Raw genomic sequence first — 236798 nt, forward strand, 5'->3', positions numbered from 1 at the left:
GGGGGGGTGGTGAGGAGCCGGTAAGAGAGCGTTTGGGGGGTGGTGGGGAGAGGAGCCGGTAAGAGGGGGTTCGGGGGGTGGGGGGGGGAGGAGCCGTTAAGAGGGGGTTCCGGGGGGGGGGGAGGGGGAGAGCCGGTAAGAGGGGGTTCCGGGGGGGAGGGCGGGGAGAGAGCTGGTAAGAGGGGTTCCGGGGGGGGGGGGGGGAGAGAGCTGTTAAGAGGGGGTTCCGGGGGGGGGGGGGAAGAGCTGGTAAGAGATGGTTGGGGGGGTGGCGGGGCGGGGAGGAGCCGGTAAGAGAGGGTTCGGGGTGTGGGAGGTGGAGGAGCCTGTAAGAGAGGGTTCGGAGGGGGGTGGTGGAGGAGCTGGAAAGAGAGGGTGGGGGTTGGGGGGGGGGGGAGGAACCGGTAAGAGGGGGTTCGGGGGGTAGGGGGGGAAAGGAGCCGGTACGAGAGGGTTCAGGGGGTGGGGGGGGGGAGAAGAGCCGGTAAGAGAGGGTTTGGGGGGTGGTGGCGGGGGGAGTAGCCGGTGAGAGGGTTCGGGGGGGGGGGGGGGAGGAGAAGAGAGCCGGTAAGAGGGTGTTCGGGGGTGGGGGAGGAGCCAGTAAAAGAGGGTTCGTTGGGGGGGGGGGGCGGGGGAGGAGTCTGCAAGAGAGGGTTCGGTGGGGGGGGGGGGGGTCTGTAAGAGAGGATTCGGGGGGGGGGTGTGGGTGGAGAGTAGCCGGTAAAAGAGGGGTGGGGGGGGGGGCGGAGGAGCCGGTAAGAGAGGGTTCGGGGGGTGGGGGGCAGGAGCCGGTAAGAGAGGGTTCGGGGGGTGGGGGGCAGGAGCCGGTAAGAGAGGGTTCGGGGGGTGGGGGGCAGGAGCCGGTAAGAGAGGGTTCGGGCGCTGGGGGGCAGGAGCCGCTAGATGATCTGAGGCCACAATCAGATCCAGCCGGATCTTATTGAATAGTTGAGCAGGCACAAAGGGCTGAATGGTCCACTGCTCCACAGTCCAAAATACTTCTTTAGGACAAAATTAACAGTCACTTGTACAAATGTTGAAATTGGGTAGCACAAGTGAATAGCACTGTGGCTTCACCGCACCAGGGTCCCAGGTTTGCTTCCCCGCTGTGTCACTGTCTGTGCGGAATCTGCACGTTCTCCCCGTGTCGGCGTGGGATTCCTCCGGGTGCTCCGGTTTCCTCCCACAGTCCAAAGACTTGAATGTTAGGTGGATTGGTGATGATAAATTGTCCTTGGTGACCAAAAAGGTTAGGAGGGGTTATTGGGTTATGGGGATAGGGTGGAAGTGAGGGCTTAAGTGGGTTGGTGCAGACTCGAGGGGCCGAATGGCCTCCTTCTGCACTGAATGTTCTATGTTAAGCATGACTTTATAGATGGTAGTGCCACCTAATAGGTTAAAGACCTGGCTCCATGAGTTTGGCACCTGCTGTCCATGCTCAGGCTGTCACTCCCCAGTATTATATGAAGGCAATATTTTGAAGTTGGACAATGTAAGAACATTAAGATGGTGGCTGTAAGGACTGTGATGTTGATGGTACTGTTGGTGGAGTTTGCTATTCCTGTCGTTCCTGCCCAGGTTGAGTGTACTAACCTTTAGAGACAGGTTATGTATGTATTTCAGATGTGCAGGAAGGTCCGGGCAGGAGAATTGTTGTTTAAATGGGCTGAAGATTTATTCGGAGGTCAAAATCGCGGAATTCCCTCCCTTACAGCACTGTGGGTGTACTTAAACCACATGGACTGTAGCAGTTCAAGAAGGAAGATCATCACCACTTTCTCAAAGACAATTAGTGATGGGCCATGAATGCTGGCCTCACCAGCAATGTACGCAACCCAAAAGGGTTTCTTGCAGTAACAGCGCGATTGCAAGTCAGCTCTGCATCAGTGGTTTGTCTTTTAACACCAAGACCAGTAATGAGGGGTATAAACCAATTGTTACCAAGTAGCTTTGATGGTCTGTGCAGAAATATACCTGGCTTCTCATAAGGAGCACATAGTAATAGGTAATCAGTTGATCCGCCCTTGCACCCTGCAATCTACATCAAACAAGTTACTTCACCCAGCCACGAGGGAATAAAAACTCCCTTGTGCTGAAGTGGTTACAGAACTGGGAGATTTTACCAATGTCACCTGCCGCAGCCTGGAAGAAGTTTGTGGTTGACAGGTTCGACAACCTCTGGGACCGTGGCAACCAAGGGCAGTGGCATCGGTGACATGTTTTGAGGCCTGGGTTGGGCCTTCAAAAGGTGAGTGCTTAGTTACAGCTCCCGTCACAAAACTCGGGGACTGCATACATTGGGAGTCCATGGGAATCCCACACAAATTGTCCAGAAAAAACAGCAGACCGGAGGACTGGGCGCAGTTTAGGATTCAGCAAAGGAGGACAAATGGATTAAGAAGGGGAAGATAGAGTACCAGGAATGTAAACTCTGACTGTAAAACCTTCTATAGGATGTGAAGAAAAAAAGATTGGGGAGGACAAATGTAGTTCACTTGCCATCAGAAACTGGGGAATTTATAATGGGGAACAAAAAAATGGCTGACCAACTAAACACATTTTGGTTTGGTCTTCACAAAGGAGGAAGCAAATAACATACCAGAAAGGTTGGGGAACACAGGATTTAATGAGAGGGAGGAACTGAAGGAGATCAATATTAGTAGAGAAACGGAGCTGGGGAAATTGATGTGATTGAGGGCCGATAAATCCCCAGGGCCTGATAATCTACATCCCACTGTGCTTGAGTTTTTGACCCCAGAAATAGTGGATGCGTTGCTGGGCATCTACCAAGATTCTATAGACTCTGGAACACTTCACAGTTCCGACAGATTGGAGGGTAGCTAATGTAACCCCACTATTTAAAAAAAAAGAGGGAGGTAGAGAGAAAACAGGGAATTATAGACCAGTTGACCTGAAGTTGGTAGTGAGGAAAATTCTAGAGTCCATAAAAAAAGATTTAATAGCAAAGCACTTCGAATAAAACTGGCAGGATAAAAGAATAAAAGTGGGAGAATTAAAGAGTCAGCATAGATTTAAAAAAGGGAAATCATGCCTGACAAATCTACTGGAATTCTTAGAGGATGATTCTTGACATCCAGCCGTGAATGGTGATGGACAACTAAACAACTCACTGGAGGAGGAGGTGCCACAATTACCCCCATCCTCACTCAATGACAGAGGAGCCCAGCAGCACATCTGTGCAAAAGATCAGGCTGAAGCATTCACAACAATCTTCAACCGGAAGGGCAGAGTGGATGATCCATCTCGGTCTCCTCCGGAGGTCCCCAGTATCACAGATGTGAGTCTTCAGCCAATACAATTCACTCCACATTATATCAAGAAATTGCTGGATACTGCAAAGGTTATGTGCCCTGATAATATTCCAGCAGTAGTACTGAAGACTTGTGCTCCGAAACTTGCCGCACCTCTAGCCAAGCAGCTCCAGTACACTTCCACATTGCTGGGCAGATGCCAGTGTTGTAAAGTGCACAGGTTTGTCCTGTACACCAGAAACAGGACAAATCCAACCCAGCCAATTACCGCCCCATCAGTCTACTCTCCACCATCAGCAAAGTGATGGAAGGAGTCACCAACAATGCTATCAAGCAGCACTTGCTCAGCAAAAGCCAGCTCACAGGTGCTCAATTTGGGTTCTGCCAGGGTCACTCATCTCCTGACCTCATACAGCCTTGGTTCAAACATGAACAAAAGCACAATGCCAGAGGTGAGGTGAGGGGAGGGTGACTGCCTTTGACATGAAGGCAGCATTTGACCAAGTATGGCATCAAGGAGCCCTAGCTAGATTGGAGTCGATGGAAATCAGGGGGAAACTCTCTGCTGGTTGGAGTAATACCTGTTACAAAGGAAAATGGTTGTGGTGGTTGGAGGTCAAATCATCTCAACTGGAGGACATCACTGCAGGAGTTCTGCAGAGTAACATAGAAATATAGAAAATAGAAGCAGGAGGAGGCCATTTGGCTCTTCGAGCCTGCTCTGCCATTCATTACGATCATGGCTGATCATCAGGTTCAATACCCTGATCACGCCTTCCCCCCCCCCATATCCCATTAACCTCAAGAGATATATCTACATCCTTCTTAAAATTACACAACTGTATGTGCTGAGTGGTGATCCAACTCGGTCTCCTCCGGAGGTCCCCGGCATCACAGATGTCAGTGGGTAGTGTCCTCGGGGCAACTAGCAAGAGCTGCTTCATCGATGAACTCCCTTCCATCATAAGGCCAGAAGTGGGGATGTTTGCAGATGACTGCACAATGTTCAGCACCATTCGCGACTCCTCAGATAATGAAGCAGTCCATGACAAATGCAGCAAGACATGGACAGTCAAGTGTCAAGTTACACAAGTGCCAGGCAATGGCTATCTCCTGCAAGCAAGGATCTAACCATCGCCCCATGGCATTCAATAGTATTACCATCGCTGAATCCCCCACAATCAACATCTTGGGGGTTACCATTGATCAGAAACTGAACTGGACTAGCCTATTAATACATGGCTACCAGAGAAGGTCAAAGGCTAGGAATCCAATGGGGAGTAATTCACCTCCTGAGAGGGAGCCAGTTGGGTGTAGAATCAGAGTAAGAATAAACAGGTATTTTTCCAAGTGCCAGGCAGTCACTAGTGGGGTACTGCTGGGATCAGTACTAGAACTCCAGCTATTCACAATGTATATCAATGATTTAGATGAGGGAATTAAATATCTCAACATTTTCAGATGACATAAAGCTGGGTAGGAGAGCAAGCTATGAGAGGATGCAGAGATGCTTCAGTGTGGTTTGGACAAGTTGAGTGAGTGGGCAAATGCATGGTGGATGCAACGTGGATAAATATGAGTTTATCCACTTTGGTAGCAAAAACAGGAAGGAAGATTACCGGAATGGCTACAGGTTGAGAGAGCAGAATGTGCAATAAGACCTGGGTGTCCTGGTACACCAGTTGCTAAAGTAAGAAGGCAGGTGCAGCAGGCAGTGAAGAAGCCAAATGGTATGCTGGCCATTGCGAGAGGATTTGAGTCTGTCTTGCTGCAGTTATACAAGGCCTTGGTGAGACGGCACCTCAAAAATTCTGTGCAGTTTAGGTCTCCTTATCTAAAGAAGGATGTTCTTGCGATGGATGGAATGCACTGAAGGTTTACCATAATGATCCTGGGAAGATGGGACTGATGCTTGAGGAGAGTTTGAGTCAGTTAGGATTAGATTTGCTGGAGTTTAATAATGAGAGAGGTCCCATAGAAACGTAAAAGGTTCCAACAGGACGAGATAGGGTAGATGCAGGAAGGATGGTCCCGGTGTTGGGGGAGTCCAGAACCAGGGGTCACAATCTAAAGATATGGGGTAGACCATTTCGGATTGAGATGAGGGGAAATTTCTTCACCCAGAGAGTGGTGAGCCTATGGAATTCACTGCCACAGAAAGCAGTTGAGGCCACAACATTGTATGTTTTCAAGAAGGAGTTAAATATACCACATGGGGCTAAAAGGAATCAAACGAGATGGGGAGAAAGCAGGCACAGGTTACCAAGTTGGATGATCAACCATGGTCGTAATGAATGGTGGAGCATGCTTGAAGAGCCGAATGGACTCTTCCTGCTTCTATTTTCTATGTTTCTTTGTTTCCATCATTATTTTAAACATTTTTCCAATTAAGGAGCAATTTTGTGTGGCCAATCCACCTACCCTGCACATTTTTGGGTTGGGTGGGGTGAGACCCACGCAGACACAGGGAGAATGTGCAAACTCCACACGGACAGTGACCCTGGTTCCGCAGCGCCGTAAGGCAGGAGTACTAACCACTGTGCCGCCTCCTGATATGCATTCCAACAATATCCAAGAAGCTTGACATCATCCAGGACAAGGCAATCTACTCGATCCCCATTTACCATCTTCAACATTCACCGTCTCCACCACCAGCACAGTGGCAGCAGCAGTGCATGCTATTCACAAAATGTACTGCAGCAACGCGCTATGCCACCTGTGCCAGCACCTTACAAACCTGTGACCTCTACCGCCTAGAAGGACAAGGACAGCCAGGAGCATGGGACCATCATGACCTACAATTCCCTTCCATACCACACAGCATCCTGACTTGGAACTATATTGATGTTCCTTCATTGTCACTTAGTCAAAACCATGGAATTCCCTTGCTAACAGCACTTTAGGTGTACCCACACCACATGGACTACAACAATTCAAGATGTCAGCTCACCACCACCATCTTGAGATCAATTAGGGACAGGTGATAAACATCTCAAAATGTTTATTTCCTCAGTCACTAGATGTCACTGTAGCACCTATTAGAAAGGTGGCCAGCTTGGATACAGCACATTTCTTGTTTGAATTTAGAATGTTTTTCTCTCAATTCTAGTTACCACAATATTAAAAGATTGAACTTCATGTGCATTCTCCAGTTGTCCACTGTAACTTCGAGAGTAGACCCACAGAATCATCAGAAAAACGGCATAGACCTAATAAAAGCTTGCATTTATATAGATTTCTGCTCATTAGAACATTCCACGACACTGCGTATGAGCATAAAATTAGACACCGAGCTACGCAATGCTAAAATTAGGCCAAAGAAATAGGTATTAAGGTGCATCTTAAAGGATGATAGGGATGGGGAGAGGTTTAAGGAGGGTGTTCAGGGCCCAGCCGTCAATAGGGGAGCAATGAAAATCAGTGATGCTCAAGAGGTCAGCACTGGAGGTGCTTGGAGATCTCGGGAGGATTGTACAACTGGAGGAGGCACCAGTGCTAAGGTTAGAAGAAGCCGTGGAGATTTGAAAACAAGGATGAGATCTTTAAAATTGAAGGGTTTCCAGGCTGGTTAGCGAGTACAGGGGTGAATGTGGGATGAAAATTGGTGCAGATTACAGTTTAGGATGATTTCAAAGTTTTTTTTAGTGTTGTAGATGGGAGGCTGTCTGAGGGAATATTGCTATCTCTAGCATGGACTAATGTGAAAGTATGAATGAAGTTTCAGGAGCAGATAAGCTGCAGCCGGGCAGAGTAATGAGATGTACTTTAATTGGAAGTAAGTGGTGTGTGTGGTGGAGTGGATATGTTGTCATCTTATGGTCAGATATGACACCAAGCTTGCGAACAGTCTGGTCTGACGTCTGACAGTTTCCAGACGGAGCCTGTGGCTAGAGACGGGATCTGGCAGCAGGGACCAAAGACAATAGCTTCAGTCTTCTCAATAATGAGTTGCAGAAAATTTCTGTGCATCCAGGACCAGATGTCATACAAAGAATATGACAAATCAAAACGACAAATGAGACCATGGAAATGTCAAACAGAATGGTAATGAGGTAGAGTTGAGTGCATGCGTGGAATCAGATATCTGGATAGACAAGAACGGAATCTGACAATAGCAGTCCTACCCAGTTTGATGCTAGACGAGGAACAAGGTAAGGTTTGGAAACATTCTTACTTGAATATAGAGTTGAGAGGCTGTGGATAGGAAGAGCTTTGTTTGAGTGTGACTGGGAATTTTGGGAAGACATATTACAGTGAACACTTTGGTTCTAAGTGTGGTAGCGAGCGGTGTCATAATATCCACTAATGTATATAATGAGGTGCAGACAGGCAGTGATTGACACATAGGATGACCAGTAAGCAGACAACACAGCACAGCCGATCACCAGACAAGACACTACCACTATAAAGCCAGAGGGCACTAGGTTTCCCGCTCTCTCGGGACCCAGCTACTGAGACAGTCAGAGTCCATGAGCTAGCAAGCACAAACACCATGCGGTAGCTAGTAAGTCTGGTCAGGCTACTACAAGGTCACTAGTCAGATCAGTACGGTGTCAACCCACAGCTGAATATGTACAGCAGTTCATCTAGTTGAATAAAACAGTGTTGAATCTTCTCCTGTGTTAGACGTCTGTTTCTAACTTCCCTGCATCAAACCAACCTGCCTAACACATCATGGTACCAGAGTGATATTTATCTTGACGGACTTACCTCGAGTGAATCAGCATCGACCAGCAAGCAGCCATCCAGCGAAATGGAAAACATCCACCCTCCTCTGCAACTCCGCATCTCCGGCAACCTCGGCGCCAATTGGAACATCTTTAAGCAAACGTTCCTCTTGTACATTGAGGCCTCCGACCTCGAGGCAGCATCGGATGCCAGGAAGATCGCGCTATTTCTCTCCACTGCGGGGGACCACGCCATCCAAATCTACAATTCGCTTACGTTCGCTGACGGTGAAGACAAAACGAAATTCAAAACAGTCCTGCTGAAGTTCGACAGCCACTGTGATATTGAGGTGTATGAGAGCTTTGAACGGTACATCTTCCAGCAGAGGCTTCAGGGTAAGGATGAACCTTTTCAGTCCTTCTTGACCCATCTCCGCATCCGAGTGCAGTCATGTAACTATGACTCGACGGCTGATTCCATGATCCGGGATCAGATCGTTTTCGGGGTCCACTCCGACTCCCTGTGGTAGCAGCTCCTTAAAATCAAACAGTTTACCCTCTCCGTCGCTATCGAGACGTGCGTTGTCCATGAGCATGCCAAGAATCGTTACTCCCACATCAGGGCGGCAGAAACTGCAAAGCTGGCCTCCCACGAGGCAGAAAGGGTGCAGGTCATTGCACAGATGCAGGGCCTGAGCATCGAGGAGAGTGGCTGTTTTGCGTGCTTTTCTTGGATCCCTGCGCATGCGCGTCACGACCGAGTGGACGACGAGACCGAAAATCTGACTGCACAGGTGCGTACGTCAGCCGAACGCACTGCGCATGCGCGATATCGCACGAATCGCGCTGACGTCAGCGTCATGACGTGTCCGAATTGTGGCTCCACCCACTTAAAGCAGCAATGTCCGGCAAGAGGACGCAGATGTCTCCAGTGTGGCAAGCTTGGCCACTACGCAGCCCTCTGCAGATCCGCTCCACCGATCTGCCAGCGATCCTGCCGGCCCACGCGACCACCACAATGGCAGCGATCCCACTCTCCACGTGCAGGCAGCTCCTGATCCACCTCTGCGGCAATCAACAAGAATTTGTCGCCCGCCGCAAAGACGGAATCTGTAGACTTAACATTTGTCAATTTTTGTGACTGAATCCATCGACTTAACTCTTGTAAATATTGCTTAGTTTGCCATGTATTATTGCCTTACAGACTGACCCAGCCCTCCCACTGACCACATGTCCATTCTCCCGCAGGTCCTCCAGCTGATGGCGGTGGCCCTCTTTCCAGCCTTCCATGAGACCACCTCAGAAGAGAGCTCCAAGGAAGCCACGATCGAGGCGGCACAGCTGTCATATGCACCCTCCACCAGTGCAGAGACACGCACCTCGGTGGGAAATGTTCTGTTTTTCCAAATGAGGACACAAATCAGATCCCAGAAATGTTGGAGAATGAAAGGTTTAGCGAGAGGGAAGAACAGTGGAAGATCAACATTAGTAGAGAAATGGTGCTGGGAAAACTGATGGGATTGAAGGCGGATAAATCCCCAGGGCCTGAGAATCTGCATCCCAGAGTGCTTAAGGTGGCGGCTCTGGAAATAGTAGACGCATTGGTGGTTATCTTCTGGGATTCTATAGACTCTGGAACTGCCTCTGCAAATTAGAGAGTAGCTCACGTCACTCCGATATTCAAAAAGGGTGGTAGAGAGAAAGCAGGGAATTATAGACCAGTAAGCCTAACATCGGTAGTGGGGAAAACGCTTGAATCCAGTATCAAGGAATTTATAGCGGAACATTTAGAAAGCAGTGGCATGATCATTCAGAGTCAGCATGGATTTATGAAGGGAAAATCATGCTAGACAAATCTGTTGGAATTCTGTGAAGAGGTAACCAGTACAGTCGACAAGGGGGAGCCGGTCGATCTGCTATATTTGGACTTTCAGAAGGCGGTTGCCAAAGTCCCGCATAAGAGATTATTGTGCAAAATTAAAGCGCATGGGATTGGGGGAAATGTATTGAGCTGGATAGAAAACTGGTTGGCAGCGAGGAAACAAAGAGTCGGGATTAATGGGTCCTTTAATATTGGCAGGCAGTAACCAGTAGGGTACCATAGGGATCGGTGCTGGGGACCCCAGCTATTCACAATATATATTAATGATTTGGATGAGGGAACTAATTGTAACATCTCAAAGTTTGCAGATGATACCAAATTAGGTGGGAGGGTGAATTGTGACGAGGATGCAGGGGTCCTACAGCAAGATCTGGACAGGTTGGGCGAGTGGGCAAACCAGTGGCAGATGCAATATAATTTGGGTAAGTGTGAGGTTATTCATTTTGGAAGCAAAAACAGGAAGGCAGATTACTACCTGAATGGTTGTAAATTGGGAGACGGGAGTGTGCAGCGGGACCTGGGTGTCCTTGTGCACCATTCGCTGAAGGTAAGCATGTAGGTGCAGCAGGCGGTAAAGAAGGTTAAAGCTATGTTGGCCTTCATTGCAAGCGGTTTTGAGTATAGAAGCAAGGGTGTGTTGCTGCAATTGTACAGGGCTTGGTGAGGCCACACTTGGAGTATTGTGTGCAGTTTTGGTCTTCTTCTCAGAGGAAGAACGTTCTTGTTCGAGTGAGTGCAGCGAAGGTTTACCAGACTGATTCCAGGGATGACGGGACTGTCATATGAGGAGCGATTGACTAGGTTGGGATTGTTCTCGCTGGAGTTCAGAAGAATGAGAGGGGATTTCATAGAGAATAATAAAATTCTAACAGGACTAGACAGGGTAGATGCAGGAAAAATGTTACCAATGATAGGTGTGTCCAGAACCAGGGGTCACAGCCTGAAGATTCAGGGTAAACCATTTCGGACAGAGATAAGGAGACATTTCTTCACACAAAGAGGGGTGAGCCTGTGGAATTCATTATCACAGAAAGTTGTTGATGCTAAAACTTTGAATATATTCAAGAGGCGGCTGGATATAGCACTTGGGGAGAATGGGATCAAAGGTTATGGGGAGAAAGCAGGAATAAGCTATTGAGTTGGATGATCAGCCATGATCGTGATAAATGGCGTAGCAGGCTCGAAGGGCCAAAAGGCCTCCTCCTGTTCCTATGTATCTATCTATGTTTGCCAGGCTTCTGGGTCACAATCTGGTGAGCACCACACAGCTGCTAATGCACATCAGGTGGTGGCATGAACCCCTGGCGATACAGCAGTCGGAGGGCTGTACAGGGTTACCTAGAGCTGATGGACACATTAGATGCGGTCAGGACATTCAGAGGGAGGTGTCAGCAACACTCCAGCGGGTCCATATCCAATTGGAGTCCGAGGGGCTACGGACACTGGAGATGGTCGCCGGCAATGCGTGGCAACGAGGCCAACATTGCTAAGGTAGCGGCTAAAGTGGACAGTCTGATGCACGATGTCTGCACTATTAGTGGAGGTGTCCAAGACCATAAGACCATAAGACACAGAAGCAGAACTGGGCCACTCGGCCCATCGAGTTTGCTCCGCCATTCAATCATGGTTGATACTTTTCTAATCTCCATTCTCCTGCCTTCTCCCCATAACCCCTGATCCCTGTATCATGGAGTCGGTGGCTGCCATGGCTGAAGGTCTCGACAGAACATGTGACTCATTGGGTAATGTTACTCAGTACCAGGTTGATCTTTATGAGGTTCTTTGGGTCATGTCCCATTCTCAGCTTATCTCAGTCGCAGGTGGGCATTGTGAGGCGTTGCAGGGCATCGCCAAGATTGTGCAGGCATCGGGGAGCCATCAAGGCAGGCAGAGCGAAATGGTGCAGGGCAGCCAACACTCGAACTAGCTGCCCCCCTCCCCCATCCCAACGTGAACCCCAGGGCAGCATGGTAGTACAGTGGCTAGTACTGTGGTGTCACAGGTTCGATTCCCCGCTGGGTTACTGTCTGTGCAGAGTCTGCATGTTCTCCCCGTGTCTGCGTGGGTTTCCTGAGTGTTCCGGTTTCCTCCCACAGTCCAAAGACGTGCCGGTTAGGTGGATTGGCTATGCTAAATTGCCCTTAGTATCCAAAATAGTTAGGTTATTGGGTTATGGGTATAGGGTGGAAGTGAGGGCTTAAGTGGCTCGGTGCAGACTCAATGGGCCGAATGGCCTCCTTCTGCACTATGTTCTATGCTCTATAGGGCACCGACGGGAAGAAGGGATGCTGGGTGGCAACCCAGACCCGTCCAATGGAGTGATGACGGTGGCTACCAGCTCCCATATGTTCCAACCCCTCTGATGAAGCAGTGTCTCACAGTCAACAACCAGAACAGGGCAGCACGGCTGTGCATGTGCCAACGAGAACACCCGCCAGGGGCATTGAAGTCCATAGGATGTAGTGAGCAGCTGGCTGCTTCCACCACAGATGTGCATCCTGGGGATACACCCAGATGTAGCGGTAGAGGTAAGAAGGCCAAACACATTGAGGATCACCGACAGCACCGGGGGAGGGAGACGGAGGGTGGCACCATCGGGAGAGTGGGGAATTGTATCACACATTAAACACCCACCCTTGTGCACAACCAGCATGCTGCCTCTTGTCACTTTCCTGTTAATTGTATGGAAATAAGGCTTAAGTGGTGATGATTTCACCGATGGAGCGGGCCGGTTGCATCGCAAACTGTTTGGCACCTGGCATGGTTCCCGTGTTCGGCCTCTCCCACTATGTACAGACCTCACCGACCTCATTTCGCCCGAGCGAGAATGTAACGAGGTCGGAGAATCGCACCCTTCATCTTGATCCAACGGCAGATTTTAAAGTGGTAATGATACCACCTGTTTATCAAATTACCAATCATTAAAACTATCCATTACAACTTAAAAATCCCAACAATCCCCCCCTTTAGTTTTCTCTACGTCAAAAAGAAAAAGTTCCACCTTTTCAGGACTTCCATAATTATAACTTTCATTCTTGTAGTTTGTGAATCTTCCGCATAATTATTTTCAATATTCTGATCCTCCAGTAGAATGCCGAGAACTTAACTCCATGTGATCAATCAAACCAATGTCATTATAAGGGAATATTCCTGGTCACTCAGTCCAATCTCCCTAAAGGAGCGTTTGCAATGCAGGAACAATGTCTAATTTCCCATCTGTTCGTTTTAACAATTTGTCCCAGCTGCTGAATGGCAACTTTAGCTGGGTCTTAACTTTAACGGAGATAATTTGAAGGGCCCTATGGTCTTAAGTCATTGAATTTTTAAATGTACTTTGAATTATGCTCTGTTTACTTGAGATTGGGCAAAGTTTGAAATTCTTGAAACTCAAAAGTAATGAATAGTGAGAAAGACAGTAACTGACATTGGGAGGATATAGACAGACTAGTGAAATGGTTATACACATAGCAGATGAAATATAACACCGAAGTAAGAAGTGATATGTTTAGGTAGGAAGAATAAGAGGCAATGCAAATCAATTGTACAATTTAAAAGGGGTTGCAGGAACAGAAAGACCTGTGGGCATGTTAACACAGATATTTAATGGCAACATGACAAGTTGAGGAGGATGTTAACCTTGGATTTATTTAAAAAAGAGCACAATAACAAGGAAGTTATGCGATAGCTTTCTAAAAACACTCATTAGGCCTCTGCTTGAAGCACGGTGTTAAATTCTAGATACCATACGTTAGAATGGATGGAAGAGTTCATGCACAACTAGAATAATACCAGCTTGAAAGACTTCAGTTTTATGGAGATGCTGGAGTTGTGTTCCTTAAGAGCAGAGAAGATGGAGAAGAGAAGATCTGTTAGATGTGTTTAAAATTTAGTTCAAAAAGTTTAATGGGAGCTTGAAAGGAAAAAGGTTCCCAGTGGCAGAAGGGAGAGGAACCAAAGATACCAATGGTGATAAGGAAAAATAAATATGTAAGGAGTTGATTTGCCTAAAAGGGTGTTGGAAGCAAATTCAATACTTACTTTCAGAAGGGATCTGATAAATACTTGAAGGAATAAAACAAATTAAAGGTTACGGGGAAACAGCAGGAATGTGGGACTAATAGTTCCAAAGAACTACCACAGAAAATGGGCTGAACGATCTTCTTTTTTATTGTTTCATTCTATGATTCTAGCAATTGCATGATAAGCCCATGTTTTTAATATTTGCACAAGATTACTGAAAAGGGGAACTAACTTCTTTCACTAACTAAAATAAGGATCAATAATATATAATTAATGCAGGATATCATTTATGTATTTCAAATTTTATTTCCATTACTATTGTTCCTGGTTAATACAAAAATTGTAAATAAATTATTACAGTTGCAAAAGTGAACAACACGGAGAAGAAAATACATAAAACTAAATTTTACTGATAAGCAAATTCATTCACATGAGAAGTTATGGCAATGCATGACTAATAAAGCCATGACCACCGACTTGATCCACATTTGTGGAATACATTGGCAAATCCAATTATTACCCTTCCCTCGAATCCTCCATCTTAGTATTTTAAAAGAAAAGCAATTTGTTTAATATACACATTGAAGGTAAAAAAACAAAATCACATTACTTACACAAGATACATGTAATTTATATAGGAGTTAATAAAATGGCACACAATGTGGATGGCATCTCTCTTTATACATACTTTCCAAGAGGTAGAAATTTAGAGTGTTAAGGTGAATCAACACTTAACTTTAGAAGGGCACAATATCTTGTTCCCTCTATTGCCATTATCCCTAATGTTTTGCATACTTACATGTAGTCAACATGCCAAATTTTCAGGTCAGTTACGATTGTGTCATATTCAGACATTTCTAAATGGAATTTCTAATTTTAAAAAAATCAATGCATTCTTCAAAAAATTGCCTGCCCTGAATGTTTGAACAGGATTATTTGTTTCACCCTATGTTATTTTAGAGTAGAGAAACATCCGAGTATTGGAAGTCACACAATTCTGGAAATTAAAACAACCTGAAAAAATGTCAAAGAATGTGAAAGAAGAAAAAAAAATTGGAAATTTTGTCTGCAGTTGAGAAAATTCATGGCACTGAATTGGAGCTAACTTAGTTACCATTCTGAAACAATATAGATCTGGTAAAACAAAAATAAGTGAATATCTTTTGATTACTATGTTAGCAATACATTGATAAGGCATTATACATTTGACTTGGATATGGCATTATATATTTGATTTGGATATGCATTATACATTTGACTTAATAACATAAACAAAGTCTGTAGTACTGCGTGCGAATCACAATACATTCAGGTTTAATTACTGCTGGTAAAATGTTCCATTAGGTTTTAATATTTCAACATCATTATTATGATGAATTAACTCTTTTCAGATATGCTAATCAGCAATTTTGCAAACAATATAATAATAATCTTTATTGTCACAAGTAGGCTTACATTAACACGGCAATGAAGTTACTGTGAAAAGCCCCTAGTCGCCACATTCCGGCACCTGTTCAGGTACACAATGGGAGAATTCAGAATGTCCAAATTACCTAACAGCACGTCTTTCGGGACTTCTGGGAGGAAACCGGAGCACCTAGAGGAAACCCACACAGACACGGGGAGAATGTGCAGACTCCGCACAGACAGTGACCCAAGCCGGAAATCGAACCTGGGACCCTGGCGTTGTGAAGCGACATTGCTAACCACTGTGCTACCATGCTGCAATTATGCACCAAGGCATATTTGGGACTACGGCACCATGCTATTGATTTAAAGAAATATTTCCAATACAAAATAAATTCATACTGCCTTTTTTTAAAAAATACAAGCATATTACATCCAAAGCAACACTGTAGTCAGGCCTAATGATGCATAACTCAGTCATAACTGCTTAGAATTATCAGTGTAATTAAAATATTAAGGAGTCTTAAAAATTGGGAAACCTGTCCCATATTTCTTTCCGATGGAATGGTTATAAGTATTTCAAAGTGACTATCTACTGCATAGTGGTATCATGATCAACACGCCATAAAATCATTCCACTTGCATAATGTTGTGAAAAAGTTAAACTTTAGGATAATAAGTCAACAAGTATTTTCACAGAAGTTGATATTAAAATTGCATCCCTCCCCATGACAAATTAGGTGATAACCAATTACAGTTAGAAACATTCTAAGCTCTGGAAACTCGACAATTCTCTGAATCTGATGAAACAGGAGCAGAAAATGAAAAGTGATCCATCATCCCCATTTTCGAGAATATTACACAAAATATATATCATTACCATCACGTACATTAGCCAATTAGGGGAAAAAACACAAATGCATAAAGAAATTATCTGACGTTAAAATGAAACTAAATACAAAGTAACATTATCAGCAATGTTTATAAAGGGCTATATTGTAACCCCAATTGTAGTAATAAAAGTTACATAACTTTATGAAAAACTGACAAAATAATCAAACCATCCAAGGCCCATTACGTCGTTGCATTGCGAAACTAGGCTAATTTGTGAGGAAAGCAGGATAACTTGTGAAGAAAGATGACATACTAAATTATTTGGCTTTGGCTAGAGCTCATAGAATTTCCAACTCAGAATCCTATGAGAATGACAGAAGTCATACAATTGTCTCTTTTGAGTTCCTTTTCATTGGATGCAGACCAAGAAGTGATTGTTGAGAAGATGATGCACCCGGTGGCTTTGGGATAAGCACTATTACTCTTTGATTGGTTCGACGCCACTCATTGTATAATCGACAGTGATAACGGAATGAAACCTGGTGGGTTTAAAATAAATTCAGCATGAATAAATTTCCCTCGTATCCCCATGACACAAATAGCAAAAAAGCTAAACCGCAATCTCCTAGCCCAGAAAGTGTTAGACAAAATTAAAATATTCATTCCTAGTCTTGTTAAGGAAATGGTTACTATGAACCAACTTATTGCCACTAAATGCCATCAGCTTACTTAACATACAATACAGCATTTTCAAGAAATAGCAAAAAATGTTCATCAGTTTATGACTAGACTGAAACTGAGGAGATACTTCAACTAAATTATGATTGAAAACTAAAACAGGAGGAAGGATATTGAATTAAAATGATCACATTTTGAGAGTGCTTCCCTCATTTAAAAAAAAAAAAAAATCACTGCTTGCATTTTCTTCCCACTTTAGGGTGCATTTTATCTTGGGGTGACATGGTAGCACAGTGGTTAGCACAGTTGTTTCACAGCCCCAGGGTCCCAGGTTCGATTCCTGGCTTGGGTCATTGTCTGTGCAGAGTCTGCATGTTCTCCCCTTGTGTGCGTGGGTTTCCTCCCAGTGCTCCAGTTTCCTCCCACAGTCCAAAGATGTGCAGGTTATGCTAAATTGCCCTTACTGTCCAAAAAGCTTAGGTGGGATTACTGGGTTACAGGGATATGGTGGAGGTATGGGTTTAGGTAGGGTGCTCTTTCCAAGGGCCGGTGCAGACTCAGACCTGATGGGCCGAATGGCCTCCTTCTGCACTGTAAATTCTATGATTCTATCTCTGGTCATGGCTATGGGGTATTTTTAATGCCCCAAAAACTCTGGCACCTCGAGGCAAGTTTCTGAGACAAGCCCAAGTAAACTCTGACAACACTGCCAGCGTGTTCAGAATTTGGGGACAAGAACAAAGAACAATACAGCACAGGAACAGGCCTTTCAGCCCTCCAAGTCTGAGCAGATCACGTGTCCAATCTAGACCAACAGTCTGTATCCTTCTATACCCTGTCTGTTCATGTGCCTATCCAGATAAGTCTTAAAGGTCACTAACGTATCTGCCTCAACTACCACACTTGGCAATGCATTCCAGGCCACCACCACCCTCTGTGTAAGAAAACTTGTCCCACACATCAGCACTGAACCTATCCCCCCTCACCTTGAACTTGTGCCCCCTTGTAATTATCATTTCCACCCTGGGAAAAAGCCTCCAAACGGTTCATCCTATCTGTACCCCTAATAATTTTATAAACTTCTATCAGGTTGTCCCTCAGCGTCTGTATCTCTCGGGAGAACAATTCCAGTTTATTCAAATCTCCCCTGATAGCTAATACCCTCCATACCAGGCAACATCCTGGTAAACCTTTTCTGTACTCTGTCCAAAGCCTCCACGTCCTTCTGATAGTGCGGTGACCAGATTTGGACACAATATTCCAAATGTGGCCTAACCAATGTTCTATATAACTGTAACATAAGTTTGAGCTTTTATACTCGATACCCCATCCTATGAAGGCAAGAATGCCATATGCTTTCTTTGCCACCATTTCCACCTAACCTGCCACTCTTAAGGATCGGTGGACCTCCACGCGCAGATCTCTGTGTCTCTGCTCCTGATGGTTCTACCATCTATTTTATAGATCCCACCTGATCTACCAAAATGTATCACTTTGCATTTGTCCGGGTTAAATTCCATCTGCCATAATCGCTGCCCAATTTTGCAGCATATCTATATCCTGTTGTATTCTCTGACAATCTTCATCACTATCCACAACTCCTGCAATCTTAGTGTCATTTGCAAACTTGCTGATTAGACACCCTACGTTTTCTTCCAAGTCATTTATATATATATATATATATATATATATTGGAAAGAGCTGAGGTCCCAATACTGATCCCTGCGGAACACCACGAGTTACAGGCCTCCATTCGGAAAAACACCCTTCCACTGCTACTGTCTTCTATGGCCAAGCCAGTTCTGGACCCATCCAGCTAGTTCACCCCTGACCCTATGTGATTTAATCTTTTGCACCAGCCTGCCATGAGGGACCTTATCACTGCAATGTCTGACTTTTCACCTCGCCAGGTGAAACAGCTATATTTTTTTAATGGTAATTGTTATGGGTCCGGGTTTACAGAACCCCAAAGTGTTTCATGGAGTTCAACCCACAACTTTTAATAGATTATGGTGTGGGAAGCACATGGCGTACTCTTCAGGTGTGATACAGCAGCAATGGACAAGTGGTTTTTAAAACAAAACAATGTTTATTCTATGAACTCAAGTTAACCCTTTTAAAACAAACATTGAATATCTTAACACTCATTACTTCAAAGATAACCCCAAAAGACTACAACATTAAATAATCCTTCAAACTGTTCCTTTAAACATCCAAAAGACTTCAAACCTTCAAAAAATAGGAGCACATTAGGTTACATTCAATATATTAATAGTCTTTGGATTGCAGAAATCAACAGACCAACTCGGTTTCATCCTGCAGCTCACAGCAAAACAAACAGACACTCCCAGCTGTGTTCTCAAACTGAAACTCAAAAAGCAGAAGTGAGCTCAGCTCCCCCCCACCCTCTGACATCACTTCAGTAATATGATCAGCACCATTTCTTAAAGGTACATTGCTTAAACATCCATTTTTTAAAGGTACTCTCACATGACAGCAATCAATCCCGATTAGCCCTGACAATAGGTCATAAATTTGAAACATGAACTCTATCATTCTCTATTCTCAGATGCTGCCTGAGCTACTGTGTGTTTCCAACATTTTCGGTCTTGAAATTTTGTTTCTGTCAGCATATTGCTTTTTTGCACCAATATCTGGTGCTTGAAAACAGAAATCTGTCCCCCTTCACATCTCCATAGACTTGCATTTTGCTAATTCATTGCATTTCACACATCGAATACCACATGCGAGTGCACTGGAGAAATTATCAAATGCATCGCTTAATCCAGTAAAGATGAGAATATTACATCACTGTCACAATTTACACCTAGAATGCTGCTATTGGTATTTCAAATCAAATGATAGCTTCAATATAGCTGCTATTAGGGGCGTGTGGAGTGGTTCAGGAGAGAGAAAAATGGCAGGAAAAATGGCTGGAATTGCTATACCCGAATACTCTGGGGAAAGTCTCAGTGGTTTTCAATTTTATCAGTGTTCATATCACAAGTGAGAGGACAAAAACTCTACACATCCCAACAGTTTCCAGTTAAGTGGGTTGGAAACAGAATTTCCTATGCAGGGGTAGTGAATTATAAAAGAGGAAGTGAAGGTTGCAGAAGGCTTGAAGGACCTAGAAATACAGATACAGCAAAAGACTTACATCTATTCAGTGCCTTTTAAGTAGGGAAACATTCCAAGGTGCTTCAATGACCCATAATCTGACAAAAATTGGAAACAACTTTGGATGGAATATTGTGATAGTTTCCTAAAAGCTTGTTTAAAGAGGTAGATTTTAAAAGTTACATTTTAAGGAGGAAACTGACAAGTTCAGGGTAGAAATTCTTCCCAAAAGGAGGTAAACACAGTTTTCAGTGGTAGGGTAAAGGGGATGTATAAAAGGTCAGAGTCGAAGAAATTGAACGTTCTTGGCGGGTTGCAGGGCTGGAGGAGGTTACAGAGCAAAAGGGTGAGCAGTTGGGTGTGCTCAAGCCATGAAAGGGTTTGAACATGAGAATTTTAAAACCAAATAGTGACAAATCAGAAATGGTGGACAATGCACTTCAAAGTATCTCCTGCCATCAATTTCTTCCATCTTTTGAATCAAGGTTTTGTTTGCTGATTGAGCTTGATTTTGAACAGATATTGAAGGGCTCGATCCACTGGCCGCGTTGCGCTCTGACTCGAGCGCGGTGCAGCCGGTGAATCCCAGGAGAGCCCCCTCATGGACTTCCTGGACGTTTACGCGCCTCATGGGATCCACTCAAGTCAGAATCCTGCTCACAAGTGGCGGGACCAAATGTTGCATGCCAAAGTCGGCTTGAAAACCAGCTTCGGTGAACTTACCCGTTATCCACCGGCATCGCGGAATCCACTGGCCTCACCAGCGAGGCCTCAGCTGGGCGCGGTTCAGTACTGGTGCACACATACGTGGATCAGGTGGATGGCACCCAGAGGGTCTACCCAGCCATCGGAGACCTCTCGGTAGTCAGGGTCAGTGCAGGATTGCCCTCTAGCGCTCCCCCTGGAATGTGGGTACCTTAGTACTGCCACCCTGGCACTGCCAAGGTGCCCAAATGGCATTGTCAAATCAGCAGGAGAACTCTTTGGGTGCCAGTGCAAGGGTGTCCATGTGCCAGGGTGGCATAGCCGAGGGTCAGGGCCCGATGGGGGCGATGTCCATGAAAGGAAGGTGGAGGGGAGGTTTGAAGAGTAGAATGTGCAGGACAGGTTAGGGGCCTCTATGAGGTTGAGGTGGTGACGGGTGGGGGTCCTGGAAGGGAGCGGGTGCTGTAAGGGTCTTTGCGGGACCCATAGTGGGGATGTCCTCACTTGGAGGGTGTGGGTAGTGCCCATGTTTGTGGGGGGTGACATTGCCCATGGGTGGGGGACCCACAAGCTCACTTAGAGATCGGGGCAGCCTTTCAAAATGGCAGCCCAATCAGCTCCCCAGAGCTAAAAGAAAATTCGATGTGTGGGTTAAGCCAGTGAGAATCTCCCCAGGGCCCAAAAAAATGACTAAGTGTCATTGAATAGCAGTGGGGAACTCGCTGGCGAAACTCCCTGACAAACCCGTCACAAATGAACTTAGAAATTTTTCCAGAGAGTCGTGCCCCAATTGTCTCAAAATTCTCCTTTTCAGTGAATAGAACGTAGCACAGAAAGGGGTGCAATGCTTCTCATTTTATGAGTAGTCTTCATAGAGACACATGAGGATTATAGTTGTTAAGTAGAGGACAGCTTTGTTAGAGCAATGATTTTTACAAGTTGTTACTGCCCATAAAAGGGTTCATTGGAAACTCTTGTCACTGCAACAATTAAGTGCTGAAGGAGATGGGCACATATACTGACTCATGGAAAATCTTTCAACAAAGCAGAACACAGTTGCTTCATTGCTGTTTATTTCAGCATACTTACTGATGAATATAAAATAGTTAGATCTATCATTATGTTCCAACTATAATACAAAGATTTGTGGCAAATGGCTTTTACAAGAAAATTATAATGCACACTTACTAGAGTCCAAAATAGATAAATAGTGAAGAGTGCAACAGTTAATGCAATGAGTCCAACTGCTTCAAGTCGGCTGCTGAAATGTAGATGGTCCACTGCACCTCGCAAACACAACCAGCCAGAGACTGTGGCCAGAGGGGTTATAAACAGGAAGCACACAATATCTCCAAACAAAGTCCGTTTCTCGTGTCGTGGGCCTGGATTTCTTAACCACTGGGTGGGGTGAGAAAGGGAAACAAAGGTTCAAAACATTTTTGATTTATTCCAGTTAAACAGTTGTTTGCGTTCTCTTAAAAAAGATATGTTCAAAGTCATTCAAAGTCAAGTTTCCTTTTCAGAATCCCTCAATTTTTATTTGTGGGTTCCTAATCTCAATCCCATTCTACATAAAGACATCCAAGTTTTGAACTCAATTTCACACTTGCTTTTAACCGTTTGAATATGATGCATTGAATTTGCATAGGATTTTACAGTAGTTATTTCAGGATACAAATATAGTCTAAGCAGCAAGAATGCGAGGTAAACGAGAATGTTTTCCTGAGTAGGCACTAAAAAATCCTCCAGAATACTGCAATGTCATACCGATGGTCACAGCTACCAAGTTTCTAAGCAAAACAACTCTGGCACAATTTTTTAATCATTGGGAATGCCATAAAGAGGAATAACATGCATCTATTTATTTAATCTTTCTCAAAGTGCTTCATAACTAAAGAAAGATCAGGCAGACTCCTTAGCTCTTCTTCAAAAAGTGCCAAAGGATCTTTTCCATTCACCTGAAGGGCCAAACATAATCTCATTTTATCACATCCAACAACCATTACTTCAAGGTGCAGCACTCCCTCAGAACCTCACTGAAATGTCAGCCTAGGTTATGTACTCAAGTCTAAAACAAGGAGTCAGAAGGTCACATGTTTAGAAGCGAGAATGCTACTTCTGAACTTAAACTGAAGAAGTTTATGTACCTAGGCATTGTGGTTTCAGAAACACCACTGACCCCTCTTCCACATTTGGCTAAAACCGAACTGGTCATATCTGTTATATGACATGGGCAATTATTATTTGTGGGCTTTTGACTTCCGGTTGCGGCGATGACCAGCTAAGCCGCACGTTTCGGCGGCTCCAGCTCGAACGGACCTTCGGGCTCTTTTAAGAGCCCCAACGGGGAATTTTATCGGGACAAAACCCAGTGTGGGGTGAGACAACAAGGAGTCCCCCCCAGCGAAAAAGAAAAATATCGGCGGCGGCAGCCAGTTCTCGAAGAATCCTCGAGGGCAGTGGCAGAAGGAAGAAAGGAGCAAGATGGCGGCGGAGGGAGCCCAGGCAACATGGGGACCGGACCAGGATGAATTTTTAAGACGGTGTGTGGAGCTGCTAAAAAAAAAAAAGGAGGTGCTGGCCCCGATGCTACAAGCAATTGAGGGGCTTAAGGAGACACAAAAGACCCAGGAGATAGAGCTCCGTGTGGTGGAGCAGAAGGTGACTGACAACGAGGACGAGATCCTGGGCCTGGCGGTCAAAATGCAGACGCACGAGGCGCTCCATAAGAAGTGCATCGAAAGGATTGAAGTCCTAGAAAACAGATCACGGAGAAAGAACCTCCAGATCCTGGGTCTCCCCGAGGGAGTGGAAGGAGCTGACGGCGGGGCTTACGCGAGTACGATGCTACGCTCGTTAATGGGAGCCGAGGCCCCCTCGGGCCCCTTGGAAGTGGAAGGGGCCCATCGGGTCCCTGCGAGGAAACCAAAGGCAGGAGAACCACCTAGGGCGATGATCGTGCGATTTCACCGCTTCAATGATAGAGAGGCGGTTCTGAGATGGGCCAAGAAGGTATGGAGTAGTAGATGGGAGAATGCGGTGGTACGAGTGTATCAGGATTGGAGTGCGGAGGTGGCGAGAAGGAGGGCGAGCTTCAATCGAGCCAAGGAGGTGCTGCATAAGAAGAAAGTGAAGTTCGGGATGTTGCAGCCGGCGCGACTGTGGGTCACGCACCAGGAGAGGCATTACTACTTCGAAACGGCGGAAGAAGCATGGACCTTCATTAAAAACGAGAAACTGGACTTCCGGGTGCGGCGATGACCAGCTGAGTCGCACGTTTCGGCAGCTCCCGGTGAAACGGACTGTTGGGCTCTTGATAGGAGCAATTTTGACGGCTAAAAACACTGTGCGGTAAACCAGAAGGGAATCCCCCCTGGATACGGATGAAAAAAGGAGGAGAAAGTGCCCGGATTGCAGTGGATCCTTTAGAACAGCGGCAAGGAAGGCAAGCAAAAACCAAGGTGGCGTCGGAAGGTGGCAGTTTAACATGGGGCCCTGAACAACAAGAGTTCTTGAAATGCTGTGTGGAAGAGCTCAAAAAGGAAATGAAGAAAGAGCTGTTGGCCCCGATACTACAGGCGATCGAAGGGCTAAAGGAGGAACAAAAGACCCAGGAGCGGGAGCTTCGGGTCGTGAAGGCAAAGGCAGCCGAGAATGAGGACGACATACAGGGCCTGGTGGTGAAGACGGAGATGCATGAGGCACATCAGAAACGATGTGTGGAAAGGTTGGAGGCACTGGAGAACAATGCAAGGAGGAACAACCTGAGGATTCTTGGTCTTCCTGAAGGTGTGGAGGGAGCGGACGTCGGGGCATATGTGAGCACGATGCTGCACTCGTTAATGGGAGCGGAGGCCCCGGCGGGTCCGTTGGAGGTGGAGGGAGCATACCGAGTGATGGCGCGAGGACCGAGAGCAGGAGAAATTCCCAGAGCCATAGTGGTGAGATTCCTCCGTTTTAAGGATAGAGAAATGGTCCTTAGATGGGCAAAGAAAACTCGGAGCAGTAAATGGGAGAACACGGTGATCCGCGTTTATCAAGACTGGAGTGCGGAGGTGGCGAGAAGGAGGGCGAGCTTTAATCGGGCCAAGGCGGTGCTTCATAAAAAGATGATAAAATTTGGAATGCTGCATCCGGCAAGACTGTGGCTCACATATCGAGGAAGGCACCACTACTGTGAGACGGCGGATGAAGCGTGGACTTTTATTGTGGAAGAAAAACTGGAATGAGCGGGTTATTAAAAAGAACGTTTGAACAAAGTGGTGGGGCGAATGTGGGGGGCGAAGAGGGGGGTTAAAAAGGGGGGAAAAAGAGGAGTTTTATGTACTAATCCTGTGATGTGGTAACTTTTCTCTCTTCCACAGGTGGTGATGGGGGGAGGAGGGGAGGTGGAGGAGATGGGGCGTTGGCCATTGGGGGCGGGGCCAAGGGAGAAGCGCGGGCTTGGTTCCCGCGCTATGATAATCATGGCGGGAATAGAGAAGCAGGAAGGAGGGGGCGTCGCATGGTGCGAGCCGAGGTCACGGGGGGAAGCCGAGGTCGGCCAGAGTTTGCTGACTTCTGGGAGCAACATGGGGGGAGTAATTACGCTAGCGGGGGATCTAGCAGGGGGGGGTGGGAGGGGGGAATTACTGGGTTGCTGCTGCTGAGGAGAGGGGGGAGCTGGTATGGGAGGGGATGGGCGGGGGGGGCATCGCCTGGGGGAGATACAGCTGCGTGGGAACCGGGTGAGGAGCTGGAAAAAGGGGATGGCTAATCGACAAGGGGGGGGTAGGAAGCCCCCCAACCCGGCTGATCACGTGGAACGTGAGAGGGCTGAATGGGCCGATAAAGAGGGCACGGGTACTCGCACACCTTAAGAAACTTAAGGCAGATGTGGTTATGTTACAGGAAACGCACCTGAAACTGATAGACCAGGTTAGGCTACGCAAAGGATGGGTGGGGCAGGTGTTCCATTCGGGGCTAGATGCGAAAAACAGGGGGGTGGCTATATTAGTGGGGAAGCGGGTAATGTTCGAGGCAAAGACTACAGTGGCGGATAACGAGGGCAGATACGTGATGGTGAGTGGCAAACTACAGGGGGAGACGGTGGTTTTGGTAAACGTATATGCCCCGAACTGGGATGATGCCAATTTTGTGAGGCGGATGCTAGGACGCATTCCGGACCTAGAGATGGGAAAGCTGATAATGGGGGGAGATTTTAATACGGTGTTGGAACCAGGGCTGGATAGGTCGAAGTCCAGGACTGGAAGGAGGCCGGCAGCAGCCAAGGTACTTAAAGATTTTATGGAGCAGATGGGAGGTGTAGACCCGGAGATTTAGCAGACCTAGGAGTAAGGAGTTCTCGTTTTTCTCCTATGTCCATAAAGTCTACTCGCGAAGAGACTTTTTTGTGCTGGGAAGGGCATTGATCCCGAAGGTGAGGGGAACGGAGTATACGGCTATAGCCATTTCGGATCACGCTCCACACTGGGTAGACTTGGAGATAGGGGAGGAAACAGGAGGGCGCCCACCCTGGAGAATGGACATGGGACTAATGGCAAATGAGGGGGTGTGTCTAAGGGTGAGGGGGTGCATTGAAAAGTACTTGGAACTCAATGATAATGGGGAGGTCCAGGTGGGAGTGGTCTGGGAGGCGCTGAAGGCGGTGGTTAGAGGGGAGCTGATATCAATAAGGGTACATAAAGGGAAGCAGGAGAGTAAGGAACAGGAGCGGTTGCTGCAAGAACTTTTGAGGGTGGACAGACAATATACGGAAGCACCGGAGGAGGGACTGTACAGGGAAAGGCAAAGGCTACATGTAGAATTTGACTTGCTGACTACGGGCACTGCAGAGGCACAATGGAGGAAGGCACAGGGTGTACAATACGAATATGGGGAGAAGGCGAGCAGGTTGCTGGCACACCAATTGAGGGAAAGGGGAGCAGCGAGGGAAATAGGGGGAGTGAGGGATGAGGAAGGAGAGATGGAGCGGGGAGCGGAGAGAGTGAATCGAGTGTTCAAGACATTTTATAAAAAATTATATGAAGCTCAACCCCCGGATGGGAGGGAGAGAATGATGGGCTTTTTGGATCGGCTGGAATTTCCCAAGGTGGAAGAGCAGGAAAGGGTGGGACTGGGAGCACAGATCGAGGTAGAAGAAGTGGTGAAAGGAATTAGGAGCATGCAGGCGGGAAAGGCCCCGGGACCGGATGGATTCCCAGTCGAATTCTACAGAAAATATGTGGACTTGCTCGGCCCGGTATTGACGAGGACCTTTAATGAGGCAAAGGAAAGGGGACAACAGCCCCCGACTATGTCTGAAGCAACGATATCGCTTCTCTTAAAGAAGGAAAAGGACCCGCTACAATGCGGGTCCTATAGACCTATTTCCCTCCTAAATGTAGATGCCAAGATCCTGGCCAAGGTAATGGCAATGAGAATAGAGGAATGTGTCCCGGGGGTGGTCCACGAGGACCAAACTGGGTTTGTGAAGGGGAGACAGCTGAACACGAATATACGGAGGCTGTTAGGGGTAATGATGATGCCCCCACCAGAGGGGGAAATGGAGATAGTAGTGGCGATGGATGCCGAGAAAGCATTTGATAGAGTGGAGTGGGATTATTTGTGGGAGGTGTTGAGGAGATTTGGTTTTGGAGAGGGGCATGTTAGATGGGTGCAGCTGTTGTATAGGGCCCCGGTGGCGAGCGTGGTCACGAATGGACGGGGATCTGCATATTTTCGGCTCCATAGAGGGACAAGGCAGGGATGCCCTCTGTCCCCATTATTGTTTGCACAGGCGATTGAGCCCCTGGCGATAGCGTTGAGGGGTTCCAAGAAGTGGAGGGGAGTACTTAGAGGAGGAGAAGAACACCGGGTATCTTTGTATGCAGACGATTTGTTACTATATGTGGCAGACCCAGCGGAGGGGATGCCAGAAATAATGCGGATACTTGGGGAGTTTGGGGATTTTTCAGGGTATAAATTGAACATGGGGTAAAGTGAGTTGTTTGTGGTGCATCCAGGGGAGCAGAGTAGAGAAATAGAGGACCTACCGTTGAGGAAGGTAACAAGCGACTTTCGTTACCTGGGGATCCAGATAGCCAAGAATTGGGGCACATTGCATAGGTTAAATTTAACGCGGTTGGTGGAACAAATGGAGGAGGATTTCAAGAGATGGGATATGGTATCCCTGTCACTGGCAGGGAGGGTGCAGGCGGTTAAGATGGTGGTCCTCCCGAGATTCCTCTTTGTGTTTCAGTGCCTCCCGGTGGTGATCACGAAGGCTTTTTAAAAAAGGATCGAAAAGAGCATCATGGGTTTTGTGTGGGCGGGAAGACCCCGAGAGTGAGGAAGGGATTCTTACAGCGTAGCAGGGATAGGGGGGGGCTGGCACTACCGAGCCTAAGTGAGTATTATTGGGTCGCTAATATTTCAATGGTGAGTAAGTGGATGGGAGAGGAGGAGGGAGCGGCGTGGAAGAGATTAGAGAGGGCGTCCTGTAGGGGGACTAGCCTACAGGCTATGGTGACAGCCCCATTGCCGTTCTCACCGAGGAACTACACCACAAGCCCGGTGGTGGTGGCTACACTGAAGATTTGGGGACAGTGGAGACGGCATAGGGGAAAGACTGGAGCCTTGGGGGGGTCCCCGATAAGAAACAACCATAGGTTTGCCCCGGGGGGAATGGATGGGGGATATGGAATGTGGCAAAGAGCAGGAATAACACAATTGAAAGATCTGTTTGTAGATGGGAAGTTCGCGAGTCTGGGAGCGCTGACCGAGAAATATGGGTTGCCCCAAGGGAATGCATTCAGGTATATGCAACTGAGGGCTTTTGCGAGGCAACAGGTGAGGGAATTCCCGCAGCGCCCGACACAAGAGGTGCAGGACAGAGTGATCTCAAAGACATGGGTGGGGGATGGTAAGGTGTCAGATATTTATAGGGAAATGAGGGACGAAAGGGAGACTATGGTAGATGAACTAAAAGGGAAATGGGAAGAAGAGCTGGGGGAGGAGATCGAGGGGGGGCTGTGGGCAGATGCCCTAAGCAGGGTAAACTCGTCGTCCTCGTGTGCCAGGCTAAGCCTGATTCAGTTTAAGGTATTACACAGGGCGCATATGACTGGAGCACGGCTCAGTAAATTTTTTTGGGTGGAGGATAGGTGTCGAAGGTGCTCGAGAAGCCCAGCGAATCATACCCATATGTTTTGGTCATGCCCGGCACTACAGGGGTTTTGGATGGGGGTGACAAAGGTGCTTTCAAAAGTAGTAGGGGTCCGGGTCGAACCAAGCTGGGGGTTGGCTATATTCGGGGTTGCACAAGAGCTGGGAGTGCAGGAGGCGAGAGAGGCCGATGTTTTGGCCTTTGCGTCCCTAGTAGCCCGGCGTAGGATATTGCTAATGTGGAAAGAAGCCAAGCCCCCGGCGGTGGAGACCTGGATAAATGACATGGCAGGGTTTATAAAGCTAGAGCGGATTAAGTTCATCCTAAGGGGGTCGGCTCAAGGGTTCACCAGGCGGTGGCAACCGTTCGTCGAATACCTCGCAAAAAGATAGATGGAATGGAAAAAAGAAGGCAGCAGCAGCAGCCAGGATCAGGGGGGGGGGGGGGGGGGGGGGGAGAAGGAGGAACCAGAAGGACTCAGGGTTGTTAATATATACTGTATAATATGTATAGGTCGTTGCTACAGATAATTATATATTGGACTGTTAAATTATATTTTTGGAGAGTGTTACTTGTGATAAGGCAGTTGCCAATTAGGGTTAGTTTTCATTTTTGTTATTTATTATTTATTCATTTTCTGTTTATAAAATAGGTCATTGTTATTTGTGTTGTTATAATATTGTGTAAAGGATGCACAATGTACTGTGTTGGTTGACCAAAAATTTTCAATAAAATATTTTTAAAAAAACGAGAAACTGGATCAGAACTGAGGGACTGATGTTGGAGGGGAAACAACAATGCTGATGTATATAGAAATGTAAATTGGGGGGGGGGGGAACATTGAGAAATGTGGGCGCCGGTGGGGGGGGTGGGGAGGGAGAAGAGACTCAGGCGGGGGATGGGGAATGGGAGTGGGGCGGCAGAGGGAGCTGCGCCACGAGGGGCGGGACGGCTCTAGAGAACACAAGGTTTCTTTTTCTTGTTCCCGCGTCAGAAAGATGATGGCGGGAAGATAGGCGCAAGGTGGATGGGAGTTCCTCACACGGGGGGGGGGGGGGTCAAGGAGAGAGCGGGAGAAGCCGGGGTCAGTTGAAGTCACTTGACTTTCGGAAGCAATATGGGAGGAGTAACCAAGCTAGCTGGGGGCCTAGCGGGCGGGGGAGAGGAGGGGCGGGGGGGGGGGGGGTATAACTGGGTTGCTGCTGCGGAGATCGAGAAGGAACTGGTAAAAGAAAAGGTGGTCTGGGCGGGAATGCGCCGCCTGGGGGACGGGTGGGTGCGCGGAACCGGGACGTGGGACTGGCCCAGAGAGGGTGATGACTAGTCGACAGGGGAGGGGGGCGGGCAGCCCCCCAGTCTGGCTGATCACGTGGAACGCGAGACGCCTAAATCGGCCAATTAAGAGGGCCAGAGTGTTCGCGCACTTAAAAGGACTGAAGGCAGACGTGGCCATGCTTCAGGTGACGCACCTGAAGGTGGCAGACCAGGTTAGGTTAAGGAAAGGATGGGTGGGACAGGTGTTCCACTCGGGGCTGGACTCAAAGAATAGGGGGGTGGCCATATTGGTGGGGAAACGGGTGTCATTCGAGGCTAGGAACATTGTAGCGGACAGCGGTGGCAGATATGTGATGGTGAGCGGCAGACTGCAGGGAATGGAGGTCGTGTTGGTTAATGTATATGCCCTGAATTGGGATGATGCGGGATTTATGAAGCGGATGCTGGGACGTATCCCGGACCTGGAGGGCTGTTTCAGATCATGCCCCACACTGGGTGGACCTGAAACTAGGAGAGGAGAGGGAGCAGCGTCCACTCTGGCGACTGGATGTGGGATTATTGGCGGATGAAGGAGTCTGCGGAAGGGTGCGGGGATGTATCGAAAGATACCTGGAGGCCAACGACGACGGGGAGGTCAGAGTAGGAGTAGTATGGGAAGCACTAAAAGCGGTGGTCAGGGGAGAGTTGATCTCCATCAGGGCTCACAAGGGGAAAACGGAGGCCAAAGAAAGGGAAAGACTACTGGGGGAGATTTTGAGAGTAGATAAAAAAGATGCGGAAGTCCCCGAATGAAGGACTATACAGGGGGAGGCGACGACACCAGACGGAGTTCGATCTGCTCACCACAGGGAGGGCAGAGGCACAGTGGAGGAAGGCACAGGGGATGAGATATGAATATGGGGAAAAGGCGAGTCGCCTGTTGGCCCACCAGCTGCGAAAGAGGACAGCGGCGAAGGAGATAGGGGGAGTTAGGGATGAAATGGGAGCCACGGTGCGGAGAGCAGGGAAGATAAACGAGGTGTTTAAGACCTTTTACGAGAGGCTATATAGGTCCCAACCCCCGGAGGGAAAAGAGGGGATGCAGCAGTTTCTGGACGAACTAAGGTTCCCGAAGGTGGAGGAGCAGGAGGTGGCAGGCCTGGGGGCGCCAATTGGGGTGGACGAGGTGACCAAAGGGCTGGGGAACATGCAGGCAGGGAAGGCCCCAGGACCAGATGGGTTCCCAGTGGAATTCTATAGAAAATATGTGGACTTGTTGGCCCCGCTGCTGGTAAGAACGTTTAACGAGGCCAGAGAAGGAGGGACCCTACCCCCGACAATGTCGGAGGCGACGATATCGCTAATCTTGAAGCGAGATAAAGATCCGCTGCAGTGCGGGTCCTATAGGCCTATCTCATTGCTAAATGTGGACGCCAAGTTGCTGGCAAAGGTGCTGGCAACGAGGATGGAGGATTGTGTCCCGGGGGTGGTGCACGAAGACCAGACAGGGTTCGTAAAGGGGAGACAATTGAATGTCAACGTGCGACGGCTATTAGGGGTGATAATGATGCCCCCAGCAGAGGGGGAGGCAGAGATAGTGGTGACAATGAAGGCATTTGATAGGGTGGAGTGGGAGTATCTATGGGAGGTGCTGAGGAGGTTCAGGTTCGGGGAGGGGTTTGTCAGCTGGGTTAAACTCCTCTATGGGGGCCCCAACGGCAAGTGTGGTCACAAATCGGCAAAGGTCGGAGTATTTTCGACTACACAGGGGAACAAGACAGGGATGCCCGCTGTCCCCATTACTGTTCGTGCTGGCAATTGAACCACTGGCCATAGTGCTGAGAGACTCCAGAAAGTGGAGAGGGGTGGTTAGAGGGGGAGAGGAACACCGAGTGTCACTCTATGCGGATGACCTACTGCTGTATGTGACGGATCCAGTGGGGGGGGATGACAGAGGTCATGCAGATATTGAGGGAGTTTGGAGATTTCTCGGGATATAGGCTTAACATGGGAAAGAGTGAGCTTTTTGTGATACACCCTGGGGACCAGAGTAGAGGGATCGATGGCCTGCCGCTAAGGAGAGTGGAAAGAAACTTCCGATACCTGGGGATTCAGATAGCCAGGAGCTGGGGAACCTTACACAGACTCAATCTGACACGGCTGGTGGAACAAATGGAAGAGGATTTCAAAAGGTGGGACATGCAGCCGCTGTCACTGGCGGGCAGAGTGCAGGCAATTAAGATGATGGTCCTCCCGAGGTTCCTATTTGTGTTCCAATGTCTCCCTACACTGATCACTAAGGCCTTCTTTAAAAAAATAGATAGGAGCATCACGAGCTTCGTGTGGGCAGGGAAGGCCCCGAGGGTAAGGAGGGGGTTCCTACAACATAGCAGAGACAGAGTGGGACTGGCGTTGCCGAATTTGGGCGACTACTATTGGGCCGCCAACGTGGCGATGATTCGTAAATGGATGATAGAGGGAGAGGGAGTGGCGTGGAAAAGGTTGGAGATGAAGTCCTGCAAAGGGACGAGCTTGAAGGCGCTGGTGACGGCGCCATTACCGCTCTCCCCAAAAAGTTTACCACGAACCCAGTGGTGGCAGCAACATTAAGTATCTGGTGGCAATGGAGGCGACAGAGGGGTGTGCTGGGAGCCTCGGTGTGGTCCCCGATCAGGAACAACCGTAGGTTTGCCCCAGGGAGGCTGGACAGAGGATTACAGAGCTGGCACCGGGCAGGAATCAGGAGAGTGGGAGACTTATTTATAGATGGGGCGTTTGCGAGTTTGGGAGCGCTTGAGGAAAAGTATGAGCTGCCCCTGGGAAATACCTTTAGGTATATGCAGGTGAGAGCGTTCACGAGACAAGTGGTGAGGGAATTTCCGCTGCTCCCGACACAAGGGATCCAGGACAGGGTGCTTTCGGGGGTGTGGGTCGGGGAGGGCAAAGTGTCCGAGATATACCGGGAGATGAGAGAAGAGGGGGAGGAGCTGGTGGACGAACTGAAGGGAAATTGGGAATAGGAGCTCGGGGAGAAGATTGAGGAGGGTTTGTGGGCTGATGCCCTAAGCAGGGTAAATTCCTCTTCCTCGTGTGCCAGGCTTAGCCTGATCCAATTTAAGGCGCTGCATAGAGCACACATAACGGGAGCAAGGTTGAGCAGGTTCTTCGGAGTGGAGGACAAGTGTGGGAGGTGCGGGGGAAGCCCGGCGAACCACACACATGTTTTGGTCGTGTCCGGCACTGGAGGGGTATTGGAGGGAAGTGACGGGAGTGATCTCAAAGGTGGTGAAGGTCCGGGTCAAGCCAGGCTGGGGGTTAGCTATATTTGGAGTAGTGGATGAGCCGGGAGTGCAGGAGGCGAAAGAGGCCGATGTTGTGGCCTTTGCGTCCCTAGTAGCCCGGCGTAGGATTTTACTCACGTGGAAGGAAGCGAAACCCCCCGGCCTGGAGACCTGGATAAACAATATGGCGGGGTTCATAAAATTGGAGTGGATGAAGTTTGCGCTGAGAGGATCGGCTCAAGGGTTCACCAGGCGGTGGCAACCGTTCCTCGACTATCTAGCGGTACGTTAGGGGGAAGATAGATAGCCAGCAGCAGCAGCCCAGGGGGGGTGGTAAATTGTTTGTGTTCTAGATGGGGAGAGGGGGTGGGGGGAGCATTACTTAGTGTTATTTGGTTAGTTTACTATATTATTTAAACAATGTTATATAGCAGGTATCATGCTACCATTTTTGATGATTTGTAAGGGAAAAAATGGTGTTTGAAAACTTTAATAAAATATATTTTTAAAAAAAATTATTTGTGGGCTTTTGATTGGGCCTGTTTAGATCTTTAACACCAGGTTGTCTGAAAGTAATTTCCAAAATGACAGGAAGTGTAAGAAACATTTTTTGAAAGGGTCATAAAAGATGTACAATAGTGACAGAAATGTTAAATTATTGTAAAATTGAAGTTAAATAGCAGAGGCAGAAAACCAAAGGAAGTGAAAATTGGAGTGCAGAGATGACAGGGCAAGTAAAATTTCCCCATAGACTTGAAAAACTTCCCTTTTTGAATTTATATCCAATTTCCTTTTGAAAGTTGTATTGAATCGGTTTCTAACATCCTTTCAGGCGGTGCATTCCAGATGATAACAATTTACTGCATAAAATAATTTACTCACATTGCCTTCGGGTTCTTTTGCCAATCGTCTTAAATCTGTCCTCCGATTACTAATTGTCCTGCCAGTGGAAACAATTTTTCCTATTTACCCTCGTCAATTCCCTTAATTTTGCACACCTCTATTAAATCTCTCCTCAACCTCCTCTGTAGGGAGAAGTGTCTCAGTGCGTGTTATTTCTGCAGATAACAGATGTCCCTCATCCTTCATTACTCTCCCTCTCTCTCAGCCTTTTAATATCAACTCTCCCAGGGCAAATTCAATTCTACAAGATAACATTTTAGCAACAGAATCCTGCTTGGTTTGTCATAACATCAGTAATGCAATAAATTTGGTAACAGGCATCTAGTCTCCTGCCTGTAGAAACTATTTCTCTGAATCTACTCTGTCAAAATCCCATATAAATTTTAATTCATCTATTAAGCCTCCTTCTTTACTCCAAGATGTTGAATCCCTACATTCTCAATCTTTCCATATAACTAACATTCCCTATCTACCTCCTCCAAGCCTGGAAATCCTTCCTAAAGGGCAATGGCTGGAATCAGCACAATACTTCACCAGAGACCGTTCTTGATTTTGATATTCCCAGTTTAAGCCAGAAGTCCCAAATATCTTTTTCAGAACTGTTATAAAGGAATTCATTGAATCAAAAATAAACTTACATGCTGAAAGCCACCAAATTAGTTTTAAATGACTGAAACAGCATTCCAGTGACTTAAAACAGTAGTTTCTAAGATGGCTTAACATTTACATCACTGTACCTTGCAAATTTCAAAGCCTTTGAAAGGTCTGCAAGAACTCTCACCCTAGAGGAATGTGATTGAGTCACATTGGATCGATTCACAGAACTTCAGACAACTGGATGAGGAACAAGCCATTAGACTCTGGCTGCAAGGAAGCCTTGCTGCCATAATTTATTTAAGATGAAACTATAGACTTGGAATTCACTAATCATGACCATGTTTCCGCAATTGGTCAGTTTTAAGAGAGCGAGGGAGAGGGTGCAAGAGGATGAGCAAGCAACATGTAACAAGCCAACTAACCATCTTTTGCATTTAAGAAATGGCTTTTCTCCAGGCCACAGAACAGATGCCAAAGAGACACAAACTCTATCCAGTCTACGAGCTGGAGTCCTGTCTGCTGTTTGACCATTCCCATGCCGTCAACATTCTAACAATGAACCACCAGCTGGTGACTCCATAATAACGTGCAGGAATCGTCCTTAAATTGTATCGATACAGAATCCAGAAGGGCTACTGGGCTTCACCTGAAACCATCCAAGTCGCCACTCTATTAGACACTTACTCTTTTACTGGACTCTTTTTAAAAAAAAAAAAACTACTTAATTTACTTTTCCACTCTAACGTACATGTGTATGTGCAAGAATATTTGAGTGTGCGCGCGCCTGGAAGTTAGAGCATTATTAATTTTCTATAGACTGGCTAAGTACAATCAATTTGTTTTTATTGGTACCGTGGTTAGCACTGCTGCCTCAAACTCCAGGGATCCAGGTTCAATTCTGGCCTCGGGTGACTGTGTGGAGTTTGTATTTTCCCACCGTGTCGGCGTGGGTTTCCTCCGGGTGCTCCAGTTTCTTCCCCCAGTTCAAAGATGTGCAGGTTAGGTGGATTAGCTATGCTACATTTCCCCTTAGTATTCAAAAGGTTAAGTGGAGTTACAGGGATAGGATGGAGGCGTGGGCTTAAGTAGGGTGCTCATTCCAAGAGCCGGTGCAGACTCGATGGGCCAAATGGCCTCCATCTGCACTGCAGGCATTCTATGATTCTATTCTATTTTTGAAAAACGTACAAGCAAATCTGTCCGTGTGCATCTTTTATAGTCACAGCACATAAACAGTTAAGTATTTATTGAATTGGCAAGCACATCTTTATTCAAAAATCTGTTGCAGGGAAATGAGGAGTGGGAAAAGAGGGGAAGCATTCTACCCCTCCTTAACATTACTCCCGTCAATTTGCCCTCACACCTTCAAAGATTCCAGCATGCAAAATCCCCTATCTCTTTTCTTGTAAACCCTTTAAAATTGTGCCATTCGGTTTAAAATAACTTTCCCCATTCTGTCTCCAAATCACTTATTTTTCTTTTTATCGAAATGAAGAGTTCGCAGAATTTTAGAAAATTCTTTCTGGACCAGTTTTCTAAATTGTCTAATGAAAGTTACAGTTGAACCTGCCTCCAACATCCTTTCAGGCCGTATTTGTGATCATAACTTGCTGAATAAATTTCTTCTCAAAAGTGATGCTGGTCTCAGAACAAGTCCAATGCCGCCTTGGCCACAGAAATATGTTTGCATGCTTTCATGTTGTGCCACAGAAAGTTCCATGCAGCAACATACATCCTGGTTTCTTACACATACTCATGACTATCACAAACCACACTCGGGGATAGAAATTTGCCCAATAATTTTTGCTGTGTAATCTTCTACTCAATGCTCTCTTGATGCTGACAAAGATTAGAAACATACTTGAACCGTGGTCAGGAATCCATATTTTAGCACTTGGTTCCAAAAGGTTTTGGCATCAGTTTTGCTCCCACGCAACTGTGTGACAATTGATCTAGAATGGAAGTCAGCATTCGTAATAATAGATAAAGCCCAGGGCTTCAGTAATATTGATATAGGCAGTAGCCACCAAGTGGGATTTGAATTTAGGCAACACTCTTATTTAGCTAACCAACTGGTTACAAATAATAAATTGAACAGCAGTGTTCTCATCAAGGGATTGCAATCATTCCCCCCAAAAATCTCCAGAATAAGATAGGGCCAGTCAATAGTGGAAAATCAAATGTCCAAAACAAAAGTAAAAAAAAAAAATCATCAATCTCCCCACCCCAATTCACTCCTGCATATTCCTTTGAGCCAACATCAATAATATTTGGGGGTGGGGGGGGGGATTATTCCATAGTTCTGACATGCCATTTTGCAACCTTTACAGCGGTGTAAATCCAGCTTAATTTGACATTGTGGGCTTTATGCAATAGATTTGCAATATCCTAGCGGGTACAGAATTGCATGCTGCACATGTTACACAATTCAGCACAAAAATATAAGTTCAACTGAATGATCTGGCAATACTTGGATTACAAGAGGCTGTACTTTGAAGATAAAGGCTATTGTGATGTAACTATTTCTTCTTAACCCAAATAGGAGCTTTAAAATTAATAATCTTCAAAACAAATATTAATTAACCACTATTTTTTAAGAATTCAAAACTATCTTACTTTGAAGGTGCTGCAATGCTTGAAAACAAAAATATCGCAACTATTGTTTTACAACTTGGAAATATAATGTGACTTTATCCCTCCATTAAAAAAAATACCATTAGTAACTTTTCCTTGATGCATCACAAATTAGAAATTTTGAAAGTCTGAATTATCGTTAATTGATGAAACTGGATTTACTTGGCCAAAGTACCGGCTAGGTCAAACATGCTTATTTCATGAAGACATGGAGATTAGGCAATTAAAATTTAACTTTTTGCTTGACAGAGAAGCAGCCAAGCTAGACCAACTCGAGTTAAACTTAATAGTTTTAAGAATAGGGCGATCAGACTATAAAATATGACAATAGGCTTAAAATCAGTTGAGTTTGAGGCTACTCATACCCATTTTACACTGTTCTTACATGGATGGTGCTGTTCTGGATTTAGCCATTAAACAATCCCGTTTAGTTGCTTCACTTCCCCATAATCAAAAATGCTGAAGTATACAACATACTGCTTCAGCACAAAACAGCAGAATTAACCCAAAATAAATCATGGTAAGAGTGCCTTGAACTCGATGTTGCCGTGTAATTTTGTGAAGTCCAGTTTGTACAGACTTATAATCAAGTAGTCTGCAGTCATTTAGTGGTTAGTTATACTGTATTTCTTGATGTTCTTACTTTAAATTTCAATCTTGAAAGCATTTTCTCGGGAGTAGAATTGCTCAATTAGTTACTCTGCAGAAAATAGTGTGCATAGTGGACCCACATCTCTATTAAAATATACTGACAATTAATTCTATGGGAAACCCCCAAATTGTCCATTTCCAAGTATCGACTCATATTTCACATTAATTTGATAAGATTCTAGCCATCATGCTTTTAAAACTGAGGTACAAAAAGCTGATTACCATCAACTCCTCTTGCTCCCATCTCTACTGTATTGGTTGATGTGAGGCACTGTTTAACCTGGCAACATGAGCAACACCACCTGGAACATGCAGCCTACAAATTTATGGGATCGGAATACAGTATTGGCATATCCATAGCCAATAGCCCAGTTCACATTAACAATAAGTAATTGCAATGAAGGGCAGCACAGCGCAGTGGTTAGCACTGCTGCCTCACGGTACCGAGGTCCCAGGTTCGATCACGGTTCTGGGTCACTGTCGGTGTGAGTTTGCACATTGTCCTCGTGTTTGCATGGGTTTTGCCCCCACAACACAAAGATGAGCAGAGTAGGTGGATCGGCTAAATTGCTCCTTAATTGGAGAAAATGAATTGGGTACTCTTAAATTATTTTTAAAAAAGTAGTTGCAATGAAAATATTGAGACAGTTTTTTTTTTAAATATATGGCCAAAGCCAGTAGCTCCCTCATTTAGAAAAAAAGACCAGGAAAAATGATAAGCAATTTTTGGTACTTTGCTCGGCATTACATTTGTAAAAAATATTATTGGTTTATTTTTTTAAAGTAGTCCAGTGCTTTTTCCTCTTCATTTAAGATGGAATTTATGTTTTTCAATATTCTCTCTCCCAGGCCAGGCATTATTTTGGCATGGAATCATCACGGCATTTTGAAAATAATTTTTTGACAAGTATTCAAAAGATTGGTCTCCCCTCTCCCGATGCCAAATTTGTCACGATGTCCCTCAGTTAAACAGCATGTCTACATTTATTGCCTAGGCTCACATATGAAGAATGATCATTTAGTCCATGATATTAAAGGCCTGCTTATACCGAGCCAAATTTTCCCCATAATCTATTGATGCATTTCATTTATTCCTGATGCAGAAGAGATGTTCCAGTCTTGGAAGTTTTCATTCAAACTTACAAAAGAAAATTCTGAAACTAGAACTCTTAGCTAATGACAGAAATATTCCTGCCATCAAAAGTTCACAACTGCAATACATCACTCTATTACATCCTTGTTTCTCATGAAATTCTACACTGTTTTTAAGATAAAAGCCTTAACTTAAGATTTAAAAAGCAACTGATAGAAATTCCTATATTGTGATTCTCATACTCCCGATATTCCATCTATCCACCAGAAATGTTGCGCGTTTAGAATGCATTTCTAAAAGGGTAGAATAATGAACATCATCAAATAGCGAAGTGATCATATTCTAGGTGCTTGGTAAAAAAGTTTATATTATAAATTATTAAAATATTGACACTTTGATTTACACTTAAATCCAAGTTGTTTAAATTAACATGGGTTTCTCAGGTTATGAAATATATTTTGCTCAGATCATTAAAAAACTTTAAAAGTATTTTGCCCTTTTTTTCAAAACCAAGATAATTTAGTAAAATGGATAAATACTGTGGGTGTCAAATATTTTACCAGTACAAAATAGGGAAAGTTTAAAACTACTTTTAAATATATTTCAGATCCTGACTACCAAATTGACTTTTTATTTTTGTTGACTGTCTTTTGTGCCATTGGTCATCATCCTTTTCACTTCAAAACAATTTTTATTATGATCTACCCCATCTTTATTCCTTTGTATTTCCCCCTTTCTATTGTTCACTCGACTCATTACACAGTCTTACTTTAGATTGAATATTTTGTTTCCTTTCATTGTTTGTGCACTTCAATTTCTTTTCTGTTGGCTTTTTTTACATCCACACTGCCGATGGGAAATTCAAAGAACAGAGTTTATGGCAAGAGACCACATAACCAGGAGATAGGGACAAAATAAAAGATACAGCACTATACATGTCAACTTCGAACCATAGAAAAGAGATGGTGCAGAAAGAGACCATTCAGCCCATTGTGGCTGCGCTGGCCAGAGAAAAAATAAACTTGTTGCTTTGATTCCACTTTCCAATGCCTGGAATATAGCTTTGCAGGTTACAGCACGTTAGATGCAGATCCAGGTACCTTTTAAATAAGTTGAGCATTTTAGCTCCTCTAATCCTTCCACAAATCACCTTAAAACTACACCCCTGGTAGCTGACCCCCTCAGCTAGGGGAAAAAAGCCTTTCCTGTCTACCCCATCTAGGCCCAATTTTGTACACCTCAATTAGGAAACTTGCATAAATACAACACAATGCTAGTCTGGCTTTTCAGCGATTTGACAACTTATTTTCAACAAGCGATGAGCACAGAACTGAACCCAAAGTCAGAACATCCAATGGACAAGGGCAAGAAAACCATTCTCAAAATGATTCAGATCATATTTTGGGTGACAGTGGTAGCATTGCTGGGTTTCCTTCGGGTGCTCCGGTTTCCTCCCACAGTCCAAAGATGTGCGGGTTAGGTGGATTGGCCACTCTAAATTGCCGTTAGTATTCAGGATGTTCGGGTGAGGTGGGATTGCGGGGTTACAGGGAGAATGGGTCTGGGAAAGGGTGCTCTTTCAGAGGGTTGGTGCAGACTCGATGGGCTGAATGGCCTCCTTCTGCACTGTAGGGATTCTATGGTTCTATATTGACTGAATTTCAGTTCTGGTCTAATAAAACATAAAAGGAGTAAACTGAAGATGTGTTCCCATTTAGGTATTTAGTTGGATCACTGAACTAGTGTCCAGTCAGTATTTTGCTTTTGTACTTGTCCAGTTAGCTCTGAAACAGCAGTTTAGCAAATTTCCAGCAACAACCGGAGTGGTTCAGGGAAAGACCTGGCTAAAAATGGTATATATTTTGATTATTGCTTTTCAAATTTATTTACAAGTGATTTATGGGTTTGAAGTAGTTTGTGAAGATCTCACATTGATTGACCTTTCATCTCACATTGATTGACCTTTCAAACTACGTCAACACCCAAGAAACACATATACCTCAGACCACTGCACTGATGTACATGTCTTTCAAATTTCCAAGTGGAAAAGGAAAGCGGAAATGCAATTTTGGCCTACTTTAGCATTAACAAGTTTACTCAAGGCTTTTCCCACAACTACAAAATTGAACTAAAATTTTTTTTTTTTTTTTTTTTTAAATAGGTCTGTTACTTTAAAAAATTTTTTTTAGAGCACCCAATTATTTATTTATTCAAATTCAGGGGCAATTTAGTGTGGCCAATCCACCTAATCTGCACATCTTTGGGTTGTGGGGGTGAAACCTAAGCAGACACCAGGAGAATGTGCAACCTCTATACGGATAGAGACCTAGGGCCGGGATTCTAACTTGGGTCCTCGGCGCCGTAGGCAGCAGTGCTAATCACTGTGCCGTGTGCCGACCCCCGTGTGTTACCTGTTCAAAACACCTTCAACATAGAACATTGTCCTATGTTTCGACATGAGAATGCAGTGCAAATAACAAGAATCCACCAATGAGCCAAAAGAAGCAGCTATCATAGAATTTACAGTGCAGGAGGTAATTCGGCCCATCAAGTCTGCACTGGCTCTTGGAAAGAGCACCCTACCCAAGGTTAACAGCTCCACCCTATCCCCATAACCCAGTAACCCCACCCAACACTAAGGGTAATTTTGGATACTAAGGGCAATTTATCATGGCCAATCCACCTAACCAGCACATCTTTGGACTGTGGGAGGAAACCGGAGCACCCGGAGGAAACCCACGGACACACGGAGAGGATGTGCAGACTCCGCACAGACTGTCACCCAAGCCGGAATCGAACCTGGGACCCTGGAGCTGTGAAGCACTTGTGCTATCCACAATGCTACCGTGCTGCCCAATTCTATTAGCAGGGGATGACCAAATATTTGGCAAATAGTTGTACATTAAGGATGGTCTTAAAGAAAAAGAGGGAGGTGGAGAGGCAGAAAGGTTCAGAGGATGAGGCCTGTTAGAGCAATGCAAAGCTCTCGATGGTTGTTGGGTTGGTGACGAGGGAGGCTTGAGACAAGGAGAGCTTATTCAAGAGGATATTTCAGGTGTTGGAGGACCAGGAATCAATGTAAGTCAGTGATCATCAGGTGATGAGTGAATTGAATTGGTGAAGGACAGAACATGGACAACAGAGTTTTGGGGGAGATGATATTTATGGAGGGTGGAGAAGAAAAGCCTGCCAAAGATGACATTGGAACAGCAGTTTGGAGATGACTTTAGGTATGGATGAAGACTTTGACAAAAAGTACACAACCTGGAAACATCCACAATATAAGCACTGGCATCTCCTTGACTGTATGCTTGTCAGACAGAAAAAACTGTTATCAAGATAATGGCACAGTAGCACAGTGGTTAGCACTGTTGCTTCACAGCGCCAGAGACCTGGGTTTGATTCCCGGCTTGGGTCACTGTCTGCGGAGTCTGCAGAGTTTACACGTTCTCCCCGTGTCTGCCTGGGTTTCTTGCGGGCGCTCCGGTTTCCTCCCACAAGTCCCAAAAGACGTGCTTGTTAGGTGAATTGGACAATCTGAATTCTGTGTACCCGAACAGGCACCAGAATGTGGCGACTAGGGGACTTTCACAATAACTTCATTGCAGTTTAAAAAAAATAAACATAGAGGTATTTTTGGTATAGTAACAATAACAAAATAAACAATATACATGAAACCATAAACATAGTGCAAAAGCCATTTACCTCTCGTACAGGTCCCATCCTTATTGACCCCCTACTCCAAACTAAACTACTACACCCCCCCTCCGCTGAAGATTAATTTCCTGCAAAGAAGTCGACAAAAGGTTGCCACCTCTGGGTGAACCCCAACAGTGACCCTCTCAAGGTGAACTTTATTTTCTCCAAACAGAGAAAGCTAGCCATATCCAATAGCCAGGTCTCTGACTTCAGGGGCTTTGAGTCCCTCCATGCTAATAGTATCCGTCTCCGGGCTACCAGGGAAGCAAAGGCCAGAACGTCTGCCTCTTTCTCCTCCTGGATTCCCGGGTCTTCTAACACCCCGAAAATCACCACCTCTGTACTCAGTGCCACCCTTGTTTTTAACACCGTGGAGATGACATCCGCAAACTCCTGCCAAAATACCCTAAGCTTTGGACATGTCCAAAACATGTGGACATGGTTCGCCGGTCCTCCAGCACATTTTGCGCACCTGTCCTCCACCCCAAAGAATCTGCTCATCTGGGCCACTGTCATGTGAGCCCGGTGAACACCTTAAATTGTATCAGGCTGAGCCTGGCCATGTTGCGGACGCGTTGACTCTACTCAACTTGTCTGCCCATAGACCATCCTCTATCTCACCTCCCAGCTCCTCCTCCCACTTGCTCTTCAGCTCCTCGGTCTACGTCTCCTCCGACCCGATAAGCTCCTTATAAATGTCCGAGACGCTCCCTTCTCCTACCCACCCTCTGGAAACTACCCTGTCCTGAATCCCCCTTAGCGATAGGAGCGGGAAGGTTGACACCTGTTTACGAAGGAAGTCCCGCACCTGCAGATACCCAAATTAGTTTCCCCTTGCCAACCCAAACTTTTCCTCCATGCCCTCATAGTCGGAAGGCTCCCCTCTATGAACATATCCCCCATCCTCTCAATCCCCGCTCTCCGCCATAACCGGAAACCTCTGTCCATACACCCCGGGGCAAACCGATGATTATCACAGATTGGGGCCCAGACCGATGCTCCCACTGCTCCCACATGCCGCCTCCACTGGCCCCAGACTCTCAGGGCCACCACCACCACTGGACTGGTGGAGTACTGTGCCGGTGGGAACAGCAGAAGCAGTTACCAACGCCCCCAAACTGGTACCCTTACATGAAGCCACCTCCATATGCACCCATGCCGACCCCTTCCTCACCACCCACTTCCTGATCATGGCTATATTAGCCCAGTAATAGTTGCTAAAATTTGGCAGCGCCAGCCCACCCTCTCCCCGACTCCGCTCAAGCATTACCTTCCTTAATCGCGGGGTTTTGCCCGCCCAGGCGAAACCCGTGATCACTCGGTTGCCCCGCTTAAAAAAGGACTGTGGAATAAAGATGGGTAGACACTGAAATACAAATAGGAATCTCGGGAGGACCGTCATCTTCACCGTTTGCACCCTCTCAGCCAGAGACAACGGAAGCGTGTCCCATCTCCGAAAATCGTCCTTCATTTGGTCCACCACACGGGCCAGATTCAATTTATGCAGCCGGTCCCATTCCCGCGCCATCTGGATGCCTAGGTACCTAAAGCTTCCCTCTACTAACCTAAACGGCAGTTTTCCCTGTCGCCTCTCCTGTCCCCTCGCCTGGACCACAAACATCTCACTCTTTCCCATATTAAGCTTGTACCCTGAAAAACGGCCAAATTCCCCTAGAGTCTCCATGATTTCTCCCATCACCTCTATTGGGTCCAAAACGTACAGAAGCAGGTCATCCCCGTAGAGCAAAGCCCTGTGCTTCACCCCCCCCCCCCCCCCCCCCCCCACCCCCCCCACCGGACCAGTCCTCTCCAGCCCCTCGAGGCTCTCAGAGCAATTGCCAATGGCTCTATAGCCAGCGCAAACAACAGTGGGGAGAGGGGGCATCCCTGTCTCGTCCCCGGTGCAGTCTAAAATAGTCCGATGTTGTCCTATTCGTCCGTACACTTGCCACAGGAGCCTGATATAGTAACCTGACCCAGTCAATAAAGCCCCGCCCAAATCGTCCCAGTATCTCCCACAGATAGTCCCATTCTACCCGATCAAAAGCCTTTTCTGCATCCATTGCGATCACTACCTCCACCTCCCTACCTTCCGGGGGCATCATGATCACATTTAATAGCCTTCTTACATTGGCCACCAACTGCCTGCCCTTAACAAACCCCGTCTGGGCCTCCCCAATAACATCCGGAACACAATCCTTGATTCTGTAGTGATCTGTACATCTTTACATACATCTGCACATACATCTGTCTGTAGTCCCTGGTGTAACAGCCACAGCATCACGAGAGGGCAGCATCAGAGACAGGTATAAAGGGTCCAGCCCAAGGGAGGATCCGCCTCTTTCGGAAGCACAGGGCTAGTGAGCAACAGCAGACAGAGACAGCTCAGCATAGGCAGTTTACCTTAGCTTCACTGGTCATACCTCTGGACTGTATTATATCTAGTTAAGCTCTGGAAACAGAACAAACTGAATAAAGTATGTGTATTAACTGGAAGTCTACAATCTTTATTCAGACTTGGAGAATAACACATGATACCAGGAGTGATTTCAGAAAGCTAGCTAGACACCAGCAAGAGAAGAAAAACTTAAACTGGATATTCGAATGTGGAAGACTTTGCAGCAAATGGATCCTCGACGACTAACTGATTCGATGGACTTGTTGGAACTCCATGGCAGCTGGAAACAACCAGTAATTTAAGTTCTAACTGGAAAATGTTTGAACAGCTGTTCCAAATATTTATCACAGCTAATGATTTAAGCACTGCCTCTAACGCAACAAAAATAGCTCTGCTATTCTCAACAGGAGGGCATGAAGCTAGAGAAATCTAATTGCTTTAATTACTTTGAAGGTGAGGACAACACCAAAGTAGACGTTATACTCAAAAAGATTTGCCAAACGCTGTAAGTCAGTCAGTCTGGTGAGATGCTGGAAAGATTTAACTCCCGTCAGAGAAACGGAGGGCCCATCTCGGATTTTATTACAAATCTCAAGTTAATACCACAAGGCTGTGATTATGCTGATTTCAGAGACACTGTGATAATGAATCAATTAATTTCTGGACTATCTGATAAAGATTTGAGGGAAGAACTTTCACAAAATTTTGGGCCGCATGGTAGCATTGTGGATAGCACAATTGCTTCACAGCTCCAGTGTCCAAAGTTCGATTCCGGCTTGGGTCACTGTGCGGAGTCTGCACATCCTCCCCGTGTGTGTGGGTTTCCTCTGGGTGCTCCGGTTTCCTCCCACAGTCCAAAGATGTGCATGTTAGGTGGATTGGCCATGATAAATTGCCCTTCGTGTCCAAAATTACCCTTCGTGTTGGGTGGGGTTACTGGGTTATGGGGATAGGGTGGAGGTGTTGTCCTTGGGTAGGGTGCTCTTTCCAAGAACTGGTGCAGACTTGATGGGCTGAATGGCCTCCTTCTGCACTGTAAATTCTATGATTTTATGAAAATAAGTATCTAACTCTAGAAATCGCTATACAAAAATGCCTTGCTTATGAACAAAAACAAAATCAGTACTTTGAGTCTCTACAAACACAGAATCATCATTTAGAAAACAAAATCGGTAAAAATGGTGCGAAAACTCACCACGAGGCGGAGGCAGGGTTGAATCGGAGGAAGATGGAGGTTCTGAGCGGCAGCCATCTTGGGAAAGGAGCCGCACATGCTCAGTTGCGAAGAGTGCACAGTACAGGAAACCTGGTGTGCGCATGGGCAAGCGAGTCCTACGCATGACGTCAGAGGACCCGGACCACGCCCACTTAAAAGGGAAATGCACGGAAATGAACAAAAGGAAATGTAATGCTGCAAAACCCAATTTTCTTGCCTCAAAAGACAGAACAATGCTCGAATTACACCAGCAGTTGAAAATAACTTTCACAACACCCTGGAACAAGCAGTTAGCACCGCCCTAGAAGATGATACGGTCCTTGTAGACTACATCTCAGACAAAGATTTCATCTTGGGAGATGGCTACCCCAGTACCAAATCCGAACCGCAACTAGGTGTTGTACCATGAAGATCCCGAAGCTGAATTCTTCGGAATGGGGAATCTTCAGCCCAGCATATATGACATCCCGATTCAGGAGTGCAGGATTATGCTGCAGCCTGACGCCAAGAAACAGAGAGTGGTCCACGCACCACGAAGGGTCCCAGCCTCCACACAAGATGATTTGTTCATTGAACATAAAGAGAACGATCACAACTCCGGAACAGAAAGCGATGATTTGTCTATCGAACAATACACACAATACTGCTCAGACATGGCTGAGTTATTCGGAGATCCTGATCACAGCATCAGCAACACGGTTGAAAAACTCAATACGCCTCTTCTCATGGTAGATGAATCCAATACCATGGTGCCATGGCAGATCGTCGAAACATGGGATGAGAGCAATGCCCAAGACGAAGACGACGCCACAGAGAACACAGAACAACTCAGTTGAGAGCACAGATCGACTCTACAGCGAGAACACTGCACGACTCCACAGAGAGAGTGATGACAATTTCAACAGAGAGAGCGATGAAGGACTCCACAGAGCGCCACAAGCCTCCACAGAGAGCGCGACGCAAGCCTCCACAGAGAAAGCGATGCAAGCCTCCACAGAGAGAGTGCCGCAAGCCTCCACAGACAGCTAAGTGACAGACTCAAAAATGGAAGCAAGCAAACACTCCATAGCGAACGCCATGCATGTACAAGACCATGATGATCTATCAAGCTTATTTGAGCCACCAGAAGAAGACACGGAATGTCTACCCACTGTATGCGAAACAAGTGACGAAGAAATCACAATTCCCATACAGGATGTGCAGGATCACAGCGAGACTGACATATCTCAGCTTGTCTGCACAGAAGCACTCAATAATCAGAGGACGGCCACCCATGAGTCCAGAGAGACCACGTCAATAGAAATCCTGAAGATTTTGACTCCAGAAAAGGAGCACAAAGAGATCACAGATGATTCAAATGAACCTGAAATGACTCCAACAGAGGAGCACCAAGAACTCAATGATAATTCAAGTGAACCCGAAATGACTCCAAAAGAGCAGCACCTAGAAATCAATGATGATTCAGGTGAAACAGAAATGACTCTAGAAGAGGAGTACCAAGTAAGCAAAGAAGAGGAATCGAATCCACCACAAATGACTGATGTCACCAACATCAATGCAACATCAGATCATTCTCACAATTCTCAAGAAGAAACGCTCAATGTAGCAGGTACCACAAAAGGACACGGAGACCAATAACTGTGACAATGACTCAAATCATCCACATGGCACACTCAAGAGTACAACAAGAACAAAAACCGCAAGAAGCACAGCAGAAACAAGAACAACAGCAACAATAAAAACAACATGCAGCGCAACAAGAACAACAAAAGCACCAAGAAGCATCCCAGAAACAACAAGCACAACAAGAAAAAGAAGAAAAGCGAAAACGAAAACAGAATCAACAAGCGCGACGAAAACAACAACAAGTACGACAACAACAAGAATGCCAACAAAAACAACCAAGACAGAAACGACAACGAAAACAACAAAGACAGAAACGACAGAAACAACAACAATGAAACAACAACCTGTACAACATGGTACAACTCTGCACGTGAAGGACAATGCCACAGCACACTGCGAAACAATGACAAGACAACAAACATGCCATGGCATGATAAAGAATCACACAAATTCACATCTGCTCCAGAACAAACAAGCAAAACAGCTTTCACGAACGATGACATACAAAATCAATACCACAAACACAGGGAAAAGTCGAGGTCAGACAACGGTGCGACACAATCGCTACCCGCAATCAAATGGAACAGGGGAAAAAGGGGCAAAGCAGCCGAGTCACGTTCCGACATCAACCTAACTCTGTTATCGTACCGAGCAACCCCATTGAGCTCAGGACTGTAGCCAGTGCAAATGCTCTTTGGCAGAGACATCCGGACAACCCTACCGGCAAAGCAATTCAGAGACCCCGGCAACGCACTGGTTCTCGACAACATGCGTGCACTCTGCTCCAAACAAAAACTATACTACGATCAACATGCGATCCCACTCAAACCACTGACAATAGTGACACCATCAAAATTAGGGACCCAGAAGGCGGATGGTCTGAGTCAGCCACGGTGATCAGGCAGGAGGCACCGCGGTCCTACATTGCCAAATCACCTCCGGGAGTACTTTTTCGCCGTAACCGCTGGAATCTATTGGAGATTCGACCTACAACGCCAGTATTTCCCACACTGGATTTGACCGAGTCCATTTGTCCACAGGACGTTCCTCGCCACACAACGCCAGACAGTACTCTTGATGACATCAAACCATCATCCCTACTACCACCGGTAAGACGCTCCAGCAGCAGCCGTAAGGCACCCGACCGGCTAGATTTGTTTAGACACTTCAACACACGCACAAGATGAATATGGACATTTCTCACGATGGACTCACAACACAGTTAATTGTTTCTGTATTACTTTTATCATTTTCACAGTGTGCAGGTTTGCATATTCTCACCACTTGTTATGTACAGTTTTCTTGAGGCCAGTCTAGAAAACATGTCAAATAAAAAAGGGGGGGGGGGGATGTAGTGATCTGTACATACATCTGCACATACACCAGGGACTACAGACAGATGTAACAGCCACAGCATCACTAGAGGGCAGCATCAGAGACGGGTATAAAGGGTCCAGCCCAAGGGAGGATCTGCCTCTTTCAGAAGCTCAGGGCTAGTGAGCAGCAGCACACAGACAGCTCAGCATAGGCAGTTTACCTTAGCTTCACTGGTCATACCTCTTGACTGTATTATATCTAGTTAAGCTCTGGAAACAGAACAAACCTACTGAATAAAGTATGTGTGTTAACTGGAAGTCTACAATCTTTATTCAGACTTAGAGAATAACATAGATCCTGGAGGACAAGATTTTGGCCAGCAACTTGGCATCTACATTCAACAGGGAGATCGACCTGTAGGACCCACACAGCTCAGAGTTCTTGTCCTGCTCAAGAATCAGCAAAATCGTTGCCTGTGACATCTTCGGGGACAACACCCCTATTTCCCTTGCCTCATTGAACATCCTCAACAACACCGGCCCCAATATCCCAGAGAACGTTTTTAAAAAACTCCACTGGGTACCCATCCGGACCCGCCTACATAGCCTTCAAGCCCTCCACTATCTCTTCCATTCATTGCAGTGTTAAAGTAAGCCTACTTGTGACATTAATGGAGATTATGGAAAGATTATATAGCAAACTACAGTCTGATAACTGCCAAGCTGAGCCTAAATATCCAGCCAAAATATCGTAAAGCCACTTGTCAGATACAGCTAACTGTAGATGTTAAACAAAAAACCCACCATTGCCTTGCATCTTGCTGCACAACTTGACACCATTCTACAATTTGATCTTTCTTCCCCAAGTGGTGTAGAAGATGAAGGCAAACAGCTCCGTGACCAGATTTTCCAAGACGACAGTTCACATCCTGGGATTTACAAGCCCAAGCACTAAGACTGCTTTGACAAGAATGATGAAAACCCCTCCCATCTTTTCAAACAAACCAGCTCGTAGATGGAACTCTTCTAGGGGTTGGATCAACACTAAGCATCACGTTTATAAAAATGGTAAACACAAGCTTGAGTATGCTTCAAGAGAAATGCAGGATAACTGTTGGAATGCAAAAACTGCTGAGCTATATCATCCAGCTTAGAGGTATGATGCATGTTTTTACGATGTGTTGAAGACTTTATTTGACCCACTACGACTTTTGCTCCTATCCGAACAGGTAATGGAAAGGAACTAAACACTGACAAGGCAGCTGGAAAGGTGGGGTAAATATTTTGCTGAGATCATCAACTCTCACATCTCAGCTGTTTTGCTGCATCAAATTAAACAGTTGCTGGAGAAAGAAAACCAGTCTCTTCCTCCTTCCATTGAAGAGGTGATAAAGACCATCAAAACCAACCAACAAAGCAAAATTACTGGTCCAGATGAAGTTCCAGCAGAGATTTTGAAGGGCAATAGAACAGAGATTAACAAATTTACAATGCCTTTAATAGCATTAGGGATAAGAACATTTTTCCACAGAACCTCAAAAAATGTCAACAGCATCAGCATCTGGGAATGGAAAGGATCTAAAGATCTATGCAGCAACTATCAAGGAATAGGTCTTCTCTCAATCACAAGGCTCCTATAAAACCATCTATTAGACAGTCTCATAGATGATGATCTCCCAGAATCACGATGGCTTTAGAGCTAACCGTGGGGCAACCAATCTGGTGTTGACAGCAAAATAACTACAACAAAAGTACAGGGAGCAACATCAGGATCTATATATTATTCATAAACCTAACTAAAGTTTTTGAAAGGGTTGACCGATGGGGCGAGATTCTCCACTCCTGCGCCGGTTGGGAGAATCGCCTGGGCCGCCAAAATTTCCCGGGACGCCGGTCCGACGGCCTCCCGCGATTCTCCCAAGCGGCAGGAATGGCCCCATCGAATTCCGCGGGCCGCAAGCTGGAGAATTGCCGGAGACACCCAAAATGGCGATTCTCCAGCACCCCCACTATTCTCAGGCCCGGATGGGCCGAGCGGCCAGGCCAAAACAACGGGTTCCCCCCGGCGCCGTCGACACCTGGTCGCTGCCGTCGGGAACAGTGTGCGAACACTGGGGGGGGCGGCCTGCGGGGGGTACCTCAAATGTGGCATGGCCCGCGATCGATGCCCACCGATCGTTGGGCCTTCCTCTCTGAAGGAGGACCTCCTTCCTTCCGCGGCCCCGCAAGATCCGTCCGCAATCTTCTTGCGAGGCGGACTCAGAGGATGGCACCACACATGCGCGTGTGACACCAGTTATGCGGCGCCGGCCGCGTCATCTATGCAGCGGCGCCGCCTTTACGCGGCGACAAGGCCTGGCGCCTGTAGGTGACGCGGACCCAATCCTAGCCCATTGTCGGGGCCTGAATCGGTCGGGGTAGGGGCCGTTTCGCGCCATCGTGAACCTCGACGGCGTTCACGTGGGCACTTCGGCGCACGAGTGGAGAATCCCGCCCATGGTATTTGCTCTTCAAGCTAGAATATCTAAACAATGTCAAAATCCTGTGTATGGTGAAATGTTTCTGCCTGTAAAGATAACCTCCGTGTTAACCATCAGCTTAAAGCAAGGGTGTGTTGTCTCCCCAACTCTTCAATCTCTTCTTTGTTGCAGTACTTAAGGAAACCACCTGAGACATGCCTCCAGGTATCAACATTAGGTTCTATTCAAGGAACATCTTGCTTCTCTCTAGACGGTGTACCTTCAAAGTCATAGAATCCGTAATCAGAAAGCTTCTCTATGCAGATAACTTGGTCTATGCTGCCTACAAGATGAAAGGGGTTATGGAGAACAAACGTTCAAGTGCTACCAAAATGGAGGCTATGTTTCAGCCAGCACCTGGCACACACTAGGAGCAGCAGAGATACTAGGAAGGTCAGAGATGACAGTTGCAGAAGTTTCCTCAACATGAATTACCAGTTCTGTGCATGACCATGCTGACCTCACATTGAACATGAGCAGTCTCAAAGAAGACAACAAAGTCACTTACATCTTGGACTTCACTGAATAGTGAACAGTCTACTATGAATGTGGGCTGAAATAGGCAATGTTACAAGGTTGAAGATTATGGTATTTATGGTAGCAAAGTTTATAGATTCAGACTTCAAATAGGCTATCCGAATCAGAGACTGGGATGAGGAACGGAATTAGTGGCAAGGGTTTGCTTGTGTTGAACTGGAGGAACTTGCAGTTCATTCAGGTATGGGTATTGGACAAGCAGCCTGACAACATAAAGGCAGTGAAGAAGTCAAGAGGTGTGTTATATTACCACGACTGGTGGTAATATGTGGTATTCTTTGTCTTTTCTTCCAGAATGACCCGATGTCATGTTGACAAAGAATATACCAATCAACAGATTGAAACAAAACTAATTTATTATTACACTACTAATTAAATGAAGTTCAACACTCTACTGAGCTATGGATGATAATACATGATATTGAATCTGTATTACAGTATTCAATATTCTATCTAACTACTAACTACACTACGACTTGGCCAAGTGTTGTCTATCTCTAAATAACATCGTCTGCTCTCTCCATGTTCTTCTCAGCTTCTCCCAGAATTCCCTGAGAGGCTGTCTTAAATACAGAGAATTAGTAACATCCTCTGGTGTTTCATTTACACATAGATGTAATTATTAACCCTTCACTAACCTGACTATATACATATCATTACAAGGTTGTGGACAGGTACAACTAAAAAAAACTAAAATTGTTTATTGTCACAAGTAGGCTTCAAATGAAGTTACTGTGAAAAGCCCCTAGTCGCCACATTCCGGCGTCTGTTCGGGGAGGCTGGTACGGGAAGCTGCATGCTGTCAGCATGGAACCTCATCCCACGGTTTTGATTGATATGGACAAAGGGAATCACGTAGATAAAGAAAAGGACAGGGTCACAAATGATCATTTGTAACTCCTGAAGTAACGAGGAAGTTAATTATGGGATTCTCTTGCTATGACTGGGTAAGTAAAAGTAGAGTCAAGTGAGGGAGATAGGCAACAGAGGATGGTGCTTTTGACTGTCATTCTGCAGAGAGGTTGGTATGAAGGAAGTGGAATCATCACAGAATACATTTCACCAAAGTTTGATCAGGATCTTTTTAATGCTGTGGCAGGTAGGATTGTGCAAGTAAATTGGAGGTGGCAACACTTTCAAGAATTTGAAAAGAAATAAAGGTTGAAGATGAGTTTAGAAGATGAGGAGAAGGGTATAGAATGTTTTTTTTTTGAGCAGGGAGCGGTGATGAGGGTGTGGGTGAAAATATCTGACAACAGAATTTGGATGGTAGGAGGTAGGAGGGAAGATGTTAAAAATAATAGGCGATTGGCTGGAAGGGCAGGTACATAGCAGAGGTAGCTGAACAGATGACCTAAATCCTAGTGATAAGGAAAGAAATGAACTCTTCATAACTGTTGGAGGAGAGAGAGGGTTTAAGGAGATAATTTGTAGTACAGTAAAGAAACCAAGCAGTTTTTTTTGCTGATCCTGGGGCAGTGAGCAGTATTGGCAGAGGAAAGCAAGGCTGGATGGTGCATGATGTGCTCCATGTGTAGTCTGTATTAGTAAACATTTTCAAGTCTCTTTTCTGATTGGCAATCTCAGCTCAGAAATCCCCTGGTAATAGATGATTGGGACTTTATTTAATACTTGCATTGAAAGAACAATGTCAGACCAGCTTTCTTTATTTAATCAACAGATCTTTGTTTCAGAGAGACAGTGGGACATTCCCAATGTGATAAAAGAGCACAATTTTGAGGATGGCAGATAATTGAGGATGACAGAGAATTTTGAGAACTAAAATGTATATGTTGGTTTAAAGGTTAGAACTAGACAATAATATAAATACTTATTGCTACATAGGAAGCAAAGTAAATGAAACTTCATATAGGAAAGTGTGAAATTTGCAACTTCAAGCTCACATCTCACGGATATTGACACCTGTTGAACCTTTAATGTGGTATTATTTCTTTGTGATTATTGGAACAGAAATTAAGAAGGTCACCCAAAAGGCAGAGTACTCGAAGAAATTTGGAATAGAGAGCAATTAGAGGGATTTCTCCTTATTAAGTAACCACATTAATCAGAAAACAAATTTTTTAAAGTTCCGAAATGTGTGCTCATTAATGAATGGTTTTTAAAAATAAAATTAGGGTATCCAATTTTTTCTCCCCCAATTAAGGGGCAATTTGGCATGGTCAATCCACCTTCCCCTGCACGTCTTTTTGGGTTATGGCCCACGCAGACACTGGGAGAATGTGCAAACGCCACACGGACAGTGATCCGGGGCCAGGATCGAACCACTGCTCTACCGTGCCGCCCATCATTACTAAATGTTGATACGGAGCAGGAAATATTGTCCATTTCAGGTCCCCAAATTCATTATCAGATATAGCACCAGTTTAGTAAGGAATTCAGCTTCCCCAGTTGCACGCTAAAAAATGCCTTGGACCAAACAGATCAGCTCCTCCTTGAAAGCAACTCTATGGCTGGTTGATTTTGAACAAACACTTCTTTGCAGCCTCAAATTTGCACAACTATACCTACACTGTTTAAAAAAAAAGTAAATTGATTGATGCACATCCTGAACTATTTTTGGAACACATTATTTGTGAACATGCATGACTTACTGACCTCTATTAATGGTCTAGGTTTACGCTCCACTGAAAACTTGAAATGGCAGAGTTCACAGTAACTGGTGTTTGAAGAAGAAAGCCAGTGCTCTAGGCAACTTCTATGAATAGTTCCTAGGGTTCCTGTACATTCACAGGGGGATAGCAGGTCTTCTTGGTTGCTGCATTCATGGCAGATCCTGCACATAGGTCGGTCAAGGAGAGTGCTGCAAAAGTAAGAGATTCATCAATTCCAAATTCAACCCCATGTGAGACAGCAAAAACTAATCATATTAATATCACAATCACGTGACTGTTGCAGTACAGGAAGAGGCTATTAAATCCATATGTATACATCGCCTCTGAATGAGTTTGGCGGCATTCTCCTACCCTCGCCCAATCACTTTGCACATTTAGTTTTCAAATAACATTCTAATTCCCTTTTGAATGCCTGGATTAAATCTGCCTCCACCACACTCTCAGGCAGTGCATTCCAGACCTTAACTACTCGCTGTGTGAAAGTTCTCACATCAGTTTTGCTTATCTTGCAAATTACTTTCAATCTCTGCCCTCTCGTTCTTGAATCTTTCACAAGTGGGAACAGTTTCTCCCTATCTACTCTGTCCAGAACTCATGATTTTCAATATCTCTATCAGATCACCTTTTAGCCTTCTTTTCTACAAGGAAAACAGTCCTGACTTCTCCAATCTGAACTGAAGTTCTTCATCCCTGGAATCATTCTTGTGAATCCTTTCTGCATTCTCACCAATGCCTTCACACCCGTCCGAAAGTACAGTGCCCAGAACTGGACATAATACGCCAGCTGAGGTTAAACTAGTAGCTTAAAGAAACATAACCTCTTTGCTCTAACACTATGCTCCTATTAACAAAGACTAACTGCATTTTCAACCTGCCCTGCCATTTTAAAATGAAGTAAGATGATATTCACCCAGGTCCCTCTGCACCTTCATTCCTTGAGAGTTGCATCTCTCTTGTTTTTCCGACCAAACTTAATCACCTCACATTTCTCTCTGCTTTAAACTTCATCGGCCACCTGCTCACCCATTCCACCAACTTGTCTTCGTCCCCATTTCACAGTTTACAATGTTAAGTTTTGCACCAGGATAGAATCACCTACTCCTTCTCTCGCCCGCCGCACAGATGCTGGCTCCCTAAAGGTGCACAGGGGTCAAAATGGCAGTGCCATGAGGAACAGCAGTCACAGCACCAGCGCCCTGCCCAGCCCCCTGCCTGAGGCAGCTGGAGTTTCAGACAGTGTTTGAGGAAGCGCATCTTGGCTCTTCTACAGCCACCCTGAATTCCTTCTTAGCAGTAAAATCTGCAAACCTCCCATGTGGCAGTGTGTGAGCGAGCATGACAGCTAATGAGAGAGTGTCAAGACATGCAGACTGGGAAGCAGGCCGGACACAAACCCTACCCCTCCTCCCTCTCCAAAAAGCTATCCACAAAGCAGACTAGGAGAGAAGGAAAACCCAGGATGAAAAGCAACTCACTTCTGACCCCCACTTTCCTATGATTTACATCAAGGCCAGCACGAGGTGTGTGTCAGAGGGGATGCAAGAATAGTGTTCGTTAAACCTAAATCCTTAGCTCAGCAGTGTTCCCCACCCCTTCCCTGGTGACCAGGACTTGGGGCTTAGTCTGTCTTTCTAGCTTTGCTTATTAAGCAAAAACGGTTTTACTGATTAGCTCTGCTGCTTGGCACTTTTAAAATAGTAATATTTATTACTTTTTTAAAAATGATCAATTTCTGATATTGATTGTTTTTTTCAAAAATTCATGTTTAATGCTGTGCCAAACCTATTTTTCTGAAATTTGCTCTTAAATTAATGTTTAATGCTGTACCAAACCTATTTTTCTGAAATTTGCTCATCGGCCCCTTAAGTGGGAAAAGCGTTGAAATGTGGAGTATCACACGAATAGGTCCCACCCTGGTCTAAGGTAAACAGTCTTATTACACAGGAGGGACAATGTCGGTTGGCTGTCTGGAAAAATTCAATGTTTGTTTCCAAAGTACAAGGTCATTAAGTAACCTGACCAAATAACACAATTCATGCTAGAAAATTTACATCAGGGTTCAAAATATATTTTTCCTTTGCATTGCTGACAATTATCAGATAGAAAATTTATCATACCTGTGTGTGTTCAGTGTCCTAACCACTGCTGTTGATAGCAGGTGCCCGTCTTTAGCTGAAACTTGCATGACATATTGTGGCTGCCCATTCACGACATCAGCAGAATCCTCCACTGTTTTTACTAATGGTATCAAGCTAGTACAGTCTGGAAGGACCTCCGGAAGGTGATTGCAATGGCTAGTTGTCATGGCAACAGGGAATTCTCAGTCAATAAATGCGATCACATTCATATTTCCATCTAAAAAGGCGGGGAAAATAGATTTGGATGATTAAAATCTGGGAGACACTTGCAAAGAGGGGAAAAGCACTTTCCTGTTATCATGTGTAAGTATTAACTAAACAGTTAATAAGCCTAATTTTTTTTTTGGGGGGGTCAGGAGGAGAAGGGGAGGAATTCATAGCTGGAAGGCGAATTGGGGCTGATCAGAATATGAATTTTCTCATTCATGTTCAGTGTCAGCAAGCCGCGTATAGAATAAATTAGATGCAGACTAAAACTTCAGTAAAGTGTGCTAGTACTAGGCTCAGCGGAACACCATCCACTAACTCCTCAAATTGTATTTAAGTAACAATGGCCATCTCCCATAACAGCCATTTGTGTTATCAGCACTTAGTGCAGGAGGGTATTTGGATTTGCAAATATTTATAGATGGCATAACATGTATCAAAAACAAAGAGATAATGCTAACCTGTTACAAATCGATAATTAGACTGAAATATCATGTTGAATATTGTAGCCCTTTAGGAAGGAGGTCAAAGCACAGAGTGGATACAGAAGATGCCAAGAAACAGGGGTATAATGAGAGGCCAGAGAAACTTGAGCTTTTTAAAAAAATGACCTACAGAAATTTAAGATTCAATCTGATTGCAGTGTTCACAATTACAAATCAAGGGCAAAGATATAGAGAGGAAAGCCATTTCCATTGTGGTCAGAATGGGGAATGGGCCCTGATCTTAACATGGAATCAGAAATGGTGTGCGAGAGCCTCAAAAGTGCACAGCAGACCCAGAAACTACCGACATGTCAAAGTTGTGGATTTTAATGGTTGATTTGTATAAATTTCCTTGTGCTCCCACTAACTGACCATAGGCACAGGCACACCATTTTCTATGAAATGGACAACATCAAAATTAAAATCACCGAGTAGGCACAACCAGGGAAGACTATGGCATAGTGGTAATGTTACTGGACTAGTAATCTGGGATAGGAGTTCAAATCCTACCACGGTAGCTGTTGGGATTCAAATTCAATTAATAAAAAAATTTGGAATTGAAAGCTAGTCTCAGTAATAGTGACCATGAAACTATTGATAGTCACAAGAACCTACCCGTTTCACTAATGTCCTCCATCCTTACCTGGCCTACATGTGACTCCAGATTCACAGTATGTGGTTGACTCTTAACTGCCCTCTGAAATGGCCATCAAGTCATTCAGTTCGAGGACAATTACGGATAGGCAACAAATGCCAGCCTCATCAGTGACAACCACATCCCACAAAAGAATAAAAACCTTGCTGTCTTTTGAGTGAAAAGATAAATAGAACCTTTCCTTTACATTCTCAAGTGTAGGTATAAGATCCCTTTGCACTACTCAACGAGAATGAGAGAAGGCGTTCTGACCAATCTTCATCCTTCAAGTAACATCACTGAAAAAAGATGCTGTGATCTCTTAACACTGTTTATGCAACCTTGCTGTGCAAAATTTAGTTGCATTTGTTATGGGCCAGGGTTTAGAAAATGCCAAAGTATATCATGGAGTTCACCTGACCTACAACAGTTTAATCGATTTTGGTTACGAGGAGTACAAGGACCTGCCTTTCAGGTGTTATTCAACAGAGGCCTTAAGCACTTTTAATCAAAACCAAGCTTTATTCTACAAATTTATTTAACATTTTTATAGACACACACAGTAAGCATTTTTATCAACTACCAAAATAAATACCCCACACAGCTACAGTAATCTATGTATAACCCTTCATAACTGTTCCAATTTAATAACAAGATCCCATAAACCAGAACCCCCTTTTTAAAGGTGTCGCCCAACACACAGCACTCAAAACCTGGTATGGATACTCTTGTTTCCTTTCCAAAACAGCAGGTTTGAATTCTGTCCAGAAAACAGTTATCACTTCTAAGTTATCAAATAATCTGGAAACAGCTTTTAAAATGAAGATGGAAGACAGGCCAAGATACTTCTCTTTCTGAGTACAGCAGCCAAGTGTGAAAAGTGAAAGCAAAACAATGTGGAGCCATCAAAACAGCCCCAAACCAAAGCTAAAGTAAAACCAACTCCCAGAGCCACAGCCCAGCTCCACCCACACAATGACATCACTGAAGCAACGTAATGAGACAAAAACATTTCTTAAAGGGACACTCCCATGACACACTTACTTATACTACAACAATGGTGACACTTCAAAAGCTGGCATGTTTTGGGACATCCTGAAGCCATGAACGATACCATATAAAACATAAAATTCTTCTTTCCTTGCCATTGCCATGTGATTGCTTAATATCTCATCAAGGACAAAAGCTATAATTGTAAAGGACTCCCCGAGTACGTCATCTTTCACAATTGTATTTATTAAAACAGTCCAATAGAATAAATAGACTCAAATCATTCAAACATTGAGAGTTCTGTGAATGCTTTGAGCGATGCAGGTTTAGTCAAAAATTACAAATGGTGTAACCTTTGGGTTGACATCAATACCACCAAAGATCTGGCGAGTCTTCCAACAAGAGGAGCCTCCAGGGTTCGACCGCTCTTGAAAACAATGGCCTACACTTGATTTGCACTCTCCATGCATGAACATCACACCTTTGCCACAAATGGAATTTCAAGGACAGCCCAGCATGCGAATGTGATCACCTGGATCAGACTATAAATGAATGTGGCCATGACTGATCTAACAACACAAGTGCTGTGACTTGATCATTCAACTTGGACATAGACGTCAGAAGCTGCACAATTTCATCGGCAAGGAGAATAGAATGAAACACTGCCCGTTATGGTAGAAATGCCAAATTGAGCTCTGAAGTCAAACCAACCTCATCAGCAAATTCTCCAAATAATTGAATCAAGTTCAATTCAATTAGCTTAAAACAATCCACCACCTGCATGGCAAAAAAACTAAGTTACTCTGCCTATCATATTTAGTATTATGTTGCTGAGAACTATAGCAATGAGTATTAAAATTCTACCTTTATCTGTACTAGGTCATAGAAACTGTATGCATGTTTATGTGTTGAGGAAGGGGAAGGGGGTAAAAAGAAATAAATCAGATCATTCTAATCTGTCATAGGGAAAATGCTAGTATCTATTATTAAGGAGGTTCTAACAGGGCACTTAGAAAATCATAATGCAAGGAGGCAGAGCCAACATAGTTTTCTAAAAATGGAAATAGTGTTTAACTAGAGTTCTTTGAGGAAGTAAAAAGCAAGATGGATAAAGAAGAACTTGTAGATATGGTGTATTTGGATTTCTAAAAGGCACTTAATAAGGTACCAGAAAATACAGCAGGATATAGATTGGTTGGAGACTTGAGCGGAGAGATGGCAGATGGAGTTTAATCTGACAAATGTGAGGTAATGCATTTTTGAATGTCTAATACAGATGGGAAATGTATAGGAAATGCAGAACCCTTAAGAGTATTAACAGGCAGAGGGTTCTGGGTGTACAGGCCCATAGGTCATGGAAGTGGCAATGCAGCTGGAGAAGGTAGTCAAGGTGGCATACGGCATGCTTTCCTTCATCAGCTGGTGCATAGAGTATAAAAATTGGCAAATCATACTGCAACTGCATAGAACCTTAGTTAGGCCACACTTGGAATATAAGTCATTAATATAGAGAAGATCCATTTACCCCGACTCTGTCTTCTGTCCGTCAGCCAGACTTCTATCCAAGCTAATTACTTCTAACCCAGTGTGATCTAACCTCGTGTATTAACGTTCTGTGTGGCACCTTTTCAAACACCTTCCAGAAGACCACATATATACTGCATCTACAGGATCCACTACATCTACAGGATTTACCCTTAATTTATCAATGATTTACAACCTGTATGTACAGACAACTCAAGTCTTTGAGTGGAATATGGCTTTAATTCATGGTTTTCTCCAAAGTCTTTCCTCATCTCCATGACCTCTGACAATATTGGATAATTTTTAGTAAGCTTCTTAACTTGAACTTCGGTTACAAGAGTGTTACCTATTTGCTTGAAGTAGGAAATAGTTCCACATGAACTGCTTATCGACAAACTATTTGGCAAGGCTAGTCAGTAAAGCTAGTGTTTCCATGAATGCTTGATTGGCGATACTTGATCATGTACGAATGTACTGACCCGACAAGAGCAATGCCCACCCCTGCACCCTGCTCACTGCCTTTAATTGAATCCTGGTATGAGATTCACGAATAGTTACGGGCAGCACGGTAGCCAAGTGGCTAGCAGTATGGCTTCACAGCGCCAGGTCCCAGGTTCGATTCCCTGCTGGGTCACTGTCTGTGTGGAGTCTGCACGTTCTCCCCGTGTCGGCGTGGGTTTCCTCCGGGTGCTCCGGTTTCCACCCACAGTCCAAAGACGTGCAGGTTAGGTGGATTGGCCATGATAAATTGCCCTTAGTGACCAAAAAAGGTAAGAAGGGGTTATTGGGTTACGGGGATAGGGTGAAAGTGAGGGCTTAAGTGGGTTGGTGCAGACTCGATGGGCCGAATGGCTTCCTTCTGCACTGTATGTTCCATGTTCTAGTTGTTAATGGACAGTGGCCTGTCAATAAAGTGAATTTCCTTCTATACAGGAATTGGAATCTGTGCAATAGAGTAGCAGAGGCTACTCAATAATTTAAAGGCGGAGTTAGATAGCTTCTTCATTGACAAAAGAATAAAAAGGAGTAGGGGTAGACAGAAAAGCAGAGTTGAGGCCACAATCAGATCAGCTACGATCTTATCAAATGATGGAGCATGCTCGAAGAGCTGAATGGCCTACTCCTGCTCCTAATCCTAATCCTAGTGTTCTTCTGGACTTTGAGGCCATTCAATACCCAGTTATATATATCCTAACTTCTATCAAATCTTATGCATTCAGCACCCCTCTACTTGCTGACCTACACTGGTTCCTGGTTAAAAGCCTTTTAAAAAAAATTATTTAAAAAATTCTCTACCTTGATTTCAAATCCTTCCATTGCCTTGTCCCACCCAATCTCTTAATCTCTCCCAACCCCCCCCCAAGACATCAGTGCCTCTCTGACCTCGAGCATTTTCAATATTCAGTTGCCCTCAGTCTCCATGTCTCAGTTGCCTAGGCCCTAAACTCAGATTTGTTCCTTAAATCTCCCTCTCTCATTTTCCAAACCGTAAAACTTACATAGAAGCATAGAAAATATTAGCAGGAGTCGTCCATTTGACTACTTGAGCCAGCTCCACCATTCATTATGTTAATAGATGATCATCCATGTTCTCCCCCCCACCCCCCCTCTCCTTTAGCCCCAAGAGCTATATCTAACTCCTTCTTGAAAACAGAATGTTCTGGCCTCAACTGCTTTCTGTGTTAGAGAATTCCACAGGCTCACCATGGGTGAAGACATTTCTCCTAATCTCAGTCCTAATGGTTTACCCCAAATCCTTAGTCTGTAACCCTTGGTCTGGACTCGCCTCTGTGGCGAACATCCTTCCTGCACCTACCCTCTCCGAGTCCTATTAGAACTTCATAAGTTTCTAGAAGATCCTCCCCCATTCTTCTGAACTCCAGTGAATATAATCCTAACTAATCAATCTCTCGTCATAAGTCAGTCTATCAACCCAGGAACCAGTCTGGTAAACCTTCGGTGCATGCCCTTTACAGAAAAACATGCATTCTCCAATAAGGAGAACAAAATTGCACAAAATATTTCAGGTGTGGTTTCACCAAGGCCCTGTATAATTCATCCCTGCTCCTGTACTCCAATCCTCTTGCTATGAAGGCCAACATATCATTCATCTTCTTCACTGCCTACTGTGACATCATAAATGTAAGAACTGAAAGGGTTAATGAAATGTCTAAATCAACCACGAGGGGAAGCTAGATGCACAAGTATATAAGACATTGATGCTAAGCTTTAGGGGAGAAAGGTGAAAGAGATAGCTAGAGTACAGACTGAAGGAAAGATAGTGAGAGTGAGAGCAGATCATAGTTAATGTCATAGTGTAGAGATTAGCTGTAGATTATATGTTAATTATCAACTGTGTATTATATAGGAGCAAGTGTTGAATCCAAATTAATAGTGTTAATAAATTTATAGCTTTGTTCAAGTTAAAGCTATTTTGTGGTCTTTGTGAACATTACGCCAACCATCCTGAATTTAGCAACACAAAGAACACCACAGCTACTGCACCTGCCTGCTTACTTCCAGTGACTGGTGTACAAGGATACCCACATCTTGTTCCACATTCCCTTCTCAATCTATAGCCATTCTGATAATAATCTGCCTTTCTGTTTTTGCGACCAAAGTGGATAATCCTCTGGATAATTATACTGGATTTTCCATGCATTTACCCACACACTCGTCCAAATCCCACTCGAGCATCTCCTCACAGCACACCCTCCCACCCAGCTTTGTGTCATCTGCAAATTTGGAGATAGAACATTCAGTTCCCTCATCTAAATCATTAATATCTCTTCAACTAAGCTTTTGGTCATCTTCCTGAGTCTCTCCTTATATGGTCAATGTCATATTTTGTTTTATAACATACCTCTGAATTACCCTAGAAAATGTTATGTTGCAGTTATTTTATCAGTGCAAATGGTTGCTGCATCTGTCATGGTTCAGTTGACGGTTCACACCAGATTCACTGATGTCCATCAAAGTTTCTTAGCGCAGATGAGAGGTTTCATATTCCACAGTTCTAATTATAACGCAAGCCCCATAGATATTGACATACAAGTCGACAGTTAAAGCCTCAAAACTTCCCTCCAGAAATTGGGGTTGATTTACACAGTACAAAAGAGAACTGCTGGCGTGGGTGGTTGCAATTTTGAACCCAGAGTGGGTTGTCTTAAACTCCCACACGTCTTCAGAGCCAGTATTGCCTGTTTGATCCTTCACGCCCAGTGATAATGTACCAGCATTTATGGGTGAAGAGGTGTGGCTGTAAAAGAGGAGAGTTGATGTATATGCAGAGAATATGCCAAACATGATCTTGGGGAACAGAAAAATGGGGCTGTCCATACTGCAAATTACAGTATGCATTCTAGCCAGGTTATAACCAGTTGACAAACTCTATTGCATTATATAGGAGAGAAGTCTGCACATGAACGTGATTGCATCTGTGCTGAGCTCCGAACAATGGAGTGCAGTGGTGTTTTCCTACACTCCGTTTCATCGATGTTATGGAGATTTAGAAAAGTGGTTACTGGATCAGTTGCCACGGTACAAGTCTGTTTGACTTCCCTAGAAAGTGGCACGTTTGGCACTGATACTGAATTTAAACTAAAGGTTAGTGTTGAAGTAAAAGTGAAACCAGTTTGCAGTGATGCTAAATGTAAATACTAGTTATATGGGTCAGAATGGGAGTACCATTTCACAAGATCATCTCTTACTCTTGTTTAAATTATAATCTCAAAGCTATTTTGAAAAAAAACTTGATTTGTGCCTGTAGCATCTGGGATGGCCACTTCCCGATTACAAAATGGACACTTGCAAAGAATGCAGGGAAAATTGGACAATACTAAGAAACAAGCAGGTGCAAGCTCTGTCTGTTGATTAGAACCTTAAATTCTGAGACAGGACAGAAACTGCCAAACAAGCTACATACTAATGAGCCATTCCGGGGACAAAAGGGAAACATTTATATACACAATGTTAAGGCAGACTCCCCGGCGCCAGAAGAGACTAAGACAAAGCAGACCAACAGTCACCTAGGACACGCCCAGCGATCAGGGAACCACCCCTCTATTGGAGGAAGATCGATACGACGGATTGGGAAAGACCCAATTAGTTGAGGCCAAGTTCAAGGCCCGCCCAAAAGCGCGCGAAGCCCTTTTTAGTATAAAAGATATTCCCCAAGGGAGAATCTTCCTTCTTTGGCTTTGGCTCTCATCGAAGAGAGAGACCAGCCTAGCAGCTACAACAGACCAAGTAAGTTCGAAGTCAACGCACGCTACGAGATAGACGCTCCTAGTTGCTACCCTGTAAACAGCTCAACCCAACAGCCTCAGAACTGAGCAATGGCCATTGTTCCTCGGACTGAGTGGGCACCCAAAGCTAAATATAGGCTTTAGTAACAGTGGTAGTTTAGTTTTTAGAGTTTATACACGAGTAGATTTGACTGTGTGTAAATAAATGAGCATTGCTTTTGAACTTACTAACTGGTGTATCGGGTCATTGATCAGTATTTGGTTCTGCACCTTGTGGCAGTGTTGAAAGATACCTGGTGACTCTTGAGCAAGCATAATTAAACAGAGCCAAATTAAGAGCCAACCAAAGAGAGCAACATTTACTGGCGACTCTGGTGGGACTCGACTTAGAAGTGGCCTAACCACTCCGAAAGAACCCAAAATTTGAATTGAGAATCCAATTGGAAACATTAAAACCACAAGCGTCAAAACAGTACTGATCAATCCTCTGAGATTCGGAAGTGTGTTACTGCATGCGTACTAACAGGGATAGAAGGTAAACCCGAGAGATTTTGTTGCGTAAAACTATCGGGAGTTTTGTAGGCTCGAAAATAGCGTAAGCCGTACCAGTGTTTACATCACCACTTTATCATCCCCTGTTCTGTAGAGAACCTAGATAGAGAAAATGGCAATGAAGGCAATGGGACGCCTTATGAACCCCCAGGAATTCGAGGTCGCAGCGACCAGTAGAGTAGGACAGTGTCCCGTTTGGGAAAATGAGATCAGAAAATATCTCAAAGGGAAAGGATGGCCCCTTTGGAGTGAATTCAGCAATAATGAGGAAACAGGACCCAGGAGTATAGGATATACTTGGTGGGAGAACCTGTCAGAGATCCACAAGAGCAGCTTCGGGAAATCTCGCAAGCCGATGGCAATCGTGTTGTTTGGCACAATTGTGAGGCACAGAGGAGGTCGTTAGGACGCTCCATTGAGAGATAGAGGAGAGAGACAGAACCAGTGAGGTAGACGTGAGTGAGGTAGATAAGGAGAATCGAGATTTAAAAGAGCAGTTAGCAGCAAGGGACAGAGAGGTGGATGATGCCAAGAGGGCACATCAGTCTTGTCTCACGCGTTTGAACAGTTTTCAGACGCAATATGATAAGGCCTACCAGGACACGCAACGTGCGATCTTGGTAAGACAAGAAACAGAACAGCAAGTTGAGAAATTGCAGAAACAATGCAATGATTTAAAAGCAGCCCTACGAGCACTCCATACTTCCACAACCGAACAAAGGCAAAGCTCCGTAGACCACCAAAGTGCCGGAAGCAAATTGCAGAATTGCAATCTCTGCTGTCCGTGCAAAATGGATTTCAGAGTACATTCGGACCCCAATTAGATCAAGAAAACGGCCCCGACTGGCAGGAATTGATCGAGACTGCCCATAGATACGGACATGGGACATGTATGCAGGAAAAACCCCAGAAAAGGAAAGCGCCCCAAGCCCCAACCGAACAGGCAGAAACACACTCCCATGAATCCTGTAACCACACAACGCAGGGCCACCGGAGAAGGAGAAGCAGACTTCCTTTATACAACCCCATTAACCATGATCCAATTGCGTGACGTGTGTGAAAGAATTACACCGTTCCTTCCCACATCAGATCCCCACCACTTTTTCGCGAAAATCAAACAACAGGCTACCATGTACGGCCTGGACGAAAAGGAGCAAGTGAAGCTCACAGTTTTAAGCCTTGACCATCAGTTGTAGCAGCCCTTCCCGACCCACAGAATGTTGGAGGAGGCACACTCCAAGAGATGCACACAGCGATCCGAGATGTGACCGGCTATAACAAAGGAGACCCCGTAGAAGGCCTAAACAAGTGTAGGCAAAAGAAGACAGAGCACCCCACAGCGTTTGCTGGACGTTTGTGGATTCACTTCACTGCAGTTTTGGAAGAGTTAGCCCGTGCCCATTTGTCCCCAGATAATATGGCCAAATGAACCAGAATTCTAGTCTCCCACGCCACAGAAGCAGGACGAAAAGCTTGCGCAAATTATGACCCCTCAGATGAGGCCCACAATAAAAAATGGGTTTTGAAGAGATTGTCCCACACTTGGGAACAATCAATTGCAGGCAAAACTGCATTTATAACGCCCGAAGAGCAGGCAGAGATGAACCCAGTTAAAGCACACCAGAACCCCGCATGGGTAAATGAGGGCAGGAACCACCCACCACAGCCCAAAGCTCAGGAATGTTACAACTGTGGACAGCGAGGACCTGTTTAGAGATTATAAAGAGCTAGGATTCAAATTAAAAAACAGGTCCTCAAGGGTCATAATCTCCGGATTACTGCCCGAGCCACGTGCAAATTGGCATAGGGAGGCAAGAATAAGGGAAGTTAACACGTGGCTGAAAGAATGGTGTGGGAATGAGGGGTTCCTTTTCATGGGACACTGGCATCAGTTTTGGGACAGGGGGGACCTATACCGTTGGGATGGTCTCCACCTGAACCGAGCTGGGACCAGTGTTCTGGCGAAAAGAGTAAATAGGGTGGTCAATAGGACTTTAAACTAGAGATTGTGGGGGAAGGGAAAGTCAGGGAACCAAGAGGTGAAGTAATCAGTGGGAAGCGTAGCTGCTTAGGAATACAAAAAAGCACGAAAAGACAGAACTCAGGAGAGGTTACAATAGTCCCCATCCCACAAAATATGACACAGTGTATGGAAAGGCTCAGTAAACCAAGGTCCACCACACTAAGAAAACAAAAAGGGACGGTCAATAGAGAATTAAAGGTGCTATATTTAAATGCGCGCAGTGTACGGAACAAGGTAGATGAGCTTGTGGCCCAGATTGTGACTGGCAGGTATGATGTGGTAGGCATCACAGAGACATGGTTGCAGGGGGTTCATGACTGGCATTTAAACATCCAGGGATTCACAACCTATCGAAAAGACAGAGGTGGGCAGAGGGGGCGGGGTTGCCTTGTTAATTAGGAATGAAATTAAATCAATAGCACTAAACGACATGGGGTCAGATGATGTGGAGTCTGTGTCGGTAGAGTTGAGGAACCACAAATTCAAAAAAACCATAATGGGAGTTATGTACAGGCCTCCTAACAGTGGCCAGGACCGGGGGCACAAAACGCACCACAAAATAGAAAGTGCATGTCAGAAAGGCAAGGTCACAGTGATCATGGGGGACTTTAATATGCAGGTGGACTGGGTAAATAATACTGCCAGTGGACCCAAGGAAAGGGAATTCAGTGAATGTTTACAGGAGGGCTTTTTGGAACAGCTTGTGATGGAGCCCACGAGGGAACAGGCCACTCTGGACTTAGTGTTATGTAATGAGCCAGACTTGATTAACGATCTTAAAGTAAGGGAGCGCTTAGGAGGCAGTGATCATAATATGGTAGAATTCAATCTCCAATTTGAAAGAAAGAAGGTAGAATCAGATGTAAAGGTGTTACAGTTAAATAAAGGTAACTACAGGGGCATGAGGGAGGAACTGACGAAAATCGACTGGGAGCAGACCCTAGTGGGAAAGACAGTAGAACAGCAATGGCAGGAGTTTCTGGGTGTAATTGAGGACACAGTACAGAGGTTCATCCCAAAGAAAAGAAAGGTTATCAGAGGGGGGATTAGGCAGCCATGGCTGACAAAGGAAGTTGGGGAATGCATCAAAGCAAAAGAGAAAGCCTATAATGTGGCAAAGAGTAGTGGGAAGTCAGAAGATTGGGAAGGCTACAAAAACAAACAGAGGATAACAAAGAGAGAGATAAGGAAAGAGAGGATCAAATTTGAAGGTAGGCTACCCAGTAACATTAGGAATGATAGTAAAAGTTTCTTTAAATACATTAAAAACAAACGGGAGGCAAAAGTTGACATTGGGCCGCTCCAAAATGGCGCTGGTAATTTTGTGATGGGAGACATGGAAATAGCCGAGGAACTGAATAAGTACTTTGCGTCAGTCTTCACAGTAGAAGACATGAGTAATATCCCAACAATTCCGGAGAGTCAGGGGACAGAGTTGAATATGGTAGCCATCACAAAGGAGAAAGTGCTAGAGAAACTAAGAGGTCTAAAAATTGACAAATCTCCGGGCCCAGATGAGCTACATCCTAGAGTTCTAAAGGAGATAGCTGAAGAAATAGTGGAGGTGTTGGTGATGATGTTTCAACAGTCACTGGAGTCAGGGAAAGTACCAGAGGATTGGAAAATCGCTGTTGTAACCCCACTGTTCAAGAAGGGAACAAGGAAAAAGATGGAAAATTATAGGCCAATTAGCCTGACCTCGGTTGTTGGCAAGATTCTAGAATCCAGTTAAGGATGAGATTTCTAAATTCTTGGACGTGCAGGGTCGGATTAAGACAAGTCAGCATGGATTTAGTAAGGGGAGGTCGTGCCTGACAAACCTGTTAGAGTTCTTTGAAGAGATAACAAATAGGTTAGACCAAGGAGAGCCAATGGATGTTATCTATCTTGACTTCCAAAAGGCCTTTGATAAGGTGCCTCACGGGAGACTGCTGAGTAAAGTAAGGGCCCATGGTATTCGAGGCAAGGTACTAACATGGATTGACGATTGGCTGTCAGGCAGAAGGCAGAGAGTTGGGATAAAAGGTTCTTTTTCGGAATGGCAACCGGTGACGAGTGGTGTCCCGCAGGGTTCAGTGTTGAGACCACAGCTGTTCTCTTTATATATTAACGATCTAGATAACGGGACTGAGGGCATTCTGGCTAAGTTTGCCGATGATACGAAGATAGGTGGAGGGGCAGGTAGTATGGAGGAGGTGGGGAGGCTTCAGAAAGATTTAGACAGTTTAGGAGAGTGGTCCAAGAAACGGCTGATGAAATTCAACGTGGGCAAGTGCGAGGTCTTGCACTTTGGAAAAAAGAATAGAGGCGTGGACTATTTTCTAAACAGTGACAAAATTCATAATGCTGAAGTACAAAGGGACTTGGGAGTCCTAGTCCAGGATTCTCTAAAGGTAAACTTGCAGGTTGAGTCCGTAATTAAGAAAGCAAATGCAATGTTGTCATTCATCTCAAGAGGCTTGGAATATAAAAGCAGGGATGTACTTCTGAAGCTTTATAAAGCATTAGTTAGGCCCCATTTAGAATACTGTGAGCAATTTTGGGCCCCACACCTCAGGAAGGACATACTGGCACTGGAGCGTGTCCAGCAGAGATTCACACGGATGATCCCAGGAATGGTAGGCCTAACATACGATGAACGTCTGAGGATCCTGGGATTATATTCATTGGAGTTTAGGAGGTTGAGGGGAGATCTAATAGAAACTTACAAGATAATGAATGGCTTAGATAGGGTGGATGTAGGGAAGTTGTTTCCATTAGCAGGGGAGACTAGGACCCGGGGGCACAGCCTTAGAATAAAAGGGAGTCACTTTAGAACAGAGATGAGGAGAAATTTCTTCAGCCAGAGAGTGGTGGGTCTGTGGAATTCATTGCCACAGAGGGCGGTGGAGGCCGGGACATTGAGTGTCTTTAAGACAGAAGTTGATAAATTCTTGATTTCGAGGAATTAAGGGCTATGGAGAGAGAGCGGGTAAATGGAGTTGAAATCAGCCATGATTGAATGGTGGAGTGGACTCGATGGGCCGAATGTCCTTACTTCCACTCCTATGTCTTATGGTCTTATGGACACTTTGCACGAGAGTGGAACGTGCCCCAGAAGCAGCAGAGAAACCAACAGACAGGCACCCTAAACAGGAATAGGGCAAAGCCGATCCATAGCGTTAGCGCCCATTCAGAGAATGCAGACATGAACGGCACCGACTGACGGTGTTCGGGCTCCCCAACTTGGGTCTGCGACACCCTTTGGGACAAGCCCGGTAGACAGGTAGTAGCAGGCAACGTCTGGGGACAACCCACAGAATTTCTTTGGGACACAGGAGGGTCCTGCACCACACTCAATTCCTCCACAATTTTTCAGCGAGATACGTGGCATACAACGGACACCATCGCACTCAGCGGCTTTACAGGCCATTTACAACAGGGACACATCACAGCCCCTGTAGCAATACAGATAGGGAACATCGCAACCAAGCACCCCGTAGTTTTAGCTGATCTGCCCCAGACAGCAGAACATATCCTTGAGATCGATTTCATGAGCTCCCATAACCTTTCTTTTGATCGTTAACAAGTGTGTTTGGAAAATGTCAAAGGCAGCACGAGCCCCACCACGCTCACAGTAGGAGAGTACGTAAATAGGATTAGCTCAGTAGGAGATTTCTGGTTCGCCCCTCGAGCCATTATGCAGACAAACAGGTTAGGGCAGTCCTGCAGGAACATAAAGCAGCATTTGCACAGCACAAGCACGACTGTGGCAATTTGGCTGGCTTTGTGAACATTACAGGTCCTGACCCTAAACCCCAGCAGCAGTACGGATTTCCCCAGGAAGCAGAGGGAGAAATCTCCAAAGTAATAGAGAGTTTGTTGGATTAAGGCGTACTCAGATCAGTAGCCTCCACAAACAACGCACCAATTTTGCCTGTCAGAAAACCGGATGGATCATGGCGACTGACCATTGATTACTGGGAACTGAACAAAGTAATCCCAGTAGCAGCCCCCACCGTAGCCACGAGTCCCGAGACCATGCACAAACAGGGACTCCAGTTAAATTTTTTTTCAGTTTTGGACATTAGTAATGGCTTCTGGTCCATTCCATTGGCTAAAGCGTGCCAGTACAAATTCACCTTTACATTCCAAGGGCAACAATACACGTGGACGTGCCTTCCACACGGCTTCCACAACTCCCCCTCCATTTTCCACCGACAGCTGGCAAATGGATTCGCAAAATTTTCCTGCCCCGATTGTCTGGTCCAGTACGTAGACGACTTGTTACTACAGACAGACACAAAGGGAGAGCACATTTTGCTTCTCAACGAACTCCTAGCACTCCTTAAAGAAATTGGTTGTAAAGTCAACCCCAAGAAGGCCCAGATTCTGAAAGAAAAAGTGATTCACTTGGGAACTGTGATCACTCATGGTAAACGCGAGATCGAGCACAAGAAAATTGACTCGATCATCAAATTGCCCCTTCCCCACAATGTCTTAGCCCTCCGGTCATTTTTAGGACTGGTTGGCTACTTCTGAAACCATATTGACGGTTTTGCCACTAAAGCAGCGCCCCTATCCGACCTTCTCAAGAAGCAGGCACCTTGGGAATGGCTTCCACAGCATACAGATGCCGTGGACGCTTTAAAAAGAGCACTCAGCACAGCCTCTGCACTACAGGTCCCAGATCCACATTCCCCGCACGCTATCGAAGTAGCCAGCACCGACCGAACCCTTTCGGCCGTGCTCCTCCAGGAACGCCACGCCAATTACGCCCCGTAGCATACGCCTCACGCATGTTTGACCCTGTGGAGCAAGGATTTTCTGCCTGTGAGAGGCACCTGCTTGCAGTTTTTTGGGCAGTGCAATACTTCGCATACATTACAGGACTCAACCCCATCACCATCCTCACAGAACACACCCCGACACAGCTATTGTTAGACGGCTGACTTAAAGATGGCACAGTCAGCCAAATCCGCACAACCCGTTGGACCCTTCTTTTGCAGGGACAGGACATCACGGTAAAGAGAACCAAAACCCACACATTCCTTGCCGATAATTTGCAGTATGCAGGCAACTCTCATGAATGTGAGATCATCACCATGAAACAGAACACAGGCCCATTTATTCCCAAGAGACCTCCCAGGAAAACAGGTAGTACACCCCAGAGACCCCAGCCCACAGACACGTGCGCAGCCCTGAAGATCTATGTGGATGGCTCATCCACAGTGTTAAATGGAGAGAGAATTACCGGTTGCGGTATATATGTAGAGGACACGCAGGGACACGCCCTAAATGAAATTTCCTTAAAGTTGCCAGGACACTTCGGCTCGCAGGCAGCAGAGCTGGCAGCGATTGCATATATTGTAGACCACCCAGACTCGTTCCCGACCCCAGCAGACATCTATTCGGACAGCTGGTATGTCTGTAATAGTTTCACAGAGTTCCGACCACTCTGGGAAACAAGAAGATTTGTTTCCGCGGATGGTAAACCCCTACCCTCAGCCCCATTACTCCGCCAAATCTTAGAGACAGCGAAGGACAGGAAATAAGGAATGATTAAGGTTCGCAGTCATCACCGTTCTTCACCCCCGGTAACGTTAAAGCAGACGCCCTAGTGAAGGCAGGCTCCAGGCATGGTTATTTTTGGAACCCCCCCGAAAGCACCCCAGTACACGCAGTTCAGTTCTCACAGACCAATATTCAGGATTTAGCGAAGGCCCAGAAAGAGGACGAGAAACTCAGAGAAGTTTTAAAGGGAACCTTCCCAGCCCCGTACGACAAGTTTAAAAACGCAATCACCACACACGACAGTGTAATTTTAAAGGATGAAATTTATATAGTTCCCAGCCAGGACAGGAACCAGATAATTTGTCAGTTCCATGACAATAATGGACACCAAGGTATTGAACCCACCCTAGCCCACCTCAGACCGCTCTGCTGGTGGCTTGATTTAAAAATCGATGTCACACACTACTTAGAGAATTGCTTAATCTGTGCCCAGAACAATCTGGACAGATATGCTAAAAAGGCTCAGCTTAGTCATATCTGCCCCATTAATGGACCCTGGACAAATCTCCAGATAGATTATATAGGACCCCTACCCCCGTGCAGAAATAGTTACAAGTATGTGTTGGTGGTCATAGACACCTTCACAAAATGGGTGGAAGCATTTCCATCATGAAGTAATACGGCCAAGGCAACGGCCAAAATATTAACACACCACATCTTTACAAGATGGGGCCTCCCAGGCAGAATAGAGTCCGATCAAGGCTCCCATTCCACCGGACGTGTAATGAAAAACATCCTCACTATTTTCGGCATTAGACAAAAGTTCCATATCGCATACCACCCCCAGTCAAGTGGTATTGTAGAATGAATGAATAGGACATTGAAAGCCACCCTCATGAAAATGGTACAGCAGAATAATAGCACCTGGGATTCAGTACTCCCATTTGCTTTAATGTTTTTAAGAAACACGGTACCTACATCCACAGGATACACCCCCCACACCCTCATGACCGGACGCCCCATGAAAGGCACTGAGTATTTATTCGGACTGGATTTGGCCAGCCCCGCAGTTACAGCCCTCATGCATGAAAATGCGGTTACATAACTGGTACAGAACATAAAGGCAGCCCAACTCGCAGCAGCAGAGAGACTTGGAACCAGGTAGAAACAGAGCAAGGCTTGTTTCTACAAAACAGTACATGCCACTGAGTTTACAGTAGGGCAACAAGTTATGCTTTCCCTTTACAACCCCAGTTCATTCCTTTCCCCCAAATTTTCCTGACCGTACTCCATTTCGGACAAAGTCAGCCCCTCAGTACACAAAATAACCTATGCAAATGGTAAGTCTGCATGGTTTCATATAAACCAGCTCTAGGCTTACGGCTCGCATAATAACCACACACACCACATCCTGTTCGCAGCAGCAGACAAGCACGCCCCGCCCACAGATGACGAATTTCTACCCTCCCCCAACCACTCCAGCCCACCCTCAGACACAACTTCAACTCCGCCCCCAGAGGCACGACTCCACCTCTCCCTTCCTTCAAGCGACAGTGATAGCAATCACAATGACGATAGCCACAGCGCACCATGTAACGACTATACCCCTGTACCAGGCCCCACTCCCAGCAAATCCGAGCATGATTCTACTGACCCATTTGAGATCACTTATATCAGAGCCCCTGACCCAGACCCACCGCCCGACGATTACGGATTGAAGCATAGCAGCTCCAACCTCTACACACGATTCTGGCACCGAGACAATTCGGTCAGGCTCATCCGGAATGATGAGATGGACCCCAATTCGCCCCAAGCAGCTTAAGCACGATTACTACAGTCAAGAGTTTGGCAGCCGGGAGAAGATGACTTAGAGTCTGACTCCCACCAAACGAATCCCTTTGCGACCCCGTTCGCTACTGAGCAATGAGGTGTCCAGATGATGGAGAAAAAAGGAACCGATGGAGAGATACGGTGTCCTTTCTGATGGAATCTGCACCATGTTTGTTGAATGTTTGATCGTTAGTATTAACGTTAAAGTGTTGTTCGTAAACTCAAACGTTTTCACAGCCCCACGTCACCACTCCTTTGATGCCCCCTGGCTGTTAGAGGAACTAGTTTGTTCCAGAAACTTGTTAAAGGTACAAGTTTGTCCCCAGACAATAGTTCAGAGGAACTAGTTTGTCAACAGAACACGACTCATAGTTGCTCTCCTAATTCAAGAGGCAGCCCCCCCACGACGACCACATTCTTACCCGTTCTTGCTGGTTGTTCAGGCAGTGGAGAAACGGCATTGGCCCCGCCCTGCCTGAGGACCCCCTCTCTGGTCAGCTACGCTCGGGTAGAGCACATACGGCATTGATCACCGTCCTACCCGGGGATTCCACCCATTTCTTAGCCGCAGCGGCCCATACACACCCCATTTTAGCTTGTTACGCTAGAAATTCTTTTGTTTGGTTTTGGCAACGCTTAGGTTGCTTCCCTATGCTATTTACATCCTCAAACACTGGGATGGTAAATCACACAGGCTGTGAGACGGCTCGCAGTATGGCAGTATTTTTCTTAGATGTCTAGTCCAAATATTCGGTTTAAAAAAAAATGAGGGAGTCACAGATGGTGACCAATTATAAAGGGAAATTAGGGCAGCACAGTAGCATTGTGGATAGCACAATTGCTTCACAGCTCCAGGGTCCCAAGTTCGATTCCGGCTTGGGTCACTGTCTGTGTGGAGTCTGCACATCCTCCCCGTGTGTGCGTGGGTTTCCTCCGGGTGCTCCGGTTTCCTCCCACAGTCCAAAGATGTACAGGTTAGGTGGATTGGCCATGATAAATTGCCCTTAGTGTCCAAAATTGCCCTTAGTGTTGGGTGGGGTTATTAGGTTATGGGGATCGGGTGGAGGTGTCGACCTTGGGTAGGGTGCTCTTTCCAAGAGCCGGTGCAGTCTCGATGGGCCGAATGGCCTCCTTCCGCACTGTAAATTCTATGTTAATCTATGAAATTGGCAGTAAAGGACAGACAGACATGCGAGATCTTAAGCAAGATAATAACAGAAATTATGTTTGTGTTCACAGAACTCCGGAAACCCAGGAACCCCACAGGAAGACAAAGAAGAATACCGACAAAAATGAAGACAGCCTTCGTGTTCACATGCATCTTAGCGGATCCTTTCAGTTGCGCGCAGACACTACCCCTTTGACCCCTACCACACAAACCGTAAAGGATTCCCACCCCTGCAATACACGGAACCCAGAGATAACTAGCCCAGCGATAGCTAGCAAAACCCCAACCTGGTGTGATAGGTTTATCACCTGGTACTCACTCTCACATGTAGTCGAAGCACTCTTAGTGCTGGCGATACTTTGCAGTGTCTTGCAAACATTTAGAGTTAGGAAATGGCGAAAGAGAGCATATCACTCTCGCACCCCGGTATACAGGTTTAGGTCCCCCATTTTCGGATTTCACCAGACTCCCGGACCCATTGGGATGGATTAAAGAGCATCCATTTTCTTCATGTATTCTGTGGAATAAAGAGATGTAAAGCTCTGTGGCTGAATTCCAGGCCAGAGAAATTTGTGCGCTGCTATTTTGTACAGTTTAAGATGTATACATTATTTTTGGATTGTTTGTATTTTTGGATTGTTTGAATGAGGACAGTTTAGTGAGAATAGTTAGAGGTTCCAGTTTTTTATTTTTCTGTAATGCATGTATTAATGTCATAGCCCCCTGTAGAGTTTTATGATAATGAATGTACGCAAAATGATTTAGGTAAAATTGTGTTGCATAGGATAGGACAGTGTAGAGCCTAAGTATGGGTCCCCTGTTGGTCAGAGGATGAAGACGACACAGTAGTGTGATCCTTCACGCTTCGCATTGAGGATCACAAGGAGGAAGTGTAGCCATCTGGGATGGCCACGTCCCGATTACAAAATGGACACTTGTAAAGAATGCAGGGAAAATTGAACAATACTAAGAAACAAGCAGGTGCAAGCTCTGTCTGTTGATTAGAACCTTAAATTCTCAGACAGGACAGAAACTGCCAAGCAATCTACATACTAATGAGCCATCTCCGGGGACAAAAGGTAAACATTTATATACACAATGTTAAGGCAGACTCCCCGGCGCCAGAAAAGACTAAGACAAAGCAGACCAACAGTCACCTAGGACACGCCCAGCAATCAGGGAACCACCCCTCTATTGGAGGAAGATCGATACGACTGATTAGGAAAGACCCAATTAGTTGAGGTCAAGTTCATGGCCCGTCCAAAAGCACACAAAGCCCTTTTTAGTATAAAAGATATTCCCCAAGGGAGAATCTTCCTTCTTTGGCTTTGGCTCTCATCGAAGAGAGAGACCAGCCTAGCAGCTACAACAGACCAAGTAAGTTCCAAGTCAACGCACGCTACGAGATAGACGCTCCTAGTTGCTACCATTTAAACAGCTCAACCCAGCAGCCTCAGAACAGAGCAACGGCCATTGTTCCTCGGACTGAGTGGGCACCTGAAGCTAAGTATAGGCTTTAGTAATAGTGGTAGTTTAGTTTGTAAAGTTTATGCATGAGTAGATTTGACTGTGTGTAATTAAATGAGCATTGCTTTTGAACTTACTAACTGGCGTATCGAGTCATTGATCAGTATTCGGTTCTGAACCTTGTGGCGGTGTTGAAAGATACCTGGTGACTCTTGAGCAAACGTAATTAAACAGAGCCAAATTAAGAGCCAACCAAAGAGAGCAACAGTGCCCACATTTGTAAAATTCATATTCTAGATTTATTGGGTTTGAATCCCTTAATCTAAACCTATCTTGAAAGATAATCTCGTCATAAATTGTAATAAAATGTTGCCACGCCACATATGCAGCTGAAATGGATCAAAAATCTAATGACACCAAACTTTAAATTAAGAATCAAAATAATGCTTGTATTAAATGTTGCATTAGTCGATCCCATTTATTCAAGACCAAAGATTAATCATTTCGTACAAAAAAGAAAAGTACCAGTGATCCTGGGAATAAAAATAGAAAATGCTGGAAATAATCTGGTCAGCCAGCAACTGTGGAGAGAGAAATGCCTGACTGCTGAGTATTTCCAGAATTTTCTGTTTTTAAAATAATTGAGTATCTTGGTTTAGTTGCAATAAAGATTTCAGGGAAGTGCTGATTTTAACTGCTCAGATAATTGAAGATAAATCACACTAAAATGATATTTTCTTCTGAGTGTAAAATTTGATTAAACAAATTTATACAGTATTGGAAGTTGGTGGCGACGTCAAATGATTTAAAAATGTAAATTAGTTAGAGGATAAAATAAATCCTACACATTTTGAAACAAGGCAAACAAACTTTGTCTGCAACATTTACCGTCAGCGAAATGAGGTCAATCTGCAGGAGGGTGGAGTGGGAAATGCATAGCTTCAGTTCCTTGATCTGGCACAACTCGTTTCAGCAGAGGATATACTTTCTGCTTCTTCTTACTCCATGTCAAAATCTATAGTTTCACTGAAAATAAAACTGTGGTGCAAGGAGGTTACATCAGCTGGAGTATTGCATCCAGTTCTGGGCACTGTGTTTCAGGAAGGGTGTGAGTACATTGGAAAGAGTGCAGAAAAGATTCAGGAGGGTGGTTCTGGGGACGAGGAACTTCAGTTATAAAGACAGATTGGATAAATTGTATTTATGTTCCTTGGAGAAGAGAAAACAAATTTAGTGGAGGTATTCAAAATCATGAGGAATCTGGACATAGTAGATTGTGAGAAACCGTTCCCACTTGTGAAAGGCTCAAGAACAAGGGGTCACAGATTGAAAGTAATTGGAAGAAGCAGATGCGATACGAGAAAAAGAACTTTCAAGCAGCAGCTGGTTAAGTTCTGGAATGCACCGCCGGAGAGTTTGGTGGAGGCAGGTTTAATCCAGGCATTCAAAAAGGGAATTAGACAGTTGTTTGTAAAGAACAATGCAAGTGGGGAGATTTCCCCAAGTGGAATGCTCGTTTGGAGTGCTGGTGCAGACATGATGGGCTGAAGGGCCTTGTTCTGCATGGTAACAATTCGGTGATTCTGAAATACTCAAACTAGTGATTTCTACTGCAAACCCACCATCATGGTATAGCATCTTTCAACTGACTGAATATTCATGTGCGATTTAGTGCTATATTTTCCACATCGGAGATTAAAAATGGGACTTTTTACAGCATTTTTCTTTAAATGCACTTAAAATACACAAGAAACTTTAATTAATTGATATATATCAACAGAACTATGTATTAGATTTTACAGTACAGCAAGTTCGCCTTTAGGTTGCCCCACTTAATGTTTCAGTTTAACATTGTTTACTCTTTAGGAAATGTTTGTCTGATTTGCATTGCCATTTTTGCATTTAGCTTGTTTGCACTCTGGCCTTTCCACTCTGAGGACAGTCAGCACCATGTTCTGATGCCAGGGCCGTTGGCACCAGAAACCAAGGCTACAGGTGGAGAGCAAGGCCCAAGGTTCAGGAGCAGGGAGTCTGACCCAGAGAGACGGCTGGGACAATCACCGCCACTTGGGAGAGGTGCCATGGTGGCTGGATTTGAATTTACCTTGTTTGCATTCTGGCCTTTTCCCCCCCTGCATTGCAGCCTGGGACAGCCACCACCATGTTCTGATGCCAGGGCTGCTGACACCAAAAGTCAAGGCTACGGAGAGAGAGCAAGGCACGAGATCCAGGAGCAGGAAGCCTGACCAGAGAGTTGGCTGGGACAGTCACTGCCATTTGTGAAGGTGCATGGTGGCTCGAGACAGGAACAATGGTCAGGTAGCGTGAGTAAACAGGGGGGGGGTGGGGGGATATTGAGCAGGGGCACTTGCTCAATCCCTTCCCTCCATCCTTTGCTAACCAAGAATCCTTTAATAATGATTTTTTTTAAAAACAGGTATTTATATACACAAGATGGGTCATGGAAGCATAGAAACTAGAAGCAGGAGTAGGCCATTCAGCCCTTCGAGCCTGCCCGCCATTCAATATGGTCATGGCTGATCCTCGATCTCAATGCCTTATTCCTGCTTTCTCCCCATAGCCCTTTTTGCATTAAAATCTAAAAAAAAATCTTTCTTGAATACATTGTGACTTCCATCCACAGCCTTCTGAGGTAGAGAATTCCATAGGGTTTGCCTGTTTCTCACAGCGGAGTTTACTTTTTAAAAATAAAATTAGAGTACCCAATTTTTCGTTTTTCCCCAGTTAAAGGGCAATTTAGCATGGCCAATCCACCTACCTTGCATATCTTTTGGTTCTGAGAGTGAAACCCACGCAGACACAAGGAGAATGTGCAAACTCCACACGGACAGCGACCCAGAGCTGGGATTGAACCTGGGACCTAAGCACCGTGAGGTAGCAGTGCTAACCACTGCCCCACTGTGCCGCCCACAGAGTGGAGTTTAACTTGTGTCCAAGTGACCATTTGTATATAAAACCATAAAAGCTAATGTTTCTAGTTTTTTCAGGGAAAAATGGATTGAATTAAAGAATATAATCCCAAAGTTTTCTGTAAGGGCCCTTCCTGTTGATTCCCTTATTTCCCATTTCTTTTATTTTGTTGTTAGCGTGTTTGGTCCATGGATCTTTAATAGAGACATATGTTTGCCATGACAATCCTTAAAAATCCCATATATTTAAAAGACAGAATTGGATTTACTCTGTCTTGTAAAGCAATGGCCCTGCATAGCACTGGGAGGCCAACCAAGGATGGTCTGAGACTAGTTTGGCATCATTGCAACAACCCACAATACAAAAGACTGCAGATTCGTTTTTTTAGAAAATATTTTATTGAGGCATTTATAATTTTAACATTCTAATGAACAGAGCGGTCCAACACACACAAAAACCCCACAATAACATACCCAACTTCCCCCCGCTCCAACTACGAGCTACCCTTATATTAGATTCCCTGCCTCCCTTCTTCACTTCCATGCCTCCCCTCCCTCCCACCCCCCCACCCCCGCATTCCCCTCCCCACTCCTGCTGACGGTCAGTTTTCCTTAAAGAAGTCGATGAATGGCTGCCACCTCCGAGTGAACCACTGTAATGAGCCCCTTAAGGCAAACTTAAATCTTCTCTAGCCGAAGAAATCCTGCCATGTCACTGACACACATCGCTGACTTTGGAGGCTCCGAGTCCCTCCAACTCAGCAAAATCCGTCTCCGAGCCACCAGAGAGGCAAAGGCAAAAACGCCGGCCTCTCTTCCCCCCTGGGCTTCTGGATCTCCCGACACTCCAAATATTGCCACCTCTGGACTCAGAGTCACCCTCCCTTCCAGGACCTCTCATATCACTTCTGAGAATCCCTGCCAAAATTACCTCAGCTTCGGACACACCCAAAACATATGCACATGATTCGTCGGACTTCCCCGCAACGCCCACATCTGTCCTCCACCTCCTCAAAAAACCTATTCATCCAGACCACTGTCATATGGGCTCTGTGGACCACCTTGAACTAGATAGAGCCTGGCACATGACGAGGATGCATTGACTCTCCCCGGGGCCTTCTCCCATAGCCCGACTTTCAACTCCCCTCCCAACTCTTTCTCCCTCTGCCTCTTCACCTCCCCAATTGGGACTCTTTCCCACTCCATCAGTTCCTTATATATTTCCGAAACCCTCCCCTCCCCACCCTTGTTTTTGATATCACCTTATCCTGTAATTCCCTTAGAGGGAGGTGAGGGTAGCTTGGAACTTGCCGCCGGACTTCCCATACCTGCAGGTACTGGAATCCATTTCCACCAGATTACTCAAACTCCTCCTCTAGCTCCTCCGGGCTCGGGAAACCCTCCTCAATGAAGAGATCCCCAAATCTCTCAATTCCTGCCCGCTGCCACCTCCTAAAGCCCCAGCCAGCACCCCCTGGAGCAAACCTGTGATTATCACAGATTGGTGACCATACCTACGCCCCTTCCAGTCTCATGTGTTGCCTCCACTGGCCCCACACTCTAAGGACTGCCACTACCACTGGACTTGTGGAGTAATGAGCTGGTGAGAACGGCAGAGGTGCCGTTCATAGAGTCTTCAGACTCGTGCCCTTGCAAGATGCTGCCTCCACTTGCTCCCTCACCGATCCCTCCCCCACTATCCATTTCCTAATCATCGAAATATTGGCCGCCCAGTAATAGTTAATAAAGTTCGGAAGGGCCAAGCCCTCCTCACCGCGCCCCCGCTCAAGAAGGGCCTTCTTCACCTTCGGGCTTTCCCAGCCCATATAAAACTCTAGATCGCCGCGTTCATCTTCCTAAAAAATGCCTTGGGGTTGAAGTTTGGGAGACACTGAAACACAAACCGTAATCTCGGGAGGACCGTCATCATCATAGTCTGTACCCTCCCCACCAATGACAACGGGAGCATGACCCACCTACGGAAGTCCCCTTTCATTTGCTCAATCACCCGGCCCAAATTTAGTTAATCATCATCGAATTTACAGTGTAGAGGGAGGCCATTCGGCCCATCGAGTCTGCACCAGCTCTTGGAATGAGCACCCCACCCAAGGTCCACACCTCCACCCTATCCCCATAACCCAGTAACCCCACCCAACACTAAGGGCAATTTTGGACACTAAGGGCAATTTAGCATGGCCAATCCACCTAACTTGCACATCTTTGGACTGACTCCAATCCCTTGCCACCCGAATCCCCAGGTACCTAAAACTCCTCTCCACCACTTTGAACGGCATCTCCCTCAGTCTCCTCTCCTGCAACCTTGCCTGGATTGCAAAAACCGCATTCTTGCCCATATTCAGTTTGTAACCTGAGAACCAGCCAAATTCCTCCAGTATTCCCACAATTCCCCCCAACAGGTCTGTTATATAAAGGAGTAAATCATCTGCGTAGAGTGAGATCCTATGTTCCACCCCCCACTCACTATCCCCCGCCAAATGTTCGATGCTGCCAAAGGCTTTATGGCCAGGGCAAACATTAGTGGGGAGAGTGGACACCCCAGCCTTGTCCTCCTACACAGACTAAAATTCTCTGATCGAACCCGGTTGGTCCTTACATTCGCCACCGGTGCCTGATACCAACTGAACCCAAACCTTCCCAAGACATCCCACAGGTACATCCACTCCATCCGATCAAAGGCCTTTTCTGGGTCCATGGCCACCATCACCTCAACCTCATGCCCCTCCGCAGGCATCATTATTACATTTAGGAGCCACCTAATGTTGGACGTCAGGTATCGTCCCTTAACAAATCCCGTCCGGTCCTCCCCTATTACCCCCTCTATGCGCCTGGCCAAGATCTTTGCCAGCAATTTTGCATCCACATTCAGCAGGGTTAGGGCCTAACCCTATACGACCCACAGCTGGCCGAGATGACTCGTAGCTCTCCGGATCCTTATCCCGCTTCAAAATAAGTGAAATCGATGCCTGTGATAACGTTGGGGGGAGCACCCTCAGCTCCTTGGACTCATTAAAAGCCTTCACCTGGAGCGGCCCCAACAGCCCGGAAAACTTTTTATAAAACTCAACCGGGTATCCGTCAGGTCCTGGGGCCTTACCCGATTGCATCGCCTCAAACCATCTATAATCTCCCCCAGCCCAATTGGGGCTCCGAAACCCTCCACCGCTTCCTCATCCAGCCTCGGAAACTCCAGCCCTCCCAGAAATCGCTTCATACCTTCCTCTCCGGCTGGGGGTGTTCCGATTTATACAATCCACTATAAAATTCCCGAAACACAATATTCACCCCGCCGGATCCAAAACCACCTCTAGTCTCTTACTTTCCCAATCTCTCTCGTCACCTCCTGTTTCCTCAGCTGACGCGCAAGCATCCTCCGCCCACTTTACCCTCCTAAGTTGTGCCTCTGCCTTACCTGTGGACAGGAGCCCAAATTCTAGCTGCATTCTCGGACGCTCCTTCAGAAGCCTGTCATCCGGAGACTCCTGTCCTTCTGTAAAAGGACCAGCCTGTCTAACTGCACCCGCTCAGCCTTCTCCTTATGGGCCCGAATCGAGATAAGTTGCCCCTTAAAAGCCGCCTTCAGTGCCTCCCACACCACCCCAGCCAAAACCTCACCCACACACACCACCTCCTCCGCTAACAGCCCCACATCTAACCTCCACTGTGGGCGTTGGGCCTTTTCTTTGTTAATTTGCAGGTCCACCAAGTGCGGAGTGTGGTCTGACAGCAAAATTGCTGAACATTCAGCATCTACCACCTCAGCCAGCAGCATTTTGTCCATCACAAAGACGTCTATCCGGAATACACCTTATGCACATGGGAGTAGAATGAAAACTCCTTACTCCTTGGTCTCCCAAATCTCCACGGATCAAGCCCCCCCCCCCATGCGCTTCATAAACCCCCGCAGCTCCTTTGCCATAGCTGATACCGTCCCAGACCTGACACGCAACCGATCCAGCCTTAAATCCGGGACCATGTTAAAATCTCTCCCCATAAACAATTGATGGTCAGGGATCTTCCCCAGCACCCATCTAACAAACTCAACGTCATCTCAATTTGGGGCTTATATATTTATCAATACCGAACGGTCGATCAAACGCACTTTCTTCAAGCAGCTGCCCCAACATCTTCCCCATATACACACAAGCATCCAGTCCTTCGATTCCCTACGGCAAAATGTCCTGCCTCCGAGAACGATTTTCCAGATCCTCCTGTTATGGGCCAGGGTTTAGAGAACCCCAAAGTGTATCATGGAGTTCACCTGACCCACAACGTCTAATAGATTGTGGTATGGGGGGGCACACAGCCCACTCTATAGGTGTGGTACAGCAGAAATGGAAAAGTATTCTTTAAAGCAAAACAATGTTTATTCGATGAACTCAAGTAAACCTTTTTAAAACAGTGAACATCTTAGCAACCATCAATTCAAATACAACCCCCAAAGAATACAACACCAAGTAATCCTTTAAGCTTTCCTTTTAACATCCATACGACTTAAAACACCTTTTACAAGAAGCACATCAGGTTAAAGTCACTACTGTTATTAATTTTAAATCACCAGGATCGATTTACAGTCTTTAGATTACAGAGAGAGATTCATACACCTTCTGGCTGTGACTGCAGCTATCCAGCTCTGCAAACGAAACTAAAACACACCCTGCTGCCTGCTCAAAAACAAAAGTAAAAAGCTGACTGACAGCCCAGCTCCACCCACTCTGACATCACTGCAGTAATAAACACCCATTTCTTAAAGGTACTCTCACTAAGATATTTACATACACACCGATTTATAAACACCCATTTCTAAGGTATTCTCACATGACACTCCACTTTCTCCAGCAGTCTCTTCTGCTGGTCACGCAGTATCCCTATCTTTGCTGCCATTGAGGTGGACTGTTCCTCCTGTTCCCCCGCCAGCTTCTCTAACCTCTGGATCGCCTGTCCCTGGTCTTGTCTCCACGCGGTCAACCACCGCCTTGATCGAGTCCACCGCCCGGGCCAGGTCCTCCGCACTCTCCTTCCATTGTTGGGTGTACTTCTCATTTAAGAAGCTCACCAACTGGTCCATTGATCACTGAGCTGACAGGGTCCGACCCAGTTTGTTGCCATCTCCACACCCGTTGTCCGCTCCTCACTCACCGCCACCACTGCCTAGTTCGTTCTTTTCCGATTACTTCTGGACCATAGCGCCATAAACTAGAGGTTACTTTCTTCTGTTCTTACTTCTGCACCTTTCCTCTGCAGAATTCCTGCAACAAACTGGCGTAAAGGCCAGAAAAAGACCACCATCAGCGGGAGCTGCCAAATGTGCGATCGCTCACTCCATGGTCGCCACCGGACGTCAAGGCTGCAGATTCTTAACATTTACCACAATCACTCCGTGCGGGAATTTAACCAAAGGTTCAGTTTAAGCAGAGCCAGCCAATCCCCGAGTGGCTACATGATGGCAAGATGAAATCCAAGCTCCCCCCCACCCCCCAGCCATGGCATGCGGGAGAGTTACCCATACTGCCTTTTCAGTATGGGAAAATGGGAACTGCTAACTCTACAGTACAATGTAGCGTAACCAGAGACAATTGAGGTACAGCATTTTCCAGCTAACCGAAGTCCATTAACAAAAAAAATGTGGAAACAGTACTTTGAGAAATGAGATGAATCATGGTCAGCTGATGCTGTGGTTTTTAAGTTTCCAGTTAAGAGGAACTAACCTCCCTTTATCCTTTTTAATTGGAAATCCAACCACAACATCAGCTGACAAATGGTTTCATTATTTTTCCCACATAAAGCTTTAAAGGATTTGTTGCTTTCGGCAGTTTCCAAATGTGGGAGGCCACAATTGGAAACTGCAGGATGGCTTAAGTTACCAGTTACAAGACCAGTACCCCAGACTAATGGCCAGAACTTTAATCTTGAAAAACTACTGATGTGGAAATTCACGTGTAACCATTTACGTTTTTCAAAACAGTTACAAATAATTTCAACCTCAGCACAGAGTCACCCTAATACAAAAGCGAAATACTGCAGATACTGGAAAACTGAAATAAGAACAATAAAACACTGGAAATATTCAGGTCAGGTAGTGTTGATGGAGTGAAAGAGAAGTCAGGATTTTCCCATCTGGGACCAGGTCCTGTGGCAGGAGCAGGAAGTGTTTCCTGCTGTGGAGGCCACGCCATACCTTCCAGCCACACACTCATTAATTATGCACCTGAGAATTTAGTGCCATATTCTCTTGCGGGGTGGACACATTGGCACACAACCCACCATCATATCTGGGTGCGATATTGAACAGGTGTCCAATATCACTAACTGACCGCTGAAGAAACAAGATGGACCTCCTGAGAAGTAAGTTGGTTCTCCAGGAACATTCTAGGCTGGAAGATGGACCTCTATGATGACACTCACTATACAAGATCCACCTGAAGGTGCTCCCCCCACCTATTTCTGTGGTGTTCCTGGGTCCAGTGTTGCTGGTAGCCTTCTGCATGTCATTGTGTTCCAAATGTGTTGTGGACTGCCGTTTTTTTCTGTTAGTGTTGCAGAGAATCGGACGTGGTGAAAGATTCCGGTCTGTCCTTTATCTGCATCCTATTGGCAAGGCACAAATCAGTTTCATGCCAGCTTTCAGTGGCAGGCACCAGTGGAAGGTCCTGTGGGAAATTCACAATATTGTAAAACTGACTAATGAACTCCTGCCAAATTCTCCCCCTCCCTTCCTCCTGTGGTACAAATTGAGATTGTTTGCAGTTTTGAATTCTTGTGCTTGTCTTCATGAGTGCAAGGTGCAGCTCTGGGTCACTGTCCGTGTGGAGTTTGTACATTCTCCCCGTGTCTGTGTTGGTTTTACCCCCACAACCCAAAGATGTGCCTGTTAAGTGGATTGGCGATGCTAAATTGCCCCTTAATTGGAAAATAAATAAGTGGGTACTCTAATTTATATATATTTTTTTAATGAGTGCAAGGTGAAAAACTTCAGCAACATCGCTCTCTCTTCAACAATATAATCATTTACTTTACAATTATATTTGAGTAGCTAGTTCGTTCTGCAATTGTCATTCTACAAATTCTGCTAGCACTAATATTTGGAATGCTGTAGTGATGGCAGAAGAAAATACAGAAAATGGAGCATCAGCCAAGTGATGAAATAGGATCGACTCTAAATCTCAACATACAATTTCCGCAGCAGAAAATCCAATTGAACTCGCTCTTGATAATTCAGAGCTGGCTCTTGCAGTCCAACATCACCTTCGTTTAGTTACAGATTTAGAAACTGATACCCCAGCAATGGGAGTTCTACACATACATTATATAGACACAGATATAGAGATATTATAGGAAGCAGAATACACAAACACCTCTCTTTGGAATATTTCGGGATTATGGTTCATTTCAGTAACATATAGAATCATAGAATTTACAGCGCAGAAGGAGGCCATTTGGCCCATCGAGTCTGCTCCAGCCCTTGTAAAGAGCACCCCACTCAAGCCCACACCGCCACCCTATCCTCACAACCCAGTAACCCCACCTAATGCTCCCCCTTTAATCAATATAGATATATAAGCTAGCTGCCATCATTTTCCCCCAGCCATTTTGAAAGATTTGCAATTATCTGAACACTCTTTCTAGTGTCCTGTAATTGTTGCAATTTGGTATTTTGTTTATGTTTTACATGCAGAAACTTTTACTAATAGTGACCGTTATTGTATATTTGTGCTTATTAATTCAGAGTATTACACATTTCAGAATACACTGGTAATGGCCATGCGAAGGGTATCAATAGCTTGCCAAAGGGAATGGAATATCACAAATAAAAGAAAATAAAGATGTCTAAAGGTTTTGAATGGCTACTATCTGAAAGCAAAATAAAGGGAAAAAAAGAGAGGAACGAGAGAAAAAAAATCATACCAGCAATGTTAAACAAAACATAATGGGGTCAGAAGTATGATCTCCAGTGATGTGTTAAGTAAGTTGGTTCAACGTTGACTGCAACTGGATGCAGTGAAACTAGAAACAGGCTTCTGACACAGGAGATGGTCCAACACTGTTTTATTGAACTTCCTGATTGCTGTACATAGTCTGCTGTGAGTTGACTCTCTATCAATCTAACTGATAACCTCCGACTGGCTTGACCAGACTAACTCTCTACCTCATGGTGATAGTGCTCACTGGCTTGTGCACTCTATCTATCTCAGTAGCTGTGTCCTGTAGAGAGAGGGAGAGTCTTAATGCCCCGTGTGCTTTATAGTGGTGGTGTCCAGTCTGGTGATTGGTTGTTATGTGTCGTGTGTGTTCATTGGTTATCCTGTGTGCCAATCACTGCCTGTCTGCATCTCATTATATACATGAGTGAATATTATGACATCTTCCCTTTTTGAAGTAAATTTTGGAACGTGGCGATATATATACATGCATGATTATATACAAGCGTTGAGTGAATGTACATATGTACATGGGAAAGTGTCTATCGTGCAGATACAGAGCAAACTGAACAAAAGTTACAAGATTTAAGTCTATAGATTCAGTCTTTGTGGCAGGCGACAAATTCTTGTCGATCGCCTCAGAGGTGGAGGGGGGGACGCCGGTACTTGGACAGGCGGGATTGCTGCCATGTCGGTGGCCTCGTGGTGCGAGATGTCCAGAGGAGGCATGATGACATGCGGAGAAGTGCGGCCAGGCGGTGGGCAGGGAACTTTTCGTAGCACCCTCCTGCTGCGCCGTAGAATGGAGCCATCAGCCATTTGGACAAAGAAGGACTTGAGGGAGGTTGGTCAGCCCCAGCTATTGTAGTCAGGCAGACTGCCCCCAAGCAACTGGACGCGAACAACATTGTCTGGAGCCAGCGCAGGTAGATCCTTGGCATGAGCATCATACGTGATCTTCTGCTGGTCCCTGGATCGCTGCACTCTCTGCAGCACCGTGAGGCGGTCAAGGTCTGGAACATGGATGGCTGGAACGGTCATCCTCAGGTTGCGGTTCATGAGCAGCTGCGCCGGAGGCAAACCAGTCGACAGAGGGGTTGCCCTGTATGCCAACATCGCCAGGTTGAAGTCCGAGGCGGAGTCTGCAGCCTTGCACAGCAAACGCTTGACAATATGGACCCCTTTTCGGCCTTCCCGTTTGATTGCGGATAATGGGGACTGGATGCGATGTCACTGAGGTGGTAGGATCGTGCAAAGTCGGACCACTCTTGGCTGTAGAAACATGGGCCACCGTCACTCATTACAGAGTGGTATGCCGTGCCTGGCAAACGTCGCTTTACAGGCTTTAAGCACCGACTTGGACGCGAGGTCTTACAGTTTCACCACTTCCGGGTGGCTGGAGAAGTAGTCGACCAAGAGCACGTAATCATGCCCATTTGCGTGAAAGAGGTCTATCCCCACCTTGGACCACGGCGAAGTCACGATCTTGTGCTGTTGGTGTTTCCTTGGGCTGAGCTGGTTGAAACTTCTGGCATGTTTTGCAGTTGAGGACCGTGTTGGCAATGTCCTGGCTGATGCCAGGCCAGTAGACTACCTGCCGAGCTCAGAGTCGACACTTTTCACCCCGAGGTGACCCTCATGGATCGGTCTGAGCACCATGGCTTGCATGCTTTGGGGAATGACGATTCTATCTAGTTTAATAAGGATCCCCTCGACAACCATTAACTCGTCCTTAACGCTGAAGAACTGGGGGCACTGCCCCTTTTGCCAGCCATGGGCAAGGTGTTGCATCAGCGCTGCAGTAGAGGATCTTTGGCAGTTTCTTCGCGTATCTGGACAACTCATTCATCAGTGGCTGGGAGGTTGCTGGCACACAACTGCACCTGTGCCTCGATGTGGCGAATGAAGTCGCCCTGTTCACACGGCGTGGTGATGGAGCGGGATAGGGCATCCGCGACGATCAGCTCCTTGCCCGGTGTGTAGACGAGTTCAAAGTCATATCGGCGGAGACTAAGAAGAATTTGCTGCAGCCGAGGTGTCATGTCATTTAAATCCTTCTGGATTATGTGGACTAAAAGCCTGTGGTCTGTTTCCACCGTGAACATCGGCAGACCGTATATGTAGTCATGAAACTTGACTATTCCTGTAAGGAGACCCAGAGACTCCTTTTCGATCTGGGCATACCGTTGTTTGGTCGGTGTCATGGCCCTGGATGCATATGCCACTGGAGCCCAGGACGAGGAATCGTCTTGCTAGAGGACCACCACCCCAATGCCATCCTGGCTTGCATCGGTGGATATCTTGGTATCCTTGGTTGGGTCAAAGCACGGCAGCGCTGGGGCTGTGGTGAGCTTCGCCTTCAGCTCAAGCCACTCCGCTTGATGTGCGGGAAGCCACTGGAACACTGTCGACTTTTTAACACTATCCCGGAGGGCCGTGGTGTGGGATGCCATGTTGGGAATGAATTTTCCGAGAAGATTTACCATCCCGAGAAAGCGAAGGACCGCCTTTGTCCTCTGGTGTCTTCGTGGCATTGATTGCCAGCACCTTGTCGGCGTCAGGTTGCACACCTTGCTGTGAAATGTGGTTACCTAAAAACTTGATAGCAGACCGCCCAAACGAGCATTTGGCCCTGTTGAGCTGGAGGCCATTTTCTTTAATCCTCTGGAAAACCTGTTTGAGGCGAGCAATGTGATCCTCGGGCGTCGTGGACCAGATGATCACGTCGTCCACATAGACTCGCACCCCCTCGATGCCCTCCATCATTTGCTCCATTGTGCGATGAAATACTTCGGAAGCTGATATGATACCAAAAGGCATGCGGTTGTAGCAATACCTGCCGAATGGAGTGTTAAAAGTGCACAGCTTCCGACTGGACTCATCCAGCTGAATTTACCAGAAGCCACGGGAGGCGTCCAGCTTGGTAAAGAATTTGGCGTGGGCCATCTCAGGTCAATTCTTCACGTTTCGGGATCGGGTAATGCTCTCGCATGATGTTGCGATTCAGGTCTTTGGGATCAATGCAAATGCGGAGTTCGCCAGAGGGTTTCTTGACGCAGACCACAGAGCTGACCCAGTCTGTGGGTTCCGTGACCTTTGAGATGATGCCCTGGTCTTGGATCTCTCATAGCTGTGTTTTCAGACGATCCTTGAGGGGAGCCGGCACCCGGCGTGGTGCATGGATGACTGGGGTGGCATTTGGCTTCAGCACTATCTTGTAGCGATATGGGAGTGTGCCCATCCCATCAAACACACCGTGGTATTGTGTGAGAATGTTGTCTATCTCAGCCTGGAGATTCGCATTGGGCGAGGCCGTCGCCGGTGTCGAGGACATGGCATCAACTCGCTGTACCAGATTTAGGAGTTTGCATGCGCGAGCACCGAGCAGGGATGCCTGGTCAGGCTGGACGATCTTGAATCTCAACGTGGCCTTGATTTCCTTGTGAGAGACACATAGCTGACACGACCCACAGGCAGCTATGGCATCACCATTGTAGTCAAGGAGCTGGCAGGCTGGTGGAAGAATGCTAGGTTGGTGTCGGATGCTGTTGAGGTCCGACTGTGATACGAGGTTCGCAGACATGCCAGTGTCCAATTTACGGATGCTAGACTGGTTGACAGTGGTGGCGGCACACCACTCGTCATCAGGATCCACAGAGGATCGAAAGGCGGCTGGCAGGCACGGTAGAGACCAACTCGCATGTGGTGATGATGCCCACCCGATGTGGAGACTCGAGGCAGTCAGCATCGGGGTCCGTTGGGCTGTCTGGATCAGAATCCTGCATGCCTTGTTGTACGCAGCGGACACGTCTGCGCTGCAGCTGAGATCGCTGGCTGTTGTTCGGTGGAGCGGACCTGCAGAAGGCCGCATTGTGGCCAGGCCTTCCACACTGTAGACATTGCCTGCCTTTGGCTGGACATTGCCGCTTTAAATGGGCAGAGCCACAATTCTGACACGTCATGACGCTGATGTCAGCACGTTCTGTGCGCCATTGCGCATGCGCAGTGCGGTCGGCCGACGATCGTGCTTGCGCCTCAGGGTCTTCGGCCTCATTGTCCACCCGGTCGTGACGTGCATGCATGGGGGCCCAGAGAAAAGCGCGCGAAGCGGCCACTCACCTCGATGCTCAGGCCTTGCATTTTCACTATGGCCTGCACCCTTTCTGCCTCGTGGTAGGCCAGTTTTGCAGTTTCTGCCACCGGGATGCTGGAATAGAGATTTCTGGCATGCTCATGGACAACGCATGTTTCGATGGCGACGGAATTACCCAGAGTAGATCTTTAAAAAGTACCCTGGAGGTTTAAAAGGCAGTCATCTAATTTCAGGCTTATTTTACTCTTACAATTTATGGCATCATGTGATTAGATGACTTCCTGCTGATCATTTGCAGACAGTGTTTATCCTGTCTCATTGAGGAAACTATTTAATGATCAAAATATATTTCAATGACTATGGATCATAAATTATAGATTTGGATTTATTCAGAACTTTACCTACAATTCTAAAGACTGGTCATTAAATTGAATTGCAAAAAATAAAACTTATACTGGAGACACAAATAATTTTGACATTATAATTTGGCACAGTTAGTGGCATAATTTTAAGGGAACACAGAACACTAAATTTAATGGTAGATATCACCATTCCGTTTTCTTAAAAAAAGTGGTGTAGTCTAAATTCCTCTAGTACGTTGTGATATTTCCATGTACCACTGGTCAGGAAAAGGAATCAGTGCCTCAGCAGGTAGTTCAATGACTGACATCAGCTTTACATTCCTGCTTACCCCAGAAAACCTTTCACCCACAGGCTGAATAAGATAACACGCTTATTGCAGATCTCTAGAATCTGTAATATTTTGCTTTCATTAAAATAGACACACTTATGGCTTCCTGGTCATGGTTTAATACAAAACAACCCAATCCCATTTCAAAGCAATGGAAAACAATCTTTAAAACATAGTCTAACAAAATGAGAAAAAACACCCCAGGACTTGTTATCTTGTGCCTCTCTGGTTCAGTTGAAAATTGGGATAATTAAAAAAAAATAGTAGTTTACACTATAAAAAGTGCTACTCTAATGAAACATCTAATTCACAGTTATCTTGGCCTATCGTGGTTCTATTGCACAGTACATTTTGTATTACCAATTTGAATGCCAAAAATCAGTTTTCTAACATAGTATTACAATATAATTTATAAAAATAACAGAACCTTTCAAATGCTGGACGATAATATCACTGCTTAACTAATTATGTTATTTAAATAACACAAAGTTTGGCCATTCAAATATGAAATTTTTCCAATATTAAATTAATTCTTCATCAAGAGGTCACACTGCAAATTATGAATCTGCATTGTATAGTTTTTTGGATTCACCATCGCTAATCCCTTCCTTCTATTGGTAGAATGTTCCATACAATTAGAAATGTTGCATTTGCTGCCTTAATTCAATTTATAGACCAGCAAAGAAACAGAACTGTAATGAATGTAGGAAATTAGAGTCAAAGAGGTCTACAGCACAGAAAAGGCCCTTTAGCCCATCGCGTCTGCACTGGTCAAAATCACAGTTACACCCCTCCCCCAACCAAACTCCACCCTCCGTTGTTTGTCCCCACCCCACCCGACTCACCTACCCCCACATCCCATTCACTTGCCTTCTCCTTAGTCTGTTATTTTCAGTGACATATTTAAACTCACCTGCTTTTCAGCAGCTAGCGCTGTTGAAAAGGTGGTGTGTCCCCCCTTCGCACCACTTCTATTACACTTCACCATTGGAGCTGGGGACCAGCTGTGTTGTTCAAATCTCACCCAACCTGAGCCAGAAGGTTGGGCGACACAGGTGCTTAATAATTTAGTGTAGGTAGGTGGGTATGGAGTGGCAATTGGAGCCACCTATATCATTGCAAAACTGGTGTTGAAGTCACAACTTCAGCCATAGCATCACAAAGTAATGGATTTGTAGATAGTTAAATTACAAAAGCAAAGTATATACTTTTATAGCCAACACTTCTCTTCCTAGATCAACTTTTTTTCTTTCTGAAGGTAACTCACAGGGAGACAATGCGAACTATTGGACTATTTCACCATGCACACTGGGTGCTGATGAGGAGCATTAACCCTGGCCCAGATCGTGAAGGTCAATAGGAGTATCCTTACATCTGCTCGGTCTTAGCTCAGCTACATCAACCATCAAAAACTAGCGAAAGCGAGCGCCCGGGCGAGAAAGAGTGCATGAGAACAAAATACATTTATATATTTTAAAACCTCAGAACATCCAGTGCTTTACAACCAATAATATAAACTTTTGGATAGGTAATCATTGTTGTATGCTACATGGCATCCAATTTTCACACAGCAAGATCCCACAAGCAGTAATTTAGTAATGACCAAATAATCTTTACGGTGATGTTGGTTCAGGGATTAAATACACTAGCACTAGTCTTAATCCCACATGTTCAATTTGCTTCAGGGGCCGGTGCAGACTGGATGGGCTGAACATCCTCCTTATGCACTGTAAATTCTATGATTCTATGACATCATTGTAAAAACTCCTCTTTCATATCTTCTTATTGTGTGCTTGCATGCATGTCTATGAAGGTGTAACCATTCCCCTGGTTTGGATGTGTGAACAAACAATATTTCTCATCAACTCTAAAAGAATTTGCTGCTGGTCATTTTAAAAATTGACCTCAAGAGAGTTTGAGGAAACATGCCTCAGCCCGTTTCAAAGATTCAAACACCTCCGCTTCCAGACAGTCAGCGAGAAAATAAAGGGAATTCTGTCTGATTCTAAGAGAAGACTATGAGGCTTTCAACTCTCAGACACAAAAACTCTTACTCGCTATTGCTTGATATAATGTTCAGTATATTTGTAAAAAAATGTTTGTGTGGTCTGTTCGCAGAAATTTTCACAAGTTTTTTTTTTAAAAAAGCTCTTCTGACCAGCTTCTCAGCCTCTGTAACCTTATGATAATACAAAATCGTATGGCTTGTATTGATAAGTATTTCACAAGTTTCACAACAACCCTAAGTTGTTGCCTGTTTGCTAATTTTAATGCTCCATTCTTATTGAATCAAATAGTTAAAGTTGAACAAGAAGAATGCAGATGCAGAGTAGAATCTCAACACTTTTCCAGAGAATTTTAAGTCATTCTCATGCACCAACCACTTTCGGAGGAACCATGTGGTCAGTGAAATAATTGAGATCAAGAAAGGGGAAACAAAATATAAAAACCTGAAGGTTTAAAAAATATATATAATATTAAACGTTAAAACAGCATTCATAAGAATTTCTAAATTCCATTTTGAGACTACCAAGCTCACAAAATATTTCTGTAGACATGTATCGTTACTGACTTTATGTTTGGTCTCACTGCAGAATCCCTTAACTACAAGTTGTAATTTGTAATCCTGTTGAACAGTGTAGAGTTGTACAGGAAGAATGTCAAATCACCAGGCATAAACCAACAGTGAAATCCCAAACCATTCCCTCTGCCAGGCACCGGTTTACCCGATTGTGATCAGAGATTTAGGAATGCTCACTTCTGTGAGCCACCTGCTTCTGTTAATTGTTTAGGTCTTAGGATAAGCTCTAACATGCATGAATTATTTCTGTGAACACTGGAAGCGGCATTAAACAAATCACAGTCAACTGCTGTATAATGTTTAGTGGGTTGGATGGGGAAGGGTTGTGAAGACTAATTTGGGTATATTTATTATGAAGATTAAAATTAATTTAAAATGAACAAAACAGATGAACGGGGCAGGATTCTCTCAGCCCTGGGCCGGGCCGGAGAATCCCCGTGACCGGACCACGCCGCCCCGATGCCAGGCGCCGGCGTGATTCTCGGGCCGAGCGGCCATCGTGGAAACGCTGAGTCCCGCCAGTGCCGTCCGCACCTGCCCTCAGCCGCCGAGAACTCAACGTGGAAGGTTCGAGTGGCGGCCTGTGGGTTGGGGGGCTCCGACCCCGGGAGGGGGCCTCCGATGCGTTGAAGGAAGCCACTGCGCATGCGCACATTGGAGCCGGCGCCACTGCCCATGCGCACGCGGCACAGATCCTGCGGTGCCCCGCGCCGTGCTGGCCCCCCTGTAGGGGCCAGAATTAGTCCTGCGAGGGGCCCGTTCTAGCCGTGGACACTGACGCGGGATGAGAGAAGCCCGCCTAGGGTGTTTGTCTCAAAGTAAAGAATTAGATGATTTTACTTTTGTTATGGGCCAGGGTTTAGAGAACCCCAAAGTGTATCATGGAGTTCACCTGACCCACAACTTTAAATAGATTGTGGTATGAGGAGCACACGGGCCCACTCTGCAGGTGTGATGCAACATAAATCTACAGTACTTATAAATTAAAACACTGTTTACTTATGAAACCAGTTAACACTTTATAAACCCACAGTAAACATCTTAACAACTGTCAACACCAATAAATCTCCCAAAGAATACAGTACTCTCTAAGTAACTCTTAATCTTTCCTTGCAACATCCACAAGACAAAAAGAACACTTTTTGCAGAAAGACATCAGGTTTAACTTCACTACTGAAACAGTTACCACTTTGAAATCACCAAATGGGCAGCACGGTAGCACAAGTGTATAGTACTGTGGCTTCACAGTGCCAAGGTCCCAGGTTCGATTCCCTGCTGGGTTACGGTCTGTGCGGCGTCTGCATGTTCTCCCCGTGTCTGCGTGGGTTTCCTCTGGGTGCTCCGGTTTCCACCCATAGTCCAAAGACGTGCAGGTTAGGTGGATTGGCCAGGATAAATTGTCCTTAGTGGCCAAAAAGGTTGGGAGGGGATATTGGGTTACAGGGATAGGCTGGAAGTGAGGGCTTAAGTGGGTTGGTGCAGACTTGATGGGTTGAATGGCCTCCTTCTGCACTATGTTCTAAATGAACATTCATCTTGTACGCAGCTCTAAATGAACATTCATAAGCTTGCACAGATTCATACACATCTTGCTGTGACTGTAGCTTCTCCAAATCTAAAACAAAACTAAACACACCCTGCAGCTGCCAGCCCAAAGCCAAAAGTAAAAGCAGACAGCCCAGCTCCACCCACACACTGACATCACTGATAAACACCCATTTCTTAAATGTACATCCACTACAGCTATTTTATAAACCCCCCATTTCTTAAAGGTACTCTATATAAATGCACAATTCATAAATTGCAAATCATCGATTGCTAGATTAGATGCTCGGCAGATAGGGTGACACAGTGGTTAGCACTGCTGCCTCAGTGCTAGGGACCCAGTTTGATTTGGAGTTTGGGTGACTGTGTGGAGTTTACACATCCTCCCCTCCCAGTGTCAGTGTGTATTTCCTCCGATGGCTTCAGTTCCTCCCCCTCCCCAGTCTAAAAAATGTGCAGGTTAGGTGGATTGGCCATGCCAAATTTCCCCTTCATGTCCAAAGATGTGTAGGTTAGGTTACTGGGATGGGGTGGGGAATGGGCCTAGGTCGAGTGCTCTTTCAGAGAGTCGGTGAAGACTCGGGCCGAATGGCCTCCTTCCGCACTGTAGGAACTCTATGACAATTCCTATCTATTTCTTTGGTCATGTTTTTAATGTAGTGCTACTTCAGTCACTGTTGGATATTACCTTTAGCCGATAATAATAGTTTCTACATGATTACACTCATCGGGTCTCTTAACACTAGGTAGAAATGCTGTTTTGCCAAGTACCTTCTCCCATGTTTATTCCTCTTGCTAATACAGTCAGTAAGTATTATTTCTTGGACCAAGTGTTCCAGGTAAAATTACCAGATTTCATTTTATTTAAACTCAAACTGCACACTCCACTCTTCTTCACCCAGAGGCGGATTTACAACAAAACTGGCTAAACAGAGGGTCCCGACCAATGGGGCGGGATTGTAACTGGCCAGTGCACTGGGCATCCAGTTGAGGTCCATTCGTCTGTATTTTCTGAAATGAGCCTAGCAGCAGCAAATGCAGAGCGAAACCAATCTTGGAACGGAGAGTTCTAAAAAGCGGGAAAACTGGTTCTGAAAAAGTGGGAAAACTGATAACTAACGCTAACGCGAGGCATAAGTACGCGACACCATGACGAAAAGCGAGGGAAAGGCTGCTGCGGTTGGCAAATCAAGCCACAATGGGCCGAGCAAGTATGTGCCCGGTCCAGGCACAAGCTGACCCAGGCAAACAACAGGCGCGACACGCATTACACATAGCCAACCTGATGCAATCACCCCCTCCCGCCACAGCATTCTCCGCCTCTCTCCCCCCCCCCCCCCCCCCCAGTGCATTCTCCTCCTCCTCCCCCCACAGCATTCTCCTCCTCCTCCCCCCCCCCCCCCCCAGTGCATTCTCCTCCTCCTCCCACCCCCCGTGCATTCTCCTCCCCTCCCCGCGCACTGCATTCTCCTCCTCCCCCCACTGCATTCTCCTCCTCCTCCCCCCCCACTGCATTCTCCTCCTCCCCCCCACTGCATTCTCCTCCTCCCCCTCACTGCATTCTCCTCCTCCTCCCCCCCACTGCATTCTCCTCCTCCTCCCCCCATTGCATTCTCCTCCTCCTCCCCCCCATTGCATTCCCCTCCTCCCCCCCACTGCATTCCACTCCCCCTCCCCCTCCACTGCATTCTCTGCATTCTCCTCCCCCTCCACTGCATTCTCCTCCCCCTCCACTGCATTCTCCTCCCCCTCCACTGCATTCTCCTCCCCCTCCACTGCATTCTCCTCCCCCTCCACTGCATTCTCCTCCCCCTCCACTGCATTCTCCTCCCCCTCCACTGCATTCTCCTCCCCCTCCACTGCATTCTCCTCCCCCTCCACTGCATTCTCCTCCCCCTCCACTGCATTCTCCTCCCCTTCCACTGCATTCTCCTCCCCCTCCACTGCATTCTCCTCCCCCTCCACTGCATTCTCCTCCCCCTCCACTGCATTCTCCTCCCCCTCCACTGCATTCTCCTCCCCCTCCACTGCATTCTCCTCCCCCTCCACTGCATTCTCCTCCCCCTCCACTGCATTCTCCTCCCCCTCCCTCCTCCTCCCCCACCCCCCCATTGCATTCTCCTCCTCCCCCCCACTGCATTCTCCTCCCCCCCCCACTGCATTCTCCCCCCCCACTGCATTCTCCTCCTCCCACTGCATTCTCCTCCTCCTCCCCCCCACTGCATTATCCTCCTCCCCCCACTGCATTCTCCTGCTCCCCCCTCCCCCACTGCATTCTCCTGCTCCTCCTCTCCCCACTTCACCTCCTCCCCCCACTGCATTCTTCTCCTCCTCCTCCCCCCACTGCATTCTCCTCCTCCCCCCCCCCCGTGCATTCTCCTCCTCCTCCCACCCCCCGTGCATTCTCCTCCTCCCCCCCACTGCATTCTCCTCCTCCCCCTCCCCCCCACTGCATTCTCCTCCTCCCCCTCCCCCCCACTGCATTCTCCTCCTCCCCCTCCCCCCCACTGCATTCTCCTCCTCCCCCCCCACTGCATTCTCCTCCCCCCCCCCACTGCATTCTCCTCCTCCTCCCCCTCCCCCCACTGCATTCTCCTCCTCCTTCCCCTCCCCCTCCACTGCATTCCCCTCCCCCTCCACTGCATTCCCCTCCCCCTCCACTGCATTCCCCTCCCCCTCCACTGCATTCCCCTCCCCCTCCACTGCATTCCCCTCCCCCTCCACTGCATTCCCCTCCCCCTCCACTGCATTCCCCTCCCCCTCCACTGCATTCCCCTCCCCCTCCACTGCATTCCCCTCCCCCTCCACTGCATTCCCCTCCCCCTCCACTGCATTCCCCTCCCCCTCCACTGCATTCCCCTCCCCCTCCACTGCATTCCCCTCCCCCTCCACTGCATTCCCCTCCCCCTCCACTGCATTCCCCTCCCCCTCCACTGCATTCCCCTCCCCCTCCACTGCATTCCCCTCCCCCTCCACTGCATTCCCCTCCCCCTCCACTGCATTCCCCTCCCCCTCCACTGCATTCCCCTCCCCCTCCACTGCATTCCCCTCCCCCTCCACTGCATTCCCCTCCCCCTCCACTGCATTCCCCTCCCCCTCCACTGCATTCCCCTCCCCCTCCACTGCATTCCCCTCCCCCTCCACTGCATTCCCCTCCCCCTCCACTGCATTCCCCTCCCCCTCCACTGCATTCCCCTCCCCCTCCACTGCATTCCCCTCCCCCTCCACTGCATTCCCCTCCCCCTCCACTGCATTCCCCTCCCCCTCCACTGCATTCCCCTCCCCCTCCACTGCATTCCCCTCCCCCTCCACTGCATTCCCCTCCCCCTCCACTGCATTCCCCTCCCCCTCCACTGCATTCCCCTCCCCCTCCACTGCATTCCCCTCCCCCCCACTGCATTCGCCTCCCCCCCACTGCATTCGCCTCCCCCCACTGCATTCGCCTCCCCCCACTGCATTCGCCTCCCCCCACTGCATTCGCCTCCCCCCACTGCATTCGCCTCCCCCACTGCATTCGCCTCCCCCCACTGCATTCGCCTCCCCCCACTGCATTCTCCTCCCCCCCACTGCATTCTCCTCCCCCCCACTGCATTCTCCTCCTCCCCCCCACTGCATTCTCCTCCTCCCCCCCACTGCATTCTCCTCCTCCCCCCCACTGCATGCTCCTCCTCCTCCCCCTCCCCCCACTGCATTCTCCTCCTCCTTCTCCTCCCCCCACTGCATTCTTCTCCTCCTCCTCCCCCTCCACTGCATTCCCCTCCCCCTCCACTGCATTCCCCTCCCCCTCCACTGCATTCGCCTCCCCCTCCACTGCATTCGCCTCCCCCCACTGCATTCGCCTCCCCCCACTGCATTCGCCTCCCCCCACTGCATTCGCCTCCCCCCACTGCATTCGCCTCCCCCCACTGCATTCGCCTCCCCCACTGCATTCGCCTCCCCCACTGCATTCTCCTCCCCCCCACTGCATTCTCCTCCCCCCCCACTGCATTCTCCTCTCCCCCCCCACTGCATTCTCCTCTCCCCCCCCACTGCATTCTCCTCCTCCTCCCCCCCACTGCATTCTCCTCCTCCTCCCCCCCACTGCATTCTCCTCCTCCTCCTCCCCCCACTGCATTCTCCTCCTCCTTCTCCCCCCACTGCATTCTCCTCCTCCTTCTCCCCCCACTGCATTCTCCTCCTCCTTCTCCCCCCACTGCATTCTTCTCCTCCTCCTCCCCCCCACTGCATTCTTCTCCTCCTCCTCCCCCCACTGCATTCTCCTCCTCCTCCCCCCACTGCATTCTCCTCCTCCTCCCCCACTGCATTCTCCTCCTCCTCCCCCCACTGCATTCTCCTCCTCCTCCCCCCACTGCATTCTCCTCCTCCTCCCCCCACTGCATTCCCCTCCCCCCACTGCATTCCCCTCCCCCCACTGCATTCCCCTCCCCCCACTGCATTCCCCTCCCCCCACTGCATTCCCCTCCCCCCACTGCATTCCCCTCCCCCCACTGCATTCCCCTCCCCCCACTGCATTCTCCTCCCCCCACTGCATTCTCCTCCCCCCACTGCATTCTCCTCCCCCCACTGCATTCTCCTCCCCCCACTGCATTCTCCTCCCCCCCCACTGCATTCTCCTCCCCCCCCACTGCATTCTCCTCCCCCCCTGCTTTCTCCCCCTCCCGCTCTGCCGCCACTGCATTCTCCTCCTCCCCCTCCCCCACTGCATTCTCCTCTCCTCCCCCTCCCCCACTGCATTCTCCTCCCCCCACTGCATTCTCCCTCTGCCGCCACTGCATTCTCCCTCTGCCGCCACTGCATTCTCCTCCTCCTCCCCTCCCACACTGCATTCTCCTCCTCCCCCTTCCCCCCGCTGCATTCTCCTTCCCCTCCCCCTTGCTGCATTCTCCTCCCCTCCCCCTCGCTGCAATCTCCTCCCCTCCCCCTCGCTGCATTCTCCTCCCCTCCCCCCGCTGCATTCTCCTCCCCCCTCCCCCCCACTGCATTCTCCTCCCCCTCCCCCCACTGCATTCTCCTCCCCCTCCCCCCACTGCATTCTCCTCCCCCTCCCCCCACTGCATTCTCCTCCCCCCCACTGCATTCTCCTCCCCCGCACTGCATTCTCCCCCCCCGCACTGCATTCTCCCCCCCCCGCACTGCATTCTCCTCCCCGCACTGCATTCTTCTCCCCCCACTGCATTCTCCTCCTCCACCCCCCCACTGCATTCTCCTCCTCCTCCCCCCACTGCATTCTCCTCCTCCTCCCCCCACTGCATTCTCCTCCTCCTCCCCCCACTGCATTCTCCTCCTCCTCCCCCCACTGCATTCTCCTCCTCCTCCCCCCACTGCATTCTCCTCCTCCTCCCCCCCCACTGCATTCTCCTCCTCCTCCCCCCCACTGCATTCTCCTCCTCCTCCCCCCCACTGCATTCTCCTCCTCCTCCCCCCACTGCATTCTCCTCCTCCTCCCCCCCACTGCATTCTCCTCCTCCCCCCCCCCCACTGCATTCTCCTCCTCCCCCCCCACTGCATTCTCCTCCTCCCCCCCCACTGCATTCTCCTCCTCCTCCCCCTACTGCATTCTCCTCCTCCTCCCCCCACTGAATTCCCCTCCTCCTCCTCCCCCCACTGCATTCTCCTCCTCCTCCTCCCCCCACTGCATTCTGCTCCTCCTCCCCCATTGCATTCTCCTCCTCCTCCCCCCATTGCATTCTCCTCCTCCTCCCCCCATTGCATTCTCCTCCCCCCCACTGCATTCTCCTCCCCCTCCCCCCACTGCATTCTCCTCCTCCTCCCCCTCCCCCACTGCATTCTCCTCCTCCTCCCCCTCCCCCTCCCCCCACTGCATTCTCCTCCTCCTCCCCCTCCCCCCACTGCATTCTCCTCCTCCCCCCACTGCATTCTCCTCCTCCTCCCCCCACTGCATTCTTCTCCTCCTCCCCCCACTTCACCTCCTCCCCCCACTGCATTCGCCTCCTCCTCCCCTCCCCCCACTGCATTCTCATTCACCTCCTCCTCCCCACCACCACTGAATTCTCCCCCTCCCTCTCTGCCACCACAGCATTCTCCTCCTCCTCCCCCCGTGCATTCTCCTCCTCCTCCACTCCCCCCCCCACTGCATTCTCCTCCTCCTCCCCTCCCCCCACTGCATTCTCCTCCTCCTCCCACCCACTGCATTCTCCTCCCCCCTGCATTCTCCCCCTCCCGCTCTGCCGCCACTGCATTCTCCTCCTGCCCCACCCCCCCACTGCATTCTCCTCCTCCTCCCCCTCCACTGCATTCTCCTCCCCCTCCACTGCATTCTCCTCCCCCTCCACTGCATTCTCCTCCCCCTCCACTGCATTCTCCTCCCCCTCCACTGCATTCTCCTCCCCCTCCACTGCATTCTCCTCCCCCTCCACTGCATTCTCCTCCCCCTCCACTGCATTCTCCTCCCCCTCCACTGCATTCTCCTCCCCCTCCACTGCATTCTCCTCCCCCTCCACTGCATTCTCCTCCCCCTCCACTGCATTCTCCTCCCCCTCCACTGCATTCTCCTCCCCCTCCACTGCATTCTCCTCCCCCTCCACTGCATTCTCCTCCCCCTCCACTGCATTCTCCTCCCCCTCCACTGCATTCTCCTCCCCCTCCACTGCATTCTCCTCCCCCCCCACTGCATTCTCCTCCCCCCCCACTGCATTCTCCTCCTCCTCCCCCCACTGCATTCTCCTCCTCCTCCCCCCACTGCATTCCCCTCCCCCCACTGCATTCCCCTCCCCCCACTGCATTCCCCTCCCCCCACTGCATTCCCCTCCCCCCACTGCATTCCCCTCCCCCCCACTGCATTCCCCTCCCCCCCACTGCATTCCCCTCCCCCCCACTGCATTCTCCTCCCCCCACTGCATTCTCCTCCCCCCACTGCATTCTCCTCCCCCCCCACTGCATTCTCCTCCCCCCCACTGCATTCTCCTCCCCCCATCTTTCTCCCCCTCCCGCTCTGCCGCCACTGCATTCTCCTCCTCCCCCTCCCCCACTGCATTCTCCTCTCCTCCCCCTCCCCCACTGCATTCTCCTCCCCCCACTGCATTCTCCCTCTGCCGCCACTGCATTCTCCCTCTGCCGCCACTGCATTCTCCTCCTCCTCCCCTCCCACACTGCATTCTCCTCCTCCCCCTTCCCCCCGCTGCATTCTCCTTCCCCTCCCCCTTGCTGCATTCTCCTCCCCTCCCCCTCGCTGCAATCTCCTCCCCTCCCCCTCGCTGCATTCTCCTCCCCTCCCCCCCGCTGCATTCTCCTCCCCCTCCCCCCCACTGCATTCTCCTCCCCCTCCCCCCACTGCATTCTCCTCCCCCTCCCCCCACTGCATTCTCCTCCCCCTCCCCCCACTGCATTCTCCTCCCCCGCACTGCATTCTCCCCCCCCGCACTGCATTCTCCCCCCCCCCGCACTGCATTCTCCTCCCCGCACTGCATTCTTCTCCCCCCACTGCATTCTCCTCCTCCACCCCCCCACTGCATTCTCCTCCTCCTCCCCCCACTGCATTCTCCTCCTCCTCCCCCCACTGCATTCTCCTCCTCCTCCCCCCACTGCATTCTCCTCCTCCTCCCCCACTGCATTCTCCTCCTCCTCCCCCCACTGCATTCTCCTCCTCCTCCCCCCCACTGCATTCTCCTCCTCCTCCCCCCCACTGCATTCTCCTCCTCCTCCCCCCCACTGCATTCTCCTCCTCCTCCCCCCACTGCATTCTCCTCCTCCTCCCCCCCACTGCATTCTCCTCCTCCTCCCCCCCCACTGCATTCTCCTCCTCCCCCCCCACTGCATTCTCCTCCTCCTCCCCCCACTGCATTCTCCTCCACCTCCCCCCCACTGCATTCTCCTCCTCCTCCCCCCCACTGCATTCTCCTCCTCCTCCCCCCCACTGCATTCTCCTCCTCCTCCCCCCACTGCATTCTCCTCCTCCTCCCCCCCACTGCATTCTCCTCCTCCTCCCCCCCCACTGCATTCTCCTCCTCCCCCCACTGCATTCTCCTCCTCCTCCCCCCACTGCATTCTCCTCCTCCTCCCCCCCACTGCATTCTCCTCCTCCTCCCCCCCACTGCATTCTCCTCCTCCTCCCCCCCACTGCATTCTCCTCCTCCTCCCCCCACTGCATTCTCCTCCTCCTCCCCCCCACTGCATTCTCCTCCTCCTCCCCCCCCACTGCATTCTCCTCCTCCTCCCCCTACTGCATTCTCCTCCTCCTCCCCCCACTGAATTCCCCTCCTCCTCCTCCCCCCACTGCATTCTCCTCCTCCTCCTCCCCCCACTGCATTCTGCTCCTCCTCCCCCATTGCATTCTCCTCCTCCTCCCCCCATTGCATTCTCCTCCTCCTCCCCCACTGCATTCTCCTCCTCCTCCCCCACTGCATTCTCCTCCCCCCACTGCATTCTCCTCCTCCTCCCCCTCCCCCACTGCATTCTCCTCCTCCTCCCCTCCCCCTCCCCCACTGCATTCTCCTCCTCCTCCTCCCCCCACTGCATTCTCCTCCTCCCCCCACTGCATTCTCCTCCTCCTCCCCCCACTGCATTCTTCTCCTCCTCCCCCCACTTCACCTCCTCCCCCCACTGCATTCGCCTCCTCCTCCCCTCCCCCCACTGCATTCTCATTCACCTCCTCCTCCCCACCACCACTGAATTCTCCCCCTCCCTCTCTGCCACCACAGCATTCTCCTCCTCCTCCCCCCGTGCATTCTCCTCCTCCTCCACTCCCCCCCCACTGCATTCTCCTCCTCCTCCCCTCCCCCCACTGCATTCTCCTCCTCCTCCCACCCACTGCATTCTCCTCCCCCCTGCATTCTCCCCCTCCCGCTCTGCCGCCACTGCATTCTCCTCCTGCCCCACCCCCCCACTGCATTCTCCTCCTCCTCCCCCTCCCCCTCCAGCATTCTCCTCCCCCTCCCCCTCCACTGCATTCTCCTCCCCCTCCACTGCATTCTCCTCCCCCTCCACTGCATTCTCCTCCCCCTCCACTGCATTCTCCTCCCCCTCCACTGCATTCTCCTCCCCCTCCACTGCATTCTCCTCCCCCTCCACTGCATTCTCCTCCCCCTCCACTGCATTCTCCTCCCCCTCCACTGCATTCTCCTCCCCCTCCACTGCATTCTCCTCCCCCTCCACTGCATTCTCCTCCCCCTCCACTGCATTCTCCTCCCCCTCCACTGCATTCTCCTCCCCCTCCACTGCATTCTCCTCCCCCTCCACTGCATTCTCCTCCCCCTCCACTGCATTCTCCTCCCCCTCCACTGCATTCTCCTCCCCCTCCACTGCATTCTCCTCCCCCTCCACTGCATTCTCCTCCCCCTCCACTGCATTCTCCTCCCCCTCCACTGCATTCTCCTCCCCCTCCACTGCATTCTCCTCCCCCTCCACTGCATTCTCCTCCCCCTCCACTGCATTCTCCTCCCCCTCCACTGCATTCTCCTCCCCCTCCACTGCATTCTCCTCCCCCTCCACTGCATTCTCCTCCCCCTCCACTGCATTCTCCTCCCCCTCCACTGCATTCTCCTCCCCCTCCACTGCATTCTCCTCCCCCTCCACTGCATTCTCCTCCCCCTCCACTGCATTCTCCTCCCCCTCCACTGCATTCTCCTCCCCCTCCACTGCATTCTCCTCCCCCTCCACTGCATTCTCCTCCCCCTCCACTGCATTCTCCTCCCCTCCACTGCATTCTCCTCCCCCTCCACTGCATTCTCCTCCCCCTCCACTGCATTCTCCTCCCCCTCCACTGCATTCTCCTCCCGCTCCACTGCATTCTCCTCCCCTACACTGCATTCTCTCCTCCCCCTACACTGCATTCTCTCCCCCCCCCACTGCATTCTCCTCCCCCCCCCACTGCATTCTCCTCCCCCCACTGCATTCTCCTCCCCCCACTGCATTCTCCTCCCCCCACTGCATTCTCCTCCCCCCACTGCATTCTCCTCCCCCCCACTGCATTCTCCTCCCCCCACTGCATTCTCCTCCCCCACCCCACTGCATTCTCCTCCTCCTCCCCCTCCCCCCCATTGCATTCTCCTCCTCCCCCACTGCATTCTCCTCCCTCCCACTGCATTCTCCCCCCCCCCACTGCATTCTCCTCCTCCCACTGCATTCTCCTCCTCCTCCCCCCCACTGCATTATCCTCCTCCCCCCACTGCATTCTCCTGCTCCCCCCTCCCCCACTGCATTCTCCTGCTCCTCCTCTTCCCACTTCACCTCCTCCCCCCACTGCATTCTTCTCCTCCTCCTCCCCCCACTGCATTCTTCTCCTCCTCCTCCCCCCACTGCATTCTCCTCCTCCTCCCCCCACTGCATTCTCCTTCTCCCCCCCCACTGCATTCTCCTTCTCCCCCCCCACTGCATTCTCCTTCTCCCCCCCCACTGCATTCTCCTCCTCCTCCACTGCATTCCCCTCCCCCCACTGCATTCCCCTCCCCCCACTGCATTCCCCTCCCCCCACTGCATTCCCCTCCCCCCACTGCATTCCCCTCCCCCCACTGCATTCCCCTCCCCCCACTGCATTCCCCTCCCCCCACTGCATTCCCCTCCCCCCACTGCATTCGCCTCCCCCCACTGCATTCGCCTCCCCCCACTGCATTCGCCTCCCCCCACTGCATTCTCCTCCCCCCACTGCATTCTCCTCCCCCCACTGCATTCTCCTCCCCCCACTGCATTCTCCTCCCCCCACTGCATTCTCCTCCCCCCACTGCATTCTCCTCCCCCCACTGCATTCTCCTCCCCCCACTGCATTCTCCTCCCCCCACTGCATTCTCCTCCCCCCACTGCATTCTCCTCCCCCCACTGCATTCTCCTCCCCCCACTGCATTCTCCTCCTCCTCCCCCCACTGCATTCTCCTCCTCCCCCCACTGCATTCTCCTCCTCCTCCCCCCACTGCATTCTCCTCCTCCTCCCCCCACTGCATTCTCCTCCTCCTCCCCCCACTGCATTCTCCTCCTCCTCCCCCCACTGCATTCTCCTCCTCCTCCCCCCACTGCATTCCCCTCCTCCTCCCCCCACTGCATTCCCCTCCCCCCACTGCATTCCCCTCCCCCCACTGCATTCCCCTCCCCCCTGCTTTCTCCCCCTCCCGCTCTGCCGCCACTGCATTCTCCTCCTCCCCCTCCCCCACTGCATTCTCCTCTCCTCCCCCTCCCCCCACTGCATTCTCCTCCCCCCACTGCATTCTCCCTCTGCCGCCACTGCATTCTCCTCCTCCTCCCCTCCCACACTGCATTCTCCTCCTCCCCTTCCCCCCGCTGCATTCTCCTTCCCCTCCCCCTTGCTGAATTCTCCTCCCCTCCCCCTCGCTGCAATCTCCTCCCCTCCCCCTCGCTGCATTCTCCTCCCCCTCCCCCCCACTGCATTCTCCTCCCCCTCCCCCCCACTGCATTCTCCTCCCCCTCCCCCCCACTGCATTCTCCTCCCCCTCCCCCCACTGCATTCTCCACCCCCTCCCCCCACTGCATTCTCCTCCCATCCCCCCCACTGCATTCTCCTCCCCCTCCCCCACTGCATTCTCCTCCCCCTCCCCCCCACTGCATTCTCCTCGCCCCCACTGCATTCTCCTCCCCCGCACTGCATTCTCCTCCCCCTCACTGCATTCTCCTCCCCCTCACTGCATTCTCCTCCTCCTCCCCCCACTGCATTCTCCTCCTCCTCCCCCACTGCATTCTCCTCCTCCTCCCCCACTGCATTCTCCTCCTCCTCCCCCCACTGCATTCTCCTCCTCCTCCCCCCCACTGCATTCTCCTCCTCCTCCCCCCACTGCATTCTCCTCCTCCTCCCCCCCACTGCATTCTCCTCATCCCCTCCCCACTGCATTCTCCTCCTCCTCCCCCTACTGCATTCTCCTCCTCCTCCCCCCACTGCATTCTCCTCCTCCTCCCCCCACTGCATTCTGCTCCTCCTCCCCCCATTGCATTCTCCTCCTCCTCCCCCCATTGCATTCTCCTCCTCCTCCCCCCATTGCATTCTCCTCCTCCTCCCCCACTGCATTCTCCTCCCCCCCACTGCATTCTCCTCCCCCTCCCCCCACTGCATTCTCCTCCTCCTCCCCCTCCCCCCACTGCATTCTCCTCCTCCTCCCCCTCCCCCCACTGCATTCTCCTCCTCCCCCCACTGCATTCTCCTCCTCCTCCCCCCACTGCATTCTTCTCCTCCTCCCCCCACTGCATTCTTCTCCTCCTCCCCCCACTGCATTCGCCTCCTCCACCCCTCCCCCCACTGCATTCTCATTCACCTCCTCCTCCCCAACACCACTGAATTCTCCCCCTCCCTCTCTGCCACCACAGCATTCTCCTCCTCCTCCCCCCCGTGCATTCTCCTCCTCCTCCCCTCCCCCCGACTGCATTCTCCTCCTCCTCCCCTCCCCCCACTGCATTCTCCTCCTCCTCCCACCCACTGCATTCTCCTCCCCCCCTGCATTCTCCCCCTCCCGCTCTGCCGCCACTGCATTCTCCTCCTGCCCCACCCCCCACACTGCATTCTCCTCCTCCTCCCCCTCCAGCATTCTCCTCCCCCCTCCCCCCACTGCATTCTCCTCCCACTCCCCCCCACTGCATTCTCCTCCCCCTCCTCCCACTGCATTCTCCTCCCCCTCCCCCCACTGCATTCTCCTCCCCCTCATCCCCACTGCATTCTCCTCCCCCTCCCCCCCCCTTGCATTCTCCTCCCCCTCCCCCACTGCATTCTCCTCCCCCTCCCCCACTGCATTCTCCTCCCCCTCCCCCACTGCATTCTCCTCCCCCTCCCCCACTGCATTCTCCTCCCCTCCCCCACTGCATTCTCCTCCCCTCCCCCACTGCATTCTCCTCCCCCTCCCCCACTGCATTCTCCTCCCCCTCCCCCACTGCATTCTCCTCCCCCTCCCCCACTGCATTCTCCTCCCCCTCCCCCACTGCATTCTCCTCCCCCTCCCCACTGCATTCTCCTCCCCCTCCCCCACTGCATTCTCCTCCCCCTCCCCCACTGCATTCTCCTCCCCCTCCCCCACTGCATTGTCCTCCCCCTCCCCCACTGCATTGTCCTCCCCCTCCCCCACTGCATTGTCCTCCCCCTCCCCCACTGCATTGTCCTCCCCCTCCCCCACTGCATTCTCCTCCCCCTCCCCCACTGCATTCTCCTCCCCCTCCCCCACTGCATTCTCCTCCCCCTCCCCCACTGCATTCTCCTCCCCCTCCCCCACTGCATTCTCCTCCCCCTCCCCCACTGCATTCTCCTCCTCCCTCCCCCCACCACTGCATTCTCCTCCTCCCTCCCCCACCCCGCACTGCATTCTCCTCCTCCCTTTCCCCCCCCACCGCATTTTCCTCCTCCCTCTCCCCCCCACTGCATTCTCATCCTCCCTCCCCCCACTGCATTCTCCTCCTCCCTCTCACCCCCCACTGCATTCTCCTCCTCCCCCCACTGCATTCTCCTCCTCCCCCCCACTGCATTCTCCTCCTCCCCCCCCCACTGCATTCTCCTCCTCCCCCCCACTGCATTCTCCTCCTCCCCCACCCACTGCATTCTCCTCCTCTTCCTCCCTCCCTCCCCCCACTGCATTCTCCTCCCTCCCCCCCACTGCACTCTCCTCCCCCCCACTGCATTCTACTCCCTCCCCCCCAGTGCATTCTCCTCCCTCCCCCCACTGCATTCTCCTCCCTCCCCCCACTGCATTCTCCTCCCTCCCCCCACTGCATTCTCCTCCCTCCCCGCCACTGCATTCTCCTCCCTCCCCCCCCACTGCATTCTCCTCCCTCCCCCCCCACTGCATTCTCCTCCCTCCCCCCCACTGCATTCTCCTCCCTCCCCCCACTGCATTCTCCTCCTCCCCTCCCCCACTGCATTCTCCTCCTCCCCTCCCCCACTGCATTCTCCTCCTCCCCTCCCCCACTGCATTCTCCTCCTCCCCCCACTGCATTCTCCTCCTCCCCCCACTGCATTCTCCTCCTCCCCCCACTGCATTCTCCTCCTCCCCCCTCCCCACTGCATTCTCCTCCTCCCCCCCTCCCCACTGCATTCTCCTCCCTCCCCCCACTGCATTCTCCTCCCTCCCCCCACTGCATTCTCCTCCCTCCCCCCACTGCATTCTCCTCCCTCCACCCCCTGCTGCATTCTCCTCCTCTTCCCCCCTCCGCCCCCGCTGGATTCTCCTCCTCCACCCCCCTGCTGCATTCTCCTCCTCTTCCCCCCTCTGCCCCCGCTGCATTCTCCTCCTACCCCCGCTCTCTGCCCCCACTGCATTTTCCTCCTCCTGCCCCTACCCCCACTGCATTCTCCCCCTCCTGCTCTCTGCTCCCACTGCATTCTCCTTCCCCCTACCTTGGGAACGTCAGTGATTTCACAGATTCACTGACCAGAGTGGAGGAGATTTGAACAGCAGGCTGGGAAGGTCAGTGATTCAGATGAAGAATCTCACATCGGAACAGGTTCCCTCTTTCCCAGTACTGGTGCCAATATCCCATGAATTCAAACACATTTCTCCCACACCACGCATTTACCTCAATCTTATTGACCCTATGTCCATTAGCTCGAGACTCAGGTAGTAATACAGAGATTATTACCTTTTTGGTTTGGCTTTTTAATTTAGCTCCTAGATGTTCAAACTCCCTTAGCAGAGCCTGTTCTTGTTCTACCTATGTTGTCAGTACCTACGTGGACTATGCCAACTAGATAGTCCCCCGCTCCCTGCAAAAGTGATTTGCATAAAACCAACCAAAAAAGCAAACAAGGTTGCGAGGATTATTGGGAAGCCTTTAAAACCGAACAGAGGGCAACTAAATAAGGGGAGATAAGGTGAGCTGGCCAGTAAAATAAAAGATAACAAGAGTTTTTTTCAATATATAAAAAGTTAAGAGACAAGAATTGACACTGGACGACTGGAAAATGAGGCTAGAGAAGTAGAAATAGGAAACAAAGAAATGGTAGAGGAACTGAATAGGTACTTTGCATCAGTCTTCCAGGAAGGCACCAGGAGGATACCAGAACTTCAGAAAAATCAGGGGCAGAGGTGAGTGTAGTGGCCATCACCAAAGAGACAGTTCTGGGGAAACAGAGGTCTGATGGTGGATAAATCATCTGGACCGTATGGACTACATGTCAGGGTTCTAAAGGAGATAGCGGAGGCATTGATGGTGACCTTTCAGGAATCACTGGAGGCAGGGAGGGTCACAGAGGACCGGAAAATGACTAATCAAGAATCAGAGAATTTACAGTGCAGAAGGCGGCCATTCGGCCCATCGAGTCTGTACTGGCCCTTGGAAAGAGCACCCTACCCAAGCCCCCACAATCACTATCCTCGTAACCCAGTAACCCCACCCAACCTTTTTGGACACCAAGGGCAATCCACCTAACCTGCACATCTTTGGACTGTGGGAGGAAATTGGAGCACTCGGAGGAAACCCACGCAGACACAGGGAGAACATGCAGACTCCACACAGACAGTGACCCAAGCCGGGAATCGAACCTGGGATCCTGGAGCTGTGAAGCAACTGTGCTAACCACTATGCTACCATGCTGCCCATCAGTAACATCCCTGTAAGAGGGAGGGAGGCAGAAGACAGGAAAGTATAGACTGGTTAGCTTGACGTTGATCACAATCTTACCAAAGGTGAGATTATGCAGTACTTGGACGTGCATGATAAAATAGGACTGAGTCAGCTTGGCTTTATCAAGCATAGAATAAACAAAGAAGTTACAGTGCAGAAGGAAGTTATTCAGCCCATTGAGTCTGCACCTGCCCTTGGAAAGAGCACCCTGTCTAAGCCCATGCCTCCACCTTATTCCTGTTACCCCACCTACCCTTTTGGACACTAAGGGGCAATTTGAACATGGCCAATACACCTAACCCCCACATCATTGGACTGTGGGAGGAAACCGGAGTACCCGGAGGAAACCCACGCAGACACTGGGAGAACGTTCAAACTCCACAGTTACCAGAGGCTGGAATTGAACCTGGGACCCTGGAGCTGTGCGGCATTAGTGCTAACCACTGTGCTATCCTAATCATTACCCTATCAAGGGTAAGTTATGTCTGACAATCTGTTGAGGTAACAAGGAAGTTAGACAAAGGAGAATCAGTGGACATGATCTATTGCTTTTGACAAGGTGCCATATAGGTGGCTGTTAAATACGTTTAAGATCCCATGGTGTTAATGGTAACATACTGACATGGATAAAGGATTGGCTGACTGACAGAAGGCAGAGTGGGGTTAAAGCGGCCTTTTTCAGGATGGCAGCCAGTGACTAGTGGTGTCTCTCAGGGTTCGATTTTGGGATCACAACTTTTCACAATATACTTTAATGATCTGAAAGGAGGAACTGAGGGCACTATTGCCAAGTTTGCAGATGATACAAAGATATGCAGAAGGACAAGTAGCATTGAGGAAGTGAGAGGGGGTGGGGTGGGGGTGGCTGTACAAGGACGTGAACAGGCTAGGAGAGTGGGCAAAGAAGTGGCAGATGGAAAACAATGTGGAAAACTGGAAGGTTATGCATGTGATAGGAAGGATGGAGGCATGGACTATTTTTTTAAATGGGAAAAGGCATAGAAAATCAGAAGCACAAAGGGGCTTAGGAGTCCTCGTTCAATTCAAGATTCTCTCAAGGTTAACGTGCAGGTTCAGTCGGCAGTTGGTAGTTAGGAAGGCAATGCAATGTTAGCATTCGAGGGCTAGAACACAAGACCAGGGATGTACATCTGAGGCTGTACAAGGCTCTGGTCAGACCCCATTTGGAATATTGTGAGCAGTTTTGGGCCCTGTATCGAAGGAAGGATACGCTGATCTTGGAAAGGTTCCAGAGGAGGTTCACATGAATGATTCCGGGAATGAAGAGCTTATCATACGAGGGGCGGTAGAGGACTCTGGGACTGTACTCGTTGAGAGTTTACAAGAATGGGGGGGGGGGGGGGGGGGGGGGGGGGGGGAGAGATCTTCTTGAAACTGACAGGATAACAAGCGGTCTGGATAGAGTGGACATGGAGAGGATATTGTTTCCACTGGTAGAAAAACCTGGAACCAGAGGGCGCTGCCTCAGAGTGAAGGGATGATCCTTTAAAACTGAGATGAGGAGGAATTTCTTCAGCCAGAGGGTGGTGAATCTGTGGAATTCTTTGTCGCAGACGGCTTTGGAGGCCAAATCACTGAGTGAGAGATAGATAGGTTCTTGATTTAATAAGGGGATCAGTGGTTATGGGGAGAAGGCAGCAGAAACATATCAGCCATGATTGAATGGCAGAAGACCCGATGGGCTGAATGGCCAAATTCTGCTCCTCAATCACATGTTGCTAATTTTAAAGCCTGGACTAACACCACCAGGACTCAAACAGGACATCAACCTGATCTGCTTAATATGCATAATGTCTACATTCGAATTACTCCTGAAGAGAGCAGATCATGCAAAAGTACACAAGTACTTCAAATAATAACTGAATAACTGGTCAGTAGGTATAAGTGCCAACCATAGCACAATGGTAATATTTTGCACTACTGAGGGGTGCTGCACTGAAGGTGCCATCTTCTGGATGAGAAGTTAAACAGAGAACCTAACTGTCCTCCTCTGGTGGATGTAAAAGTTTCCATGGCACTGGTTAAATCAGATTCATGATGACACCGCCATGTTCCCCTCCAAGCCACACACCATCTTGACCTGGCACAATATTGCGGTTCCTTCACTATGACTGGGTCAAAATCCTGGAGCTCGTTCCCAACAACACTCTGGATGTACATACACCGCATGGACTGCAGCAGTTCAAGAAAGCATCTCACTGCCACCTTCTCAAGGGCAATTAGGGATGGGCTACAAATGCTAGAAACTAATTGTGTAAATTGGAGGCTGCATTTCCAACGGATTAAGCTTCAAAAAGTACTTCATCAATTGCACTGAACACAATAATAATAATCTTTATTATTGTCACAAGTACGCTTACATTAACACTTCAACAAAGTTACTGTGAAAATCCCCTAGTCGCCATACTCCGGTGCCTGCTCGGGTACACAGAACATACTGGTGACCATGTTAGGCACAAAATAAATACAAGTTCCTTCTTTCATCAATAGTCACTCAGGCCTTCCCTGTAGAAACTAAAATGTCACCACTTCTTCTGCAAAGGAGCAGAAACGTATAGGTGGAGGTAATTAATCTCAGTTAACATCTGGTTTTTATTTTCCTGCCAAATTGAACTATTCATAGTTAACAATGCAAAACTATTACTCAAAATATGTTGCTAATTTACAGAATCGCTGAAGTACTGTTTTACAACCCAGTGGGTGCGAACAATGTATCTAAGTTTAGGAACTATTTGAAGAGATTTAAACAGTAATATGGAAGCAGTTGTAGCTTTAGAAGGCTCCAACGAGGGATTTTTCTTGTGATTAGTTCAAGTCAGTCAACAAAACAATATTAAGTTGCATGTGGTGTCTGTGTCTAAAAATCTGAACAAATATACTTATTATGAAACACAAAGCTGACACATTTGCAATGCAAACACCCTGCAAAATTTCCTGTGTACTTTGTCAAAAACATCTAACACTAAACCACACTATAATAACGACACTTCCTCTTCATTCAAATAGTAGCAAAATATGAGGGGAATAAAAAACAAGGTAAATTTTGCAGTTTGCACTAAGTTTGCTTCTTTAGAAGATGCATTATTTTCTTCCACAAGTAAAAAGTGAGCCACATTCCTAAAATCTTTTCTTGAAAGTTAGCTTCTTGATGAAGGAGATAGATTTTGTACCACTCAATAGTTCTAAATTTGCACACTCAACAAGCCAGACAACAATAATGCCTTCTGTGTAGCAACAGGCAAATGGAATGAAGTGTGTACAATATTTCATCTATAATCCATGTGCAACAACATTACGCAGAACTCTTTCTATTGTAGAAAATTGACATTGAAAATGCGCACATTTGATTAATGTGGTTTAAAAAATAGATTCTATAGTTACAACTCATATTGTGTTGTTACAAAGCAGTTTTGAGTTCAATGATGAGCATCACGTTATAATTGTAGCGGAATCAATATCTCATGTGAAAGACAAAAAACTATACATGTTAACTTAGGCTTTGCACTGGTTGTAAGGTATCCCTGAAATGTAGTGCAAAGTATATTTATTTGAAATTTAAACTTGAATTCTGTTAAAAGAACATCCACTGGGTCACGCATCATCACTTAATGTTAGAAAGAGCCAACTATCAACTCTTTTTCACCATCAGAACTTTTCACTGTCCAGTGAGTGGGATGGTATACTTTTACTGTTAATTTGCGTGATTTTAAATCTAGGTCCTAGGAACCATGTTGCAACAGGGAAATTTTAAAAAAAGCATTACCCATAAGTAAATCAGATATTCCTCAACAGGCCATTAATTCGCAACATCCTCCACCCTTGGTGAGCTCTAAACTGGACCAAGTATTTAATTCAGGACCTCACTATTTGGCCATTTACAGTGAAGGGGAGAAGTCAGAATAGTTACAGGGCAGAAAATACATAACTTCTCACTAATCCAAACTTTTGCACTGGACTAAAATTGTTCAGCTTGAACAACTTCTTCAACTCCTTTCACTTTCGCCAAATAAAAGAAGTTTTGGGAACCAATATGGCGGCCTGTGCAGCATTATATGGAACATCGACTATTCTAGTCCTACTCCATCCCCTCGCTTACCTTCTTGTATCGGTGTTTTTTGTTCGCACTCGGAATGGAAAAAATTTAACAATTTTGCCTCCATTTCCACCCTTCCCCATGTCAGTGTCTTAATTTCCCTTCCTTAACCGATCTGCATTTTGGGAAAATATCCACCAATATTACATATCCACTGACTCCCAACAGCTACCTTGACTGCATTTCTTTCTATTTCACTTTGTTTCTATTTTATCTTTGAAAGAGCTGTCCAGTTTAATCCTACACACCAGCTTTTCCCCCCATAAACCTCCCTGCAAATTGGTCCGCTTCATGTACAGTTTTTTGGAATCAGATTCCACATTCTTTCAGTCAGTGCATTGAAGATAATAACACTAGGGTTATAAAAAAAAACTAATTTCTCCTTTCTTTCCTTTGCCAATTATTTCAAATTTAGTGCCTCTGGTTATTGATTCACTTGCTAGTGGAAACAGTTTCACTATCAAACAAATCCTCAATTATGAAAACCTCCAGCTGACAGTCAGGAAAATGTTTGCGTTCAGAGGAACCTGGGTGGCTTTGTGCATTTCTTCAATTCTTTCATGGAACCTTAGCACTGCTGGCAAGGCCAACATTTACTGTTCAACCTGAACTGCTCTTGAGAAGGCGGTGATGGGCTGTCTTCTTGAACCGCTGTGGTCCATTTGGCGTAGCTATAATCACACACCCCTTTCCTCAAGGGGAGGGATTTCTTGGATTTTGATTTGGTAACAGTGAAAAAATGTCTAAAGTCAGGATGGTATTTTACTTGGAGAAGAACCTGGATGTGGAGGTGTTCCCATGTGTCTGCTTCCATTATCCTGTCACGTGATAGAGGTCACAGATTTGCAATGTGCTGCAGAAGAGGCTCAAGTGAGTTACTGTAGTGCACCTTGTAGATAGTGATAGTATTACGTACTGTGATTTGGTGAGAGTGACTGTTTTAGGTTGGGTGTCCATCAAGCAGGTTTGCTTTGGCTTCGATGGTGCCAAACTTTGTGTATTATTGGAGTGGCAAACATCCAGGGAAGTTGAGAGTATTCCCATCAGTCTTTTTGCTCGTGTATTGTAGATGGTGAACAGGGAGGGAGTTAATCACCTCAGAAGGTGCAGCCTTTGATCAGCTCTTGTACACAGTATTGATATAACATATTCAGTTACGCTTCTGGTCAATGGTAACCCCCAGGATGTTGATGATGGTGGGGTTTTCAACGATGGTAATGATGTTGAACATTACGAGGATGTAGGTAGATTCTCTATAATTGGAGATGATTATTGCTCAGCACTTGTGTGGCATGAGTTTTACTTGCTGCTCATCACCTCAACTTGACTGGTGTCGGTTTTTACTACATATGGACATTGACTGCTTTGGTGTCGAAGAGTCGGGCGGGAGTCTCCTTCCACGCGCCCCCCCCCCACAGAGCTTTTCACCCACCTCCAGCATTCTCTCTCCACCCGCTTACCTGCTCTTGATCTTTTCATGGAGAACTGTCAGCATGACATCAACAAGTCATGATTTGTCTGCTCCTCTCAGCCGTTCTAACCTGTCTCCTTCTGAACTTGCTGCACTCTGCTCTCAGAGGTGCGGTGTTCTTTGTGATTCTGTTATCAGGATGGATGTCGTAGTGTTCAAAGACCACAGAAGCCAAGTTCATTGACAAAGCTAACTTTTATTTGCACTAAAATTAAGCTTGACCATCCTATAATAAACAATACTCTACCAACATGAGTCTACACTCTAACTGTACTCTATCCTCTCTAGATCTCTCCAATGGACTCTATTCCAGCCTTCCCTCTCCCAGAAGACTGAGTCCGTGCTTAATGCAGTACCGCGTCTAGCTCCACCTAGCGGTTAATTGTAACATGACATTAACTCTTGTGTACTGAACATTTCTATAATGTCACAACAGGTCCAACCCTGACTTTGTTATCAAACCACCTGACAAGTGTGGTGCTGTTGTCTAGTGTACTGACCTTCGCCTGATAGATGGTGAGCGCCAACTCTCAGACACTTTCTCCTACCCCCCCCTGGATCATGACCCTGCCAACGAGCAACAGGCTACTGTTTCCAGGACAGTCTCTGACCTCATCTCCTCTGGAGATCATCTCTCCAGTTTTCAACTTGTCTCCCAATCCCAGACAGCCTGCTTCTATCCACTTCCAAAATTCCGCAAACAGGACTGTCCCGGTAGGCCCATCGTGTCAGCATGTTCCTGCCCCACAGAATTCTTCCCATCTTTATTTCATCCTCTCTCTTCTTGTTCTGTCCCTCTCACCTACACCTGCAATTCCTCTGATGCCCTACATCATTTCAACAACTTCCAGTTCCCCGGCCCTAACCACCTCCTCTTTACCATGGACATCCAGTCCCTCTGTACTTCCATTCCCCACCAGGATGGTCGGAGGACTCTCTGCTTCTTTCTCAAACAGAGACCTGAACAATCTCCATCCACCACCATTCTGCTCCATCTGGCTGAACTTGTCCTCTCACTGAACAATTTCTTTTTCAATTTGTCTCACTTCCTCCAAACAAAAGGTGTGGCTATGGGTGCCACTATGGGACCCAGTTTTGCCCGACTCTGCTTGTTCCAGTCGGGGCCCTCTCCCAAAGCTTTCATCAGTAAGTCGACGACGATTTCGGTGTCAATCCATATCCTCGCCTGAACCTTCAATCTCTGTGGTCCACCTCCAAAATGTCCCTTCCCTTTCTTGACCTCTCCCCATCTCCATTTCTGGGGATAGACTCTCCACTAGTATCCATTACAAGTCTATCGACTCCTATAGCTACCTCGACTATAGCTCTTCACCCCACATCCTGCAAGGACTCCATCCCATTCTCAGCTCCTCCGCTCTCCGTCGCATCTGTTCCGATGATGCCACTCTCCAAAATGGCGCTAACATGTCTTCCTTAATGATGGTTTTCCACCGATTGTGGTTGATAGGTCGGAGACAGTCGAGAGCCCCATCCCCCACATCTCAGCTCTCACCTCTTCCCCTCCCTTCTCTCCCAAAACCAGGATAGGGACCCTCTTGTCCTCATTTTTCACCCTATCAGCCTCCATATTCAAAGGATCATCCTCCACCAGTTCCACCAACTCCAGCTAATGCCACCACCAAACACATCTTCCCCTCACTTCTAATGTCATCATTTCGTAGGGACCATTCCCTCAATGAATTCTCTCAATTTCCCCACCTCCTTCATGTCTTTTCTAACAGCTTCAGATAGGTCTTGCTTTGTCAATTCTGGATTATGCCTGGACTGTGACACAGGGCACTGGATTGTTGTCAGTTTCACCGCCAACACTTCTACTCTCTCCCCGAACTACACTAGGTGCTCCTCTTGCCCTTCACCCCTCCCCCACTAACTTCCATATTCAACAAACAATCCTCCACAATATTAGTCATCTCCAGCATGATATGACCACAAATGTCCTCCCCTTTCATCATTCAGAAGGGACCACACCTCAACTCACCCTCAACACCCTCTGCACTTGCCACAGCACCTTACCTGTGCAATATAGGAGATGCAATACCTGCCCTGTTGTCACCATCCCTCTTCCCACCATCCCCGTCATCACCATCTCCCTTCCCATCATCCTTGTCGTCACCATCTCCCATCCTGAGTCTCAAACATTCCTATCAAGTAAAACAGTAAGTAACTAGTCTTCCTTTCCATTTGGTATGCTGAATTCTCTGCACTGTGCGATCTCCTCTGCATTGCGAAGACCAAATGTTGGTCTGACTGCTCACTTTGAGATACACCTCCATTTATTCTGCAACTATAACCCAAATTGCCTGCCCCACTCACACTGACATGTGTCCCCTGCGCTATTGTAATGAAACTCAATGAGTCAATGAGAAACTCAATAGCACTTATCTTTTGATTAGGGACTTTACAACTTTCTGGATTGAACATTTGATATTTCAGATCATACCCACCACTCCTTTATTTTCAGACAGCAGCTATTGACAATGTTTTGAGATTTATACTACCTCCAGAAGCATCTTTTGTTTCTTTATTTGTTCCATTTTGCTTCCCTTTTCTTCCTTGCACAATCATTCCTTTTCTCACTTGATCTTTTCTGATTTTCAACCAACCGGATACCTTCCCTTTTGTTCTTTCCTCCACTTCCCCTGCTTTTGTACACGCTTAAAACCGGTTACATCTCTAAATTTCAAGTTCTGATAAGAGATCTTTGACCTGAAACATTAAAATTATTCCTCTTTCCACAGATGGGGCCTGACCTGCGGAGCATTTCCAGCATGTTTTATTATTATTCCTGTTTTCCAGCATCTGCAGTTTGACAGTGTGTCTGCATACTAGTTATCATAGAATCACAGAATTTACAGTGCAGAAGGAAGTTATTCGACCATTGAGTCTGCACCGGCCCTTGGAAAGAGTACCCTACTTAAGCCCACACCACCACCCTATCCCCATCTAACATTTCTTTGGACACTAAGGGCAATTTAACATGGCCAATCCACCTAACCTTTGGACTGTGAGAGGAAACCCACTCAGACATGGGGATGTGCAGACTCCGCACAGACAGTGACCCAAGCAGAGAATCAAACCTAGGTCCCTGGCACTGTGAAGCAACAATGCCAACCACTGTGCTACCGTGCCACCCCTGTGAACATAATATTCAAACCAGTTTTTAAAAGATGTAATTGTTAAATATTGGCATTAAACCAGGTGACAGCAATTCATCTAGCCACAAAATAAATGCACCAGAATTATTAGGCCACCCAATAGAGGAACAGCCACGAATCTACATTTTCAATTACCTCCTTAAGATTTGCCAACATCTCTACACTCCTCGATGTAGTAAGTGGTGAGTGAAGAATAGCATTTCTATCTCAAAATAAATTGGCTGATAGAAGAATTGTGTTAAGAACTTCCCAAAGCACTTCACAGCTATATTGAAAAGTGGTCACATTCACTTAAACCAACAGGACACCCAATCAGCGCCACAGCAAGGTTGCAGAAACATTAAGTGATCAATTTTTGCCAGGACACAAGGAGTCTTTATGCATCTTCAAACAGAGCCATGGGATCTTTTATATACCATTACAGATAGCAAAGATGTAAAAATCCAAATGGAGGCTTCAGTAATCAATTTAGTGTTTTTACAATTCTTCCTTGCAAGATTTTGTCTCTTCCAGATAACAGTTCAACAATAAGGGAACAGATTTACATTTTTGGTTAAGTTTCTGGAATGCAAGTGGTAAACAGAGTACTTCCTACAACCATTAAGTCACAGCCTCAGTCACGACAGATGGCTGCAGTTTTATGAGAACACAAGATGAGACAACACCTAGCTGCTGCTGCCAATTTTTCACTTATTCTAACTTTAATGTAAACTAAACGTTGGTGTGAAACTAACTCGTACATGTTATCAAAAAACTTCAATTCTTATTACTTCACACTCTGCCATTTTGTTTTAAACTTGCGAGGAAGAACTTGCGGAATAGGCAGCTGGGCAGTTTTTCTTTAAAATGATTTAAGAATGAACGGTTCAATTTAACCAACACATGAAAAAAGCACCTTAATTTTGCAAACCTTTAAAAATGTTTTGATTGCAGTTTTTACATTTTATACACTATGTTCAAAAAGAGTACGTGCACAGGGTGGCACGGTGGCATAGTGGTTAGCACTACTGCCTCAGCCCTGAACACCTGGGTTCGATCCTGGCCCCAGGTCACTGTCCGTGTGGAGTTTGCACATTCGCCTGTGTCTGCGTGGGTTTCACCCCCACAACCCAAAGATGTGCAGGATAGGTGGATTCGCCACGTTAAATTGCCCTTTAATTGGAAAAAAAATAATTGCTGGACTTTAAATTTAAAAAAAACCAAGGGTATATGCATCGTATAGTCACTTCCCTCTATATTGATCCTCTCCACACGCCCCGGCACCGTTTTGTTGGTTCAGGGTCCTTGGGTCATACTATCCTCTTTCTTGCTCTCTTCTCGTTCTCTTCTCTCTCTTCCCTCCCTCCCTCCCCCCCCCCCCCCCCCCCCCCCCCCCCCGGTCTGTTTCCTGTAGTTAGGTAGTCCAATCTCAAGTCAGTTCCTCTAGGGCTGCTAGTCAGTCCTCAGTGTCAAAGTCTCTAATTGTCAAAGCCCCCCCCACCTCTAATGTGGCATCCAAGCGTGGCTGGTGTGAACCTCTGGTTGCTGCAGATCGGTGCCATGGTGGATATTTCTGTCAAACCAAAGTGCTGCCTCATCTGGTTCTAGGTTCTGAGTGGCTACCACCACTGGCTTGTTGAGTGTTTTGTTGGCAGGGATGGGAGCGCTGCCGTGGTGAGGACCCAGAGGGTCATCCCTGTACAGGAGCACTCCTCCATCCTCACCCAGTGTGTCTGGTTCTTTTACGCATCCCCTCATTCTTTACGCTGTGGCTGTCCAGTAGTAGTACTGTAGCTTCAAGAGAATCAGGCCCCCCCCCCCCCCCAGGTTTCTTCTACTTTGTAGGACTTTTTGGTGGATCCCTGGACACTTCACGCCCACACCAACACCTTAATCATCTTGTCTATTGAATGGTAAAAGGCATTGGGGATGTAGATTGGTATGGACCTGAACAGGAAGAGTAACCTGGACAGTACGTTCATCTTGATCGTCTGTGCCATCCCCGCCAGGGACAGCGAGAGCGGATCCCATCTCTGTAGGTCTTTTTTTACTTCCTCCACCAGACTGGTCAGGTTCCACTTGTGGCTCCATGTCCAGTTACAGGTAATCTGGATCTCCAGGTAGCATAATTTGTTTTGGGCTAGTTTGAATGGTAATCACTCCAGCTCGGCCCCTCCCCCTCTTGGGTTTGCCGGAACCCAATGGCTTCACTCTTCTCAGGTGGAGTTTGAAGCCCGACAAAGCTCCAAACTCTCTCAGGAGCTTCAAGATCCCTTTCATGCTGCTTTGCGGGTCTGAGATGTAGAGGAGCAGGACATCCGCATAGTGTGAGCCTGTGTGTTCTCGGTCGTCTCTTTGGATTTACTTCCAACTTCTCGTTGCTCTGAGGGAGATCGCCAGTGGCTTGATTGCCAGGGCGAATAAGAGCAGGGACAGCGGGCATCCCTGCCTTGTGCCTCTGAGCAGCTAAGAAGTATTCCGAACTGTTGCCATCAGTCCGTACGCTAGCCTTGGGGGTGTTGTACAGGAGTTTTATCCAGGTGGTGAAGCCTGTCCCTAGTCCAAACCGCTCTAGCAGTTCAGGAGGTATTTCCACTCGACTCTGTCGAAGGCCTTCTCTGCGTCCAGGGAGACGATCACCGCTAGTGTTCTCTCCCCGGATGGGGTCATTATCACGTTCAGCAGTCTTCTGATGTTTTTAGTTAGCTGCCTACCCTTGAAGCCTGGCTGATCCTTGCCACACCTGAAGACCACCTCTGGTATGCAGTTCTCCAGCCACTTGGTCAGCACGTGAGTATTTTCAGGTCTACATGAAGCAGCAAAATGGGTCTGTATGATCCACATTCCCTCGGGTCTTTGTCCTTTTTGGGTATCTGCGATATGGTGGCCAGTGTTAGTGTCAGAGGCAGAGTGCCCCTCGCTAGCGGAATACTCAGTGAACATCTCCCGCAGGTGCAGGGCCAGTGCTGTCGCAAATGTTTGTAGAAGTCCATCGGGAACCCATTGGGTCCCGGCGACTTCCCCTCCTGCATAGAGTTGATGCTCTCCATGACCTCTCCCAATTCTAGTGGTGCTTCCAGCACCCTCCATCATTCGTCCCCCACAATTGGCATATACAGTGCGTGAAGGAAAAGTTTCATCCCAGAGTTCCCGAGGTCTGCCTCTACTTCCGTCACCTGTGCTATATCCCTCGTGGCTGCCTGCTTTCTCAGCTGGTGAGTCAGCTGGCATCTAGCCTCGTCTCCATGTTCATAGAAGGTCCACAATGACTGGCAGATTTGGTGCACTGCTTTCCTGTTGGATAGCAGACTATAGACCATTTGTAGCTTTTTCCTCTCCACCAGCAGCTCTACAGTTGGGGCATCGGAGTATCTTCTGTCGATCTCCAGAACGGAGTCAATCAGTTGTTGCCTGGCCGCCCTCTCTTCCCGGTCACTGCGTGCCTTATAGGTGATAATCTCTCCTCTAATCACAGCCTTCAGTGCCTCCCAGAAGCGGAAGGAGAGACTTCCCTGTTCCGGTTGTTAGTAATGTTCTTACCTATGGCTGGTGATGTTTTCTGGCAGAAGACCTTGTTGGCCAAGAGGGCCGTGTACAAACTCCATGTGGTGTGTTGAGCACAGCCAGTTTTCAACCTAGTGTCCATGTAATGTGGAGGATGGTCGCAGAGTATTCCACTGGCTATCTCTGGAAGCACCGATTTCCCCACTACAAAGTTGTCGATGCGGGTGCAGACCGGTGCACAGATGAGGATAAACGAGAATTCCCTCGCACCTGGGTGCATGAACCACCATGGTGCCACTGCCCCCATCTGTTCCATAAATGTTCAGAGTTCCCTAGCCATGCCTGCCGTTTTCCCTGTTCTGACCTGTCAGTCAGTGGGTCCTGTACACAAAGTCTCCTGCCATGATCAATCGGTGTGTGTCTATGTTGGGGATTTCCATCATGGTATTCTTTACAAATTCTGTGTCATCCCAGTTGGGTGCGTACACATTCATCAGAACCAACGGTGCCCCGTCCAGGACACTGCTGACCATGATTTACCGTCCCCTTTGGTCCGTAAATGACCTTGTCGCAGTAAACACCATCCTCTTACTTATCAATACGGCTACCTCTCGTCCTGTAGCAGGAATGGTAGGTCTGTCCCACTCAGCCCTTCCTTAACCACAGTCTGTCCTTCTCCCTCAGGTGTGTCTCTTGGAGGAAGACCGTCAGATTTCATACTTTCCAGGTGGGCGAAGATTATGTACCTGTTCACTGGGCTGTTAAGTCCTCTGACGTCCCAGGTGACTATTCGGATGGGGGGGGGCAGGGGTTTGTTGAGTTCCCCCCCATCCTGCCCGCCCACCTCCTGTGGAATCAACCATACTTACCTTGTGGATGCGCCCCTGCGCTCTGGGGTTTCCCTTTGTTAGGGAGCCATCCAAAATGGCCAAAGTCATCGTTCTCACCAGGACGCCAGGCCCCGGTGCTCCAGCATTTCCCTTTGTCCAGGGACCATCCAACATGGCCACCACTGTGTGTATGCCATGTGGCATAAACACATCAGGCAGGATGGTAGCACAAGTAAATAGCACTGTGGCTTCACAGCTCCAGAGTCCCAGGTTCAATACCCTGCTGGGTCACTGTCTGTGCGGAGTCTGCACGTTCTCCCAGTGTCTGCATGGGTTTCCTCCGGGTGCTCCGGTTTCCTCCCACAGTCCAAAGACGAGCAGGTTAGGTGGATAGGCTGATGCACTGTCAATTACCACAAAGACAAGAGTAGTGGAATAATCGAGGCTTTATTGAGCAAAGATGTTGTGCCTCCTGTAGCTGGAACCAGAATGGCTGCAGCACCGGCGAGCGCACACATTTATACGCCGCCTACTGGGCGGAGCCAGCAGGCAGGGATTTACCCATGTACCTCTACTATACGGGCAGTGCCGTAATACATGTAATACAACCAGTGGTGACTACCACATTGGCCATGATAAATTGCCCTTCGTGACCAAAATAGTTAGGAGTTATTGGGTTACGGGGATAGGGTGGAAGTGAGTGCTTAAGTGGGTCGGTGCAGATTCGATGGACCAAATGGCCTCCTTCTGCACTATGTTCTATGGATGAGCCACTGCACTTCAGGGTTCTCCGTTGTTTAGGGGCCCACAGTGGCTGCTGGCGCTGCCATCTTGTTCCATGTTTGAGAGTGACCTGAAGCCAGTCTAGAGCCCTCCCCGTCCCCCCCCATTGTCATTTTGTTCCATGTGGTTTTGTTCTCCTCCCCCCTCCCCCCACCCCACACACCCCTCGTGTCTACCCCTCTGCCTCTCTTTCCTCCCCCTCGGTGTGAGATGCGCTGCGGCCCCCCTCTCACCCACAAGTGTGGTAGCCCCCCTTCTACACCTGCTCTGCTGGTGTCCCTTCTATCTCCTTTTCACCCTATCCTGCGCACTGCTGCACTTGCCCCCTCCTTTCTAAGAGCTGGTTCCCCTGTTCATAACGAGGCGATGCAGTCCCGTGCAAAATTATCCATTGCCCGCCTCCTCTGTGCCTTCTGCATCGCTGCCTCTTGCCATCTATCCAAACCGTTGTTACGGATGAACTCGTCCACCTCTGCAGGAGCAGTAAAATAATGTTCCTTGCCCCGATATGTTACCCAGAGCCTGACTGAGAATAGCATCCCAAACATAATTTTGATTTTGTAGAGGGCCTACTTTGCCCGATTACATTCCGCTCTGAGCTTTGCCAAGTCCGCCTCAATATCCTGTAGACTCTGATTTTATGTCTCTCCCAGTGGATACCTTTGTTTGTCTGGCCCAGCGAAGGATGTGGGCGGCACGGTAGCGCAGTGGTTAGCACTCTTGCTTCACAGCACCAGAGACCTAGGTTAGATTCCTGGCTTGGGTCACTGACTATGCGGAGTCTGAATGTTCTCCCATCGTCTGCGTGGGTTTCCTCTGGGTGCTCCGGTTTCCTCCCACAAGTCCCGAAAGACGGGCTTGTTAGGTGAATTGGACATTCTGAATTCTCCCGGTGTACTCGAACAGGCGCCAGAATGTGGCGACTAGGGGTTTTCACAGTAACTTCATTGCAGAGTTAATGTAAGCCTACTTGTGACAATAATAAAGATTATTAGGATCCTTTCCCGGTCCTGGTACTTGTGAAGCTTGGCTATCATTGCTCTTGGCTGCTCCCCCTCCTTGGGCTTTGGTCGGACCGGTGATGTGAATCCAATGTGCGACCCGTGAGCCCTGTCGATCTCCAGCGGCTTGGGGAAGCTGTCCCTCCCCACTCAGTTGCCCAGCATTTGGGCGACATAGTCGGTCGGCTCCCTGGCCTCTAATCCCTCCGGCAGGCCCACTATTCGATGTTCTGCTGCCTCCCTCAACCGATTTTCTTGGTCCCCCACCTTTCCTTTCAGGCTCCCCCGCGTCACCATCAATCTGTAGATTTCAGCCTCCAGGAGGACGACGACGATTCGGTCATTCTGGTCTGTCGATGCCTTTTCCAGCTCCTTTATCATTCTCCCAGGGCCTTCAGTCTCCATTGAGCGCCATCTGCATAGCGTCTAGTGCCTCTGCCACCTTGATTGCCGCCTTTATCTCAGCCTTTTGGGGGCGGGGAAGGCTCGCTTTTCGGGTCGCCGATGTCCCACTCTTGGGGGGTGGCCGGGGACCCCTCGCCTCGTGTGTCCACTGACCCGCTTGCTCGCTGCTTTTTGTCCCTTGCCGCAGTTCTTGGGTGTCCCTGCAGCCTCCTGCCATGTTTAATGAATATATTATCGTCGAGGGTGAGGGGATGTTTTAGTCCCATTTTGAGAGCTAAATTTGGTGAAAAGTACCTATTTTGTTGTCTTACGTGGGAGAGCCATCCAATGTGCGAATACTTGCCACATCCCTGTCACCGGAAAATCCTTAATTTCGTAAACCCGATTGGTTTCCAGCTATCCATCTATCTAACAGAATGTATTATTTGTATTTTCCCAGAACTTCAAACATGGCTAAAGGGCTTGTGCTCTCTTGCACCGACTTGGAAATCACAATTAGTGGATTAAAATTAACCAAGTTAGGGAAACAAACAGCTTCAAACCAATCATTTCTGAAGCATTCACATCTATTAAAAAAAAAGTAATGAGAACTCAAACAGATGGGGTTCTCTATTGTTAATGCAACACATTCTGCAGAACAAATTTAAATAGTTCTTATTGGTTAATCCAAAGGCAGCTGTCTTTGTGCTACAAAAAAAACCTTTCATTACTCACTGAACTACAAAGAAAACACATGCCATATCTGCACTGACTAGTTGTGCTTTGCTCATATTACTCAAGAAGTATTCCAGCTATGCAAGTGTCCATGATAGTTTTACATGTAGTAGCATCTGAAAGTCCCTTGACTATATAATGGTTGTTAAACAGCTGAAATCAGCTTAGCTGTCACAAATCATTTCTGCAGTACAGCTTGAAGAATGTTTATTGTTTTCAACCAGAGTTATCATCGGCTTTATACCATTTTCCCCATTTGTCAAGATATTTTAATGCCACCGTCCCCCAGAGCCAATTATGCAGAAGAATATATTCAGCGCAAAAAAAAGAGGAATACCAGTGAACCAAAGGCATGTTTTAAACTCTCCAGCCTTCACTAGATTTTTAAAAAGTTAAATAGTCCCCAAAATTCAGCAGGTAATAGGAAGGAAACAGAGGGATATGGACTGAGTAAAGGCATGAGGTTTTATTTTAGTTAAGAGCATCATGATCAGCTTGGAGGACCGAAGGGCCTGTTCCTGTGCTGTACTGTTCTCGGTTCTTTGTATCTTCGAGTCACAAAGGAATATGTAGCAACAACAATTGAGGAGTTAATTCTTGCAAAGATGCAAAGATGATATGATGTGATCGCTCTCCTGTCATTAAATACAAATTGTTTTGTGACATTTCAGAATCTGTTATCTTTTGAGAAATAAATCATGCAATTGCGTGTTAAATTGGTCTCATCAATATCTTACAACAGGAAAGTATAATTTCCCGATCACTGGCATGAGGTGCAAACCATTGATTTCATCCCAAATCCTATTGATTACTTTACATCCAGATTTACATAGAATGGAGACAGAGAGAATGGAGGCAGAGATAGAGTATTTTCAACAGTGGCTACTTTAAAGGATCACAGATTGGCAGTGGGACATAGTTAAATAGAAAATACAATAAGGTACAGACAAAATATGGTTCTACTAGGAGATGTAAAGGACGCGGGATCAATAAATAAGACAGAAGGTTAGAATAAACAGAGGCTTATGAAAGGCATACAATAAATAGATATTACAGTATGAAACCAGAAGAATTATAACAAGGACTGGAGGAAAAAGCAACATGTGGAAGGTGGAGTATGAAAAAGAAGACTGGTCTCAACGAAAGAGCTTATAGCAAGAGCTAATGTCATGACTGCACAAACGACTTTGGTTACGTCACTTTTCCCAAATGTGAAATTCAGACATGAGAAAGTTCGGTCAACCTTCCCATGTTAGGGTAATTGGCTGTATTCCTATATTACAACAGTGGCTAGACTACAGAAGTACTTAATTGGCTGCAAGGTACTTGGGTATCCAATGGTCACAAAAAGCACTATAAAGTGCTCTGACTGTGAGATGTGGCAGGTCCGGGAGGCTTCCAGCGTCCCGGATGGCTTAATCTGCAGAAAGAGCACCCAACTGGAGCTCCTCACAGACCGCATGGTTCGGTTGGAGCAGCAAGTGGATGCACTTAGGAGCATGCAGGTGGCGGAAAGAGTCATAGATAACAGTTATATAAATGTGGTCACACCCAAGGTGCAGGCAGAGAAATGGGTGACCACCAGAAAGGGCAGGCAGTCAGTGCAGGAATCCCCTGTGGTTGTCCCCCTCTTGAACAGGTATACCCCTTTGGATACTGTCAGGGGGGATAGCCTATCAGGGGAAAACAGCAGCAGCCAGAGCAGTGGCACCACGGCTGGCTCTGATGTTCAGAAGGGAGGGTCAAAGCACAGAAGAGCAATAGTCATAGGGGACTCTATAGTCAGGGGCACAGATAGGCACTTCTGTGGACGAGAGAGAGACTCCAGGATGGTATGTTGCCTCCCTAGTGCCAGGGTCCAGGATGTCTCCGAATGGGTAGAGGGCATCCTGAAGGGGGAGAGCAAACAGGCAGAGGTCGTTGTACATATTGGTACTAACAACATAGGCAGGAAGGGGCATGAGGTCCTGCAGCAGGAGTTCAGGGAGCTAGGCAGAAAGTTAAAAGACAGGACCTCTAGGGTTGTAATCTCGGGATTACTCCCTGTGCCACGTGACAGTGAGGCTAGAAATAGGAAGATAGAGCAGCTAAACATGTGGCTAAGCAGCTGGTGTAGGAGGGAGGGTTTCTGTTATCTGGACCACTGGGAGCTCTTCCGGGGCAGGTGTGTCCTATATAAGGACGGGTTGCATCTAAACTGGAGGGGCATAAATATCCTGGCCGTGAGGTTTGCTAGTGTCACACGGGAGGGTATAAACTAGTATGGCAGGGGGGTGGGCACGGGAGCAATAGGTCAGAAGGTGAGAGCATTGAGGGAGAACTAGGGAATAGGGACAGTATGGCTCTGAGGCAGAGCAGACAGGGTAAAGTTGCTGAACACAGCGGGTCTGGTGGCCTAAAGTGCATATGTTTTAATGCAAGAAGTATTACGGGTAAGGCAGATGAATTTAGAGCTTGGATAAATACTTGGAACTATGATGTTGTTGCCATTAGAGACCTGGTTGAGGGAAGGGCAGGATTGGCAGCTAAACGTTCCAGGATTTAGATGTTTCAGGCGGGATAGAGGGAGATGTAAAAGGGGTGGTGGAGTTGCGCTACTGGTTAGGGAGGATATCACAGCTGTACTACGGGAGGACACCTCAGAGGGCAGTGAGGCTATATGGGTAGAGATCAGGAATAAGAAGGGTGCAGTCACAATGTTGGGGGTTTACTACAGGCCTCCCAACAGCCAGCGGGAGATAGAGGAGCAGATAGGTAGACAGATTTTGGAAAAGAGTAAAAACAACAGGGTTGTGGTGTTGGGAGACTTCAATTTCCCCAATATTGACTGGGACTCACTTAATGCCAGGGGCTTAGACGGGGCAGAGTTTGTAAGGAGCATCCAGGAGGGCTTCTTAAAACAATATGTAGACAGTCAAACTAGGGAAGGGGCGGTACTGGACCTGGTATTGGGGAATGAGCCCGGCCAGGTGGTAGATGTTGCAGTAGGGGAGCATTTCGGGAACAGTCACCACAATTCAGTAAGTTTTAAAATGCTGGTGGACAAGGATAAGAGTGGTCCTAGGGTGAATGTGCTAAATTGGGGGAAGGCTAATTATAACAATATTAGGCAGGAACTGAAGAACATAGATTGGGGGCGGATGTTTGAGGGTAAATCAACATCTGACATGTGGGAGGCTTTCAAGTGTCAGTTGAAAGGAATTCAGGACAGGCATGTTCCTGTGAGGAAGACTGATAAATACGGCAATTTTCGGGAACCTTGGATAACGAGAGATATTGTAGGCCTCGTCAAAAAGAAAAAGGAGGCATTTGTCAGGGCTAAAAGGCTGGGAATAGACAAAGCCTGTGTGGAATATCAGGAAAGTAGGAAGAAACTTAAGCAAGGAGTCAGGAGGGCTAGAAGGGGTCACGAAAAGTCATTGGCAAATAGGGTTAAGGAAAATCCCAAGGCTTTTTACATGTACATAAAAAGCAAGAGGGTAGCCAAGGAAAGGGTTGGCCCACTGAAGGATAGGCAAGGGAATCTATGTGTGGAGCCAGAGGAAATGGGCGAGGTACTAAATGAATACTTTGCATCAGTATTCACCAAAGAGAAGGAATTGGTAGATGTTGAGTCTGGAGAAGGGTGTGTAGATAGCCTGGGTCACATTGAGATCCAAAAAGACGAGGTGTTGGGCGTCTTGAAAAATATTAAGGTAGATAAATCCCCAGGGCCTGATGGGATCTACCCCAGAATACTGAAGGAGGCTGGAGAGGAAATTGCTGAGGCCTTGACAGAAATCTTTGGATCCTCACTGTCTTCAGGTGATGTCCCGGAGGACTGGAGAATAGCCAATGTTGTTCCTCTGTTTAAGAAGGGTAGCAAGGATAATCCAGGGAACTACAGCCTTTCTCACCATGGGATGATTCCACACTGAGTCCTGATTGGTCAGACAGGTCATGTGACCTTTAATCTGCCATGTTGCCCTTAAAAGAATGGATGCGAGGCCAGAACACGGACAGGAGGAGTTTCGTACCAAGGTTTGCCAAGTTATCTCATTCATTGAGAGCAAGTTTCTTAAATGGAAATACAAGCTAATGGAAATTTAGGTTCCGTCGCATTTTCCTTTTCGTGGAAGCCCACTAAACAATTTACTTTTCTCACTAGGGATCAATTAATGCTCAGCAAGAATAATACTGACAGGAAGCATGAATGGGAAATGGAAATGAGCCGAGTACAGTTTATCCCACAGACAGCACCACAAACTGATTGATTTTCAAGAAGTGCTGTTTCACCAGATTTCTTTAAAAGCAAAAACAAAGGACATTAATTCATAGTCAAATGTACAGTTTCAGAGGCTGAAACATATCCAAGTGTTGAAGGAGTCCAAATTCATTTATATAAATTCCATTTCTCGAGCAACAGACCTCAAGTAGCCCGTGGCACAACAGACTAAAAATGGACTGCGTTGGTTACTGAAATGGGATCAGTCTCCACAAACAATAGCTTCATGACTGGATCAAGCTGTGGACGATTCAGATTGCTTGAACATTGTATACCCACAACTATCTGGAACCTCATCTATTGAGGTGATGCACAATAACTTTGGTATTTCTGCTTGGATTCGTCAGTGCACAATTTCTATCGATTCACTTTAATGGAGGGAACTTGATGGCTGACAACTGATGACCCCAAAATGATCAGCATCAGAGCAAAGTGCATCTGTTCTACACTGACAGTGGAGAGTTGATATTCAAATTGATCCGAAAGTGAAATGGCCAAAAACTCCTCTGGCGAATTTTACTTTGTGCACTGTGGAATCAGATTGAGTTTGGGCTATGGATTTTGACTGCATTTACATTACAACAGTAGCTTAAATGTAAAGTGAAATCACTATAGTTGTAACCCACACCCCAACAGTTCCATTAAATTGTGTACTTTAATATTCTCCACTCTAAAAAAAAATCTTTCTTTCAACATTTCTCTCATACTTAAATGGTGAAAATAGCTCAGAAAAGTTACAAATTCATATTGTTAATCTCACTCAAACATTGAAATTCTAGATGTAGAATAGGATACGCAGTCCACAAACCCAGTTGCAAAACTAATATCTCAATCACAAACTTCCTTAAAATATTTATACTTTACTTTAAGTTTTTAAGACTGTGTCTCCATTGGCTGAATCACAGAGGTTTACAGCATGGAAACAGGCCCTTCGGCCCAACCAGTCCATGCCGCCCAGTTTTTACCATTAAGCTAGTCCCAGTTGCCCGCACTTGGCCCATAACCCTCTATACCCATCTTACCCATGTCACTATCTAAATGCTTTTTAAAAGACACAATTGTACCCGCCTCTACTACTACCTCTGGCAGCCCATTCCAGACACTCACTACCCTCGGAGTGAAGAAATTGCCCCTCTGGGCCCTTCTGAATCTCTCCCCTCTCACCTTAAACCTATGCCCTCTAGTTTTAGACTCCCCTACCTTTGGGAAAAGATGTTGACTATCTACCTTATCTATGCCCCTCATTATTTTATAGACCTCTATAAGATCACCCCTAAGCCTCCTACGCTCCAAGGAAAAAAGTCCCAGTCTATCCAGCCTCTCCTTATAACTCAAACCATCAAGTCCCGGCAACATCCTAGTAAATCTTTTCTGCACTCTTTCCAGTTTAATAATATCCTTTCTATAATAGGGTGACCAGAACTGCACACAGTATTCCAAGTGTGGCCGTACCAATGTCTTGTACAACTTCAATAAGACATCCCAACTCCTGTATTCAATGTTCTGACCAATGAAACCAAGCATGCCGAATGCCTTCTTCACCACCCTGTCCACCTGCGACTCCACCTTCAAGGAGCTATGAACCTGTACTCCTAGATCTCTTTGTTCTATAACTCTCCCCAATGCCATACCATTAACTGAGTAGGTCCTGGCCTGATTCGATCTGCCAAAATGCATCACCTCACATTTATCTAAATTAAACTCCATCTGCCATTTGTCGGCCCACTGGCCTAATTGATCAAGATCCCGTTGCAATCCTAGATAACCTTCTTCACTATCCACTGTGCCACCAATCTTGGTGTCATCTGCAAACTTACTAACCATGCCTCCTAAATTCTCATCCAAATCATTAATATAAATCACAAATAACAGTGGACCCAGCACCGATCCCTGAGGCACACCACTGGTCACAGGCCTCCAGTTTGAAAAACAACCCTCTACAACCACCTTCTGTCGTCCAGCCAATTTTGAATCCAATTAGCAACCTCACCCTGGATCCCGTGAGCTTTAACCTTCTGCAACAACCTACCATGCAGTACCTTGTCAAAGGCTTTGCTAAAGTCCATGTAGACAACGTCTACTGCACTGCCCTCATCTACCTTCTTGGTCACCCCCTCAAAAAACTCAATCAAATTTGTGAGACATGATTTTCCACACATAAAGCCATGCTGACTGCCCCGAATCAGTCCTTGCCTCTCTAAATGCTTGTAGATCCTGTCTCTCAGAATACCTTCTAGCAACTTACCTACTACAGACGTTAGGCTCACCGGTCTGTAGTTCCCAGGCTTTTCCCTGCTGCCCTTCTTAAACAAGGGCACAACATTCGCCACTCTCCAATCTTCAGGCACCTCACCTGTGGCTGCCGATGATTCAAATATCTCGGTTAGGGGACCCGCAATTTCCTCCCTAGCCTCCCACAACATCCTGGGATACATTTCATCAGGTCCCGGGGATTTATCTACCTTGATGCGCTTTAAGACTTCCAGCACCTCCTCCTCTGTAATATGCACACTTCTCAAGACATCACTATTTATTTCCCTTAGTTTCCTAACATCCATGCCTTTCTCCACCGTGAATACTGATGAGAAATATTCATTCAGGATCTCACCCAACTCTTGTGGCTCTGCACATAGATGCCCTTGTTGATCCTTAAGAGGCCCTACTCTGTCCCTAGTTACTCTTTTCCCCTTTATGTATTTGTAGAATCTCTTTGGATTCTCCCTTGCATTATTTGCCAAAGCAATTTCATGTCCCCTTTTTGCCCTCCTGATTTCCCTCAACTCTATTTCGACAATCTCTATACTCTTCAAGGGATCTACTTGATCCCAGTTGCTTATGTACGTCATATGCCTCCTTCTTCTTTTTGACCAGAGTCTCAATATCTCGAGTCATCCAGGGTTCCCTACTTCTACCAGCCTTGCCCTTCACTCTAAAGGGAATGTGCTTACCCTGCACCCTGGTTAACACATTTTTAAAAGCCTCCCATTTACCAGCCGTCCCTTTGCCTGCCAACAGTCTCCCCCAATCTACCTCTGCAAGTTCCTGTCTGATACCATCAAAATTGGCCTTGCCCCAATTAAGAATTTTAACTCTTGGGCCAGACCTATCATTCTCCATAGCTATCTTAAAACTAATGGAGTTATGGTCACTTGTCCCAAAGTGATCCCTCACTAGCACTTCTGTCACTTGCCCTTCCTTATTTCCCAAGACGAAGTCAAGTTTTGCCCCCTCTCTAGTCGGTCCATCCACATACTGAAATGAGAAATTCCTCCTGAATACACTCAACAAATTTCCCTCCATCCAAGCCCCTAATGCTATGGCTGTCCCAGTCAATGTTGGGAAAGTTAAAGTCCCCTACTACTACCACCCTATTATTCTTGCAGCTATCTGTAATCTCCTTACATATTTGCTCCTCAATTTCCCGCTGACTATTTGGGGGCCTGTAGTACAGTCCTACCAAGGTGATCTCTCCCTTCTTATTTTTCAGTTCCACCCATATAGACTCAGTGGGCGAACCCTCGGATATATCCCCTCTAAGTACTGCCGTGATGTTCTCCCTAATCAAAAACGCCACTCCCCCTCCTCTCTTACCTCCTGTCCTATCCTTTCTATAGCATCTGTACCCAGGAACATTGAGCTGCCAGTCCTGCCCCTCCCTTAGCCATGTTTCAGTCATAGCTATAATATCCCAGTCCCATGTGCCCGTCCATGCCCTGAGTTCACCCGCTTTGCCAGTCAGGCCCCTTGCATTGAAATAAATGCAGTTTAATGTAGACCTTCCTTGCTCTCTGCCCTGCTTTCTCAGGTCATGCTTTACACACTCTCCCTTCCTGCCTTTTGTTTCTGTCCCCACTGACTTCCTACATCGGTTCCCATCCCCCTGCCACATTAGTTTAAACCCTCCCCAACTGCACTAGCAAACACACCCTCGAGAACATTGGTTCCGGTCCGACCCAGATGCAGACCGTCCGATTTGTACAGGTCCCACCTCCCCCAGAACCGGTCCCAATGTCCCAGGAATTTGAAACCCTCCCTCTTGCACCATCTCTCAAGCCACGTATTCATCCTAGCTATCCTGTCATTCCTACTCTGACTATCACGTGGCACTGGTAGCAATCCTGAGATTACTACCTTTGAGGTCCTACTTTTTAGTTTAACTCCTAACTCCCTAAATTCAGCTTGGAGGACCTCATCCCGTTTTTTACCTATATCGTTGGTGCCTATATGCACCACGACAGCTGGCTGTTCACCCTCCCCCTCCAGAATGCCCTGCAGCCGCTCCGAGACATCCTTGACCCTTGCACCAGGGAGGCAACATACCAACCTGGATTCTCGTTTGCGTCCACAGAAACGCCTGTCTATTCCCCTTACAATTGAATCCCTATCACTATAGCTCTGCCACTCTTTTTCCCGCCCTTCTGTGCAGCAGAGCCAGCCACGGTGCCATGAACCTGGCTGCTGCCACCTTCCCCTGGTGAGCCATCTCCCCCAACAGTTTCCAAAACGGTAAATCTGTTTTGGAGGGAGATGACCGCAGGGGATCCCTGCACTGCCTTCCCACTCTTCCTCTGTCTGTTGGTCACCCATTCCCTATCTGCAGTGAAATCTATACATTCATTACCTTCTGCAAAATAATTAAATCTAAACTACCCATATACTGACCCGCTTCACGTGAGCCCAATGGGATTCAATTATAATTCCGAGGCAGATATGCAACAATGGAGACGACCAGGAATTGTAGCAAGGAAGCAAACCCAATATTAATGAACAGAAAATAAGTGGGAAGCCACCACTCCATGTTAACTGATCACCTATAAGACATAGGAGCAGAATTAGGCCATTTGGCCCATCGAATCTGGCTGATATGATTATCATCCTGATTCTCCTGCAATCTTCCCATAACCCCTGATCTTCTTATTAGTCAAGAACCTATCTCGGTCTTAAAGACACAGTGATTTGGACTCCACAGCTTTTTGCAGCAAAGACAGACTCACCACCCTCTAGCTGAAGAAATTCCTCCTCATCTCTGTATTAAAGGATTATCCCTTCAGTCTGAGGCTGTGCCTTCGGGTTCTAGTTTCTCCATGGAAACATCCTCTCCATGTCTCCTGTAAGTTTCAATAAGATCCCCCCTCATCCTTCTTAGCTTCCAACGAGTACAGACCCAGAGTCCTCAACCACTTCTGTCTGGTTTCTGTCAGATTGAGGGGGGAAATAGTTAGAATGGACTCTCTTTGTGGCAATTTCAAAGGATTCAGTTCATCTATTCCTTCTGAATCTTGAATAATATAATTATTGAGCCTTTGCATTAAGAGTAAATAATTTCCACCTATTCCACCACTCCATCATAGCCTAGATCTCTCCGGTAAGTACCAATTTGGTTGCCCTTTACTTCAATGCCTGGTATGACAATCAGAACTGTATAGAGTTATACGTGGCTGTACCAGTGCTTTGTATTGAATCATCATTATCTCCTTAATGTTCTCCATCTATGGCTACAGTGTCTGATTTGCTTTCCTTTCTGCTGTTGGTATAAATGAATTATTTACCAATGTCCCTTACCCTTTGTTGCACCCAGTGTGTAGGCATTGACTATTCAGTTTAAATCCCTGTTAATCTTCCTTCGCTGGTCTCATTATTTTATTCACATTAAATTCTATCTACTATTCATCAACCCACCTCTCAAAGCTATCCAAGGTAAATGCAGCTGCCATGTCAATGCAGCTCAATTCACAGCCATTCTTCAATTTAACCAGTTTTGAATTCACTTCAGAAATGTGGTCTCATTCGGTACCACCATACCTAATTACCAAGGCGTGGTAATATACAAAATCTGAATACATCATATTCACGGAATTATCGTTGTCAAAGTAAATACAGTAAAATCCCCTCGTTTCAGTTCAAATCACAAAAACTACTGGTTGTCGTCAAATTCCAGATTATACATGTTAAACGCCATAAATTCAAGAGCCAATCTTGCAATCAAGAATCTGCAACTCAACAAGTTCTGCACTTGTAGTCCATGTCATCATCTCAACATGGCAACAATACAATGTCCAAAAAGTACTGTATTACACCAGCATACATCTAGTGTCTCTGAAGCAGTTTCTGTTTTACAGCATGTTAAAGTCAAAGCACATGAGGCAAGGTTCAGAATTTGATTCCTAGGAACGCGGTCATGTACAAATTGGAGTTGAGGAAGAATGGAATACAACTCCATTGTAGTGCTGAATCCAATTTTAAAAGTCTTCAGAAATTCATTAAACTTTGAGCACTTAAAAATCTTAACCTGAAGCCACATTGTAAAGGCATTTACAATTTTATGATGAGGAGGCAAGCCTACAAGCATGTACTTGTCCGACTTCCCTCCTGAGTGGGAGATAACTAATTGGACAAAAGCTGTATAAATGAGGCACTGCCCGGCTGGAGCTTCTGGTCTGAAACACAGAAAATTGGAGTAGGAAATGGCAAACAGACCTTCCACTCCGTATTACTTGTTTCCTTACATTAAAACCTTTAATTACTTTCCATATGTTCATCTACACTTTCTAGAAGCAGTAGACTTCATTGACAAATTTAAAAAATATATTTTCCACAGAAATGTGAATGTTTAAGTTTAAATTATGTTATTAAATGTTCACATTTGTTCATATTTGAGGAAAAACACTTAAATCCCAAATCCCTGACTCATTTACTTACATTAGTGTATTTTACATCTCCTGCAGAATGCAGTTCTCCAACCAAGAGAGCAAGCAGCCACCTGCTTCCAAGCCTCTGCCTAGATGTGCATGATTCAAATTGGCCAGCAGGACATATCCTACAGCAATTCAGGTGCATTTAACCTGTAGTTTTCCGTCCTCAGAATGGAGACTGAACTCAGCAGGAGGAATTGAGCACAAACCAATAAATTGCCACTTGCTGTGCAAGAATATGTAATTCATTCTGCGTACCAAAGGTTTCCACTGAAAATATTCACATTTAAATTAGTTAACACAAAACATGATGCAAGCAATATGGAGAAATGAGTGGGAGGAGAAGAGGATTAAGACACTAAAAGATTTGTTTCTTGGGGGTCGGTTTGCAGGAATGAAGGAGCTGAGAGTGAAGTATGGGCTGGAGCAGGGGGAAATGGGGGGGGGGGGGGGGGGGGGGGGGGGGGGCAAATCACATTCATATGTTTTGGTCTTGTCCAAAGTTGGAGGATTACTGGAAGGAGGTTTTTAAGGTAATTTCTAAAGTGGTGCACGTGAAACCTGACCTGGGCCATCGGGAGGTCATATTCAGTGTGTCGGACCAGCCGGGGTTGGAAACGGGTGCAGGCAGATGTTGTAGCCTTCGTCTCGTTGATCACCCGAAGGTGGATCCTGTTGGGATGGAGAGCAACCTCTCTACCCTGTGCCCTGGCGTGGCAGGGGGCCCTGTTGGAATTCTTGACTCTTGAAAAGGTTAAGTTTGAACTGATGAACTGAGGGGAAGGCTGGAGGGGTTCTACAATTCATGGCCGTTATTCATTATGCACTTTCAAGAATTGGATAACATTGAACATTAGTTGGGGGGGGGGGGGGTGCTGGACTATATGTTAATGGTGACTATGGGTGATTCCTGATTCCTCTTTGTTATTTGTTTATGTTAACATGCGGGCAGTTGTTTGGCGGTTGGTGGATGGGATTGTTGTTGTTGATATGGGGATTGGCATTATATTCGTACCAGCTTATAGTTTATTGTTGGTGGGTGTAAATTTGGGAGAAAATGTGAAAAAGGAAAATAAAAATATTTTAAAAAATATTAACCATAGACTGGTGAAATTGAATGTTTGAAGCTCATTAATAATGTTATCATATCTGATGAGTAACTTTGTAGCTATTTTTAAGATTTCTCTACTGAAAATGAAGTTTTATTGCAATTATCCAAAACTTATTGTAATTTGCACATTTTGTACATCAGTTTAATATTTCAAATTCACCAGGTAAAAGAAAGCGTTGCAAAAAAAAAAAAAAAAGCAACATGGAGAAATCATTGTGTAGGATATGTGGTCCATTTGTGGTAAGTGACCTGATAAACCAGTAGTGCTCCTTGCAAGTTCGACACTGTAAATTGGCAACCTAGGGACTGAGACAGTGCCAGATTCATAAAAAGGTCCCATGGCATTTCACAGTACCCGTAGTTAATAAAGATTGACAGCGATTATGTCTAACACCAAGGCAACTATAATGCTAAGGCTACAGCTTAAAAACTGTGTTCACATCAGATCGCTGGAGTACGAGCAAATCAGTCAAGGTGATACTGGCGCAAAGTGCAAATCCCCCAACTTTTCTGTGTTCACATCAGATCGCTGGAGTACGAGCAAATCAGTCAAGCCATGGTCAATTGGGCAGATTTATCATGACCAATCCACCCAAGCTGCACGTCTTTGGACTATGGGAGGAAACCGGAGCACCCAGAGGAAACCCACGCAGACATGGGAGAACGTGCAGAGGCCTCGCAGCTAGAGACCCAAATTTGCCCAAATCTGCCCAAATTCCACTGGAGCATCTCTGCATGCTCCTCACAGTTCACCCTCCCACACAACTTTGTATCATCCTCAAATCTGAAAATACTACATTTAGTTCCCTCGTCAAATCATTAATATATCACGTGAACAGTTGAGGTCCTAGCACAGATCCCTGCAGTACCCCACTTGTCATTCACTACCTGCTAATCGGAAAAGAACCATTTACTCCAACTTTTGGCTTCCCACCTGCTAACCAGCTTTCTATCCATCTCAATACACTTATCGAAATTCCACGCATTTTAACTTTACATAGTAATCGGTTATGTGAGACCTTGTCGAAAGCCTTCTGAAAGTTTAAATAAACCACATCTACCAGGTGTCCCTGGCGGTCTCTACTAGTTACATCTTCAAAGAATTCTAGTAGATTAGTCAAGCATGATTTCCATTTTGTAAATCTATGCTGACTTTGTCTGATTATACCACTGCTTTCCAAAATGCTGAGCTATGAAATCCTTGATAACGGACTCTAGCAACTTCCCTACTACCGACGTTAGGCTCACTGATCTATAGTTCAATCTTCTCTCTATCTTCCTTTTGAATAGAGGGTTAAAATAGTTACTGTCCAATCTGTAGGAACCATTCCAGAGTCCAAAGAATTTTGCAAAATGACCGCCAATGGATCTGCTATTTCTAGGGCTACTTTCTTAAGTACTCTGGGATGAAGATTATCAGGCCCTGGAGATTTATCCTCCTTCAACCCCATTAATTTCCCTAAAAACCATTTCTCTATTAATACTAAATTTCCTTCAGCTCCCCACTAAAACTTGTGTTCCTCAGAATTTCCATACATTATTCATGATTTCCTTTGTGAAGGCAGAAGCATTTTTGTTCCCCGTTGTGAATTCCCCCATTTCTGGCTGTAAGGGGCCTACATTCGTTTTTAATCAATCTTTTTCTCTTTACATACCTATAGAAACATTTAGTGTCAGTTTTTATGTTGTCCTCTAGTTTACTTTCATGTTGTATTTACCCCTTCTTAAATCAATCCTTGGTCGACCTTTGTGTTCCAAATCTTCAGGTCTATTGCTTTTTCTTTCTAACTTTTATGCCTCTTCTTTGAATCTAATGCGATCTCCAATTTCCCTTCTAAGCCATGTTTCGCCACTGCTCCCTTTCTACTCTTGAACCAAATAGGAACAAAAATTTTTTGAGTTCACCTATTTGTTCTTTGCCATTGCTTGCCCACCGTCTTCCAGTAATATTCCCCAGTCCATTATAGTCAACTCGTGCCTCATACCATCATGGTTACCTTAATTAACATTCAGGACCATAGTTTTAGAATCAACTACCTCACTATCCACCATGATAAAGAATGCTATCATATGGTCACTCATCCCAAGGGTTCTCTCACAACTCTTGTTTCCAAAGTCACCCATAATCACAGATGTTCCTTTAACACATGCATCTCTGATTTCCTGTCTAATGCTATTCCCAGATCTCTCCTGACAAAAAGGTCTCCAACAGACGGTCGCTAATTGTGAAATTGAGGGAGAATGACTTTTATAGACATGTAGAAGGACAAAACATGCAAGGAAATAATGTAATCTTTTCCCAACAATGGAAAAGTATTGAATTAAATGCAATTATACTGAAATCACATGCCTGGACCGAGTAGCAAGATGCTAAAACAGATTACAGATTCATTTACATGCTTACTGATAACATTTTAGTTTTTGGTCAAAGTACACGTTAAGTGTTCATTCAAAACAGGATTAGGGCAATGCTGCTAGGTTTCTGAACATGAAATAACACACAGGCTGCCTTTTTTAAAAAGACATTCTTCTCTTCAGACTCCTTTAGATATCTTACAACTGTTTTTGACAAGATTAACGCTTTGAAATATTGGTGAACATGGATATTTCAAGTAGTCTTAAGGAAGAAAGTAGTTTGTGCTTTGCATCCCTTGTTTCTTAAATGAACCTATTTTTCTTTGCATTAGGTAGGGACCATAAGTAGTAGGATAGTTTTTCCAACTGCAAATCTCTTCCCCACCCCCCCCCCCCCCCCCCCCCCCCCCCCCCGCGCACACACACACACACACACACACACACACACACACACACACACCCGCACCCCGGTCTTTGAATGTCTCTTCACTTCCCAAATCTATTCCCATCTTTTCCAGAGGTCCATATTTGAACCCCTCCAATCAGGTTCTGCCTTGCCACAGCACCAAATGACTTTAATCAAGATATTCTGTGTGAATGTGACAAAGGGCCATGTGAAAGCACAATGCTAGTTCTCATGCTGATAAAACAGCTAGTTCTGCCACACCACCACCTTTCCTGGACTCCTTCACTGTTAAAATCAGGACTGCTTGCCTGACTGGATGAACAGAAATCTCCTCCAATTAAATATTGGGAAGAGTGAAGCCACTGTTTCCAGCCCCCGGTTCAAGCTCCATTCCCTAACTACTGACTTCACCATGCCCTCTAACAACTGTCAGATTAAGCCAATCCGTTCGCAACCCTGGTGTCACATTTGATTCCAAGATGGACTTCTGACCTTTTATTAGCCATCGTTAAGACCATGTATTTCCACGTCCGTAACAGCATCCAATTTCATCTGTCTCAGCTCACCTGCTGCTGAAACCATCTTCCATGTCTTACTTACCTCCAGCTTGACCCATTCCAATGTACTCCTGGCTGGTCTCCCACATTCTACCCTCAGGTGGACTGAAAGCAAAGTTTAGATGACCTCCAATGTCTAACTTGCAGCACAGCTTGTTCCCCTGACACCCATGTCCCTGGCCAATGTTGACTCCTTGTCAAGCAACGTCTTGATTTAAAATCCTCATTCTTGATCTTTGTAATGTCATCCAACCAACCCCACAATCACCCAAGATACCTACATTCCTCTTAGCCTCCGGCCTCTGGTGTATTTCCAATTATAATTGTTCCACTATTGGTGGTGCTGCCTTCAGTTTCCTAGACCACAAGCTCTGGAATTTCCCCCCCTACACCTGCTTTTCAACCACTTTCCTTCTTTAAGACAGTCCTTAAAACACATCTCTTTGACCAAGCTCTTGGATAACTAACCTAATATCCCTGGACATGGTTGAGTTTCATAATGCTCCAGGGAAGCACCTTAGACATTTCATTACGTTAAAGGCTCAAGTTTTTGTTTTATCTTTAATTTTGCCAAAATGATTGCAGCACTAAGGAAATACAATGTCATTGGAAAGTTGGTGGGTATGTTTTCTTCATCCTGGGAGTTGAAGGGTGGGTCAGTAAATTTGCAGACGATACGAAGATTGGTGGAGTTGTGGATAGTGAGGAGGGCTGTTGTCGGCTGCAAAGAGACAGATAGGATGCCGAGCTGGGCTGAGAAGTGGCAGATGGAGTTCAACCCTGAAAAGTATGAGGTTGTCCATTTTGGAAGGACAAATATGAATGCGGAACACAGGGTTAACGGTAGGGTTCTTGGCAATGTGGAGGAGCAGAGAGATCTTGGGGTCTATGTTCAGAGATCTTTGAAAGTTGCCACTCAAGTGGATAGAGCTGTGAAGAAGGCCTATGGTGTGCTAGCGTTCATTAACAGAGGGATTGTATTTAAGAGCCGTGAGGTGATGATGCAGCTGTACAAAACCTTGGTACGGCCACATTTGGAGTAGTGTGCGCAGTTCTGGTCGCCTCATTTTAGGAAGGATGTGGAAGCTTTGGAAAAGGTGCAAAGGAGATTTACCAGGATGTTGCCTGGAATGGAGAGTAGGTCTTACGAGGAAAGGTTGAGGGTGCGAGGCCTTTTCTCCTTAGAACAGAGAAGGATGAGGGGCGACTTGATAGAGGTTTATAAAGACGATCAGGGGAATAGGTAGAGTAGACAGTCAGAGACTTTTTCCCCGGGTGGAACAAACCATTACAAGGGGACATAAATTTAAGGTGAATGTTGGAAGGTATAGGGGGGATGTCAGAGGTAGGTTCTTTACCCAGAGAGTAGTGGGGGCATGGAATGCACTGCCTGTGGAAGTAGTTGAGTCGTAAACATTAGGGACCTTCAAGCAACTATTGGATAGGTACATGGATTATGGTAGAATGATATAGTGTAGATTTATTTGTTCTTAAGGGCAGCACGGTAGCATTGTGGATAGCGCAATTGCTTCACAGCTCCAGGGTCCCAGGTTCAATTCCGGCTTGGGTCACTGTCTGTGCGGAGTCTGCACGTCCTCCCTGTATGTGCGTGTGTTTCCTCTGGGTGCTCCGGTTTCCTCCCAGTCCAAAGATGTGCAGGTTAGGTGGATTGGCCATGATAAATTGCCCTTAGTGTCCAAAATTGCCCTTAGTGTTGGGTGGGGTTACTGGGTTATGGGGATAGGGTGGAGGTGTTGGCCTTGGGTAGGGTGCTCTTTCCAAGAGCCGGTGCGGACTCGATGGGCTGAATGGCCTCCTTCTGCACTGTAAATTCTATGATAATCTATGATTAATCTTGGACAAAGTTTTGGCGCAACATTGTGGGCCGCAGGGCCTGTTCTGTGCTGTATTTTTCTATGTTCTACGTTTACATCACCTTACATTGATGCAGTACTAACGAATGCTGCACTGTCATATTTGGAGTTTTGCCATTGAACGGAAGCCCAAACTGCCCTCTCAACTGCAAAACATCCCATCCTGCTCGTCAAAAAGCAAGGAGTTCTCCCAATCTCCAGATCAAAATGATCGCTTAACTAACACCATCAAAATAATATAGTTAACTGGTGACTCAAAATACCTTTATTAGACTCTTGTGCAAATTTGGTGTTTCCCTACACCATAGTGACCACTTTACAAAAGTACTCAATTGATTGTGAAACATTTTGTATGCTCGGAGGTTGTAAGTGCAAGATATTTTCTCATCTCATTTTTTTCTGTAATATTGATAAATATCTACCAAAATTATTGGAGGACAGGGAGGTGGTGGCATAGTTGCTGGAATGGTAATCTAGAGGCCCAGGGCAATGTCCACGGGTAAATTCAATTTAAAAATCTGGAATCAAAGTCAAAGTGGCGTTGATTGTCAGAAAACACCATCTGGTTCACTAATGTCCTTTAGGGAAGGAAATCTGCCGTCCTTACCTGGTCTGGCCTATATTGCAGACCCACAGCAATGTGGTTGATTTTTAAATGCCCTCTGAATCGACCTAGCAAGCCACTCAGTTCAAGGGCAATTAGGGATGGGCAACCAATGCTGGCCCAAAGAGCGATACCCACATCCCATGGAAGATTTAACTCTTATACCTATATAGATAATTCCTGGTCTTACTAACTAAAAGTAGCAAAAACAAAATCAGGAGAAACAGACATCCATGTTCTCATTAATAAGTAGCAGCTAATCTCAGCTGAGTTCAGTTGTGGTATTAATGATCCAAACATGATTTGGTGAGGGCAGCAAGGCTTGAATAAATTGGGTCCTTACCCCTGATCACTGTCCAAAAAGCTGAGGAGGCATTTTAGCGTGGAAGGGATGTTGGTGCTAACGCCACTGTGCGAGAATAATGTGTTTGAGCCGGGGGGTGGATAGTGTATACAAGAGGTGAAGTATGGCTGGACAAGGTGAGGGATCTGATGTGTTCGCCAGTCTGGAGGAGCTCAGGGAGAAGGCTGCCGAGGAGGAGTGAGTGCAGGTATCTGCAGGTTAGGGACTTTGTGCGAAAGGTCTAGATTGCAGGGATACACCCTGCTGGAGCGACTGCTGCTTCCAGATGTGGAAGGAGGGGGAAGAATTGGGGGTATATACACAAGTGGCAGGGGGAGCAGGGAGGCGAGCGGGTGGTGAAGATCAAGGAGCAACGGGAAGGGGAGTTGGTGGGGGAGATCAATTAGGGAATATGGAGTGAGGCACTGCGAAGGGTAAACGGGACCTCCTCTTGTGCAAGGATGAACCTGATACAGTTTAAGGTGGTGCACAGGGTGCATATGACTCAGGTGAGAACGAATGGGTTCTTTCAGGGGGTAGCAGATGAGTGCGAGAGGTGTGGGCGGAGGCCAGCGAATCACGCGCACATGTTTTGGGGTTGTGAAAAATTGGGAAGATTCTGGGCAGGAGTGTTCGTGGTCTTAGCCAGGATAGTGGAGGAGGTGGTGGACCCAGACCCTTTGTTGGTGATATTTGGGGTTTCAGAGAAGCCAGGGCTCATGGAGAGGAGGAAGGCCGATGTCTTGGCCTTCGCCTCTGATTGCACGGTGGCAAATTTTGCTGGAGTGGCAGTCGGCATCGCCACCGGGGGTAGCGGCTTGGATGGGTGACCCATACGACTTCCTGCGATTAGAGAAGATAAAGTATGAGTTGAGGGACTCTGCAGAGGGGTTTGAGGAAAGGTGGGGGATGCTTGTGGCCGTGTTTGAGGGACTATTCTTCATGGGGGAGGGGGGGGGGGGTGAAAAAGGGGAAAAATCTGTACAGACTGCATAGTTGATTGTTGGGAAGTATGTTTCCCGGGGTGTTTATTCTCTGTAACCTGTTCTGATACATGTTTGTAATAAAATGCATTAAAAAAAAAATGATTGATCAAATCAACAGAGTTAAATGGACTGACAACACCGACTAAGTTTACAAAATCAACTGCATGCCCAAGCAAGGCGCCAGAAAGATGACCAGCACAGTGGAACCAATCCCCAGATAGAAGGCATCATCTTCCAGGCTGGTGAAAAAAGGGCCAGAGAAAAAGTGTGCGTCCAATAGAAATATATCCATTGGGTTTGAATGACTTCACCTCTTGTGATACTGCCTCAACCTAATCTATAAATGGGGTCACAGACTGGCAACAAACATTAATAAATAATCACTACAAATTCTGAAGAAAGCCACCTTTAGCTACCTTGTGTTTCATCAATTTTAACAGTGCATGGAGACTAGATTCATTTCAATGTAAATGGTTCATATGGTTTTCATACCACAGTTGTGTTAATGTTTCTACTGCAGCGGGTACCAGCAAAACAGATGTCAAATGCCAATCTCACTAATCACATTTCTCACCAACCAAATCAGTTTGTTCTTCGTGTTGCGAAAGATGGTTTCTTGCCCTGAACGTTTCTGTCCGACCATAGACATATATGCATGATGAGGATGTTCACATTTCGTTTTTGCGGGGGCGGGGAGACAGGAGAGATAAAAGGAATCAGTTTTCCCCAGCCGACATAACAGCACCGCATTGAGCTTTTTCGTCTGAAACTGTGAATGTGCAAAAATCTATACACTATAAATAAAAACGCATAACATTCTATACATTATAAATAAAAATGCATAACATACTAATGATTGTAAATAGTTCATGTAGAATGGTAGAATACTTTAAACGATTCTGCTTTTACATTAGCTTCGCTTATTAAATTCAACGCATACACAAGAATTAAAAAGCTGGCTGGCGATGCATGCGACAGCCTAATGTCAGAAAAGAGAAAACATGAGATGTGGTCTCTTTTAACTGTGTCCTTCTGATGGGGCAAGGGATTGTTCAGCAAAGAGAATCCTGTTTTGTAAAAGCACACCGCTCGTAAAGTTCACGGCCAGAGCGCAGCCTAAGGCAGAGACAGGAAGAAGTTCAAGATTGCAGCTATCGTTACCCTTTTGTGGTGACAAAGACTGAATTCTATTTTTGAACCATGACAACCAAGTTTCCAGCCTGAGCCTTCGGCAGCCCAAATGGAAATGTCTGCAACCAACCTTTACCGTTAATGGCAACTAATCCGCATTAAACTTCATGGCTGGAGCCGGTAAAATGTGTCAAAACGTCAAATGTCACCAGAGAACGAAAACTCACCCACTCACTCAGGCTTTTCTCCTGTGTTGCACGAGCTGGGTCTTGCCCTTTCTCCACCCCCCTCCTGGCTTCAATGATGAGGGGTGAGGGGAAGGAAGGAACTTTCCCAATAGCAAGCTTACATTCTATGCTTTAATGCATAAAAGAGGAAAGCCGCTATTCCGCCAGCGAGACCAGTATCCTGTCGCTGCCGTTCCCACAAGCAACCCTCCCGGAGTCTCAGCTGAGAGCCGCGCAACCTCACCGCCCCGGTTCTAATTGACAGCCGCTCCAGTCACTCGGGGCAGCGGAATGAAAGGCTGCCTTCCCGCTCCCAATCAGCAGCGACCACAGGGCGGGACTCAACCTCACCAGCTCAGACACGAAGCAGAGCGCGCCTCCCCGTGACCGGCGTGCAAAACGCCAACAATGAAGGAAGAAAGACTTGCATTTGAATGGCGCCTACCAGCCTTCTCCAACCAATTAAATCCTTCTGAACTGTCCCCTTTCTTTTAAGGGTAACCAACTAATTGCACTAAAAGAAACGAACTCAGGGACACATTAAAAGGGCCCCCTCCTGATAGGGGTACTGCCCAAACAAAAAGAGCAATGGAAACTTGACAAACATCAAATCAAAATGTGATTAAGAGGATCTATGTGGTAGTCACCACTAACTGTATATTAGATGTAGTACGGTAAGGCTCCTGTACTAGAGGTACGGGGGTAAATCCCTGCCTGCTGGCTCCGCCCAGTAGGCGGTGTATAAATGTGTGTGCACACCTGCAGCTGCTCCCATTAGCAGCTGCAGGTGGCCACACATCTCTGCTTAATAAAGCCTCGATTATTCTCTACTCTCGTCTTGTAGTAATTGATAGTGCATCAATTTATTAAGCAGAGATTTTACAGCGATGGAACTTCATATCAAGCCTGATTGCCTACAGCTGCACCCTCAAGCAGCCAACACCATGTCGGCCTTCAACCACTGGCTAGCCTGCTTCGAAAGCTACCTCCGATCATCGGCTGAACAACCCACGGACGCACAGAAGCTCCAGGTCCTTTATTCACGGGCGAGCTCTGATATTATTCCCCTTATCCGGGATACACCCACTTACACTGAAGCAATGGAGCTCCTGAAAGGACATTACGTTCGACCGGTTAACAAACTCTACGCCAGGCACCTCCTGTCCACGAGACAGCAACTCCCAGGTGAGTCCTTAGACGATTTCTGGCGTGCCCTGCACATCCTGGCGAGGAACTGTGACTGCCAGGCAGTTTCGGCAGTCGAGCGTACAGAACTTTCAATCAGAGACGCTTTTGATATTGGCATGGGGTTGGCGTACATCCGCCAGCGCCTATTGTAAGGGGGTACCCTTGACCTTGTGGCAACCAGGCAACCCGCAAATTCGCTAACAGTAGCCTCCCGTAACGTACAGTCGTACGCCCCCAACTGCACGGCACCCTCATGGACATCGTGGGCCCCACCAGCTACCACCCCCAGCCCACCCCAAGCCTGCGGCGCACGGCAGCCAGCCAACCCTGGGGGGCCCGAATGCTACTTCTGTGGGCAGACCAAACACCCCCGGCAGTGCTGCTCGGCGTGGAGCACAACCTGCAAGACCTGCGGAAAGAAGGGACATTTTGCTGCTGTGTGCCAGGCCCGGTGGATCGCTACTGTTTCTAGGCCCAGCGTTCCTACACCCCCCATGTGCAACCCGTGGACGCCGCCATTTTCGTCTCCGTAGACCACATGCGGCCCATGGGCGCCATCATTTTCTTCTCTACAGACCACGTGCGGCCCGTGGGTGCCCCCATCTTTTACACTGCCCACCGTCATCTTCGGCGCCAATTTGGACGGCGCCTCAGGACCCCTGCTTGTCGGGAACTTCGTCTGGCCGTTCATCACCTGCCACCACGGCCGACCAGCCCGGGGCCTACCAGCACCAGCCGCAGCTCGCCTCGATCACCCTCGACCAGTCCCGGCCTCACAACCTCGCAACGGCGACGACTACGGTGAAAATCGATGGACACAAGACTTCCTGCCTTCTTGATTCCGGGAGCACGGAAAGCTTCATCCACCCCTCTACTGTAAGGCACTGCTCCCTCGCGGTCCACCCCATTGCCCAGAGAATCTCCCTGGCCTCCGGATCCCATTCCGTGGAAATCCAGGGGTACTGCATCCCGATCCTCACCATCCAGGGCGTAGAGTTCAGCAACTTCCGACTCTACATCCTCCCCAACCTCTTTGCTGCCCTGTTACTCGGTCTGGATTTCCAATGCAATCTCCAAAGCTTAACTTTAAAATTCGGTGGACCCCAACCACCCCTCACCATATGCAGCCTCACGACCCTTAAGGTCGATCCACCTTCCTTGTTTGCAAACCTCACCCCGGATTGCAAACCCGTTGCCACCAGGAGCAGATGGTACAGTGCCCAGGACAGGACCTTCATCAGGTCGGAGGTCCAGTGGCTGCTGCGGGAAGGCATCATTGAGGCCAGCAACAGCCTCTGGAGAGCCCAAGTAATAGTGGTAAAGACTGGGGAGAAACACAGGATGGTTATTGACGAAGGTCAGACCATCAATCGGTTCATGCAGCTCGACGCATACCCCCTCCCACGCATATCTGATATGGTCAATCAGATTGCACAGTACCGGGTCTTTTCTACAGTGGACCTTAAATCTGCCTACCACCAGCTCCCCATCCGCAAGGCAGACCGCCAAAACACTGCGTTCAAAGCAGACGGCCGCCTCTATCATTTCCTTAGGGTTCCCTTCGGCGTCACTAACGGGGTCTCGGTCTTCCAACGTGAGATGGACCGAATGGTTGACCGGTACGGGCTGCGGGCCACCTTCCTGTACCTAGATAACTTCACCATCTGTGGCCACGATCAGCAGGACCATGACGCTAACCTTCTCAAATTTCTCCACACCGCCAAACTCCCTAATAGAACATAGAACATAGAACAATACAGCGCAGTACAGGCCCTTCGGCCCACGATGTTGCACCGAAACAAAAGCCATCTAACCTACACTATACCATTATCATCCATATGTTTATCCAATAAACTTTTAAATGCCCTTAATGTTGGCGAGTTCACTACTGTAGCAGGTAGGGCATTCCACGGCCTCACTACTCTTTGCGTAAAGAACCTACCCCTGACCTCTGTCCTATATCTATTACCCCTCAGTTTAAGGCTATGTCCCCTCGTGCTAGCCATTTCCATCCGCGGGAGAAGGCTCTCACTGTCCACCCTATCTAACCCTCTGATCATTTTGTATGCCTCTATTAAGTCTCCTCTTAACCTTCTTCTCTCTAACGAAAACAACCTCAAGTCCATCAGCCTTTCCTCATAAGATTTTCCCTCCATACCAGGCAACATCCTGGTAAATCTCCTCTGCACCCGTTCCAAAGCCTCCACGTCCTTCCTATAATGCGGTGACCAGAACTGTACGCAATACTCCAAATGCGGCCGTACCAGAGTTCTGTACAGCTGCAACATGACCTCCTGACTCCGGAACTCAATCCCTCTACCAATAAAGGCCAACACTCCATAGGCCTTCTTCACCACCCTATCAACCTGGGTGGCAACTTTCAGGGATCTATGTACATGGACACCTAGATCCCTCTGCTCATCCACACTTTCAAGAACTTTTCCATTAGCCACATATTCCACATTCCTGTTTTTCCTTCCAAAGTGAATCACCTCACACTTCTCTACATTAAACTCCATTTGCCACCTCTCAGCCCAGCACTGCAGCTTATCTATATCCCTCTGTAACCTGCTACTTCCTTCCTCACTATCGACAACACCACCGACTTTAGTATCGTCTGCAAATTTACTCACCCACCCTTCTGCGCCTTCCTCTAGGTCATTGATAAAAATGACAAACAGCAACGGCCCCAGAACAGATCCTTGTGGTACTCCACTTGTGACAGAACTCCATTCTGAACATTTCCCATCAACCACCACCCTCTGTCTTCTTTCAGCTAGCCAATTTCTGATCCACATCTCTAAATCACCCTCAATCCCCAGCCTCCGTATTTTCTGCAATAGCCTACCGTGGGGAACCTTATCAAACGCTTTGCTGAAATCCATATACACCACATCAACTGCTCTACCCTCGTCTACCTGTTCAGTCACCTTCTCAAAGAACTCGATAAGGTTTGTGAGGCATGACCTACCCTTCACAAAGCCATGCTGACTATCCCTGATCATATTATTCCTATCTAGATGATTATAAATCTTGTCTCTTATAATGCCCTCCAAGACTTTACCCACTACAGACGTGAGGCTCACCGGTCTATAGTTGCCGGGGTTGTCTCTGCTCCCCTTTTTGAACAAAGGGACCACATTTGCTATCCTCCAGTCCTCTGGCACTATTCCTGTATCCAATGATGACATAAAAATCAAAGCCAATGGTCCAGCAATCTCTTCCCTGGCCTCCCAGAGAATCCTAGGATAAATCCCGTCAGGCCCCGGGGACTTATCTATTTTCAGCCTGTCCAGAATTGCCAACACCTCTTCCCTACTTACCTCAATGCCATCTAATCTATTTACCTGGAGCTCAGCATTCTCCTCCACAACATTATCTTTTTCCTGAGTGAATACTGACGAAAAATATTCATTTAGTATCTCGCCTATCTCTTCAGACTCTACACACAACTTCCCATCCCTGTCCTTGACTGGTCCTACTCTGTCCCTAGTCATTCGCTTATTCCTGACATACCTATAGAAAGCTTTTGGGTTTTCCTTGATCCTTCCTGCCAAATACTTCTCATGTCCCCTCCTTGCTCGTCTTAGCTCTCTCTTTAGATCCTTCCTCGCTACCTTGTAACTATCCATCGCCCCAACTGAAACTTCACACCTCATCTTCACATAGGCCTCCTTCTTCCTCTTAACAAGAGATTCCACTTCTTTGGTAAACCACGGTTCCCTCGCTCGGCACCTTCCTCCCTGCCTGACCGGTACATACTTATCAAGAACACGCAATAGCTGATCCTTGAACAAGCTCCACTTATCCAGTGTGTCCAAAACTTGCAGCCTACTTCTCCACCTTATCCCCCCCAAGTCACGTCTAATGGCATCATAATTTCCCTTCCCCCAGCTATAACTCTTGCCCTGCGGTGTATACTTATCCCTTTCCATCCTTAACGTAAACGTCACCGAATTGTGGTCACTGTCCCCAAAGTGCTCACCTACCTCCAAATCCAACACCTGGCCTGGTTCATTACCCAAAACCAAATCCAATGTGGCCTCACCTCTTGTTGGCCTGTCAACAAACTGTGTCAGGAAACCCTCCTGCACACACTGAACAAAAAACGACCCATCTAATGTACTCGAACTATATCTTTTCCAGTCAATATTTGGAAAGTTAAAGTCTCCCATAATAACTACCCTGTTACTTTCGCTCATATCCAGGATCATCTTCGCCATCCTTTCCTCTACATCCCTAGAACTATTTGGAGGCCTATAGAAAACTCCCAACAGGGTGACCTCTCCTTTCCTGTTTCTAACCTCAGCCCATACTACCTCGGAAGATGAGTCCCCATCTAGCATCCTCTCCGCCACCGTAATACTGCTCTTGACTAGCAGCGCCACACCTCCCCCTCTTTTGCCTCCTTCCCTGAGCTTACTAAAACACCTAAACCCCGGAACCTGCAACATCCATTCCTGTCCCTGCTCTATCCACGTCTCCGAAATGGCCACAACATCGAAGTCCCAGGTACCAACCCATGCTGCCAGTTCCCCTACCTTATTTCGTATACTCCTGGCATTGAAGTAGACACACTTCAAACCACCTACCTGAACACTGGCCCCCTCCTCCGACGTCAAATCTGAGCTCCTGACCTCTATACTCTCATTCTCCCTTACCCTAAAACTACAATCCAGGTTCCCATGCCCCTGCTGCATTAGTTTAAACCCCCCCAAAGAGCACTAACAAATCTCCCCCCCAGGATATTTGTGCCCCGCAGGTTCAGATGTAGACCATCCTGTCTGTAGAGGTCCCACCTTCCCCAGAAAGCGCCCCAGTTATCCAGAAATCTGAATCCCTCCCGCCTGCACCATCCCTGTAGCCACGTGTTTAATTGCTCTCTCTCCCTATTCCTCATCTCACTATCACGTGGCACGGGCAACAACCCAGAGATAACAACTCTGTTTGTTCTAGTTCTGTGCTTCCATCCTAGCTCCCTGAAAGCCTGCCTGACATCCTTATCCCCTTTCCTACCTATGTCGTTAGTGCCAATGTGGACCACGACTTGGGGCTGCTCCCCCTCCCCCTTAAGGACCCGGAAAACACGATCCGAGACATCACGTACCCTTGCACCTGGGAGGCAACATACCAAACGTGAGTCTCTCACGCTCCCACAAAATCTCCTATCTGTGCCCCTGACTATAGAGTCCCCAATTACTAATGCTCTGCTCCTCTCCCCCCTTCCCTTCTGAGCAACAGGGACAGACTCTGTGCCAGAGGTCTGTACCCCATGGCTTACCCCTGGTAAGTCCCCCCCCCCACAAGTATCCAAAGCGGTATACTTGTTTCTCAGGGGAACGACCGCAGGGGATCCCTGCACTGACTGTTTTTTCCCCGTCCCTCTTACAGTTACCCATCTATCTCCAATCTTTGGTGTAACTAATTCCCTGAAGCTGCTATCTATGACCCCCTCTGCCTCCCGAATGATCCGAAGTTCTTCCAACTCCAGCTCCAGTTCCCTAACTCGGTCTTGGAGGAGCTGGAGATGGCAGCACTTCCTGCAGGTAAAATCAGCAGGGACACTAACGGCATCCCTCACCTCAAACATCCTGCAGGAGGAACATTGCACTCCATTCCCTGCCATTCCTCTAACTTTCTACCAAGATCTGGCTAACAACTAAATTTAAAAAAAATTTTATATATAAAAAAAAAAATAAAGAATAAAAATTATTAATAACAATAATAAAATATGGTACTAATCTCACGTACAATAAGGAGAAGTGCGTGTTCTGCACCAACCTCTTAGCCATCCTTGGCTATGTTGGGGAAAACGGAGTTCTAGGGCCTGACCCCGGCTGCATGCGCCTCCTCATGGAACTCCCACTGCCCCAAGGCCCTGAAACGATGCCTGGGGTTTTTCTCCTATTATGCCCAGTGGGTCCCTAACGATGCAGACAAGGCCCGCCCACTCATTCACTCCACAGTTTACCCCCTGATGGCTGAGGCCCGCCAGGCCTTCAACCTCATCAAGACAGACACCGCCAAGGCCACGATGCACGCGGTCGACCAGTCCGTCCCTTTTCAGGTCGAGAGCGATGCATCGGACGTCGCTCTGGCCACCACCCTCAACCAGGCAGGCAGGCCAGTGGCATTCTTTTGCTGCACCCTCCATGCCTCCAAGATTCGGCACTCCTCTATCGAAAAGGAGGCCCAAGCCATCGTGGAAGCTATGCGGCATTGGAGGCATTACCTGGCCGGCAGGAGATTCACTCTCCTCACTGACCAATGGTCGGTTGCCTTCATGATCAATAATACACAGCGGGGCAAGATCAAAAATGATAAAATCTTAAGGTGGAGGATCGAGCTCTCCACCCACAATTACGAGATTTTGTATTGCCATGGTAAGTTCAACGAGCCCCCCGATGCCCTATCCTGCGGTACATGAGCCAGTGCACAAGTGGACCGACTCCGTGCCCTACACGATAGTCTCTGTCACCCGGGGGTGACCCGGTTCTTTTACTTCATAAAGGCCCTGTACCACAATTAATCACTCACGAGACAGGATGAGAAGGAGTCGAACGATGGCTTTATTACGCAGACTTGTTCCCCAGCAGCACAGTTGCAGAATGCGGCTGCTGGGAGAACCCGGGCTCTTATACACCGCCTTCCTGGGTGGAGCCAGTAGGCGGCTGATCCAATCGGGACCCAGTGTCTAGCCACCAAAGCCTCTCGGCATCACAGGATACCTTAATACCCCTAATACATACCACCACATTCACCCCTTGTTAAAAAAGAACCCGGCGGGGTAGTGGGCCGTATGGTGGTAGGGGTTTACAGAGTCGGTACCTAGGATGCCGTTAACATGGCGGCTATGCTCCGATATCAACTACTAGTACTACTTACAATGCCGCTTCTACTGGGCAACCCAAAAAAATTATTTACAGAGGCATTTCTTGCTTTACTATACTGATTCGATGATTCGAATAGGTGCCCTGGTCGTCCTTGCCGATCGTCTTAGCCCCGGTGGTGATGCAGGCACTGGTTCGGGCCCCGTCGTCTCTGGGAGCATCGCGATGCCTCTTCCCACTCCAATACCCCTATTCGGGGCCAGGGGAAGGACCGATCCACCCGGGAAGGGGGCGGCTGTGGGGTGCGCCGGTGGGAGGGAGGGGGTGATTGGTGTTGGGGGGGTGTGTGGAGCTCCAGAGGGGGTGACTGGTGTTGGGAGGGTGTGTGGAGATCCAGAGGGGGTGACTGGTGTTGGGGGGGGGGGGGTGTGTGGAGCTCCGGCGGGTGCCAGGTCCCGCAGGGAGACTGTGTCCTGTCGGCCGTCGGGGTACGCCACATAGGCGTATTGAGGGTTCGCGTGGAGGAGATGAACCCTCTCGACCAATGGGTCCGATTTGTGCGTCCGCACATGCTTTCGGAGCAGGATGGGTCCCGGGGCTGCCAGCCAGGTCGGAAATGACGCTCCGGAGGAGGACTTCCTAGGGAAGACAAGGAGGCGTTCGTGAGGTGTTTGATTCGTTGTTGTACACAGCAGCGACCGGATGGAGTGGAGGGCGTCCGGAGGACTTCCTGCCAGCGGGAAACTGGGAGACGTCTGGACCGTAGGGCCAGCAGGACGGTCTTCCAGACTGTTCCGTTCTCCCTCTCTACCTGACCGTTCCCCCGGGGGTTGTAACTGGTCGTCCTGCTCAAGGTGATGCCCTTGCTAAGCAGGAATTGACGCAGTTCGTCGCTCATGAAGGAGGACCCCCTATCGCTATGTATGTAGGTGGGGAAACCGAACAGCGTAAAGATGGTGCAGAGGGCTTTAATGACCGTGGCCGCGGTCATGTCAGGACAGGGGATGGCGAAAGGGAACCGGGAGTATTCGTCAATCACGTTCAGGAAGTACGTGTTGCGGTCGGTGGAGGGGAGGGGGCCTTTGAAGTCCAGACTGAGGCGTTCAAAGGGACGGGAAGCCTTTATCAGGTGCGCTTTATCTGGCCGGTAGAAATGCGGCTTGCACTCTGCGCAGATCTGGCAGTTCCTGTGGCGGTCCTGACCTCCTCGATGGAGTAGGGCAGGTTGCAGGTCTTTACGAAGTGATAGAACCGAGTGACCCCCGGGTGGCAGAGGTCCTCGTGGAGGGTTTGGAGACGGTCCACTTGTGCGTTGGCACATGTGCCGCGGGATAGGGCATCGGAAGGCTCGTTCGGCTTTCCGGGACGATATAAGATCTCAGAGTTATAGGTGGAGAGTTTGATCCTCCACCGCAAGATCTTGTCATTCTTGATCTTGCCCCACTGAGCAGTTGCAGTTTCTCCCCAGTATTAACAGCGCACTGTGGAATTCGTCCAGCGATTCCCCGGGGATTTGCCATCTCGTCGCGAGCTGGTGGCATGCGTAGACCTGGTTGACGGGCCGAACGTAGATTCCTGTCAGCATGGCGAGCGCCGCCTGGAAATCATCTGCATCCTCTATGAGAGTGTAGATGTCATGGCTCATCCTGGCATGCAGGACCTGCATTTTCTGGTCTTCTGTAGGTATGCCGGGGGCCGTTCGGAGGTATCCCTGAAAACACGCTAACCAATGTTTAAAAGTGGCCGCTGAGTTTGCTGCGTGGGGGCTGATTCGCAGACACTCCGGAATGAGTCGGAGCTCCATGTCCTTTAAAGTTTGCGTAATAAATTGTAGCACAATCAATCACTCACGAGACGGGATGAGAAGGAGTTGAATGATGGCTTTATTACGCAGGCTTGTTCCCCAGCAGCACAGTTACAGAATGCGGCTGCTGGGAGAACCCGGGCTCTTATACTCCGCCTTACTGGGTGGAGCCAGTAGGTGGCTGAGAGAATCGGGACCCGGTATCTATCCACCAATAGCCTCTCGGCATCACAGGGTACCTTAATACCCCTAATACATACCACCACAGGCCCGCAACATGCCCTACTCCATTGCGAAGGTCAGGGCTATCAGTAGAAACTGCCGGGTCTGCGTGGAGTGCAAACCGCACTTCTACCGGCCAGACCGTGCGCACCTGGTGAAGGCCTCCCACCCCTTTGAACGCCTCAGCATGGACTTCACAGGGCCCCTCCCCTCCACCGACCGAAACACGTACTTCCTGAATGTGGTCGATGAGTACTCTCCATTTCCTTTCGCCATCCCATGCCCTGATATGACTTCTGCCACGGTCATTAAAGCGCTCAACAGCATCTTCGCCTTGTTCGGTTTCCCCGCTTACGTCCACAGCGTTCGGGGATCCTCCTTTATGAGTGATGAGCTGCATCAGTTCCTGCTCAGCAAGAGCATTGCCTCGAGCAGGACGACCAGCTACAACCCCCGGGGAAACGGGCAGGTGGAGTGGGAGAATGGGACGGTCTGGAATGCTGTCCTGCTGGCCCTATGGTCTAAACATCTCCTGGTCTCCTGCTGGCAGGATGTCCTCCCCGATGCGTTTCACTCCATCCGATCACTCCTCTGCACTGCAACTAACGAAACCCCCCATGAACGTCTCCTTGCCTTCCCCAGGAAGTCCACCTCTGGGGTTTCACTCCCAACATGGCTGGCAGCTCCTGGACCTGTCCTCCTCCGCAAACACGTGCAGACCAACAAGGCGGACCTGTTGATCGAAAGAGTACAACTACTGCACGCAAACCCGCAGTACGCCTACGTGGCGCACCCCGACGGGTGCCAGGACACAGTCTCCCTCCGGGACATGGCACCAGCTGGATCCCCACGCACGGCCCAACACCCGACCCCCCCCCCCCCCCGATTGCCCCGGTGCCACTCACCCTCCCCCCAGTGCACCTCACCACAGCCCCCGCCCCTGGACGATCCATCCTCCCACTGGTTCCACTCGGGGATGAAGACGAGGACAACACGCTCCCGGAGTCACAGGCGACCAAGTCGGCGCTCGCCTCACCATCGGGACCGAGGCGATCGCAGCGGAGGATCAAGGCACCCGACCTACTAAACCTGTAGATTTTGCCTGAACTTGTAAATTTTGCCTGAACTGTAAATTTTTCCACCGTCCCCGCTGGACTCTTTTTTTAACAGGGGGTGAATGTGGTAGTCACCACTAACTGTATATTAGAAGTAGTAACTGTATATTAGATGTAGTACGGTAAGGCTCCTGTACTAGAGGTATGGGGGTAAATCCCTGCCTGCTGGCTCCGCCCAGTAGGCGGTGTATAAATGTGTGTGCACACCGGAGCTGCTCCCATTCTGGTAGCAGCTGCAGGAGGCCACACATCTCTGCTTAATAAAGCCTTGATTATTCTCTACTCTCGTCTTGTAGTAATTGTAGTCTATAAAGCAATCCAGCCCCTGCGGTGCCCACGGTGCACGGAAGGCCTCAATGGTGCCCGTGGACCGCATGCTCCCTCCTCAGGGACACTCGGCCATGAACATAGCCCAGCAGAGGAGCAGACAGTCCGGCCGGATGAACCCGCTGGTCGTCCACTGCCTGGACTTGTTAATGGCGAGTTTCAGGCCCAGGAGCAGGTTCACAAGGTGTTGGAAAGTAGGAAACCTGGAACCAATCTGAGCACAGCAAGGTGATTATGACCAGTTAAAGTTTTTTTCTGGTGATGTTGGAAGAGGGATAAATTTTGGCCAGGATTGTGGGGTAACTCAGTCTTTGAAGTGCTGCAGTGGGATCATTTATGTCCACCTGAGAGTGGATTTAACATCTCACCCCACAGACAAAAGAAACAACTTGAAATGCCCCTCACACAGAATACCAGGCATGGGACACTTTAATAGTTGGCCGCATACGAACTGTTGATGGAACCTGCCATCTTGAAAACTCTTCCATTAATTATGGTGTCAGTGATGGCTCATTTGGTAGCACTCTTACTTCAAGGTTCAAGTTCCAGTCAAGGGCGTGAGCACAAAAATCAAGGCTGGCACTCCAGTGCAGAAGCAAATTTACAATGAAATGCATGATGCCCAACCAATGGGGGCCCCATGTCTGGCCAGTGCACTGGGCACACAATCAGAAGCTGATTGCTGTGCATTTGCTGACAGGTTCATTTGTATTTGTTGAGCTTATCAGCAGCAAATGCAGAACAAAATCAGACTCTGATTATTGAGTCCGAAAGAACAGGAAAATTGGTAACGAATGGTTAATTTGAGGCACCGTGTGCAAAACTATGACAAAAGATGAGGGAGAGGCTCCTGTGGTTAGTGAATCAAGCCATGAGGAGCCGAGCAGGTTTGTGCTGGGCGCCGGCACTAGTAGATCCAGGCCAGCAACAGGAACGCGAGGCGCGACTGCCGAACCAAGCCACGAGGCCAGCCACAGAGCAGGCGAGGTGAGCAGGTATTCAGCAGGTGCCAGCACGAGCTGACCCAGGCCAGCAACAGGCGCATGAGGTGCAACACCCCGAATCAAGCCATAGTGGTCTAGCAAATCCAGGCTGACAACAGGCACAACAGGGTACATAGAACATACAGTGCAGAAGGAGGCCATTTGGCCATCGAGTCTGCACCAATCCACTTAAACTCTCATTTCCACCCTATCCCCGTAATCCAATAACCTCTCCTAACCTTTTTGGACACTAAGGGCAATTTATCATGGCCAATCCACCTAACCTGCATGTCTTTGGACTGTGGGAGGAAACCAGAGCACCTGGAGGAAACCCACACAGACACGTGGAGAACGTGCAGACTCCGCACAGACAGTGACCCAGCAGTGAATCGAACCTGGGATCCTGGCACTGTGAAGCCCAGTGCTAGCCACTTGTGCTACCCCAAGGCAAGGGAGAGGCATGACGGTCCGAGGGTGCCCTGAGACAAGGGTGGCACAGCGGCACAGTGGTGAGCACTGCTGCCACACAGCTCCAGGGTCCCAGGTTCAATTCCAGCCTTGGGTGACTGTGTGGAGTTTGCACTTCCTCCCCATGTCTGCGTGGGTTTCCTTCAGGTGCTCCGGTCCAAAGATGTGCAGGTTTGGTGGATTGGCCACGCTAAATTGTCCCATGGTGTCCAAAAGGTTAGGTTGGGTTACGGGGATAGGATGGAAGCCTGGGCTTAAGTAGGGTGCTCTTTCCAAGGGCCGGTGCAGACTCGATAGGCCAAAGGGCCTCCTTCTGCACTGTAAATTCTATGATTCTATGAAGTGAGGCAGGCTGCCTTGAAGACCCCAGGTGAGTGAAGTGAGTGAGATTGTGAGAATGGGAGAGTGCGAGGAATGTGGGGAGACTTTGAGGGGATGGGGGAAGAGTGTGATGGTATGGGGGGGAAGAAATATGTGTGAGGGGGTTGGGTTGCAGACTTGCAGGGAGAGAAAATCATTATTGTCATTCTGACAAGAGGTAAACTTGGATTTAGATAGATAGATAGAATTTACAGTGTAGAATTGCAATTCAGCAATTATCGATACAGGCATCTTTTTACAAATTAAATGCTTCCACCTTTGCATTCTATGGGGCGAGGGTGGGTGGGGTCAGGAGGGCATAGAGAGTGAAGGGGGCAGAAATGAAGGTGAGCATCAGACCCCACGAACTCTGCTCTAGTGCAGCTGCGCTGTCGGTTGAATGAGATGTTATATCGAGGTTTCTGCCCAGCTGCATGTAAAAGACTCCATGGCACTATTTCAAAGAAACATAGGGTAAGGTATCTCCAGTGTTTGGCCAATATTTATCCCTCAATCAACATCACAACAAGATTATCTAGTCATTATCACATTTATGCTTGTGGGATCTTATTGTGTGAAATTGGCTGTTGTGTTTGCTACATTACAACAGTAACCACACATCCAAAGTATTTAATTGGCTGTAAATTACTTTTAAGATCTTTTGTTGGTCATGAAAAGCACTATATAAATGCAAGTTTTTTTCTTTTTTGGAAAAATGTCAAGTTTGTTGTACTATTCAACTGCTTAATCAATTGTACCGTAAAAAAATCTTGTATATTTTTCATTTTAAGACAGCTTTGAGAGGTATGGCTTGTGCTGGGAATAAACTGGGAGATGAGAACACTGATGTTTTACCAACAATTTATCATATTAAATACTGCAGGGGCGTGCATTCATCACCTCTTACCTGCAGTGGGAGCTTTATTAGATATTTTCATTAAGGAAGTAACTGTGAACCCGAAAAGTGACCATTTCATAGCAAAACTCTATCACCTTGTGATTGTTCACTCTGATTTGTGGGTACCATAAATCACTCAATAAACTTCCCGATTTTTGTCCTCCATTTTTTTCCTGTGTGGTTATTTAATGCCCAAAGTACAACTTTAAACAAAATAAAAATCTTAACAAATAAATATAATTTTTATTCATAATGTTCAAAAGTTTTGAATCTTTAAGCTATTTTGTTATACATCTTCACCACGCTGTCAGTAAGAAACTGTAATTTATAATTGAGAAGCAGATTGATAGAGAACAAAGCAGACAGGCTGCTATTTTCATTCAACTTATTTTATTTTGAATTATTTTTTAAGAGCCGACTAAACTAAATTTTGAGAACAAACCAAAGCCTGTTTGAGGGGAAAAAAGGAGAGGGAGAGGAGGGAAACAGGTTGAGGGCAAGGAGATCCTGAGGCAGTGAATGGCAGAGGGAGGGAGTGGTTTAATGGTGAAATGAGTAACAATGGGAAGGGGAGGAAACAGAGTTCACTGGGTGTTAGGAAGGAAGGAGAATATAGCAAGATTAAAGTGTATGAGAAGCAATGAGAGGTGAGCATTTGACTGTTTTTCTTTTTGCCCAATTTACCCAATTTCCAGATATTCCTCAAACTAGGATATGGAAGATTTCAGAGGTTCAACAATTATTATAATTTGTTTATTCCCTTCAGGCTTTGCTGGTTAGATCAAGAAAAAGGCAGCTATTGGAAAATAGGGGTGGTGCAGCATGAAGGAGGGCAACAACATAGCTTTCAATATGATTTATGTGAGATCTATTTTGATGAGCAAAAGGTTCACAATCACATTATAAACATGTTTGCTTGGAATGGGGAAATTGTGCTTAATTAGGGGATACATCTCCTTGCTGTGAAGAGCAAGAATTGCATAAGCATATGGTGGTGCATTGCCTTGTCCCTGAGTAGGAGACCAAAGTACGTGACAGGATCCTTTCTCAAATGGCTTAAAGGACATGAATCCAGAATGGCTGGAGTCACAATGAGGAAGTGTTCTATTCCAGTGAATGCAAAAATTTGTGGAATGGATGGGATGATTTTTTGGAATTTGTTTGATCAAAAATGTCCTAAAAGCCCTTCCATACCCCATGCCAACTCCATGCCTTCCATGCTCTTCCAGGTCCAGTCACCCTGTATGCACAATGTACAGAATGGATAGGCCAGATAAAAATGATGGCAAGTCCTGCACTGCTGAGGAAAAGAACACCCATTTAGAAATATGCTTTGAAACAAACTTATTCAATCCTACAAAACTGTCAACTAGACAGAGTCATTTATAATATCAACAACAGAAGCTTTCCCTCACCACACCTCTTAGTCTGTCCAAATAAACATACACATATTGACAAAACAGAATAAAGAATAACTCATCATAATCTCATAAAGATGTCAATTAATCAAAGCAAACAGTCCACTTCCACTTGTCAAAGCAGAACCCATGTTGAGCCAATACATTTGTGAGTCTTGGAGCTCAGCCAAGCATTCACAATGAGTCCATTTAGAAAGAGAGATGTCTGGTCGCCTGCCTCTGTTAATTCAGTTCCCATACGTAAGTGTCATAGTGGGAGGAAGGGCCCTGAGGGGCAGGAAGGGGAAAGGGGAGTGGGTGGGCTGTGGTGATGTGAGAAGTGGGGGCTGATAACCTAATTGCTTTAAAAACAACAAATGTTTTCTATTTATCATGTCAAAACAGTTAATAGTTTTGTAAACATCTATTATTTTTCTTATCAATCCTCTCTGCTATGATGAAATTAACCTGTTTTGTTATCCTGATCTTAAAACTAAACAGTCTCATCACTGGTATCATCATATTGTATTTACATAATCCTACATAATATTTACCACAGAGAAAGAGGCCATTTAATGCAACTGGTCCAGGCTAATGTTTATGCTCCTCACTGAACTTCATCTATTCCTTTCTCCCTCTTGTATTAATCTAGTTTCTCTTTATATTCATCTATGCAGGGTTCATCAATGACTCTATGTGCAGTGAGTTCCACATTCTAACTGCTTTCCAGGTAAAGAACTTTCTGTTGGAATTCTCTGTTGGAACGATTAGTGACCAATGTATATTTATGGTTCCTAAATATGATCTCCTTTGCAAGTGGCAACATTTTTTCTATGCTTATTGAAATAACCCTTTCATAGTGTTAAAGGCTTCGATCCCGTCACTTCTCTGTTTTCTATCTTCTACAGAAGAGAATCCCAACCTGCTCAAATTTTCTTGTTAATTATAACATCTCAGTTCTTGCAGAATTCCTAAAAATCTTTTTACATCTTCTCCAAAGCCTCGATATTCGTTTCGCAGCATGGAGACCAGAACTATTGATTGTACTCAAAGTAGGGTCTAACTATTCTTCTGCACCATCTCCATAGGCATTCTTTCTAATATATGGTTCCCAAAACTAGACATGATAATCTAACTACAGCATATTCAATGATGTGAAAAGATGTAGCATTACCGTTCTGACTTGCTTTAACGGGCATGTTCGTACTAACCTGATTTTCCCACTATGCACATTGGATAGTTTAAAGGGAAATGCAATGGGCACCAAGTAGTGAGAGATGCTTAAGTCTAGAATATTTGAGTATTGTGTTATGGGCCAGGGTTTAGAGAACCCCAAAGTGTATCATGGAGTTCACTTGACCCACAGCTTTTACTAGATTGTGGTATGGGGAGCACACGGCCCACTCTACAGGTGTAGTACAGCAGAAATGGAAAATAATTTTTTGAAGCAAAACAATGTTTATTCTATGAACTCAAGTTAACCTTTTTAAAACAAACAGTGAACATCTTAGCAACCATTAATTCAAATACAATCCCCAAAGACTACAACACTAAATAATCCTTTAAGCTTTCCTTTTAACATCCATAAGACTTAAAAACAAAACTTTTAACAGAAGCACCTCAGGTTTAACTTCACTACTGGGAGCAGTTATTAGTTTTATATCACCAAAGGATCGATTTACATTCTTTAGATTACAGAGAGAGACTAATACACCTTCTGGCTGAGGCTGCAGCTATCCAGCTCTGAAACCGAAACTAAAACACACCCTGCAGCAAACAGCCTAAAACGAAAGTAAAACGCTGACAGACAGCCCAGCTCCACCCACTCTCTGACATCACTGCAGTAATAAACACTCATTTCTTAAAGATACTCCCACTACAGATATTTATATACACACCCATTTATAAACACCCATTTCTTAAAGGTACTCTCAGATGACAATTGTTATAACCTGCCTGCTTACCACTGTCTGGGGACTAATGGCAATCCCACAATCCTGAGGGAGTATGAGCTTCCCCAATGAGGGGGGGGGGGGGGGGGGTGGAGACATTATTAGCAGAATCCCTGCATAAATAGAGCTGGCCAGTATGGAACCAGCTAGAGAGGAGTGAGCAGCAAAGGAGTACTGCTACTGGTGTGTATGTATGTTATTGTAAATAAATGTTATTTCTTTCTATTCTACAGCTTGTGAAGGATTCTTCATGGTCCTCTCAAATCTGGCGACGAGGGTTAAAGTGGATAGCTGTTTACGCTGCTGAAGCCACCTCCCTGGATTTTTGTTGGATACAGGTTGGAAGTTTTTTTTCTGTCACACCATGCCTCTGTATGGACGTTTGGATGTCTTTGATGCTGCGCAGGCAAGGTAGAACCAGTACGCACAACTCCGGGCAAACAACATCACCGCAAATGAGCACCACGTGGTCATTTTGCTCACCGCCTGCGGCCCGCATACGTTTGGTGTGATTCGGAGCCTTACGTACCCAGCTGCGCCGGACACCAAGATGTTTGATGAACTTGTGACCTTAGTGGGGCAACATTTTAACCCAACCCCTTCCACGATAGTCCAGCGTTACCGGTTTAATACCACTGAGAGGACCCCAGGAGAATCCCTTGCAGAATTTCTATCCAGGCTATGCAGGATTGCGGAGTACTGTGACTATGGTGAGAACTTGTCAGAAATGTTACGCGACCGTTTGGTTTGCGGTATTAACAATGCGGCCACCCAGAGAAAGCTGTTAGCTGAGCCAACATTGACTTTTCAACAGGCCATTCAAATAGTATTGTCCCGAGAGAGCGCAGAACAGGGAGTGCAGGAACTACAGGGAATGGAGGTGCACCCCTTGCGGTACCTTGGGCGGGATGGCATCTGGATCGACACCAGTGGCCGCTGGACGTTCCTCCCCGAAGGGAGCCTTCTCCAGAACCGATGGATGAGGAGCCATGTCAGTGTCGGAGTTGTGGGCGCCGACCCCGTCGCGGACTGCGGTCCTGGGGCCACCAGAGGCACCGTTGTTCCGACAGAAACCGGGGCCAGCCCAGGGGCCGTACCTTCCATTTGGATGAACCTGCGGCGACTACTCCCAAGGACCGACTACTCCCAAGGACGTGAAGACTGAGGACGACTGCCTGCAGCTGCATTGTGTGGCAGCTCCCTGTGTGGCCCCCATTAAGGTGACAGTGCGGGTCAATGGTCACACGCTTGAGTTGGAGTCCGACACTGGCGCAGCGGCCTCCGTGATCGCCCAGGGGACATTCGACCGCATCAAGCAGGGTATACAAACCCTTACATTAACCAACACACAGCCAGGTTGGCCACCTACACGGGGAAACTATTGGACATTGCAGGAACTGCGATGACCCCTGTTGTTTATGGACGCCAGGAGGGGCGTTTTCCACTTATCGTGGTGCGCAGCCACGGGCCCAGCCTGTTGGGTCGGGACTGGTTACGCAATTTGCGGCTGCAGTGGCAGCACATCCTCCAAACAGGTTCTGGAGGGTTGACGGATGTACTAGGACGATACCCTGATGTATTCCAGCCCGATTTGGGGAAAATTAAAGGGGCCGTAGCCTGTATCCAGGTCGAACCAGGAGCCACGCCGCGCTATTTCCGGGCGCGCCCGGTGCCTTACACCTTGCTCGAGAAGGTAAAAGGTGAGCTCACTCATTTGGAGTCCTTGGGTATTATCAGGCCCGTCCGTTTTGCTGGCTGGGCAGCGCCAATTGTACCTGTAATGAAGCCAGATGCTACAGTTCAGTTCGCTTGTGCGCCGACTATAAACTTAAAGTGAATACGGCTTCCCGGCTCGACCGATATCCAATGCCTCGCATAGAAGTTCTCTACGCGAAGCTTGCAGGCGGACTCTCGTTCACGAAATTAGATATGAGTCACGCCTACCTACAGTTGGAGCTGGACCCTGCCTCCCGACCATATGTAATGATTAATACACACCGGGGCCTGTATGAAAGTACATGGTTGCCCTTTGGGGTATCCTCTGCCTTCGCTATCTTTCAACGTGTCATGGAGGGCATCTTGAGAGGTTTACCGCGTGTCACTGTCTACTTAGACAACGTTTTGATCACAGGGACGTCGGAGCAGGAACATTTGGAAAATTTGGAGGCTGTCCTTAGACGCTTTTCAGAGGCTGGAGTCCATTTACGTCGTACAAAGTGCGTCTTTCAGGTGAAGGAAGTAGTCTACCTGGGTTATCGGGTGGACTGCGAAGTTTTGCACCCCGTCGCAGAGAAAGTGCGTGCAATTCAACAGGCCCCCACCCCGACTGACACTTTGCATCTTTGTTCTTTTCTCGGCCTCGTAAACTATTACAGGAAGTTCCTCCCCAATCTGGCAACTACGCTGGCCCCGTTGCACCTTCTGCGAAAGAAGAATCACACCTGGGTTTGGGGTCAGCCGCAAGAAACCGCTTTCCGGCGTTACTAACCCACTATGATCCTGGAAAGCGTTTGCTCAGCACGTGTGATGCATCCCCATATGGTATTGGGGCCGTCCTGCCCCACAAGATGAAGAACGGGGCCGAGCGGCCGATAGCTTTCGCCTCCCGCACATTGTCAGCAGCGGAAAAGAAGTACGCGCAGATCGAGAAGGAGGGCCTGGCGGTGGTCTTTGCCAAGAGGATAAGACAATACCGCCCATTGCTTCCGCACGGATCCAGCTTTGTTGCTCGCTGCCTACAAGTATTCTCTGGTGCATAAACCAGGGACCCGATAGCGAATGCCGACGCACTGAGCCGTTTGCCTTTTCGACCGGCCCCATGTTGACCCCCACGACCGGTGAGATGGTTGCAACCCTAAATTCTATTGACTCCTTGCCTGTCACGGCATCACAGATCCGTGAGTGACCAGTCCTCTCAAAGGTTCGGCACATAGTCCTATATGGTGGACAACATAGACAGCTCCCAGGTGAGTTGTGGGCATTTCACTCGAAGCTGTCAGAATTTAGCGTGGAAGACGGTATCCTCTTGTGGGGGACGCATGTGATTGTCCCAGAAAAAGGACAGGAGCTGATATTAAGGGACTTGGCCCGGAGTTATGTCTGGTGGCCAGGCCTCGACACCGACATTGAGAAGCAGGCCCAAAACTGCTCCATTTGCCAGGAGCATCAGAAGCTTCCGCCGACCGCGCCCCTACATCACTGGGAATGGCCAGGGCAGGCTTGGGCGCGCTTGCATGCGGATTTCGCCGGCCCTTTTCAAGAATCCATGTTCCTTCTTTTAATCGCTGCCCAGTCTAAATGGTTAGAGGTGCATAAGATGGTAGGCACAACGTCCTGCGCAACAATCGAGAAGATGCGTTTGTCTTTCAGTACGCATGGCCTCCCCGAGGTGCTGGTCATGGACAACGGCACTCCGTTCACAAGTGAGGAGTTTGCGAGGTTCATGAAGATGAACGGCATACGCCATATCCGCACCGCTCCAAACCACCCGGCTTCCAATGGGTTGGCGGAGCGCGCAGTGCAGACATTCAAACGGGGCCTAAAGAAGCAATCTTCCGGGTCTATGGACACGAGACTGGCTCATTTTTTGTTTTCATACAGGACCATGCGGTGACTGGGGTAGCTCCCGCAGAAATCCTGATGGGCTGGAGACTTCGCACCCGCCTTAGCATGGTTTTCCCGGACATTGGCGCAAAAGTACGCCGCACACAAGAACGGCAGGGACATGGCCTTTCTCAGCATCGGCCGATTCGGCAGTTTGCGCCCGGTGACCAGTGTTCGTTCGAAACTTTTCTGGTGGTGCCCAGTGGGTCCCTGGCATTATCATTCGCCGAACGGGCCAAATCTCTTACCAGGTGCAAGCCCAGGGTCGTCTCCAGCGCAAGCATGTAGACCATGTTCAGTCCAGAAGACCATTTCTTTCAAAGATTCCCCGCCCCGCCAGAGCTCACTTCTACAGCCACAGAGACCAGACACAGTAGAGAGTATTCCTCACAATCTTCCTCTGGTGCCGCACTCAAAGCCTACATAGGTCGTTGCAGAACCGTGTGGAGATAGGGACACCGAGATGACGGAGGCAGTGGACTCCGACTCCGAGATTGAGACACAGGACGCCTCAGAGGGGGAGTCCTCGGGCCCACGGACTGTGGATGTACAACCGTTAGGCCATTCATAACGGAAACGCCATTCTCCGTCTCATTACATGCCTCCGATCCAACGCCTCGTGCAAATGGTGTCCGGCCAACGGCAACACGAGTCCGACGCCCTCCTTTGCCAGGGTCTTCGGTGGATTCCTTGGACTTTGGGGGGGGGAGGGATGTTATAACCTGCCTGCTTACCACTGGCAGGGGACTAATGGCAATCCCACAATCCTTAGGGAGTATGAGCTTCCCCAATGAGGGGGGGTGGAGACATTATTAGCAGATTTCCTGCATAAACAGAGCTGGCCAGTATGCAACCAGCTTGAGAGGAGGGAGCAGCAAGGGAGTTACTGCTGCTGTTGTGTATATATACGTTATTGTAAATAAATGTTATTTCTTTCTATTCTGCAACTCTTTCTGGATTCTTCGTGGCCCTCTCAAAATGTATGTAGCTATCTAGTCCATACATCTATACTTTGTAGAGAGCAAAGCCACCAACTACCTCATAGTATCTGACAGCTGCAAGTTTGACAGGAGCACAAGAATTTGTACCATGGAGGAAGAATTAGCATGGGAAATGCGATAAATGAGCACCTGCCGATATTTTTTCAGAGGGTAAAATGACACTGCTGTTCTGAGCAAGTAGAGTTAATTACACCAGTCGTTTAAGGTTCAGATCCAGAAAAGGGAAAGAGATCGGAAAGGTGAGAATTTGTAGATAATGAAGCAATAGTAATACAGGTTTCTTCCTGCAATACACAGAATGCTTAATAAAGTGACAATATTGAAATCGACTTTAATGCAAACAGCTAATAGTTATCAGCTATTGGCTAATTTAATTGATTGCCCAATTTAAAAGTAGACATTTTAAATGGTGGAGAATGTACTGTTTTGTTTTTTGCTCAAAGTTCCGATTAATAAAATTGATGTACCATCAATTCACTACAAGACGATGGTAAAGAGTGAACATAGGCTTTATTATCCAAGAACTTGCCTGCCTGTGACTGCTGTAACAATGAGCGCCGCCCATAGGCGGCAGGTCTATATACTGCCCTGGGGGAGGGGGGTGGAGCCAGAGGCAGAGCGCACCAGGGTTCCAGTACAATACATGGAAGGAGATCATATTACCATTCCCTGGCCATAGGCCACAGTACTATACAGACAACTTATATTATGGTGAATACATTCACCACATTCACCCCCTGTTAAAAATGAAGTCCAGCGGGGGTGAAGTAGTGCCATCACACGTTCAGTCTGTCTGGAGGCCGGATTGTTCTTTTGGACCTCCTCAGCTCTGGCAGTGCCGCGGGTACGGGCGTTGTAGTTGTTGACTCCGAGAGCGTGTTATCTGGAGCTTCGGTCCGGTGTGTCAGCGATGGTTGAGGGGTGGGGGTAGGCAGGGGGGTGGTGGATGGCGGCAGTGTAGGCGCGGGACAGTACAGGAGCCCCAGGGGGGGCGTTAGGGATTTGGGGGGTGGCGGTAGGCGGTGGGGAGGGGGGCGCGTTGACATGGGAACCAGCGGGCGCCAGGTCCCGGAGGAAGACCATGGGCGGGATTCTCCGAACCCCCGTTGGGTCGGAGAATCGCCGGGAGCTGGCGGGAATTCCGCCCCCGCCGGTTGCCGAATTCTCCAGCACTGGATATTCGGCGGGGGCGAGAATCACGCCACGCCGGTCGGTGGGCCCCCCCCCGGTGATTCTCCGGCCCGCGATGGGCCGAAGTCCTGCTGCTGGAATGCCTGTCCCACCGGTGAGAATCAAACCACCTCTCTTCCCTGCGGGACTAGGTGGCGCGGGCGGGCTCCGGGGTCCTGGGGGTGTGATCTGATCCCGCGATTAGGGCCCTCCGTCCGTGGGCGGGCCTGTGCCGTGGGGGCACTCTTTTCCCTCCGCCTCGGCAACAGTCTTCACCATGGCTGACGCAGAAGAGACACGCCCCCCGCACATGCGCAGGGGTGACATCAGCAGCCGCTGATGCTACCGCGCATGCGCGGACTTCCGCCGCCCGACGGAGTCCTTTCGTTCCCGGCTGGCATGGCGCTACAGGCCTTTCCCGCCGGTTGGCGGTGCGCCAACCACTCTGGCGCGGGCCTAGCCCTTCAAGGTGAGTTCATGCCACTCCATCCCGCCGGGACCCTCCAGTGCCTTCAGTACCTTCTTCCAGATCATTAATGTATATTGTGAAAAGTTGTGGTCCCAGCACTGACCCCTGAGGCACACCACTAGTCACCGGCTGCCATCCTGAAAAAGACCCATTTATCCCCACTTTTTGTCTTCTGCCAGTCAGCTAATCCTCTATCCATGCCAGGATCTTACCCTGAACACCATGAGCTCTTAACGTATTTAACAGTCTCCAATGCGGCACCTTGTCAAAGGCCTTCTGGAAATCTAAATAAATCACGTCCACTGGTTCTCCTTTGTCTAACTTGCTAGTTACCTCCTCAAAGAACTCTAACAGATTTGTCAGACATGACCTCCCTTTGACAAAGCCATGCTGACTCAGTCCTACTTTATCACTCACTTCCAAGTACTCTGTGATCTCATCTTTAATAACAGACTCTAAAATCTTACCAATGACCGAAGTCAGGCTAACCGGCCTATAATTTCCTGTCTTCTGCCTCCTTCCCTTCTTAAACAGTGGTAGTTACATTAGCCACCTTCCAGTCCTCTGGGACCCTTCCTGCCTCCAGTGATTCCTGAAAGATCATCACTAATGCCTCCACAATCTCCGTAGCTATCTCTTTTATGACCCTGGGGTGGAGTCCATCCGGTCCAGGTGACTTATCGACTTTCAGACCTTTCAGTTTCCCCAGAACCTTCTCCTTAGTAATGGTCACTGCATTCACCTCTGGCCCCTGGTTCTGCTGGAGCTCGGGAATCCCATTGGTGTCTTCCACCGTGAAGACTGATGCAAAGTAACTATTCAGTTTGTCTACCATTTCTTTGTTTCCCATTATTACTTCTCCAGCCACATTTTCTAGTGGTCCAATGTCTATTTTTGCCTCTCTATTAACTTTTATATTTTGAAAAAATCTCTTCCTATCTTCTGGGGCTTTTCTCTTTGGAGCGGAGGAGGATGAGAGGCGACTTAATAGATATTTATAAGATAATGAGGGGATAGATAGAGTGGACGTTCAGAGACTATTTCCTCGGGTGGATGTAACTGTTACAAGGGGGCATAACTATAAGATTCAGGGTGGGAGATATAGGAGGGATGTCCGAGGTAGGTTCTTTACTCAGAGAGTGGTCAGGGTGTGGAATGGACTGCCTGCTGTGATAGTGGATTCGGACACTTTAGGAACTTTCAAGCGGTTATTGGATAGGCATATGGAGCACACCAGAATGACAGGAAGTGGGATAGTTTGATCTTGGTTTCGGACAATGCTCGGCACAGCATCGAGGGCCGAAGGGCCTGTTCTGTGCTGTAATGTTCTATGTTCTATCTTCCTTTATATTACTAGCTAGCTTGCACTCGCACTTCATCTTCTCCCCTCTTATTGCTTTTTTAGTTGTCCTCTGCTCGCATTTAAAGGCTTCCCAATGCTCTGGTTTCCCACTAATTCTCGCCACTTTATGCTTTTTTTTTAGCCTTTATGCTGTCCTTGACATTCCTCGTCAGCCATGGATGCCTTGTATTCCCCTTAACATGTTTTCTCCTCCTTGGGATGAATTTCTGTTGTGCCTCCCCAAAAAACACCTGCCATTGCTGTTCCACTGTCTTCCCTGCTAGGTTCCTTCTCCAATCAACTCTGGCCAGCTCCTCCCTCATGTCTTTGTAGTTACCCTTGTAGTTACCCTTATTTAATTGTAATACCTTTACATCTGATTGCAGCTTCCCCCTCTCAAACTGCAGGGTAAATTCTATCACATTGTGGTCACTGCTCGCTCAGGGTTCCTTCACCCTTAAGTTCCCTAATCAAGACTGCCTCATTACACATCACCAAATCCAGAATTGCCTGTTCCCTAGTAGGCTCTGTCACAAGCTGCTCCAAAAAAAACATCTCTTAGACATTCCACAAATTCCATTTGTCATGTGAGAGTACCCTTTAAGAAATTAGTGTTTAAGAAATGTACCTTTAAGAAATGGAGATGCTCATGTTGCTGGAGTGATGTCAGAGTGTGGGTGGAGCTGAGCTCCACTTCAGCTTTTTAGTTTCAGTTTGAGAAAAGCTTGGGTGTGTCTGTGAGCTGCATTGCTCTTGATCTCTGCCATGAAGGACTATCTCTTAATCATTTGGTGTACTCAGAAGAATTATAAATGTTTCAGTCTTGAATGTAAACCCTAATGTGCTCCTGTTTGAAGGTTTGTTAAACCTTTTGGATGTTAAAAGGATGGCATACAGATTACCTAGTGTTGTATTCTTTGGGAGGTGTATTTGATTTACTGGTTGCGAAGATATTCACTGTTTGTTTTAAAAAGATTAACTTGAGTTCATAGAATAAACATTGTTTTGTTTTTAAAAATACTCATCCATTTCTGCTGTACCACATCTGTAGAGTGAGCCGTGTGCTCCCCATACCATGATCTTTTAAAAGTTGTGGGTCAGGTGAACTCCATGATATACTTTGGGATTCTCTAAACCCTGACCTATAACAACTGGGGGCTCGAGGGGGATAACAGTCTATCTATTGGATTGGGTTAGTGTACTTAAAGACAGTGAGGGGTGAGCATATTGGGGTTGCTTTTCAGGTGTGGTATTTTAGTTTAAGTGGGGAGTGTGTTGTGGACAATGGCTCTTTCAGAGGCTCAGAAGGTTTTGGGGGTGGAGACAGTCACACGCAGCACCTTACGGACAGAAACTAAAAGCAGACTGTTAACATTACATGACAAAATGCGAAAAGGTAAGGTAATTATGGCGGTGGTTAAGCATTTAAGGTTGCCTGAGATACAGTTTGACTCATTGGAAATGGCAAAAAATTCAGTTGCAAATTAAACAAATGGAACATGAGAACGCATCCAAGCAGCTTGAATACGAAAGAGAGAGAGGGGAAAGAGAAAGAGAGAGAGAGAGCAAAAAGAAAAGGAGAGAGAAGAAAGGAGAAAAGAAAGAATAGCCCTGGCAGAACAAAAAGAAAGAGAAAGGGAGATACAGATCAGGGAAAAAGATAAAGAGAGAGAGTTTGAACTTCAGAAAATGGCCATGAAAATGACAGTCAGTTAAAATTGGCAGACGTAAAGGGAAACGTACAGTTGGATGATAGGGATGAGGATAGTGAGAAAGAGCGTCAAAGTTGAAGGCTTGTTGGGAATCTATTTAAATATGTCAAAGCATTGCCAAGGTTTGACGAGATGGAAGTGGAAGCCTTTTTCATTTCATTTGAGAAGGTAGCTAAACAAATGAAATGGCCACAGGGCATGTGGGTATTACTGATTCAAACAAAGCTGGTAGGTAGAGCTAGTGAAGTGTTTGCATCACTACTGGAGGAGGTATCTGGGACATATGACGAGGTGAAAAAATCCATCTTGGGTGCACATGAACTAGTGCCTGAAGCCTACAGACAAAGGTTTAGAAATTTAAGGACAGAATTTGGTTAAACATATATGGGAGTTTGAAAGGCTCCGAGTAATTTTGATAGGTGGATAAGGGCTTTGAAAATGGACCAAACATATGAAGTTCTCAGAGAAATTATACTTTTGGAGGAGTTTAAAAATTCAATTCCTGATGTCGTGAGAACTCATGTGGAAGAGCAGAGGGTTAAAACTGCGAGATTAGCAGCAGAAATGGCAGATGAGTATGAATTAGTTCATAAATCAAAGCTTGGTTTCCGACATCAGTTTCAGCCTGTGAGGGATAGAAACTGGGGATATGAGAAATATTCAAGTGGTAAAGGTAAAGGTGATTTGATGAGAGATACTAAGGAGAGTGTACCTCAGATTAAAAAAGAAATCCAGGAGGGTGGAAAAGAAATGAAAAGTTTCAAATGTTTTCACTGTAATAAACTAGGCCATGTAAAGTCACAGTGTTGGTGGTTGAAGAAAAGCACTGGGAAGACAGATGTGGTAAAACAGGGTAAGACAGTAGGGTTTGTTAAAGTGGTAAAAGAAAGCCCAAGTGAAGCGAAGGAGGTGTAAAAGATTGTACAGCCTGATCAAGAGGTGATTGATAAGAAGGTGCCAGATCTCTTTAAAGAATTTATTTGTGTGGGTAAAGTTTACTCATGTATATCAGGAGGAGCAGGTAAATAAGTCACAATTTTAAGAGATACTGGAGCTAGGCAATCTTTAATGGTAAGAGATGAGGAGTTATGTAGTTTGGGAAGAATGTTGCCAGAAAAGGTGGTAATATGTGGAATTCAGGGTGAGTGGAGTAGTGTTCAATTGTATAAGGTAAGGTTGGAAAGTCCAATGAAGAGTGGTGAAGTGGTAGTCGGAGTAATAGAGAAACTATCTTGTCCAGGAATACAGTTTATCTTGGGTAATGATATACCTGGATCGCAGGTGGGAATGATGGCTACTGTGGTTGATAAGCCAGTGGGAAATCAGACAACTGAAGCGTTGAAGGAAGAATATCCTGGGATTTTTCCAGATTGTGTAGTAACAAGGTCGCAAAGTCACAGGTTAAGACAAGAGGAGAAATCAAAGAGTGAAGATGACGTTGAAGTGCAATTGTCAGAAACAATTTTTGATCAGATGGTTGAAAAAGGACAAGAACAGGTGGAGGATGAGGCGGATATTTTTAGTTCAGGAAAATTGGCAGAGTTACAACAAAAAGATATAGAAATAAAACGGATGTATCAGAAAGCATACACGGAAGAGGAATCTGCGTGTATACCAGAGTGTTATTACCGTAAAAGTGATGTCTTGATGAGAAAATGGAGACCTTTACATGTGCAGGCGGATGAAAAGTGGGCAGAAGTTCATCAAGTAGTATTGCTGGTAGGGTATAGAAAGGAGGTGTTGCGAGTTGCACATGAGGCACCAGTGGGCGGTCATTTGGAGATAAGGAAAACTCAAGCTAAAATCTGGAAACATTTTTATTGGCCTGGACTACATAAAGATGTAGTTAAATTTTGTCAATCATGTCACACATGTCAAGTGATAGGGAAACCTCAAGCAGTGATGAAACCAGCGCCCTTAATACCCATTCCAGCATTTGAGGAACCTTTTACAAATGTCCTAATTGATTGCGTAGGACCGATTCCTAAAACAAAAAGTGGGAATCAATATCTTTTGACTATAATGGATGTGTCTACTAGGTTTCCAGAGGCCATTCCAGTAGATAATATTACAGCTAAAAAGATTTTGGATGAATTACTTAAATTCTTTACGAGATATGGACTACCCATAGAAATACAATCGGATCAAGGATCAAATTTTACCTCGCAGTTATTCAAAGAAGTAATGGATAGTTTAGGAATAAAACAATTTAAATCAACTGCGTACCATCCAGAATCGCAGGGAGCATTAGAAAGGTGGCATCATACATTAAAGACAATGTTGAGGGCTTATTGTCAAGATTATCCAGAGGATTGGGATAAAGGAAGTCCATTCGTACTGTTTGCAATTTGGGATGCACCTAATGAGTCAACCAAATTTAGTCCTTTTGAACTAATTTTTGGTCATGAGGTAAGAGGACCACTTAAATTGATGAAGGAAAAATTGGTGAGTGAGAAATCGGAAATTACATTATTGGATTACATGTCAAATTTTAGGGAACGATTAAATAGAGCAGGTGAATTGGCTAGACAACATTTGAAAGTTGCACAAAATGCGATGTAACGGGTAGCGGACAAGAAATCCAAAGTTCGTAGTTTTGCCAGTGGAGATAAAGTTTTAGTGTTGTTACCAGTGGTAGGTGAACCTTTAAAATCTAGGTTTTGTGGACCTTATCAGATTGAAAGGAAATTAAGTGAGGTGAATTATGTGGTTAAAAACACCAGTTGGAAGGAAGACTCACCGAGAGTGTCATGTGAATATGCTTGAAAGGGAAGGAGAGAAAAAGGAGGTTTTAAAGATTCTAACTCAAAGTGATGAACCAGATCTAGATGACTGTGAATTTGACATGCCTCAAATTAAATTGGAAAATGAGGATGTTCTTAAAAATTGGGGTAAATTGTTGAGTTATCTTCCAGAGGAAAAACGAACTGACCTGAAGAGTTATTGATATCACATGGGCAAGTTTGTGGAGATAAATTGGGAAGTACTAAAATGGCTATACATGATGTAGATGTGGGAAATGCTGTTCCAATCAAACAACATCCATATCGACTTAACCCTTTAAAATTGGCACAGGTTAACAAAGAGATTGAGAGTATGCTTAAAAATGGCATAATTGAAGTGGGTTGCAGCCAATGGAGCTCACCCATAGTGATAGTACCTAAACCAGACAGTACCCAACGGTTGTGTGTGGACTATAGAAAGGTTAATGCAGTTACAAGAACGGACTCTTATCCTATCCCACTTTTGGAGGATTGCATTGAGAAAGTGGGACAATCAGCTTTTATTTCCAAATTGGATTTACTTAAAGGTTACTGGCAGATACCTTTATCCGAAAGGGCAAAGGAGATTTCAGCTTTTGTGACTCCAGATGGTATATACCAATTCAAAGTTATGCCATTTGGCATGGAAAATGCACCAGCCACATTTCAACGGTTAACTAACAAAGTAGTTCCAGGATTACCCAGTTGTGCGGTATACATCGACGATCTGGTAATTTTCAGCCAGACATGGACAGAACATTTGAAACATCTGATGGAGTTATTCAATCGACTTCTGGAGGCGTGTTTGGTGAAGAAACCTAGCCAAAGGTGAATTTGGAAAAGCCCGAATCACTTTCCTTGAAGAGTTTTCGATACCCTCGAGACAAAGGGAAATAATGCGATTTCTTGGCACGAGTGGATTTGATTGAACATTTGTGCAAAAGTTTTGTAGCGTGATTGCTCCACTGATGGACTTGCTTAAGAAACGTCGAAAATTTCAATGGACAGCGGACTTTCGACAGGCATTTGTCTGCCTGAAAGCTGTGATAACCAATGCTCCTGTGTTGGAGAATTACAAGGGACTCTATGATCAGATTGAACTAAAGTATCTGACTTTAAAGCGAAATGTCGAGGAGTAGAGAATTGGACGGATTGTGCAGAGGCCTTCCTGTTCAACGAGACTGTCAATCATGAAGGATTTCAGTTGGAGGAAGAAGAACGGGAAAAATTGACTTTATTATTATACCTGTTTGCGTGTTTGTTTTTTTAAATGAACAAGTATATTTACTGTGTGCATTATTTAAAGGAGGCAAATGTGAAAAATGAAACCATCTTGAAGTCGATGGGTTTTTTTTTTCTTGGGGAGGAGGTGTCATGTGAGAGTACCCTTTAAGAAATGAGTGTTTAAGAAATGTACCTTTAAGAAATGGAGCTGCTCATGTTACTGGAGTGATGTCAGAGTGTGGGTGGATCTGAGCTCCACTTCAGCTTTTTCGTTTCAGTTTGAGAAAAGCTTGGGTGTGTCTGTGAGCTGCACTGCTCTTGATCTCTGCCATGAAGGACTATCTCTTCATCATTTGGTGAATTCAGAAGAATTATAAATGTTTTCAGTCTTGAATGTAAACCCTAATGTGCTCCTGTTTGAAGGTTTGTTAAACCTTTTGGATGTTAAAAGGACGGCATACAGATTACCTAGTGTTGTATTCTTTGGGGGGTGTATTTGATTTACTGGTTGCTAAGATATTCACTGTTTGTTTTAAAAAGGTTAACTTGAGTTTATAGAATAAACATTGTTTTGTTTTTAAAAATAAATACTCATCCATTTCTGCTGTACCATACCTGTAGAGTGGGCCGTGTGCTCCCCATACCACAGTCTATTAAAAGCTGTGGGTCAGGTGAACTCCATGATACACTTTGGGATTCTCTAAATCCTGACCCATAACACATTTCTTGGGATCCACTACAAACCTGATTTTCCCAATACACTTGCATATTGAAGTCCCCGATGATTATTGTAATATTGCCTTTTTTACATGCCTTTTCTATCTCCTGATTTATTTTCTGCCCCACAACTTGACTACTGCTAGGGGGCCTGTACATAACTCCCATCAGTGTCTTTTTACCTTTGCGATTCCTCAACTCTACCCACAGAGATTCTATGCCTTCTGATCCTATATCGCCCCTTGCTATCGATTAAACTTCATTCCTTACTAACAATGCCACCCCGCCCCCTTTGCCCCACTTTTCCCCCACTGTCATCAGACTCCTAAATTACCCTCTTATGGACTGACCTCATTAACACTGCACCCTGTATGCTTCATCCGATGCCAGTGCTTATGTAGTTATATTGTATATCTTGTGTTGCCCTATTATGTATTTTCTTTTATTCCCTTTTCTTCTCATGTACTTAATGATCTGTTGAGCTGCTCACAGAAAAATACTTTTCACTGGACTTCGGTACACGTGACAATAAACAAATCCAATCCAATCTGCCTGTCCTTTCGAAAGGACATGTATCCTTGGATATTTAGATCCCAGCCCTGATCCCCTTGCAGCCACGTCTCTGTGATGCCCACAACATCGTACTGGCCAATTTCAATTTGCGCAACAAGCTCATTTACCTTGTTCCGTATACTGCGCGCATTTAGGCACAACACCCTCAATCCTTCATTGGCCACCTCCCTTTTCACACTCTCCTCAGTCATTGTACCCTGTACTGTGGCCCTTTTGGAATTTTGACTATGGCTTCTCTGCCTTACACTTTCCCCCTTACTGCTTCTTGTTTCTGGCCCCGTTTTACTTCCCTCCGACTTCCTATATCGGATCCCATCCCCCTGCCATATTAGTTTGAACCCTCCCCAACAGCTCTAGCAAACACCCCTTAGGACATCGGTTCCAGTCCTGCCCAGGCACAGACCGTCCGGTTTGCACTGGTCCAACCTCCCCCAGAACCGGTTCCAATGCCGCAGGAATTTGAATCCCTCCCTCTTGTACCATCTCTTGAGCCACGTATTCATCCTATCTATCATGACATTCCTACTCTGACTAGCTCCTGGCACTGGTAGCAATCCTGAGATTACTACCTTTGAGGTCCTAGTTTTTAGTTTAACTCCTAACTCCCTGAATTCAGCTTGTAGAACCTTCTCCCGTTTTTTACCTATATCGTTGGTGCCTATGTGCACCACGACAGCTGGCTGTGCACCCCCCCCCCCCCCCCCCCCCGAATGTCCTGCAGCCGCTCCGAGACATCCTTGACCCTTGCACCAGGGAGGCAACATACTATCCTGGAGTCTCGATTGCATCCGCAGAACCGCTTGTCTATTCCCCTTGCGACTGAGTCCCCTACTTCTTTGGCAAAGGTTTTGGTCACCTGACTTAATATCTATTTCTGGGACTCGGTGCATTATTTTGTTTTATAATGCTCCTCTGAAATGTCTTAGTATAATTTATTACATTAAACACACAATATGAATATAAATTATTGTTGTTATTGGAGTAACATAAGGAATGGGGAATCCCGGTTAGAATGTAAATTCCCCTCCAATACATCAGCAAAATATGTTGCTCAATTAATAGTTTTGTAACTTCTTACATTTTGTAGGAGAAGGAAAAAATTACTTTCAAGATGACGAGCTGCTTTTGCATCTCTCAGACATCAGGAGCTTTAACAAAGAACAAGTGTCACTTAAGAGCCAGAAGCAAGAGACAATTTAATTATTAAAATACAAAAATCCGAGAAGCAAATCTCCAAATTCAACTTAAACGCTTTGACTTAATGAAATAAGTGTCTCAGGAGAGATTTTGGGGTGACTTAATCAGTTGGGTTACAAAATCTCAATATCCTTATGACTGGTTGAGATCACACAGAATCACAGAATTGTTACAATGCAGAAGGAGGCCATTTGGCCCATCGTGTCTGCTCTGCCTCTATGAATGAGCAATTCACTCAATGTTATTAGTGTTATTCTCGCATCTGCTCCCTCTAACGTTGCATATTCTTCCATTCCAAATTTCAGTCTATTTCCTTTTCAAATGTTCGCTTGAATCTGCCTCCACGGCACTTTCAGGCAATGCATTCCAGTCCTTAACCATTTGCTGCCCTCTTGATATTGATCCTTTCACGAGTGGGAATAGTTTCTACCTATCTATTTTGTTCAGACACCTTATGATTTTGAATACCTCTGTCAAATCTACTCTCAGCCTTCTCCAAGGAATGAAGACCTAACTTCTCCAATCTATCTTCATAATTGAAGTGCCTCATCCCTGTGACCTTTCTGGTAAATTCTTTCTGCACTCTCTGCATATCTCTACATCCTTCCTAAAGTGCAGTGCCCAGAACTGGCCGCAATACTCCAGCTGAGGCCACACAAGTGACTTATACAAATTCAACATAACTTCCTTGCTGTTGTACTATTAATATGGCCCAGGATACTGTATATATTACATGGGCAGCACGATAGCACAGTGGTTAGCACTGTTGCTTCACAGCGCCAGGGACCCGGGTTCGATTCCCAGCTTGGCTCACTGTCTGTGCAGAGTCTGCATGTTCTCCCTGTGTCTGCGTGGGTTTCCTCCGGATGCTTCGGTTTCCTCCCACAAGTCTCGAAAGACGTGTTTGTTAGGTGAATTGGACATTCTGAATTCTCCTTAGTGTACAAACTCCACACAGTCTGTGGCCCAAGGCCGGAATGGAACCCAGGTCCCTGGCGTTGTGAGGCAGCAATGCTAACCACCATGCCACTGTGCTGCCCCAAAATGAGGGGCCTAAAGATCGGTGCGAGGACTGTGTGTCGATCTCAGGGTGTTGGCTGGCAGTGTCCTTACAGGGCTACAGGGCTTAGAGTTCACCAATATTTCAATTATTGGAAGAGTGATTTTGGACAGTGTCCATTAAAATTCATAATAATAAGGGCTAACTGAGACTTTATTTGTGGTTTAATATAACTGAGTGGCTAGCTAGGCCATTTCAGAGGGTAGTTAAGTGTCAACCCCATTTCTCTGTGAGTCTGGAGTCACATGTGACTGCATGTAGGCCAGATCAGGTAAGGACAACGGAGGGTATTAGTGAACCAGATAGGTTTTTATAACAATAGTTTCATGGTCAACATTAGACTATTCATTCAGACTTTTAAAAATTGAATTCAACTTCCACCACTAAGCCACCATGTCCCCCTACCCAAATCCAACAATATTCAAGAAGCTGACTTGAAAATATATTGCCATTCCTTCACTGTTGCTGAGTCAAAAGCCTCTCTAACAGCACTGTAGGTGTACCTACACCACATTTAAAAAAAAAAAAATAGGTTCAGTTTTGGGATGTGGGTGTCGCTGGTTAGGCCAGCATTTATTGCCCATCCCTAGTTGCCCTTCAGAAGGTGGTGGTGAATTGCCCTTTTGAACCTGTGCAGTCCCTCAGGTGTAGGTACATCCACAATGCTGTTAGGGAAGGAGTTCCAGGATTTTGACCCAGCGATAGTGAAATATTTCCATGTCGAAGTAGTGAGTGACTTGGAGGGGAACCCAGGTGGTGGGTTCCCAGGTATCTGCTGCTCTTGTCCTTCTAGAAGATAGTGGTCTTGTGTTTGGAAGGTGCTGACTAAGTGAGTTCCTGCAGTGCGTCTTGTAGATGGTACACAAGGCTGCCACTGTTCATTGGTGGTGGAGGGTTTGAATGTTTGTGGCAGGGGTAGCAATCAAGCGGATTGCTTTGACCTGGATGGTGTCAAGCATCTTGAGTGTTGTTGGAGCTGCAGTCATCTAGACAAGTGCAGAGTATCCCATACACTTCTGACTTTTGCCTTATGGATGGTGGACAGGCTTTGGTGGGTCAGGAGGTCAGTTACTCGCCGTAGGATTCCTAGCCTTTGACCTGCTCTGGTAGCCACAGTATTAATATGGCTAGTCCAGTTAAGTTTCTGGTCAATGGTAACCCCGAGGATGTTGATTGTGGGGGGTTCAGTGTTGGTAATGCCATCGAATGTCAAGGGACGATGGTTAGATCCTCTCTGATAGGAGATGGTCATTGCCTGGCACTTGTGTGGCGCAAATGTAACTTACCATTTGTCAGTCCAATCCTGGATATTGTCCAGGTCTTGTTGCATTTGGACATGGACTGCTTCAATATCTGAAGAGTCATGAATGAACATTGTGCAGTCATCTGCGAACATCCCCACTTCTGACTTATCATAGAATTTGCAGAAGGAGGCCATTCAGGCCATCGAATATTTGTACCATGATTGCATGTAGGAATAACATTAGCATTTTTTTAAACCTGAAAATATGCTTGTAGAAAAAATGGGTTGCAATAACGGACAACCAGGGACTAACAACAATGAAGGTTCATTGTTAACTCTGAGCAGCACTTGTATGCTGCCCACACCCTGGGGAGAACTTACGCGCTTCCGACATGTGACCCCTTTTGTACCCGTGTTATCCCAGTGTCTATTTGACCACCCGGTCTACAATGCTAATATTGAGCAACTGTAAAATTGCCATTTCTTTTTTGTCAAACATCCTTATATTAGCTATCTAATTCAACATAATTATTCTGATATTGGTTTTGCCTGTCCCAGGAAAAGAAGGCAGCAAAAGTCTGATAATGGACAAGATTTTTGTTAATGGAACTGAACTCTTGCACATGATCTATAATTTATTTTAAGTACAGTCACAGGACTGTCAAAGTTACAGTATAGTCTTCTGCAATATTCAATGTGACCATGGATGCAGAAGTAATGGCAGCAGTGGTTTAATCTAATGAGACAAGAAGTGTGCAAGACAGGAATAGGGTGCTGTTTGGATTCTTGTTTTTTTAACAAACAATTTTATTGAGGTATTTTTTGGCATTGTAAACAGTTACAGATAACAGAAATGTGCAAACATCAATATAAAACCAATACTTCAATCAAACCATACTGCACATGCCCGCTCCTCTCCCCTAGACACTACGCGCCTATTTATCCCTCCTACTCTACTCTAATCTCCCCCCTCCCCCCCCCCCCCCCCCCCCCCCCCCCCACTGCTGACTTTCACTCTCCCGCGAAGAAGTCGATGAATGGTTGCCACCTTCGGGCGAACCCCAGTACAGATCCCCTCAAGGCGAACTTGATTTTTTCCATACCCGGAACACTTGACATGTCCGAAAGCCATAGTTCGGTCTTCGGGGGTTTTGAGTCCCTCCATGCCAGCAGTATTCGCCGCCGGGGTATTAGGGAAGCAAAGGCCAGAACATCTGCCTCTTTCTCCCCCTGGACTCCCGGGTCTTCCAAAACCCCGAAAATTGCCACCCCTGGACTCATCACCACCCTTGTTTTCAGCACCCGGGACATGAGCCCCGCAAATCCCTCCCAGTACCCCCTAAACTTAGGACATGCCCAAAACATGTGAACATGGTTTGCTGGTCCTCCTGCGCATCTAGCGCACTTGTCCTCTACCCCAAAGAATTTGCTCATCCGAGCTATCGTCATGTGGGCCCGGTGAATGACCTTAAATTGAATCAGGCCGAGCCTGGCACATGTTGCGGTTGAGTTTACCCTACTCAGAGCTTCCGCCCACAGCCCATCCTTCGTCTCCCCGCCAAACTCCTCCTCCCATTTGAGTTTCAGTTCCTCCGTCTGGGACTCTTCCCCCTTCATGAGCACCTTGTAGATATCCGAGACTCTACCCTCTCGTCCTTCTCCTCTAGAGACTATTCTGTCCTGGATCCCTATTGGCGGGAGGCGAGGGAAGGATGGGACCTGTCTGCGTACAATGTCCCGCATCTGTAAGTACCTAAAGTCATTTCCCCTTACCAGTCAAAATTTCTCTTCCAAGCCCCTCAAACTCGCAAAGTTCCCCTCCAGGAACATATCGCCCACCCTCCCCACCCCCGCCAGCCGCCATGTTCGAAACCCTCCATCCATGTTCCCGGGGCGAATCGATGGTTATCACATATTGGAGCCCAGACAGACGCACCCACCCCCCCAACATGCCTCCTCCTCCACTGGCCCCATATCCGCAGGGCCGCCCCCACTGCCGGGCTGGTGGAGTACCTGGCTGGCGACAGCGGTAGGGGAGCCGTGACCAGGGCTGCCAAACTGGTGCCCCTGCACGAAGCCGCATCCCCTCGCTCCCAGATAGATCCCGTACCCACCATCCACTTCCTTATCATGGCTATGTTAGCCGCCCAGTAGTAGTTGATCAGACTCGGCAATGCCAGTCCCCCCTCGCTGTGGCTCCTTTCAAGCATCGCATTCTTCACCCGTGGGGATTTTCCCGCCCAGACAAAGCTCATGATGATTTTGCCAGTCCTTTTGAAGAAGGACCGTGGGATAAAGATCGGGAGGCACTGGAAGATGAACAGAAATCTAGGGAGGATTGTTATATTTACAGTCTGCACCCTCCCCGCCAGTGACAGCAGGAGTGCATCCCATCTCCGAAGCTCCCTCTTCATTTGTTCCACCACCCTAGTCAAATTTAACTTATGCAACCTGTCCCAGTCTCGTGCCACCTGTATCCCCAAGTACCAGAAACTTTCCTGCACCAGCCTAAATGGCAGCTCCTTCAGTCTATTCTCCTGGCCCCTTTCCTGCACCACAAACATCTCACTCTTTGCCATATTTAATTTGTACCCTGAAAATCGGCCGAACTTCCTCAATGTTTCCAGTATATTTTCCATCCCGGCCAGTGGGTCCGACACGTACAGGAGCAGGTCGTCCGCATAGGGAGAGACCCTATGTCCCCCCCCCCCCCCCCGAGTCATTCCCTTGCACGCTTTCGCAGCTCTCAACACCATCGCCAACGGCTCTATGGCCAGCGCGAACAGCAATGGGGAGAGTGGGCACCCCTGTCTGGTCCCGCGGTGTAGTCTGAAATAATCTGACATTATCCTGTTCATCCTAACGCTAGCTTTTGGGGCCTGGTACAATAGTCTGACCCAATTAACCAGTCCCTCCCCAAACCCAAACCGTCCAAGCACCTCCCACAAATAGCTACACTCCACCCGGTCGAAGGCCTTCTCAGCGTCCATCGCCACCACTACCTCCACCTCCTTGCCCGTCGTGGGCATCATGATCACATTAAGCAATCTTCTCAAGTTAGCTGTCAGCTGCCTGCCTTTCACAAACCCTGTCTGATCGTCCCCAATCACCTCCAGTACGCAGTCCTCAATTCTAATCGCCAGGAACTTGGCCAGGAGCTTGGCATCCACATTGATCAGGGAGATTGGCCTGTGTAACCCGCAGGATTCCGGGTCCTTGTCCCGCTTCAGTGTCAGCGAGATGGTGGGTTGTGACATCGTCGGTGGCAGGGTCCCTCTGTCCCTTGCCTAATTAAAAACCCTTGTCAGGACTGGTCCCACTATCTCCGAGAACTTCTTGTAAAACTCTACTGGGTATCCATCCGGTCCCGGGGCTTTCCCCGCCTGCATGGTCTTTAGGCCCCCCCAAAACCTCCTCCACTCTAACCGGGGCCCCCAGCCCGTCCACTAGTCCCCTGCCTACTTTTGGGAAAGTTAGTCCATCCAGGAACCTTTTCATCTCCTCCGGCTCTTCCGGGGGTTCTGAAGTGTACAGCTTACTATAGAAGTCCCGAAATACCTTATTCAGTCCTGCCGGGTCCTCCACTCTGCCCCCCTCCCCATCAACCACTCTACTTATTTCCCTGGCCACCTCCCTCTTCCTGAGTTGCTGCGCTAGCCATCTGCTGGCCTTCTCCCCATGCTCATACACCACTCCCCTTGCCTTCCTAAGTTGTTCCACGGCTCTACTCGTGGATAACACCCCCAGTTCCGCCTGCAATCTCCGACTCTCCCTGAGTAGGTCCTCCCCCAGGGACCCCGCATGCTCCTCGTCTATCCGGTGAATTTCCCTAACCAATCTGTCCATTTCTGCTCTGTCCGCCCTGACCCTGTGAGCCCGAATTGAGATCAGCTCCCCCCTCACTACTGCCTTCAGCGCCTCCCACAGGGTCGCTGCTGAAACCTCCCCCGTATCGTTCACCTGCAAGAAATTTTGCACACACTTCCGAAGTCTCTCACATATCCCCTCCTCCGACAACAGTCCTACGCCTAACCTCCATTGCGGTTGGTAATTCGCCCCCCCGACCTGCAGGTCCACCCAGTGCGGGGCATGGTCCGAGATAGTGATTGCCGAGTATTCCGTATTCTTTAACTCCCCTACACAGTCCCTGCTCATGATAAAAAAATCAATCCTAGAATATACTTTATGAACATGTGAATAAAACGAGTAGCCCCTTCCCGTCGGCTGTCTGGCTCTCCATGGGTCCACAGCCCCCATTTGCTCCATGAACCCTTTCCGCTCCCTTGCCATTGCTGGGAGTCTGCCCGTTCTGAGACATGACCGGTCCAGCCCCGGGTCAAGGACCGTATTAAAGTCCCCCCCCCCCCCATTATTAACTTACGTGAGTCTAGGTCCGGGATCTCCCCCAGCACTCTTTTGATAAAGTCAACGTCGTCCCAGTTCGGCGCATATATGTTCACCAGCACAACTCTTCTCCCCTCCAGCTTGCTCCTTACCATAAGGAATCTGCCCCCGCCATCTGCGACTACGCCCTCCGCCTCAAATTGAACCCGCTTATTGATCATAATTGCTACCCCCATGGATTTAGAATCCACGTCCGAGTGGAAGACCTGGCTGATCCAGCCCTTCCTTAGCCTAGTCTGGTCAGACACTTTCAACTGTGTCTCCTGCAACATAATTACGTCCGCCTTTAGAGCCCACAAATGCGCGAACACACGTGCCCTTTTAACTGGCCCATTTAGTCCCCTGACATTCCAGGTGATCAGCCTGGTTGGGGGGCACAACCCCACAACCCCCCCCCCCCTCCCCCCGCTCCCCTCTGGTCAGCCATAACCTTTCTTGGGCCCGCCCCCAGCCCATGCGCCGTGCCATTCCTGGCTCGCCTCTTGGCTGCCTCCATCCCCGACCTCCTTTCCATTACCTACTTCAGATCCCCCCCACGTCAGCAAAATAACGCCCCCCCCTTCCCCCCCCCCCCCCAGCAACATCCCCCGATAACCCCACCCCTGCCATTCACTGACTGTATTCTCCCCCCCCCCACCTGACTCCCTTGAGTAGCCAATCTGCTAGCCCGGTGACTCATCGCTCCGGCGCCCCCTTGTCTCACTTCCATTGTTTCCCCGACCTCATCTCCCCACTCCCCAGCACACCATCCCCCACTCCGACCCACTGGAGCAGTCTCACTAAAATGGGAAAGATCAAACAAGATGTAAATATCAAACAGCAACGTAATTATGTTTTTACACGTACATAAAAAGCAAGAGGGTAGCCAGGGAAAGGGTTGGCCCACTGAAGGATAGGCAAGGGAATCTATGTGTGGAGCCAGAGGAAATGGGCGAGGTACTAAATGAATACTTTGCATCAGTATTCACCAAAGAGAAGAAATTCGTAGCTGTTGAGTCTGGAGAAGGGTGTGTAGATAGCCTGGGTCACATTGAGATCCAAAAAGTCGAGGTGTTGGGTGTCTTAAAAAATGTAAAGGTAGATAAGTCCCCAGGGCCTGATGGGAACTAGCCCAGAATACTGAAGGAGGCTGGAGAGGAAATTGCTGAGGCCTTGACAGAAATCTTTGGATCCTCACTGACTTCAGGTGATGTCCCGGAGGACTGGAGAATAGCCAATGTTGTTCCTCTGTTTAAGAAGGGTAGCAAGGATAATCCAGGGAACTACAGGCTGGTGAGCCTTACTTCAGTGGTAGGGAAATTATTGGAGAGAATTCTTCGAGACAGGATCTACTCCCATTTGGAAGCAAATGGACGTATTAGTGAGGGGCAGCATGGTTTTGTGAAGGGGAGGTCGTGTCTCACTAACTTGATTGAGTTTTTCGAGGAGGTCACTAAGATGATTGATGCAGGTAGGGCGGTGGATGTTGTCTATATGGACTTCAGTAAGGCCTTTGACAAGGGCCCTCATGGTAGACTGGTACAAAAGGTGAAGTCACACGGGATCAGGGGTGAGCTGGCAAGGTGGATACAGAACTGGCTAGGTCATAGAAGGCAGAGAGTAGCAATGGAAGGATGCTTTTCTAATTGGAGGGCTGTGACCAGTGGTGTTCCACAGGGATCAGTGCTGGGACCTTTGCTGTTTGTAGTATATATAAATGATTTGGAGGAAAATGTAACTGGTCTGATTAGTAAGTTTGCAGACGGCACAAAGGTTGGTGGAATTGCGGATAGCGATGAGGACTGTCAGAGGATACAGCAGGATTTAGATTGTTTGGAGACTTGGGCGGAGAGATGGCAGATGGAGTTTAATCCGGACAAATGTGAGGTAATGCATTTTGGAAGGTCTAATGCAGGTAGGGAATATACAGTGAATGGTAGAACCCTCAAGAGTATTGAAAGTCAAAGAGATCTAGGAGTACAGGTCCACAGGTCACTGAAAGGGGCAACACAGGTGGAGAAGGTAGTCAAGAAGGCATACGGCATGCTTGCCTTCATTGGCCGGGGCATTGAGTATAAGAATTGGCAAGTCATGTTGCAGCTGTATAGAACCTTAGTTAGGTCACACTTGGAGTATAGTGTTCAATTCTGGTCGCCACACTACCAGAAGGATGTGGAGGCTTTAGAGAGGGTGCAGAAGAGATTTACCAGAATGTTGCCTGGTATGGAGGGCATTAGCTATGAGGAGCGGTTGAATAAACTCGGTTTGTTCTCACTGGAACGAAGGAGGTTGAGGGGCGACCTGATAGAGGTCTACAAAATTATGAGGGGCATAGACAGAGCGGATAGTCAGAGGCTTTTCCCCGGGGTAGATGGGTCAATTACTAGGGGGCATAGGTTTAAGGTGAGAGGGGCAAGGTTTAGAGTAGATGTACGAGGCAAGTTTTTTACGCAGAGGGTAGTGGGTGCCTGGAACTCGCTACCGGAGGAGGTAGTGGAAGCAGGGACGATAGTGACATTTAAAGGGCATCTTGACAAATACATGAATAGGATGGGAATAGAGGGATAGGGACCCAGGAAGTGTAGAAGATTGTAGTTTAGTCGGGCAGCATGGTTGGCACGTGCTTGGAGGGTCGAAGGGCCTGTTCCTGTGCTGCACATTTCTTTGTTCTTTGTTCTTTGAGGCTTCTCTCGGTACAATACAGTTCCAGCTGTGTACACAGAAAAGTGTTAACCCACGTCCCTTTCTGAGCACCCAAAAAAAATATATATATGTAACACCGCAATAACCCAGTACCCGTACATCCCCCATCCGAAACAAACATAAAAACCATAGACATAAATGAAACAAAAGCCCCCAACCAACATCTTTAATCCCCATTGCTGACCGGCCACCCTTTTGTTACAATACAGGCTCCAGCGCACTCAGAGAGCCCAACAAAAGGTACCCACCACACCAGAAAAAAAAAAGAGAAAAAAGAAAAACAACAGAAAAAAAGGAAAAAGACCATTTGAGCGGGGTGTGGGGGGGGGGGGGGGGGGGGGGGGGGGTTGAATACCCTCCCCCCCCCCACATCCCCCACAGGCAAAAACTGCCCACAACAAATACACCTCAAGGCACCTTTAAAGCAGTAAACAGTCGACCTGCAGTCCAGGCACAGTAAGCGTCCCTTCAACCAGTAATTCTCGGACCCTAGCTTGCGTCCGTGGGTCCTTTTTTTGAGACCAGCCCCTGATCCCTCACAAAGCCCATCGCTTCTTCGGGCTCAGAGAAGTAGTGGCGTTGGCCCTTATGCGTAAGCCAAAGACGGGCCGGGAAGAGCAGACCAACCGTCACGTGCTTTTTGAACAACACTTCCTTAACTTGTTTAAAGGCTGCTCGCCGCCTGGCCACCTCCTGGCTTAGGTCCTGGTAAATGCGAAGGACACTGTTATTCCACGTGCTGCTCTTAGCACTCTTTGCCCACCGCAGCACCCGCTCCTTCTCCACAAACCTCCTGTGGAACCTAATCACCATCGGACGGGGGGTGACCCCCGGACACACCTGTCTCGCCTGTACTCTGTGTGCCCCCTCCAGCTCCGGCGGTCGCGGACAGGCTTCAGCCCCCATCAGCTGCATCAACAGGTCCGCCACGAACGCTGTGGCATCAGCTCCCTCCGCCCCCTCCGGGAGGCCGATAATCCTCAGATTTTGTCTGCGGGCTCTATTTTCCAGCTCCTCTACTCTGTCCAGCAGTCTTCTCTGTCTCTCCTTCACCCGTCGACTTCTAGTGCAGCAATCGTCTGTGCGTCCGCCTGCTCCTCCACCGCCTCTCCCAGCTCCTTAACTTTTTCGTCCTGGGCATCCAGTCTCTGGTTCAGCTGAGCCACTGCCTTCTGAAATGGGTCCAAGTTATCCCGCTTCAACGACTCAAAACTGCTCTTTATGACCAGCAGCATGTTTTCCAGCGCCTGCTGGATCGCCGGGTCCGCAGGTCCGCCATCTTTGCTCCCGGGTCAGCTTCCCCTGCACCTTGCCTTTGTCCCTTCCTCTCCTGTTTGCGCTGCTTTCTGCTTTCCCACAGTTCCATGCAGCTCTGCTTGCTCCTTAGCCCCCCCCGTGGCTGTCCTTTCATAGCCCCGCAAAACCGGGGAACCAGGTCCTCAAATCCCGCCGGAGTGAGAGCCCCCGAATGTGCGGCTCACTCACTCATTGCCGCCACCGGAAGTCCCGCTGTTTGGATTCTTATCCACATGAAGAAACATGGGGCTGGATTCTCCAATTGTGAGGCTATGTCCTCATGTAGTTGTGGGAACGGTGGTGTTTTATGCCCGAAACTTTGTCGCAAAACGGCCACCGATTCTCCGTTTGGCTGGGGGCTGGCAGCTGAGCAGCGTAGAGAACCTAGCTCCAGCTGTCGATATGGTCCGGAGAATTGCCGGGTCCGTGGCCGTGCATGGCGGCGGCCTGCAGCGGCCGCGTCGTGCAACATGGCGGCGGCCGCGCAGGGACCCGGCCTATGAAATAGTGCCCCCCCTTTGGCCGGCTCGCAAGCCCCGGACCACCCCCCCAGAGTGCCCCGAGCCCCTGACAAAGTCCCCCCTGCCTGCGGATTGGTCCTCCCCCAACTGTGACCGAGTCCGCAGCTGCCACGCCGAGTTGCCGACGGGTGAGATCATGAGAGACCCATGGCGTCGGGAACTCGGCCGGTCGGGGGCAGAGCATTGGGGGGTGGGCTTCAGGCAATGTCCTGAGGGCGCCGATATGATGCGTGTTGCAAGTACGCCGCTTTGGCGGGGGTGGAGCATCATGAAAGCGGCGCCGCCCCTGATTTGGTCAGAAACGGACATTCTCCACTCGTTCGCCGAACACAATTTTGCCGTCGGCAACCAGAGAATCCTGCCCATGGTGACAAAGTTTAAACTGCATGGGAATCTGATCCTGTGTAATCAGACAGGAATAATTAATGATCTCGTAGTTAGGGATCCTCTCGGAAGAAACAATCACAGTACAGATGGAGAGTGAGAAGGTGAAATCCAATGCCAGTGTCTTGTGCTTAAACAAAGGAGACTACAATGGGATGGGGGAGGAGTTGGCAAAGGTAGACTGGGAGCAAAGACTTTATGGTGGGAAAATTGAGGAACAGTGGAGCACTTTCAAAGATATTTTTCACAGTGCTCAGCAAAAGTGTATACCATTGACCTACTAAAACTCTTTTCCACCTCATATTTGTTTGGCTCTAGTTCTGCACTGTAACCAATCACTATTTGTTGATGTACCATTTGTCAATGTGTTCTGCCAATTATTCTTTTGCTTACTAGGTATGTACTGAGTACGTTCCCTTGGCCAAAGAAAAATACTTTTCACTGTACTTCGATACATGTGACAATAAATATCAATCAATCAATCAATCAATCCATGGAAAATATAAGAATTGCTGTAGCATCCACAGACAATTCTTTTGATCTGACACTAATATAGAAGAGGGTTCTTGGCTATCAAAGCAACATGATTAATCAACATCTTTGAAACAAAGTGCCATGAAGAACATTCAGTGTTTAAAAATTTATAATCACAACAGATTTATGACAGAAGATATTTATGGTGACCAGTGACTCACTTAAGTAACCTTAAACACATGTCCGCACGCATTCACACAAATGGTGAATTCCCAGTCTCAGCTGGGAGATTTGGGGGAATCACAGTGAATGCTTGGTGCTTTCCCAAGAGACAGTAATGAAATTCAAAGGGAAAGTCAGACTGTGCTGCTGTGATCCAGAACCTTGTTTAGAAACACAATGGCACAGAAGGAGGTCATTTAACCCATCAAGCGTATGCCAGCTCCCTGTAGAGGCATCCAGATGGTTACATTCCAGAGGTTTGCTAGTGTCACACGGGAGGGTTTAAACTAGTATGGCAGGGGGGTGGGCACGGGAGCAATAGGTCAGAAGGTGAGAGCATTGAGGGAGAACTAGGGAATAGGGACAGTGTGGCTCTGAGGCAGAGCAGACGGGGAGAAGTTGCTGAACACAGCGGGTCTGGTGGCCTGAAGTGCATATGTTTTAATGCAAGGAGCATTACGGGTAAGGCAGATGAACTTAGAGCTTGGATTACTACTTGGAACTATGATGTTGTTGCCATTACAGAGACCTGGTTGAGGGAAGGGCAGGATTGGCAGCTAAACGTTCCAGGATTTAGATGTTTCAGGCGGGATAGAGGGGGATGTAAAAGGGGAGGCGGAGTTGCGCTACTTGTTCGGGAGAATATCACAGCTATACTGCGAGAGGACACCTCAGAGGGCAGTGAGGCTATATGGGTAGAGATCAGGAATAAGAAGGGTGCAGTCACAATGTTGGGGGTATACTACAGGCCTCCCAACAGCCAGCGGGAGATAGAGGAGCAGATAGGTAGACAGATTTTGGAAAAGAGTAAAAACAACAGGGTTGTGGTGATGGGAGACTTCAACTTCCCCAATATTGACTGGGACTCACTTAGTGCCAGGGGCTTAGACGGGACGGAGTTTGTAAGGAACATCCAGGAGGGCTTCTTAAAACAATATGTAAACAGTCCAACTAGGGAAGGGCCGGTACTGGACCTGGTATTGGGGAATGAGCCCGGCCAGGTGGTAGATGTTTCAGTAGGGGAGCATTTTGGTAACAGTGACCACAATTCAGTAAGTTTTAAAGTACTGGTGGACAAGGATAAGAGTGGTCCGAGGATGAATGTGCTAAATTGGGGGAAGGCTAATTATAACAATATTAGGCGAGAACTGAAGAACATAGATTGGGGGTGGATGTTTGAGGGCAAATCAACATCTGACATGTGGGAGGCTTTCAAGTGTCAGTTGAAAGGAATACAGGACAGGCATGTTCCTGTGAGGAAGAAAGATAAATACGGCAATTTTCGGGAACCTTGGATGACGAGTGATATTGTAGGCCTCGTCAAAAAGAAAAAGGAGGCATTTGTCAGGGCTAAAAGGCTGGGAACAGACGAAGCCTGTGTGGCATATAAGGAAAGTAGGAAGGAACTTAAGAAAGGAGTCAGGAGGGCTAGAAGGGGTCATGAAAAGTCATTGGCAAATAGGGTTAAGGAAAATCCCAAGGCTTTTTACACGTACATAAAAAGCAAGAGGGTAGCCAGGGAAAGGGTTGGCCCACTGAAGGATAGGCAAGGGAATCTATGTGCGGAGCCAGAGGAAATGGGCGAGGTACTAAATGAATACTTTGCATCAGTATTCACCAAAGAGAAGGAATTGGTAGATGTTGAGTCTGGAGAAGGGGGTGTAGATAGCCTGGGTCACATTGTGATCCAAAAAGACGAGGTGTTGGGCGTCTTAAAAAATATTAAGGTAGATAAGTCCCCAGGGCCTGATGGGATCTACCCCAGAATACTGAAGGAGGCTGGAGAGGAAATTGCTGAGGCCTTGACAGAAATCTTTGGATCCTCGCTGTCTTCAGGGGATGTCCCGGAGGACTGGAGAATAGCCAATGTTGTTCCTCTGTTTAAGAAGGGTAGCAAGGATAATCCCGGGAACTACAGGCCGGTGAGCCTTACTTCAGTGGTAGGGAAATTACTGGAGAGAATTCTTCGAGACAGGATCTACTCCCATTTGGAAGCAAATGGACGTATTAGTGAGAGGCAGCACGGTTTTGTGAAGGGGAGGTCGTGTCTCACTAACTTGATAGAGTTTTTCGAGGAGGTCACTAAGATGATTGATGCAGGTAGGGCAGTAAATGTTGTCTATATGGACTTCAGTAAGGCCTTTGACAAGGTCCCTCATGGTAGACTAGTACAAAAGGTGAAGTCACACGGGATCAGGGGTGAACTGGCAAGGTGGACACAGAACTGGCTAGGCCATAGAAGGCAGAGGGTAGCAATGGAGGGATGCTTTTCTAATTGGACGGCTGTGACCAGTGGTGTTCCACAGGGATCAGTGTTGGGACCTTTGCTGTTTGTAGTATATATAAATGATTTGGAGGAAAATGTAACTGGTCTGATTAGTAAGTTTGCAGACGACACAAAGGTTGGTGGAATTGCGGATAGCGATGAGGACTGTCTGAGGATACAGCAGGATTTAGATTGTCTGGAGACTTGGGCGGAGAGATGGCAGATGGAGTTTAATCCGGACAAATGTGAGGTAATGCATTTTGGAAGGGCTAATGCAGGTAGGGAATATACAGTGAATGGTAGAACCCTCAAGAGTATTGAAAGTCAAAGAGATCTAGGAGTACAGGTCCACAGGTCATTGAAAGGGGCAACACAGGTGGAGAAGGTAGTCAAGAAGGCATACGGCATGCTTGCCTTCATTGGCCGGGGCATTGAGTATAAGAATTGGCAAGTCATGTTGCAGCTGTATAGAACCTTAGTTAGGCCACACTTGGAGTATAGTGTTCAATTCTGGTCGCCACACTACCAGAAGGATGTGGAGGCTTTAGAGAGGGTGCAGAAGAGATTTACCAGAATGTTGCCTGGTATGGAGGGCATAAGCTATGAGGAGCGATTGAATAAACTCGGTTTGTTCTCACTGGAACGAAGGAGGTTGAGGGGCGACCTGATAGAGGTATACAAAATTATGAGGGGCATAGACAGAGTGGATAGTCAGAGGCTTTTCCCCAGGGTAGAGGGGTCAATTACTAGGGGGCATAGGTTTAAGGTGAGAGGGGCAAGGTTTAGAGTAGATATACGAGGCAAGTTTTTTACGCAGAGGGTAGTGGGTGCCTGGAACTCGCTACCGGAGGAGGTAGTGAAAGCAGGGACGATAGGGACATTTAAGGGGCATCTTGACAAATATATGAATAGGATGGGAATAGAAGGATACGGACCCAGGAAGTGTAGAAGATTGTAGTTTAGTCGGGCAGTATGGTCGGCACGGGCTTGGAGGGCCGAAGGGCCTGTTCCTGTGCTGTACATTTCTTTGTTGTTCTTTGTTATTCCCCTGTTCAATACCCAGAGCTCTGCAAGTTTATTTCCCTCACAAGCCCATCCAATTTGAAATCATTGATTGTCTCTGATACCACCACCTTGATAGGCAGTGAGATCCAAGTTATTACCTCTCGCTGTGTAAAAAATTCTTCCTCACATTCCCCTGCATTTCTTGCCCTAATCCCTAAATCTGTGCCCTCTGGTTTTGTGGTACACCTTTAACTGAGTGTGATTATGTTTTATATTACTAGAGGGGAAATGATGCGATGCAGCATGTAATTCAGACTGAGTGCAGAATTCTCCCATTTTGAGACTAAGTGTGGTGGCGGGCACCTCCAGTGATTCCTTTCTCACTGGCCAGAATAGTGGGATCCCGCACCAGATTCTGCTCTTGGAAGCTCATTAATTATGCACAGGTGAGTTCACTCCGAGTCACCTGGTGGGCCAGCTGTCCGCTGTCAGCTGGCGGGTCCCAACGCCATATTGAAACACCAATCCAGCACACTCATATCATTCTCTCCAGCCCACCTATCTTTAGACCATGCAGGATGTCTGGAACCCAGAAGCAAAAGGGGGCTAGCCTCAAGAAGAAAGCAACTTTTAGCCATAACGCCCGTAAGGCCCCTTTTCAGGGAGTCTGGGCCCACCGACACATGCAGTATCGCAAAGATAGCACATGATCCTCACCTCACAGCCTGGGAGGCCATTGCCCATGAGGTCAGCATAACTGTCACCCACCCGCGAAGTACCATCCAATTCAGGAAGCAGATGAATGATCTCATCCGCTCCTCCAGCATAAGTCCTCTCTCAGCTCTTGCAAACTCTCAGCACAGCATCAAGTACACAAATGTCTACTCTCTTCACAGATCAGCATGGCATCCTGTACACAAATGACTACTCTCTTCACAGATCAGCATGACATCCTGTACACAAATGGCTACTCTCTTCACAGATCACAAACATTCAGTCACGGGGACGCCATATCAACATTTAGGGCGTGATCTAACAGCTGCGTTGCACTCGGCTTGGATTTGAGTGAGCCGGTTAGATCGCGGAGAGGATAAATTTGGGATCCGCACCAGGTGCCAATCGGTTTCTGATCTAACCGGTCTGCTCCTGTTGGCGAGTTCCAGATGCCACCTAGACATGGCAAGAAACCAATAATCACCAATTAAGGCCAATCTCCATCTCATTGACGGGATGGACCCCCTATCTATTGGCCTCCCTTGATCTAACCGGCTTCCCAGTGAGTGGTCAAGTGCATCTTTAGCACATCTATTTAAAAATGTGAGGCTAGTGCAATGACTGCTGTGGGGATCGGAGGAGGTGAGTAGCCATCTTCGAAACCGGGCAATTAACCCAGGGAACTGGGGATGCTGCCCCAGTGCTCGGGGGGGATTGGGACCGCCCCCGGGGAGGATGGGCCTGGTTGGGCGGGTCGGCCGCCATTGGTGGGGGGTCACCCCTAGGCTAGGGGATGATGGACTCAGCATCCACGGGCCCAACATGCCATCTTCTGGATAGTGTATACACATACCAGGGGCAACTTCAGAGCCAGGGACCCGGGTTCGATTTCCGGCTGGGTCACTGTCTGTGCAGAGTCTGCAAGTTCTCCCCGTGTCTGTGTGGGATTCCTCCTGGTGCTCTGGTTTCCACCCACTAGTCCCGAAAGACGTGCTTGTAATAATAATAATCTTTATTGTCACAAGTAGGCATACATTAACACTGCAATGAAGTTACTGTAAAAAGCCCCTAGTCACCACACTCCAGCACCTGTTCGGGTACACTGAGGGAGAATTTAGAATGTCCAATTCACCTAACAGCACGTCATTCGGGATTTGTGGGAAGCACCCGGAGGAAACCCACGCAGACACGGGGAGAACGTGCAGACTCCGCACAGTGACCCAAGCCGGGAATCGAACCTGTGACCCTGGCACTGTGAAGCAACAGTGCTAACCACTTTGAATTCGTTAACAGGAGAGTCCAGTCCCTGAACATTCAATTTGTGTGCAACTTCCACATCAAGATCATACACGTGTGTGCATGCTTACCAGGGAGTGTGCACGACAGCTACATCCTGCAGTAGTCAGAGATTTCCAGTGTCTTTGAGGGACACCCCAGGATGACCGGTTGATTCATGGGAATAAGGGTACCCGCTGAGGTCCTGGCTATTGACGCCAGTATGGAGGTCGGAGACCAATGCGGAGACCTGATAAAATGAGTCCCATGTGGCTACCCATGTTGTCATTGAGCGATGCATCAGACTGCTGAAAATGCAGTTCCAATGCCAGGATCGCTCTGCTAGTGCCCTGCAGTACACCCCCCGGAGGGTCGTCACTTTGTGGTGGTCTGATGTGCCCTCCACAACCTGGCACAGCAGAGGGGTGACGTGCTGACGGTGGAGGAGAAGGAACATTCGGCCTCGTCTGAGGAGGAGGACGAGGAGCCGGATCTGGAGGTGCTGGACGACCAGCCGGGCGAGGACCCGTAGGAGTAGACAGAGGATGAAGGACAGGCAGGGGCGGCGAGGGTCTGGCATGCCCGGAGGGCCAGGGAGGCCATTATCCTCTCCCGCCACTCATAGGATGTGACTTTGTCCGTCATCTTATCCCCTCTCTTCCCACCCACCCATCCCCCCCTTCCCCCTCCCGATTTCCCTTCTCCCTCCAACCCCGCCCAGCCATTCATCCACCTACCCACCCATTCCCTGCCCACCCTCTCCCCAATCACCCTGTTCCACCCTCCCAGGTTCTGTGTTACATCACTCCAGGGTGATGGGCCTGTGTCAGCACCGTCAGCGGGTCAATATACAAGACAGGAGGGTGATGATAATCTGCTGTGTGATGTCTCTGGCGCTCCTCAGTCTATGCCATAGTCTGACTCCTGTCTGTCTGCTGACAGCGCACCCACATCCATTACCTTCAGGTGATATGCCCCAGATCTAGGACCACCTTACCCAGGGTATGGCACCGGGGGAGGGCGGAGGGCAATTGCGGAGGGGGTGCATGCCTGCCCTCAATGCGGAATAGCGTGATAGAGGCTTCAATTGTCAAGGGTGTAACATGTTTTAATGGTGTACAATTGCGGGCCTAACTTCCCCTAGGGTGCCCCCCTTCCCCCCCAGTGCCCTCTCAGTGATCCTCAAATTGCTTAGCCCTCCATGCTCTGCCGCTATGTCTATGTGTGTCCCCAGGATGCACATCGGAGGTGGAGGCAGCCAGCTGCTTTCTGCATCCTGCGGCCTTTGATTCCCCTGGCGGACGTCCTCTCGAGTCCCTGGGGCTGTTCGGCTCCAGCTAGCTTGCCAGTGGACATGCCTAACCATGGCACCAACCTGTTCTGCCCGCTGACCCCGAGACACGACGTTGTCAAGAGCAGGGACTCGGGAGAGCTGGTGAACATTGCCGTCTCCCTGCGGGGAGGCTCCAGGTTGGTCTTCAGCGCTCCCAGTCGCTGCGTGTAGGGCCCTGGTGGTCACCTTGGGAGTGGTGGCTGGAGTAACTCCAGACGCCTTGTGTCTTCTAGATCTGCCAGCCCTGGTGGCTCCCCATTGTCTGCAGCAGTGGGGGGCCAACGTCCTTGGTGATGCCCTTCTGTGACTGAGCCATGCTCTGGTGCCTCGCCAATGTCCAACTGTATCTGGGACACGTTCCTCAGCAACTGGGACATGTTCTGTAGAACCTCGGCAATGCCCACCTAAGACTGGGACATGCTCCGCAGCTCCTCGGAAAGGTCCATCTGCGTCAGGGACGCGTCCCCCAGTGTCTGTAACATGCTGTCGAGGCTCTTAGCCATGGCTGTCACTGACTGAGCAACGCCTTAGACATCACCACTCATGGTGCTGATGCCATGCTCCAGGCTTTCCACTGCGATCGCCATCCTAGCAGCTTTGGCCTCAGTGCAGCGCATTGCTGGCACCATCTTCTGCGCCCGTAGCTTTTGGGAACCTGCTGGAGTGTCACTGACATCTCCCTCTGAATCTCATGGCCGCATCCTAGCGATGCATCAGCTCCGTGATAACCTTGTCCAGAGGCTCGGCATCAGACTTGGACCTAGCTGAGTCCTGGGATCCAGCAGACCTGCGACTGCTGTCCCCCCGGATGTTCCTGCCTCCACCTGATGTGGTTCAGCAATTGTGTGGTGCTCAGGCAGCATGGTGACGCAGTGGCTAGCACTGCTGCCTCAGGTCCCAGATTCAATCCCTGTTCTGGGTCACTATCCGTGTGGAGTTTGCACATTCTCCCCGTGTTTGCATGGGTTTTGTCCCCACAACCGAAAAATGTACATGGTAGGTGGATTGGCCACGCTAAATTGCCTCTTAATTGGGGAAAACAAATGAATTGGGAACTCTAAATTTATATTGAAAAAACTGTGTGGTGCTCACCAGATTGTGCCCCAGAAGCCTGACCACTACTTTTGCCCACCGAGGTATGTGTCTCTGTGCTGATGGAGGGTGGAGATGACAGCCGTGATGCCTCGATGGTGGCATCCTCAGAGCTCTCCTCCAAAGTGTTCTCTTGGAAGGTGGGTTCACCCTGGATGGGCCATCAGATGGAGATCCTGCAGGAGTATGGGCATGCGGTCAGTGAGGGAGAAGGATCATTATCTCTGGTCATCTGGGTGGGGGCCGATGGATATTCACCTCTGCGGTGCAGGCCAAGCTCGACATAGGTGACCGTTCTGTCACCCCCGTGACCTCCAGGGCCAGTTCCTCATAGAGGGTGAGGACTCTGATGTCTGGTGCCATTCACATGTCTGGGCCCTTTTGCATCAGTTATGAGCCAACTTCTCCTGTGAGGATAGAGAGAGGGCATTGTGAGTTGTACACTTAATGCATCGCGTGGAGGGGGGCACATGGGCTACTGGGAGGGGATAGGCATGGACACTGGTACTGGGAATCAGGATTAGGCCACTTGGGGCCGAGGCACCTTGACCTCTCTGCAGGTGTCCCATCTCCTGCAGGAGTCAGACTGGGGCCCTGCGGCACTCACAGCGAGGATGAGCATCATCCGGATATCCCAGGGGCCTCCATTCAGGACAGTCCAAGAGTGTGTAGCCACTCAACGTCTCCTCTGCCAGTGCCCAAATCAACTCCAACAGCGCAATCTGCCAAGGGTGCTTTTGACTCTGAGCAGGAGGGCCTTATGAGGCCAGGTCCTTCCAGAGATTGGGTCACCAGATGACATCCGCCAAGGTCATCACAGGCATCAGGATGCAGCTGTCAGCAGCTGCCTCCGCCTTTGTTGCAGCTGTCGCTGCTACACCAAGGCACCATGGTAGGGTTAAGAGGTTTTAACATTTTCAATGTCACCTCAGGGTCACAGGGGCTGTTTAGCACAGGGCTAAATCGCTGGCTTTGAAAGCAGACCAAGGCAGGCCAGCAGCACGGTTCAATTCACGTAACAGCTTCCCCGAACAGGCGCCGGAATGTGGCGACTAGGGGCTTTTCACAGTAACTTCATTGAAGCCTACTTGTGATAATAAGCGATTTTCATTTCATTTAATTACTCTGAATAAATTGTACTTTTTGAAAACTGTTCTGAGTATGTGAATATAATGGCCACATGAAAGCAGTTTGCTTTGGATCTTTGCCATCCTCTTGTTCTGAGGCTCTTTTTCCGAGGTACAGCCTTCCTCACCCTCAGAGTTTCCCCTTTTATGATTGAGATTAAGACATTCATATGATGTCAACCTCAGTGCAACTTGTTACCAAACCCTTTTGTGTTGTCAGTGAGATGTGTGTAATTCTTTATTAGGAATCTACGATGAATGAATTATCAATCCTTAGTCCTCAAGGAATAGCAATAGTTGATGGGACCTCATTAGATATGTGACTCTCTGCACAGCTGGGTTTCCTAACTGATAATGTCCCAAACCAAGACATGCACTTTAGGGTCACAACCCTATGTTGTGTAGCCATCTGGGATGGCCACTTCCAGAATACAAAATGGATGTTTGCAAAGACTGTCGGGAACTATGGACAATGCTAAGAAAGCAAGTAGGCACAGAGCCTGTCTGCATATTGGAACCGCAGTTCCCAAACAAGACTGAAACTGTAGGTCTATTAGCATATTGATGACCCATCTCCGGGAACAAAGGAAAGACACTCAAGCAACCGATCTAGCTCCAGACCTCGTGGCGCCAGTTCCCCAAACCGAAAGCGTAAACAAAGCAAGGCCAACGGCCACCTAGGACACGCCCAGCCATCAGGGCACCCACCCCTTTATTGGTCAAGATCAATACGAGTGATCAAGATACGGCCCAATTGATTGGGGCCAAGTTCAAGGCCCACCCAAAAACGCGCGAAGCCCCTTTGGGAATAAGAAGAAGGCCCTGAGAGAGAATCGCTCTCTTGGAATCAGCTCTCAAAGCGGAGAGACCCTTCCACGAGCTACACCAGAAGCAAGTAAGTCCAAGGTCAACGCTCGCTACCAGACGGATGACGTTAGCTGTTCTCTTGTACCACTTCGACCCCAGCAGCCTCAGATCCGAACAACGGCCATTGTTCCTCTGACTGAGTGGACACCCGAAGCTAAGTATAGGCTTTAGCAGTGGTGATAGTTTAGTTTGTAGAATTTTGTGCATGAGTAGAAACGACTGTATGTGTAAATAAATAGTATTGACTTTGAACTAACTAACTGGTGTATCAGCTCTTTGATCAGTATTCGGGTTTGGACCTTGTAGCGGTATCGAAAGATACCTGGCGACTCTAAAGCAAACATAGCCAGCATTGTGGATAGCACAATTGCTTCACAGCTCCAGGGTCCCAGGTTCGATTCCGGCTTGGGTCACTGTCTGTGCGGAGTCTGCACAACCTCCCCGTGTGTGCGTGGGTTTCCTCCGGGTGCTCCGGTTTCCTCCCACAGTCCAAAGATGTGCAGGTTAGGTGGATTGGCCATGATAAATTGTCCTTAGTGTCTGAAATTACCCTTAGTGTTGGGTGGGGTTACTGGGTTATGGGGATAGGGTGGAGGAGTTGACCTTGGGTAGGGTGCTCTTTCAAGAGCCGGTGCAGACTCGATGGGCCGAATGGCCTCTTTCTGCACTGTAAATTCTATGAAATAATTAAGATTAAGGAAGGCGACCATATTGAACGCCATATTTAGAACCAAATAAAGAGAGCAACATTTACTGGCGACTCCGCCGGGACTCGACCTAGAAGTGGCCTAGTCACTCCGAGAGAACCCAAAATTTGAATTGGAATCCAATTGGAAACAGAAAAACCACAAGCGTAAGAACAATACTGATCAAACCGCCAAGATTCGGAAGTGTGTACTAACAGGGATATAAGGTAAACCTGAGAGATTTTGCTGCGTAAAACTGTCGGGAGTTTTGTAGGCCGGAAATTAGTGTAAGGTGTACCCGTGTTTACATCACCACTTTATCACCCCCTGTTCCAAATTCGTTAGAGACCAGAGATAGCGAGAAAAATGGCAATGAAGGCAAAGGCCTTATGAACCCCCAGGAATTCGAGGTCGCAGCGACTTGTAGAGTAGGACAGTGTCCCGTATGGGAAGAGGAGATCAGAAAATATCTCAAAGGGAAAGGATGGCCCCTTTGGAGTGAATTCTGCGCCAATGATGAAACAGGTCCCGGAAGTATAGGGCATACTTGGTGGGAGAACCTGACAGAGATCCATGGGAAGAGCTTAGGGAAAGCTCGCAAGCCGATGGCAATCGTGTCCTGCTTGGCACAATTGCGAGGCACAGAGGAGGTCGTGAGGACGCTCCATAGAGAGATTGAGGAGAGAGACAAGAGTAGTGAAGGAGATGTGAGTGGATATGAGAGGGAGAACCAGGAACTGAGAGAGCAGTTAGCGGCGAGGGACAAGGAGGTGGCTGATGCCAAGCGGACACACCAATCTTGTCTCGCCCATTTGAGCAGCTTTCAGTCCCAATATGACAAGGCCTACCAAGACACGCAACGCGCGGTCTTGGTAAGACAGGAAACAGAACAACAGGTTGAGCAGTTGCAGAAACAGTGCAACGACTTAAAGGCATCCCTATGAGAACTCCACACTTCCACGACGGAACAAAGGCAGAGCTCGGTAGATCACGCAAAGTGCCGGAAGCAAATTGCAGAATTGCAATCTCTGCTTTCTGTTCAGAATGTTTCCAGAACACGTTTGGACCCCAATTAGACCAAGAAAATGGCCCGACTGGCAGGAGTTAAGTGAGACTGCCTATAGATATGTACATGGAACATGTACACAGGACAAACAAGAAAAATGAAAAACACCTCAACCCCCGACTGCACAGGCAGAACACACCCCTATGAACCCTGTAACCACACAGCGTAGGGCCACAACAGAAGGAGACCTAGATTTCCTATACACCACCCCGTTAACCGTCACCCAATTACGGGACGCGTGTTATACACCGTTCCTACCCACATTGGACCCCCACCAGTTCTTTGCATGGGTAAAACAACAGGCGACCATGTACGGCCTGGATGAAAAGGAGCAAGTGAAGCTCACAGTTTTGAGCCTCCACCCTTCAGTCGTGGCAGCCCTTCCCAACCCACAAAATGTAGGAGGAGGCACACTCCAAGAAATGCACACAGCGATCCTAGATGCGATCGGCTATAACAAAGGAGACCCCGTAGAAGGCCTAAACAAGTGTAGGCAAAAGAAGACAGAGCACCCCACAGCGTTTGCTGGACGCTTGTGGATACATTTTACTGCAGTGTTTGGAGAGTTAGCCCGCGCCCATTTGTCCCCAGATAATATGGCCAGATGGACCCGCATCCTAGTCTCTCATGCAACAGAGGCAGGACAGAGAGTTTGCACAAATTACGACCGCTCAGACGAGGCCCACAACGAGAAATTGGTTTTGAAAAGAGTATCCCGCACTTGGGAACAGTCCATCCAAGGCAAAACCGCATTTGTTAAAACAGAGGAAGAACAGGCAGACATGCATCCAGTTAGGACGCACCAGAACCCTGCATGGGTAAATGAGGAACAGCCCACAGCAACCCAAATCCCAGGAGTGTTATAATTGCGGCCAATTAGAACACTTCGCACGAGAATGTCAAGCCCCCCAGAAACAGCAGAGAAACCAGCAGACAGGCACCCTAAATAAGAATAGGGCAAAGCCAATCCACAGTATTAGCTCCCGTGCGGACAGCACAGATATGAACGGCACCGACTGACGGTGTTCGGGCTCCCCAACATGGGTCTGCGACACCTTTTGGGACAAGTCCCGGAGACCGGTAGTGGCAGGCACAGTCCGGGGACACCCCGTAGAATTCCTTTAGGACACAGGAGGGTCCCACACCACGCTAAACTCCTCCATGATGTTTCAGCGAGACACGTGGCCCACAACAGACATCATTACCCTCAGCGGCTTCACAGGGCATTTACAGCAGAGACACATCACAGCCCCTGTGGCAATCCAGATAGGGAACATTAAAACAAAACACCCCGTAGTTCTGGTCGATCTACCCCAGACAGCCGAACACATTTTAGGCATTGATTGTATGAGCTCCCACAACCTCTCATTCGATCCAGTGAATAAATGTGTGTGGAGAATGGCAAAGGCAGCACGAGCCCCCGCCACGCTCACAGTTGGAGAGTACGAAAATAAGATCAGCTCAGTAGGAGACTTCTGGTTCGATCCTTGAGCCATTAATCAGGACAAATAAGTCAGGAAAGTCCTGCAGCAACATAAAGCAGCATTTGCACAGCACAAGCACGACTGTGGCAAGATTGCTGGCTTGGTGAATATTACAAGTCCCGACCCCAGACCCCAAAAGCAGTACGGTTTTCCCCAAGAAGCAAAGGGATAAATCTCAAAAGTGATACCGAGTTTGCTTGACCAAGGCGCACTCCGATCAGTAGCCTCCACGAATAATGCACCAATTTGGCCCGTCAGAAAACCCGATGGATCACGGCGACTGACCATTGATTACCAGGAACTGAACAAAGTAACCCCAGTAGCAGCCCCCAGCATAGCCACAATCCCCGAGACCATGCTCAAACAGGGACTACAGTCAAAAAAAAATTCGGTTTTGGACATTAGCAACGGCTTTTGGTCCATTCCATTGGATAAAGCGTGCCAATACAAATTTGCATTCACATTCCAGGGACAGCAATATACGTGGACGTGCCTTCCACAAGGCGCCCACAATTCCCCCTCCATTTTTCACCGACAGCTGGCAAATGGTTCAGCAAAATTTTCCCGACCCGATTGTCTGGTCCAATATGTAGATGATTTGCTACTACAGACGGACACAAAGGGAGAGCACATTTCGCTTTTCGCCGAACTTTTAGGACTCCTACAACAAATTGGCTGTAAAGTAAACCCCAAGAAGGCCCAGATTTTACAGGAAAAAGTGATTTACTTAGGTGCAGTAATCCTGCATGGCAAACACGAGATCGAGCAGAAAAGAATCGACTCGATCGTCAAATTACCCCTGCCCCATAACGTCACAGCCTTCCGGTCATTTCTAGGACTGGTTGGCTACTGTAGAAACCATATCGACAGTTTTGCCACAAAAGCAGCGCCCCTATCCGAACTTCTCAAGAAGCAGGCACCTTGGGAATGGCTTCCACAGCACATGGATGCCGTGGATGCTTTAAAAAGGGCCCTCAGCACATGCCCTCAGCATTACAGGTCCCAGATCCACTTTCCCCGTACGCAATTGAGGTTGCAACTACCGACCGAACCCTTTCGGTCGTGCTCCTCAAAGAACGACATGATCGCTTAGGCCCCGCGGCATACGCCTCACGTGTATTAGATCCAGTCGAGCAAGGATTTTCTGCCTGCGAAAGGCACCTGCTCGCAGTTTTTTGGGCAGTACAATACTTTGCCTGCATTACAAGACTCAACCCCATCACTATTCTCACTGAACACACCCCAACACAGCTACTACTTGATGGTAGACTTAAGGATGGCACAGTCAGCCAGATCCGTGCAGCCCGTTGGACCCTTCTTTTACAGGGACTGGATAAACAGTCAAGAGGACAAAGACCAACACTTTCCTTGCTGACAATTTACAATATGCAGGCACCCCACATGAGTGTGAAATAATAACCACTAAGCACAATTCAGGACCCTTTGTACTGAAGTCACCTCCCCCGAAAGCAGGTACTACACCCCAGAGACCCCAGCCCACAGACACATACGCACCCATTAGAATCTATGTGGATGGCTCCTTCACAGTTTTGAACGGGAAAAGGATTACTGGTTGCGGTATTTATGTAGAGGACGTGCAGGAACGCGCCCTAGAAGAGATTTCATTAAAATTGCCAGGACACTTAGGCTCGCAGGCAGCAGAACTGGCAGCCATAGCGTACATTGTAGATCACCCCGACTCGTTTCCGACCCCAGCCGACATATATTCGGACAGTTTATATGTCTGCAACAGTTTAACCAAATTCCTAACCCTGTGGGAAACTAGAGGATTTGTTTCCGCAGACGGAAAGCTCCTACCCTCAGCCCCATTACTCCAGCATATTCTGAGAACAGCCGAAGACCGTCAGTATGGAATCATCAAAGTTCGTAGTCATCATCGTTCTTCCCCCCCTGGTAATGTTAAAGCAGATGCCCTAGCAAAAGCAGGTTCCAGACATGGTCACTTTTGGAACCCCCCCCTGAAAGCGCCCCAGTACACGTGGTTCAGGTCTCACAGGCCAACCGTCAAGATTTAGCAAAGGCTCAAAAAGAAGATGAGAAGCACAGGGAAGTTTTAAAAGGCAACTTCCCTGCCCCTTATGATAAGTTTAAAAACACGATAACCACACATGACGGTGTGATTTTAAAAGATGGAATTTATGTAGTTCCCAGCCAGGACAGGAATCAAATTATTTGTCAGTTCCATGACAACCATGGACACCAAGGCATAGAAGCCACCCTAACCCACCTCAGACCTCTCTGCTGGTGGCCTTATTTAAAAGCCAATGTTACACATTACATCGAGAATTGCTTAATCTGTGCCCAGAACAATCCAGACTGCTATGAAAGAAAAGCTCAGCTAAGTCACACCCGCCCATTTAATGGCCCCTGGACGAATTTGCAAATCGACTATATAGGACCCCTACCTCCCTGCAGGAATGGTTTTAAGTATGTGTTGGTGATCATCGACACCTTCACAAAATGGGTGGAACCCTTTCTATCCAGAACAAACACTGCCAAAACGACAGCTAAAATCCTCATTCAGCACATCTTTACAAGACGGGGACTCCCACGCAGCCTATAGTCCGATCAAGGCTCCCATTTTACAGGACGAGTTATGAAAAACGTCCTTACAATTTTTGGCATAAAACACAGGTTCCATATTGCATACCATCCCCAATCAAGCGGCATAGTAGAAAGAATGAATAGAACTTTAAAAGCGACACTCAGAAAAATGGTGCAACAACACAACAGCACTTGGGACCATAGTTTTCCCATTTGCATTAATGTTCATTCGAAACACAGTATCCACATCCACAGGATACACCCTCCACACCCTCATGACCGGACGCCCCGACGCCCCGTGATAGGCACAGAATATTTATTAGGACTGGATTTGGCCAGCCCTGCAGTCACGGCCCTCACGCATGAGAAAGCACTACAACAGGTTATTGAAAATGTGAAAGCAGCCCAGCTTGCAGCAGCCGTCAGGCTTGGAACCCGCAAGAAACAAAGCAAAGTTTGCTTTGATAAAACAGTACACGCCACCGAGTTTGTAGTAGGGCAGCAAGTTACGCTATCCCTATACAACCCCAGTTCATTCCTTTCCCCCACATTTGCCGGACCATACTCCATCTCTGATAAAGTCCGCCACCAGCACACCACGCTACGATTACACCCCTGCACCAGGCCCCACTCCCAGCGACTCCGAACATGATTCCAGCGACCCCTTCGAGATAAAGTACATTAAAGCCCCTGATCCTGACCCACCGCCCGACGATTATGGATTAACCCCTAGCAGCTCCAACCTCGACACACGATTCTGGCATCGAGACAATTCGTTCAGGCTCATCCGGAATGATGAGATGGACTTCAATTCGCCCCAAGCAGCTTTAGCGCACCTACTCCAGTCAAGAGTATGGCAGCCGGGAGAAGATGATGACAAAGAGTCTGACTCCCATCAAACAAATCCCTTTGCGACTCTGTTCGCTTTAGAGCAATGAGGTGTCCAGATGATGATAAAAAGGAACCGATGGAGAGTTGCGGTGTCCTTTCTGATGGAACCTGCACCATGTTTGTAATGTATGTTTGTTTGTTACCGTGAATGTTAAGTGTTGTTCGTTCATTTAAAGTTTTTCATGGCCCCACGTCACCATTCTTTTAACGCCCACTGGCAGTTAATAGAACAAGTTTGTCCACAGACAAGCGATCATAGCAACTCTTCTGCTTTGAAGGTAGAAGTTAACAACAAATGGCATCCCCATGACAACCACAAATTTTTACCGTTCTTGCCGGTCGCTCAGGCAGTGGAGAAATGGCACTGGTCCCCGCCCTGCCTGAGGTCCCCCCTCTGGTCAGCTACGCTCGGGTAGAGCACATATGGCACTGATCACCGTCCTACTCGGGGACTCCACACATTCTTATCCGCCGCGGCCCATACGCACCCCATTTGGCACTTTTAGTTCAAAACTCTTCTGTTTGTTTATGGCGACCCTTAGGTTGCTTCCAGATACTATTTACATCCTCAAACACTGGGATGGTAGATCGCACAGGCTGCGAGACGGCTCGCACTGTGTCAGTATTTTTTTTTTTCTCGGATGTCTTATCCCAAATATTTGGTTTTAAAAAAATGACGGAGTCACAGATGGTGACCAATTATAATGGGTGATTGGCAATAAAAGGTCAGACAGACAGGCATATGAGATCTTAAACAAGATAATAACAGAAATGATGCTTGTGTCCATAGAACTCCGGAACCACAGAAGCCTCAAGAAGATGAAAGAAGAAGAAAAGATGAAGACAACCATCATGCTCTACAGTTGGATCTTAGCGGGATCCCTCCAGTTACGCGTTGATGCTACCCCCCTGACCCCTACCATACAGGCCGTGAATGTTTCCCACCCTGCCATACACTGTACCCCGAGATAGTTACCGATACACCGACCTGGTGTGACAAGTTCATAACTTGGTATTTCCTGTCCTATGTTGTGGAAGCACTGTTAGTACTTGCGATACTCTGCAGTGTCGTTCAGACCCTAATACTCAGGAAATGGTGGAGGAAGCCTCCCGCACCCCGGTATACACCTTCAGATCCCCTATTTTCGGACTTCAACAAACCCCCCAACCCCTTTAAGTGAATTAAAGTACATCCGGTTTTTTGTGTGTTTGTTTCGTTCTAATAAAGAAATGTAAAACTCTGCGCTTGACTGCCAAGCCAGAGAAACCTTTATTGCTGCTATTGTACAGTTTAGAATGTTGTAAATTCTTTTGATTGATTAAGGATAGTTTAGTTAAGGACAGTTAGAGGTTCCAGTTTTTTAATTTTGTAATGCATGCTGAATGTCATAGCGCCCCGTACAATTTTATAATGATGTATGTATATAAAGTAATTTAGGTAAAGTTTCAATTCATAGGACAGAGTAGCGTAGAGCCTGTCATTGCTTATGGGTGCCCGACTTAGGAGGAGAATGGAGAAGATGCAGTAATTTGATCCTTCACGTTTCACGTTGAGGACTACAAGGAGGGAGTGTAGCAATCTGAGATGGCCACTTCCAGAATACAAAATGGATGTTTGCAAAGACTGTAGGGAACTATGGACAATGCTAAGAAAGCAAGCAGAAACAGAGCCTGTATGCATATTGGAACCGCAGCTCCCAGACAAGACTGAAACTGTAGGTCTATTAGCATACTAATGGCCCATCTCCGGGAACAAAGGAAAGACACTCAATCTAGCTCCAGACCTCGCGCGCCAGTTCCCCAAACCGAAAGCGTAAACAAAGCAAGGCCAACGGCCACATAGGACCCGCCCAGCCATCAGGGCACCCACCCATTTATTGGTCAAGATCAATATGAGTGACCAAGATACGGCCCAATTAATTGGGGCCAAGTTCAAGCCCCGCCCAAAAGCGCGCGAAGCCCCTTCGGGTATAAGAAGAAGGCCCCGAGAGAGAATCGCTCTCTTGGAATCGGCTCTCAAAGCGGAGAGACCCTTCCACTAGCTATACCAGAAGCAAGTAAGTCCAAGGTCAACGCTCGCTACCAGGCGGACGACCTTAGCTGTTCTCTTGTACCACTTCAACCCCAGCAGCCTCAGATCCGAACAACGGCCATTGCTCCTCTGACTGAGTGGACACCCAAAGCTAAGTTTAGGCATTAGCGTTAGAGATAGTTTAGTTTGTAGTATTTTGTGCATGAGTAGATATTACTGTGTGTGTAAATAAATAGTATTGACTTTGAACTAACTAACTGGTGTATCGGCTCTTTGATCAGTATTCGGGTTTGAACCTTATGGCGGTATCGAAAGATGCTTGGCGACTCTAAAGCAAACATAATTAGGATTAAGGAAGGCGACCATATTAACCGCCATATTTAGAACCAAATAAAGAGAGCAACAGTTGGTCCACATGTCCGTTAAGGCAGTGTTTTGTATAGGAAGCATCTAGCATTGACTCACATTGCTGTTCTTCTTCACTGGACTTTAAGTTGACAGAATGAGTGAATTAGCAGGACACCGATGACCACAGCTAAGATCTGATCAGAGTGAGTTGTCAGCTCTTAAGGCCGAAGTGTGAACAATTACATGAAGGACACCCAGGTACAGTGTGAATGAAGGAACTCGCAAGGAGCTACTTTTGGTGGCTAGGAATTCTTTGTTGCAAATTTGGAGGAATTATTACTCTCATCCCCCACAACAGGCATCCGCCCTGTCAACTCGTGTTTTCTGGAAATATACAGCTTTAATTCAGGATATGTTCCCGCTATCCTCCCTTTTAATACCATTTCCAGTACCTATCCACACGGGATCATTTCTAGTATGTCATTGGACCTGAGCTGCAGTCACTGGAACATGTTCTATCTGTGCACAATGGAAGGTATTTTCACTACTAGGTGGTATTTGAACAGCAGGCAAAGGAAAATGTGACAATGTATTAGCACTGGCATGGCTCTCTGACAGTATTTGATCTCGTAGGAATGTGCAGATAATATTAAAAACCGTGTTGGAGTCTACTTGCTGACAACAAAGGAATACCATTATGCGGTCCAAAAATAGCTGTTAAGGGCCTGTAGCCCGTCAACAATGTGAAATGATGAACATAGAGATATTAGCGATATTTTCTCACACCAAAAATATTACTCAGTGCCTCCTTCTCCAACTGAGCGTAGTTTGATTTACCATTTGTTAAGGTACATGATGCAAAAACTATTGGTCTTTCTTCCCCTGAAGGTAGTATGTGTGACACCACCGCTCCAACTTTGTACAGTGAGACGTCACAGGCAAGCTTTAACGGTAACCTGAGGTTTAAATGTACCAACACTTCTGACTTCTTCAGTGCCTCTTTGGCTCACTGATATGCTTTTTCACATTCTGGTGTCCATTTCTACGCTTGTTTACGCACAACAAAGTATGTAACAGTTGAAGTAGGTTGCGAGATCCAGGATGAATTTCCCATAGTAGTTAATTAATCCTAGGAATGATCTTAACTGTGTTACATTCATTGGTCTTGGGGCCTCCATATTAGCCTCCATTTGTGTAAATCCTTACTATCGAACACATGGCCTAAATATTGGAGTGATGTTTGAAAAAAATCACACTTATCTTTCCTGACATGAAGATCATGTACCTATAGACATTTCAATGTGGCTTCTAAGTTATGCAAATGTTGCTGCTCATTGGTACCAGTAATTAGTATATCATCAAGGTAACACTGTACCCCCTGTAGACCGCTGAGGCTCTGGCCGTTGAAATAAAGCAGGTGCTGATATTATTCCAAAAGGTAATCCCTTATAGCGGAATAGACTTTTATGTGTTATAATAGTGAGCACGTACTGAGATTTAGCTACAACATTCATTTGCAGGTAGGTCTGCAATAGGTCGATCTTGCTGAAATTCTGTGAGGCCGACAAATAAATCCTAAATCAATGGTAGTTGGCATTGATCTGCGCATAGAACTGGATTGATGGTGGTTTTGAAATCTCCGCAGATGCATGCAGTTCCATCCTGCTTCATTACAGACACAATAGGAGTCGCCCAGTCGCTAGTAATGATGGGTTCTAAGCCTCTTGTATCCACAAGTCTCATTAGTTCAGATTCTACCTTTGGACGTATGGCATAGGGTACTGCTCTAGACTTGAGACTCTTAAGCTGGCTGTTATGCTTGATCCTTAGTGACATTTGTCCTCCTTTTATGGACCCCACTGTGTCCTAAAATGCTCTGTAGACCTGCTTTAGGATCAATAAAGCTGTTCACAGCATTCCAGTTCAACTTTATCTTCTCGAGCTAAGAGCAGCCAGAGAGCTCGAAAACCTCCTCAGACAGTGTAGACTGGCAGCCCCACAGTTTGTACACTTAACTCTCCTTTGACTATGATGCATCCTCTTAAGCTATTATCTTCTTGGCGTAGGGCCTCAGGATGACATCTGATGGCTTTAATGGTAGGTAATTCAATTTTTGTTCATGGGTGGTCTGTGCGAAGGCAGTCCCCGTATCGACCTTTATTTTTATAGATTGTTCATTTAATTTTGGAACAACCCAGAACCGATGTGATTCACTTTGAACAAAAGTACATTTAAATTCAATTCCTCATCAGATTGGTGTGCTGTGTCTTCATTGTTATTAGTATTCTTTTTCTTCGACACTGTGAATTATCTTTTTGCAATTAATTTTGTTCCTTCCTTTAGATGTGTTCTGTGTTTTTCTTTGAACGTTCTTCTCTGGAGAAACTGTTTTACTCCAGCATGCTCTTGCTGTGTGGCCAATTCTGCCACAATTTTTGCATTGGCTGTCCTTGCTTCATCAATCGGCCTGTGAATGGCCCGTTTTTGTACAGTGATGACTTTTGCTGGGTAGACTTTCTCTGGGCTACAGCCAGTTTCTGGATCCTTATGCCTGCTCTGGGCTGAGAAGCCTTCCTTCTTCTCTCTCCACAGATGTTGTCAGACCTGCTGAGATTTTCCATCATTTTCTGTTTTAATTTATGACTCCAGCATCCACAATAATTTGCATTATTCTTTAATCAGTTTGTCCGGGAGTGAGGTTTCTGACCCGGAAAACAAATTGTGCTCATGTTTTCACCCAAAAAGGTCAGTATACTTTCAAAAGTGGAGCCTAACAGGTTTTATTAACCATTGAGATTGAATTATTCATTTTGATGCATGATTAGAGGGGTTTGACCACTAGAGTAGTCCAGATTCCTGTAGTTCAAGCAATTTCGATTTAACTGATGCCAACAGGGCGATTTTGGAACTGCTCCATTGTTCACACAAAGCTGGTATGCTTAAAGTCTTCATTTCTACCATCTCAGTTAAAACATTGAATTAGAAAATAGCAACCAATGGCAGGATCACTGAGCAGCTTTATTGAAAACTCTTGGAATACATTGAAATAAAAAAGTTTGTCAAATGACAGCCCATCGAAAAGAGAAAGGAGATAATATTTCAATTACTTATGGTCAATGACTGTCATTTCCTAAGATGCTGCCTCAACTGTTGATTTGACAACATTGTGTTCTTATTTCTGTTCTAGCAGTCCAAAGATGTGCAGGTTAGGTGGATTGGCCATGCTAAATTGGCCTTAGTGTCCAAAATTGGCCTTAGTGTTGGGTGGAGTTATGGGGATAGGGTGGAGGTGTGGGCTTGGGTAGGGTGCTCTTTCCAAGAGCCGGTGCAGACTCGATGGGCCGAATGGCCTCCTTCTGCACTGTAAATTCTATGATATTCTATGATCTGCAGTATTTTGCTTTTGTTTAAGTATTGAAATACGTTGTTTTGACATTCTCATTTCTTCACTCACAAAGAATTTGAAAAGGAGTTTGAAATTCTCTTTGTAGATCCGTCCTCCACAAATGAGAGAAAGTGAAGCTCATCTATTAATTGGCCAAGGATTGGGGCACATACTAGGACTATGACTCAAAAGCCAATTAAAATGAGACAACAAAGTCAGCTCGGTGAGAATATGAGAATAGAAATGGGGTTCTCAGTACCCATACCCACAAAAGGTGAACAGTGAAAGCAGAGGAACTGCCATTAGATTTATTGACAGGCCTATGAGTTTATCTTTTAATAGATAAATATGGTTGGGGGGGGGGGAATTATGGAAAATAGGGTGAAATTAAAGTAATGGGAGGAGAGGGACAAATGTAAAGTTAGATATTCCAGTTAGCTCCAAGAAAAAAAACTGACCAAGCAAGGAAAGGTTTGCTGTCTCAGTCTAGGGCTCCAAGTCTCCAGCAGCTAAAGATTAATTTCAACACTATTGCTGTAATCCAGAAGAAAAATGTACATGAATATTTTCACAACTGAAGTTTCAAAAGGAAATAGATGGAAATAGATGGAACAAAAGAACAAGAACAAGAGAAAAAGGCAGCAAGGAGAATAATAAAAGTGATAGGCAGAGAAATCAAGGCCTGTATCAGATACGGACACTGTAAAAAAATAGTAGGGAGGGGACAAAGAATGTTAAAAGGACTAGCCTTAAGGGTTTGTACCTGAACGCACAGAGAATTCAAAATAAAATGGATGAATTAGTAGCCCAGATAGATGTAAAGGGGTATGATATAGTTGGGATGACGGAGACATAGCTCCAAGGTGTCCAAGGATGGGAACTAAACATTGAGGGCTATTCAATTTTTAGGAAGGAGAGACAGAAAGGAAAAGGTGGTGGAATTGCATTGTTGATTAATATTGAGGAAAGATATTGACACAGATGATGTGGAATCTGCTGGGGTCGAGTTGTAAGGCTGGTATATAGATCACCAAACTGCAGTGGTAATGTGGGGAATAGCATTAGACAGGAAATCAGAGATACGTGTGATAAAGGAACATCTGTGATAATGGGTAGCTTTAATCTGCATATAGATTGGGTGAGTTAAATTATTCACACTACAATACAGGAGGAGTTTCAGGGGTATATCGGGTTGGTTTGCTGGTCCAATACGACGAGGAACCAACAACGGAACAAGCCATCTTGGACTGGATGTTGTGCAATGAGAAAGGATTAGTTGGTAATCTAGTTGTGAGAGAACCCTTGGGGATGAGTAACCATAATATAATTATTGCATGTGAGGTAGTTCATTCTGAGACCAGGGCCCTGAACCTCAATAAAGGTAACTATGATGCTTTGAGGCATGAGCTGACTATGGTGGACTGGGAAACATTACTGAAAGGAAGGACAGCAGACAGGCAATGGCATGCATTCAAGGAACGAATAGGTGAACTCCAAAGTCGTTTATTCCTATTTTGTGCAAGAGTAGAAAGGGAATTGTGGCCAAACCATGGTTTACAAGGGACATTAGAGATAGTATTAGATTCAAAAGAGAGGCATACAAATTAGCAAGAAAAAGCAATAGACCTGAGGATTGGGAACAGTTTAAAATTCAGCAAAGGCAGGCCAAAGGATTAAGAAGGGGAAAATATAATATGAAAGTAAGATGGCGGGGAACATAAAAACTGACTGCAAAAGATTTTATAGGTATGTAAAGAGAAAAAGTTTGATAAAAACAAATGTTTCAATTAAAAGCTGAAGGAAATTAGTATTAGTAAAGAAATGGTTTGGGGGAAACAAATAGGATTGAAGGTGGATAAATCTCCAGGGCCTGATAATCTTCAACACACTGTACTTAAGGAAGTGGCCCTAGAAATAGTAGATCCATTGGTCGTCATTTTCCAAAATTTTTTGGACTCTGGTGTGGTTCCTACAGATTGGAGGGTAGCTAATATATACCCCGCTATTCAAAATGGGAGGTAGAGAGAAACCAGGGAACTATAGATCAGTGAGCCTAACGTCGGTAGCAGGGAGTTTGCTCGAATCCATTATCAAGGATTGCATAGCTCAGCATTTGGACAGTAGTAGGATAATCACACAAAGTCAGCAGATTTATAAAACTTAGAACATAGAAAAATACAGCACAGAACAGGCCCTTCGGCCCACGATGTTGTGCCGAACGTTTGTCCTCGATTAATCATAGATTATCATAGAATTTACAGTGCAGAAGGAGGCCATTCGGCCCATCGAGTCTGCACCGGCTCTTGAAAAGAGCACCTGACCCAAGGTCAACACCTCCACCCTATCCCCATAACCCAGTAACCCAACCCAACACTAAGGGCAATTTATCATGGCCAATCCACCGAACCTGCACATCTTTGGGCTGTGGGAGGAAACCGGAGCACCCGGAAGAAACCCACGCACACACGGGGAGGACGTGCAGACTCCGCACAGACAGTTTCCCAAGCCCGAATTGAACCTGGGACCCTGGAGCTGTGAAGCAATTGTGCTATCCACAATGCTACCGTGCTGCCCTTAAGAACAAATTAATCTACACTATATCATTCTACCGTAATCCATGTACCTATCCAATAGCTGCTTGAAGGTCCCTAATGTTTACGACTCAACTATTTCCACAGGAAGTGCATTCCATGCCCCCACTACTCTCTGGGTAAAGAACCTATTTCTGACATTCCCCCTATATCTTCCACCATTCACCTTAAATTTATGTCGCCTTGTAATGGTTTGTTCCACCCGGGGAAAAAGTTTCTGACTGTCTACTCTATCTATTCCCCTGATCATCTTATAAACCTCTATCAAGTCGCCCCTCATCCTTCTCCGTTCTAATGAGAAAAGGCCTAGCACCCTCAACCTTTCCTCGTAAGACCTACTCTCCATTCCAGGCAACATCCTAGTAAATCTCATTTGCACCTTTTCCAAAGCTTCCACATCCTTCCTAAAATGAGGCTACCAGAACTGCACACAGTACTCCAAATGTGGCCTTACAAGGTTTTGGACATGCGAGCCCTCTTAACCGCCCATTTAGCCCTCTGACGTTCCAAGTTATCAGCCTAGTCGGGGGGGTTTCCTAGTCAGGGAGGCTTCCCCCCCCCCCCCTCCCTGCCGATTAGCCAGGGAGGTCGAGGACGGCGAAGGTCCGAGGAGGCGAGAGACACGAGCTGGCGGCTGGCCTAAGAGGGGTGTATATGCACCAAACTGGGATGATGTGGAATTTATGGGGTGGGTGTTAGGTAAGAACCCGGACCTAGAGTCACATAATCTGGTCATGGGTGGAGATTTCAATACAGTCATTGATCCAGGATTGGACCGGTCAAAATCCAGGACAGGGAGGGTGCCAGTCATAGCGAAGGAATTAAAGGTGTTTATGGAGCAGGTGGGGGGAGTAGACCCATGGCGGTTCGGACGGCCAGGAGTGAAGGAGTTTTCTTTTTTCTGCCATGTCCACAAAGCATATTCTCGGATCGTCTTTTTTATCCTGAGCAGGGCTCTGCTGCCGGGGGTGGTGGAAACCGAGAACTCAGCAATCACGGTGTTGGATCATGCCCAACATTAGGTGGATCTACGGCTTGGTATGGAGAGAAGGCAGTGCCCGTCATGGAGGCTGGATGCGGGACTATTAGTAGATGAGGGTGTGTGTGGGCAGGTGAGCAAGTACATCCAGATCTATTTGGAAATAAATGATACGTGGGAAGTCTCGGCAGCAACGGTGTGGGAAGCTCTGAAGGCAGTGGTTAATTTTGATACGGGTTCATAGAGAAAAGGTGGAACGCGCAGAGAGGGGTAGGTTGGTTGGGGAGATACTCCAGGTGGATAGGAGATATTCGGAAGCCCCGGATGCGGGGCTACTGAAGGGGCAGCGGAGGTTACAGGTGGAGTTTGGGGTATTATCTACAGGGAAGGCGGTGGAACAACTGAGGAAGGCAAGGGGAGCGGTGTATGAGTATGGGGAAAAGGCCAGTAGAATGCTAGCACACCCACTGAGGAAAAGGGAGGCGGCCAGGAAGATAGGGCGAGTAAAGGACAGGGGTGGGAATGCGGCCCTGGACCCAGTGGGGGTGAATGAGGTGTTTAAGGACGTTTATAGCAAGTTATATGGGTCGGAACCCCCGGCTGGGGTGGAGGGGATGAGGCAGTTCCTGGGACAGCTGAGGTTCCTGAGGGTGGAGGAAGAACTGGTGGAAGGGCTGGGAGCCCCAATTGAAATTGAGGAAATAATGTAAGGGCTGGAGGTCATGCAGTCGGGCAATGCCCTGGGGCCGGACAGCTACCCTGTGGAATTCTACAAGAGGTTCTCGGAGATATTGGGCCCACTGCTGGTGAGGACATTTAATGAGGCAAGGGAGAGGGGAATCCTTCACCCAACAACGTCGCAGGCCTCGATTTCATTGATTCTGAAGCGGGAGAAGGACCCTGAGCTACGCGGGTCATACAGGCCGATCTCCCTATTGAATGTGGACGCCAAACTGCTGGCTAAGATATTGGCCACAAGGATAGAGGACTGTGTCCCGGGGGAGATAGGGGAAGACCAGACGGGGTTTGTGAAGGGCAGGTAACTCACGGCCAATGTTAGAAGGCTCTTAAACCTTATGATGCCTTCAGAGGGCGGGGGGAGATGGAGGTCGTGATTGCGATGGATGCGGAGAAGGCCTTTGATTGGGTGGAGTGGAATTATTTGTGGAAGGTGCTGAAAGGTTCGGGTTTGGTCAGGGCTTCATTGATTGGGTGCGGTTGCTGTATCAGGCACCAGTAGCAAGTGTGCGTATGAATCAGCTGATGTCGGGCTGTTTTAAACTGTATCGAGGGACAAGGCAAGGGTGTCCCCTCTCCCCGCTGTTGTTTGCTCTGGCCATAGAGCCATTGGCTATGGCGTTAAGAGCTTCCAGGAACTGGAAAGGGCTGGTCCGGGGATGGGTGGAGCACCGGGTTTCGCTTTATGCGGATGACCTGCTCCTGTACATTTCGGACCCATTGTAGGGGATGGGGAGATTATGCGGATCTTAGGGGAATTTGGCAGGTTCTCGGGATATAAATTGAATATGGGGAAAAGCGAGATGTTCGCGATCCAGGCGAGGGAGCAGGAGAGGAGACTGGGAGAGCTGCCGTTTAGAATGGTAGGAAGGAGCTTTCGCCATCTGGGAATCCAGGTGGCACCGGAATGGGAGACATTGCACAAGTTAAACTTGTCCCGGCTTGTAGAACAAATGAAGGAGGACTTTAGGAGATGGGACATGCTCCCGCTGTCACTGACTGGGAGGGTACAGACGTGAAAATGACGGTCCTCCCCAGATTTCTCTTTGTCTTTCAGTGTCTCCCCATCTTTATCACAAGGGCCTTTTTTAAACGGGTGAATAAGGTGATTTCAGGCTTTGTACAGGCGGGTAAAACCCTGCGAGTGAAGAAAGTGTTGGAGCGTAGTCGGGGGGAGGGTGGGTTGGCGCTGCCGAACTTTTGTAACTACTACTGGGTGGCTAATATAGCCATGATTAGGAAGTGGGTAGAGGGTGGGGGGGGGGTTGTTCGGTGTGGGAGAGAGTAGAGGCGGCATCGTGTAAGAACACAAGTTTGGGGGCACTGATAACGGCACCTCTGCCGTTCTCGCCGGCCCGGTACTCCACAAGCCCGGTGGTAGTGGCAGCTCTGAGAGTCTGGGGACAGTGGAGGAAATCTAGGAGAGCGGAGGAAGCATTGGTCTGGGCCCCGATTTACAACAACCATCGGTTTGTGCCAGGGAGACTGGATGGTGGCTTCCGGAGATGGCAGAGAGTAGGAATTGAGAGGTTGGGAGATCTATTTGTAGACAGGAGCTTCCCTAGCTTGAAGGATTTGGAGGAGAAATTTGAACAGCAAGCAAGGAATGGGTTTAGATATCTGCAGGTACGGGATTTTCTGAGAAGGCAGGTTCCGACCTTCCCGCTCCTGCCAACACAGGGGATACAGGACAGGATAGTTTCTAAAACATGGATGGGAGTGGGGAGTATCAGATATCTACAAAGAGCTTATGGAGTCAGAGGAAACTCAGATAGAAGAAATAAAGGGCAAGTGGGAAGGTGAGCTAGGGGAGAGATAGAGGCGGGTCTGTGGGCGGATGCCTTAAGCAGGGTTAACACATCCTCATCATGTGCCAGGCTTAGCCTGATGCAATTTAAGGTAGTACACTGGGCACACATGACGGTGGCCCGTATGAGCAAGTTCTTTGGGGTAGAGGACAGGTGTGCGAGGTGCGCGAGAGGCCCAGCAAACCATGTCCATATGATTTGAGCATGCCTGAAGCTTGGAGGGTTTTGTCAGGGTTGTGCTAAGGCTATGTCCACGATACTTAAAACACGGGGGGGGGTGCCGAGTCCAGAGGTGGCGATCTTTGGAGTGTCGGAAGAGCCGGGAGTCCTGGGGCGAGAGAGGCGGACGTTTTGGCCTTTGCCTCCTTGGTAGCCCGGAGACGGATACTGTTACTGTGGAGGGACTTGAAACCCCCAAAATTAGAGACCTGGGTTAGTGACATGGCTGGGTTTCTCAGTCTCGAGAAAATAAAGTTTGCCCTAAGAGGGTCAATGTTAGGGTTCTTCTGGAGGTGGCAGCCATTCGTCGACTTTCTCAGAGAAAATTAAAATGTCAGCAGAGGCAGAAATCTGGGGAGGGGGTTAGGCTATTGTCTCATTGATTGGCGGTGCGAAGAACGTGATAGGGATGGAAATGTTTTATGTACCATATTTATGTTGCTGTTATTGTTATTGGTATAAAAACTACAAATACCCTAATAAAATGTTTTTTAAAAAAAATAATTATTTGAAGATGTAACTAGTAGAGTTGACTAGGGAGCCGCGGTGGTTGTGGTTTATCGTGACGTTCTGAAGGCTTTCGACAAGGTCTCACATAGCAGACTACTATGTGAAGTTAAAGCGTATGGGATTCCGGGTAGTGTCTTGAGATGGATAGAAAGCTGGTAAGGTCAAGTTGCCATAGTCCCAGGTTACCATAAGCTGCTTTTCCCTTTTGAGGGGGAGAGCTGACTGGCGGTGATTTAACCTGAGGATCACCACACGTTGGGCGAGGGGCAAGGTTGAGAAGGCGGGGCCTTCATGAATAACTTCAGCCAGAATGGGAAATGAATCCTCGCTGCTGGCCTCGCTCTGCATCACAAACCAGCTGTCTAGTTAAGTGAGCTAAATTGCCCCCCTAAACCTTACCTAAAGCCGGTTAGCAGATAGGAGTCAAAAATTTACAATAAATGGATCTTTTTCCGATTGGCAGGGAGTGCCTAGTGGGGTACTGCAGAGATCTGCGTTAGGACCCCAACTGTTCACATATATTAATGATTTGGATGAGGGAACTGAATATATTTTATCTAGATTTACAGATGAAACAAAGTTTAATAATAATAATCTTTATTGTCACAAGTAGGCTTACATTAACACTGCAATGAAGTTACTGTGAAAAACGCGCAGCCGCCAAACTCTGGCGCATGTTTGGGTGCACGGAGGGAGAATTCAGAATGTCCAAATGACCTAATGGCACATCTTTCGGGACTTGTGGGAGGAAACCGGAGCACCCGGAGGAAACCCACGCAGACACGGGGAGAACGTGCAGACTCCGCACAGATAATGACCCAAGCCGGAAATCGAACCTGGGACCCTGGCGTTTTGAAACCATAGTGCTAATCATGCATGGTAGCACAGTGGGTAGCACTGTTGCTTCACAGCTTCAGGGTCCAAGGTTCGATTCCCAGCTTGGGTCACTGTCTGTGTGGAGTTTGCATGTTCTCCCCGTGTCTGTGTGGGTTTGCTCCAGGTGCTCCAGTTTCCTCCCACAAGTCCTGAAAGACGTGCTATTAGGTAATTTGGACATTCTGAATTCTCCGTCAGTGTACCTGAACAGGCGCCAGAATGTGGCGGCTAGGGACTTTTCACAGTAACTTCATTGCAGTGTAAATGTAAGCCTATTTGTGACAATAAAGATTATTATTATTATGCTACCATGCTGCCCTATTGGCCAGGAAAGTGAGCTGTGAGGAGGATGCAGAGATGCTTCAGCGGGATTTGGACAGGCTGAGTGAGTGGGCATATGCATGGCAGATGCAGTGCAATGTGGATGAATGTGAGCTTATCCACTTTAGTAGCAAAAATAGGAAGGAAGATTATTATTTGAATGAGTGTAAATTGAGAGTTCGATACTCAGCGAGTACTTGGTGTCCTCGTGTATCAGTCGCCGAAAGTAAGCGTGCAGGTCCAGCAAGCAAAAAGAATGCAAATGGCATGTTGGCCTTCATCGCAAGAGGATTTGAATATAGGGATATTTTACTGCAATTGCATAGAGCATTGATGAAGCTACACCTGAAGTATTGTGTGCAGTTTCAGTGTCCTTGTCTGAGGAAAGATGTTTTTGTTATGGAGGGAGTGCAGTGAAGGTTTACCAGGCTGTTTCCTGGGATGGCGGGACTGTCATTTGAGAAGAGACTAAATCGGTTAGGATTATATTCATTGGAGTTTAGAAGAGTGAGAGGGGATCTCATAGAAATGCATACAATTCTAACAGGATTAGACAGGGTAGTTTCAGAAACAATATTCCAGTTGGCGGGGAGCCCAGAACTAGGGGTAACAGTTTTAGGATAAGGGGTAAACATTTTAGGACTGAGATGAGGAGAAATTTCTTCACCCAGAGAGTGGTGAATCTGTGGAATTCACTACCACAGAAAGTAGTTGAGGCTGAAACGTTGTGTATTTTTAAGAAGGAATTAGACATAGGTCTTGGGGCTGATGGGACCTAAGGATATGGGGGAAAGCAGGATAAGGATATTAAACTTGATGATCAGCCATGATCATCATGAATGGTGGAGCAGGCTCGAAAGGCCTAATGGCCTCCTCCTGCTTCCATTTTCTATGTCTATGTATGAAAAGATTATGGGACAAAGAATCATTCAGTTAGGTAACATCTGTGGTTATCCAGTTAGTATAGGAAGGCAGCATGACACAAGGAAATATTAGACAATCAATGCCAAGAGTGTGGTGTAGGGCAGTTGGAGGTGGATTGTGATAAAGTCTGCTGGAATACATCCAAAGTTGATATCTTGAACATCAAACTCAGAATCAAGCCAAAATGAGCCAAATTATCACATCATTGTGCCATAAGTTATGCGCATGAAGGGGAGTGAAAGTATACTGTAAAATTCTGTTTTCAAATCCTCCTCATGGCCTTGCTACTCATTTCTAAACTCCTTTCTCACAATACTCATATTTGCACTCCTCCTGACCACTTGAACCTCTTATTTTAAATTACGTTAGCACTAGGAGCCATGTCTTCAGTTTGAATCTCCTCAAATTGTTCTTCCCTCTTTTAAAGCAGGGTTTTTCAAAGTCAGGGTCGCGACCTGTGGGTGGATGGGTGTGTGTCAGGAGTGTCACGGTGTTCACGATCACGGAGGAATGCACACGGCCATGACCTGTTTTTACAAATGCCGGCTGTGACTGACTTTCAAGAATGCCGGCCGGCCGGCGCATGCGTGCCCCCTCAGGCGGATCCGGCAGTAAGCAGGCCCAGAGCCCAGCGTGGCAGACCGCCTCCTCCCCCTCACGTTAGCACGCTGACCCAGGACCAAATTTATTTTCAAAAATGATGGAGTCTTCCCACCAGATGTGGCGACAAAGAGCAGGTCACGCGCCCGGCATGTACACAATGTCACGTGCCTTGTACACCTGTGCTTTGGGCGCAAAATTACGGAGGAGAGATTCCTCTATTTTATAGCCCAAGCAAGCAACAGGACTGTGAAGAGCTGAAGATGGGTCATTTTATAATGAGGAAGAGAGGGCCAGAGACACAAACAGGCGAGGATCTCACAATTGAATCTGCTGGAGAGAGCTGACCAGGAGAGTCTACGACAGGACAAAGCAGTGCTGGTGTGAGTTGGAGACAGAAATCCAGGGGCTCTGAAGAACTTCCCAGTAAGAAGAAACTGAAATCTGGAACAAAGCAGTATAAAGATGATTTCTGAAGGTATGGCTTTGTTAATTGTGCCAATGCATATCAGGATGCAAAACCCATGTGTGTTATATGCAGCGAAGTAAATGAGAGTTGGATGCTAACTATATTTTACCATCTTTTTAATTCCAAATGAACAGAAGCTCAAATTGCAAATGATGATTGCTTTTGACACTGAAGAAATAGATGCTTTCCAAAAGTAATTGAAAGTTTGTCAAGTGTGAGTACAAAGCCAAAACTATTACATGTTCCCCACACTGCTACGACACATCAAACAAAACAATGTTAGTAAGGGAACTATCAAGAAACTGGTAAGCTTTATTCAGGCGCATCTGGCTGCACTGATCAACAGTTTTTGTCACTACTTTCCAGAGGAGAAATTTCAGATGTTTAAAGAGGTGGGTGAAAAATTCTTTGGGATTTGAGACCCCAGAGTCAATTATTAACTTACAGCTGACACCAAATGAGACTGAAGTTCTGCCCCTCACCTGTGACAGCATATTAAATACAAGTCCATGACGTTGTCAGCATTCTGGAGTAGCATCTCTGAGGAGTATCCAGTGCTGAGTAAAACAAGCATTTTGTTGCTATTGCCCTTCACAACGATCTACATGTGCGAGAATTTCTGTCCTCACAAAGATGAAGACAGCACCGGCTGCACTCTGCACCTGATATACACATTGCCCTCTCCTCCTGTGAACCTGATTGGAGTGAGATTGTGAGGACCAAGTAGGCTCATCTGCCGCACTAAAAGTAAGTGAAAATGGTGGGTCGCGAAGGTCAGCCAGTGTGGGTCAGTCGGTTGGTAAAAGTGGGTCCCTGGAAAAAAGATTGAAAAACACTGCTGTAAAGCACTTTTATTTAAAAAATTATTTACGTTTTGGTAATCTGTGCGAATTTCTCAAGTGTCTTCGCATCAAATGTTTGTTTTATAACACTCCTGTGAAACACCTTGGGACTGTGATATTAAAATATACTATACAAATTGTTAAAAGCCTTTCATGGCCCTTTCACCCAATCATCCCAACCATCACAAAGCTTTAGAGAACCTTAAACCTCAATCCTGGCACCACTCTTGAACAGACCACTCATTTTATCCAAGCACTAGCAGTTATGCCACAAGGCTCCAAGCTGTGGCACTCCTTGCGCAAACTGCTCCATCTCCTGGTTCCCTGTATTCTTTGAGTTAAGCATTAATCTCAGTTATATACACGAGTGACTTCAACTTGTCAATGTGATGCACCTGGTGTTGGAGAGTTAGTATGCTTTCCGTTTGTGCTATTTTTCTTCATTTTCAGCCTACACCAATGCACCAATTGCAGTCTAACAGCAATGTGAATAGGAGAGCCAAATGTAGAAGTTTCTCTCTATCAACACGAGTCTCTCGATTGGCAAGTCTTGTCCTGAGCCTTCTAGTGGGGACACAGGTTAAAGCTTCAGAGGAACTGGAGCTTTGATCACCAGGTATGTGGGGCTGGATTCTTTGCTCCCCGACGCTGAAATCGCGTTCGCCGACGGGGCAGAGAATCCGTTTTGACGCCCTTATCGGGAGCGGCGCCGGTTTTCTGATTCTCCGCCCCTGAAAACAGTGCCGATTATCCACGGCCACAGATCTTTGCCTGAGGCCCGCCCCGCGATGCGCTGTCCCCGACGGCGTGGGTTACATGTGCTCACCCCGTTCGTGAACTCAACGTTGTGGCTGCGGACTTAGTCTGGGGCCGCCACAGTCAGTGGAGGGTCGATCCGCGGGCAGGGGGAGCTTCACCCGGGGCTGGGGGCACTGTGGACTTGCGGTCTGGGGCGCACGAGCGGCCGAAGGGAGGGTCACTACTTTAGCGGTCCAGGTCCAGTTTTCCTGGCGTAAAAGACAACCGTTTTCATGCCAGCGTGGGGAACTTAGTCTCCAAAATGGAGAATCCAGCTCGTGGTGTGCAAGCTCACTGGCAGGTGGACAAGCCTTGTGGATACCTCAGAAGAGTTGAAGGTGAATAGAGTAAACACTGACAGCTCTGGCCAGACCCCATTTGGAGTATTGTACCTAAGGAAGGATGTGCTGGCCTTGGAAAGAGTCCAAAGGAGGTTCACAAGAATGATTCCTGGAATGAAGAGCTTGTCATATGAGGAACGGTTGAGGACTCTTATTGAAACTTACAGGATACTGCAAGGCCTGGATAGAGTGGATGAGGAGAGGATGTTTCCACTTGTAGGAAAAACTAGAACCAGAGGACACAATCTCAAACTAAAGGGACGATCGTTTAAAACTAAACTGAGGAGGAATTTCTTCAGCCAGAGGGTGGTGAATCTGTGGAACTCTTTGCCACAGAAAGCTGTGGAGGCCAAATCACTGTGTGTCTTTAAGCCAGAGATAGATAGGTTCTTGATTAATAACGAGATCAGGGGTTATGGGGAGAAGGCAGGAGAATGGGGATGAGAAAAATATCAGACATGATTGAATGGGGGAGCAGACCTGATGGGCCTAGTGGCCTAATTCTGCTCCTATGTCTTATGGTCTTATCTGGAGCGAAATCCAGACAGACGCACTTTGAAATAGGTAATCAAGCTGGTATCAAATATAACACATTGCATTCCTTTGAACACAACTGAGAAGCTAGAGAGTGGGCCAGCCCAGAGGTTTGCGCAGACCACAAAAGCCCATAAATATTGCCAAGACTTGCATGCTGGAGAAGATACTCCAGTTTTGTTGAGATTTAAAATAACATGGGAGAAAGTCGTCGAGTGATCAAGCCCAATTGGATTTGCAGAGAACCAGCTGTCTTCGACAGTGGGAGGGATCATAGGTCCCACTGGCCAGCCACCACCCACCTCGGGTCAGACCGAACCTGACCAGTAAGATGCTTACCCGCCATAATCCATCTGTTTCAATGGCTGCTTTAAGTTTAATCCCTGCTCAACAAGTGGACAGAATCCTTTGCAGCAGACCATCAGGAACATGTGTATGGAATTGACACAACTTTCCAGGGGTTGCCGTCTCTGGTGCTGCAAGATAAGCTTCTGTTGGAGGATGAAATAGGGGAGAGAAAGGGGTTGGATATTTACAAGGAACTGCAGTGAGAGGGTGCCTGGGTGGAGGATATTAAGCGCAAATGGAGGAGTTGGGACATGGCTGAGGCTTTGCAGAGACGCATGCGTCCTCGTCGTGTGCGAGGTTAAGTCTCATCCAGTTTAAAGTTGTGTACAGGCCCCATATGACTGTGGCGAGAATGAGGTTTTTTTGAGGGGTTGGAGGATAGGTATGGGCAGTGCAGAGGACAGCCTGTGAACCACGTCCACATGTTTTGGCTGAGTCCAAGATGGAGAGGATTCTGGCACGGTTTTGTGGATGTTATGTCCAAGGTCCTGGGGGTGAGGGTGGCCTGGAGTGCAGAATGGAGTGCTTATTTGATGTGTCGGAAGATGGCTTTGGGGAGGGGGAAAAGAGGGAAAGAGGAGAAGGAAAGAGGCCGATTTATTGCACATAAGACATAGGATCAGAATTAGGTCACTCGGCCCATCGAGTGTTCCGCCATTCAATCATGGCTGATATTTTTCTCATCCTCATACTCCGGCCTTCTCCCCAAAATCCGATTAATCAAGAATCTATCTCTGTCTTAAAGACACTGCGATTTGGCCTCCACAGCCTTCTGCGGCAAAGTGTTCCACAGATTCACCACCCTCTGGCTGCAGAAATTCCTGTTTTAAAGGATCTTCCCTTTAATCTGAGATTGTGTCCTCTGGATTTAGTTTTTCCTACAAGTGGAAACATCCTCTCCACGTTCACTCTATCCAGGCCTCGCAGTATCTTGTAAGTTTCAATAAGATCCTCCCTCATCCTACTAAACTCCGAGTACAGACCAGAGTCCTCAATAGTTCCTCATAAGACAAGCTTTTCATTCCAGGGATCATTCTTGTGAACCTCCTCTGGACCCTTTCCAAGGCCAGCACACCCTTCCTTAGATACAGGGCCCAAAATACTCCAAATGGGGTGACAGAGCCTTATACAGCCTCAGAAGTACGCCCCTGGTCTTGTATTCTAATCGACATGAATGCTAACATTACCTTCCTAACTGCTGCCTGAACCTGCATGTTAAGAGAATCGTGAAGAAGGATTCCCTAGTCCCTTTGTGCTTCTGATTTCCTCAGCACTTCCCCATTTAGAAAATAATCTGTGCCTCCATTCCTCCTTCCAAACTTCATAACCTCACACTTTTCCACATTGAATTCCATCTGCCACTTCTTTGCCCACTCTCCTAGCCTGTCCAAATCCTTCTGCAGCCCCCCTGCTTCCCTCAATACTACCTGTCCCTCTACAGATCTTCGTATCATCTGCAAATTTAACAGTGCCTTCAGTTCCTTCTTCCAGATCATCAATGTATATAGTGAACATTTGTGGTCTCAGCACAGACCCTGAGGCACACCACTAGTCACCAGCTGCCATCCTGAAAAAGACCCCGGTGGTAAACCAGTGTGTTCTTATATTAATGATGTGGAGATGCCGGCGTTGGACTGGGGTGAGCACAGTACGAAGTCTTACAACACCAGGTTAAAGTCCAACAGGTTTGTTGCGATGTCACTAGCTTTCGGAGCGCTGCTCCTTCCTCAGGTGAATGAAGAGGTCTGATCCAGAAACACATATATAGACAAATTCAAAGATGCCAAACAATGCTAGGAATGCGAGCCTTAGCAGGTGATTAAATCTTTACAGATCCAGAGATGGGGTAATCCCAGGTTAAAGAGGTGTGAATTGTATCAAGCCAGGACAGTGGATAGGATTTCGCAGGCCAGATGGTGGGGGATGAATGTAATGTGACATGAATCCCAGGTCCCGGTTGAGGCCGCACTCATGTGTGCGGAACTTGGCTATAAGTTTCTGCTCGGCGATTCTGCGTTGTCGCGGGTCCTGAAGGCCGCCTTGGAGAACGCTTACCCGGAGATCAGAGGCTGAATGCCCTTGACTGCTGAAGTGTTCCCCGACTGGAAGGGAACATTCCTGCCTGGTGATTGTTGCGTGATGTCCGTTCATTCGTTGTCGCAGCGTCTGCATGGTCTCGCCAATGTACCACGCTTCGGGACATCCTTTCCTGCAGCGTATGAGGTAGACAATGTTGGCCGAGTCGCACGAGTATGTACCGCGTACCTGGTGGGTGGTGTTCTCACGTGTAATAGTGGTATCCATGTCAATGATCTGGCACGTCTTGCAGAGATTGCCATGGCAGGGTTGTGTGGTGTCGTGGTCACTGTTCTGAAGACTGGGTAGTTTGCTGCAAACAATGGTTCGTTTGAGGTTGCGCGGTTGTTTGAAGGCAAGTAGTGGGGGTGTGGGGATGACCTTGGCAAGATGTTCATCGTCATCAATGACGTGTTGAAGGCTGTGAAGAAGATGACGTAGTTTCTCCGCTCCGGGGAAATACTGGACGACGAAGGGTATTCTGTCGGTTGTGTCCCATGTTTGTCTTCTGAGGAGGTCGGTCCGGTTTTTCGCTGTGGCGCGTTGGAACTGTCGATCGATGAGTCGAGTGCCATATCCTGTTCGTACGAGGGCATCTTTCAACGTCTGTAACGCTCCTCCTCGTCTGAGCAGATCCTGTGTATACGGAGCGCTTGTCTATAGGGGATGGCTTCTTTAATGGGTTTAGGGTGGAAGCTGGAGAAGTGGAGCATCATGAGGTTATCCGTGGGTTTGCGGTAAAGCGAAGTGCTGAGGTGACCGTCCTTGATGGAGACGAGTGTGTCCAAGAATGCAACTGATTTTGGAGAGTAGTCCATGGTGAGTCTGATGGTTGGATGGAACTTATTAATGTCATCGTGTAGTCGTTTCAGTGATTCTTCGCCGTGGGTCCAAAGGAAAAAAATGTCATCGATGTATCTGGTGTATAACGTCGGTTGAAGGTCCTGTGCGGTGAGTAGGTCCTGTTCAAACTTGTGCATAAAGATGTTGGCGTATTGGGGTGCGAATTTGGTCCCCATGGCTGTTCCGTGCGTCTGGATGAAGAACTTGTTGTCGAAGGTGAAGACGTTGTGATCCAGAATGAAGCGGATGAGTTGCAGAATTGCGTCTGGAGATTGGCAGTTGTCGGTGTTGAGTACTGATGTTGAGCGTGGTACATTGGCGAGACCATGCAGACGCTGCGACAACGAATGAACGGACATCGCGCAACAATCACCAGGCAGGAATGTTCCCTTCCAGTCGGGGAACACTTCAGCAGTCAAGGGCATTCAGCCTCTGATCTCCGGGTAAGCGTTCTCCAAGGCGGCCTTCAGGACCCGCGACAACGCAGAATCGCCGAGCAGAAACTTATAGCCAAGTTCCGCACACGAGTGCGGCCTCAACCGGGACCTGGGATTCATGTCACATTACATTCATCCCCCACCATCTGGCCTGCGAAATCCTATCAACTGTCCTGGCTTGATACAATTCACACCTCTTTAACCTGGGATTACCCCATCTCTGGATCTGTAAAGATTTAATCACCTGCTAATGCTCGCATTCCTAGCATTGTTTGGCATCTTTGAATTTGTCTATATACGAGTTTCTGGATCAGACCTCTTCTTTCACCTGAGGAAGGAGCAGCGCTCCGAAAGCTAGTGACATCGAAACAAACCTGTTGGACTTTAACCTGGTGTTGTAAGACTTCGTACTGTTCTTATATTAATGGTTGCATGGTAGAACCTGCACTACAGGTTCACCTGGGCACCTGCCTGCTAACTCTGCCCAGGAGCCGGGTTATAAATATGCATGGCCTCCAGCTCGCAGCCATTTTGCCAGCTGCTGTGGGAGACCACACATCTGATACTAATAAAGCCTGAGTTTTGATTCAACTTTGGCTCCAGTCAAATTGATCGTGCCTCAATTTATTAGTATCAGATTCAGAAGATGGACCTCCGGATTAAACCAGATCGCCTGCAGCTGGATCCACACGCAAGTGACGCCAGAAAGGACTTCCAGCACTGGCTAGCTTGTTTTGAAGCGTATATCAACGCGGCTCCGACCCCTGTTCCAGAGGCTCAGAAGATTCAAATATTGTACTCCAGACTCAGCTCCAAAGTCTTCCCACTGATCCAGGATGCGCCCAATTACGCTGATGCCATGACTCGACGCAAAGACTACAGCCAGACCATCAACAGGTACACGCAGCTCGACGCGTGCCCCCTCCCACGCATATCTGCCATGGTTAACCAGATTGCACAGTACCGGTGGACCTGAAATCCACCAGCTCCTCATCCGTAAATCGGACCGGCCATACACTGCCTTCGAGGCAGCCGGCCGGCTATATCATTTCCTTAGGGTCCCCTTCAGCGTCACCAATGGGGTTTTGGTCTTCCAAAGGGAGATGGGCCGAATGGTCGACCGGTACGGCTTACGGGCCACATTTCCGTACCTAGACAATGTGACCATCTGCGGCCATGATCAGCAGGACCACGACGCCAACCTCGCTAAATTTCTCCGCACCGCCACTCTCCTCAACCTCGCGTATAACAAGGAGAAGTGTGTGTTCCGCACAAACCGCTTAGCCATCCTCGGCTACGTAGTCCAGAACGGAGTTCTGGGGGCCGATCCTGACCGCATGCGCCCCCTCATGGAGCTCCCCCTCCCCCACTGCCCCAAGGCCCTCAAAACGCTGCCTGGGGTTCTTCTCGTATTATGCACAGTGTGTCCAAAACTATGCGGACAAGGCCCGCCCACTCATACGGTCTACTCATTTCCCCCTGACGGCTGAGGCCCGGATCAGAGCTGATATTGCCAAAGCTGGAATGCACGCTGTAGACGAAACACTTCCTTTCCAAGTAGAAAGCGATGCATCGGACGTCGCCCTCGCCGCCACCCTCAACCAGGCAGGCAGGCCCGTGGCATTCTTTTCCCGCACCCTCCATGCCTCCGAAATTCAGCACTCATCCGTCGAAAAGGAGGCCCAGACTATCGTTGAGGCTGTGCGACATTGGAGGCATTACCTGGCCGGCAGGAGATTCACTCTCCTCACTGACCAACGGTCGGTAGCCTTCATGTTCAACAACAACACAGCGGGGCAAGATCAAAAATGATAAAATCTTGCGGTGGAGAATCAAGCTCTCCACCTATAATTACGAGATTAAGTATCGCCCTGGCAAACTCCCGAGGCACATGTGCCAGCGCACAGGTAGACCGCCTCCGGGCCCTGCACGAAAGCCTATGTCACCCAGGGGTCACTCGGTTGTACCACTTCATTAAGGCACGAAATTTGCCCTACTCCGTCGAGGAAGTAAGGACGATCACCAAGAACTGCCAGATCTGTGTGGAGTGCAAGCTGGCAAGAGGTCCTCCCTGATGCACTACATTCCATTCGCTCATTACTCTGCACTGCTTCTAACAGTACACCGCATGTCTTTTTGCCTTCCCCAGGAAGTCCACATCCGGGGTATCGCTCCCAACTTGGCTCACAGCTCCGGGAACTGTGCTTCTCCGTAAACATGTGCGGCTCCACAAGGCGGATCAGTTGGTGGAAAGGGTGCACCTGCTCCACACAAACCCACAGTATGCCTACGTGGCGTTCCCAGATGGCCGCTAGGATACCGTCTCTTGCAGAGACCGGGCACCAGCAGGTTCCACCCCCACAGCACCCCCCCCAGGGCCATCCGTCCTCCCCCTGCCCACCCCCGTTGACGAAGAGGATTTCAGCACGCTTACTGAGTCAACTTCAACCACGACAGCAGCAACATTGCCAGCTCCACTTCGTCGATCTCAAAGGACTGCCAAGGCGCCGGACCGGCTGAACCAATAGACATTTGTTTTGCTGCTCTGTAAATATTAAAGATAGCTAATTGTATATAGTTATCCACTACCCCATGCCAGACTCAATTTTAACAGGGGGTGAATGTGGTAAACCACTGTGTTCTTATATTTAGGGTTGTACAGTAGAACCTGCACTACAGGTTCACCTGGCCCCTGCATGCTAGCTCTGCCTAGGAGCCAGGTTATAAATATGCATGGCCTCCAGCTCACAGCCATTTCGTCAGCTGCTGTAGGAAGCCACACATCTGATGAAAGCCTCAGTTTGGATTCAACTTAGTCTCCAGTCAAATTGATTGTGCCTCAAGCCCTTTATCCCCACTCTCTGCCATCTGCCAGTCAGCCAATCCTGTATCCATGCCAGGATATTACCCTGAACACCATGGGCTTTCACTTATTTAACAGTCTCCTTTGCGGCACCTTGTCAAAGGCCTTCTGGAAATCTAAATAAATCATGTTCACTGGTTCTCCTTTGTCTAACTTCCTTGTTACTTCCTCAAGGAACTATAACATATGTCAGACCTGACCTCCCCTTGACGAAGCCGTTCTCAGTCCTATTTTACCATGCGCATCCAAGTACTCCACAATTTCATCTTTAATAATGGACTCTTAAAATCTTACAGT

At 47.6% G+C, this 236798-nt stretch overlaps 1 protein-coding gene across 3 annotated transcripts; it reads right to left on the reverse strand.

The window, feature by feature from the left end:
* Positions 1-14127: 14127 nt before the first annotated feature.
* On the reverse strand, positions 14128-149915 carry LOC140429501 (E3 ubiquitin-protein ligase MARCHF3). Of its 3 annotated transcripts, XM_072516575.1 has the most exons (6): positions 149649-149915; positions 148865-148921; positions 57206-57443; positions 55072-55276; positions 21774-21983; positions 14128-16621 (listed from the first exon to the last, which is right to left on the reverse strand). In XM_072516575.1, exons 3-6 carry the CDS (start codon positions 57391-57393, stop codon positions 16463-16465), a joined length of 762 nt encoding a protein of 253 aa, XP_072372676.1. In that variant the 5' UTR covers positions 57394-57443; positions 148865-148921; positions 149649-149915; the 3' UTR covers positions 14128-16462. The 3 variants fall into 3 exon arrangements, with proteins under 3 accessions (XP_072372676.1, XP_072372677.1, XP_072372675.1); XM_072516576.1 differs by lacking the exon at positions 148865-148921 and having other exon boundaries at positions 149657-149915; XM_072516574.1 differs by lacking the exon at positions 148865-148921 and having other exon boundaries at positions 149649-149914.
* Between the last annotated feature and the right edge of the window lie 86883 nt (positions 149916-236798).

This window comes from Scyliorhinus torazame, chromosome 9, assembly GCF_047496885.1.
Source record: "Scyliorhinus torazame isolate Kashiwa2021f chromosome 9, sScyTor2.1, whole genome shotgun sequence".
Classification (NCBI taxonomy): Eukaryota; Metazoa; Chordata; class Chondrichthyes; order Carcharhiniformes; family Scyliorhinidae; genus Scyliorhinus; species Scyliorhinus torazame.

Coding starts and splice junctions, on each gene's coding strand:
- LOC140429501 (XM_072516576.1), bottom strand. CDS start 57,393: ATGACAACTAGCCATTGCAATCACCTTCCGGAGGTCCTTCCAGACTGT. Junction 55,277..57,205: donor AGGACACTGAACACACACAG/GTATGATAAATT, acceptor TTACTTTTGCAG/CACTCTCCTTGACCGACCTA. Junction 21,984..55,071: donor AACCTAGACCATTAATAGAG/GTCAGTAAGTCA, acceptor CACCCCACCCAG/TGGTTAAGAAATCCAGGCCC.